Raw genomic sequence first — 288,358 nt, 5'->3', positions numbered from 1 at the left:
CAAAACTGTTGATGTTTTATCTTAGTAGTTGAATCTCGTTAAAGAAGTAAGAAAGTGCTGCAGAATTTTAATGTCTCAGGGACTTTATTATATTTCTTTCGGGTTGAAATCAAAACATGGATGCAATGATACGGCGAATTTATTATGAAATATTTCCAGAATTTAAAAGTAAACTTCAGATGCAATATAGTTGTATATTTTCATAGAGCCGTGAGTTTTACTGAATAGATGAATGCTAACTGACATAGTTGGGTGTTTGGTTTGCTGTCGTGTGGATACATTCGTGGATCATGTGTCATTCAGTCCTTACTGAGTTAGACGAAAGCTGAATTTTCATCATGAGTCCTGACAAAGTAATTTTTTCTCTTACCTCCATGGTTGGTCAGCATATACCTTGGGCTGTTTTATTTTCGTTGCTTTCAATAAATCTACAACCACAGATATGCAATACATTTTGCAAATTGCTACTTGTGACAAACGATAATAAAATAATACATGATAGTATGTAGCTAGAAAAATAAGTTTTGAATTTCACGGGGTTCTAACTAGTACTATTTCTATCTTTCTCTCTATCTATGTGTGTATATGTGTATACGTGTATGTGTGTGTGAACGAATGTTTTAAACAAATTGAATTTATTCTGTATTCCGAAATAAATACACAACCGTAGATTCATCAATACACAGTAACAATTTTAATGCGCTCACTGAACCGTCCAGCGACCTATGACCTTCACCGCGCGGTCGACATTAGTTAAAAATTCTCGTTTTTGTCTTCTTAAAATTGAAATGAAAATTTAGAATGAATGCGCATTGAAACAACGTGTCCAGCTGGACTGGAATGAATGGATTTTGTTTCGTTTTTTTTTTTTTTTTTTTTGTTGATCCAAGTGGACTGGATTTATTAGCGGAGTCAATTCCGTAAGATGTACATGTGATCTGAGCTGCCACCTCTGTTCCGTCAATGATTGCTTGGAATCATAATGTGCGAAAATACTATTTCTTTTAATTGAATTATCAACAGAAACTATGAAATATTACATTCATTTCATTCTGAGTTCAGTAAGCAGAATGTGATTTCCATATTAAATGTAGTCGAAATTAAGAGTAAATTTTGTAGTGTTTATCAAGTTTTTGAATCCATGACAAGGACCATGTACTTTGGATTTGCATAACTATGAAAGTATGTTTTGAGGAAATTCAAGAAGCAAACTGTAAGTGTATATTATTGCCATTCTTATTATTAGCTAAATAAGATGTGTGTTTATGCCCTGTCACTTGCATAATCACTGTTGGAGGGTCCCTAGCTATTACATGACCCGTATGGATTCTATCGCTACTCTGATCCAAACATAGTAGTAGTGAAGTGGGCCACCCTAGCGTCAAGGGGAATTAGCATTACAGAACCCCTTGGGCCAGTCTAGCATCAAGGGAAATTTAACATGGGGAAAACTCATGGACCACTCTAGCGTCAAGGGAAATTGAACATGGGGAAAACTCATGGGCCACTCTAGCGTCAAGGGGAATTTAACATGGAAGAAAAAAATATCCATTCTAGGGACAAGGGAAATTTAACATGGAGAAAAATCGTGGGACTGTATAGGGACAATGGGGTCGGGACCCTATTTTAATAGGGTCCCGACCTGATGGGTCTATGGAAAGGGAACAGGCAAAAAATTGAAACAGGGAGGGGGTCTCTATTTTTATTTAAATTAAAAAAAAATATTAAAAAAGGGGTAGGCAATTGAAAGTCTATCTCTTTTCGAGAAATGTGGGTGGCCCTGAAAAGGGCCTTTGGGTTTATATATGCCCTTAACATGAAGGGCATCTGTGACTTCTTCTTGTCCTTAGGCTTCGTCTCACTGTAGGAACGTAAATCAGGACTCTTTTGAGGCATCCTTGCCTCTCCACGTAAATCCTACGTATCAATTGGTTGCTGGCGGTCCTATGGACAACTCTACATTCGGATCGGACATACATCGGTATGTCCGTCCTGAACATCATTGTTGACACAAGGGTGGAAGATTCAACGTCAGTCCACATGCTGAGGCGACGAGAACAGGTAAATCAATGCAGTGAACTGCGCTTATTTATAGGTAGAGGAAGGATTGAAACGGATTGAGTTCATTGACCAATCCAAACACGCGTTACAAAATTCAGTCAGCTCGCATCCAATCCGAAGAGAACAGTCTGTGACGTCACGTGGTCTATATAGATTCGCTAGTGCCTGTGCGCTGTCAATCCATGAGACAGTTATTCAACATGACGGAAACTCAGAAAACGATCAATTGGGGTGCACCAGCAGTGGAGACCACCCAAGGGAACCCGGACTTAACTTTCAGAAGAGGTGAATTGGGATTTTGTGGATTTTCTTACCTCGCAAGAATTTGTTCCGGAACCTTCGTCACCTTCATTACCGCACGTGGAGAATTTTAGAGACAGAAAGAAGAATTGGAGAAATTTATACAACGACAAAAGGAAGCGGAAACAAGCTTTTCTTTTACAGCAACAACAGCAAGAAGAGGTAAGAAAACAACAACAACAACAACATGCAGCAGCAAAGAAACAAGAGGGTGAAAATCAAACGGTCACGGTACTGTTAGACATTTTAGCGGAGTTAAGAAGTCTGAAACAAATATATCAGACTTCTTTATCACGACCGAAGAGAATACGACCTTCCCGAGCTAAACACGCCAACCCTGTGACTATGCCTACCGTACCACCCTTAGTGATTTCAACCCAATCATCATCATCAGAAGTAGGCCTCGGCCGTGGCAAAGGCTTAAGGCAGTGAAAGTTGATTGCTTAAGCTCACCCCTACATCAAAAACCAAAGGCCCTTTTCAGGGCCACTCACTTCTCTGGTAAAGAGATAGACTTTCAATTGCCAATAACTCAAAAAAAAAAAAAACATTTTACCGATATAGTACGTGTATATGAGTGCGTGAGTGTACGTTCTTATTTTAAAATCATAACCCAAAGACACTTACCTTTTTATACCTAATTTATTCTTTTATCAATAGTTACAATCCAATTCACAATTCACAACAGAGCACTTTAAAAAGTTCATTCACTTCTTCTGTCTCATTGTTTAGTCTCTCTGGTTTTTGAATTTCTTCACCGTCACAGTCTTTTCCTCCTCTTCCTCCTCACTTTCATCCCTTGTTCTTTTCTTCTAATGTTTTTTTTTTCTTTACCTGGCTGCTTTCTTCCTCTGAAGAATCCCTCTCTTCTTCTGAAGAATCCCTCGTTTCTTCTGACTCCTCTTGTTTCTCTTTTGGGCAATCTGGAGACCAATGTCCTTTTTCTTGACAAAAATAACAGGTATCTTGACTTTTGTCTTTTCTAACCCCTTTTTTTCTATTTTGACGTTCTGGACACTCTGAAGACCAGTGCCCTTTCTTCTGACAGATATAGCAAGCATCTTCACTTTTATCTCGAAAGGAAGGAGAGTAGTCCGTCGGCTGGTCTGAAGAGAATTTTCTAATGACCCCTCGCAAAGCTCTGATGAAACGTTCCATCTGGGTAGTCTCTTCCATCGTTGTGCTCGGTTTGAGAGTGAAATGAATAGTGAAAGGACAAGACACACACCCTTTTATATACGCTGGTCTGCCATGACTATAAATTAGTCCATGGTGTTTAAACTTGAGTCATTGACGTTTTTCACTCAAGATGAAACGATCCAATTCATTTGAGAAGAAAGAAGAAGAAATTAAGAGGCAGAAACGTGATCTATCGCCTCGTACCAGAGCTGAAGTCGTGGCACAAATTCATGCCAGTGATTTTGAAGAGGACATGAGTGAACCAGAATCCAAACCCTCTAAACAAAGTTCACCACCCTTAGTTAACCCTGAAAAATACTATTCCATTCGAGAGACCGAAAAGCGCGCCTCTAGAAAATTTAGAACCACGGCTTACAAATACACGGTGAAGTTTAAAGATTTCAAGTCCGAAGTACCGTTGGAGAAAGCAGAAGGGTTCATCACCGGGGTGTGGGATTCTTTACTCACCACACTCAAGCGACAATGTCAACCCAAAGAAGACGATCGCTTGAGACTTTCCATACAACACGACGGCTTGAAATCCCCTGTTTGGATCGAGTTTAGCAGCCCTGCAGAATTGACCGCTTCCAAAGTAATGGACAAAATTCAACACGTACAACAATCCAATGACCAGTTTGACATCACCGATGGAAAAGCCACACTGGACATGACCCACGTCTCTCCTCCTCAAGGGACTGGAAGCAAAAGATGTTATTGGTGGACGAGCTTCGCAGCACCAAAACAAGTCTCGTCCGAATTCACAACCCTGAAGACAATATGTGTTTAGCCAGGGCTATCGTGGTGGGACGAACCTATGCTAACAAGAATGACACGGTAGAATGGAAAAGAGCCTGGAAATCTATTCAACAATCGGACCGAGCCAAACAACGAAACGAAGCAGAACTCCTGTTGCAACAAGCCGACTTGCCCAAAGACACACCCTGCGGCATTCCTGAAATGCAAACATTGCAAGATGTCCTAGCTCCACGCTACACCTTGAAAGTGCACCCTCAAGAAATGCGTGGGCCTCTGTTGTTTTGAGGGAAAGACTTTAAAGATGGAAAATACATTCACGTCTATCATCACGATGACCATTTTGATACCATTACCAGTATCACCGGATTCCTGGGATACAGATATTACTGTGAGAAATGTGACTATGGCTATAACAATCGAGAGCAACACAAGCATTGTGGATCGAAATGCTCAGGATGTTTGGCCTCTCCACCCTGTCTGAGCGAAGGACCAGTGCATTGTTCAACTTGTCTGCGCACGTTTGTCAGCCCTACCTGTTACCAACAACATCTGAAGACGCAAGGTTCACAGCAGAAATGTGCTTGTCAACTGCTGAGATTGTGCCCTACGTGTGGTCAAGGCATACGTACCAATAATGCCAAGGCACACGTATGTTCAGGAAAGAAAAAATGTCACATTTGTCACCACATCGTGGACTTGGAACACCAATGCTACGTGCAAAAATACCAACCCCCACCAGAGAAAGAGGACGGTCACAAGAAGAAAGGCAATTTCATCTTTTTCGATTTCGAATGCATGCAAGAGACTGGCATTCACGTTCCTAATTTCTGCGTGGCTCATCGAGAGCGAGAAGTGCATTCAGGAACCTATCTTCAGTCATTGCCCTCACTGCAGCAAGACTCCTGGAGGACGTGAAAAAATCTTTCGGGGACCGAACACGCTAGCCGATTTTGACCAATGGGTCTTAGACCCATCGACAAGACGTGGAGCCAAGAGGACATCGAACGTTACGGAGATTGCCATCGTCATGCCACGGTGATGGCTCACAATTTCTCCGGATACGATGGACAGTTTCTTTTGAGATACTATACGGAACAAGGCACCGAGCGTCCTAAAGTCACTTTGAACGGAGCCAAAATCATTTTCATGCAAGTGGGACAAGTATAGTTTAAAGATTCGATGAGTTACTTGACCATGCCTTTGAGCCGAATGCCTAAAACGTTTGGAATGACAGAAATGGCTAAAGGGTACTTTCCACACTTTTTCAATACGGAAGCCAATCAACACATCGTTCTACCCCATTTGCCTGAGGCTCACTATTACGACCCCGACAACATGCGTACCGAACAACGAGAAGCTTTCTACGCTTGGTACCAGGCTCAAGCCTCGGACCCTTTCGACTTTCAGGAAGAAATGTTAAATTATTGTCGTTCCGACGTGGACATTTTACGACGTTGCTGTGGAAAATTTCGAGAACTGTTCATGGAACACGGAGGGGTCGATCCTTTGAAAGAAGCTTGCACCATTGCCAAAGCGTGTTCCTTAGTGTACCGGCAACGATTCATGCCTGAAAACACCGTGGCTGTCATCAGTCCTCAAACGACCAACTATGTCAAACGTCAATACTCGGTCAAAGCCCTACGCTGGTTACATTACTTGTGCGACAAGGAAGACAAATGGATTCAGCATGCCATCAACGGAGGAGGCGAAAAGACCATCGGAACGCATTCGGTCGATGGCTGGGACTTAGAAAACCCCAAGATCGTCTACGAGTTTAACGGTTGCTTATTTCACGGATGTCCCGTCTGTTACCCTGACCGTGGCACTAAAAATCAGTTTTTTACAACGAACCATGGAAGACTTGTACCAGGCCACTTGTCAGCGACGCCTAAAGTTAGAACAGGAAGGATGCCAAGTGGTGGAAATGTGGGAACACGAATACGACCACCGTTTGAAAACCGATCCCGAGTTTAAACGCCTCGTGGAAAGTTACCAGTTCATGGACCCGCTGAACCCGAGGGATAGTTTGTACGGAGGAAGGACCAATGCCACCTGTTTGCTGTACCAAGCCGACGAAGAGAAAGGAGAAGAAATCAGATACTTGGACGTGTGTTCGCTGTATCCCTACGTGTGCAAATATTGTCGCTTTCCTGCAGGGCACCCACAATTGTTCACGGAACACATCGACCTGAAAAACATTCGACAATACGAAGGCTTGATCAAGTGCAAAGTTTTGCCTCCAAAGGACTAAAACCATCCCGTCTTACCTCACCTTTGCCAAGGCAAACTGATGTTTCCTTTGTGCCGTACTTGTGCCGAAACGTGCAACCAAGACCAACCTTGTCAGCACACCCAGGAAGAACCGGCTTTGACGGGAACCTGGGTCAGCGTAGAATTGTTCAAAGCTCTGGACATGGGATACCAACTGTTAGAAGTGTACGAAATTTGTCACTTTCCCAAGACACAACAATAGCACAAGGGTGACCCCACTCAGAAAGGCATTTTCGCAGACTACGTGGATGCCTTTTTGAAACTAAAACAAGAAGCCAGCGGCTATCCTTCCTGGTGTCACACTCCCGAAGACCAAAAGACATTCAAAGAGAAATACTGGGCACAAGAAGGCATTACTTTAGATCACATCGAGAAAAACGAAGGCAGGCGATCGTTTGCCAAAGTGATGTTAAATTGCTTGTGGGGTAAAATGGCACAACGTCCGTGTTTACCCAAGACGGAATATTTGACAGAACCTTCCCGCTACTTCCAGATGATTCACGACAAAACAAATTCATGAAACACGTGGACGTCGATCGCGAGGATTTTATCTTGGTCAATTACGAAGAAGGTCTGGACTTTGTACAAGACGACCCTTTTGGCAATGTCATCATTGCGGCTTACGTGACAGCTCATGCTCGCTTAAAATTGTACGAAGCTTTAGAACTGTTAGGGGAACGCGTCCTGTACTTTGACACGGACAGTTGCATTTACATCCATCACCCGAGTCAACAGCACCCTGACATCGAAGGAGACCGTTTAGGAGCTTGGACAGACGAGCATCCCGACGACAAGATTCTAAGTTTCGTCAGTGGCGGTCCCAAAAATTACGGCTACGAATACCGAGACCCACAAGGAGAACTGCACACAAAGTGTAAAGTGAAACGATTGACTCTGAATTATCGTACCAGTCGTGTGGTCAACTTTGGGGTATTGAAAGAAGCCTTGCAATCTGGAGAGGATGAACACTTTAACCTATCAACCCAACAAGATTGTACGTTTACCCACTCACCACATCGTCAGTCGACCTTTGGAAAAAGTCTATCAAATCGTGTACCAGAAGCGAGTGCGACTTCCCAATCATTTCACCTTACCGTATGGACACGTCGGTATTGGTCTGTATATAAAAGGAACCCTACGCAAGATCGATAGTTCATTGTGACTACCAAGACCAAGTGAACAAGATGAATACTTTCAGAGAAACACAAAACAAGTTTAGAAAGGCACAATTCAAGTGTAGGGTTCTGAAGTGGAATGCGATTGTGAGCCTTGCGACTTTTCAACCTGTGTTAGTGACAGTACCAGAAGAACCCGTCACTCAGGACAGGACTGTCGTGGACATCCCTGATAGACCTTTTCGGGAGGACACTTGTGTGACCTTACCCAATATAGAACTGGTCAGAACATTACCCAAAACATGTTGTACAGACACTTGTTTTTATTCCACGTTGATGGTTATCATGTGCCTTTTATCGTTGTACTTAAGCCTTTGGCTTTTATGTATTTTTGTCTTTCGTATTCATGTTTAAAACATTCAATAAACGTGTTCTGAAAAAAGTATATAAACTCTCGTCTTGTTTGTTTTCGTGTCACAAGTGACATTCCTCACACTATGGCTACCTCTGCTTCTCTGCTCCCTCTTCCTCCACTGTCAAAGTCATCGACGAACACTTAGATCGTGCCAGTTGGGAGGCTTTGTATCTTCGCCATCCCTTTAACATGCTCATTGCTGGACCTAGCGGTTCAGGCAAAACCGAATTCGTCAAACGCTTGATCGAACATAAACAACATTTGATCGATCGTCCACCTCAACGCATCGTGTGGTGTTACAAAGAGTGGCAATCGGCGTACAACCTCTTGCGAGAAAGTCAAGGCGATTCCATCGTGTTTGTGGAAGGCATTCCTAAAGAAGACGACGGCATCGTCTCTGACTCCCGTCAAACCCATTTGGTCATTTTCGACGACATGTTAGGAGAAGACGAAGAAGAAATTAAACTGTGGTTCACGCGCAAAGGGCATCATCGTAATGCCAGTGTCGTTTACATCACTCAAAATTTGTTTCAACAAAGTAAAGCCCATCGCACCATCAGTCTCAATGCGCATTACGTGGTCTTGTTTAAAAGCTCTCGAGATAAATCGCAAGTGCAAGTCTTAGCCAAACAGTTAGGGACACCTTGGCTGACTCAGCCGTACGACGATGCCACTCAAACTCCACACGCCTATTTACTTGTCGATTTGAAACCTACGACCCCCGATGATTTGCGATTTCGTACCCACTTGTTTCACCACTGGTGCCAAGACGGAGGGCCTGTCCTGTACACGTCTCTGTCCTCGACTTAACTTCATTCCACAGAAAAAATCTATAAAAACCTCAGACCCTTTTCGTCTGTCTCACACACATTTTGAACATGACGTCCCTTCAGTCGCATCTTCCCGTCAAATTGATTCGTGCCTTGTATGGCATCAGTCGAGAAAAAAATCCACAAACACGAGCTCGTGTCTTAGAAGCTAGTCTCAGAGAAGTCTTACGATGGTTCACGGTGACGGCATGTCAATTACTACAAGGGACCATTCAGATTCCTCATCAAACCAAACGCTTTTTTGATCGAAACAAAGTCGCTTTGACCCAACCGGCCGATCCCCGCATCGACACTCAAACCAAAAAACAAATCATTTTGAAACCTGGAGGGAGCGGTACTCTAGGAGGGGTCATCATTCGCTCTCTCTTAAGATGGGATCCTAATGCCCCCAAAGTTCTCCCCAAGAAAAAAGTCAAACGAAGCTCCAAGAAGAAGAAAAAGGCCAGGTCGCCAAGGAGACCCGTGTCTGTAAGAACTTCTCCAGTGGCGGGACCCTCCTCTTACCAGACACCACCCCGGAAAAAGAAAAGAAGCCCCCAGAAAAAGAAACAGAGATGAAGCCCCCAGAAAAAGAAAAGTCCACAGAAGAAAACTAGTCGCAAGAGAGGCACTTCGGCCAGGACGCAACCTTACACTCGCAAACCACGACCTGCCACGGCGGTGACTGCGTCTCCGGCAGCCTCAAGTTCATCCACTTCTCCGTTGATGACACCAAGAACTGAAGAGTACTTGGAGACGTTGATCACACCAAGAACTTCTCCGTTGATGACCCCAAGAACTTCCCCAGTGGCAGGACCCTCCAATTTAGTGGCAGTGGCTGCTGCTCACAAAGTACCTTCTCCCAAAATCAAAGTCCAAGAAAGATCTGGCATGTTACAAAGTTTACTGAATTTGTCCAAGCAAGAACTGGCTCGATTTAGTCCGTTACGTACCCCTGCACGACGTGTCATGCCTGTCCTCAAGTTGATACGACGTAAAGACAATCAGTGGCGACGCGTTCCAGTATAAAAAAGGTGTGTGATCAAGTAGGGTATCAGTGTTTTGGTGCTCCTGAAGATGTCACCCTCCAGAAAACATCCCTCTTCTAAACAACCCCAACGAAAGAAAAGGAAAGGACTGCCACCACGTTTAGTCAAACATGGGGACATGTTATCTGTCCTGTCCAAAGCTTCTCCACCCCTACGAAAAAACTCATTCAATCAGCTTCCAAAGAGGTCATCGATACCGTGTGCGAATGTTGTTTGAACGTCTTGAAAGGTACGATCCCTTTGTCCAAACACCAGAAATGCTTAGGCAAACATCGTCACGTTCTTCGCCAAATGGTTCAAAAGAGAAGTCCCCTTCGTCAAAAGAAGATGTTGGTCCAACGTGGAGGCATTTTACCCCTCTTGTTAGACCCATTGCTGAAAGAAGTCTTGGGAACCATGTTGGGAGGCCTGGTGGGAGCAAGATAAAAAGGCCCTCTGAAGTTCCAAGATCTCAGAATCGACCCTTGACAACCCCATGGAAGGATGAAAACTAGCTTTAGTGCCTTACAAACGATGGATGGAATACCATCGTTGGCAAGAACAACGCACCCCACATTTACCTCCCAATCCCCATTTGAGCGAGATGTCCCAGTTACAACACGAATTACAGTCCTTGATGGATCGCCAAGATTTGTCCAAAACAGAAAAATCGCAAAAGTACGGTCAACTCTTGCAACGACTGCAACTCTTTCACCAGAACGCTTTAGACGAAACAGCTCTACCCACTCTGAAAGATTTTAAGACCTTGATGAAAAGTCCAGCACCATCACCAGTACCACCACTACCAGTGACCAAGACAGAAAAAGAAGAAGAAGAAGAAGGGTTTCAAACTCCACCAGAAAAAGTACGCAAGTTAACAACACCACCTACCTCCAGAATTGGATGGATTAAAAAGATGATGACCACCCCTTCTTTATCACAAGATACCCCAAGAGAAAAAGAGTAGCATCCTCCAAGAGTGAGTGCCTTATTAACACACAAACCAACAAATGGAAAAAGTCTTAGCCAGCATTTACTACGATCCCTCCCATCCTGCAGATTACGCAGAAGTTCAAAAATTGTATCGTGCTGCCAAAACGCGACTGAAAAGTCTCCGTTTATCTCAAGTGCAACGATGGTTACAAGAACAAGCTACCTACACTTTACACAAACCCATTCGACGCAAGTTTTCCAGAAGTCGCACCCAAGTGGAAGGCATCGATCATCAATGGCAAGCCGATTTAGCTGATGTCTCTCATTTGGCCAGCTACAATCGTGGCTACAAATATTTGTTTTGTGTCATCGACGTCTTTTCCAAATTTGCCTGGGTCGTACCCTTGACTTCCAAATCGAGCAGCGAGTTAGTGCGAGCCCTGCAACGAGTGTTGAAACAAAGCGGACGTCACCCTCTTTGATGGCAAACGGACAAAGGCACCGAATTTCTGAACCAAGCTTTCCAAAAAGAATTAAAGAAACGTGACATTCACTTTTTTACCATCGAGAATCCCGAAACCAAAGCCAGCATCGTGGAACGTTTTCAACGCACTTTGAAAGAACGCATGTGGAAATGTTTTACGCATCGCCACACTCTGAAGTACATCGACATCTTACCGCACCTGGTGCAAGCGTACAACCAATCTTACCATCGAAGCATCGGACGTGCCCCGCAAGGGGTGACTCCCGAAAACGAAGTGCTGGTGTTTGAGCGCCTGTTTGGTACATCCCCGACGAGGGCTGCCCCCAAGAAAAGTGGAGTGTTGACCGTAGGAGATTGGGTGCGCATTGGCAAAACCAAACCCACTTTCGACAAAGGTTACTTACCTAACTGGACGACCGAATTGTTTCGTGTCACTGAACGAGTGCATGGCCGTCATCCTGCCGTCTATAAATTGGAAGACATGAACGGAGGAGTGCTCAAAGGAACGTTTTACTTACCCGAGTTACAACGTGTCACCAAAAAAGAAGACGATGTGTACGACATCGAAAGCATTCTCGAACGCAGAACCCGTAAAGTGGGCAAACGACGTGTCAAAGAAGTCAAAGTACGTTGGAAAGGATATCCACCCAGTTTTGATTCTTGGATCGACGCTTCGCAAGTCATCGACTATAAAAAGAAGTGACCATCATGCCCTTTCACACAGACACAGCTACTAATGCTACCACCCCTTCACCCAGTTCTTCTCTGCAAGATTTGCAAAAACAACCCTTGTGGGTGTGGTGTGGAGAACGTGTGCCTAAAACACAAATCGTCTTCTTCTGCCAAATCTTCGTGGTGTATTGTGTCATCGGGGCAGCCATCGCCAATTTAAGTTTGCAACAAGGAGACAAACAATTGTGGACCATTTTATTGAGCAGCTGCATCAGTTACCTGCTTCCCAATCTCTCCCTGAAATTCTCTTCCAACGGGAACCACGGGAACCTTGTGTCCAGTGCCAGTGTCAGTCACCACTCCAATAACAACAACAACAACCCTATTTTGGGCGGAGACACGCCTCTGACGTCCAGTAACCTCTCGGACAGCCACAGAACTCTGGAATTATGAGTCACCAAAACCAATTTTACTTAACCTTACCCAGTGACAGTTCCATGGATGTGTTTCCCAAGAACACGTTGTGCTGTTACACGGCGAAATTACCTCAGACCATCCCATTAGACCACGAAGCCCATTGGGAAGTGGCTTTAGTAGAAATCATTCACCGGACTCAAGTCTTCAATGTCCTTCCCAATCAAAATTTTTTTGATGTGGAAGTTCATGACGAACAATTGCAACATTACTTGGATACCTATGGCAAATATGACAAGAAAACCCCTGGCACAAAAAATCAAAAGTACTCCACCTATCACTTGTTCGTTCCCCCAGGCTATTATTTTAGTGGTCAACATTTGGTGAGCACCATAACCTCCAGGTTTAATGTCGTTTTTCTGAAAGCTTTGTCAAAAAAAGTGCCACCATGGAATGCCACAAAGCAGCTCGTCGCTTCTTGATGAAATTTGACGGGTGTAAAATCGTGTCCATTTTATTTTGTCCTGAATTGTTTGACATGTTGGGCGGAGACATGGACATGAGAAAGGCCATGCTCAAGGAAAACGAATTACCAATCATTTACGACAACGAGTCTTTTAGCAAGTTATTTCGTGCCCCGGTAGAACTGAACCAAGGACTGAATTTGATGTGTGTGTACTCCGATGTGGTGGAGTATAACGTGGTGGGACACACCTCTGTGCCGTTACTGCGTGTCATTCCTTTCAAAGTGAATTCTGCCACGGTCACTGACGAGGAAGGTCGAAACACTTACCACGTTCACCGCGAATTTGTACATCCTCACTATTTGCCTGTCAGCAAGTCGTATTTGGACACGGTCAACATTGCTATAAAAGGAGATCTGGGACAAAATATTCCATTCACCAAAGGAAAAGTCACGGTGAAACTCCATTTTCGAAAACGGTTCTCTCACGATTCGTAAGTCATGTATCCAGTGTACCGAGGGGTTGCTCGACAGCGAGGACACGGTTTAGGAGATATGTTAAAATCGGCCTTTCGTTCGGTGGCCCCGGTGTTGAAACCGATGGTGACACGCGAATTGCACGCCTTGAAAGATGCGGCACTGACACAAGGCAAAGAATTTCTCCAAAATGTCATCATCGACAAACAAAATCCTAAAGAAGCCTTCATGAGGGCAGGCAAAAATGTCTTGCTGCAAACGGGCAAAGACCTTTTGGGCCGACGAGACACACCTATAAATGCCCTGCACGCTACCGAGTCAGGCATTCAGCAAGGACAAGGCAGAAAGAGTCGACGAAGAAAACACCCTTTCACCAGACTTCACACGTCTAAAGCTAGAAAGGCAAAGAAAAGAAGAAAAGACTTAGACGTTTTCGATTATTGAGAAAGAGAGAAAAATGATACACCGAGAGTCTTGCGTTTGTTCCAAGTGGAAACTGGATCTGTTTGCCATGCCCCCCCACCATGATGACCATGCAAGAATCCCAGTGGGTGGAATTTCATCCCGTCTCCTCTTTGACGGATTCCGCTCCCATCGAGTTTGAAATCAAAGGACAGCCCGAAGATTACATCGATCTGAATAGCAGTTACCTGTACTTGAAAGTCAAAGTGATCAAAACGGACAACACCAATCCAGGAGGCGATGCTAGAGTAGCTCCTGTCAACAATTTCATGCATTCCTTGTTCAGCGAAGTAGACTTGTATTTGAATACCAAACTGGTCAGCAGCAGCATGGATACTTACCCATATCGTGCCTACCTGGAAAATCTCTTGACGTACGGAAAAGAAGCCAAGAATACTCATCTGGATGCTTGTGTGGTAAGGAAACCTGACACGGCAGGTGTTGGCACGTTTAACGACACAGTCCTAACAGAAGATGACAATCGTCACAATGTGGGGTTTAACGACCGTCGTAAGAAAATTCTGCAAGGGCGAAGTTTAGAACTGATGGATCGTTTGCATTTGGACATGTGGTTACAAGAAAAGTATTTGCTGAACGGGGTGGATATCCGTCTGAGACTGAATCGTAGTAGTGCCGCTTTCCATTTGATGGCCCATGCCAATGAATACAAAACTATCATTCAAGAAGCCCGACTTTACGTGCGTCGTGTGGAAGTGTCACCTAAAGTGGGAAACGATGTCAGTCAGACGTTGAGCAGAACGACCGCCAAGTTTCCGATACGACGCGTAGAAGTGACAACGTTCACCATTCCCGCTGGACAGCGATCTATGATCGAAGATCATCTGTTCCAAGGACAGTTACCCATGCGTTTGATTGTTGGTATCGTCAGGAATTCAGCCTTCAACGGAACCCACGATCAAAATCCTTTTGAGTTTTAACATTACAATGTGTCCAAGATCGAAGTCAGTCGCGACGGCAAGACCTTGTGTACCCGACCCTTTGAGCCCAACTTTGTTGTCTCGAAGAATTATTTGAGATCGTACTTGTCCCTGTACGAAGCCACCGGACAGTTAGGAACCAAAACCAGTCACTGTATTTCGTACGACGATTATGCAGGAGGCTACGCTTTGTGGGGTTTTGATTTCACTCCAGACCAAGGCAGCGTCGAGGGACATTTCCACCCTATAAAATCGGGTCAGATTCGTGTGGAACTTCAGTTTGCAAATCCACCTCCAGATCACACAGTGAACGTCCTCCTGTATGCAGAATTTGACAATAAAATAGAAATCAACAGTTTGAGAGAAGTCATTCCATTCTTTTAGAAGCCATGGAAGACTGTTATCCCTCTTTACCTAGTGGAGAAACTTTGAAGATGGAATGCGAGCAGACCGGGGAAGAAGAATCTCAAGACAAAGACGAAGAAGTTATCATGATGAAGTCAAGATGGCCAGAACAAGAAGCCCATTTAGTCTCCTGTTTTGCCAAACACTTGGTCGAAAAAATGACGGAATTGATCAAGAAAAATTGCTATGGATGTCAAAACGATCATCCCAGTCAAATTCAACACGATAAATGCCTAATGCTGAGTCAAGAAGAAAAATTGAACGAGTATCTGGACGAAGCTTGGAGTCTCATCTCGGACGAAGTCGTGTTGCATCAGTGGTATAAAGACTTGCGTGAACATTCTTGTCCACCATTAACCACTCAAGAGATCGATCGCATCGAAGCTCTCCTGAATCAGAGTGGGGAGACGAAGCGAAGAAACGGTTATTTGTCAGACATTTTCAAGCAAAAAGTCAGGGTCGAATTGATGACTTATTATTACCTGTGAAGAAGAAGAAAAAAAACCACACAAAACATGGATACCTGGGAACTTTATTACCTTTTGAACCACAGTTCGTACACGGCTTCTTGGAATCCTGTCGTATGTGCTAAAGATGAACTCCCTCATCGCAAACCTCAAGACCATCTAGCTTATGTCATCAACACGGACGACAGTCATCTCCCAGGAACCCACTGGGTAGCCGTCTACTTTCCTCAAGAAGGATGTGTGGAATATTTTGATTCGTATGGATTGCCCCCTTTGGAAGACGATATCATCGACTTTATGAGAAGAAATGCTCAGACCACCCGATTCAATAATGTGAAATTACAAGGCACAGATTCCTTGGTGTGTGGACAGTACTGTGTGTATTTTCTGCATCATCGCAGTCTGGGTTATTCCTTAGAACATTTAGTGACTCATTTTGATCCTCGTTCTTCTTCTAGAAACGATGTGAAAGTAGATCAATGGTTTTGTGACCATTATGCTTATCTTTTGTCTCAAGCTAGGAAACGTAATGTCCATCAATGGCCTAATGACTTCCAACAGTGGAAATCACAATTTCATTCACAACGTTGTCAGCCCTGTCCAAAATAATGTGTTAGTTGAAAAAAAAATGTTTGTCAATTGAAACAAAATGTTTGATGTTATATTGTTGGATTATTGTTAAAAATGTTACAATTGTTTGTTAGTGTTAAGTGATTTTGAATAAAAAATGTTGTGTTTTGAAAAAAATGCCTTTGTGGTTTGTTTGACTAAAGAAATCTTGATTCATGCTCTTTCACTTCTTACTGTCCCTCTCATGGCACTCATTGAACGTTCCGGCTCAAAAACCGTGGAGGGATGTTTTCCTTCACGTCCGCGCTTTGACTTTAAAGCCGGGGTAGCCTCCAGTCTAACCATCCATTGTCGACTCATCCTCCTACGAAGATGTGCTCCAAACTAGCTAAGCTAAACGAAGCCTACGTGAATTTGCACAGGGTCAGACACAGTCTGATACCGAAGCCAGAAGAGATAGTGAATGTGAGAATGCTAAAAGTCACTGAAGACCTGATAGAAGAGTATTCAGAGAAGAAGTGAACAGGGAGAAAGAAGAATGGACAGAGAAGTACAGACTTCAGAAACAGCAGAGAGAGCAGCAACAGCAGCAACAGCAGCAGCAGCAACCTGAACCTGACAGAGGCTTTGTCGATTGTCGTATCGACACCAAAGAGTTCTTCTTCTCTTTCCGAAGAAGCAGACCTATCGTCAGAAAGTCTTTCGTCAGAGGACATCGCATTCTTAGAAACTATAAGATTGCCATAGCAAACAAAAAAAAACCAAAAAAAAACCAGCCCTTTTCAGGGCTACCCCAATTACTAGAAAAGAAATAACAATCCATTTGCCAATGTGTGTATGTAGAGTAGTGTGAATATAAACACTGACTCTTTTTTATAGTGTGAGTGTATGTGTTTGTGTATATGATTCTGTGTTTGTAAGTGCTCACGTACGTTTGTGTGGATAGTAGATTATGATCATGTTTTGTTTTTTGTTTTTTTGCTGTTTGACGTGTGGGGAGAGTAGTTTTGGGTTTTGATTGGATTGCTTTGCGTATGTGGATAGTATATTTTGAACATATATATATATATATATATATATATAAATGAACATTTTTAGAATAGTAATGGGTAGTATAAAAAGGTGAGTGAGTGTTTCTTTTAGGTCCGCGCGTTGTTTGGCCATGATCTAGGTAATATCAATTTTGTTTTAAGAGATGTTTTCCTTTACGTCCGCGCTTTTAGTATAAATTAAAAATCGTTCGACAGTCTAGCTACCCTTGTTGATTGATCAACACCAGAAAATGAGTAGGAGACTTGAAAAACTTTTTGAACTCCAGATACACCTGGAATATGCCAGCGTATAGTAAACGAGCTGGCTGCAGTGGCTATCACAGAAGAGGGAAGGATGGAAGAGGAGGAGGAGAAAAGAGAGAGGGAAGAGGTGGAGGAGGAGGAGAGAAGAAACAACGAAGAGGAAGAAAAGGAGAGAAGAAAAGAGACTGGGGAAGAAGATGTGTGTGTGGTGCCAGGCCTGGAAGGTGCCATCATTAACCAGGTGTCACTGGAGTTCAAAAACAAACAGCCCTTTTCAGGGCTACCCAATACTCTAGAAAAGAAATAATAATCGATTTGCCAATGTGTGTATGTAGAGTAGTGTGAATATAAACACTGACTCTTTTTTATGTGTGTGTGTGTGTGTGTGTGTGTGTGTGTGTGTGTGTGTGTGTGTGTTTGTAAGCGCTCAAGTAAGTTTGTGTGGTTAGTAGATTATTGGGTTTAATTATAATGCTTTGCGTGTGTGGATAGTAGATTTGGGGTTTGTTAATTGCTGCTTCAGTTATGTGGATAGTATATTATATGAAATGAGAAAAGGAGGGGGATGTTTTCCTTCACGTTCGCGCGTTTTAAGTGATAATCTAGGTAATATCAATTTTGTTTTAGGGGGATGTTTTCCTTCACGTCCGCACTTTAACTATAAGAACTCACAAAGTTCGTCGTTCTCACCATTCTAAGGAATAAAAAAGGAAGATGTGTGTCCCAACTGTTTAATGATTTAAGGCATCTTTATTTTTGGATGGTGGATGGTGAATATGGAGTTGAAAGGATTGAAAGAGATTGGAGGTTAAGAACAAGTCTGCACTTCGTGAACGAACTAAAATTAGCCAGGTAGATGATAGAGGGATTAATTGAAGAAGAAGTAAAGAGATTGAGAGGGCTGATAAATCCCCCTTATGTCAGAGTGGGGACAATAAAAGAGGCCATGGAGAAGGTAAAAGAGGTAAGAAGGTTCTTGGAAGAGATAGAAAAAAGGTCAGAGTGCCCTTTGTCAAAAGGAGTGTTGAACAATTGAAAAAAGGAGAAGAAAAGATGAGAAAGGTGATAGATGAAGAAGTGGAGAAAATAAAGGACAGGTGGGCAAAAGATAGAAAAGAAGAAGAAAATAGAAAGAAAAGGAAGAACTAGAGAAACTAAACGCTAACTGGATGAAAATCCAACAGAAGTTCCGAGCCATGGGTCACCCGGACTGGATACCGGAAACAGAAAAGAAGAAGAAGAAAGGAATGATGGAAAAAATAAGGGGATGAATAAAGAAGTTAAGGAGTTAGAAGAAGAAGAAGAAACCCAAAGGCCCTTTTTAGGGCCACTCCAATCTCTCGAAAAGAGATAGACTTTCAATTGCCTACCCCTTTTTTTAAAATATTTTTTTTAATCAAAAAAAAAATAGAGACCCCCTCCCTGTTTACATTTTTTGCCTGTTCCTTTTCCATAGACCCATCAGGTCGGGACCATATTATAATAGGGTCCCGACCCCATTGTCCCTATACAGTCCCACGATTTTTCTCCATGTTAAATTTCCCTTGTCCCTAGAATGGATATTTTTATCTTCCATGTTAAATTCCCCTTGACGCTAGAGTGGCCCATGAGTTTTCCCCATGTTCAATTTCCCTTGACGTTAGAGTGGCCCATGAGTTTTCCCCATGTTAAATTTCCCTTGACGCTAGACTGGCCCAAGGGGTTCTGTAATGCTAATTCCCCTTGACGCTAGGGTGGCCCACTTCACTACTCATAGTATCAAAAACTTAAACGGGGAAATGTACAAAGAAGCTACTGTGTGACAGCAAGCGAAAATTCGTCTTCTTGGCTTAATGGCTCAGAGACTCTTGCTTTTCTATCAAAACCTTCAGTTCCATTTTTCCCGAATTTAGTATTTTGACTGACTTTTAAAAGTAAAACGATACGTATGTGATAAATTTGCGATAGCCATTAGGCCTTTTTATGATTTTCTGTGCTTTTGTAATAGACATTAGAGAGCACTGGGCATAGCCTGAACTTTTTTCTTTGCGAAAAGCTACGAACATGTTTTCTAAATAACTCTTTAAGTGATCAGAATTTTATATTCGATTCTGCGTCTCTCATTCGCTTCTTTGTTTGTAAGTTTAATTTGTGACTCGGTGAACTCGTCCACGTCGTTAACTTTATCATCTCTACTTTCACACTGACGAAACGGCTTGTTTAGTTCATCCACAAATAAATCGAAGAAACCAAACGCTAAAGCCTGTACTGCATGAAGGTATTTTGTTTGTTTACAAAGTAATTCTCAATATACGATGCTATTTTTAGACACACGTGTCCTGCAATATGAAGCCGTGCAGTATGGAAATATACTGCACAATTCTAACAATGTTAAGTTAACACGGAAAAAACATGAGCTTATATATATATATATATATATATATATATATATATATATATATATATATATATATATATATATATATATATATATATATATATATAGTGTGTGTGTGTGAGAGAGAGAGAGAGAGAGAGAGAGAGAGAGAGAGAGAGAGAGCTGGGTGCCATGAAAAGTTTTGTAACGTGGTATTTCTGAACATAATATCATGATACGTACCACGGTATACTGTAATCATGTTAGGGACCAACAATTTAATGTTCTAGGGCAGGAGCCCGACACTTTTTAAAATTTACTCCTGTCAATAGCCTGAAATATATCTTGCGCTGACGTGTAGGAAAATAACACCATATAAAATCCATTATATGATAAAGGGAAAAAATAATTATCTTGCGACAAAAGAAAATAAAACAAGCTTGGCTCAAGAAGAAAATCGCAGCCCCTCCCGCTTTAAAAAATTAAATGGTCACTACTCCCATTATAGATGAAGTTGCTATGTGTATATTATTTGTTGAATAAGTTGTAATATATAAACTGTAAGTAAAGTGGGGTGATAATACTGACACTTTAATTGACACCTCGTGAAAGACATTGTGCTGACATTAGAGAGCGTGTTCATAAAAAAGGAAGTGTTAGTAGTAAAGTGGGGCGATATAGCCTCAATGGGAAAATACATTACGGACACCCTCCCCCCCCACCGGGCCTGTATAGCCTCAAGCTTTATAGCGTCAATGGGAATTAGCATTACAGACCCCCCTTGGGCCTGTATAGCCTCAAGACTTTGCAGTACACCCTGGGCCACTATAGCCTCAAGGGGAATTGAACATGGGGACTATTGGGTCTGTATAGGGACAAGGGAAAGATAGCGTCTGACGTCACGGTAGGGGAGACTGGTAACAATGTTGCAACTAGGGGAGGTGACGTCACAGTACTGAGCAATGAGCGGGTGTACAGAAAGAACACAGACAAGAAACAGACACTGATACAACAATATTTTAAAATTATTTGGAGGATTAGGCAAGAAAGTCATTTCTTTTCGAGGCAAACGAATGGCCCTGAAAAGGGTCTTTGGGTTCTTCTATTTCCTCCACTTCTACATCCATCTCCTCACTTTCCCAATTATTCCTTTCGTCGTCTCCTTCTCCAACTCTGGAATCCAGTCTGGATGGCCCAACCTATAAACTTCTCTTGTATCTTCGTCCAAATAGTATTCAGTCTTTCAAACTCCTCTTTCTTCTTCATATTCACTTCTTCCTTTCTTCCTTTACTCCATTTTTCTTTTATCTTCTTAACTTCTACCTCCATTACCTTTCTGATGAGTTCTTTTGCTTTTATCAGCTGAATGAAACCCCACTTTACATACCACCAGTCGGTCCAATAAAAGTTGTCTTCTAGGAAGCACCGGACTTCGATGACATGATCCAGTGAATCCTTTAATCTTCCCACTCTCACATAGGGTGGGTAAATCAATCCTCTTATTTTTTCCACTTCCTCCTCTACTATTCCCTCTACCAGGTCTTTCGCTACTCCAAGGCTCTTCACATTGTTTAGGCTACCTGAAAATCTCCCTTCCTTATTTAATCTTTCCACCACCTATGTCCCATCCAGTATCCAAGAATAGCTATCTCTCAAATCGTTGAATAAAGTTGTCACTGCTGCCATCTTGTTCTTTCCGTTATTCCGTAGATTGGCGCGAATGACGAACGCTGTGAGTTTTTATATGTAAAGCACATACATGAAGGAAAACATCCCCTATTTTTTCTCTTCTCATATAATATACTATCCACACAGAGGTGAGGAGACAAAAATCATAACCATAATATACTATCCACACACGGGAAGGAGTTAAACTAACCCAATTTATACTAACCGCACACGCGAAGAAGCAAAAAAAAAAAAACAAACAAACAAACATAACCATAATATACTATCCACACACGGGAATGAGCAAAAACTAACCATATTGTCTACTATCCACACGCGCGAAGAAGCAAAAAATCCAAACCATAACCATAACATACTATCCATACACGGGAAGGAGCAAAAACTAACCACATTATCTACTATCCACACACGCGAAGAAGCAAAACTAACCCAAAATATACTATCCACACACGAGAAGGAGCAAAAACTAACCACAAATATATTATCCACACACCGGAAGAAGCCAAAAAAAATAACCAAAATCTACAACCCACACATGCGAAGAAGCAAAATCATAACCATAACCTGCTATCCACACACGACAAGAAGCAGAAGCGTAACCAAACTATACTATCCACACACGCCGAGAAACATAACAAACCCAAAATATAATATCCACACACGCGAAGAAGCAAAATCAACCATAGTCTACTATCCACACATGCGAAGAAGCAAAAATAAAACCCAAACATACCATCCACACGGAAGGGAAGGTTAAAAAGCCTCACACACTCTACTATCTACACAAACGTACGTGAGCGCTTACAAAACCCAATAATCTACTATCCACACAAACGTACGTGAGCGCTTACAAACACAAACACACACATAAACACACACAATCTTGCCAGGAAATGAGTGAGTGTTTATATTCACACCACTTCACATTCACACATTGGCAAATTGAAAAGTGTCTCTTTGCTAGAGATCTGAGTAGCCCTGAGAAGGGCTTTTTTTCTAGAACTTCAGATGCACCTGGTAATGATGACATCTCAAAGGTCTGGCACCGCAGACACATCTAGGACTCCAGTCGTTATCCCAATTGATACGTGTGGCTGGGATCGCAGAGGAGGGATGATTGGCTTCAGAATTCCAATTTTTCGTTTGTGGGATTCCGAAGTTTTCCTGCCTTCTATGCCACATCCGTGGATGAAGAATTTGTGGAACTGCTACAGGCTGTGGTACTACTTGTGGTTGTTGTTGTTGACGTTGTGGTTGTGGTATTGACTCTGGATGTAGCAATGGCTTCACCTCACACATAGGCCTCATAATTACGTGAGGCAGGATAGATCTTTTGTTTTCCTCCTCTTCTTTCTTTTTCCTCTTTTCCTCTCCTTCTTCTATCCTGGCTTCCTCTGCTACAGCCTCCATAGCCAGCTCGTCCAAGCGTCTTCGTGCATCCTAAAGGTGCATCTGGAGTTCCAACAGTTTGGCGATTCTACTACTCATTTTCACTGATGTCTCTTTGACAATGGGTAGCCAGACTGATGAGTGCTTCCCATAAATACTTTAAACACGCACGTGAAGGAAAACATCCCCTTACACTCAAATCTTACATTATCCATATTATCACCAAAAACGCGCGGACCTATGGCAATCTTTTATGATCTAAGATTGCGACCTCGTCTGGCGACAAGCCTTCCCACAGGATAGGGTCTGCTTCTTCAGAAAGAGAAGAACTCTTTGGTGTCTACAAGGCAGTCGACAAAACCTCTATCTTGTTCCTGCTTCTCTTGTTGCTGCGGCTCTCTTTGCTGATTCTAAAGTCTGTACCTCTCAGTCCATTCTTCTTTCTCCTTCTTGATTTCCTCTCTGAAGAGCTCTTCTATCAGGTCTTCAGTGACTTTCAACATTCTAACATTGTCTATCTCTTCAGGTCTCGGTATCAGACTTGTCATGACCCGATGCAAATTCACGTAGGCTTCGTTCATCTTGGCTAGTCTTGAGCGCATCTTCGTAGGAGGATGAGTCAACAATGGACGGTCAGACTGGAGACTTCCCCGCTTTTATGGTAAAAGCGCGCACGCGAAGGAAAACATCCCTACACGGTTTTGAGTCGGAACGCTACAATAGTTTGATGTGAGAGATAGAGATGTCAAAGAGCATAGTTCATGATAGCCATGGCAAACAAATGACAAACGCATCTTTTTTTCTTCTTCAAAACACAACATTTTTATTCAAATAGCTCACAACTAACAATTAACAATTTCATTTAAATATAAAATTCAATCAACTAACAAACAGTTTTTCCAATTAACTATCTCTTTTGGACAAAGTTGACAACGTTGTGAATTAAATTGTGATTTCCACTGTTGGAAGTCATTGGGCCATTGATGAATACTACGTTTCCTAGCTAAAGACAAAATATAACCGTAATGGTCGCAGAACCATCGATCTACTTTCTCATCGTTTCTAGAAGAATGGCGATCAAAATAAGTCACTAAATGTTCTAAAGAATATCCCAGACTGCGTAGATGTAGAAAATACACACGATATTGTCCATACACCAATGAATATGTGCCTTGTAATTTCACATTATTGAATCGTGTTGTCTGAGCATTTCTTCTCATAAAGTCAATGATATCGTCTTCCAAAGGGGGAAATCCATACAAATCAAAATATTCCACACATCCTTCATGAGGAAAGTAGACGGCTACCCAGTGGGTTCCTGGGAGATGACTGTCGTCCGTGTTAATCACATAAGCTTGATGGTCTTGAGGTTTGCGATGAGGTAGTTCATCTTTAGCTCATACGACAGGATTCCAAGAGTCAGTGTACGAACTGTGGTTCGAAAGGTAATAAAGTTCCCAGGTATCCATTTTTGTGTTTTTCTTTTTTGTTGTTGTTGTTTTTTTCTTCACAGGCAATAATAAGTGATCAATTCGATCCTGACTTTCTCTTGGAAAATGTCTGACGAGTAAAGGGGCATTAGCTCCCACTTCATACCCCGGTCCAAGAGAGTGTCTATGCGACGGATCTCCAGAGGCGTTAATGGAGGACAAGAATATTCACGCAAGCCTTTATACCACTGAAGAAACACGTCTTCTTACGAGATGAGACTCCAAGCTTTTTCCAGATACTCGTCCAATTTTTCTTCTTGACTCAGCATCAGACATTTATCGTGTTGAATTTGACTGGGATGATCGTTTTGACATCCATAGCAATCTTTCTTGATCAATTCCTTAATTTTTCTGACAGGTATGTAGCAAAACAGGAGACTAAATGCTGTTCTTGTTCTGGCCATCGGGACATTATCACGATGTCCTTTTCGTCTTTGTCTTGGGATTCTTCTTTTATGGTCTCCTCACATTCCATGTTCAAAGATTATCCACTATGTAAAGAGGGATAACAGTCTTCCATGGCTTCTAATAGTATAGGATGACTTCTATCAAACTGTCGATTTCTATGGTATTATCGAATTCGGCATACAAGATGACGTTCACTGTCTCGTCCAGGGCTTTTTTAAACTGAAGTTCCACTCGAATCTGGCCTGAATTTATAAGGTGGAAATGTCCCTCGTCGCTGCATTGGTCTGGAGTGAAATCAAAACCCCACAAAGCGTAGCCTCCATCATATTCTTCGTACGTAATGCCGTGACTGGTGTTGGTCCGTAACTGTCCGGTGGCTTTGTACAGGGACAGATACGACCTCAAGTAATTCTTCTTGTCAAAGTCAGGTTCGAAAGATCGGGTACACAAGGTCTTGCCATCGTGACTGACTTCAATCTTGGTCACGTCAAAGTGTTGAAACTCAAAAGGATTTTCCTGGATATCTCCGTGAAGGCTGAATTCTCGACGATGCCAAGGATTAAACGTTTGGGTAACTGTCCTTGGAACAGATGATCTTCGATCATGGATCGCTGACCCATGGGAATGGTGAAGGTTTTCACTTCCAGGCGTCGTATTGGATACTTGGCGGTCGTTCTGCTCAAAGTGTGATTGATGTCGTTTCCCACTTTAGATAACATTTCCACAGGCCGCACGTAAAGTCAAAGCTTCTTGGATGATGGTTCTGCAATTGGCAGAAGTAGCATCGGCCATCAAGTGGAAAGCGGCACTGCGGCGATTCAGTCTCAAGCGAACGTCGACACCGTTCAGCAAATACGTCTCTTGCAACCACATGTCTAAACGCAAGAGATCCATCAGTTCTAAACTACGGCTTCCAGCAATTTTGTCTTTACGAGCTGTAAATCATGTATTGTTGGCATCTAGGTTTTTAAACTTTTTCGTCGTGTCAGGTTTCCATACCACATAAGCATCCAGATGAGTGTTCTTGGCCTCAGTTCCGTACGTCAAGAGATTTTCCAGGTACGCCGGTATGGGTAAGTATCCATGCTACTGCTGATCAGTTTGTTATTCAAGTACAAATCCACAGCGCTGAACAAGGTATGCATGAATTTGTTGACGGGAGCTACTACCTCGTCGCCCTCTAGATTATCACTATCGATCCCTTCGACTACTTTCACTTTCAAGTACAAGTAACTGCTATTCAGATCAATGTAATCTTCGGGTTGTCCTTTGATTTCAAACTCAATGAGAGCTGAGGTTGTCAAAGAGGAGATGGGATGAAATTCGACTCATTGGGATTTTTGCATCGTCATTATGGTGTGGGGCATGGCAAACTGATCCAGTTCCGACTTGGAACAGGCACAAGATTCTCTGTGCATCATTTTTTCTGTCTTTCTATTATTTAATAATCAAAAACGTCTAAGTCTCTGACGGTTCATCTTTTCTTAGTCTTTCTAGCTTTAGAAGTGTGAAGTCTTCTGAAGAGTGTTTTCTTCATCGTCTATTTCTGCCTTGTCCTTGCTGTGCCACTAGGGAAGTGGGAATGCCTGACTCGGTATCATTCAGAGCATTTATAGGCGTTTCTCGTTGACCCAAAATGTCTTTTTCGTTTGCAGCAAGACATTTTTGTCTGCTCTCAAGAACGCTTCTTTAGGGTTTTGTTTGTCGCTGATGATATTTTGGAGAAATTCTTTACTCTGTGTCAATGCGGCATCTTTCAAGGCGTGCAATCTTCGTGACACCATCGGTTTCAAAACAGGAGTCACCGAACGAAAGGCTGATTTTAATATATTTCCTAAACCGTTTCCTCGTTGTCGGGCGACGTCTCGATACACTGGATACATGACTTACGAATCGTAAGAGAACCGTTTTCGAAAATGGAGTTTCACCGTGACTTTCCCCTTGGTGAATGAAATATTTGGTCCCAGATCTCCTTTTATATCAATGTTGACAGTGTCTAACTACGACATGCTGACGGGTAAATAGTGAGGATGTACAAATTCGCGGTGAACGTGATAGGTGTTTCCACCTTCCTCTTTAGTGTTCGTGGTAGAATCTACTTTGAAAGGAATGACACGCAGTAATGGTACCGAGGTGTGTCCCACCACGTTGTACTCCACCACATCGGAGTACACAAAGATCAAATTCAGCCCTTGGTTCAGTTCTACCGGGTTTCCTAAAGCCCTGTAAACATCCATATTACTGTTGATCTTTGGGCTCAAATTCTGTGTTACCATTTGTGGATGTCCACCCAAAATTTCAAACAATTTGTCATTAAATGTAATGCCTAACGTTTCGGTATCCTGAAATTTCATCAATAGGCAACAAGCCAGTTTATGGTACTCAATCTTAACACTTCTTTTGCTCTGTTCAGGGCTTTGCCAAAGGCTAATTCGATTTGTGTCGGGTGAATCATTTCTACCAAAGCCACTTTCCAATGGGCTTCGTGGTCTAATTGGATGCCCTGAGGTAATTTGGCCGTGTAACAGCACAAAGTGTTGTTTGGAAACACCTCCATGGAACTGTCACTGTGTAAGGTTAAGTAAAATTTGTTATGGTGGCTCAGAATTCCAGAGTTCTGTGGCTGTCCGAGGGGTTACTGGAAGTCAGAGGAGTGTCTCCGCCCAAAATGGGGTTGTTGTTGTTGGAGTGGTGACTGACAGTGGACACAAGATTCCCGTTGTTCCCGTTCGAGGAGAATTTCAGGGATTGATTGGGAAGAAGTTAACCGATGCAACTGCTCAATAAAATGATCCACAATTGTTTGTCTCCTTGTTGCAAACTCAAATTGGAAATGGATGCACCGATGACACAATATACCACAAATATTTGGCAGAAAAAGACGATTTGTGTTTTAGGTACACGTTCTCCACACCACAACCACAAGGGTTGTTTCTGTAAATCTTGTAGAGAAGAACTGGGTGAAGGAGTGGTCGCTGCAGTTGTAGCGGTAGCTGAAGCTGTGTGAAAGGGCATGAGGGTCACTTCTTTTTATAGTCGATGACTTGCGAAGCGTCGATCCAAGAATCAAAACTGGGTGGATATCCTTTCCAACGCACTTTGACTTCTTTGACAAGTGGTTTTCCCACTTTACGGGTTCTGCGTTCGAGAATGCTTTCGATGTCGTACACGTCATCTTCTTTTTTGGTGACACTTTGTAACTCAGCTAAGCAAAACGTTCCTTTTAACACTTCTCCTTTCATGTCTTCCAATTTATAGACAGCAGGATGACGGCCATGCACTCGTCCAGTGACATGAAACAATTCGGTGGTCCAGTTAGGTAAGTAACCTTTGTCAAAAGTGCGTTTGGTTTTGACAATGCGCACCCAATCTCCTACGGTCAACACTTCACCTTTTTTGGGGACAGCCACCGTCGGGGACGTACCAAACAGGCGATCAGAAATCAGCACTTCGTTGTCGGGAGTCACATCTTGCGGGGCACGTCCAATGCTTCAATGGTAAAATTGGTTGTACGCTTGAACCAGATGTAGTAAGATGTCGATGTACTTGAGAGTGTGGTGATGCATAAAATATTTCCACATGCGTTCTTTCAAAGTACGCTGAAAACGTTCCACGATGCTGGCCTTGGTTTCAGGATTCTCGGTTGTAAAAAAATGAATGCCATGTTTCTTTAATTCTTTTTGGAAAGCTTGGTCAGAAATTTGGTACCTTTGTCAGTTGGCCATCGAAGAGGGTGACGACCACTTTGTTTCAACACCAATTGCAGGGCTCGCACTGACTCGCTGCTTGATTTGGAAGTCAATGGCACGACCGAGGCAAACTTGGAAAAGACGTCGATGATACAAAACAAATATTTGTAGCCGCGATTGTTAGTGGCCAAATGAGAGACATCAGCTAAATCGGCTTGCCATTGATGATCGATGACTTCCACTTGGGTGCGACTTCTGGAAAACCTGCGTCGAATGGGTTTGTTTAAAGTGTAGGTAGCTTGTTCTTGCAACTGTCGTTGCACTTGAGGTAAACGGAGACTTTTCAGTCGAGTTGTGGCAGCAGTGTTGTAACTGGGACATCTCGGTAAAAATGGGATTAGAAGGCAAATGCGGGGTTCAATGTTCTTGCCAACGATGGTATTCCATCCATTGTTTGTAAGGCACTAAAGCTAGTTTTCGTCCTTCCATTCGATATCAAGGGTCACGTCTGAGATCTCGGGACTCCAGAGGTCCTTTTTATCTTGCTCCCAAGAGTCCTCCCAGCATGGTTCCCAATACTCCTTTCAGCAATGGGCCTAACAATAGTGGCAAAATTCCTCCACGTTGGACCAACATCTTCTTTTGACGAATGGGGATTTTCTTTTGAACCATTTGGCGAAGAAAGTGACGATGTTAGCCTAAGCATTGTTTCTGGTGTTTCGACAAAGGTATCGTGCCTTTCAAGACGTTCAAACAACATTCGCACACGATATAGATGATATCTGTGGAGGCCGTTTGAATGAGGATTTTTTTCGCATGGGTGGAGAAGCTTTGGACAGGACAGACATGTCCCCATCTTTGACTAAACAAGGAGGCAGTCCTTTCCTTTTCTTTCCTTTGGGTTTAGAAGAGGGATGTTTTCTGGGGTTGACATCTTTGGGTCTTCAGCAGCATAAAAACACTGATGCCCATGCTTTGTCTCAGACCTTTTTTATACTGGAACGCTTCGCCACTGATTGTCCTTACGTCGTATCAACTTGATGACAGGCATCACACGACGTTGAGGGGTTCGCAACGGACTAAATCGAGTCAGTTTTTGCTTGGACAAATCTAGTAAACTCTGTAGCATGCCCGATCTCTCTTGGACTTTGATTTTGGGAGGAGGGTGTCACCAATGGAGAAGAAGTTCTTGGAGACACGGGTTTCCATGGCGTCATCAACGGAGAAGTGGTTGAACCTGAGCCTACCAGAGACGCGGTCACCGTCGTTGCAGATCGTGGTTTGCGAATGTAAGGTTGCGTCCTGGCCGAAGTGCCTCTCTTGCGAGTAGAAGCTGTTTTCTGTGGGCTTTTCTTTTTCTGGGGACTTCTCTGTTTCTTTTTCTGGGGGCTTTTCTTTTTCTGGGGTTGTGGTCTGGTCTTGACACCGTTGCTCTTTTTCTTCTTGGGGCGTCGTTTGGCTTTTTTAGGAGTGGCTTTTTTCTTGGGGAGAACGTTGGGGGCATTAGGATCCCATTTTAGGAAGGAGTGAATGATGACACCTCCTAGAGAACCGCTCCCTCCAGGTTTCAAAATGATTTGCTTTTTGGTCTGAGTGTCGATGTGGGGATCGGCCAGTTGGGTTGAAGCTACTTTCTTTCTATCAAAAAAGCGTTAGGTTTGATGAGGAATCTGAATGATGCCTTGCATTAACTGACGTGGTCACCGTAAGACACGAGCACGTATTTGTGGATTTTTTCGCGACTGATGCCATACAAGGCACGAATCAATTTGACGGGAAGATGAGACTGAAGGGGCGTCATGTTGACGCTGTGTGTGACGGACGAAAAGTGTTCGAGGTTTTTATAGATTTTTTTTTTTGGTTAAGTCGAGGACGGAGACATGTACAAGACAGGCCCTCCGTCTTGGCACCAGTGGTGAAACAAATGGGTACGAAATCGCAAATAATCGGGGGTAGTGGGTTTCAAATCGACGAGTAAATATGCGTGTGGAGTTTGAGTGGCATCGTCATACGCCTGAGTTAGCCAAGGCGTTCCTAACTGTTTGGCTAAGACTTGTACTTGCGATTTATCTCGAGGGCTTTTAAACAAGACCACGAAATGAACATTGAGACTGATGGTGCGATGGGCTTTACTTTGTTGAAACAAATTTTAAGTGATGTAAATGACACTGGCATTACGGTGATGCCCTTTGCGCGTAATCCAAAGTTTAATTTCTTCTTCGTCTTCTCCTAACATTTCGTCGAAAGTGACCAGATGGGTTTTTACGTAGATCAGACACGAGTCCGTTGTCTTCGTTAGGAATGCCTTCCACAAACACGATGGTGGACGATCGATCAAATGATGTATGAGTTCGATCAAACGTTTGACAAATTCGGTTTTGTCTGAACCGCTAGGTCCAGCAATGAGCATGTTAAAGTGATGGCGAAGATACAAAACCTCCCAACTGGCAGATCTAAGTGTTCGTCGATGACTTTGAAAGTGGAGGAAGAGGGAGCAGAGACAGTAGAGGTAGCCATAGTGTAAGGAATGTCACTTGTGACACGAAGACAAACAAGACAGGGGTTTTTATTCTTTTAAGGACACGTTTATTGATGTTTTAAAAATAAACACGAAATACTAAAATACATAAAAGCCAAAGGGTTAAGTACAATGATAAAATGCACATTAAAACGATTAAAGTGGAACAGAAAGAAGTCTCTGTTTTGGGTAACCAAGATGTTCTAGGGACAGGGTATAATATTCTTACAGGTTCTACAGGGGTTAATGTCACACAAGTGTCCTCCCGAAAGGGTCTTTCAGGAATGTCCATGACAGTCCTGTCGTCGGTGACGGGTTCTTTTGGCACTGTCACCAACACAGGTTGAAAAGTGACTTTTTTCCTTGGACGTTGAAATGTTGAATCACAACTCTCAAGCATACTGGGCCACTTCTTGGGTGCAAGCCTCAAAACCCCATTTTTTCCAGGGACGTGGATGTGTAAGTCACAAGCTACACACACATCGTCATACACCTCTTCGGTACCTAAAAGTTGACGAATCTTTTTTTCCCGTAGACGTCAAGAAGTATCCAGATGAAAATGCAATGCTTTGAGCAAAATGAGTCTCTCGTGACCATTTAAAGGGACTACTTTCATGTTTAGTTGAGTGGTAAGTACTGATCGGAAAGAGTCCACAAGGAATCGGCTGGTAAACGAAATCCCCAAAAACAAGTCACTAAGACACACACCACACGTCGAACCAAATTCAATGGATATTGTTGTCGTACTAAGTGTTGGTAATCATCCACGGTTTGAATAGTGTCATTGATTTACTTCCACGGAATCTGTTGAATCACTTTTGATAAAAGCCGTGGCATGGCAGCCTGTTTTTATACCCTCTCTTTTTCGGAATCAATAAATGTACTTTCTGCCCAGAGATATTCGTTCTCCAGTTGGGAATCTAAATACTCCAAGCACTAACCTACAGTTCAGAGTTCGTTCAGAAGTTTCCTCTTCCACTTAGCAGATGTTTCGTAAAAGATTTTTGTAATCCTTCAACTCTTCTTCCTCAATTTGTTGCAGTTGATGTATCTCGAAGTAACGAAAATCATGAACATGTTGATCCTTCTCGTCCTCGAAGTGTTTAACAAGGTCTCACTACTGGAACACTTTCTCATGAATCAGTCCTCTTATAGTATTCAGGTACCAGTGGTTTAAACACCGGTGACGTAACGGATGACATTGTTCTTTATGTTTCACTTGTATTTTGACCAGTTCTCGGTAAATGCGTTCTCTCAACTCCACAGGCAATCCCCGAATGTTCTCTTCTAAAGTATCCATGATTAGGTCATACTAAAACTCTCTTTTGTCGGAGACAATAAGTGTACTGTCTGCCCAGAGATGATTTTACTCCAGTGGCGAATCTATATAGTTTAGTCACTAACTTGCACATCACAGTTCGTTCAGAAGTTTCCTCTTTCACTAAGGTGACATTGTGTAAAAGATTTTGGTAACTCTCTAACTCTTCCTCTGGAATTTGTTTGCAGTAAGTCTACCTTGTAGCAAATAGAATCATCAATAACAAACCAATCCTTTCAATCAAGGGGTAGTTGATGAATGTCTGACCAATGAAACAATTTCAACTGAATCAGTCCTTTTATAGCTTTCAGGTACCAGTGGTTTACACACCGGTGACGTAACAGATGACATTGTTCTTTACGTTTCACTTGAATTTTGACCTGTTCTAGGTCAATGCGTTCCCTCAACTCCACAGGCAAACCACGAATATTCTCTTGTAAAGTATCCATTCAGGGATTACTGATATCATCCCAAAAAAGGTAAACAGTGGCGACTGGGAAACCATCGAGCATGTTCCATGTAGGCCTAATCTTGTTGTTCCCAGTGGTGAAGTGACACACCGCAACTGAAGTACCTCAGGTTATTCCCTTGGCCCAAGTAGAAAAATCCGGCTCTGGCTAATTCTTCGGGGTCGGTCCTCCCAGATATTTAGGGCATTTTCCTTTGAACGATTGAAAACGATTTTGAAAGCTACAGTATCCAGGCAAACGCAAAGGGAACGAATATTCGTCTTTCACGTTTTCGTTTCGATGAGGGTAGGGTGGCATAGACATGAGTTTGCTCAGGGCTGGATGACATCCGTAGGGTGGTAGACGTGAAGGTTGACATCCACAGTGAAAACCAGTAAAGTGTCCACGATAATGAGCTGCATCGCTTTCGCATCCGTCAGGTTTGACACGCACAGCATCACTTTCCATGATGGGTGTAGTGGTAGTTGTAGTAGTAATGAGAACACAGTTCCCATGAAGCGTTGCTGCATTGATCACATCGAAAGGCTCAGCATCGCACTCGTCTGCAAACTCCGTTACGCGATTACAATGGTAAACGCATGGACACTTGCAGTTTCCTTCCGGATATTTTCCGTCGCAGTGCATGGGTCTTATCCATCCACTACTAGTCACACTATGGGAAGGTAAACATTTTTTTAGAAACCTCGAACTTGAATGATGTCTCTTTCAAAAGATTCATCTTGTTCGCTTGGTCTTGATTTTCACAATGAACTATCAATCTTGCACAGTGTCCCTTTTTATACTAATCGCAATGAAGTCTCAAGCTTGTACATCGTTCCTTTTTTATGTCTAGTTTTGGAAGTCTTCCTTTTTTCTTCCTGGACAACGGTACTACCTTCTCTAAGGTATAATCATAATTGTACCGTAGTGTGATGGATGTAAAGGCCATAGAAAGGTAAGGACAATGCGGAGACCATCGAGTATGTTCCAGAATAGCTGAATCTTTATAAATAGATAGATCCATTCGTAATTTCAGGCCGCAACTGAAACTCTATACTTCGTATCCCAATCCAGTCTCAGGTCCCAAGTAGACAAATCCTGTTCTAGCTAAAATATTCGAAGTAGGTAATCCTTCCCTATCCGTAGGCCTATTTTGAAACATTTCCAATCGACAGGCACAATCACAACTGTCAGGCAAGAAGACCGGAAAATGGTAGGGTTTGAACTTGGAGTTCTCATTGGGTCTCTAACTCGATTCTTGCTGTGGCGAAGTCATTCTTCTTGTTGGTGGCTATCCTCTTACAACCAATTTTTTATACCGACATGTCCATACGGCAAAGTGAAGTGGTTGGGAAGACGCACTCGCGTCTGGTACACGATTTGATAGACTTTTTCCAAGGGTCGACTGATGATTTGATGAGTGGATAAACGTACAATCTTGTGAGGTTGGTAGGTGGTCACTTTAAAGTTTCCATCCTCTCCAGACTGCAAGGCTTCTTTCAATACGCCAAAGTTTACCACTCGACTGGTGCGATAATTGAGAGTCAATCCTTTCACTTTCCACTCCGTGTGCACTTCTCCTTGTTTGTCCCGGTATTCGTAGCCGTAAGTTGTTGGACCACCACTAGCAAAACTTAGGATCTTCTCGTTGGGGTGCTCGTCTGTCGATGTTAGGGTGATGTTGACCCGGGCGATCGATGTAAATGCAACTGTCTGTGTCAAAGTACAGGACGCGATCCCCTAACAGTTCTAAAGCTTCGTACAATTTTAAGAGAGCATGGGCTGTCACGTAAGCCGCAATGATGATATTTCAAAATTCGTCGGCTTTTACAAAGTCAAGATCTTCTTCGTAATTGACTAAGATCAAATCCTCACGAACGACGTCCACGTGTTTCATGTATTTGGCTTTGTTGCAAATCACATGGAAGCAAGTGAAGCTTCTGTCAAATACTCCGTCTTGAGGAAACACAGTCGTTGTGCCATTTTGCCCCACAAGCAATTTAACATCACTTTGGCAAACGATCGCCTGCCTTCGTTTTTCTCGATGTGGTTTAAAGTGATACCTTCCTGCTCCCAGTATTTCTCTTTGAATGTCTTTTGATTTTCGGGAGTGTGACACCAAGAAGGATAGCCACTGGCTTCTTGTTTCAGTTTCAAAAAGGCATCCACGTAGTCTGCGAAAACGCCTTTCTGAGTTGGGTCACCCTTGTGGTAGTGTTGTGTCTTGGGAAAGTGGTAAATTTTGTACACTTCTAACAGTTTGGTATCCCAGTCTAGAGCTTTGAACAATTCCACGCTGACCCACGTTCCCGTCAAGGCGCGTTCTTCCTGGGTGTGCTGACAATGCTGGTCTTGGTTGCACGTTTCGGCACAAGTACGGCACATGGGAAACATCAGTTTGCCATGGCAATGGTGAGGTAACACGGGATAGTACAATTCGGTGGGAGGCAAAACTTTGCACTTGATCAAGCTTTCGTATTTCGAATGTGGTTCAGGTCAATGTGTTCCGTCAACAACTGCGGGTGTCTTGCAGGAAAGCGACAATATTTGCACACGTAAAGATACAGTGGGCACACGTCCAAGTATTTGATTTCTTCTCCTTTCTCTTCGTCGGCTTGGTACAGCAAACAGGTGGCATTTGTCCTACCTCCGTACAAACTATCCCTCGGATTCAGTGGGTTCATCAATTTGTAACTTTCCACGATGCGTTTAAACTCGGGATCGTTTTTCAAACCGTGATCGTACTCGTGTTCCCACATTTCCACCACTTGGTATCCTTGCTGCTCTAATTTCAAACGCCTCTGACAAGTGGTCTTGTACAAGTGTTCCATGGTCCGTTGTAAAAAACTGACTTTTAGTGTTACATTCATGGTAGCAGAGGGGACATCCATGAAATAGGCAATCGTTAAACTCGTACAGGATCTTGGGGTTTTCTAAGTCCCAGCCATCTACCGAATACGTTCCGATGGTCTTTTCGTCCCCTCTGTTGCGGGCATGCTGAATCCATTTGTCTTCCTTGTCGCACAAGTAATGTAACCAACGTAGGACTTTGACCGAGTATTGACGTTTGACAGAGTTGGTCGTTTGAGGGCTGATGGCAGCCAGGGTGTTTTCGGGCAAGAATCTTTGGCGGTACACTAAGGAACACGCTTTGACAATGGTGCAGGCTTCTTTAAAAGGATCGACCCCTCCGTGTTCCATGAACAGTTCTCGAAATTTTCAACAGCAATGCCGTAAAATGTCCACGTCGGAACGACAATAATTTAACATTTCTTTCTGAAAGTCGAAGGGGTCCGAAGCGTGAGCCTCGTACCAAGCGTAGAAAGCTTCTCGTTCGGTGCGCATGTTGTCGGGATCGTATTCGTGAGCCTCAGGAAAATGGGGTAGAACGGCGTGTTGATTGGCTTCGATATTGAAAAAGTGTGGAAAGTAACCTTTGGTCATTTCTGTCATTCCAAACGTTTTAGGCATTCGATTCAAAGTCATGGCCAGGTAGCTCATCGAATCTTTAAACTGTACTTGTCCCACTTGCATGGAAATGATTTTGGCTCCGTTCAAAGTCACTTTTTAGGACGTGCGGAGCCTTGTTCCGTATAGTATCTCAAAAGAAACTGTCCATGTATCCCGAGAAATTGTGACCCATCACCGTGGCATGGCGATAACAATCTCCGTAACGTTCGATGTCCTCTTGGCTCCATGTCTCGTCGATGGGGTCTAAGATCCATTGAGCGACGTCCTCCAGGAATCTTGCTGCAGTGAAGGCAATGACTAAAGATAGGTTCTTAGATGCACTTTTCACACGCTTGGTGAGCCAGGCAGAAATTAGAAATCGAAAAAGATGAAATTACCTTTCTTCTTTTGGTCGTCATCCTCCTGTTGGGGTTGGTAATTTTGAATGTAGCATTGTTGTTCCAAGTCCACGTTTTGGTGACAAATGTGTCATTGTTTCTTTCCTGAACATACGTGTGCCTTGGCATTATTGGTAAGTATGCCTTGTCCACGCGTAAGACACAATCTCAGCAGTTGACAAGCATATTTCTGCTGTGAACCTTGCGTTTTTAGATGTTGTTGGTAACAGGCAGGGCTGACAAAAGTGCGCAGACAGACAGGGCAATGCACTCGTTCTTGTCCTTCGTCCAGACAGGGTTAAGAGGCCAAACATCCTGAACATTTTGATCCACAATTTTTGTGTTGCTCTCGATTGTTATAGCCATAGTCACGTTTCTCACAGTAATAACTATATCCCAAGAATGCGGTGATACTGGTAATGGTATCGAAATGTTCATTGTGATAATAGACGTGAATGTATTTTCCATCCTTAAAATCTTTGCCTCGAAACAACAGAGACCCGCGGACTTCTTGAGGGTGCTCTTTCAAGGTGTAGCGTGGAGCTATGACATCTTGCAATTTTTGCATTTCAGGAATGCCACAGGTGTGTCTTTGAACAGGCCAGCTTGTTGTTTTGCTTCACTTCGTTGTTTGGCTCGGTCTGATTGTCGAATAGTTTTCCAGGCTCTTTTCCATCCTGCCGTGTCGTTCTTGTCGGCATGCGTTCGTCTCACCACGATGGCACGGGCTAAATACATCTGGTCTTGAGGGTTGTTAATTTGGACGAGACTACGCGTAATGCTGCGAAGGTCGTCCAACAATAACACTTTTCTGCGTTGTCCGGTCCCCTTGGGGAGAGAGATGTGGGTTATGAAATGTCGCTTTTCCATCGGTAACGTTAAATTGGTCATTGGATTGTTGCACGTGTTGTATCTTGTCCATGACTTTAGAAGGGGTCAATTCTGCTGGGCTACTAAACTCGATCTAAACAGGGGATTTCAACCCGTCGTGATGAATGGAAAGTCTCAAGCGATCGTCTTCTTTGGCTTGACATTGGTGTTTCAGTGTGGTTAACAAAGAATTCCTCACCTCGGTGATGAAGCCCTCTGATTTCTCTAGCGGTACGTCGGCCTTGAAATCTTTAAACTTCACCCTGTCAGTGTAAGCTGTGGTTCTAAATTTTCTAGAGGAGCGCTTTTCCGTCTCTCGAATGTGATAGTAATTTTCAGGGTTTACTAAGGGTGGTGAACATTGACTGGGTGTAGACTCGCTGGGTCTGGATTCTGGTCCACTCATGTTATCTTCAAAATCACTGGCATGAAGTGTGCCTAAACTTCAGCTATTGTACGAGGCGATAAATCACGTTTCTGCCTCTTACTTTCTTCTTCTTTCTTGTCGAATTGATGCGATCGTTTCATCTTGACTGCAAAAAGTCAAATGACTACATGTCAAACACCATGGGTCACTTTATATCCATGACAGACCAGCGTATATAATGGGTGTGTCATGCCTTCCACTATTCATTTCACTCTCAAACCGAGCAGAACGAAGGAAGAGCCTACACAGATCGAACTTCTGATCAGAGCTTTGCGAGGGGTCATCAGAAAATTTTCTTCAGACAAACCGACGGACTACTCACCCTCCTTTCGAGATAAAAGTCAAGATACTTGCTATATCTGTAAGAAGAAAGGGCATTGGTCATCAAAGTGTACAGACCACCAAAAAAGCAAAACAGGTGCTAGAAGAGACAAAAGTCAAGATACCTGTTATCATTGTCAAGAAAAAGGACATTGGTCTTCAGATTGCCCTAAGAAACAACAGGATAGAGAAGAAGAGAGGGATTCTGGAGAGGAAGAAGAGGTAGCCTCCCCCAAGGAAGAACCCAGACACGTGCAGAAAGAGAAACATGAGAAAAGAAGACGTAGAGAAAGTGAAGTGGAGGAAAAAACTGTGAAAGTGAAGAAATTTAAAAAACAGAGAAAGTGAAAACAGACACAGACGAAGCTTAAGAAATTTTTGAAGTGTTATATTGTGAATTGAATTGTAAAATTTGTACTAGAATAGACCAGGCATAAAACGTAAGTGTCTCTTAGTTTTGATTTTTAGAATAAGAACCTACACTCATGCACTCATACATTCACACATACAATATGGGTAAAAAAAAAGGGGCTTTTTGAGTTTTAATTGATGTTGGCAATTGAAATACTATCTCTTTTCGAGAGAAATGGTTGGCCCTGAAAAGGGCCTTTTGGGTATTTGTTTGTTTAAACAACAAACTTAGGAATGGGAACTAATCAAGTTTAACTGCCTTATGCCTTTGCCACGGCCAAGGCCTACTTCTGAACTGCCTGCTTTCAATGATGATTTGGTTAAAATCACTAAGGGTCGTACGGCAGGTGTAGTCACAGGGTTGGGTTGTTTAGCTCGGGAAGGTCTTTTTCTCTTCGGTCAGAATAAAGAAGTCTGATACATTTCTTTAAGACTTCTTAACTCTGCTAAAATGTCTAAAAGTATCGTGACCGTTTGACTTTCACTGCCTTGTTTCTTAGCTGCTTCTTCTTCTTGTTGTTTCCTTCTTAAGCCTTCTTCTTGTCGTTGTTGCTGAAGGAGAAAAGCTTGTTCTGCTTCCTTCTGCTGCTGTATAAATGTCTCCAATTCTTCTTCTTTCTGTCTCTGTTTAAAATTCTCCACGTGTTGTAAAGAAGGAGAAGGTGGCGAAGGTACTGGTTCCGGAACAAATTCTTGCAAAAGAAAATCGACAAATTCCCAATTAAAATTAACCTCTTCTGCAAGTAGGTCTGGGTTGACTTGGGTAGTCGCTGCTATTCCATCGCTTTTCGTTTCCACGGCCAGTACACCCCAATTCATCGTCTTCTTAGTTTCCGTCATGTTTGAAAACTGTGTCGCATGGATTGACTGCGCACAGACGCTAGCGCCTCTATATAGGGAATGTGACATCACTGACTGCTCTCTTCGGATTGGACGACTGACTCCGTGTGGTGACTGAATTTTGTAACGCGTGTTTGGATTGGTGAATGAACTCAATCGTTTCGATCCTCTCTTCCCCTATAAACAACCGCAGTTCGTTGCATTCCTTCAAAAATTACAACTACCCCACCCCGAATCGATAATCAAAAACCAACCACCAATTTATAAGCTAAATCCCACTCATATACTTATAACTAGAAAACCACGCAAATACCAGCCTGAAGAACTCACGTTATAAAAAGTATATCATGAAACCTACTAAACCTAACCAACAAATAGTACCGTAGGGGTCCTCCACAGAATTCATTCAGGGCAATTCAGAATTATCAGACCAAAAACAGGCTACATTATAGTACAAATGACAAAATTCCTAGAAATAGAAACATCTAATAAATTCCCAGTAAACAATGAAAAACATAAAAGTAGGAAATACACCCAGGAAGCAAACACCGAACCAAACAATCAAAAACAAAACAATAAGGAAACTCCAACTCAATCCATAAACACTAAAACACCCACCCACAGATCCTTTTTAAAAGCAATACTAAAACTGAAAGGTATGATCCAAAATCTAAGCAATGAACAACTAACTACACAACTTAAAGAAGGTGGGACACCCATAAACAGGGCCTTTAGATTAAGGAATTACAAAGGGCAGGAAACCAACTCGGTAGTACTGGAATCTCAACTACCACTTAAATCACCAGTGAGAATAAGCCCCCCAGGGATATGACTCCACATAGAACCGCTTATAAACAAACCAAGGCTGTGTAGCACCTGCCAACATTGGGGTCACTTTGCCTCTAAATGTAAATTCCAGACAAGCTGCCAACAATGCGGGGGGGGGGACCATAGGGGGCAATTTAAAAGGAAAACACCCAAATGCACTAATTGCTGGGGCCCCCACCTACCCCAATCACTTAAATGCCCACTTGCAATAAGAGAAACCCAAATTATTCAAATAATGAACACCAAGAACTTACAATACCAAGAAGCTGAACAAGAAATACTCCAAAACAAACCACCGAACAATATTTACACAAACAACCCAAAACAAACCCCACCAAAAATTCAGAACTCACCAAAAACCCGTTAAAAAAAAAATAGCAAAACCACACAACCCCCCACCCCCAGTGGAATGAAAGCTATAACAACAAACACAAGACAGGACATGTAACAGAAATATGAAATCTAATTAGGGAAATCAAGATTGTGCTATCAAATAAACTCATCCTATCAGAACACAAAATTGAACAAATAGAGGAAAAACTAAAAATAATCCTAAATAAGAACTGATAACACAATGCCTAGCCGATCAACTAGCAAAAGACCACTACTAGTATGAATAACACAAATAGGAATATCACAATATGGCAATGGAATGCCAGAGGACTGTCAGCTAACATACATGAACTTAGAATTAAATTACAAAATCTAGCTCTAAAACCTGATATTATCTGTATCCAAGAAACCAAAATAACAAATAACATCAGATCCCTACCAAAAATCCAGAGATACGCCCCAGGGTACTTCCAAAATAGAAATAAAGGACAGGCGGGAGGTCTAGCAACATTTATCGTTAACAGCATCCCAAACGTAACCCCAGTTCCCATCAACCCCATATCTGATAACAATCAGATAGTCGAATTACAATCCCTGAAAATACACACAGGAAAGGATAATATACAAATCTTTAACTTAAATGACCCAGGTGTCAGCGCTAAGGACTCTAACCTAAACACTTACAGACAAATCAATAATCACAAGCGAGTGGATCGAATAGTCATATGCGGCGATTTTAATGCACATAACGAGCTATGGGGAAGTAATCGAACAGATAAAACAGGCAGGTTGGTTGAAGCATGGGCTGCTGAATCCAACCTGACAACTCTTAACAATGGCACCCAAACTCGCCTAAACCCCGAGGATGGAACGCTAACTGCCATCGATCTAACCATATGCTCTCCATCAATAGCACAGGTGGCAAAATGGAAGGTGGATCAAACTCGCTTAAAACAAATCCTAGGTGGACATATAAAAAACTGATCTGGAAATATTTAAAGCACATTTAAACAAAGTCAACAGTAATGAGATAGAGAATGAAGATGTAAACATATATTATGAAAACATAATTAATGCCATAAATCAGGCAGCAACCATTAGCATACCAAATACTAATGGCAACCCAAACAAACAAACTGCCCCATTGTGGAACGAACAATATAATCAAGCACTTAAAGAAAAAAAAACAAGCTCTGAACCGATTTAGACAAACAGGAAACTCTATAGACTTTACCACCTACAAAAACAGAAAAGAAACTCAAAAACATAATGAAGCAATCTAAAGAAATAACTTGGCAAGAGTATTGCTCTAACATTGACATCACAAGTAACACTCAGCAGGTATGGAATAAGATCAGAGCAATTTGAGGGAAAACAACCAACAACACCCCTAAAATACCTGGTACCAACTCAAACAAGGAAAAAGCAGAACAATTAGCAAACTACTTCTCAGAAATAAGCAGTAACTCTAACCACACTAAACCATTCCAACAGCACAGATCTAAAGTAGAACCAATGCGGATTTAAAAAAAAAAAAGATCCACAATGGATCAGCTTATACGACTAGAAGCTGCAATCAAACTGGCATTTAAATCCAAACGGAAAACAGACAGGAACCTCATGGCGGTATTTATAGACTTAGAAAATGCATTCGACCTAGTATGGACCAAAGGCTTATTAGCCAAATTAAATCATTATGCCATTACATGCCGAATGTTCAACTTCATTGAAAACTTTCTAACAGACCGCAAAATAATAACCAGAGTTGCTGACACTCACTCAGAGTTACACCTCTTAGAAAACGGAACTCCACAAGGATGTGTACTCAGTCCCACTCTGTTTAACCTTGTGATCAATAACCATGACAAAAACCTGGCATCCAACCTAACTGAAATATCGCAATTTGCAGACGATAGTGTAATATGGAGAGCAAGAAACCCCTCCAACCACAAGATAATTAAAGAAATACAAGATAGCCTAAGTAATATAGGGAAATGGGCTGACAAATGAGATTCAAACTATCACACACAAAAACCGTAGCAGTAATATTTACCCCCAAACAAAATAAACCAACATTACCCTAAATTAACAATATAAAACCATGAAATCAAGTATGTAAAAATCACACGATTCCTGGTATGTATTATGACGAACACCTAAATTGGGGACACCACATTAATGAAGTAGTTAAAAGCTGCAACAGGGACCTTAATCTCCTTAGAAATCTTAAAGGAACCAACTGGGGATCCAACCAAGAAACACTACTAGCATTATACAAGGCACTGATTAGATCCAAATTGGACTACGGATGCCAAATATACAATTCAGCACCTAAGCAACATCTAAACAAGCTAGACAGCTTACAAAGAAAGGCCCTCATCACAATCACTGGTGCGCTACCATCAACATCACTAGAAGAACCCCAGGTACTAACCGGAGAACTTACACTCCGCCTTAGAAGACAAGAACTGATTCTAAGATACGCAGCCAGATTAACATCCCACTCTAGTACCCACCCCACACGAATAGCGATAGACAAATGTGATAAACCATTTAGCAACAAACTCAAAAACCAAATACCTACAGGTAAAATAGTGCACAAACTTATAGAACAACTTCCCATCGGAAAACTCCAATCTGAAGCAAACGAACTCTTCAACACTGAACCTTGGAACAATGAAGAGCCTAAAATTAATATCTCCATCACCAAATATGGTAATAAAAAAAGAACAGGAACACCAGTTACAAACTATCGCATTAGAAGAAATCAACATAAAATACCCAAATTTCCTTAAAATATACACGGATGGGTCAAAAGTAGCAGAGCCTCCCAAAACAGCAGCTGTATTTGTCATTCCAGAATTAAACATCACAGTAGGACATAGACTGCCCGACCACTGCTCAATCTTTACGGCAAAATTCTGGGCCATTAATGAAGCACTAAAATGGGTTGAGAAAAACAACACTCCTATGACAGTAATAATAAGCGACTCGCTCAGCGTCATTACATCGATACTCAATAACAAAACCAAATATAGAGAACTTTCTAAAACAAACCAACTTAATGCTAAAAATTATAAACAACAATAAACAACAAATAGAATTCCTGTGGGTTCCATCCCACATAAACATACTAGGAAACAACCTAACGGATTTAACAGCCAAGCAAAAACTAAGCGAACCTAATTATGTATCATTAGATTACAGCATTAGCGAACTATACAGTTTAACAACAGTATTAATTAATAAAAAATGGCAAGACAGCTGGAATGACAATAACAAAGGTAGGAAACTTTACAACAGAATTAAAGAAGTAAACAGAATTTACACAGGTCAAACCAAACTGGCTAGCACCTTTGGAAAACATGTAGGACCCCACCCACACAATCCTATAATTGCTACCATTGCCGGGTCCCGGAAGACCTACCACACATATTCAATGTTTGCCACAGATTTAAAAAAGAATGGGAGATATTTAGAATAGAGCAAAATAAAATCGGATCCCCAGTCACATACCCTGAAATCATAAACAATTCAAACCCTAACTTAAACAACTTACAAAAATATAATATCGTACTTGCGAAAAACAGGATTATATTTAAAAAAATTAATTAAAGGTATAACAAGTAATATACTTATAAATAATAAGATAAGGAATCAGTCTACTCAGTAGGGACCACCCAGATAAGGTGTCCTTGACGTCTCCTAGAGATTCGAGTAATCGACAAGGAAAATTATCTGGGATTAAAATATATATGACCAGGAAAATAAAACTACAAAAACTAATCAACTCAAAACAGGGTACGACAAACTGTATATTAAAAACTTTTTAAAAAAATAAATAAATAATAAACAAGTAGCCTCCCTTAAAATTTTATCTTAACACAAGACAGTGAACCAGGCCAACCAAATAGGGATCGCCCAGCTTAGGTGCCCTTGATGTCTCTCTGAGATTCGATTAATCGACAAAGATAACTATCTAGAAAAAAAATATACACATGGAATTGAAAACAAAAAAAATTACAAGACCATAAAAACTCAAAAATAGGGTATAACTAACTTGTATACTAAAACTAAAACACATTTAAACTAACTAGAATCTAAAGAAAGTATCCTCCATTATGTTTTGCCAGAACACAAGATAAGGAACCAGGCTAGTACTTAAACCTAAAGAACGATTAAAATAAATAGATTTTTAACAAATATATATATATATATATATATATATATATATATATATATATATATATATATATATATATATATATATATATATATATATATATATATAATTTATAACAAAATTAGTAATAATTTTTTTAATTAAAAAAATAATATATATATATAGATAGATAGATAGATAGATATCAAAACAAAAAAGGATTTTCCTTAATTTGCCCCACCCTCCCTCACCCTCAATTCTTTCTGTCATAATACTCTATAAAAATATCCTTCGCTAACAACAAAACAAAACTGTACTGAAGAACTAACACCACTGCCTAGATGACAGCCTTATAAAATACATAGATCTACTCATAATGCCTCAAATTAGGATGTATAAGGTGGTCTCGAACCCAGACCATCAGGGCCGCCCGCAATACATGATAGGACCCTAAATTAGTACATATAAGGTAGTCTAAAAGCCCAAAGACTATCAGGCCCGGCAGCACAAGGCTGCAAGTAAACCTCGATTCAGGAACTAAGACTAAGACAAGGTGGTCTAACTCCAAAGACCATCAGGACCAGCGGCACAAGGCTGCAACTAAAAACCAAGTATAGAATAGATCATCAATGACCCAAAATACTCTTAACAGCAAAACAGGTCTCAAAAAGCCCAAGACCAGTAGGGCCTGCCACACAAGGTGGCAACATCCATAACTATCGCTGTCAACCATGGCTCTAACTCTAAATCTAACCTATTCTCTAACAACAGCACAGAGTTTTATTCCAAAAATTAAAGGATGGCATTTAGAACATACTCACCCTGGTGTCAAAAAAGCACTAACAACCTGTACCAAGAACCGCCTCCTGGGCCTCAACCCTACCTCCACTACTATGAGCAGACACCAATACCATACGTGCAGTGCACGCCTTAATAAGCAGCATAAGCGAACTTAGGTTGGGTCCAATCCCACTAGTCGCAAATCATAGCAACTGAAACTGAGTGTGTGTTCGGTCCAATCCCACTCATCTAGGCCCTACACTCAGACCGCTAGGAACTCAATATTACCTCGATCCGACGGCCCAATTAATAAGTGTTCTGTGAACACAATACAGCCTTGGGGATGTGGCACCATTCCTTCCCCCAGGAGTAATTAAAAAGTCACCAGTGGTGACATTAACCAGTGGTAAATGCTCCTGGTGAGCGCACATCACTATAATTTAAATAAGTCAAGTCAAGTCAAGCATTCCTTCACCTGTTCTCGTCACAAGATGTGGACCAACGTAGAATCCTCTACTCACGTATCGTCAATGCTGTTCCGTACTGACTTACCCATGTATGTCAGATCATCGTGGACCATTGTCAGAATCACAGACACAAGCGTTTGGAAAAGAAGAATTTATGTGGAGAGACAAGGCTGTTTGAAGAGGGTTCTGATTTACGGATCAGAAGTCAAAGTTTGAGGAAAAGAAGAAGAGCTATACGATGCCCTCTATATTAACGGACTAATGTTAACATTAACCCAAATCCCTTTTCAGGGCCACTCATAGAACTCGAAAAAATTTGACATTCTTGCCTACCCCCCACCCAAAAAAAAAAATTTTTTTAAAAATGTTGTATAAGTGTTTGTCTTTTGTCTGTGTTATCTCTGTACACCCCTGCTCCTTGCTCAGTACTGTGACGTCACCTTCCCTAGTTGCAACATTGTTACCAATCTCCCCTACCATGACGTCAGACGCTATCTTTCCCTTGTCGCTCCATGTTCAATTTCCCTTGAGGCTAAAGTGGCCCAAGGTGTACTTCAAAGTCTTGAGGCTATACAGGCCCGGGGGGGGGGGGAGGGGTCTGTAATGCTAATTCCCATAGAGGCTATACAGGCGGGGGGGGGGGGGTCTGGGGGGTCTGTAATGTTAATTCCCAATAAGGCTATACAGGCTCGGGGGGGGGGGGGAGGGTCTGTAATGCTAATTCCCATAGAGACTATAGAGCCCCACTTTACTTCTAGTGTTGACACTTAATCCTACAATCTACCAGCTATGCTACTGATGCAATAGGCAAGAAAGCATGCAAGCTATTTATCTGAGATGGCAAGTAAACATAAAACGAACTTACTTAACAAACGAAAAAATATTTAGTGGACTTGAGAAACTATGCAAAATTCAAACAGAAAACAGCTGCTCTCCTGAAAATCTTAAGATGATCAGCAGTATTACGTACGAATACGTATACTGAACACATTAACACATTAACATACGCTAGTAAAAAAGTAAAAAATTATATATTTTTTAATCCCAAATTTTTCCAAAAGTTGGATTTGGTCACTATCTTTAACAATATCCCATTTGTCCATCACGTTGGCACATGTGACACTTGTCAATCATGATTAAAGGATCATATATTTAATTATATTTATAATATTCAAAATTAATTTGTGAAAATATAACTGGTTTGTAAAACTAATAATATTTTTTTAATTATTGTGTTATGAAAAATGAAAACATGCTGCTAATATCAATAAATTTGTAACAAGATTACGCTGTAATTTCCATGCATTCATTACTGACATGAAACTACCGAAGCAAAAAAGTACAGTGATATGTACCTCTGGGAAAAACACGTATAGTGAAAAACAACCGTGATACGTACCACTGAGAAAAAATACTGCGGTAAACCGGTGTACAGGTAATATCGAGCACCTCTCCCTCTCTCCATTTTCAAATGTTAATGCAAAATCATAATGAAGCAGACTTGCTTCCCTAGACTTAATTGCTGAAAAAAATATCACACATCATATAATTCTCAACATTGTCCCTTTATATTAAATTATCATGTCCGATATAAAAAATATAAAAAGTGCATACATTGTACACACAAAAGCAACATAAATGCAAATGTACGAGAAAATATGTTCTTTTTGTTGTGATGCTCTGATGCAGTCTAATATAGCACTTTTACTAAAGTATGTCACACGTTTACTCGGTTTTCGTTATTTTATGCCATCTGTGAATGGCCTAAGGACACCACCCTCACCTCCATTTTCGTTCGATTCTCTAAGTCTGGTGGCAATTTAATCAACCTCATCAACAAAGTGTGAAAATATGACAAATTTTTGTACTACATAAGTGATACACTCAGCACGAATGATGTATCCTACTGCCATAACTCTGAGTACGTGAGCAATATTTCTTGCCCATTATTAATGCTATTAAAAATCCGCCCAGGTCACCCAGTCTAGTTTTACTCTTTTCCGGAAAATATCCACGTTGCGCACCACAAATCTTATTGATTACACTCTGCGAAGTACATGTTTTGAAAACGAAACTAGTTTTCCTAAGATTTTGAATAAGCATTATATTTTCTCTTTGGTCTAATTAACTTTCTTTTAGTAGTAAATAATAATAACCGCACTCCACGACGTGGAGGTTTTGAAACCGAAACTGGCTTTCCTTAGATTTAAAACACACAGTATTCCATTTCGATTGGATATTATACACTTTTTATGGTAAAACTTGTTTTATGTTGGATAAAAAAAAAATGCTTGATGCTAACACTGGGAAAGTGAGCGAAATCAACCAATCAACTATGTCATCAACTTTGATTCTCTTAGGCTATATAGGATTCGGTGTATATGGCTACATATGCAGCACAACCATACAGGGCATGGTGATTAAAAAACAAGTAGGTTAATAACTCCAAGTGGAATGATAAAATGGTTCCAGAAGGAACATATATAAAATAAATACATTTAATATCTTTTGGAGATAATTTTCAATATCTTTTGGGGATAATTTCAATTACACGACGAATATCAACGAAATGAGTTTACACAGTTGTCATTTTTTATATATTTTATTCGTGAACGAATGCGTAATGACCAGCATACTGGTGGAAATCGCCCTAGCTCATTTCCTTGTTATTTTGTCTGCCAGGCAATACGGGCTCTTGGGGAGATATTCCACCATAGTTTTAATGAAGAATGTCAGTACGTTTTGAAATGATCACTTCATTCAAAAAACTTGCACTTCTTTCACAACACTTTTTTAACGCAGTATTTGCACCGGCTTTTAAATTCGCTCTTTTGTTTTGTTTTACCAAGAAAGTGGCATTCTACATGAAATGAAAGTTTACACTCTGCGACGTTCACGAGAAAGTAACTTTATTGTGAAAGGATATTTTTTTGTGAAAAGTATCTCGTGAAAGTTTGCACAACTTTATGGCTTGCCTGCGGGTTCGATGTGAACGATACCTGAAGAAAGTAACGAGAATCATCAATGTATGTTATCCATACATGGTGTCATCCGGGTTTGGCAGATGGTGGGTATGCTACAGGATATTAGACCCAGGAGTCTTTTTTGTTGCCTTACCCAAACTATTTTGGCCCTTTGTCTTATCCATTAAAGATTGCCTTCAACGTGTTGGCGAATTTAATGACACGAGTATTTATTCAATTACCCTAAAGCAACATGTCAGTCAAACCCAATATGTTATTGTCGTACGCATGGCAAGCCAACCAATACCATGGCTAACAAAGGTGTAAAGTAACAAGTGATTTGCAGGCGTCCTGTAAGCTTGTCGAACATAAAACCTAATGTCTGTCACCTAGCCGACTGCCATAACGTCAAAATTATCATCGAAACTTCAACATTTTAAAACTATTTTTCATGAAGTTTTCAGATATAATAAACAAGAGTCGTATGAGAGGACTTTCGTTTTGCTTTTGATTAGAATTTCAATGAATTCGAGATAAGACCATTTCTTTTTGTAGTTCTTGAGTGTCGAAACCATCTCTGATATTCTTGAACAATAAGAATTTCAAATTAGCACACGTGTTGGACATTTTGGGTGAAAGATCGGCACAATTTTCATGTAGAACAAACCAGACACGATTTGAAGACTTTCGGAGAAAACCAATGCCAATATGACCATTACGAGAGAATAAGTGACGACACACTTTTCCTTATCTCTATTACTTTCAGCCATATTGATATCTGCCAACCTGATATGATAACAAATATGTTGCTGAAAACCCTATGTCACCATGATATTCTATTCTGAAAGAATAGCTATAACAAAGATTTTCAAGATGGCCATCAGGGTTATCATATTGGAGGTCAGATCAGCATCAATTTTGTTCAGAACTAAATAGACACGATAAGTCATTTGTTGAAAACCTCATGTTGATATAACTTTCCATTCATTAGGAGCAGAGACAACAATATTTTCAATATGGTTGCCATGGCGGCCATGTTTGAGGTCAGATCAGCAAAAGTTTCATTTAGAACCAAGTAGAAGCCATAATTAGTCTTCTGGCGAAAACAAGGTAATGATATGAGTTTTCTGTTTTTTAGGTGTAGCAACAATAACATTTCCAAGACGGTCATAATGGATGTCATATCGGCACAATTTACATTTTACGATCAGCTAGATGCCACAATGAGTCTTCTGACGAAAACCTTATGTTGATATGACTATCTGTTCAGGATGTACAGAAAAAAAAGAGATTTTTTTTCATACTGAATGTCCAATTGGCACAAATTTTCTGGCAAAATTCCCATGTGGACATGACATTTTCTTCTGAATAAGTAGCTATAACAAGAGTTTCAAGATGGTTGCCTTGGCCACCATATTCAATATCAGATCAACATCATTTTCATTTAGACCTAACTAGTACAAGTCTTTCAGTGGAAACCTCATGTTGATATGACTATCCAATTATAGTTGAGATAACGAGATTTTCAAGATGGCTGCTCTACTGGATGTCATAGTAGCGCCATTTTAATTTAGGACAAACAAGACCTTCGAATGAATGTGCGTAAAGTTTCATGATAATTCTCCAATAATAGGAAGAGTAGCGATAATAAACCTGTGCTAATAGGCAAACGGAGGAGGAGTTACTTACGACAGACAACATGCCATCCCATAAGCTCATCTGGCCCATGACTAGTGGAGCTTACTTAAACTTATTACTAACTAGTAAGGAGTAAATGCCAACGCTGGGGGTAAGTTTCTAATTTTATATGTCATGCTAATGAGTAGGCGTGGTTAACAATGACTGTCGCTACGATAGTTTTAAAGTCCTTATGAGAACTGATTTCCCCACAAAAACAACGATTTCCACAGGTAAATAGGAAAAGCTCCCATAAATAATTACACTGCACGAGAAAAGTAAAGACTTAATGAATTATTTGTTACGTAGAGAGTAGGAAGTCTTCATGAAAAGGTACTACTGTAGTGAAAAAAAGTGCCCACATTCACCCAAAATTGTTACATTTCACATTCGTGAAAACAGTGCAATCTGCATAAGAATGTCGATTGAAGAAAAGTGCATTTCGATGTCGATGAAAGCCTTTCACGAAAAGTCACCTCAACTACGTTAAAGCATGAATGTTCTTATATTTAAACATATTCCGAGACCCTGAAGAAATCTATACCAGGCAAGCGACACGTGCAGAATCAATGAGAATGGCCACTGTACTATGGCTAGAGTTTGATAGCACTAGGTCTCCCTCATTATAAATTATATAATATAAATTATATATATCATTTTTCCAATGCTAGGTGATAAATATTATGTTGACAAGGAGCTAATCCAGTGTTCTCTCCCAATTGTTTCTGTGTATATTGTATCTCTATAAAACCGTTGTCTTATAACGAAAATCCTTCTAGTTCATCTAGTTCGGCTGCTCTGTTTTTCGGAAATCCTTGTGTGCGGACAAAATATTAGTGATCCATAATTTCCATTACACTCTGCGACATACAAGTTTTAGAACAAAACAAACTTTTCCCCGATTTTAAACATGCTCTGTATTTGTTTAAGCTTGGACATAAGTAATCTGATAGAACCACTGTGACACTGAACGCGAGCAATTAATTGCCTCCCCTCCCCCTTCAAAAGTACATGATTCATGCTACATACAATGCAATCTACAAGGACATCCATACTAGACAGACTGAAGAAAGCAACTAATAAGGCACTGACTGAAGAAAGCAACTAATAAGGCACTAACGAAATTAAAACAGTACTGTGAACTGCACATCAAATTCCCGCCCTGTATTTAATAGTTACATATGAGGGCACCATGCGAGAATCGTTCCACTGACTGACCCTTCGAAAGGATAGGAGGTCGTGAAGTAAGCTTCATGCATATAGATCTAATTTTTCATATTAGACTCACCATGACTGTGGCTCTTTTAGTTTAGACACGAAAAAAATATATTGCTTGTTTTATTACCCTAAATCAAAGCCATCCACAAATTTGATTTTTCAAGGAACTCTAAAATAAAGTTACTCTACAAAATCCATTTTACTCTGAGTCGCAATTGTTTACTTTACTACCCCAAAATTAATAGGCTCCTTCCACCCTTCCACAAAATTGTTCAAGGAAGATGTCCTTTAACTAAATTATTATACAAAACACATCTTCTTCTGTTAGCCGGTGACCTAGTCCTCAGACCCTAATCATTTTACCCCTTTTCTTCCCCAAAGTGTAAGCCATCCACAAACATTGGTGGTGATGTATAACTGTGAACTGGAATTTTTGTTGTTGTTGTTGTTGTGGGGTTTAACGCCATTTTTCAGCACGATAGGCTATACATGGCGGCCAGTATTAATGGTGGAGGAAGAACCCGGAAAACCCCGGAAAGAACCACCGACCCACGAGAAGCTACTGGCTTTCTCACATGCCCACATTGGCTGAATCTTTGACTCGAACCGCCGCAGACAGAGGTGAGATGGCAGTGATCCGTAACGAAGAGCGCTTTAGACCACTCGGCCACTCGGGGTCCCGGAATTTTTGTGCTCAACCGATTTTCATTTTTCAGCCAGTGGCCATGACCTATGACCTTTTAGATCCCAAAATTGAAGGGCTTCTTTCTTAACACAAGTGCAAACCATTCCTACTCACACTAATAAAGCAAATAAAATAAACCTATTATTGATAGTATTTGTATATTTTTTATGTATAAATGAACTTGTCTATTTCTTAACTTATCTTGTTATAAATCAATCATGTACGTTTACCCGAGTTTGATTTTGATTTTTAAAAATTGGACCCTTGATGAATTTTCTATAAATTATATGTGAGGAAGAATGTATTAACTGCTTTTAAAAATGTTGAATTCTTTTACATGCAAATTAGTTGAAATTGTAACCAGTCTTATTAAGTAAAATATGTCAAACTTACGTAAATGCAAAAATATAGAAGCGTTTTGATATATCTAGACTTATATAAAATGATTTACATTCCAGGCTTTACCACCAGTAAGATATGGCAGTGTGGCGTCATCTGAAGAGGAAACATAATTAAGAGAGCCAACATGGCGCAGACCAGTCATAGTTAAATTTCAGCCAGTATCTTATGCAATCAGCTAAAACATTGAAAATTTGTCAAATAGCTTAGACTTTAATAGGAATTATTACAGTGACAACAAAGATGAAAATGAGATTTTCTATTCCATTAAAAAGTTTCAATCCAACTGACTTAAAATATAAATAAGAGTTTAAAAACTGGGTGAATTTGACAGAAATAAAAATCACGACTTATTTCAAACCCAAGGACGTTAATATGGAGTTCCCAGTGTGGATGCAGCGCTTATAGCTATTACTGTACATGGTGTGCTACGACAGTATGAAAACAAAGGCCACTGCATACATTTATCAAATGGTCTTCAGTGTACACTAATTTCCATCATGTCGAAGCAAAAGCCTCACGTGGCTTACCTGTCTTCTCACCCGGCTTACCTGTCTACTCACGTGGCTTACCTGTCTTCTCACCCGGCTTACCTGTCTACTCACCTGGCTTACCTGTGTATTTGTCTGCAAAGCAAGCCATTTACAATCGATTTAGATGTAAAGCTGCATGTAATTTTGTTCTAAAAGCTGCAGGATTTCAAATGACACCTGAAATGTTCGTATTATAAGTTTACTTTCTCAAGACTTTGTCACTTGAGCAGTAGATGTGTGTGTGTGTGTGATTTGGATTTTTAATGTAGCTTTAACAATTTTTCAAACATATTGATACGATGTCTGCAGTGTGGCAGTTTATAGTGATGTCTAGCACTGGGGCATCATGCTGCAGACATTTAGTATGATTTCCAACCCTGTCACATTATCCTGACACCAGGCCAACCAGTCCCAACACTAATATCTTAATGCTGAGTGCCTAACGAGGAAGCTGCTAGTACTATTTTTATAAGTCTTTGGTATGACTCGGCCAGGGTTCGAACCAGTGACTTCCCCCATTCGAGGCGGATACTAGGCCACCTGAGTGGTGAAACAGTAGATGAATCACTGTAAAGATGCATGGGCAGCAAGATCTAGTTATGCCTGTCAGTGATTCTACACAGCTCTAAACAGTATATGCATATGATTTTTGTAAACTCGCATACTTGTGGCACCAGGACTGCTTAAAAAATGAATAGGGCAATTGATCATGAATAGGGTGAGTGATCATGTATTGCAAAGTTCAAATGCTTGGGGGTTGTCCATAAAGGACGTCCGCAGATAATACCTGTTTTCCTACCCTGTCCGCTTTTGTCCACATATGGCTTACCACCACCCCGGCTGTGGCCGTGCCCATCTAGCAGTATACACTGCTCTATGGTCTAGCAGTGTAATAGCTGGTGCTCTCAAAATACAATGCTCACTGATCTCATCATAACAAATAGCTCAAAACAAAGAAAAAAAATAAACCAAAACTTCCTTCTTTAAAAGAGTCTTTATTCAGGATACAGAACTCAGTTGTCATCTCAAAAAGCTAAACTTGATAGATTGTCAATGTCTTATTCCACTTCATCAAATGCAGAATGCAGCCAGTCAAATAAGCTGCGAACAACTGGCAGACTATCATCACTGCTTTTAGTTGTGGAAGTTGATGCTGATGTCGACATAATAGCACTAACAGATTCAGGCTCCACAGCATCAATTTTTGCCACTTCAGCTTGTGTACTCACTGCTGCATGTCTGTGAATTCAGGCATGATTGTGCTTTGCAGCCTGAGATGGAAGGTATAGGCCACACTGATTACAAACGCGCTTCTCAAGATCAGCATTCACTGATGGACAGTAGAAATCAAATGGCATCCTCAGGAAGTCATGTGAAGGCTGCGGAAGTAAAAGAGCCAGTCATTGATAAAGCAATCCAAACGTTCCACTGTTGCTGCCAACTGGTGCATAGGTAATCCCTTTATCTGTGCTGTAGTGTGGAAAAGGTGGAGGTAAAAATCATCCAGGAAATATATCATTGTAGTTAGTGCTATGCTGACCACAACATGATTCCCTGTTGCACTTCACAATCTGCAAGCAATACTACAACTACTGAATGTGCCAGCTTGACCACTCATCTAATGGTGGACTGATGTCCAGTTTTCCTGCATCACATGATACAAAAGATCCTATCACATTAAATCCATCAATAACCGTTGAACTCCAGATTTTTGCCAGCACTTCAGCAGCCTTCTGGAAATTGGCCCTTTCCAACTCTACATCACATGTCTTGCCATTGCTGTCAGAATGAGAACCATAATCGTTGTGAGGCAGGATCAATCCTGATAGGTTATGTGACAGACGAGCCATGCGTTATTTGACGGTGTTGTAGGCAGAGTGCCCTGGCGCATGGCATGTAATGAAAATCGCATCCAGGTTGTTGGAATTGAAGACTCGATATGCTGCGGCTATTGTTTTTTTTTTTAAATCAAGGGTTCTCATCTGGATCTCCATCTGCTGTTATGACCATGAATGGCTTCACTGATCCATTAATACACATAACAGGCTGAAAAGCAGGAAGTTGTTTGAGTTCTACAAAATCAGCAGTGTGCGTCATTGCTGTGCTGTCATGCTTCCCACTGTGAATGAAGATAATAGTAGTCCCTGAATATGATACAGCCCCTGGTTTTACAACGCTTGCAGCATAGACTGATGGGATCAGTTTGTGGCATTTAGCAATAACCCAGTCATGATCTGGCAGCTGTGCACTATACTCCATATGCATCAGAATGGGCACCTGCTTATTTGCTGCCGGTAATCCTAGTGGGACACGTGCCTTGTCATCTTGGCTCAAGAAAAAACAGTGTTCTCACATAGCGACAACTAGATCTTTCAAGTAGCAGATTGTAGCTGCTGAAATATGAGCATCCATGTGATTGCACCATTCACTGTTTGCTGCCTAAGCAGCTTGACAGGCACTGTGGTCATGTGACGCTTACCTTCAGTCATCGTCAAATTATGTGGAAGTGGACATTGATATGTTCCTGCTCGACTGATGCTGAAGCCATCTTGGACGAGGGCTTCATGCAAGTCATCCAACGTTTTGCAGCTACTAAGCTTCTCAGATCGTCGCCGTGGATCAGCAGCTGCTCCACATACTATAATGTCCATGACTGTCTTTAGCAACCGTGGTTGGTCATCTTCTATGTGTGGCCTTCCTACTTTCTGCCGAGAGAACTTTTGAGTCACTGGCAAATGACTGGATGTTCTTCCATAACTTCAGTCAGCTTTCTCTTGAAGTCAAGCCTGGAGTTCTGTTTGTGTGCTTGTTCAGCTGCCAGACATTTTAACTTTTCCTCCAGCTGCACCTTTTGCTGCTGAGTTCATCAGACTTTGTTTTCATATCAGTTGTCCAGTCTAGTGTTTTTTTACCTGTAGAAGACAAGCCATTTGTCAGCAAAAGATGCCTCTTCCACCTCTGACTGAACATCACTATTTATTATCACTAAAAGCGACAGAAGTTCCTGAGATGATGAAGTAGTTGAATCTGATGCTTGGCTTAGACTGGCCTTAGGCGTGGCAGCACGGGCCCACATGCTCATCAGACATCTGTTTTTGACATCTTCATTTTGTTTACAATTGTTCCAAGGCTCCTGTGCACATTTATGTGCCAGATCTGCCTTCAGATCAGGGTGTGCCTCAATGAAAGCATCCTTAAAGTCACTATACAGATTATAACGTGCATCCATTATTAGCATCGGAAGTATACAGAATATTCTTAAATAATATGTAATATTAGCTGGAAAAATATAGATATTAAAAACTCTATTAAACAGTGCATTGCCTATGTCACTGATTAACACACACGTGTGCGGAAGGCAGCTGGAGTCGTGCTTTCAGATGTACTGTGCATAGCAGCAGTGTAGTGGTGGCTACTGCAGCCAGCCGCCTGCTTCAAGGGAGCCTGGCACTAGCTCTGTAGTTGCATGGTAAGCCAGTCTTCATCAGAGGCCAGGCATACTGTATTGTCTGAATTGAGAGCTTTATAAAGGCCATGGTACATCTTACTTGGCTATTTGTATACTCGCTCAGGTCTGCAGGGCTGACATGTGGGCCATGTAATCAACCTCAGGCAATGGGAGCCAGACCTATGCATTAATGCCAACCCATTCATATATATTCTGTGGCACAAATCATACAAATTGAAATTACTTAGAAATGACCCATAAAGGACGTCTGCAAAACATACTGGAATACACTCGGTAGGCATAAAGCAGCAGCAGCAGAGAGGGTGAACAGACCACTTAGGGGAATGGTCACCCTTGTGTTTTACCAAAAAAAATAGTGACCACTCATAGAGGTCAATTACCACGTCTACGATTATTGTTTGTCCCAAACAGAACCGTAGACGCCCCTCTCTGCTGCTATCAATATTGGGAATCATCATCTGAATCATGGGAATCTTCATCTGTTTCATCTTTATTTGTTTCATCTTTATTTGTTCTATGTTTCAAGTAATATTCAAGTTCTGATGGTGGTTTTTCTATTTTGGGATTTATGTTCTTTCTGTGTTTATAATATATCATCAAACTTCTGTATCGATCTCCACCGCAATTTTTACAAATCTGATATAATCCTCTAACGCCGTTGTTACATCCAACACATCTTCGTGGACCAGCATGAGGATTTTTCTTTATAAGATAATTATGTTTCTTGCAATATTCTCCACGGCACCTTTTGTTGCATTTATCTGTTGTTCCTTGACGCAGCCACGCACAGTTGTTCATTATATTAATGATATCTGTTTAATTCAATTTAATTTTATCATCACCCCTCTCTGCTGCTCCCCCTGTTACCCAAATATTTTATCAATACCCACACGATATCTTGTTCTTGGATCATGTAAATTTATTGTTATAAATCCATGCGGGGTAGCTTGCGCTCGTGAGAAGAAATTTTTGAATTTAATTATATCCATGTCACCACCACACCAGGTTTGATGAATATTTCGCAACGTGTGTGTGTCTACGCCATTAAACACAACTAAAATGTTTCAGTTGTCTCTGATCACCTTTGGAATTTGTGTATATCGTTGAGTAACATAGATCACGTCTGTATTTTTATGTCTCCCTCGGGAAAATATTCTGGCTGGATTTGATTGTTTATCTAGCATCACATCGTCGTATACAACTAAATTATTAATAAATCCGTCTATGGAATCTACGGATGGTGCTTCATCAATATCGGTTATAAACTCTATAACATCATTATCTTCATCCAGTAATCGCGCGTTTTCATTGAAATCTTTAAGTACATCATAACATCGTTGATCATCAACGGATGGTGCTACTAAATACAACTTATCCCATTTCAACCATCTCATTATCAGATTAAGTAATAATTGCGTCTTACCCGATCCAGATGGTCCTATGATAATCATTCTGATGGAGTTCGGTAGCGCAGGATGATGCTTAACTGGCTCTCGCTGCCGAGTTGCTGAGAAATCAATTATATCCATATATATTATAACATGAATTTATATTGTTTACGCTGTAAAGTTAAAACTCCAACTATTGATTTAGCTACGGTTACAACAAAAAATAAAAAAATAGCGTACGGTGGAAAATGTTCTGTATGCTGTAGAAAGAAATTTTCGTTTTTACCTAATAAGCGGGGTGGTGATATTGCTAATTTGATGTCAAAGTTTCCAGGTGCTCCATGGGCTAAATACAGCGGAGAAAAACATCTACCAGGATATAATTATTGCGGTCCTGGTACTCGACTTGATATCAGGCTCGATAATCAAGATCAACCAAAACCAGGCGAGGAACCAATAAATGCTATTGATCGAGCTTGTCATGCTCATGATGTAGCTTATAAAAGTCAAAATCTACAAGATAGACATATTGCAGATGTAAAATTAATTCATTCATTAAATTCTATAAAAAATAAAAATATTAGAGAATCATTAGCTAATTGGTTAGTAAGATCCTCGATGAAAGGTAAATTAGCGATTGGGGCTGGTAATTAATAATGGAATCAATTTATTATTCACCGAGAGGATACTGGAGAGGCAAAGCAGCAATTGGTAAACTCGCTGATGCAGCATCGGTTAAACATTCTACTGCTAAAACGTGGTTATCTAAACAAGCAATATGGCAAATTTATCTACCACGTCCTAAACAAATTCAGTACTCGTATTTCGATGTCAGTGTTCCTAATGAAGTTCATCAAGCTGATATTCTGTTTTTACCGCATGATACTGTGCGTGGAAAAACGTACAAGTACGCGCTAACCGTAGTTGATGTTGCAAGTAGATATAAAGAAGCAGAGCCGCTATCGGCGAAAACATCATCTGAAGTAGCTGATTCGTTTGAACGAATTTATCAACGAAGACTTGGACCACAAGGTGGTCTACGATGGCCACAGCTACTACAGGTTGATCCTGGTAAGGAATTTCTTGGTCCAGTATCATCGCTGATGAAACAACATAATACCAAAATACGACGAGGTCATACTGCAATTCACCGTGATCAAGCAATTGTTGAGCGATTTAATCGAACACTTGCTGAACGGTTATTTGGATATCAATACGCGAGGGAATTTATTCAGGATAAAAGATCTCGCGAATGGGTTGCAAGATTACCAATCGTGATAGCTGCATTAAATAATGAAATCACACGAACAACCAACATGAAACCCATTAGCGCGGTCACAAAAAAAAATATACCAACACAACGGAAAGATGCTGGAAAACAAAAAATATTAGGTGATGTCACAGTCAGATATTTATATGAGCCTGGTGAACTTGAAGGTGGTAGCGCGAGAGCAACTGATCCTATTTGGAGTGTTACCACACACAAAATATCTACCGTGACAAGATCCACTGGAAGAAATGTAGGCGTTTCCAGACCTGCAATCTACAGATTAGATTCTGCTGCTCCTCAACGTGGATTTACACGTGAACAACTACAAATAATTCCCGCGGATACACAACTACCACCGCGATCACTCCGGTGATTTCGATCACTTAACTAGCGCCTCTACGTCGATTACATTCGAGACAGGTTAACATGGTATTTTCTCGTGTATGACCGCGACTATTATCTTTTCTATCTACGGTAAATTGTCTTGAATCATTACTCGAATACCGCCATAACATTATACAATTACAACATGCGCAATGATTGTTCTGCTGCTGTTTTAACTCAATAATAAATTCAACATCAAGATCAAAGTCGCATTTATTTTTTTTGTCAGATTGTTTGTATCCGATTAATTTTTTTCTTATTATATCATCATCGATGATGTTAAATTTATCAACGATTTCAGGAATTATGATTCTATGTAATTGAGATATATTTCTGACCCTCGATACCGCTAAATAAACTAAATTTGACCACTCGATTCGATCGTCTACAATCCAGACTCGTGTATCAGAAATAGTTAATCCCTGAGACGAGTGGATCGTCATAGCGTATCCCAACACCCATGGAGATTTGTCAGCGTGTATTGCATCTTCGACCACACTGATATCAACGGAGACAATATCATTTAATACGAGATTTTGATTCTCAGTCTGTCCTGGAATATCAACATTAATATTCTGTTTTCGTGTATCTGATGGTCTATAACACAACGGTACGGGTAGTTCTGAATATTTTTCTTTATGTAGTTGAAATAACTGTTGTTGTAAAGCGTCTCTGATTATTTTTCTACTTGCTACGATCAAATCGGTGGGTCTCCATAATTTCAAAAAATCACTCATTGATGTCTCTGAGATCACTCCACGTATTATTTCACACTGAATTTTGTTTGATTGTAATCTGATTAATTTTTTAAACTCCTTCAAATTTGCATCAAGAGCTCTATGATCATCATCTATTTCTTCGTAATAATCAACGAAATTTTTTAACCAATCATGTGGAGATGGTCCAACAAAGGGCGGTGGTTGACCATGATCGCCACACATTATTATGGCGGTATTTTTCGTCAACAACCAATCAAGAAACATTTTTAATGTATCCAATGAGACCGTGCATATCTCATCCCAAATAATTATTTTAGGTATATATTTTTCCCCCATCCGTTGAGGAGTCCATGTATCTCCGCGCCACCGAAAGAAACTATGATACGTGCACGATTGTACTTGCCGCTGTTTCATCTCACGTGCAAGTCTATGTGTGGGTGTCAGCACGATTATATCTGAATTTCTAAAAACATTAATCGTTCGAGTTGTTTTGCCGCATCCACCAGGTCCATTGAGATATACTGTCTTATATCTGGTTATTGGATCACTCAACGATGGTGCTTTCGACATTTCTGATATTTTATTACCCTCACGATAAACATCTCTCACTGGAACATCTGCTGATTCTGTGTAATTGTGTAATAGTTCCTTTTTTATTCTCCACGAACCCCATCGTTCATCATTACTTGTAAATTTCATAACAGGTTCTAAATATTTACTTGAAATATAAAACGAATCTGTTGCGACTCTGACTGCGGTCTCAGGAAATCTATTAATCATCGATAATAAATTTATAGAAACATAAGCCAACATGGAAGATCTTAGATGAGTATATTGCGGGGATACGTCATTTATGTAACTAACGATCGTACCTAATTTTGTTCCGTCGGATAAATAAACACTCTCTCGATTTACAAATGTATTTTTCGCCGTTGTATCAGCGATTATAAAATCGTACTCGGCATCATCTAGAATTAATCGTGCGTGATGTCTTTTATAATCATATGCACCACCTTGAGTAAATTTTCCTATAATTTTTCTACCGAGATCTTTTGCGGTTTTGAGTTTATTCTCGAGAATTTTAGGAATATCATCTTCGGAAACTTCAGGATATTTTTCCTTAAACTCGCTGATAACTTCAGAATCTGACATGGGCAACCAAACTTTGGTCTGTGCATGATATGATATAATTGCCTCACTGACCACCAACGATGTCAGTATCATACAATCTAGCATATATCGCAACAGAACTATAGGTGCCCAACGTTTTTCACAAAAATGTCTGCCAAACCAAACATAACAAATCTTGTAAAGATTTTCGTTAAACTCGAACGACTCAATACAGGCGAATCCAGTCAGATCAAAATCAGGTAATGGTCCATTAATTGCCACTCGCGTCATCTCGTTTGTAGGGTGACCAAATCTTTCAAAGTACACAGAACAATCTCCGTATCCCAGAAAACTTCCTGGATAACATGCAACCATATCAACCGAAATAACATCATTGTAATTGTATTTGGTATTCCATAATCCGCCATGTCCATATTCGACGCAACTTGCACGTACGTCCTCGAGTAAATCAAATCGTGTTGGTTTCCATGAATTTCGTTCTCTGGCGAAATGAGCCGCAACAGATGGAACGGTAAAACAATTAGTTAGTAATTTGTCAGTATTTTCCGCGTGCTTGCACTGTAAAAACGTCGCAAGATTTTTCATCTCGTCATGGAGGGATTCTGTGCGATATATTTCACCGTTCGGTTTGACAAACTGATCAAATTCACCCTCCTCATTACTTTTGAATAACCATACCGATACAGGATCGGTTTTACTTATTTCGTTGATAAAATCAAACATACTCATATCTGCCACAGAATTATCTGCCACAGAATTATCTGCCCCAGAATTATCTGCCACAGATAATTCTGTGGGGTAAAATCTAACAGTTCGATCACGTGGAAATATTGTTACTGCGTTAGTCCATGCGTGCGCGTTATGATCGATAATATTTATTGGAGCTCCTTTCGATTTATATTTCGACTGGTACAGTACTTCTCCCGTTATTGTCGCCACAGTTATTGGAAATTTTAATATTTTTCCTAACTCAGCAACATCTTTTATTGTAGCACCTTTATCCTTAACTGAATCAGCCCACGAGTTTATTTTTTCACGCCTTAAATCAGTTAATCCATTTCCACGCATCGCGTTTGTAAAGTGTTCTATTACTCGTTCAGCTACACAATTTAACCTTGACAAGGTCAAGGATGATAATTTCATCGGCGCTAGTTTATCAACGTTAGGTTTTTTATTTATCTCATAAATTCCATAAATAACCGCCGTTACAGGATACGCTCGTTCATAATACGGTTTGTCAATACCAGTCAATAGACCCGGTCTGGAATTTTTACTTAATATGATAGTTTTATTATTACCAAGGACAGGATCATATTTGTCACGGATAATCCAACTACCTGTTTCTGTTAATACAATAAATTTTACTCTGAAGAAATATTTTTGATTGCCCTCGTATTCAGCGATGTAGTTAATGATAGTTGCTGCTCGCTTGTCGTTCATTGTGGCGTCCTTGACGGAGTCCTTGACAGAGTCAAGGCGTATAATCTTGAACGTTGACCATGTATGAGATGCACCATCCGTGTAAAATTCTTTCTTAGCGTCATGAATTTTCGAGATCAAACTTTTATTTTTCGGATCAACCAAGTCTCGTACTGGCAAGTCAGAAGATAATCTGTCAAGGTTGAATTTATACTTAACAGGCCTAGTTTGGGATAATCTCTCAAACTCGTTCATATAATTAAAACAAATATTTAAATAAAGAAAATTATATATATATACAAATGTCCCAATGTAGATGGTTGATGATAGGCTCAGTAAATCGATGCAACAAATCCTGTAGAAAGGAATTTTGTTGGATGCACTCACAAAACATACGACGAGGAAGTCTAGGACCAATACCATGTCTATGGTGTGGTATTGGAGTACGTGGAAAGACAGAATTATGTGGAAAGTGCGGCGGGAAACGGTTCAGAGAGCTCAAAAGATATTATGACAAAAAAAATAATAGCGGTGAAAACGCTATAAAATCCGTGGAGGATTATATATCAAGATTTCAGACAAACAATGATTTAAACATATAATATTATTATAATGGAGCAAAATATATTTGTCCCACATCCTGTCATAACAAACTATGAATCAAATATTAATGGTATCATCAGACACTGCAAGTTAAAAAAACCAGTTGGTTATGTTTCTAATACTGGCTATCTTAGATTTGTAGTTGGAAAGAAAAATTATCATTGTCATCGTTTCACATACGAGTGTCACAAGGGTTTGATCAAAGACGGTCTTGTTATTGATCATATTGACGGGGACACTAAAAATAACTCCCTACACAACCTTCGTGTTGTCACTCGAAGCGTGAATTCTGCATGTGGTAATACAGGAAGATGTAAGACAATCGGAAAGAGGGCGGTAATTTCTACAAACATAGAAACCGGTGAAGAAATTATGTTTCAGTCTATGAACGCTGCTGCGACATATTTTGATATTGACTCGCGTGTGGTAAAATACGTCGCAGATAATATAACCAGATCTACTTTCTCGAAAAAATATAAGCAGAAAATTACATTTCAGTATCAATAACTATCATCACCACATTATTAACTATCATCACCACATTATTAACTATCATCACCACATTGAATTAATTTTTTTAATTTATGTCACAGTAGGTCCTCCATACACTACTGAATTTTTGATTTAAGGGGAGATTACTTTGTAATATATAGTTTTCTTCGTAGATGGTTGGTTTTTTATGATCGTAATTAGTCAGTTTAACTAATTACATCGTAACTAATTACATCGTAACTAATTACTCGTAGAAGTATTATTTATGTTTTTTAAATATTTTCCCATCATACAACACATGATCCGTAGGAAGCTGTGTGTGAAACAGAAACCGTTACTCATTGTAATTGACCTGCAGTTGTGTGTTCACTGAACTTACACTCTGGAAAGTTCTTTGACTGGTGCATTAATGCTACTGTTATTATTGATTTTCGGTCTGCTACAAATACAGAAACTGTTATAAATACAGAAACTATTATTCAGAAACTGTTATAAATACAGAAACTGTTATTATCCAGAAACCGCTACAAATACAGAAACTATTATTCAGAAACTGTTATAAATACAGAAACTATTATTCAGAAACTGTTATAAATACAGAAACTGTTATTATTCAGAAACTGTTATAAATACAGAAACTGTTATTATTCAGAAACCGCTGTTTACTGTAAATATTGGTTCCTTAGCTATATATTAACTTCCGAAACATATGTTCGTAACAATGTTTGATAGCTCGATCAGTATGGTATTGGACTGTGGCGCTCGCGGTCCAGGATCGAATCCCCATGGCTGACAATTTGTCGGTGGTGCGCATAATTGCGATTTTTATAATAGTGGGGGGAACCGCAAGAACCCCTCCGCTCAGCAAATTCACAACCACAATATTGACTTGTGGTTGATACATATTTTCGTATCACCCACTGGATTAATTATTGTGGGTGTGATTTTGCTGAGCGTATATGTTTGTACTGTCCTTAGTTAGTACCGTATTCATAATCTGAGCTCGCTAATACACTCGATAGGGGCTCTTCATTCATTGTATATAACCATTTCGTTGTATATATCCATTTCATTGTATGTATGTCCGATAAACTTGGTAGATTGCGGTGGCAAGCTACGAGTTTAATGAGGACTGTGCTGTCCTTAGTTAGTGCCGTATTCATAATCTGAGCTCGCTAATACACTCGATAGGGGCTCTTCATTCATTGTATATATGTTATATGTATGTCCGATAAACTTGGTAGATTGCGGTGGCAAGCTACAAGTTTAATGAGGACTGTGCTGTCCTTAGTTAGTTATATGTTATGTGTATACCTCTAAACTTTGTAGATTGCGGTGGCAAGCTACGAGTTTAATGAGGGTTGTGCTGTCCTCCCTCTTGGGCCTCTAGACCGTTGTTTGGCGGGTTAGGGGCTCTCGTAGAGGGAATATTTGCCTAATGAACTTGGTAGATTGCGGTGGCAAGCTACGAGTTCTTGGTTGTGCTGTCCCTGAAACATCCCGACGAACTCGCTAATACACTCGATAGGTGTTCTAGGGATATTTTTTTTATTTTAAAGATTTATATATTATATAATGAACCATGAAAATATCAATGATGTAATTGTCGCTATTAAAAAATTAAAAAAAGATGGAATTAATATATCTGATGAACTTAATCCTGAAAAAATAGTTTCTGACTTTGAGATTTTACAAGAACGTAAAACCATGGGGACACACACACTATCATCTGAATACAGTCTCATGAAACGGATTCAATCGGCAATGTTTCAGTCGCTAGCTACCGTAGAAGATGATCATGTGAAGGAGTTCGTTCCTCTTTCTACCGCCGTAGAAAGAATTAAGTCGTTATTATCCCACGAGTATGAGGCAAAGAAAACGATTAGTACTCGCGTAAGACTATTAAGAAAAATAATGTCAGATCGTGAAACGATCCAGAGTAACTTCGTTACTGATGAAACGATCCAAGGTAACTTCGTTACTGATGAAACGATCCAAGGTAACTTCGTTACTGATGAAACGATCCAAGGTAACCTCGTTACTGATGATAATGAAAATGAAAGTTTTGGTAACTGGGGTCCATGTCAACGCTGACCACGTGTATTGGTAGTCAAAATCAAGAAAGTTCTAACCTTGTCAAATTTGTTCCTAATAAATTTTATTTATTATAAATTTTATTTATTAATAATATTATTTTTACTGAGGATTTATTTTTTTTTTACTAAAATCAAGAAAAATGCACAAATTACTTGATTCTGACGGGGTAGTTGGTAGTCAAAATCAAAGAAAAATGCACGAATTACTTGATTTCTGACGGGGTAGTTGGTAGTCAAAATCAGGAAAATTGAGCACTTTCGTTGTATTTTAGTAAAAAAAAAATAAAAATCTCAGTAAATAAATAAATAAAATTAATTTATAATAAATAAAATTTGTTAGGAACAATTTGACAAGGTTAGAACTTTCTTGATTTTGATGGGGTAGTTGGTAGTCAAAATCAAGTAGTTCGTGCATTTTTATGTTTCTGAGGGGGTAGTTGGTAGTCAAAATCAAGTAATTCGTGCATTTTTATGTTTCTGACGGGGTAGTTGGTAGTCAAAATCAAGTAATTTGTACAATCAGGAAAATTAATAAATATTATTTTTTTTATTTTTTTAAGTTGATCGAATTTGATTCTGATCTCTGTTACAAATGTTCTTCTAACTGTTAAGAAATCCTCGCGTGTAAAAACCCTCCTCCACATGAAGATCTACGACAAAAGTCTTTACGACAGAAATCCTTAAGATTTCAAATACAGATTTATCACAAGTTCTTCTCCACGTATGTCAATTAAGCGATTAAGGTGGTCTGTGAGTTTAAAATTGATTCGTGTTAACATATTATTGTGACACCGCAAATACACGGGATTAGTTGGTTCTTGCACGATTAAATTTCCAGGGGGAACTTGTGGTGTGAACGTGTACAGGATGTATCCTTGTTGAGCTTGATTTGATCTTCCGAGATCTATTTGATAGCTGCCATCGATTACGTCACAAACCAGATTGACCGCGACCGTCGATGTTATATTAACGATCCGCGGGGATACGTGTCTTCCGCCGCCGTGTGGATCATTATCATGTCTGAGAACAACTGCTAATGGTGCTAGTTTTTTCCACGCATCGAGTATTTTAGGAAAAAACTCATCAATGACATCATTGACAGATTTTCTTAACTCGGTTACACTATACCCGGGGAATTTATAATTCGGTACATCGGCTTCTGTTAATCTATATTTTTCTAACCATTTATATGCTTCAAATTTTTTAAATGATGGCCCTAAACTAACCATCGCTTGAACTATTCGGTTATTAAAATATTCCATATCTGATATAAGCTGATTTAATATTTCCACACGCGTGATGATTTTTTCACGCGATGACGCTGATATGTCAGACATATGTTCGTTAAAATATTGATTCAGTTGATCTAGTTGTTTTTTACATTTTTGATTGATTTCCTGAAAATATATAATAATATCACTCCGATCAAAATCCAAAACACGTCCTGTTTCCCCCTCCCGACTTAGAAAAGTCCATGTCTCCACGGGGGTATGAAAGATAAAATGGCTAAATATTAATTTATTTTTAAAATCACGTAGTTTTTCCCTGTATGTTGGATTAATTTCATAATATGATTGTCTATCCGTGACATAATCAGACTTTTTCGGTTCTGGTGGTCTTTCATGCACCGGGGGAACATCCGGCCATCCTAGCACTGATCTGATTGAAGATTGATAAATATCAACGGCATAATCAGGCGAGTTTATTTCAACCGTCGAGGACAACGTCGGCTCATGAACATTAATTGATATTTTTGATTCCTTTCCCGTTATTGATTTTATTCTACGCGCAAATTCCTCACCGATCTCTTCAATCTGGTAACTGCCAGTTGGTATTTCAACAACAACCCAGTCAGGTGTTCCATCGGATTTGTTCTTGTTAGTAAATACAAGCGAATTATTTGCTGGTGTACCATGAAACGATTTTGATCTGATATTGGGCCAGCTGTAATATACCCGTAATTGCGCTAGTGCTATTTCTTTTACTGGAATTGCAGTAGGAAAATTAACACTAAATTCAGGATTAGTTGAACTTACCGAGATCATTGTTATCTTTGGCGGAGTTGTGTTGGTCACGATCTGCTGGAGTAATTCTGTCATTATTGATACTTGTATCTTTAATACCTTCGTCGTATATTTTGGTCATCATTGAAAATTCGAAATCAGATATAATTCCATCACTGAGACTCGCTGATAACAACGAGGATAATTTCGAGTATGCTACCGTCGCTGTATGTAATTTTATTTTGTAATCGGATAATTTTTCGTTCGTACAAGTACATATTTTTTTTGTGATGATACCAAGCACACCTGCAATAGTTGTTGCTGCTGAAATACAAACAGTTACAGCTACTGGTGCCATCGTTGTCAACGCTGATAATATTACACCGGTTCCAGCAACAACAGCGGATACTGAATAAACAATCACATCAACGATAACCAATCGTCGTCGATATTTTTTTACTTTTACTGTATATTGATCGACTTGATCTTTTAGCGCAGCCTGCCATTCACGCGCTTGATTGTATCTGTATTGTGCACCGTCCATATATATTTTTATGCAGTAAACAATTGAGGTGTTTCAGCTACAAATTCCAAACACCACCAGTAAGATGTTGCGGTTAATTCCTTATCAGCTGCTTCCAGAATAAATACTTCTTCGGTTCCGCTATTTAATACAACAGATACAACCCCGGGAAACCTGTCGGTGGAATGACGCCATGGAAACGTTGTAAATATGTAAAATTTTGCAGCACTAAACACAGACAGCCTGTACACGCCAGTGACTGTTGCGGTATATTTGATGGTATTATTTTGTTTTGACCATGTTGCAAATCCCGATGATACCGTGCATACGATGTTTGTGATATGCCCGGGAGTTATTTCAGCTGGAATTTTAATCAGATTGGTTTTACTGATAATCTCAGGAATTCCCGCTACGATGTCTAGCTGTGTTCGTTTGATCGTGTCTAGGTTACTTTTGATATCAGAAAGTTTCATGTCGATGACGGAAGGATTTCCAAAGAACTTATTTATGGCATCATCGGTTTTTTGAAAATTTCTTCGAAGCCTTGTAAAACCGGTTACGTGAACGTCATACTCGGCCCGTAGCGTGGATAGTTTTCCATCCACGTCGTCGACGTATTGTTTGTTTGCGACGTCGTTGTCAGATTTTGGAGCTGTTACAGCTACTATTTTGTTCCCGTTCATGCTAAGTTCACCTGTCATCGTGTCACCGGTGTTTCTCACGCGATTAGCAACACTTTTTGCAATTTCATCTCTAATTGTTGCAAACGATATACTTGAATCTCTGATTTTGCCGCTATCAGTAAACACGGGAATATTATCCGTAACTGCACCAAGTACTCGCCGGACTATATCATTCCATTTGATATTGCTGGTTTTTAGTTTACCATATCGATCTTGAAAAATAACAACTTCATCTGGGTCAACTCCAGCAAGGTTCATAATATCAGCGAGGTCATCCTTGGTCGCATACTTTGACAGATCAACGTCGGATTTTATTTTCTTACCAGTAGAAGATCTTCCGTAAATGTCAACCATTATAATAAGATCCGTTGTTTAAAATGCTTTACGCGCAACATATCGGTTGCTTGTATAATCGTGCACGACTTTATGTGGCGGCTTGGATGATTTTGATATAGCGTCGAGTACATTAATTACTTCACGGCCGCATATTGGCGGATCTGTCATTGTTTGTGTGGGTAGCGTTGAATACCAAACTTTATAACCGCTAGTTGTTGCGTGGAGTGGTGCGACATACTTGATAAATTCAACAGGTGGAGCTAACCCGTACGAGTCAAAATAAACAATTCCACGCGGGTCAACCGCGTATGATACCCAATGAGTACCAGGTCCGGAACGTTTGTCAAGATTAATAATACCTGTTTCTAGTTTGTTTGGTTGTTTCGGTAATTGATCTCGCATAAAAACACCTCTAAAGGCAGATATTTTTAATTTTTTAGCAGCATCAAGTAAATCAAAATTTGATGATGGAACGTTTAACGAAATGATCCTGGAAGCCTTAGGCCTCTCCCCCAACGAGATCCCGGTAATCTTAGACCGCGTCCCTTTTTTTTGTTATATCGTCCACCAGTAGCTTTTTCGAAAAATTTTTTACCCGCCGCTCCAGCAACACCTCCAGCAACACCTAACGCGGCCGCTTTTGCTAAGGCCGGAGCAGCCGCAGCTAGTAATGCCGGAATGGCCGCAAATAGTGGGAATATACCACCCGTTTTAACCATGTCTTTGATGGCGCTCGGGGAGAGATGGAATTGAACTCCAGTTTTTGATTCTAGGGCTTTATTGAAATGTTTAATCTGATTATTTGTCAACGATAATTTGTTTGGACCACCACCAATCTGATCTCGTTTTAGTGATATTTTAGTTCCGCATTTGTTGGCGGTTTTTGATTGAAGCTTTTTTACCTGACCCGGGGTCAGAGTAACATTAACATGACCATACGACATTTTTATATAAAATATATTTTTCTAAATAGCACGATTAAAGATTTTCCACCGGTGCATCAACGACCCTCATTCGACCACTGCCACCTTCAAGTAACATGGCCTTGTCGCTAAGTATGACCGCGATCGCTCTGTAGAAGCCGGGAACAATTGGTGGACCAGCTATATCAGGAGGAGGGTTAGTAACACGAGCTCGAAAGTGTATATCAACAACAGATTGTTTGGATAAATCAAGATGTTCTAGTGAAAAATAATAAATCGGATATAGACCTGTAAAATCTAGTTGTGATATTTGCAACCCGGTATCTATATTTTGATCACGTCCCATGAATGACATTAAACGATGATATGCGCGCGCTACATGATTTTGTGCATAATTTAGTTGTATATCCTCAGATGGTTCTTGATGTCCATTTATCCGTAAAGAAACTTCACTAACTCCAAGGTTGTCAAATATCATATGTGAACGTTCTTGATTATTCGTCCGAGCATTATCTTGTAGTGCAATAAAAATATGCCGTGGTGCAGAAACACCCTGTTGTGATGCTATATGCCATGTAAATAAACCATTAATATTGCTTTGAGCAGCATCTGTGGTTACTGTTAACCATGATAGCAATGATTTACCGCCTTGATCCATAAAAGATAGTAATTTTTGTTCCTCAGTAATAGATGGAGTCATTACTGGCATCCACAATGAAAGTTTTGATATATTTACTTTACCCTCGGCAACACCAGCACCTCGCCAGATTGCATCATTATCATTACCTTTTCTTACGAGCACAATTGTGTGTTTAGCTCCAAAGATGACTTTTCTAACATTTCTGCAAAATCCAAAGATATGAGATAATGGAATTGCACACGAAAAATTTCTATCACCTCCCGACAGCGCTGATCGGCGTGTTGCAAATCCTAAGTTGAAAGTCGCATTAACGCTTCCTACAATATCAAAAGCAGCACCCGGTCTGGCTGCGTGTTCAAAGTCAACTGGCTGTGGATCAATTGCAGTATCTTGTAGTGTCCGTACTTTGGTATACTGAACATGATCAGCGTTGTCAGTAATATCCTTAGCAAACATCATTGTTGGACCAGCTGATCTTGTAAAGTCGTCAGAATATCTCGCTAGACCAATTATTGTTGTAGCAACATCAACATCCTTCTGAATTGATTCAATATTTTTTCCATCAATCATGTATGTGGCGCTATCAAACAGTGCCATGATCCCGTTGTTGACAAAACCAACACGCAAATTATCAGCATATGCCGTATTAGCTACAACATTCGTTACAAGTCTACCTTCTACTTCAATAAACGCCTCAGCGGGCAAGAAATATCTACTTGTATCATGAACCTGTAATTCGATTCTCCCCTGATGATTTGGTTGTCTTGCGTCATAGGAATAAAATTGATAATCACGTACTGACTCGTACGTAAGGACAGGTGCCTCCATATCAAATGCTGGGTCTGATTCGCGCCTGAACATTTTTATTATAGTTACCATTTTTCCAAATGATAATCATCGTCGACGAAGACCGCTTCCTGCTATTAAATTTGCTGTTATATTTTTTTCTGCTTCTTCAGATATCGCCGCTAGTTTTTGATTTGCAGCCTGATTTATTATTTTACTGACATCTGCAGGCATCACCTCAGTACTTGCCAGTTTCACCGGTGGTTGTTGTTTTCGTCGCAATAATCGTGCTAGTCTTTCTTTGATCGCCGAGAACGCCTTACCAGCAACATTGACAATTGCACCAGGAGCTTTATCACGAACAATATCAATAGCCTTCATCGATAATTGTTTTGCTACAGGTGCTACTTTGGGAGCTATCCTCGTGAATAATCCCCGAATGACATCACCAAGTCCATCTCCGTAAATAACACTATAGATTGGTAATCGTGAGTTTACCGCTCTAACCTGTGTGGGTTTACGATGATTATCATGCACAATCATCTTATTTTATTTACCATTTATCTAACAACTAGTCATCAACGAGCTCATCAATAAGTTCTCGGTAAACGCCAATATCCATGATACCACCTTGAAATAGTCGCCGACAAATATCAGCTGCTTCATTGGTTATTTCTGGTGAATTATTTCCAGCTCGTTTTCCTCCTATGAGAACTTCTAACCGTGACACATCATTAATGATATTATCAGGACATAAACCAGATCCTGTTTTAGGTTCATCTTGGGGTGGTGGTTGCATTACCGAAGTAAGTACTTCAGCGGTGTCCGGGGGTGAACCTTCTCGAAATCCATGTGGTGAACCTGTCGGTGTAAATGTCATTTTCGGTGCAGGAATTTTCTTCGAGAAGGGTGATTTAAGTGACTCTTTAGCCTTTTTAATTTCCGACATCAACCTTTGTTGTGGCGAAGAAGATTGTTGTTGTTCTATTTGTTGCAGAGGTGGAGGAAGCTGATACTGGGAGGACTCTCCTTGTTCTAGTTGTTCCCGTCTCCCTCTAAGTCTTTTTACTTCTTCTTTAAGTCTTTCAAATTCTTGACCTCTAGCTTGTTTTTTATTGTAATATACGCGATATATCCATTTAATGAAATTATCATCATTTGTTTTTTCATGACCGGGTTTTAAAATACTAGATTTATTAGATATATTTTTTGATATCATCTCAGGTAATCTCTCTCTTTCAGTGTTTCTAATTTCCTCAACAACTCCTTCGTTAAATCTTGCAATTAATCTTAAGCTCTCTTCTGCTGTTTTGGGTTCAGATGCAGGTTTTTTTCTCACATCGGCGACTTCAGCACGAAGTTCTTCAATACCTTCAAGTATTTCCTCATCAACAGGTGGAGGCTGAGCTGCGGCTATGTCAGTTGGAAGGTCTCGTAAAATCTTCTTTGTTTGTTTGGTTCTTCTTGCTGTTTTTTCAGCCTGTACTGCAGTTTGTTCTAATACCGGAAAAATACCCTTTTTCCTCTTCTCATCTTCCTCCGCAATATCTCCCCATATAGTTTTTTCAACAGCCGCTGCAGCTTTCTTAGTAGCTGCAGTGACGGGTTTAAATAGTTTTTTAGTGTCTTCTTCGTACTCAACTTTTGATTCTTGCTGCGCTTGTAGATTTTTTCTAAATGAGTCTCTGACAGGAAGAAATTTTTTAATTGTTTCTAATCGTTCTCGTGCTGTTCTTGCAGTATGAGATTCTGGATGTACCATTTTTATTATAACATAATAATTTAATTAATATCAGCAGAAGAGGAGCAGCAGAGAGGGTACCTACCAACGTTGGTCGTCAAAAAAATAAACAAGAAATAAATAAACACGTAGAGTACTTTATTTTTTCAGCTACTATTTCGAACTGAGGTTTTATTAGCACAATCGGTCATTGCAAAAATAAACATCTCAAGGAAAGTTCATTTGTAAAATCTGGACCTTTCTACGAGATGATTTATTTGTTTGTTTTATTTGTTTTGTCGGAATTCTATGGTCTGTTCACCCTCTCTGCTGCTGCAGCTGTTCAACACAGAGTATCATAACAAAAAATACTAGCTTGCAGAGTCCTTTATGCCCCCTCCCCTTGTCCGCATTTGAACAACCCCCCTCCCCCATCTTTGCAGATGTCCTATTTAGATGATCCCTTGTCATAACTTGCTACTGGGTTCAACAGATTTTCTCTCAGTGTCCTGCAAATGATTGACCATTGCAAATGTTTGATTCCTATCACAGAAAGCTAAATGTTTCTTCATACTATAATAAATATGAGATAATCATCTTCAAATTTAACAATGGAACACGAACATAAAATCCATTCAAAGTGTGATTTATTCAAACACTACATTTATCACAATCTGAAATCGTAAATTTTTATAGTTCTAATGTTTCAAACATTTCCCAAACAAATATATTGCTTATTTTAGCATAACACACACATGTATTGATTAATACCCATGAAAAGAAATCAGCAGTACCATATATATGCACTTATAAGCCAAATCTAAGTGTAAACTGCATGGACCCACATATACCATCACATAATGTAGAACTGGATCTCTGCAATTGTTTATAATCATCACTGGAACAAACACAGACCCAGATATGATGGCACATTATGCAATGGCAGATCAGGGTTTATGTTGTTTGTAGTAAAACTTGATTTATAAGTGAGTATATATGGTATATCTTTGCTTCTTTTCAAAGATATGATTAAGTTATGCACCATGTTAATATTAAAAAAACTTTAAATTTAGTACATTACAACCTATCTAGAAAGACCACAGCTGTGGCACCTCCCCCACCCAAATAAATATGGATCCTCCCCCACCCAAATAAATATGGATCCTCATAACAGATGATATCATGACGGTCATAACACTATATAAGCAACAAAACCATGCATTGACAATTTGGTTTGTTAAATACAGGCTGTCTCTCTCAAAGGACTGGTCTTTTAAGACAGGTTTTGCTATACCAGATTCTTTCATTATCTTTCTGCTATCTTGCAGCTGCATATGAATTAAAAGGAATGCAGAAAAGAAAAGAAAACAATCATTTTGTATGGTACCTACATTGACAAAAGGAACAAACAGAAATAAATATTTCAGAAATTTAGGTCAAATCATAAAAAAATACGCATAAATATAAACAATTATGTTGTCTCTTCTTACACCTTGTTCAATTTAATGGAAAAAAAGGGATCTGAACATGTTCATGAGAACATAAGCCAACTGTAATATATCTGCTGAAGCAAAAGGCTTTTAGTGATAGGTGAAAAGCCAAAATTTACAGCAGTACAATGCCAAATAAAATTATGCAAACTTTGGTATGTGATGTCATGAGATTCAATAGGACTGCCACAGTACCAAAAAGAATCATATTTTCTGATAATCTCAACAAAATCTTCCATTATGGGAGAATAAATATTGAATTTAGGGATTCAAGGATGTTTATATTGGTCCTGCCATTAAAAATCTCTTTTATTAGCTCTGCCAACTTGTTACTGGAAAAACATGAATTAAATCAGTGAAATCATTCTTGCAGTCCTTCAACACATACTGTTATCCCACAATTTCAAGGTCAAGTAATGAAGTCATATAACAGTTATCTATCGCATATTTCAGACGTAAATATAGACCAAGACACTTAGTGATTATCAACTTAAACTCAGTGACCTATATTCGTATTGGTCATGTGATGGAAAGGTGTGAAATGTACGTAACTACAAATATAGGTCATTACATCAGCTACATTAAGAAAGAACTTTAAATTTAGGCTACAAGCATTAAAATTTGTATTGATGATTTTATGTATATTTGATTTAATTATATCTAATTTAATATATATTATTTCCATTGAATTGTTTGTCAGTTTTAAATTTATTTTTTATTTTTCATTACATGCTATTGTAATGTAAATTTATTCATTAGAGATGATACTTTTTTTTAGAAAATAGTTTGACCTTGACTGTTAGTTTATAAACACCAGGTGTTGATCAAAATCTTGACCTTGTTTCAGAATTTGTAGCAACCTTAGTAAACAAGTTCTATTTTATTTTAAAATGATTGGTTGTTTCCAAGGTCATGATGTGACCTTGTCTTTAAGATATAAACAATGTTTTATTTTTTATTTCTTAGAGTAAAAATGATTGTCACACTGGGTAAACATGAGCTGTAACAAGTACTTGCTTCTATAAACTTCTAGAAGATGATCATGTGACCCTTGTTTATGTTTTAGAAAGCCCATATAACCCATGTTTTGGAGAATTAATCAGTAGAAGTTGGGTCGTTAAACTATTCGTTTTATGTTGTGCTGTTTGTAGTTATTTCAAATTACTTGGTTTGGAGTTATTTCCAATTAGTTGGATTCAAAAGGATTAATTCTATTATTTTTCTGGAAAATACGTGTGCTATGTAATATTGTGGAACAAGGACATTTTTTTTATATCAAAAACCGGAGTGATAATTCTTATTTCTACAAGGAACTGTAGACTTCAACACTACAGATTGTAGCATACATCATCGTCTTCCATCTTGGATTCTTCGTAGCAATTTGTATGTGAAATCAGTAGAACATTTTGTTATTAGGACTACTACAATTTTATTATCTGATTATTTTTGGATTATTTTTGGAGTTGATTCTGTAAAACAGTAAGTTCATATTTTTTTCAGTTTTACAGATTTTTTCCCAGGAAATAAATTATTGTATTTTTAAAAGCTTGTCGTTTTCACTCTTTCTTGTGTTACTGTTTCTTCAAGCCTAATCAAGTGATATAAGAATGAACTCACGAAGTTATGAGGGACCCTGAGTGGCCAAGTGGTCTAAAGCGCTCTCTGTCACAGATCACTGCCATCTCACCTCTGTGTGGGTTTGAGTCTCGGGCTAGGCCAATGTAGACATGTGAGAAAGCTTTCCAGTAGCTTCTCATGGGTCAATGGTTCTTTCCGCGGTTTTCCCGGGTTCTTCCTCCACTATAATACTGGCCGCCATGTATGACCTATCTTGTGCTGAAAAATGGCGTTAAACCCTATAACAACAACAACAAAGTTATGACAAAAATATTGTATCCAATACCTTGTGATTCAAATTAACTCTTGTGTCCAATGCCTTGTGATTCAAGCTTTTAACTCTGTGTCAAATGCCAATTAGTCTTCACAATGGTCTTCCAGAATGTTGGTTATCTTCCAAGGATTTGCTGTCAGGCTCAAAAAAATGTAACTGGTGGAAAATTGTTGGATATAGCTGAATTACTTTCACAAACATTACCCAAATCATCCTTGATATCTGTCAGAGAGTACCCTAAGAGTGCCAGAATTACACTAATCTCTTTGCAGAATAGCAGAATTGTTCTCATTCACCAACATTTTTATTCCATTGTCATTTACCTCTATATCACATAATTTTCTCTATCAATTTATTTGCAGTTTCAAAGAAACAACATACTTGTAATAAATTATTCAAAACCTTTCAGATACTCTTCATGTGTAACAGTATTCCTGCCACAAAATTTATTAAAAATAGATCCATACCTTTTCCAGATGATAAAATAATAAGTTCCAGATCTCCTTATGAGCTCTGAATCTGTACAATTAAAACAGTCACATTACTGGTTTCTAAGATGGAAGTGTAATGAAATTTTAAGATCTTAAGTCATTTTTAATTTTTTCTAAACATTTTCAAGACCTGGAAAGCAATTTTCAAATTTCATAACTTTACCAGATATTTAGACCTGTATGGGAACCCTGGTAAAAGACTTAATGAAATTTCTAAATTTCCCATGAACTTGTACATATGCATCCCTGAAAAAAGCAAAACATTTCATCTGTATAAAAAATCAACATGTAACAATCTGATTTTGTACCAGTCTGTGATTTACACCCTACTAGCCAACTGAAACTGATGCAACAAAAAGTTTGCATGACCCATCTGCTCCGATATGATATGTGTTTGTGACTTGGAATTTAATGCAGCTTTAACAATTATCCAGTCATATCGCTATAATGTCTGCAGTATGTTAATTTATAGTGATGTCTAGCACCCAGTCACATTATCCTGACACCAGGCTGGCCAGTCCTAACACTAACCTTTTAATGCTGCGTGCCAAGTGAGAAAGCTGCAGATACCATTTTTATAAGTCTTTAGTATGTCTCAGCCAGGGTTCAAACCTGCAACTTCCTGAAGCAGTCTCTCCTATATGAAATTAATTAACTATACACTTTATGCCCTATTGCAAAGCATTAATAATAATAATAATAATAATAATAATTATTGTTGTTGTAGGGTTTAACGCCATTTTTCAGCACACAATAGGCTATACATGACGGCCAGTATTAATGGTGGAGAAGAACCCGGGAAAACCCCGGAAAGAACCAATGACCCACGAGAAGCAACTGGCAATCTTTCTCACATACCCACATTGGCTGAATCCAAGACTCGACCCCACGCAGACAGAGGTGAGATGGCAGTGATCCGCAACAGAGAGCGCTTTAGACCACTGAGGGCCCCAATAATAATAATAATAATAAATGCCCTATTGTTGTTGTTGTTGTGGGGTTTAATGCCATTTTTCAGCACACGATAGGCTATGTATGGTGGCCAGTATTAATGGTGGAGGAAGAACCTGGGAAAACCCCGGGAAGAACCACCGACCCACGAGAAGCAACCGGCAAACTTTCTTACATACCCACATTGGCTGAATCCGAGACTCGACCCCATGCAGACAGAGGTGAGATGGCAGTGATCTGCAACTGAGAGCACTTTAGACCATTTGGGGCCCCAATAATAATAATAATAAATGCCCTATTGCAAAGCATTAATAATAGTAGTAGTCATAATAATAAGTAGAGCTCTCTGTAATGTAAAGAAAATCAATTAGTATGAGACTGTGATAGACCAGAAAACTCCATTCACATGAATAAAATTATACCAAATTTTTATTGTGTAGAATCTACCCAATATAACAGTGTTGATCCAGATCTGCAATTGCACAATGTATTGGCAGACCCAGGTCCATGATGTGTATACCATGTATCTGAAGTAGGCAGAATTGCACAGATGTTGATCTGCTTGCTAATACATCATAATATGTGGGTTCTATACTGTTCACAGCTGAATGCATGCTATGCATGAGAAAATAAGAAACACAGTCTATCATAGATAATTTGACTTCCATTCATCTCACTATTATTTAAATTAATTTAATGCAATAACTGAATATAATTTATTAAAAGTCATTACATTTTTTTATCTTATATTCCTAATTACAATGCTTTAAACTGCAATCATCATACAATGAAAAACTACAATTTTCATCCATAATAATAAAAATGTAAGTAAAAAACAAAATTGTCTGATTGTGAACCAAGGAACACAAAGTTCAGTACATACTAATGAAAAAATTTAAATATCAAAATATTATGTGTAAAAATTTAAGTTTTATTACCATATGGATCTAGAGTTTTTCCAAACCATACCATGCTGAACTGAAAATAATTATTAAAAACAACTTTTAGCTAATAATGTTTTCAACATGGCTGTATCAAGCTGAAATAACGACCTTGGGAAGAATGTGTGCATGTCAAGTTTTATAATAATCCTCGAGGTGTTTTACATATAGTGATAAGAAACTTGTCACAAGAGATGGATAGAACCAATGATTTGCAAAAGGCCATCATACAAGTTCCTCAGGTCCATGACTAGTAGAGCTAAAAACTCCCATTTGCCACTACTCAAGCCTATTCTAATTCCGTAGTGAAACATTGTGCAATTGATGTTGCTGAATGGAGAGAAGAAAAGAAGAAAGAATTAACTCAGTTTTATGTGAATAATTAAAATTGGAGTAAAAATCTTCAAAGAAAACTGTATAAAACATCACAAAGAATACTGCATTAGTTTTAATATTAGCACACTTAAGTAACTATTCATTCCACATAATTTAAAAGAAAGTAATTTTGATTGGTGCAAATACTAAGAATGCAGTATCTTTCCAAAAGACTAAATGTTTGCCAGGGGGCCATCCATTTAGTATATATATAAAAAGCTGGCAAAGCTTGACCACCACCCCCCAATTGTACACATGCATACTTATTTTACACCCCCTCCACATGCGTACGTAAGCTTGACGCACCCCCCTGAATTCTATAGAACGGCCAATATTTAATCCATGCAGAAATGATCAAGGATTAACAATATTAACGTGTTTAATAAAACAGATAGTCCATCGTCGCTGAATGTCTGGATGCATCAATGAAATAAACTGTGTAACTTTAAAGTTTGTCTAGTGTCTGCTAAAATTCAAAAGCCAACTGAATCCAGTCGAACAGGTTACGTATTAGACAAATTATTATTGAGGCCCCCCCCATTTCCTGTGCATACCAGTAGACCCCCCCCCATACACAAGCATATATATTTGGGTTAGCCCCCTCCATGCATACATACTAAATGGACGGCCCCCAGCTTCACTGATAACACATAAATAAAAGACTATCATCTGTCACTCTGCGGACAAATGCTGTGAACTGATTTATTTCATGAAGTCATTTCTCTTCAATATATCAAAAATGACATCTTTCTTAGAAATAGGATGTTGTTTTATTTTAAAGGTCTATTCACAGGTTTTTAATTCATGATATGTAACAATTAAAAAATCCATTTAAGCTGGTACACTCTGAATAAAGCCAAGTCTAAATTAGTTATATGAAGGAACAATTAGACCAGCATCCCACTCTGACACCACCATTCACGACTGTGCACTTGTTGAAAAAGCTTCACTCTCTTAAGCTGATATATAACAGATTGCATCAATGAAAGTCATTCTTTTTTAAATGAATTGCTCCATACTTGTGGGCATCTTATAACGCAATGTCAGCAGCATGTTTTACTGAAAATTTTAGACAAATAGTTTCAGCTAATAAACTATTGATGAGTGAAAGATTTACAGATTGTCTGGGAGCATTAAAATATGGAAGTCTGCAACAACAAATTAACTTCCTTGAACATGCACACACTGAGGAATATCTATGTATAAAGTTTTTGCTTTGATTGTGGGGGTTTACAGGATTTATAGAATTTACTTCTCTATTATTTCTAATTTGTTTTCGTGAGTGTCTATTTTTATAATTTTGTGGAGAAAAATAATACAATATCACAATTCTTTTTAAATAAAAGTTGGTTTCATCCAGGCCAAACTGACTAGAAGATTTAACATGCATTGGGGATCTGAGCTTGCCAAATATCTGACAACAAAATATCACAACAAAAGTGAGGAAAAAAAGATCCATAAGGTACAACAACACATGGGATGTTTTCTTGAGTTTGCATTATATTTATTTTACAAATAAGCATTTTTTGTGTTTTTTAAAAATAACTTTTGAGCATTATAAAGTATGCTAATAATTAGTTATCAAAATTGTACATAATAATATATACAGACAGGTATGCAGACGAGAACAAAAGGAAGGGTATAAATTGACCGCTGGAGAAGAGAAAGTTTAGACAGTTAGAAGAGCAAAGACTGATATATGGATATAAACAACAGACTGACAAAATAGGGGCCCCAAGTGGCCGAGTGGTCTAAAGTGCTATCCGTTACGGATCACTGCCATCTCACCTCTGTCTGCGTGGGTTTGAGTCTAGGATTTGGCTAATGTGGGTATGTGAGAAAGCTTGCCAGTAGCTTCTCATGGGTCGGTGGTTCTTCCTGGTGTTTTCCTGGGTTCTTCCTCCACCATTAATACTGGCCACCATGCATAGTCTATCATGTGCTGAAAAATGGTGTCAAACCCCACAACAACAACGACTGACAAATATACAGAGTGACAGAATGATGGATAGACAAATGGATAAATAAGGGGATTTGAAAATGACTAAATTTGTGAACGGTTTAATAATTTTGTAAGTTATGTACATGCACAATATATATATTTAATATAATTTGTTGACAGTGTACAAATTATATATTTGTGTCCAGAGAGGGTGGGGGTAAGAGAGATGGCAAGATAAAAGACTGAAATGAAAAGTTAAACATAATGATCAGCTTTTAGAAAAATTCTCTTAGCTAATCAAAGTGCATTTAATTTCCAAACACTCCTGAAATGAAATCTCATGAGTTGCTTCAGTAAGAATAATCATAGTCACCTTGAAATCATTGACTTTCATGAAAAGGTCTTTGACATTCTGACTTGTTAGAATCGACAAGCTGAACACGTCATTGGACCAGAGAAGTCAGCCTAGCATTTTCACTGTCCAGCACAATGATTAGGGAGGAGCCTATCCACCCAATGCCTGTGGCTAGTTTAATACTAGAAATTGATGAATCAATATTTGTTCCTATAGTTTTTAGAACTTGCTCCAAATAGTAGGCATTCACATTATTATGTCTGCATGACTGACCTTGAAAATGACTGCAGGATGGAAGTGATAGACTTTAACAATGTATCACGAAACAAAGGATCAAGAAATCAATGAAACTGCAGGCATCTGTATAGCAGTAACAGAAGCATTCATTCCTTATAATGGCTAAATAAAGGACTGGTGTTGATATATATATATATATATATGTATAGTACGGTAAGTCTGCAGACAATACAACTGGAAGAGTATAAAGCATTACAAACTGAACATGGCCTCTCTCTGCGTTTTGGACTTACCCTGGGGGAAGCACTTTTTAAAATCCCGATTATCTTGAGCTTGTCTTGGGTATCAAGCATTGTCAAGTGGATTTGTCCAGCCCTGATTTACAGTGCTACTTAAATTTGAGGACAAGAGGAGAATTATTTAAATTCATACTCTGGGAGATGCATTACTTTTTCATAGATGGATCACTATTAATTCAGCCTCTGAATTTGCAGTTCGATTCAACTATAAAATCCATCAAATCTGGTAACCAAGAAGAATAGTGCGTTCATGGTTTATTATGCGATTTGCAATCTCGTTAAAAAAATTATCAGTCAATAAATATCTCTTAAATTGATACAATGAATACTGCAGCATAGCCTACAATTCATGCCAAGAAGTTCTTTCTGAGGATAAAATAGACCAAAGTACAAAATACAATTCAACACACATTCTAATTTGTTGGTTGATGTGGTCATATTTTCACTGATTACTGGAGAAATCTTGATATCATTCTGAAAGAAATTCAAGGTGGAAATTCTACACAGCACATTTTGGATAATTGTCAAGATGAATCCATGATTGACACCTTGAGGTAGATTAGATATTCGTTTATTCCTTATGTTTTGACAGTCATTCATTTTGGTGCTGTCTGCCAATATAAGCATAATTAACCCAATGCTAAATTCATGTTCCAAATGGTTTTAAATGCATTATAAAACAAAGACCCTATCACATTCTGAAGACCCCAAACGTGGTGCTCTGTCTTGGAGCATTGAGTGCTGCACTTAGACTGAGTCCTAATACTGTCCTTGTGTCCACTGGATCTATCACTCCATCATCCCACAACCTGAAACAATTTCAAATGGCAGGTGTATAATCCAGTGAATCAAACAGTACAAGATACACATTATGGAAGAAAAGAATGAACTTATGACATAAAGTACTAAACAAACAAAAAACAATTTCACTGGACAGGACAAAAATGCAGTTTGATTTGCTTGTAAAAATAATCTTTCAGAAATTTCTAAGTTGAAACAGCTTAGTGGATTTACAGTTGATGGTTGAATAATAACTATATTAATAATCAGCTTTTCAGTGAGTTTATATCATTCAAAGCAATAAGCAAGATGTAGCGATACAATTTTTTTCTTTCTTCAAGATTAAAACACAGCTTGCCAAATTACTAAATCAAACTCTTCTTTATTTTGGCAGTATAGTTTTCAGGAACCATGATATGACCTTATATCTGAATTAGTGTTATAATGAGATGCCTTAAAGCAGGATTTCACTGTACCACTAAAACTATTGTAATCCAGTGAATACACATAAAACTCGCCTAGCACCAGAGTAATTGAGACTAACCTCAACTTTAAATTTCTGTATCACTCTGGTTACCCATAAAACTCCCCCACCACCAGAGTAATTTAGATTGCCCTCAACTTCTAATTTCTGTATCACTCTGGTTACCCATAAAACTCACCCGCCACCAGAGTAATTGAAACTTTTAGATAACCTCAACTTCAAATTTTTGTATCAGTCTGGTTACCCATAAAACTCCATCAGAATAATGCAGACTGCCCTCAACTTAATATTTCTTATTCACTCTGGTTACACACAAAACTCACCTGGCACAACAGTAATATGGACTAGCCTCAACTTCATATTTCTTTATCACTCTAGTTACACATGAAACTCACCTGGCACCAGAGTAACATGGACTATCCTCAACTTTACATTTCTATATCACTCTGGTTACACATGAAACTCACCTAGCACTAAATAATATGGACTACCCTCAATTTCATATTTCTTTATCACTGGTTACACATGAAACTCACCTGTCACTAAATAATATTGACTACCCTCAATTTCATATTTCTTTATCACTCTGGTTACACATGAAACTCACTTGTCACTAAATAATATGGACTACCCTCAATTTCATATTTCTTTATCACTCTGGTTACACATGAAACTCACCTAGCACTAGAATAATATGGACTACCCTCAATTTCATATTTCTTTATCACAGGTGTCTTAAGGGCTATTTCTTCCTCTTCTGTCCACTGGGGATAAAAAGAAATGGGATTCAGATCACTGATAGCATTGTTCATTTTCTGATGGAACGTTAACTCTTTAACTAAACATGGCTTCCAAGTAAAACAACATGTCATTGATGAAAATGAAATTATGTTGCAAATTTTTTTTATATAAACACTAACTTCTGTTAACTATTTTCAGAGATAGCAAGTTCATCAACAAAAATCTATCGTTATTCAATTACATTATTCATTAATATTTAGCTTGTATATGGGGCGGTTTAACACCATTTTTCAGCACAAGAAAGACTATACATGGCAGGTACTATATAGTTGGTAATGAAAAAACCTGGAGAGACCCCAGGAAAAACCACCAACCCAAGGGAAGCTACTGGCAAGCTTTCTAACATACTCACAATGGTGGAGCTAAGACTCAAACTCATGTGGACAGAGTTAAGATGCATGATTGACCAAGCAACTAAGACCATTTGACCACCCTTATGTAAAGGCAAGTACCTAAGACCACTCTGCCACCCTTATTCATGAGAAACGGAAGATCAAGCTAGACATGGAGTACCTGCTATTATATAGACTGGCAGCTTCTTCTATATAACAGTTTAAATATGTTCAAGAAAATATAAGAACACAAAAATTTCAAGGGTGATAAATGACAAACTTTTGTTGATACCTACTGGTTTTCCCTCCCTTTGTCTCTGTTCTCTGCTGATCTGTGCTAACACATTGGCTGCCTGTTCTCCTCCCATTACTGATATCCTGGCATTGGGCCACATATACAAGAATCTAGGCCTATAAAAAGAATTAAAATTGTTTGGAAGAAAATATTATGGATGTGGCATGTTTGCATGTGCAGCTTAGCTCTACCCAAACATAATGTGAACATTTCCATTTGCTGAGTGAAGCAGTAATAATGAGTTCAGTTTCAATTATTGCTATTGAAATGAGTAACGAACATGTAAGTTAATTAAATAAATTTAACTACATCAGTTATTTCTTTATTTAGCATGATTAAACTGTAATCTTTACTACTCCATCAAATCTATCCTTTACCTATTCTTTATGACATTTATCAACACCATACTGAGATAGTCACCTCCACAGAAAGAGACAGACAGAGAGAAAGAGGGAAAGCGAGTGTGTGTGTGTGTGTGTGTGTTTGATTTGAAGTTTTAATGTAGCTTTAACAATCTGAATCATATCGCTACAATGTCTGCAGTGTAGCAGTTTATAGTGATGTCCAGCACTGAGGCATCATGCTGCAGACATGTGGCATCATGTCCACACCTAGTCACATTATCTGATTCCAGGTCAACCAGTCCTAACACTAACTTCTTAATACCGAGGCCAGCGAGGCACCTGCAAGTACCATGCTAAAAAGTTTTGGCATGATTCTACCAGGGTTCAAACCAGTTACCTCCCACGTAGGCCACCGAAGTGGTTCCGATTAAGAGGAAGAGAGAATCATCAGACTATGATGCATTAAAAATGTAGTATAAAGGGCCGTTATTGATCAAATTTGCTAAGCAGGGTCATAAACAGAGAACCTTCTGTTGGGAAATCAAAGTCAGGAGAAGACTGAAAGGCTTAATTCTTCTAATTGATGCATAGAATTCTGGAAATTAAAACCACTGAAAGACTCATCAGCATAAAGGTGCATGTTAAATTCAGTTGAAACCAACAATCCTTGGTAAAGTATGCTGTAGAAACTCCAAGTCAAAAAGGACAGGCAATCCAGAGGCATACATTTTGTTGATGAAGTTGTGGAACATTACAAAATCAAACTAATTAAATGTTTTATCAATATAAAGGTGCTTGATGAATTTCGTTCAAATCTAAGACTCTTCATTAAAGTTATGTTGCATAAACCAAAGTTAGAAGGATGAGCAATCAGGGACCATAACTCCTGTAAATGATACTGTGGCATGCTGAAAATAAAACTCAGGATTTCATGAATATAAAAACTGCATGCCAAAATTTGCTAAAGGCTATATTCATGCGAAAGTAATGCTGCAGAAACCAAAGTCAGGAGGACAGAGGGAGCATAACTCCTGGAAATCATGTTGTGGAAAACTGTCGATTGACCTCATCCAAGGTCAAATGAATAAAAAGCTGCATGCCTAACATTTGGTTAATATCCAATAATCCCTGGTAAAATAATGCAGTAAAAACCAAAGTTAGAATGACAGAAAATCAAGAGGCATAACTATGTCAAAGACATCCTGGAATGCTGAAAATTGAACTCGTTCAATATCGACAAAAAGCTGCAATGCATTTGGTTGAAATCCAACAATACTTGGTAAAATAATGCTATGGAAACCCACGTCAGAACGACAAAATCATGGGATATAACTCCTGCAAAAATGAAGTCCTGGAATGCAAAACAAGTCATTTAAGGTATTATTGATAAAATGCTGCATGCCATTTAGATGAAATGCAACAAACCTTAGTAATGTTGTGCTGTAGAAACCATGTTGGGAGGCCACATAATCAGAGGCATAACTCTGATTATGTAATTAAGTAAATTACATCATTATTTCATCAATATCAAGATGCATACCACCTCTGGATGCAAGAAATCTTTGTGAAGATGTGTTTCAAGATAAAAGATCAGGTCTGCATACTATAACTCTTCAAAACTCTTGAAAGCTAGAAATCAAAGTCATTCAAAACCTTATGAACTAAAAGCTGCAGGCCACATCTGGCTGAAATCCAACAAACCATAGTCAAGTCATATGGCAGAATTCAAAGTCAGGAAGCTGGATGATCGGGGGCATAACTCCTGTAAATGATGTCACATAATGCGGGAAATTTAACCCATTCAAGGTCTATCAGTATAATGATACATATGAATCTGGTTGAAATCCATCAAAATTTGGTAAAATTGTGCCATAGAAAAACAAAGTCAGCAATCCAGGAAATCAGGAGACAATACTATAAATGAAGTTCTTGAATACTGAAAATCAAACTAATCATTATAAAGCTCTATCGTTTAGATGAAATCCATCAATTCTAAGCAAAGTTCTGCTGCAGAAACAAAAGTTAGGGGATGGTCAATCAGGGGCCATAACTCTCCAAAAACTGACGCAAAAGGATGAAAATAGACCCTTACAAATTTTTTTGAATGTTAACCTGAATATCAAATTTATTTAAATCTAATGATTCACAGATAAGTTATTTTCCAACATTTAAGCAAGAGTTTAACCTCTGATGCATCATACTTCACTTTAAATTTGGCTTTAGTTTTCAAATATATACAGAGTAAGCTAATGATAATTTGGTTTCCAAGGAACACAATCCCTAAATCATTATAGTCCAATTTCAATATATAAGAATAATGATGTAATATATGTGACTTATCGAAAGAATAACGAGCACTGTAATAACCAATCAGCCAGCCTTCTCATTATCTTTTGATGGAATAGGCTCAAAATTAAATGTACAGTCCAGTGCAGCAGCATAATCAAAAACATAGTGTTGTAAAAGTGGACAGCTTCAATGTCAAAATTTGTAACACTAGGTTTCTGAGCCAACTGCCAGAAGCTAATGAAAAGGATTACCATTTATGCTCACTTATAAGTCAAGTCCAACTGCAAACAACACAGACACTGATCAGCTGTCACATAATACACAAGCAGATCTGGGTCTGTGCAGGTTTGTACTTGTATTTGACTTAAAAGCAAGTATATATGCAGTAATCAATATATCATTTTTATATTTTCAGAGCTTTCTAAATTATTTTTTAAAATACAAGTCTAGGGCCACAATTTCCCCAACAATGTGATTTCAGTAGATTAGGTGTCATCCATATTTTGAAAACTGAGAGATTTGGACCAGACTAGAAAATCCTGGAAGCATGGACTCTCACTAAAAAGAACTCTGATTTAATTAACAAAGTTCACTTTACAACTGCTTACATACCCATAGGCTCTCCCACACATCCCATAGTTCCCAGCACCATATGATCCCCCAATTATCAGTGTGATCTTAGGAACCTTGGCACATGCAACTGCTGTCACCATCTTGGCCCCATGTTTAGCTATACCTCCTGCTTCTGCATCACGGCCAACCATAAAACCTGATAAAAGACAGCAAACATTTTACATTTTAACACTTGGAAGAGATTCAATATATGCTTGCTTTAAACAGATAAGAGCTCCTGTAGTATGCATATCATGTCTGATATTTTCATTGACACTATTTAATGTGTGAGTAGCCAATAAAAGCTTTATAATAATATCTTCACACCCAAAAACATCCTCCAACTATCCATTGTTTTTGATTATATGACCCATAGTCTGCTATGTTCTTTTAAATCTAATGAGATTAATTGAACAGATGGATATTTACAAAAACTTTGCCCAAATTTAACATTAGCTGCCAATATCAAACAAAACTGTGACACACTCAATTCATATCACACAATTTATAGAGAAGAAAGGTTTTGCTACTGCAATAGTTTTTAAAGCACAAAGTTAAACATAAAACAGAAACTATTCTGGGACAACAAAGCTGGACAATCTGCAACAAGTTCTAGAGTTGTTTGCCAACCTTAAAGTACCAGTGTTTCTTAAAAGTTGACAAATCCCTATGTCTTAATTGTTCTTTGTGTAACAATGCTCTCTTATCAAATAAAGAAAGAAAATGTATACTGCTGAGTGAATTTTTAAAAATGGTAATCCCTCAGAATGCAGTAAAATGTTCAGTTTTTAATGGGTTTTTGGTATCAGCTGAAAACTGTTTTTGGTTTATTGATGTTCACTACTTTCCCTAAAGAATGAAATGTGTTCAGATAACCTCTCATAATACAATACATTTTTGCTAAACATTAATGACCAGTATATTTTTTTAAATAGATACTAGTGATAATTTGACTAGATGCTCTGGTCAGATGAGGTTTAATCTGGTATGTCTTTGACATATGGTATTAAAAAAAATTATTTTGGGCTCCTTAGGTGAGGAAGTCAGTTTACAAAGTCAAACTTCATTAAAATTAAATAAGAAAAAATTCTGGACCAGAAACAGCTTTTGATTTCAAGGGGATTTTGGTTACTGGGGTTTTAGTTTTGAGACATCTTACTGTATAATAAATCTTTCTGACACAGTTAATCATAATTACTGCTGAAAAATCTGTTTGTAAGAGCATGATCTCAAGACAAGGCTGAAAATCTTCCCTGGACAGTTCAACCTGAGAATAACACTGCTGCAAGGTCTCTCTGTAAGAACATGATCTCGAGACAAGGCTGCAAATTTTATACAGACGATTCAACTGGGGCAATATCTATATGGAAAAGCATGAGTTCTGGACAAGACTGCAAATGCACCCCAGACAGTTTGACCTGGGCCTAACATTGCTGCAAGGCCTGCCTGGAAAGGGCAAGATTATGATCTTTCAACAAGATTGCAAATCTAGCAAAAAAATAATGTAACATCACCAACTTTGATTGCAATTATGCTCATAGAAACGCATCTCTTCTAGCAAACATTTGACTAAGAAAGGAAGATTAAAAACTAATTCTTCACAAAACATAACAAAACATTAGTCACAAAACTAACTTCTTCACAAAACATAACAAAACAATAGTCACAATGGCCAATATCGTTACAAGTGTGTAATACTTCTTGGAATGCACTCCATATCAATGCTTTATGATCCTCTCCTTTTAAAGGAACTGGGTAATTAATTTAAAGATAAAACAGACTAAATGTGAGCAATTAATTATAGCAAGAAACTGACCAAAGGCAGGTAATTAAACATAAAACTGACCAAAGCAGGTAATTAATTTAAACACAAAACTGACTAAAGGCAGTAAAGCATGAATGCCCAGGTCATAGGTAACCTACATGTAGAACAGACTCCCTCACAAAGTTATATTACATGAACAATGCTATCGAGACTACCTAAAATGCAAAAGTTTATCGAAGTCAATGAAATGTGAAATATAGGTCACAGTACCTAATGTCTAATATCATGGAATAGTAACAAGAGAGATGCATCCATAACCATTCTATGGGACATTAATGTCAACTTGCGCTCCAAGTTTAATACCAAGGCAAAAGTAGCTTCATCAGCCAACCTAACCCCATTATGCCCTTTAAAAGATCCAGCTAATACTATCAGAAGGGAAATTATAAAAATAAAATAATTATGTTTCTCCAGAATTGCATTAATGTCATATAGATGCTCGGCAACCTCTTGACTCCAGCAATCACTGCATCTTTCCCATCTATATTCCATATTAATGATAGGAAGAAACTGCTAGGCAACTAAAGTTTTTTACCAGTTTCAGCTTGAGTGATGCCTTTATGAAGATAAATGCTTTTGTTGGGATGTGTGTAAGGGTTTAGCAGTAATCTGAACAGGTAAGTATTCTTGGAGAAAACTAATTTACTAAAATATTTATTTTTCTCCTGGAATACACATCCTGATTAACATTAAAATTAGGAGAATAGGTAATAGGAGGAGGCAATGCTAAGCATCCTACTTCAGCTATGGTCGCCCTCAAGGAAATAAGGAACATATTTGCAGCTAAATGGTCAACTCTGCATGCCAAGGTGCCACTGGCTGGAATATGGCATTGCTCATGAAAGTGACAGATTCTTGGTCACCTATTGTGCAATATGGCTGGTCAAACAGCTGATCATCCACATCCAAAGAATATCCCATGCAGTCAGACTAACAAGCCACAGAACCAAGCTCAGACAAGTGGGGGGAGGGGTACCTTGTGCCAACCACACAGCGTAGAAGAGAGAGGACAGCCTCATTTAAGTTCCAAATCATTACTGGAGAAAGCAGGGAGTAAATTCAACCAATGCCAACAAAGGTTCTGCCACCTCTTGTACTAATCAGCACAACCGTGACTCCAACGATGCCTATGGAGAAAGTTTTTGTGGCAACTCAGCAATCCCTTTTACATCCACCTGTAGCAATCAGCAATTCCATCTTTTTCCATCTGTAACTGACCCAATGCAATGGTTGCTGTGGGCAGTGGTCGTATCATGCACCACTTTTAATGTGTGAGGGACCACCAAAGTGTCCTCCACAACATCTTCAGATGTAAACATAATATACAACAGTCCATCTATCTGGACTTGCTGTGTCTCCCATTTTTCTTTCATCCATGTTGCAGTACCATGGACAAGACGTTTTCCAATAATGAAGCACAAATGCTGAATGCAGCAATGGATGAACATTTGGTAAATACATGACAGCTTCCATGCATGTTCTCACTGGCTTAAATCTTTTAATTTTACCCATTTTGTTCACATGGTCAATCAGTTTTCTGAAAGAAGGGATGCAATATGTTCAGGAAATAAACAAACCAAAATTGTTCATCTGCACAAATAATCAAAGTCTGTTACTAAGTCAAGAACATCAACAGTGTGCATGAAAACAACCAACAATGGGCACCAGTGATAGTGAAAACCACATGACATTCATATAAATATCAACAAATTTCACAAAATAATGATTGCAACATTTAGTAAATACTTTTACACTCAATACTATAATAATTTTGTTGATAGATGGTCAATATTCCACATGATTAACTTAGAGGGTATCAGAGGTACAAGGTATGATGCATACTGTAGCAAGCAAAATCTAAAATATTGCAGCCAACCATGGCCATGTAACATTGGTAGGGGAGGTAAGTTGATGATTGGGAAGAGTTTTTTCCCTTTCAAAATATAATTATTTTGGGGTTTTACTCCACAATTGCTGGATGTAAGAGGTAGCAGAGCTTCTTCCTACTGTTAATGTGATCTGGGAATGTATTCAAAGTAGAAATGCCAGTTACGGTACCCAACATCTAAAAAAAGAAGGATGTCATTGTTTCCTCTTACCTGTAATATTCTGAAGGAAAAGTAATGGAATATTTCTTTTACTGCAAAGCTCTATAAAATGCGTTGCCTGAAGAAGAAAAAATGTTCATATGAAGACACAAGCAAGAGTGTGGAAGCTACAGACCTGAACATAAAATGTATTCTTTATAATGCTAATGAGACTATCCACAAATTAATGACAACTAATACAATGCTGTGGATACTGGCATAACCAGTTACACTTTTCATGTGGAAGGACTATTAAATGCAGCCATAACCAGTTACACTTTTCATGTGGAAGGACTATTAAATGCAGCCATAACCAGTTACACTTTTCATGTGGAAGGACTATTAAATGGAGCCATAACCAGTTACACTTTTCATGTGGAAGGACTATTAAATGCAGCCATAACCAGTTACACTTTTCATGTGGAAGGACTATTAAATGCAGCCATAACCAGTTACACTTTTCATGTGGAAGGACTATTAAATGCAGCCATAACCAGTTACACTTTTCATGTGGAAGGACTATTAAATGGAGCCATAACCAGTTACACTTTTCATGTGGAAGGACTATTAAATGCAGCCATAACCAGTTACACTTTTCATGTGGAAGGACTATTAAATGCAGCCATAACCAGTTACACTTTTCATGTGGAAGGACTATTAAATGCAGCCTTAACCAGTTACACTTTTCATGTGGAAGGACTATTAAATGGAGCCATAACCAGTTACACTTTTCATGTGGAAGGACTATTAAATGCAGCCATAACCAGTTACACTTTTCATGTGGAAGGACTATTAAATGCAGCCTTAACCAGTTACACTTTTCATGTGGAAGGACTATTAAATGCAGCCTTAACCAGTTACACTTTTCATGTGGAAGGACTATTAAATGGAGCCATAACCAGTTACACTTTTCATGTGGAAGGACTATTAAATGCAGCCATAACCAGTTACACTTTTCATGTGGAAGGACTATTAAATGGAGCCATAACCAGTTACACTTTTCATGTGGAAGGACTATTAAATGCAGCCATAACCAGTTACACTTTTCATGTGGAAGGACTATTAAATGGAGCCATAACCAGTTACACTTTTCATGTGGAAGGACTATTAAATGCAGCCATAACCAGTTACACTTTTCATGTGGAAGGACTATTAAATGGAGCTCAAGTAAACAAAATTGTGCCTTAACAATGCCTCATAATATCATAAATTCACAGTGATGCTTATGATATGTACATGAAATCTAGATCTATAAAATAATATAAATCTGCAAAATATTGGGCTTTCATATGTGATAATGTAGTAAAAATGATTAAAAATTTCAAGAAGAGGTTAAAGAGAATGACTTTGTACTGGTCACAGCTTTATTAAAGATTACATTAATTGAGCAACAAGAGGCCCAATGTGGGCTTAAGGTCACTCACCTGACAGGTATCAACTTAATAGCCAAATGCAAGAAAGCTGAGTCAGTGGGATGCTTTCTCTTGAAATTTCATCCAATGCCACTGCAAGCCTTTAATAGCAGAATACTGTCAAATCTGGTCAAATACTTTCTGAGAAGCTGTTTAAAGCATTTTTTTAAATACTTTTATTAACAACAGTCATATCTGATAGTGTTGTAGCATTGTTTATATGAAACTTAAAAGCCTTTATCCCAAGATTCTTCCTGTAAAATTGGGTCAATTTCTGTTGCAGTTGTTGAATTGTTTAAATATTTGTTTATTTTTGTGATGGTTGCAATATTTGATGACATATCAGCATCATTTGTAACAAGCTTAAAACTCATTATGCTGTGTCAAGTCTGTGCATAATCTGTTAGTTGTCTACGTTTTTATTTATTCGATAATGGTGGCCATATTTGATGGCAGATCAGAATCTTTTAGAAATATATGGACAAAGGCTGGTGTGGTCATCTGGACATTTTACAACAATTAATGATACCTCATAAAATTTCCATATTACTGACAACAAGAGAAACCAATAAATGCTATGATGCCTGCTGAATCAAATACGTATTATTACAAGATCATTCTTAGCAATAATTGTATTCAATCAAAACTCTGTTGATGATGAATAGCAAGTCAATTATGCTTTTTATCAAAAGTTTCAAAAGCACTTCTGATAATGCAGATCAGGTGGCTATTAATGCCCCACCCCAAACTCAAAGGTGGAATAAATAGTGATTAATGCAATTAACAAAAAGAATGAACTAAATTGTATATAATAATAATAATAATAATGATAATAATAATAATAATCATAATAATACCAATATACAAAAAGGCCAGGTTATTTTGAATTTAAAAATTAAGACTTATCATGGATACCATGACTGCGACAATGTCAAAGTCACCATGGATTGCCACAGCTATACTAAATTTTGTACCATAATTGTACACATTCAAACATGTATACATTACTGAACATAAAATAAGAAACAAGTTCTCACAATGGTACTCATGGGAATGAAAGGGCAGAAAAAGTAGTCGAAGCTGCCCTGCAGTCACCCATTTCTGAATGGAAGATTCTTTGCCAGTAATTAAAATTTTATATAAATTGGCATGTTCTATAGACATGGCAAAGTGTGAGGAATTTAAACTCCACAGACATGCTTTGGACATCAAATCATCATTGGAGAAGAGAATACATCATGTAGAACAAACAATGGGCATGACGTAGCATTGTTGTTGTTGTTGTTGTTGTTCTTGTAGGGTTTAACGCCATTTTTCAGCACATGATAGGCTATACATGGCGGCCAGTATTAATGGTGGAGGAAGAATCCGGAAAAACCCCGGAAAGAACCACCGACCCACGAGAAGCTACTGGCAAGCTTTTTCACATACCAACATTAGCCGAATCCGAGACTTGAACCCACGCAGACAGAGATGAGATGGCAGTGATCCGTAATGGAGAGCACTTTAGACCACTCGGCCACTCGGGGCCCCGATGTTGCATTGTGCTGATCTGTATTTGTCATGCATACTCCACACATCCTAAATGGTGAACCTCAACTAAAGTGGATACCCACCCAATGTTCACTGATAGCAGAATGTATTCTTGTTGAGTGTATTGACATCCATACTGACAGACAAAAGTTTTTACTATGTAAACTCAATTAAGAACGTTTACAATGGTGTATCACCTGACCAGATCATACACGTTTTGAAGGAATGTGCTCTATACATAAATTTATGAACCTATAATATTTAAGATTTTTTTTCTGTAGTCTATTTTTTATTTATGAAGTTTTAACATCTTTTCCTTTAATCTTTGTCTTGATGTACTAGAAGTTACTTTGATTTCAATTAGTTCATTTTCCTAAAATTTTGTTTCTAATTCTTTGCTGGAAACTTTAGTACTACACTATGTCCTACACATATCATTGTCAACAGACTGTGCAAGCCTCTACTGTCATGGATCTATAATTATATTAATGTTAAAGACAGTCTTTTATTAAAATTAAAATATTTGTTTTCAAAACCATATATACATGCTTACAAGCCAATTCCAATTGCAAACAACATAGGTCCTGATCTTTAATGGCATAATGCAATGGCAGATCAAAGTCTATTTTTTTCTTCTTCTAGTGATTACTAATAAACTGCATAGACCTAGATCTGCTGGTGCATTGCATGACAGGAGATCAGGGTCTGTGCATTTTGCAATTTGACTCGTCTAATAAGTGAGTATATACGGTAATTAAAATTACATTAATACTACTTGTAATCAAGGTAAATTTTACCTTCAAAGCTGACTCTGAAAACAAAACACCATTATTTCCAAGTATGCCAACAGGATAACCCCAGAGTCTTGCAAATCCTGAAAACAGATATATTTCTGTTGTTGTAGTAGTACCCAAAATGCGTTACAGTTTTAAGAATCAAACACAGCTTGACCTGCAGGATATTGATACACATAGTTAACCAGATAATAATGATGATGTACTTAATCATAGTTCTTTACACCAATATAGTTCTTCCTCACAATGACATCGTACAGGCCCTGAAATGGGAAACTTTACCAGCAAAGTGAAAATGGAATGCAAGCAGATTGAGGAATGAATGCAAAAAAAAAATGCAGAGGGAATGTTTAAATGCATTTCATGAATGGTATTGAAATCTAAATATCTATGTTAATTTCCATCTGCATGAAAGTCTGGATTGGACTGATCATGATGACTTCACAACCTACAACCCAAGAAACTGTTCTAATTATCATTAATGTTATAACATCATCACCTGCAATTTTTATGTACAGTTTTATCTGAACCAAAAGACACTCAAAAACATAAAATTTCCTGATAAATATTCTGAAACTATATTTGAACCTTTATTACTGCTGTGGTTCTAATTGTTTAAATTATACAATCAATTCTTTTTTCAAATTGCATGCATCTTCCATCTTATTAAACATACTTTAATATGACAAGATACTATTTAATACTATCACAACTGAAAATGCATTCCAAATGAAAGGATATGATGATGGAAGCAAAAGAACACTAAATAGAATGTATTTCTGTGACAATAAATGAGAAATGACAAGAAGATAGCTGAAATGCAAACATGAATGGAATGCAAACAGAATGCAAATGACAAGCAGAATGAATGCAAATGAAATGCATATTTAGTAAACTTATCCATATATGATCTGTAATTGAGGTCTATTAACAGAATTACTTATTTTTTGTAGGCTTATTGACCTTCTTTGTTTTTAAACAAAAATTATTTACCAAAATAATTTTTTAATGCCTAGTTGTTTTTTGACTATGTTTTACAATATTTTTTGCCCTGAAGTTACAGTTTTGGACTCAATCTAAGAAAATTTTATGGCCATGTTTTGTGTAAAAAATAAATACAATGTTTGTTTCAATTGGTCTGCAAGATATATTTAATGTAAACATGAACTTACCAATAACTAAAACAATTTTAAATCCTTTGCATTACCTGTCATACAATGTTTGAAATGGTGTTTTTGTTATGACTGCACTTTGTTGGGGCTGCTACATGACATAATCAATGTTGAAATATCAGGTATAGCATGCAGATCAAATATGTGTATGAGAGTGAATGGACAATAATGCCAGGATGATATCAGTAGATCGATTGTCATGTTTGATTTTTTCCGCTTCCACAACAAATAAATTTCTTTGACCTAGAAGTCAGCAAATGTTTCAAGCAAACGACTACCACCTTGATTTATGATCATGCCCTAAACCAAAGATGTAGAAATTTGGGTTCCACTGGCTCATGTGAAAAGTTTTACTAATGTGCAGAGATATTTTACTAAGCAAAGTTTAATTTTTTAAAAACATTTAATCAGTTACCAATAACAGCTATGTAGTTACTGGATCTTGAAATTTCTAGAAAATTCCCAGTCTTAATGTTGAAAATTCTATCAATTCAAGAACAGTATTGATGCTCAAATGTCAATGCAAAGTAAAAATTTTGTTATGTATGTAATATATGTATGTATGTATGTATGTATGTATGTATGTATGTATGTATGCATGCATGTATGTATGTATGTATGTATGTATGTATGTATGTGTGCATGTATGCATGTGTGTGTGTGAATGTGTGTGTGTGTGTGTGTATGTATGCAAGCATGCATGCATGCATGTAGATAGATAAGAATCAGTATGATTCCTGACTTTTGACACATTTATTTAGAACCTTAGTATATTAATCAAAATGAAATGTAATACTAATTTTATAATGCTCGTTGTTTGTGGAATTCAGCCTGCCTATGTTTTCATACAACACAAACCCACTGGTGTTTCTGTATTACTACATGAATACTACTACAGTAAAACCTGTTATGAGAGACAATCACCCCTTCTGCCAACCAAAAGTGGTCTCTCAAGACAGGTGGTCTCCCATAAGAGGTGTGTGAAAATGGACTGGTTTCCAGGATCAATAGTTCACATTGTTGAAGAACAAATACCCATACTTACTGTACATGTATCATATCCTTTATTCATAAATCTTGTTAAATATTGCATGCATTCCTCTCAAAATAACTTTATATAATAAAGTTATACAAACAACATGAATCAAATTTATATTTGAACATCACATGAATATGTACATATATTAGTACATGTACATGATTTGTGAAATGAACAAAGGTAATATTTATCATATCCATAAGGTAACTTCACATGGTCATACATTTTAGAGTTGTTTCAAATGTAACAAAAAATGCACAGTTAGCTATGATGTATATATCTTATTCTATGCACTTAATCACTTTTCTTTAAGAAAGCCATTATATTTCTTTGTTGACATTTTTTATTCAGCTGTTTGGTCTGAACATGTATCTCCATTTCTGAGCAAAGAAGCAAAGGTTTGGGATTGCCATGCTGTAAAACATATTCTTTAATCTCCTTTAAATGTTCTGTGACTGTAGAATGTGAAATAACTGGAGGCAGAATTTCACCAACAGATGACTCATTGTCACTATCAGTGTCCACAGTTGGAAAAGTACCCGATTTACCTCTCTGAAGAACATCCTTTTTCCAAGTATGGCCCTGAGAAAATATTAGAAATTTCTAGTTAGTGGTCTATATTGGCATAGTCTTCCAATGTCATGCCAGTGAGAAGAGGTTCCATTGATGGATGCAGGTCTATATTGGCATAGTCTTCCAATGTCATGCCTTTGAGAAGATTGTTGTTGTTGTAGGGCTTAACGCCATTTTTCAGCACGCGATTGGCTATACATGGCGGCCAGTATTAATGGTGGAGGAAGAACCCGGGAAAACCCCGGAAAGAACCACCGACCCACGAGAAGCTACTGGCAGGCTTTCTCACATACCGACATTAGCCGAATCCGAGACTCGAACCCACGCAGACAGAGGTGAGATGGCAGTGATCCGTAACGGAGAGCGCTTTAGACCACTCGGCCACTCGGGGCCCCCCTTTGAGAAGAGGTTCCATTGATGGATGCATGTCTATATTGGCATAGTCTTCCAATGTCATGCCTTTGAGAAGAGGTTCCATTGATGGATGCATGTCTTGTTCACTCTCTTCGCTCTCTGGCTTTATAATAATAATAATAATAATGAGGACTTTGTATAGTGCCTAGTCTTTAGAAGCTCTAAGCACTTTACAACATTAGACAATACCTATAAGATAAAAAACATATAATGATATGATTACAAAAACAAACAGCATGAAATCAGAAAACATTAAAAAACATGCTGAAAATATTTAAGGTAGGAAACATTATTAGGTCTTTAAGTTTGTTCTTGCAGTTGAAATAAGTGAGTTTTGAGAGCACTCTTGAATGGAATCACTGTGTCTTTGTGTCTAAGTTCAGTGGGCAATTCATTCCACGTTGCTGGGCCCTGGTATGCAAAAGAACACTGTCCATAAGTTCAGTGGGCAATTCATTCCACGTTGCTGGGCCCTGGTATGCAAAAGAACACTGTCCATATGACTTTGTTTTCTTAGTGGGAATAATGAATATATGACTGTCAGAAGAGGAGTGCAAGTATCTTGCTGGTGTGTACACATGGGTGAGGTCGCATAGGTATGTTGGACTAGAGTCCGACAGTGAAACGTAGCACAGAGAACAAATTTTGTGCTTGATTCTGGATCGAATGGATAGCCAGTGCAGGGTACAGAGCAGCGGGGAGGTGTGCTCTGATCGTGGTACTCTAAGTATGATCCGAGCAGCTGTGTTTTTAACTTTTTGAAGTTTCTGGAGCAGATATTGAGATGAAAGTACTAATGAATACACAAGTGTTTTAGTGGCATCAACTAAAAGATATTTGCGAATTGAGCTGATGTGTCTCAGCTCAAGATAAGCAGCCTTGCATATGTTCATGACATGTTGGTGCAATGTGAGAGCACTGTCCAGAGTAACACCTAGGTTTCGTACTGATTGTGTTAATTTAATGTTGGTGTTGCTGATATTTATTGTTTGAGGTAAACGATGTGAATGAGAAAGTCTTTGTGTTGCGATCAGAATGGCCTCAGTTTTATCATCATTCATCTGCAGCTTGTTACATGTCATTGATGATTTCACATCAGAAATGCACCTCTCTACACCTTGGATGGTAGCATCAACTTTGATTGGGTGGCTAGATTTGTATATTTGGGTGTCATCAGCGTACAATTGGTCAACACTGACAGAAAATCCACACTTGGCAAAACACCTTTTAATGGTGTATGCAGACAGAGCATCTCACATTGACTTAATCCATAAAATGGCACCCAGAACAGTGACAGTCTTAGATATTTCAGTTGCTGTAGAGTACTCATCAATTCTGGAAAGAAATGTGTCGCAGCAGTTTCTTCCAATAATTAATTTTTACAGCCTGAATTATCCCTGCATCACAGGGCTGTAGTTGTATTTGGGGGCAGAAAGACCAGTTTTACATTGCTAAACTGAAAATCTGGGTGTGCAATGCAGTTGTCTACGATAATTAAAATGTTCCAATTTTTTCTTTTCATTTTATTGTTGACAGCTACAAGCCAGTTACAAAAGATGTCAGATGTCATCCAAGCCTTTCTGTTGGATTCATAGGCAACACCTAAAGATCTTAAACTAAATGACCTAAAACATATTGGGTTGCATGATTTTCCTATAACTATGGGGTCCAGTTTTTCTCCAGTTGCACTTCATGCTAAGAATAGTGTAGTGTCAACCTCTTCTTTCCTTTTTTCCCCTCCTTTGCGAACATCATCTTTCTGCACTAGGTACCTGTCAGGTAGTCCTCTGTAAAAGAGTCCTGTTTCATCAGCATTAAAAATATCACTTAGGTTATACCCATCAGTGATGGATGGTAGTTTTTCGTTGAGTCATCAACTGTCTGTAAATTCACATCAGTTGATTCTCCACTGAGCACACTTGCTGAGATATTGTACTATTTCTGAAGCTCTCCAGCCATTCGTTTGATGCAGCAAAGCCATCATAATTTAGTTCTGCTGAGACAATAACTGCCTTTTCCTGAATCAACTTTCCACTTACTGGTATGTTTTTATTCTTTGCAACACAAAACCACTCCCATACTTGCTTGATTAGATCTCCATACACTGTGCCGTAGCATATTTCCTCTGTGCTTGTGCACCTTTCTGCCATTTGTTTCTAATGGACTCCTTGTCTTTGATAACATTCTGAACTTGCATTTTACTGACGTTTAAGCTGGCTGCTATTTTGTGAGCAGTCTCCCCTTTTTCACTTCTTTCAATTACAGTAATTCTTTCTTCCAGTGTTAGAATTTTTCTTGTTTTCATCGGAGGTTCTGCCACTGTTATTAGTGTTGACGTAATAATGACTAGATGTATTTTGGTTTTGGTCATGTTTTGGGGAAATGTGAATGAATATATATTATGTACCAATGAATGAAACCAAAAGACATAATTAACTGATCAAGAAACAATACATTTATCATGAGATGAAGTTTAAATCACCAGTGTTATAGCTTGATAAACAAAGGTTGCGACCAACTGCACCTGGGTAAATAGATGGTGGCTTGGTGAAACACTGTAACAAAAGAAAAAATGATAAAAAATAAAAAAAATCGAGAAATGATTCTATCTTACCAGTATTAAAGACAAAGAGCTCATTCACCCCTCAGGCATTATGGATTAACTGGAAAGACAAACTATGTACTCAACCCTACACTGAAGCCCTTTCAAAAGATTTCTCACTGGGACATTAGGACTACTGGCATTGTGTGGGTTTTCACAAAGATAAAGAAAAACTACAAACCTCTAAATTGACTGCATATGCCAGTCATTACTCCTTTTGATGAAAAAATGGTTAATCTTACTGGCTATTCACATGACTTAGGCAATACAATGGCAGTTAGTGACATTTACATTAGTCTGGTTTACTGCAGTTTACAAATGCCACCATACACTGGACTTGAAAATTTCACAAAACTGGTGCTAGCCCAATGTTTAAAAAAAAATATCTTATTAGAACAATCTTTACTATTTATGCGGTCTTTGTAACAAGGATTAAATGATGGTTAGTGGTGTTTATCTCGCTATATGGTTGTTCAACTGTAGTGTTATTTAATGTGCACTTCGTTTGCATACTACATGTATCCTGAGCTCTCGTGTTTATAAAGGATTAAGTCAAGGTCAGTGGTGTCAATTTGTTTTTTATTGCAATGTGGTCATTCATAGCAGTGTTGAAATGCATATTTTGCCAAGACATCGCAGTTGCAAGTTGTGTTCAGCAGGTGGTCGCTCATAACAGAGCATTTACATAATAAAACTGATCAGTGCATTACGATTGTAGCCGGAAATGACAGGTGATCACTCATAGCAGAGGTTGCTCATGACAGTTTTTACTGTATAGTGTGTAAGGGTTGAAAAATGATCTGGCAATATGAAGAATCTGATCTTGGATTATTTTATGATTTTAGGACTTACAACCTTTTAAATTTAGTGGCAGCTTAAAAATATCATATTTTCAAATCTATTCATAAAATGAATTCATATTTGGTTCTATTTTCATTTATTATTCATCAGTGGCAGCCTTGGTCTTGCATTCTCCATTTTATTAAAAATGAATTCATATTTTCTTTTGTGTTAATTTTTCATTTCATATCTGTTTATTCTGCATTCAGTACTTCAATCACTATGTATTCCATTTTAATTTCACTTATAAAATTGACCCTTTACGGGTCTGCATGAACTTTTAGTAAAGGAAAAATAAAATTTTACCTGTCACCAGTGTCTCTCCATATTTGGCTTTGAATTCATCAAACCTGCTACCATCCACAGTCCTTGCTATTACCTGCAATAAGTATAAACTTGTACACTGTCGGTAAGAGAGATTTTTATTTGCTAGCTGAAATGAAACAAAGAAACACAACCATCCTATCAATATATGTCTAAGTTAAATCTAAATATTATTCAATTTGTTCTAGCATAACTGCAACAAAAAGAAAATAAGGCCATATTGCAGAGTAATAGAGGGAAATGCGTTCAGCTTCAAAATGCAAGAGTTGTTGTTTGGTTGGTTTTCAAAACATTAGCTATATCATGCCAAAGAAATGGGAACTAAGTGACTTTCCCAAGGACACACTGAGGCAACCATTTTGGGATTGCCTGGGCAGTTATCAATTGCTTGATTCATGCATAATGAGTCAGATGCTCTACCAAATTAGCTACCACAAGAGAAGTTGCTTGCTTTAGCCTGCCAGTGATCTGATGCAGAGTTGCCAATCCCTACCAATCAAAAATATAGAAAGGAAGCTGCTTTAAATTGTAAGGTGATTAAAAAAATATTAAAAAATATAGATAAACCTTATTTATAGTAACTTTGTTAATGGATAAGATCTCCACTCTTTCATCAAGGCTGCATTCTTCTGGTTATACAATAGACACACTCACACACACACTGAAATACAACTAAGCCTTAACTGAAATGAACCTATCTACAGTATATTGTACATGTAATGCCTACCTTTAATTCTTTTCAGTTCATATGCAATGTGTTGTCTGTTGCAGCAATGAACATCATTTTCCATTAACACCATAACAGATGCCACAGTTTTAGCTCCTACCTATGATCTAAATTGTGTGGCTTCTTGCTTATAACATAAAAACACCTCTAACATGCAGCATCATTGCAGAATGGTCAATATTTCCAGTATGGCATATCATATACATCATTACTGTGCAGAATGGTCAATATTTCCAGTATGGCATATCATATACATCATTACTGTGCAGAATGGTCAATATTTCCAGTATGGGATATCATATACATCATTACTGTGAGAAATGGTCAATATTTCCAGTATGGCATACCATATACATCATTACTGTGCAGAATGGTCAATATTTCCCATATGGCATATGATATACATCATTACTGTGTAGAAATGGTTAATATTTCCAGTATGGCATATAATATACATCATTACTGTGCAGAATGGTCAATATTTCCAGTATGACATTGATATACATCATTACTGTGCAGAATGGTCAATATTTCCAGTATGACATATGATATACATCATTAAGATGCAGAATGCTCAATATTTCCAGTATGACATTGATATACATCATTACTGTGCAGAATGGTCAATATTTCCAGTATGATTTATGATATACGTCGTCACTGTGCAGAATGGTTAATATTTCCAGTATGACATTGATATACATCATTAAGGTGCACAATAGTCAATATTTCCAGTATGACATAAGATATACATCATTACTGTGCAGAATGGTCAATATTTCCAGTATCATTTATGATATACGTCGTCACTGTGCAGAATGGTCAATATTTCCAGCATGACATATGATACACATCATTACTGTGAGAAATGGTCAATATTTCCAGTATGGCATATGATATACATCATTACTGTGCAGAATGGTCAATATTTCCAGTATGGCACTGATATACTGTGCAGAATGGTCAATATTTCCAGTATGACATATGATATACATCATTACTGTGCAGAATGGTCAATATTTCCAGTATAACATATGATATACATCATTACTGTGAGAAATGGTCAATATTTCCAGTATGGCATATCATATACGTCATTACTGTGAGAAATGGTCAATATTTCCAGTACGGCATACGATATACATCATTACTGTGCAGAATGGTCAATATTTCCAGTATGACATTGATATAAATCATTACTGTGCAGAATGGTCAATATTTCCAGTATGGCATATGATATACATCATTAGTGTGCAGAATGGTCAATATTTCCAGTATGGCATTGATATACTGTGCAGAATGGTCAATATTTCCAGTGTGACATATGATATACATCATTACTGTGCAGAATGGTTGTTATTGTTGTTGTTGAATGGTTTAAAGCCATTTTTCAGCACACAACAGGCTATACATGGCGGCCAGGATTAATGGTGGAAGAAGAACCCAGAAAAACCCCGGAAAGAACCACCGACCCACGAGAAGCTACTGGCAAGCCTTCTCACATACCTACATTGGCCAAATCCAAGACTTGAACCCATGCAGACAGAGGTGAGATGGCAGTGATCTGTAACGGAGAGCACTTTAGACCACTTGGTCACTCGGGGCCCCCAATGAAGAATGGTCAATACATATTACTGTGAGAAATAGTCAACAAACTTAAAGCCCTAATAATGTTTCCTACCTTAAATATTTTCAGCATGTTTTGTTATGTTTTCTAATTTCATGGTGTTTGTTTTTTGTAATCATATCATTATATCTGTTTTTTATGTTAGAGGTGTTGTCTAATGTTGTAAAGTGTTTAGAGCTTCAAAAGATTAGGCACTATACAAAGTCCTCATTATTATTATTATTATTTCCAGTATGACTTATGATATACATTGTCACTTTGCAGAATGGTCAATATTTCTAGTATGATATATGATATACATCATTACAGTGAGAAATGGTCAGTATTTCCAGTATGGCATATGATATATATCATTCCTGTGAAAAATGGTCAATATTTCCCAGTATGACATATGATATACCTCATTTCTGTGAGAAATGGTCAATATGACATGTCTACACTGAATCATTTAGGAAAAATTAAAAGCCTAAAAGAAAGGGGTTCAGCTTATCCAAGGGTCAAGGTCTAAACTTTAAGTTTTAAGTTTATATGTTGACTACCATAATAGCTGTAAATCTTGAACCTGACATTCAATAAATTCAAGTTTAGTTGAATATGTAATACTCTCATGTGGTGTAAGTGACAGACAATTTTCAATAAAGTACTAAACAGACTGAAATTTTGTTTGCTTTCTCTTCTCAATACCACAAACCTCAGCATGTTCTAGCAATTCTTCTTCTACAGATAAGGTGTTTCTGATGTGCCTACAGGCAGTAACGAAATAGCTTCATACACGTTAGAGATGCTGCCAGGATTTTATATAATGGGGTGACTCCCCCAACTTGCAAAAAGATAAGGGGTTTTAGAAGAAAAGGGAGTGTGAGGAGTTCAATATTTACCTTACACTTCAACATTCATCTCTCTTTCTTCCTGATCTGATCGATTAGAGCCCTATTGAAATCAAAATCTTTAAAAGATGTTGACTCCAGTGGTAGAAGCATTAATCTGCTGATTGTTTCTCAGCTTAATCTGCTCCATACTTGTGTATTGATATTGCTCTGTGCTGAGATCCCCCTCTCACAGTCGGCTGATTGAAGGGGTATATACATAGCTAACTGGAACAAATTTGAAATCTTTTTCTGTGTGTGGTTGTTAAATACAATTTTCCAAAGCTCACAGGTATGTCTTTTGGACACTTCTGCCAAAGTTTCACATTCTTCAATTAGTACTATACTGATTATTATGCCACATTTACTTTGCCACAATGTTGTATTAAGATTAAGTCCATTAATGTCAGTCTACTGTTCACACAGTATTTTGATCAAAATAATATCTTGAAATCTTAATTTCATTTTAAAAATCTTATTTATTAAATTTATCTTAACCCTTATTCTAGGACTATATGGTTTTGCAGCACAAGAACCCACAGGCCTAAATTGTGATGACAAAAAAATGATAATTACACTCTACTTTAAGTCGTCTGGATTTTAATTAGGCTTATTAGTCTGCCTTTTCTACATTTAATTTCAAAATCTCACTGAAATGAGAGTTTGAAAGGCATGCAACCTGTTTTTTCCATCCAGCATGTGCACTGAACTATTGTTTAAACCAATGTTCAGGTTCAAAATCACACACTGGTATATCCATTAACACCTTCCCAGCTACAATAACCAGAAGTACTTTCTAATAAAAATAAATTGCTTCCATCACTATCAACAGCCAGTATTTGCCAATCTAAAGATGACCCATGCTGGGGATCAGCCATTTTGGGTTTTCTATGTAACCCATATTATAAATGCACAGTTGTAAAACTTGACTGATGCAAGGTTCAAATTATAACAGAATGTTTGTTCCAGAGCCCAATGTGACAAATAAAGTTTAAGAACCATCCATGGCAAGCTGAATAACCCAGATGTGCAAACAGTTACAAAAAAAAACATGGTGTGACAAATACTATGATTTATGACAAATACCATGATTTATGACAAATACTATGATTTATGACAAATACCATGATTTATGACAAATACTATGATTTATGACAAATACTATGATTTATGACAAATACTATGATTTATGACAAACACTATGATACCTCTACTCAGTACTGGCACGATTTATGTCATAACAAGTACTTTAAGCCATGGCAGATGGCTAAATAAAATATAGCACACAGAATCCATTATCATATTTGTGATCCGAGACTAATTTGTGGGACTTCTTGTGCATCACTGGTCTACAAGTGTGTGAATTCATACAAATTCTGCACAAGTCACACACTCACATGGCCTGCCAGCATCTCTGACACCAAGGAAAATCTTTTAAGTGTGCCCTCTGACAATCTAATTTTTTCTTTTAAAACCCATGTTTTGGAACCAATAACCTGCTCAAAATCATCTTTTTGTTTGTGCTATCACTGAATGGAAACTGAAGTACATTCTTATCTTTCAGAAAAGCTGGCTTAATAAATCAAAATAAAAAATTTCCCACCAAATCATTAAAATCTTTTTCAATTCATGAGTCACTGGTCAGTCTTGCTGAAGAAGTAACTTACCTTTGTCATATAATGGAATTGTATGTTTCAAGAACAAGCAATTAAGTTTAAGTTCTGCTGAAAAGATACATTTTTGAAATTGTTGTTTCATCAGTTTTGTTCTGGCAGTTTCAGTTGTACTATGTGTAGTAACAGTTTGTACTTGGAGTGATAGTTTCCTTAAAGAACCAATTTTACTGAGGGGTCCCCTGAATAAATCTGTAAATTCTGATGGTTTCTTAACACATTAACCCCTGGAGGTGTTTGTCATTTTCGCCTGAAATTCGAGTAGGAAACACATTTTGATAGCTATTTCTGAATACATCCGAAAACACCAACTTCCAGGTGATCTTCCAATAACATACTGCCTAGTTGTGTTAGAAACATCGTTTTTCATTGGCTATCTGGCTCGCGCATAAGCAGAAGGGTAAAAGTTGTATTTTTTTAAAAAAAATTTGTTGCTAAACGGAGCCATTATTTTTGTATCGAGACCACTCTTTATTCCAAATGCCCTACTTTTTGCAAGGGTTCATCTGTCTGTTTGCAGTTAATACTGGTTCACTTTAGATCTGAGACCAAAAAGTATAAAATCCGGACACAAAATAGGATTCCGACCATAGGCGAATTTTGGGTAGAAAAAAAAATTAGGTCCAAAAAATGAGGTTTTTCCCTCTGTATTTTGTAGTGCAACAAGAAATTCCAGATTATTTGGTATCATTGTAGACCTACATCTGTCTACCTTTCTATAATACCACACACTTTAGTGTATAATGCATGACCATGATGCTAAAGAGCTCAGCAGTAGGCTACTACCTCCTGCCACATTAACTCATCGCCAGGGGTTAATGTGTTAACTGTGGTACTACTTGCACCCACAGTAGTTGATTTCACCCATTCTTTTCCTTTGATGTGTCTACTTTATTTAGTTTCTCTTCATGTGTGAAAAAAATCCTTCAAGGGAATCCAATCATCGAAGAGATGATTCAAGCACAAGTCTAGTGATAACCAGTGTTTACATGCACATTTTAACATTTTTTTTATTTTCTTTGCTGTGAAATTCTTGGAAATGTTCCTAATAGAACTTTTGTCTGAGTAGTGAAAAATGTCAATAAGAAAATCCTCCACTTTGGCATTAAGTTTGGCAGAAGCCTTTCTGCTGCCAGGTGAATCAAATGAAAAAGACAACCTGTGCAATCAAGTTTTGGCTGTTTATTTAACAAAAATCCAAATACTCCCTTGTTTTTTCCAACCATCACATTAGCATTGTCACATCTAAGTTAAATTATGTTATTATATGGAATAGACCATGTTTTCATTTCTGAATCAATTTAAATATATAATCTCCTGTGGCCTTCCCTTCACAAATAGACACTGACAGTACCCTAGAAAAATAACTTGTCCTTCCTTAATGTCAAAATATCTTACCACAATTGGCTACTGCTTGAAGTCCAATTCACTACTTTCATCCATGGCAACAGAAAGGCTTTGCATTTTACATTGTTAACAATGTTTTCCTTCTTTATTAAACAAGGTTCATTTACAACTGCTGAATTTTTAACCCTTGTACAGCCGTATTTGGCAGCTATTTTGCAAAGCAGAAACTTTTTGACAAACTCACATGTGTGATCTGCCACACACATTTGAAGATTATGCATGAAAATAAATTCACTAACAAGTCTCTGCATATAGAATGGCAACATCTAAGCTGGAGAATTTCTTTTGGGGTTCAAGGAACGAGGAAATTTTCTTTGATGAACTTTGCCAGGCAGCTAAATCTTTGTGTTTCTTCATGGAGAAATTTAATTTTTTACAATTTTCTTTTCCTCCATGTGCAATGCAGAAATGCTAATATAAGTATTACAAAAGGCAAAGATCTCATCTTTTGCTGATCTCTGGATAATGGAGAAGTTACATGTATTTGGTCTGAACTTCTGTGCCAATTGTTTTTCTGTAATCTTTCTTGGTGGCTCATCAAAGTCAGTTTCATGAGCAAAATTTCATTTCTTGGTTGCCATATATCGTAATACTAACACTAATACAAAAGCCGAACAAAAAGGATTAATCCCGGAATGGAATTTATGATTTTGATTGAAATGCCAAAGGAAAAGAGGGGAAATTACAATGGCATAATTCACCCCTGAGCAACAAATAGCTTAGGCCAAGATTGCTAGGGGAGACAACTCTGCCAGCTCTACATACCCCTAGACCTCAAGATTGCTTCAAATCTCCCCCATTCCCTAGTACTAACATTTATAAGCATTTGGTTGTCACATATACAAAGGATTTATTTACCTGGAGTTAATACCATTACAAAACAGGAAGGCAAGTATTCATAATGGCCCTCTTGAACTTGGTACATATATGCCAACCCTCAAGAGGTATCAGTGTAATTATTATAAGTGGCAAAAAAGTGTAATTTGGCCTAACAAGTGTAATGTTTACATTACATGACAGAATTACAGCACATGTGAAGAAGATAGATTTTTTACTACTAATCTGGTTCTGCTGCTTGTCAAAATTCTTGTCACAAAATCCATATGGATTAGAACCAGAATACAAACTCAGAATATACTGAATAATTATTCATATTCAGCACTTACTTTAACTAGCCTACATGTGTAACTTTCATTGAATGCTATATAACATTACTCTCATATTCTTCTTGTAAAGTTTCTAAAGCAATGTTGATTAGTCCTTTTTTCTTATCTGACATGTTTTGAAGTTTGAAAAAGATCCATTTGCTCTAACATTTTCCATCATATAACATCCAAAACTCACACCATAAAGGATTTTGCTTAACATCTGGCAAAATTTTATTTAAAAGTATAGACTGGTCTCCTAATTAATTAGCTTATCAATATAATGAGTCTATCAGGCAAAGTTCATGTTTTAGGAAACCTTCTGTTTTCTTGGAAATAGGTCATAAATAGTTGTCATAAACAGCAAAAAAGGAAAGTACTCGTACTTCATTTTTATACAGCAGTCACCTTTTAAGGATACTCTCAAATATATACAAGTGGAATTAAACAAGTAATAAAACAAATTGACAAAATCCTTTCATTACTTCATTTTTATTTCATTTTTAAGGTACCAAAAAAAGCATAATCCTTATACAGGCAAGCATAAAATGTAATTTGGTGAAAAAAGCTTAAGAATTACACCAAAAGCGTAATGGTTGGCACATTTGTTGGTGTCCCCTTGCAAATTAAGTGACATGAATTACAAGAACAACTCTTAACTCTTGGATATAACACTGATCTTTTGACAACCTTTAGACCTGATTTCACTTTGTACCTCAATTCATATTCATTCAGATAAGGGTTGATTATGTTGTGCTCTGAATGAAAATGGCTTCTAATATTATTCATTGTTCTGATTTGGGTCACTGATGTGTTAAATTATGGATAAAAACTATGTAACAATGTAATTTTTACATACTCAAAGTACTGACATGCCGAGAATCCACAATGAAAAGGACAATATATGTGGAAATATTTTCCCTATGAAAAATTCATGGCAAGAAAATATCAAAATCCCTTGTTGGAAGTTAATGATAAATCTAAACTGCATCCAAAACATGAATGAGAATAAAGAACTACATTAAATAAATATTTAAGACTAAAAGACAAATAAATTCAATAATGCATCAAATTCAACACTGTGTCAACTAGAGATGATTGGATTTAATACTTACCTCTCGTACATCAAACGTCTTTTTGAGGTTGTCACCAACAATGCCATACAGTTCCTCAGCAGGGTACAGGGGTGCCTCTTGGGGCTCAACTGTTACCTACAGGCAAGAAATGGAATGTGATATAAAATGCAGCCTTGTTCAAGCAGATTTCTTGCATGAAACTTTAAGATCTCCGCCATATATGGGTCTGGTAAAAGAGTTTTCATTGTAATGCCCAAATGAGACTTTCCTAAAATTTGGAAAAGTGATTTACTTAGTCAAAGAGAAGAGTTGATATAACATCACTGTAATGATGTTTTGAATGATCATGGACAATATCACTGGCTGACTGAAACACATCTGTCAACAAAATGATGTTTTGAATGATCATGGACAATATCACTGGCTGACTGAAACACATCTGTCAACAAAATGATGTTTTGAATGATCATGGACAATATCACTGGCTGACTGAAACACATCTGTCAACAAAATGATGTTTTGAATGATCATGGACAATTTCACTGGCTGACTGAAACACATCTGTCAACAAAATGATGTTTTGAATGATCATGGACAATATCACTGGCTGACTGAAACACATCTGTCAACAAAATGATATTTTGAATGATCATGGACAATATCACTGGCTGACTGAAACACATCTGTCAACAAAATGATGTTTTGAATGATCATGGACAATTTCACTGGCTGACTGAAACACATCTGTCAACAAAATGATGTTCTGAATGATCATGGACAATATCACTGGCTGACTGAAACACATCTGTCAACAAAATGATGTTTTGAATGATCATGGACAATATCACTGGCTGACTGAAACACATCTGTCAACAAAATGATGTTTGATAATATCCTTTTTAGCATACAATATAATTTTGACTTGACTGATTGCAGACAGTATGCCTCGATACATTTTGATACAAGTGTCTAAATAATTTTTGAGATGGCAAGATATATTTTTCACAATTTCACCTCTGCAGACTATGACCAAAGCACATTTTATTGGAAACAGTGATCTAAAAAGCATTCCACCAGGTGTTCATCTTGTGGAGATCTCAGAGACTCACATGAGAGTTCAGGATGAATGAGACTATATAAAATATGGCTCTATATATGGTGTTTTCAATTATTCTTTACTATACTTAACTCCAAAGAGTATCAAAAGTAATACCTGTGTCTGTAGCTCAGAGAATTTTCATATTAGTCTTAAAATGTATGTAAAATTACCTAATTCATTCTGTGCATCAATTATTTCAAAACCATTTGGATTGACAAATAGTACAACAATCACCACTAATTACATGCTAAAACAAGGTGGTCTGTTTTTGTCAAATCCTTTGATGTTGCCATAACTTGTGGAAGAGTCTATTTGTTTATTAAGGAGTGATCAGCTTTCCTATTTGGCCATAATGTAATTACCTCCTTTTAATTTCTCTGCAGTACCAAACTGGACTTGTCCAGAATTCAGGACAACACATGGCAAATTACACATACATGGACCAGTCTTTTTTAGCATGTATCAAATGAATGGTGTTCTGCTGCATGTCAATATGAATATGTTTAAATGATCTGTGCATGAAACAAAGCTGGTAATTTTAGCTATATTTCAAGATGCTGATGTGATAATTCAGTGATGCTGCATGTAACAATTCACAGAGTACCGTCAGATGCATATTATACTCTTACCCCATGTTTAATAGTAGTCTTCTATGTACATATCTAAATGTTCTGAGCAGAGATCATTTGTCCCCTTTTAGTCCTAATGACCATACCTTTGCTCTTTTGACCCTGAAATCATAAGGTTTCTTCCTTACCTAAGTACAATCCATTAACACAGTGTTGGGCCAAATCTGTGATGTAAAACTAACATTACTGTGTGGAACCATTTGTCTTTGTTCAGTGACCTGGAATTCTGACCTTATAGCTCTAAAATCAACTTGGCTGTTCCTTACATTAAGTGCAACCCTCTGCAAAGTGTGGTAAGCATTGATGATGACTGAAGGAGAACTCAATATATTGAACAGAAACCATTTTCTCATCAAGTGATACTGACCATGAACTTTTGAGCCTAAAGTCAATATGTTTCTTCTTTACCATAAGTTCAAGCCATCCATTAAGTTTGGTCAGTGCAAAAATTTAGTTATCTACAATTAAATAATTCTTCTTTCAGACACAGTGACTTGGACCTCTTGACCCTGAAATGGATAATGTTCTTCCCTACCCCTAGTAGAAGCAAGCTATCCATAAAGTTTGGTAATCATCAATTGTGGAGAACTCAAGCTAATGTGCAGTAACCATGTTTCTTCTTTCAGTCACAATGACTTTCACTTGTTGACATTTTGTACCCTGAAATCAATATTGTTCTTATCTGCCCCATACTCACAGCTTGTATAATGTCTATTAAGGAACAGCTGGACCAGAATGCTTTTCTAGTGGAAAGTGTCCCTACTTCTGGTGCCAAAATGCACAATAATATAATCTGACCTTGGGTTATTTGTCTGTATGCAGAGCAAATAACACATCTTATGAAAGAAAAATTGAGCCTGTGCTGGATAACAACCTTTTCCCAAATGGGCAAGAATGTGTACATGATTCCTGTACTGCTAGACCTTCAAGGACACCCACTGTAATGAGGTACTCCATATGATAACATGCTATCTCACTGAGAAGACTGAAGATGTTGAGATTGTATCTTGAGGCAAGTTCTTTAATGATGTTCACATGCATCTTAACTCTTTACATCTGGACAGGAAAGGGTAAAGTCCTGAGTTGGTACCACAATGGTACTGTCCTTGTTAACAAATACTCAAAGCTAAGCGAAATGTGACACAAGAGCTGTGCACATATCTAGAATATAACACACCTAGTGCTTTTGAAGAATGTTGACCAGTAGTTAGAAATGACTGAATTGGCCTTTAAGAGTGACTTAACTCCGTCCTGATACATATGAAGACAAATGTTTAAGCCAAAAAGAAGGGCATTTAATTAGTAATATGGTGTCCCTGAATTCTAACCCAAGGTCACTAAATGATCAGACTGAAAGCTGAATCTATAGCCAGCTTAACAGTTCCAATGGTCCTTGGTAGCAAGAACTGTATGAAGAACATCCAGGTGTAAATTGCTGCATGATGTCCACTTATACAGGCCTCATGGGATGTCTGTAGTTAAAGGTAACCATAAAACGGGATGAAAGAAGAGTGTAGTCTTGAGGCCCTCTGAAATAATGTGTATCATTCCTGTAAAGAGTTGTTTGAAAGGAAGCATAATCATAGAATTGTGGCACTTTATTTCTAGTGCTGACTTCATGATACCAAGATGTCATAAATGATATTAGTTCATAAGCAATCCCCTCAGGAATAGCTCTAGGCCTGGTCAGATTTGGTGTTGGATGGCAGAGTTTTTGATGGAACAGGACCATTCCTTCCTTTCAGTGCCAACTACATGATGCCAGGATGGGATAAGGAATATTCAATTGCTGTAAACAGTCCTTGCCCACATCAGCTGTAGCTACGTATGAACGTGTTTATCACTGTCAATCTGCCTCAGATCTCACTGGAGTAGCTGGCAGGTCATTGTACCAATCAGGAATCAGTCCTAATAGTGCCACTGAAAACATATATTCCAGTTGAGGAGGTGAAGGTGGAGCTAGGACTGTGTGTGATGTGGTATACTCTAATGTTACTACCAAACGAAATGTGTTCCATATTAGTGGCTATACTGATGATGTACTCCTGGTGCACTTATTCACCTTCCCCTTAACTGTGTTTGGCTACTTCATCCAGCATGTGCATATGTCAAATGTATGGCCTAAATCATAAGCACACATTCCAAACACACTGTATGATTAAAGCACTTGCCTTCTCTATTGAGAGCACTTAGTCCTTCCCATTGTGCTGGCAAAACGATGGCCTCTATAGGAATACATGTGTTTCTACCACTGGTAGGACAAAAATAACGTTTTAAAGGCAATCTACCGCATATACCATTTTAATGCTGAAATCTAATGCCATTTTCATCTATACCTGTGGATTTTTGATGTAGTTAAGGTTCTTAATGATCCTTCTGGCTTGGTGTAAAGCGTGAAGATCATCTTCAGCATAGTAGTCTGTCACTCCAGATTTGCTGAAAGAAATGAAGATTTCACCGTAGTATCTAATCTAGTTTTCTTACTTTTACATAGGAATTTAGAATGACAAACATGAAAGTATATAGGTATATTGCTTTACAATAAAAATGTTGTGTTAAATCTTGAACAAATTTTTCTAAAGTGATACTAAATACTTTGATGAGAGGGACATAGTATAAGTACATTTTTTATACTTCTGTATGTGGGTACTAGCTAACTACAGGCAGCATTAAAAAATAAACCATTCGTCTTTATCCGGCTCACTGCCAAACTACAAATCTGCATGCATTTCTAAAAACTTTGTGCCAATATGTGTGTGACATGTGATTTGGATTTTAATGCTGCTTTAAAAACTTTTCAGCAATATCACTATGATGTCTGCAGTGTGACAGTTTATAGTGATGTCTAGCGCTGGGGCATCATGCCACAGACATGTAGCATCATGTCCCACCCAGTCACATTAACAGGACACCAGGTCGACCAGTCCTAACGCTAAGCTCTTAATGCTGAGCACCGAATGAGGCAGCTGCCAGTACCATTTTTATAAGTCTCTGGTATGACATGGCCAGGGTTTCAAACCCATGACCTCCCGCAACAGAGGCGGATGCTCTAACCACTTAGGCTACCGGAGCTGTCTTGTGCTATTATGCAGCATGTATATAAGTTGATCTGATTGGCACCAAATAGCCAGAATTGAGATAACATGTTACTAAATCCTTCCATGAATCCATCCATCCATACACCTTTACCATTGTCTGTATCAAGGTAATAATGAAAATTTACTTTTCTTAACCTCAAAATGCAAAAGTGTTTAACTTGCCCCAAAAGTGCATGCCATCCACAAAATTATATCAGGGTAAATGGCATGGCTGAGCAAAACTTATTGGACCTAAACCCTGTTTTTCTTATTCAACTCAATGTGACCTTGATCTTTGACCATTTGACCCCAAAATCAATAAACAACTTTCTTACCCCATGTGCTAGCTATTCACAATCTTCAGTCACAAGATTGGTCAAAGTACACATTCTACAACTACAATTGGTATAAGTAACAATTGTTCTCCTTTGAGTAACTGTGATCTTGACCTGTGAACTTGTGAACCCAAGATCAATATATTAATTTCTTACTCCATGTGCTAGCTATTCACAAGGATCAGCCACAAGTTTGGTCATAGTACACTTTGTAGAACTAAAATTGTTACTGCTTTCCTCTGAGTCACTGTCATCTTGACCTTTGAACTTGTGATCCCAAGATCAACATATTACTTTCTTACCTCATGTGCATGCCAACAAAAAAATCTGGTGACAGTGCATCAGCTCTGCAGATGGTTTGAAACTTAAGTTAGTGTGCATAAACCAATATTCTTCTTTGAGATAAGGTGACCTTTAGCTGGTGACCAACAATATCAATAGGATTCATTGTAATCCCAGTACAAGCCATCCAAACAATATTGCAAAGATACATGGACTTTTAATGTTATTAGATAGATATAAAAACCAGACAAAGAAATGGACAGAATCTTAGCACAATATGCACAACTAAAAGATTTCCTTAAAAAATAATGATAAAGTGACATATAAAAAGCCAAGAATTTGAAGAAAAAAAGGAAGACAGACCCACAATGTAGATCAGCCCCTCCTAGATCTTCTGCTGATACCTCTTCCCCTGTAGCTGCCTTCACCTGCGACAAAAAAAAAAATTAGTAGCAAAGGATTCTATGCGTGGTCCTTTTCTTTAACTCTGTGACAAAAGGGTGTTATTGGTGAAAAAAACTAAAGCTGTACCGCTGTCACTTTTTGCCCATTATGCCGATACAGTGTATAGCCGATTATTAAAATTGCCAATACCGATTATGAGACCAATTATTTCATTATTATTTGTTTTATAACAATGACAGGTTCAGAAACATAAACCTATTAGTGCAATGCAAGCAGGTATTTTGCCGTGTGAGTTATAACAAGGTTGTTTATGTGGCAAGTGAATTTGAACTTCTGTACAAAAAGAAACAGAAACTGGATAAGAAGTACATTGCTATCTATAGAAAACAATGATCACACAAACATAAAACTTGAAAAACTTTTAAAACTAACCCTGATAAAACTTATGGTTTGCCAATTCAAGATATAAATGAATGAAAATGTATTAAGCTAATCTTTGAACTTATATTCAATGATGCAGGTCGCCATTACTAGATTTCCATAAATGACTAAAAAATATCAATAATGATAGCCCAATAATAATTAAAATTAATAATATGCATGCTTTAAGACTAAAGTTAGATGTCACTGTACGCTGGTTGCCACTAATACTGAAAGCCTAGTTGAGGTAAATTGTGTTTAAGCAAGAGTAACATTTCTCCCTTCTTGCCAAATAACAATCCAGGGAGATCTGAAAAAATCTAGCCTGCACCACTTAACAGCTGCTTGCTCTGAACGCTTGAAGCTGGTGCAGACAAATAGCGTCTAGCTAATTTAGCCAAGATGGGGAACTGAAACCTGTAAGTGTTCCACCAGCCATATATGTCTTCTTCTCGTGGCAACAGAGGGCTGGCCAGATACAATTCAAGCATCATGTCCATGGCATCATCCACATGGTTTGTTTTGTTAATGGTATGGACAGGTTCATCACAGGCCACAGAAAACAAATCCCAGATATGGTCCAATGGCATTTGTTTCAGTTGCAATTTTTCTTTTTTGGGTCTGGGGTTCATCCTGCTTGTCAACATTATGATCCAAACCATTCTTTGGATCTTGTCACAAGTAATTCTTCGCTGAATAGGCGATGTTTGAATCGTGGATCCAAGATGGTGGCCAAGACAAGCTTCTTGTTGCTGACTTCAGCAAAGCGTGTGTTCAGTGATGTCAACATATCACGGCGCATTGTCTGAATACCTTGACTTGCTTCATGCTCTCAAGCCAATAAAATTCGAAGCATTTTCATCATAGGAAGAATGACAGATACTGATTTTTGGCTATCACTTACTTCCTTGGTAATGACCACGATTGGGCCTCATGTGTCCATAATATTGTTAATCAAGACCCACTGTTGGGCTGTTAGGCTAGGCAGGTCATAGAGAGTAGCGGAAGCCCACAAGACTTGTTTTTGTTCATATAACGAAACCAACATAGTGTCTGTAGACTTCCAACATGTCTGGATATTCGGATGAGTTTCTTATGGGCAGCGCCAAATTTTCCTGCTGCTCTTTGACTGCTATTGTGCCAGGAGGGAGTGCCGGAACTTGCTGACTATGGATTGCGTGATTGCCAAAACATCTTTGACAGCTTGTTGTGGCTGAATGGCATCAATGACAAAGAGCTGCGGTGTGTGTGTGCAACATAGCTGATGCTGTTGATTTCAGCCAGATGCGTGACTTTAACCATGTTTGCACCTCCATCACAGAGAAGAACATGGATGAATTTTGGAAATGTTGTATTCCTCGCATAATTTGTCCAGTTTCTCGCCAAATATTCTCCTGTGTGTGATTCATCAAGAGGCGTTGGTGCTAAAGTCACCTGTTTCAGCTGAAAGTCTTGCATCAGCCAGTATTCCGTAAGACTCAAGGCTACGCCAATGGACGGGTCTGACCACGCATCAGATGTCAAGCTAAAGTCAGATTGGGCAGAAACTAAAGCATGCACCTTGTTCTGTATCACTTTATGCATGTTAGGTATCAAAGATGTGGAAAAGTACTTCCGACTTGGAATTTTATAGCGCGGTTCTGCCTTGGCCATCAGATGTCGAAATCCAATGTCTTCAACAGTGGAAAATGATTGTACATCTACTGCCATGAACTCTGCAATAGCATTGTGCCAATGAATAGCTCTCGGGTCATCAAATGCAAATGGCTAGTCAGAGAACAAGGATTTGCTGCAGCTGCTGAGGTTAACTGCGCAACATCCTTTTCTTCTTTATCTGCCAGAAACAGACCATGTTCGACGATGTGCTTGCAACATAAGTGCTGGACAAGATTTGATGTCGTAGTTTTTAGAATCCTTTCCACCTCTGGAAATGCATGCTCTGCAAAGTGTGCAAATTTGCTTTGGACTCATCGACTGAATTTACTTTAAAGTAATTCCAGCCTAAACTTGAGTGCTTCGAGGTCGACATTATGCATAGGCTTGGTAGTATATTTAATAGTGGACAATCGCTAGTCAATATTAATAATCCAACCGTTTCGCGCTCTTGAAACAATGTTTTAAATCAAGTAAGTTATTACTAAGTTGTCAATGTGGCTGGATCGATGCACGCACCATGCTGAGAGTCGCACGCTAAAGCAGCTGGGGTATCATGGGGTAACGTTGCTGGCGCTGGCATGCCAATATCAATGCTGCATAATATTTGAATGTCAGTGTTCAGCTGCTTCAACGTGTGATTGCTATTCTTTGATTAGCAGCATTGTAGGACTGGCTAAATAAAGATTAACTATAGTAAGTCATAGTTTCATAGTAGTTGGACATTTCGCTACCTATCTAATCTGCCTAGCTATCTGCTACTGTGTATGCCGGAAGTTCAACAGCCACATGAGGCCTCATTTGCTGGTTGGCTGCTGTGATTGGGATGATTGCATGAATGGTATTGGTAATTTGTTGTGTGCAGACAATCAGCAGTAGTTTACAGCAAGTGTGGTAAAAAGTATTTACTTTTAAGAATATATTGTCTTTCAATTAATCCCCAAATCAAATGTTTATTCCTTAATTTCAACTATTTAATTCTGATTTAAAATTCAAGACATGTCAAGATGAATGTTATTACTGAATTTAAATTTGTTTACATTGGCACTGATTATTTCTGTCGATACCGATTATACCGATTGTTCTAATAATCGGCCCAATTATGAGTATGGTCGATTAATCGGTACAGCTTTAGAAAAACTTGAAAAATGAAGTGTAATATTAGATCAAGCTGGATTAATTCAACAGTTAGTTATCATTTACATGTTTTATATCACAAATAAGTGTTGTCAAGAAAAGTGAATAAATATTAAACATCATGGACAGATGAACAGATATGGACTGTGGGATAATGAAATTAGTTTTGTTATTATCTTGCTAAAATACTGAGGCAGCATTTAGATACAGGGTTGGTCTAATAGGCTGGCCCCTCAAATTTCATGATTACCCAATCATGCATGGTATGTGAGGAAAGTGGGGGTGTTGGTACAGCAGGTGGGATGTGTGTGTATGTCTATATATATGTTGTTGTTGTTGTGGGGTTTAACGCCATTTTTCAGCACACAATAGGCTATACATGGCGGCCAGTATTAATGGTGGAGGAAGAACCCGGAAAACCCCGGAATGAACCACCGACCGACGAGAAGCTACTGGCAAGCTTTCTCACATGCCCACATTGGCTGAATCTTCTATATATATATATATATATATATGAATCTGGAATGACTGTAGATAGATGAGAATTAATTACTAGGCTGTCATGCGAGTGTGTCTGCTACACACAAGTGCATATAACACCCATTCCGTTGCATCATTTTTTGGTGACGTGTGCTTAGTCATGATGGCATATGGGCTGGTGTGTGCAGGCAAGGTGATGGGTGCCATTTACCTGCAGACCTGGGTGCAATCTCCATAGAGCATGAATTAAAAATTCTCTAACCTGTATAATAGTATTATTTGTATTAAATATTAATTCTGCCTACTATTATCAAGCATTCTCCTCCAGAATTCAGGGATAGCACATTCCATTCTGCCTGGTGTATATATATACATATATATTATATATATATGTATAGAGAGAGAGAGAGAGAGAGAGAGGGAGATAGAGACAGATATACTGACATAACGGGACAGAGTGAAGGAATGTGCAAAGTGTCAACATGTATAGACTTTTTGGGAGGTGGACATGAAGTGTTTCCACATCAGTGCTCATATCTTCACATTCTTAGAACACTAGCTCAATAATTTCAGCATATGAAACTGGAATGTCACTTTCACCACATAACTGAATGTCACTTCCTGTTTCACACACAAGATAAGAAAACCAAATGAAATAGTCAATTTAATGGCCCATAATATATAATACAATGATAAAATCAACTGCACTGATGTTTTTGTCATATTTAAGAAATAATTTCTCAGTTCAAAAGCATGGTGCTAAGAAAAGAAAAAAGAGCATAAATTGTTAGAATTGGGAGATAGTACTTGTTTACTTCTCCAATATTAAGCTTATGTGGATTATACTAAAGGCTAAATGTAATACAATCAAGTAAAGGTATAATTTTGGTTGACTGGCATGCATTATCCCAATTTGTACAAAATGGCAGCTATCAATATATAGGCACATATCCATATAATAACACACAAGAGTAAGTTTCAGGTGTTTATAAAGGCAGATTTGGTCTGCAAACACATCAGTGTCTTACCAGAGGTGGTCCTCCAAGAAAGATCGTTCCCTGTTTCTTGACAATAATTGACTCATCAGCCATTGCAGGTACATAAGCTCCACCTGCAGTACAGCTGCCTAAAACAACAGCAACCTGAAAATACAGAAGTAGCCGTTAAGATAATAGCCAACAGATTTATCAGCCAAGAGTGGCACCTGTCAGTTATCACACAACAGAGATTCCAATGTGCTGTGAATCAATTCAATCAAGAGCTAGGCATGGATAATTGCATAATTGGAGCATTCTGTTTTTCAAAATCATCAAAAATCAAACAGCTTGAAGTAGTTTTACACATCATTAAAACATTTGTGTTGAAATATGTATATGTAAACTGCACTGGTGTCACCAAATAGTGAAACTCTTCATGATATGATGTATGTACAGGTTACTACATTTAAACGGGAAAATATAAACAACTTTTTCTTAGTGATGCTGCATAACAGCAGTGCAGTACCACTCAGAAGAAAAAAAAAAACAAGTTAATAATTTCCCATTTAAAGGCAGTAACTCTATTCAATATTAATTTTCTATATCTAAATATCGAAAAATGATTCTAAGGTGAATCTATTATGTCCCCCTAAACAATGCATGGAAGAAAACAGATACTTTCATTCATAACGAATGCCTCTAAAGTGAGACTTGCAAGTGTCACCAGCGGTAATGCAAGATCTTTATGACAGAACATTCCAATGTCATCAATTATGTACTAGAGGATTACTTAAAATTGCAATACTGAAAAGAAGGATTATTTTTAAACACATGTCTATCGGTCTGAAGCAGTGCAGTTTGAAAAAATAATGTACAATTCTGATTACAGAAAGCTAATGGAGAAAAAGAAAGAACAATAACAATTTTGAATATATGAGTTGAATGTTGTAAACATTTTGCAAATTTGTATGTTATCCAAGAGACATCTAAATGGTAACCTATAATCCTATGAAACAATACAGTTCACAGAAGATTAACATACTGAGGGTAGTAAATCAGGCATGCTGTGAAAACTGCATACATATTAAAAGCATGCATTATGAACTTCAGGTATCTGAATTCATGTGGTTATCAAATATACTTACCTATAAGTCAAGTCAACAGCAAACTGCACAAATTCAGATCCACTGATGCATAATGCACCAGCAGATCTCATACATGCCAACCCCTGGTGAGGAAAAAGTGTAATCCAAGTGGACAAAAAGAGTAATCCGAGCAGAAAAAGAGTAATCCACATATAGTATGATAACAATACAATGAGCATATGTACAAAATGATTTATTCATCCCTCTGGAATTTAACATTACTGCTTCAAGTTTTCTTATTGAACACTTTGAGCTTTAAAAAACAACAGACTCTCATATTACATTTCAAAACACTTTGTACCAGCTGAGATAATGAATGTTTTGCACACCAGTAAAGCACTAAGTGCTGGGTTAGAGAGCCTGGATCTGAATTCAGTTTTATTTTTGTGAATAATACTGAACAATCTCTCACAGCCAGCATTAGAATGGTAAAGAACCAATATTCCTTTCATAACCTGACAAAGAAGAGGAAATTTATATCTTACAGTTATTAGATCTTTTAGCTGGGAAATAAGATGAAAAGATCAACTCTGTCCCCATGAAGCACATTGTCAGGTAGAGTGGAAGGCCAACTTGATGCTTCTGGAGTTCTTCTAATTTATCAGCAGCTTTCCCTGCAACATGGTGCATCATATGACAGAGACAATCTGATATGTACAATGATGGAGACATTTTTCAAAATATAAAATGCAACTCCAATAAGAATTACAGTCATCACTGATGCAGTATCAGCTTAAAACCCCATACAATTATGCCAGCTTAAGTTTATTCAAAGTATTATCAAGCAAATAAATAAAATGTTTTCTCCATTGGAATCTACTGTTAATTCTGGTAATGAAAGAAGGGCACTCTGACTTTGCCCTTTCAATGTCAAAGTCTCTTACAAAGACGGGGTACTACTTTTTGTCACAATCACTAATCCTGTCTGTTGCAATACTAAACGGCCCAATTTTCATGGCTTCTGCAATTTTAAGTGAAGTATCTTCTGCTAAACACCTAAAAATATTAGATGATTTTGTTCTTGCACATGCATATTTTCTGCAATTTTGGAATCAGGAAACATCCATCTGAACAAAGGACCAATGTAGTCTTCTACCAAATTAGGTGGTCCGTGTTTTATTAAGAACTAATGTAGATAATGTGTCTGCATTTATAAAATTCGTGTCTACAATTTAGTTCTGCAGTATAAAAAGAAATTACCTCAGTACTGGAGTTAGTAAACGAGCTAATTAAAGATTTCTTGCTTTACCACCATGACAATATTAAAATCCTTTCCACACAGCCTGCAAGGAGCATGAACATCCCTTGAATGGAACGCTGCATTGTGTAATTCATGTATTCGTCTCTGAATCGGCTTTTGTCTTTTCCTAATCCATCTGTGAAATTATTTGAAAAATATTTTTGCTCTAACATGCATCAACTAAAATAAATCTGACCTGACTTTTAGTATCAAATACCTACAGACTGGTTCTGTTCTGAATTAGAACAAAGAATCTGTGAGCAAATTTTAAAAGTTAGAAAACCAGTCTGTTCTCTCCTAACTAAGCCATACAGCTGCTATAAATAGAAACTGAGGTCAAAAGTTGAAAGCATGTTTTTTGAAGTCGGGCAACTGCTATATTTAGAACATAATACTCTTAAGAAAGTGCATGCAAATCTTCAGACAAGCGTACTCTTATGTCGTAGTTACACAGAAGCCGTCTTTTCTAGAATATGGTCTGTGGGATTAATGGGATGTTAATAAAAATGAAAAAGCAAATTATAAATTTTTTTGGAGGGGGATATATCGAAAAAGCGTAATCCAAATACAGTTACGCGTAATGGTTGGCACGTATGAGATCTGGGTCTATATAGTCTGCTGGGAGTAATCAGTTGAACAAACAATATAGACCCTGATCTGCTGGCACATTATGCCATGATGGTAAATCAGGGTCTATGTTGTTTGTAGCTGCACTAGAGTATATATGGTACATAATAATTATTTTGGAATAAAATGCTTGTCATATATATATATATATATATATATATATATATATATATATATATATATATATATATATATATATATATAAAACTTAATAACTCTAAAGGAACCTGAGGAATTCCTTTTGCAGACATGTTGGCCTGGTTATAAAAGATGCGTCCAAAATGGTCTCTGTCTGGGAAAACTTCAGCCTGGCGAGGCAGATTAGCGCCTCCAGAGTCCACTAAAAATTATAGAATGAAAAACTACTAAACAGAAGAAAATAAAATTGAATCACTGATATATATATATATATATTAACACCATAATATAAACAGAGTAGGTTTGCCTTTGAAAGGGGCCAAGTGGCCTATAATCGTTCAAAAAACATCTATCTCTTAGCAGAGGAAAAAATGGCAAAAGTACTGATTGGTACAAAAAAATATTACCCAAGAAAAATAAAAATAAATTAAGCATTTCTGCATCAGCTTCAAAGAATATTAAATGTTAATAATATCCATCTCTACTTTCTCCTATTGTTGTAAGGTTTAATGCCATTTTTCAGAACAAGATAGGCTATACATGGTGGCCAGTATAAATGGTGGAGGAAGAACCCCAGAAAGAACCATCAACCCACAAGAAGCTTCTGACAAGCTTTCTCACATATCCACATTGGCCGAATCTGAGACTTGAACCCACAGAGTGAGATGGCAGTGATCCGTAACAGTGAGCACTTTAGACCACTCGGCCACTCAAGGCTCCCATCTCTCACCTAAGAAACATCACCTGAAATCTCTTGGAACACTTAACCAAAGCAGAATATCATACATTTCAAAATGTCAGTCACTAACTGTATGTTAGATGTCCTAAAGGTTGATCCTTTACAATCAGCAATTGTGGCACGAACATGAGGTACAACAAGTGACAAAGATCATACATATAGCACATGATGAAAGTTCCAGAGGATACCAACCACTTAAGCAAGGTTATCTGAAGTTTTACTTCAGGGAAAGGCTATTTTTAGCTTGGTAATTTCCGAAAATTTAAGCCTTCTAGAGCATATAATTACAAAATAGGAATGAAACATTTTAAATTAATATTTCTGCACCAACTACATACATGTATGTATGTATGTATGTATGTATGTATGTATGTATGTATGCATGCATGCATGTACACACACACACACACACACACACACACATTAGTTACAGATGAAGGTGGGAATTTTACTAGATTCCAAGTACAAACTCAAGGACTAGATCTCTGTGGGTAGGGACGGACCTTGGGATCCAAGTCTGTTGCATGTATGAATTTTCCTTTTCATGTCTACTAAATGTACATATGGTTACAAGATTGGTATATCCATAGTTTCTATGATAAGACTTATGGGCCATGTCACAGTAAGATAGGGAAATACCCCAGAACAAGAACCAGAGGTCTCCACTTGATATGTGTTGTAACTTGGGTCACTGATGACACATACTGATTTTTAGACACATAAGACACACAACGCAAAAATTATTTCAAATTTACATAAAACATTCTAAATCTGCAACCCCAGGAATTGGACAAAAATTCCCTAAAACATGTTGGCACAATCTACAACCATAGGTCTACCCCTCATTGAAATTTCATTTATCAAAGCTTAACGGTATAGGACATTACATATATACTTCAGGGCTGAGCAAATCCCATAGCCCGACATCCCAGACTAGTCATTTTTGAAGTCGGACAAGTAAAATTTTCCAAGTCGCTAGTCCGGGACAAGTGCTTTTTAAAAACGTTGGGCTAGTCCTTATTTTCATGCTTTAATCACTATATCTACCTTTATATGGCCAATCATGCCCGCTGGGCATACTGAATACTTGATTCTACCCCTCTTCATGTATACATTTACATCCTGTTACCGCTTGACTGCATATTGGGTTAAGCGACCAAATTATCGGCAAATCAAAACACGTCAAACAAAAGAAAGCCAGTATGATCAATTAGCAGTGTTGTAAGCGGTTTTGTTGCAATGAGTTTACTCAATCTAGATTACAACAAGCGGCTCACTATGATTTTAATCCAGTGAGTCAGTGTAATTAAATTAATGAAAGGTACTTTACCGACATCAGTGTTGGTTTCCTTTAATGAACTGATTAAATGACAGTAATGATTAACTTCCACATGCGATATTGTGTTTGAAGCGAAACAATTACGCTAATTAATGAGCTGTTTCAGTTCGTATTTAAAAGAGAAAATTGATGTTATCACTTTATAAGTAGTTGTCAAGCAAGCTGATAGTTACTCTGTGGATAAAATGAGTTTGCTAAATTATTTTCGCAAGAAAGGTAACAACGGCGATTCGTCAAAGGTAAGTTTGTTTGAAAATGGAGAGATAAAACGTAAGACAGATACTGTGTGTGCGGTAGCTATTTCTGAGTGTGAACGAGGATTTAGTTCAATGAACTTAATCAAGACTTCTTTAAGGAATTCCTTAAACCGAAAGAGTTTACAAATGCTACTGAACATTTCTGCAAATGGACCAGAGCTTCGGGACTTTAACCCAGACACAGCTATCAACTGCTGGCTTAGTGCTGGTGCAGGTGGCAGACATATACATGGACATAATTTCAAATCCATCAGCTAAACATATATATATGAACCTGAAGAAGCCAAATGTATAACAACCAATGTTTCTGAAAAATTAAATTCTTTTAAGAAAACATTATGTTGTATATTTTTGTTTGTTTTTTTTCTATGGATTAAGTACATACATCTCATCAAATCTCAGCAAGTGATTACCATTTTGGGACCAGTGAAAAGTAAGGTGGGACTAGTGAAGAGAAAGGTGGGACTAGTGAATTTTCTGAAACCACTTGTCCTGGACTAGTGGTAAAAAAAAAATTTGCTCAGCCCTGTACTTACAAGCCAAGTCAAACTGCAAACAACACAGATCCTGATCTGCCATTGCATAATGCACCTGCAGATTATGGTAGGGTCTATTTATTCTACTGATTACTCTTAATAAAACGAACAGATTTAGATGTGCCAGAGCATTATGTGACATCATATCTGGGTCTGTGCAGTTTGCAGATGGTCTCATCTTATAAGCGATCTTATTATATGCTCATTTTTTCCCCCGCTAACTTTACATTGTCAGAATCGTTCAATATTCCCTGATACTGAACGCGCACAACAATACACATATAGCATTCACGTGAATAAAGGAACTACTTTCTATTGTAAACAAACAATGACGCAGATGCCAGCACTTTTGATTTGTAAACAAATCATATACCCTCGCGTAAGAGGCTCTTTACGTTGTGGTTGTTTAAATTTGTTTCTGAATGAACTAAAACATGTTTCGTGGACTGCAAAAAAAACCCCAGCTGTTTTGGCACATTCCGTGTTGATACAATGTTACGGATTTAGGCTAGCTACATTATATAAAAGACGGAAGATTAGGTCCTTACAAATAACATACAAGTGACAAGGCATATACTGTCTTCTTTATCTGGTGATAAGAGTGTGATAAGAATGGCAACATAAAATATACTTACAGTTTTACATCCTGAATTTCCTCAAAATGTTTTTTCTTAATTCTGCAAATCCGAATTACATGAGCCATGTCACAGGTTTTCAATCTGGTTTACACATTTCGAAATTGTGCTGTAATTTCAATGATAAGTGCAACTGCATCCTCCTTACTGCACTCAAAATGAAATAAGCATTAAATTCCATAGCGTCTTTTTGATAATTGCAATTGAAAGACTTCATATTTTTCCCATGTTATGATTTCAAACATTCAATGACAGAAACAGAAACACATTTGCAGACGTAAACACGCTTCTCCTGCGCCACTTCAATCCGATGTATTTCTTGTATAATTTGCACAGATGAATCCAGTCCAAAATCACAAACTTTCATCGAATTGAAACAAAATACCAAAATATATTCATTCCAGATCAATGGAAAAGTTGTTGCAATGCGCATTCATTCACAATATGACTGCAAATTTCACTTTTAACTAGACACGCCATTTTCTTTCAAAAGTTATGTCGAGTGCGCGACTAAATTCAAATTTATCCGGGCGGAGTTATGTGCACATTAATAATGATGTCATTGTGTAATGACAAATCTGCGCTTGTGTATTTAGTTTGGAATACAGCATTCATTCATTTACGTTGTTTCTTGTAGTGTATTTTGTTTATATAATTAAACCTTAGGTAGAAAAAAAAATGAGCATACAATAAAAAGGTTACTGCATTTATATGGGAAAATATGAACTCGTTTTGTCGGAAGGATATTCTGCACTCACAAGTTCGTGCAGTATTCCATCCCAAAACTCGTTCATATTTTCCCATACAAATGCAGTAACCTATAAATATGTATTATATGCACATGCAACCATACACCTGTATGACTGTATGTATATAAATATGGATGGACAAATGATATCATAATATCCCTGCGCTTTTTTAAAATCATGGGGTTGATGAAAGCACAGATCCATTTTAGAAAGATTACTATTCCCTTCAGAGGATCATGAACTTTCTTAAAACATAAAATCATAATTTGTTTTTACGTCAATTATACATTGTGCTTCATAAGAAAGGCCCCTAGCAGCTACACAAATTGTTACTTACCAAGATATATACAAGGAAGGTGATTTTGCTCAGCTATCTCTTGGGCTCGTATATGTTTCTTGACAGTTATTGGATAATAGGAGCCACCTTTTACTGTTGGGTCATTGGTCACTATCATACACTCCACACTGTGGAAGAAATAACATAGTCAAGCATTAACTTGATAATGACAATCATGATGATGATTTAGGTAATACAAATGATAATGCTTAATGTTTCTTTTATTTTGCTCTTATTTGCCAGATACAACTGAAAACTGAGATCAAATTGGCTGTTTGCTAATTCAGCATGCCGGACAATGGAATTCCGATGTCCATAATTACTCCATGCAGAAAGCTGCAATACCACCATTAATAGAGCATCAGACTCATAGTCCAGGGGTTGCAGGTTTGATATTTGCCCAAGCCAGCCTGGGTCAGATGCCTCAGTGTGTCATTAAGAAAGGCACTTAGCTTTATTTACTCAAGACGCTATAGTCAATAATGTTGTTAAAAGTGCCATTCAAGATTATAAAAACAAAAACTAATCCATGCAGTTATTTAGTCATTATGTTTTCCCATCTCAAAACTCTCTACTCTGAACAAGGCATATAGAAATCTTTCCTCTTAAATTTATCAACACCCCATAACTGAATGACTGTTCCAGGCCTGTACTATCAGGACATCAGTCCCCTTACATCATGTGATTTTTAAGTAATGTCAATATATTGTGAGATAATGTTTCTGCTCCAATCAGGCCCTAATAAAACACTTGTGTAGATCGAGTCCTAATTAAAAAAGAAATTTATAAAAATAGTTGAACAACCACTTTTTATTATCCTCGACCCACATCTGTTTCAAGATCTGATCAAATTAAACTTTACTGTCAGACTTCAGCAAAAATCCCTGGCAATAAGCATTAAATGTATTCAAGGCAGTAAGTCTGCTGGTTGTGAATCAGTAATTAATTTTTTTAAATGGTAGAGTGGCATAAAATACTGCTGCACTGTAAATTTATCTAGCATGATTTCCAGAAGAAGAAAAAAAAACATTTTATGAAAGAATGTATTTGAGAAAACTAATGAAGCATGGAAGGATACTAGCAAAACTGCAGCAACTGCAAATCTAGAACTGAAAATTACACAGTTTTCCATTACATTTGATAAATGAACATATGATTTATGAATTTTTATTTATAACTGCTTGATATACCTCCTTTGAATAATTACATACAAAATTTCACAAAGATCTGTCCACCATATAACCTCAAAATGGAAAACCCTTGGGACCAAATTTACTTTCTGGTTTTGAAACATTTTAGGTTTATTGATTGTATCATAGATAAGAAAAATGATGTCTTTTAATTGATGAACAATCACATAACCATTGAGACCAGTTTTATTTTTTAACACCATCAAACCTAGGGGTTTAAAATAAACAAAATAAATAATATTTTGCAAATGATTTGAGAGTGCAGAGAATTGTGTGTGTGTGTGTGTGTGTGTATGTGTGTGAAATAGGAAATGAGCTTACATACAATCAAAAGTTGTACTGATCATTCATCATAAATCATGATAAGATAATAGGCAAATAAACAATCATTCTTAAAAAGTGACATTTCTAATTATAGAGGACTTAATAATGAAACCAATGTATGGCTTGATTTTCTCACATTTTTATATCTTTGGCATTAGTTTTTAGAAATAGTATAAATCAAAAAACTACATCTTAGGACATACCCTGCATTAATGATGTTACCATTCAACTGATCAACATAAATCTTGCAGTAACAACTACTTAATGCTATTTAATATTTTCTACACATAAAAGCTAACTTCTCAGAGTAAAGAATTGACTGTTATCAACCTGATATTTACACTACGATCAACAATATTGTGTTCTCTCAATTCCACTCTTCAGATTAAATTTTTTTAAACTCTGTAAGGCATTCAAATAAAGTTTACAGCAACCAAACTGCACAAGAATGTTCACTTACCATTTCAATTCACTTCTGCAGTTTATAACAAGATCAAAGTTGAAAAGTGAAAAATACCTGAAAGAACTTATTTCTGTGAAGAACATCTTACAAAAACATAACATTTACAAAATGGAGAACTATTTTCCCCAAAAAGTCAACTGTCTCTGCTCATGTCATATATAATAACCAAAATTTTCTTACATGAAACTTTTACAGTACACCTGATATACGACGTACACTGTATACATAATTGTGAATGTTAACTTAAAAAGATTGTTTAAAATGTCTTTGTTTGAGTAACTCTTGAGCAAAAGGTCAACTGTTCACTGCCTGTACAGGATGCCTTAGCTATTGCTGTATTACAAGAGATCAATTGTTTCTTACCCAGATACTCTTCCTATCCCAGAAATGATCCCCCCAGCAGGGACCTCATCATCACCGTAGAGGTTAAATCCAGCTAACTGACTCATCTCCAGAAAGGGAGACCTGAAAAGACATAAAACAATTAAAAAAAGATTTTAAAGAAAAGATCTAAATACCTGTTTTCAGTGTCCAAGTTTTAAAGAATCCCTGAGCATGCCAGCAAAATATTATTTTTAAACACTGTAACAAGTTATTACATCAATTCTAATAAAAAACATTACCAAAATTTAGCTTATATAGATAAAATGTACTCTGCTGACCTAATATTATGGTACATTAAATATGTGTCTGTCTCTTTACTAAGTATTTACTCTACATATCTGCTTGGGGCCCCGAGTGGCCGAGTGGTCTAAAGTGCTCTCCGTTACGGATCACTGCCATCTCACCTCTGTCTGCGCCGGTTCGAGTCTCGGATTCAGCCAATGTGGGTATGTGAGAAAGCTTGCCAGTAGCTTCTCGTGGGTCGGTGGTTCTTTCCGGGTCTTCCCGGCTTCTTCCTCCACCATTAATACTGGCCGCCATGTATAGCCTATCGTGTGCTGAAAAATGGCGTTAAACCCCACAACAACAACAACAACAACATATCTGCTTATAAATCAAGTGTGCATCCCATGGGCCTTTCTTATGCTCACACTTACCAACCATTTGAGACATCTGTAAAAAAACACAAGAACTCTAAAAAAAAAAAGACTATTGGAAGATTTTGTGTTCTGAATATGCTATTGCAATAATAAAAATAATCAGAATAATATTGGGACCCAATTACTGTTGTATGAACTACGAACGGATAATATTTAGCAAACCATCACTTGTGTACATTCTTCTCTTTATTAGCATTTTTTGCAATGTGTTGACTCAATGTTCTTCTGGAAATGATGATGTGCTATAATGCATAGGCTGATGACATGGATCAGACTGGGTCAATGAACATGTTCTAAGAAATCTCAAGAATAAGGAACTGGTACATCTAGCATGAATGAGGTATTTCCTTTGTAGAAAGGTAATAGCGACAGACAAGGTTGTTGGGATGTGCCTTAGAATATATATGTCTATCACAAAATCTTCTAGGTGAAACAAGTCATAACATTGAAACTCTGATCTCTAAAGTTTGCATACACTACTATGAAGAATCCTGGACCATTTGAAATTTTTAGAGCATAAACTCAAATGCTGAAAATCAGGTAAAGTCACTAAGATTTCTACATGTCATTAAAATTAGGAACGCTATCAAACAACTAAAGGAAACAAAAATCATGAATATTTCAGGCATCTAACTGTACTTTTAATTAAAGCTACAGACTGTCTAAATTTTGTACTTTGAGCTGAGCTTGAGGTTTAATGATAAACATTCTGAGAATTCAATGTAGGCTCAGGACTTTGTGAGAATTTTTAGAAATATTTCTGTTACAAAAAAATACTAGCCAGATAAACCATTATAATGACACAAGTGAACTAACATAGATTCATAAAAATACATGAAAATGTAAATATTGTTAAAAATTTGGATACATTTGACTTCTTGCTCCCCTTCCTGTGTGCAACAGGATGTGAGCTAATAACATTTGACCTCTCAAACCTCACAGGGAACACAGGGTACGAGTCAAAACGTGACCTGTATGGCTCCTCCCAGGAAACCCTTGGGTGAGGGCCAACAATAATATATCCTCTAAACTGGGTTGCTATATACTGGTAAAGTATTACACCAGGTTAAGCAGATTTCAAGTCAGCAGTTTAGGAGGCAATAGTATAAGTCAATAAGAGACAGATAAATGGACAGTATCACAATATCATTGCATGTTTCTTAAGAAAAATTGTGGATATGATAAATGCACATACTCTGGGTCCAGTAAAGCATTAATTCTGTCTCTGGGAAGCATTTTTCCTCTAGAAGTGTGACGGGATCTGGCCTTTTCTCCCCCTCCTAGAGAAAACATACCAGAGGGGAAATTTAAATATGATCAACATTTAAATTTTAATTTGTAATCAGTTTAAATAATGCATTGATGTTCATTACATATGAACACGGGCCTGTTTATTATTATAAATTCCACAGACTTGATCCAAACTGAACTTGGCTTATACCCTATATAAATTCTATCTCATAATGAATTTAATAACCACCTTTCATTGAATATCATGTATAAAACAGAATTCAGTATTTGTGAAATATATATCCTTAGATTATTTTCATTTATGTTTAGGTCCAACTCATCCAATATCTCCAACCTCAAAACAATGCCCCCAACGGATGACTTGAAATTCTAAAACTGGTAAACTGTTGTGTACAAAAGACAAAAAAAAGAGACCACACCAATCAAATCATACAGACTCTATCCTGAACAGTAGTGGAAGACCTGTGTACATAAATGAATGCTTAGGTCAACTCAGTGTAATCATATAAACCCTAATTTTCTTTTAAAATCATGGGTAAAAGATTGATGCAAAAACACAGTGTAATCATATAAACCCTAATTTTCTTTTAAAATCATGGGTAAAAGATTGATGCAAAAACAATCTTAGAGTGTATTTACTAGAAAATGATAACCTACGGTTACACAGCAAATTTGTATATAAAAAAATTACACCACAAAAAAAGTAAATCATAATAACCTTAACAAAGAAGTAAATGTGATGAAAAACAATAAAGTTGCTCCAATCAAGTATCTTCCTAGGCTAAAAAAACCCACATCTTGAGTGACCAATGGACCACTTGCTAATACAGTATAAAACTGATTATCCAGACAAATCATAGGAAAATTATTTTCTCCAAATAATTGGTCATCTGGATAATCAAATTTTGGTTAAAATAGGGAGCTGTGAATGTAGATATCTCAAAAGGTCCAATAAAAAAACATGAACAATTATTTATACATGAAATGTTGAGCTAATTCAAGTATTACATTTATCTGTTCATTTTAACTCTACTTTTAACACATTATTAGCTACATCATGCTGTGTGTGTGTTTTGGAACTTTAAAACAGATTTAAAACAATTTTTCAGTCATATCGCTCTGATGTCTGCAGTATGGCAGTTTATAGTCTAGCACTGGGGAATCATGCCGTAGACATGTAGCATTATGTCCTACCCAGTCACATATTCCTGGCACCAGGCCGACCAGTCCTACCACTAACTTCTTAATGCTGAGCAACAAGCGAGGCAGTTGCGAGTACAATTTTTATATTTGGTAAGAATCGGCTGGATATCATACTGAGAGAATGAGGGCTAAATACCTTTCCCAAAGATACAATGAGGCAGCCAACTCAGGCTGTATATTGCAAGTATCAAACTTATGACCCTTGGATTACAAGTTCATTGTTCAACCAACTGACCTGCCCCAACTTCAGTCCAACAAATGAGTTGGCAATTAGAAGACTTGAACAGACAGCGATTGTATTTTCTGGAGTTTGCTTTGTTTTTACTAATTGTTTATGAAGTAATGTATTTGTAAGCACCTTGCAGTATCTTGGAGACTGTGTTTTTGAGCTCTTTCACAAGAACTTGCATCTTATCATAGTTTTCCTGCAAAAAAAGGAAAAAGTTGCAGCTTTAAAAATGTGATTCACTGGCATAAAAATAAGTACAGCACTGTTTGCACTCACTTTTGCTTGATAGATGAGGAAGAATTAATAGATTGTTTAGCAGTATGCTGTTGATGCCCTATCATTACCCTGATGTCAAAGTTGATCACTACTATTGTTTAGTTTGCAAAAATCTTGTCTCTTATAATGGCCATACATATAAGCTATTTTTCCAATAGAATGAGAAATACAGCTAACAATTATATATATATATATATATACACACACACACACACACACATATACATATACACATTTATTATAATAATACTTAAAGACTTGGCAAATCATGCTGCCCATATCACATGTGTTTTCAAAATGGTCTGCATGGTAGCAGGAAATATCAATGCATACTGCAATATGTTCAACTATATTGCAGTAATGTTTTTTCAGCTGGCAACACTCACAACTGCATATTTTACCAGACTGCTTTTAACATCTTTATCTGCAGTTTTAATTATATATTGAAATTTCTGCTGGAAGTAAAAGTATTAATTGCCATCAATTTTATATGATCACTCAACCCATGCAAATAGGGCTATCACATTTCAAAGAAAAAAATGTAAACATTTACATGAATTGTAAGAAATGAAAGAATTCTGTTTATCTGCAATCTTCAGGGTCTATCCTAGGACTGAAAACTTGGTCAAAAATTCATCCCCACCCATTTGAAAATGAAGACAAATTTTCTAAATACAGAGCGATTTAACAGACACAGACAACAATTCAAGATATGATGCATAATTCTGCATTTCTGTAGGTTTTTTGTTAGATCAGCATTCACATGTATGTCTAAAGGCATTGAATTATTTGCTTTAGACAATTAAAACATGTTCCTTATGTACTCTCTGAATTGCCTTCAGTGTACGCAGGTTGCATTTAAACTTTCTTCTACTATTTCTGCCTCCATTATATATTTCCAGACTTCAATTCACTTGTTTTTTTTTAAAAGCCATTTTTATGTGACCAGCATTCCAAACTTTTTTCACATCATCATTACACATATGACCAACTGTTATATAATGAACATGAAATTATGTCATTTGTTCATGTACATGTGACAGCCCTACATATGATCAGTCTTACAGCAGCCTGTGTTCAAAATGTCAGTGATTCAGGGGCAATTTTCATACATTTGGATTTGTATCTTATTTACTATAAATGCAAATTTGAGACGAAAAGTTAGGATGCAGACTTTTATACAAACTTTGCAATCAGTTTAAATCTTAACCCAGGCCAATGCACAATTTTTTTCCAAATATCTTCATTCTGAACCTGTAAAGGGTACTTTTTTTTAAAGTAAACAATAAATCCAGTTAAAAACATGACCACAACTTGAAATCCCTAGAGATTAAGTCTAATGTGCATGTCTTTTAAGCATGCTATAAACCATCATTTATGAATGCATGCTCTAATGTTCTAAATTCGTGCTGTGGGCACAGTTGGTTTAAAACCTCAGGAGTTAAATAACAAAAAATTTGTTGACTTGCATGCTTATCATGTCCATGAATTTGGGACACCAAAGATGAGAATCTGTATTATGCTTATTCTAGCGTATATTCCAGTAATCAGAAAATCTGATAGGCCATTGCCTGAGGCCCCTCTAATTTTAGATTGGGCTCATCCTGTATTATAAGTGAAGTACCCATCAGGTTTGTAAAAAGAAAATTAAATCTGCCTCAGGAAACTTTGATCAGACTCGCTAATGAAATGTATAAAAGTATTTTCAAGATATTGACAAACCTGCAACATTGTCCAACACGAAGTTGAGATCTTATTTTAATCAAATGAATGCATGCTAAACATACAATTTTGTACTCCCAAACCCCGACATGGACGTGTTTCAGGAAAACACAATTTTCAGTAATCTTTAAAAAAAAACAAAAAAGACCCAAAAACACCACATTTATTATATCCCTGTACATGTAGCATGTATGAATGGTAAATAGTCATGATTGGAGCTGATGTAAAACTATCCCTTGGGCAATTTAAATAGTGGCAATTAATGGCACTGAGGTCAAGTATGAACCATCATTTCACATATTACTCAACTGGCTGACAATAGCCAGTGAGATCTGTTTGAAGACTGCAGTGGGTGAGTCCACTGTGCTAATTTGCATAGGTAGGATCAGGAAGTGAAACAACCCATTATAGTCAATTAAAGAGATGCTAGGTGTGTGTACAAAAACAAATTAACGTTATTTCATATCACTGCCTTGAATGAGACTGTTTAAGCCATATGTATTATATTTTTGACAAATTTAACAGCAGCATTTCTTTTAAGTTGGATTTTAACACACATACAGAATGCAAAGCATGATCATTTCAACAGAAAAACGGTTATATTTGCAAAACTTTGGACTCCACACAAACCAGGAAAGAAAAGGAATCTTACTGGATATGCCTCCTTACAACATTGAAACCAAGCAGTTTAAACCAAGAAGACTAGAAAAAGACAACCATGCACAAATAAAATTATTTTTTGCAGCCAACACATTTTCTTTTAAATAATTCTCTAAATTTGCTTAATAGCCTATGACTACTATAACAATGAAATATCTGGGATATAATCTGCGCTTGCATAAATTTACATAAAATAACATGTCGTTATGGCTCATCACTTTCTAGGTCAATACAATTATTTTAAAGTATCAGCAACAAGCTGAAATAAACTAGTTGACACATATTAGAATTAAAAGGTTGAATTCCTGTATAAAAAAAAACAGCCATGTAAAGTTTAGCAAACATAACCGTTTTTCTGTTTTATTTGTTTGTCTTGTCTATGTTTTAAATTTGCCTTTGAAAAAGACTCATTTAAGAGTCGAAATCACTCAGCTAGCTAGATACTGGTTTCGCATTGTTCATTGTCAGTTTAATGCATTTATCGTAATCAATCCCTGACACACGTGATCCCTTGCTGGATCCAGTGCACATGAAAGGATTGTTATTTGCCATATGATTTGTATTCTTTATATATATATATATATATATATATATATATATATATAGACAGAGAGAGAGAGAGAGAGATCAACCCTCTGCCAAGTTGTTGCACTTCTTATGATGTATATTGAAAAATAAAATGTACTCCTTATACTAATACGTATTTACTGAAATAAATACAATTAGTAGTGTTCTACATGTTACGTTCTTTCTGTCAATGTATGAATTACTGTCTCAAAAGCAAATTGAGAGTACATGCTGAAAATATGACACATTGAGCATAGATGATGTCCTTACTGGATTCAAATCCTTTGAAAAGAGCAGTAATTAAAGCTATTTGCCACCATGAGGCATGTATCCAAAGATGCTGCCGTACATTAAACGAACTCACCTCTTACAACTGAATTAGCCTAGCCTTTTTTTGGGCAGATATGTCAATTATATCATAGCATGATATGTTTCACAAGAACACTGGTTGAAATTTTTTAAAAGGTGCTAGTCCACATTGATGGAAAGGGCATTTGTCTCTTTATCTAAATATGTTGTTGTGGTTGTTGTGGGGTTTAACGCCATTTTTCAGCACGATAGGCTATACATGGCGGCCAGTATTAATGGTGGAGGAAGAACCCGGAAAACCCCGGAAAGAACCACCGACCCACGAGAAGCTACTGGCAAGCTTTCTCACATGCCCACATTGGCTGAATCTTAGACTCGAACCGCCGCAGACAGAGGTGAGATGGCAGTGATCCGTAACGAAGAGCGCTTTAGACCACTCGGCCACTCGGGGCCCCCATCTAAATATGTCTTAAGTAATATAGATGTCATCACTCATAGACACAGCCTGAATCCAATTTATAAAGGGTATTTTTCTGTATTAGTACCATCACTATTTGTATCAAAAGCAGCATTTTTTTGCCTCCACTACTCAATACTGACACTCTATGTATCAAACTGATTCGGATCATGGCTGATTAGGACCATGCATATTCAGTGCAAATTTTGGGCTGATTCATCCCAAATTACAGACTGATTAAACAAAGAAATACAAATGATGAAACATGCATATCTGGTTTATTTTAGAAGTTATTAATGTTTTCACAAACATAGTAAGAGAACATAAAAGGTAGATTTTCTTCATTTTAAATTTATTTAATATAGCTGAAATCAGAAGAAAAAAGATACCAGCTATAACATTTACATTTATTTGTACCAAAATAACTTCCCAATGTTTCAATAAAGAAAATATAAATCTAAATTTTTTAAATCAGGCAGTTATCGACACTATCGAACAGTAACGCATATTTACTGATTATTGAGTTCACTAGCAAATCATGCTTTCTTTGCATTACATTTACAAAACAAATTGCATAAGGATTCTTTGACAAGTAAAACAATAGTATAACATATCAAAGAGTTGTCAGAAACAGTACAAATGAACATCTGATTTTTATTGGTCCTGTCCTTCTGCACACAGATGCCTCCTACAGAACTTACAAGAGTTTTCTGGAGCATATTGCTACAGAGCTAGATAGAGATGTTGAGTCTGTGGAAGTAAGAGTGCATGAAATGATGCAATTTGGAGGTGATCATGAGAAGGCTATAACCAAGCCATTAGAGCCTGTATTCTGCTAGGCTACACACTATCTTTGCACTAAACGTCTGAAGGATAATGTCCGGAACTTCCTTCAAAATAAAATATAGGTGGAAAAGGGTGAACATGATATCATAATGACCCAAATATTTGGTACTGGTGGCATCACAGAACTTATGGAAACAATCATCAATGAACAGCATCCAACATTTGCACCATATTTTACAAATAACTTGAAACCAAGACTACAGAAATATTTTTTCAAAAACCTAGCTGCAAAAATACTTAACGTGTGAATTTGACTAATGACAATGCAGAGTCCATCAATAACATTTAAGTCAAACATTTAATACTTTGCAATTACTACAAACAACGATGGAGTCATCCTGAAATATTGAAATTACTAAGATGTTTTGCTAATCGTTAACTAATTCAATATTTACTTATTTACATTATGTTCTAAAATTAAAGAAATTCTAGAAATGTATAACTATAAGTTGGTAAGCTTGATGGAATAAAATCATTTTATATATATTTTTAAATCTAAAATGTATGAATATACAAGCCACATCTATGCTACTTGGTAAGTTCAACTCTGAAATAAATAAATAAATAAATAAATAAATAAATAAATAAATAAATATTAAAGAGAGGAAGACTGACAGAATAAAAAAGATAATGAATCATTACTCTAACCTGTATTGCAAATCTGATTCTGCCATTTCCTGCATCTATTACAAGACAAAGCAAGCTGGTAAGGCCTGACATGCCTATGGCATTTTACACAAGGATAAAACACCATTGTCACAATTAACACAGTTCAGTTCATATTATACCAAAATACATCCAACTGAAATGTCACAATATAAACTGTATTTACTATAAATTATTCCAAAATTTACACAAGTTTACTGAACACCTTTATTAAAGCTTAGGATAAAAACTGGCATATAATGAACATTTTCGGCCTTCTGTACAAATTTAAAGCATGTGGTGCATTTAATTTTCAAACCTTTTCCTTTTCATTCATATTAGCGTGCATTGATTAACTTAATATAAGTGACTTTAATTATAATTAACTTTTTTTTTTAATTGCATCCATCAATGAATAACCGTGTGATTAGTGGAAATGACCATTAGCAGTATGCTAATTATTGTTTTCAACAAATCAGATTTTTTATGCAAATTTACAGCGTGCAGTAAATTTTATTTCCTTTCATTTAGATTAGCATGCATTCATTAATAAAAGTGACTTTAATTATAATTAACTGTTGACATTTTTTCAGCGAGATAGATTAGTATCATCTTTAATTGCAGACATCAATGAACAATGGTGTGATTAGTGGAAATTAATATTAGCAATATGCTAATTATTGTTTTAGATGTGCATGAATTGGGGGCAAGTTGTCCCTTGGCTTGATTTGAAGTGTCTTGGTAATTTTCTTGGGATCGAAATGTCTCACTCCCATGTGGTATTGCTATTGCTATTTATTGATAAATGTTAATAAATATTCATGTTACTGCATCCGAAAACTCTGTTTGAATGCCAGTTTATTCACTTGACAACTCTTTGACATTGCTACTTTTCCTGTTATACAAACAATCGCTAAATATTCATACCTTTTGTTTCTCTTTTTGTTTGTTTTTACTGTTGTTGAAATGTAAAGTAGGTATTTTATAAAGTCTTAATGTGTTCTTGAAGAGTCTTGGGGTGCTTAGTGACCCTGAGATTAGGAGTAAAGCAATGACCTTCAAAACACAAGTCAATAAAATGCAAATCACTTGTCGATGTAATAAAATGCAATTGAAGAGCTAGTGATTGTAGATAACGCGAATATTTTATATCCATTACAATAACCATACCGTTACACAAATAACAAGTTACAGTTTCTAATGGAAAAGAATGCAGGTGAACAACCAAATACAACTATCCGCGAAAACAAGTGACTATACATAAACACCTTATACTCTGGGGATTCTGCATCTTGTTTTGAACCAACAGTTTGTGCATGTTCTGTATAATAGTGTCGCTGTTGTCGAGATGGGCCATATAACTGTCTGTGCAGACATCTTGCTGAAACAGCAAGAAACCTCAACTGGCGAACACTCATTGTCCCCTTTTGTTACACAAGAACCAACTCTGCATACTTGCCACATATTTGTATTACAACGCCAGTTTCCTTTTTTTTTTCTTTCTTTTTTTTTTAGTGATGGCTCTAGGCATAATTTTGAGCAATATTCAGAATAAATCCTGTAAGTTCATCTGGTTTTAAATCATATAACATTAAATTTGGCGCAAAGTTTGAACGTTTTCATACGAATATTATGTTATAAATTGTATACTTAGTGTATTAGCCTCTTTCACACACGCGGATACGCAACGGGTCACAACTTAGGTGATTTCAACTGAAAATGTCGTTTATAAACGTTAGCCCGGAGAGTCATTTTCCTATTCAAAATCTGCCTTATGGTGTATTTTCAACATCCGACAACGTAAGTTTGAATGTCATATTTCCTATATGCTGATATTGATCGTTTACTATACAGTATGTTGCAATGCAAAACCCTCAAACTTAAGTTCCAATCGTGTCTTTGTTGAACTTTACTGTTTATATTTTCATGCAAGACATTCAGGAATATTTAATACGGCATTGTATTTGAGGGTTTTGTTGACCCGTGAGTGCAACTTTCTTGAGAACTGTTGTTTTTTTTTTTATGTGCATACTGACTACCGGCAAATTTACGTTTGCATTGAGGTCAAGGTCATTGTGGGTTGGACAAATCAAATTCTCTCTCTCTCTCTCTCTCTCACACACACACACCAGTATTGCGCAGCTGTTCACCATTTCATTTGATTCAGAATTTGCTACATTTACATTCAAGTGTCTGAAGTTTCAATCTTTTCCACCAACTGTATGATAATTTTGATGTGAAATTCAAGTTTAAAGTTCATTTGTTGTTGTCCATAACAGACAAATCAGGCCTCTCATAACCAATCAAAGGTCAAAACTCTCTCTCTCTCTCTCTCTCTCTCTGAGCCACACTGGCCTTATTGTCAGTCAATACACTGCTGCATGACATTTGTCTATGAACTCCTTGAATATGCATTTAAGGGCCACATTGATTTTATGCTTGTCTTTATATGCCTGCAGAGATCTTGGAAATGTTTAATAACGCGTATTTGGATGCCAATTTTTGATCTGGGATGTAGAAAATCCCTGAGGCGGGAGTCCTTCGTACGCATGTTATAGGTCTGCGGCAAATTTCAAAGACTTGCCAGTCCTGCTTCAGCCACCTGCTTTGTGGGAAAATGTGTTCATCAATTAGCTGTGCTGATATTTATGACAGAATTCAGTGACTGAAAGACCCCTTACTATACATACATGTTGCCATTATAAGAGTACATAAAAAAGAACATGATGCAATAGCTGGGCGGCATGATCAAAGGCTTTGTTTGACTGGCAGCCGGATGCAAAAATGTACTGATATTTACTGTGATTGAATACAGAGTCAGAAAGACCCAGAGATGTACATGTGGTCATTTATAAAAGTACATCAAATAAACAACTTTAGCTTTTGGTACTGTGTTAATTTCCGAATGTATCGGAATAAGTAGTGCACGAGAATCAAGACATGTTGAGACTTAGACAAAATGCTTTTTTTAAATTTGGATAAGTATTTTGGGGTTAAACAGCAAACTTACGAAGATTGTAACGAGATTCAGAAGAGTGCTAAAGCTGCTAGAATTGATAGTTTGGATAGGACATTAGCTAAGTGTAAGAAAGCGTGTGATGCCTAGCTTAGTGTTTGGAATAAGTCCTGACTTGGATTGACAAAATTCAGTATCACTCTGATAGATGAACAGGAGCTATTTAAGAGGTACATTGACTGACCATACTTTTTAAAAAAAATGCAGCTCGCCTTAGCCCGGTTAGTTCTAGTGTTGTAGCAAAATGTATTCATCAATACATCAGTAGCTAGGCCTAGTTTTGATATCAATTACGTTGACAAACAAATTCTTACCCATTCACAAGCATATGTTTTGATAGCTGATTGACCATTAACCCTTTTCTGTGTAAGGTAGCAACTATCAATTTCCAGCATGATATCCTTTAATGATAAAACATACAAACTTGTGTTTTAAGATCAGAATCAGTGATTATTAACTGCTTTGTGTGCACTACTTCGTCATAAAATTTGTGTGAAACTCTTAAGTGAACCAGTAGGCCTAATGGGAAATAATGGCAGACTTCGCTAAGTTTGGGATGTACCAGTTCATTAGATTGTCTGTTTTCGTAAACCATCGGGCAAATATTTTCAGAAAAATATACAGATCATTGAAAGCAAAGCCAAGGTATTATTTTATTAAAGATTTAACTTTAAAATGAAAATTATATAGGTCATAAACGTATGGGACAATGCTACGTTGTGGAATTCGCGATATGCGCTTTAAGGTTTAATATTTTTTCCGATCTGACATGTATTTGTGAAAATATGTGAAAAAACAGCAGATAAGATACTATTTAACAATTGCCTAAAATTACTACAAGGACGTAGACAAATAAATAAACCAAAGATTTGCGATCCTGTCAATGGACTATTTGTAATGAAGCTATATTGTAGTGAGTGATTGGATTACGAAAACCTCTCCTTCTAAAAATAGATGCACTCACATTTGTGTTGATTCTGTAAGAAAGAAGGGACTGTAACTTTTGATGGTGGGACTCCCGTTTTTACCAAAATGGGAGTCCTGGACTCCTAGTTTTAAAATCCTAGCGAGATCTCTGTGCCTGGTTGTATTTCATTGGCCTGCATCAAAAAAGATGCAGCATTTCTGGTCAATCCTGAGGCTGTAATCATAATTAATTTAGCACCTTTCCTTTTTGTATCCGGCATAAGGAAGTGATCCTTATTGAGTATTTACAATCACTATTCCAGTATAGGCTACCTGGTAATACTTCCTACCTGCGATCCATGTCTACCAAACAGTATAAAATTCCCAAACCAAATAAGGAGTTATTTAAGTTTCCAATACTCTGGATCTCTGCTCTGAAATAGTATTCCAGTTGAGATTAGAAATGCCCACTCTTATTTCCTTATTCCAAACCCAGTATATCCAGTGGCTTCAGAGATGCAGCTAAAATAAATAAATCCCTTTATATGAGGGCCTCAAGGTAGATTAGTTCTTAGCTAATTGTGTTACCCTCTTTAAATAAGGTCATTATTATTATTATTATTATGGTGGTCCATTTGAACGACAAGCAATGCAGATGTATGCAGTGTGTGTTTGGTGCTTTTCAGAAGTAATGTGTGGTGGACTTGTCATTAAAAAGAAATAACTAGTTAATAGCACAATGCAGATGTGAGATGGAAATACCTTATCAATACACACCAAATGACACAAAATCCAAAATCTCAAAATTTTCCTGAGTAATCACCTCCAATTTAATGACAATTTGTCACAGTACAGCAGTGTGAATGATGACTGGATGCTAAATTTCACTGAAACATTCCAATCACTTATGATGTTTTGACCGATTTAAATGGACAGCAGTTATTGTATCAAATTTGTTTTTCATTTGGAAATTCATTAGTTTACAACAGAGGGATTTGATGTGCTTTTAACTTTTTTGATTATAGAGATATCAGGCTGAAATTTACTATGCTACATATTTGTGACCTGGGGAATATAAATCTAGCTGAGATTTCAATATTTCGGAAATTTGAAGAGATATCTACCCCAATAGTTAACATTTTGTTTATTATGGATTTATTTTCTTTAAATTATAAGGTAACCTGGTCATTCATCACAAACACCAAACATGATTTATGTGAAAGCTATACCTACAGGGGATAGTTCCAAAGTAATCTCATCTGAATCAAGTTTATTTTTAAGCTGTACCTGGGTTTCAGGCTTGAGACAAAATCACAAAATGTGAGAATTACGCCCTCAGAACAGAGGTAGTATCAGGGCTGATCAAATTTTTTTTTAACCACTAGTCCAGGACAAGTGGTTTCAGAAAATTCACTAGTCCCACCTTTCTCTTCACTAGTCTCACCTTACTCTTCACTAGTCCCACCTTACTTTTCACTGGTACCGAAATGGTAATCACTTGCTGAGATTTGATGAGACGTATGTACTTAATCCATAGAAAAAAAATAAAAAATAATATACAACATAATTTTTTCTTAAAAGAATTTAATTTTTAAAAACATTGGTTGTTATACATTTGGCTTTATCAGGTTCATGTATATATGTTTTAGCTGATGGATTTGAAATTATGTCCATGTATATGTCTGCCACCTGCACCAGCACTAAGCCAGCAGTTGATAGCTGTGTCTGGGTTAAAGTCCCGAAGCTCTGGTCCATTTGCAGAAATGTTCATTAGCATTTGTAAACTCTTTCGGTTTAATGAATTCCTTAAAGAAGTCTTGATTAAGTTCATTGAACTAAATCCTCGTTCACATTCAGAAATAGCTACCACACACTCAGTATCCGTCTTACGTTTTATCCCTCCATTTTCAAACAAACTTACCTTTGACGAATCGCCGTTATTACCTTCCTTGCGAAAATAATTTAGCAAACTCGTGTTATCCACCGAGTAACTATCAGCTTGCTTGACAACTACTTATAAAGTGATCATAACATCAATTTTCTCTTTTAAATATGAACTGAAACAGCTCATTAATTAGCATAATTGTTTCGCTTCAAACACAATATCGTACGTGGAAGTTAATCATCTGTATAATCAATTTTAAATTAAAGAATCATTACTGTCATTTAATCAGTTCATAAAGGAAACCAACACTGATGTCGGTAAAGTACCTTTCATTAATTTAATTACACTGACTCGCTGGATTAAAATCATAGTGAGCCGCTCATTATGATCTAGATTGAGTAAACTCATTGCAACAAAACCGCTTACAACACTGCTAATTGATCATACTGGCTTTCTTTTGTTTGACATGTTTTGATTTGCCGATAATTTGGTCCATTAGCCCATTATGCAGTCAAGTGGTAACAGAATGTAAATGTATACACGAAGAGGGGTAGAATAAAGTATTCAGTATGCCCAGAGGGCATGATTGGCCAAATAAAGGTAGATATAGTGATTGAAGCACGAAAATAAGGACTAGCCCGACTTTTTTAAAAAGCACTTGTCCCGGACTAGCGACTTGGAAAATTTTACTTGTCTGACTTCAAAAATGACTAGTCTGGGACGTTGAGCTATGGGATTTGCTCAGCCCTGAGTATGACCATGTGGTCATTTACCTTGCATAATGATTTTTTTAATCATCAAGATATGTATCTTCTGCATGTATAATAATTGGTATTCATTGATCTAAAAACTAGTTAATTACATTATATTCTCTGAAGAATGACTGTAGGATGGGGATGAAAGATTCAGCCAATGTTTTTTTAAACACATTCCAATGTCTTTATAAAAATTATTTTTTAAAATGTCTGTGTAATTGATGTGGCAACTAAAGTAGAATTATTTATCATTTTCCGTATGAAAGGCATTGACTATCCATATACACATTTTGGATTATTATGTTTGATGGAAAAGTATACAGATATTTATCCACCGTATTTCCTTGTTTGGTTTTTATATTGCTGGTAACCATTAACACATCAGTTTCACAGATATATTTTTGTGTTAGCTATCTGCATGTATGTACATATATTGCATACAGCACTTGGATCAAGTCTTCACCCCAGCATGAATACAAAGACTGAAGCAGTTATATGGATTTGGCTCATAAAGTATGTACTATTTCGAAACGCAGATGGGACAGTTAGAAACGTGGTCAGTTCTTCAAAATAAGATTCTAGATTTTACAATTTCCTGAAGGATAAAGACAGTTTTCACTGTAGTTAAACGATATCCTCTCAGAATACCTGGATATAAAAACTGTCCTATTGCAAAACAACATAATTAATATAAACATCAGATGAATGTGTATTTACCCTGTCAGTAATGTTGATTCACAATAGTGATCTAACTGTGCTGACTTATGTAAATGAGTATTATTCGTGTCTAATTACAAAATTCATGATTACTGTTTTACATTATGTTAGATATCATTATCCAAATTGGTCCTTTTAGTGAAATAATAAAAAAAAAAATGGCCAGAATTTATTTTAATTAAGACTGTATTTTGCCTGTAAAATCTGAGCATATAATACTGGTATCTCAGTTTTTCTTTCTTCTGAAAATAAAGTTAATTGCATTGCAGTTCAACCTGTATGATGACCTCGTTAAAAAATTAAAGAAGATATTTGTGATTGTGAAGAGAAGGAGAGGCCCCGAGTGGCCAAGTGGTCTAAAGTGCTCTCTGTTATGGATCACTGCCATCTCACCTGTTGGCATGGGTTCAAGTCTCAGGTTCGGCTAATGTGGGTATGTGAGAAAGCTTGCCAGTAGCTTCTCGTGGGTTGGTGGTTCTTTCCAGGTTTTCCTGGGTTCTTCCTCCACCATTAATACTGGCCGCCATGTATAGCCTATACTGTGCTGAAAAATGGCATTAAACCCTATAACAACAACAGCAACTTAAGAGAAGGAAAATTAGGACAGGTTATTAATTGACTATCAAGTTTTATTCCATTTTTATTAGTTTATTTAGCAGAAACACTGATATTTATACCAGAAATTCTGCTTAATAGCATAAATTATCAGCTTTGAACACCCTGAACTATAGACTATTATCACTTATTTGTTCATTGGATCACATATTTAGTATTCATCTTATTTAGCCCCATCAATTGGCATACCTACATGGTTTGTTTAGATGTGTGACTTTGTACTACAGCTAACTAGTTAAAAAAGACTTCCAGTTATTCCAGTGTTCAGCTGATTCTTTTATAATTCTGGTGTAATGACTTTACACCATTACTGCATGGAGACTTTAGTTAAAACATCTAAGACCAAACTATTTTCACGTAAAGTTTTATACTGATCTTGCAGTAATGTAGCAGTTTTCTGACATGTTTACGTATATAACATTGCTATCCAATATTTATTATTTTTTCAGTCCCAAAAAAGAATTGGTGTTGCTATAGGGGATCAGATTTTGGATCTTAGTGTCGTGAAGCATTTGTTTGATGGACCAGAACTTCTAAATCAGCAAGAAGTATTGGACAAGGTAACGAAAATTATGTCATAAAATGTTTCAATTTCTCAATACAAATTAAGTCATGTAAAATTGATGTGTCTTGTTATGATTAGACTTACTGTTTTATGTTGTGACTCTTTTTACAGGTAGGATACTGGTATGGTTTTTGTATCTGTGTAGAACAGTTGTCTTGCCAGTATTAGCAAAACATCCCTCATTATTACACTGTATACCACCTTATAATGGGGTACAGTATACACCTCTCCCTCGATAATTCATGCACAACAGGGTCCACAAACAAAGACCACACTATAAGCAAAGCGTGAGTTACCGAGGGACCTCCAAAAATTGAAAAAAATCGCTTTGACGTCGATAAAACCATGGGGGGGGGACCCACATTAGGGAACTGGGCTGTTTAATGACTGAATTCTCATTTTACAATAACGTCGATAATAATTTTTAATATTGCGCTTTTTCTAATGAAGTTGTTCGTTATTCTGTTTAAGTAACCTTTTTTTTCACATATCCAACATATGAAAGATCGTTCCAACTGGTTTGAACAACCATCACATGTACGCGAAAAATATGTTTATTACCTCACTGCTTTTTGTTTTCTTAATGAGACTGGTTCCCATAGTGGTATTTAATAGTATCTTGCCAAATCGGTAGTCCATAATTTGGTAACTAGACTAACTGTTGTTACACCACCAAACACGATTCCTTTTTTCTCAAAAACACACGACATTTATTTTGTGACACATCTACGTCAAAACTCAATTTTTTATTGTTCAGTTAGTAAAATGTTAATGTCATGATTTCATTGGAAGTAATTCTTGTCATCCCTGAGGATATCTCTAAATGCCAGTTCAAGAATTCTCTGAAATGCGCTTGCTCACAAATGGTCCGTATCTGTGAAATCAAGCTCTATATTTTACGAAGTATTCATTTCGCTTGGTTGCCTTGTTATCTTTGATCACAGTTATGAAAGAGTCGGTTAATTTAAGGTAGTTTCTGTTACATACACAATAATGTTTATTATAGTGTTCGATTCATCAAATGAAGTGAGTTCACCTGACATACAACCAAGGCCGCTAGATTTTAAGTTAGTCCGATTTTTGTGCCTTTTAACTTTTCTTTTTTTCCACCTCCTTTTTTATTCAAAAGACATAATTAACCTGATAATACAAAGGGGGTCAGCTTTTTTATTCAGTGCAACAATACAACAAATACTTCCGCAAGTCAGTTATCAAAACATGGTCGGCACTTAATTAGGTTCTCAGAGAAACGCTCGCAGACATAGCTGTTACAGTAGATTGACGCATTTTACGTTTAATTACAAGAGGACACATTGCATTTTTGACGATTACACTTAAAAGAAACTAGAACACAAATTTCAGTTGATAAAAAAATTATTTATTTTGTATTTATTTATTAAAGTACTACCTCCTCGAGACGTAAGTGACACATTGATCTAAATTTCCTTAGATATCGTTAATTGCGGTGTACTAGGAATGTCGTTTGGAAAGAAAATGTAAAAAATTGTATGAGCTATTTTTAAATTTGATATTTCATAGTGTTGATTAAAATTTCCAGGTCCTATCTTCCGTTTTCAACGATAAAACGAGCGATACATCAAAGTTTCCGTTACCAATTTTTATCGCGATTTTCTTCAAGTTCAACAAATAAGGATAAATTTTTGTGGTATTTTCGGGTTTAAAAAATGGGATTCACGCTTGACACTGTGTTATAGCTGGTTTGCGAGTTATCAGGGCGCGAGTTATCGAGGGAGTGGTGTATATATAATTTTATTATTTAAATGGGATCCATGGCCATACCTATCTTGTAATGTGTTATATGCCACCGTTTCAACTACTTATTGGGGCCCCAAGTGGCCGAGTGGTCTAAAGCGCTCTCCGTTATGGATCACTGCCATCTCACCTCTGTCTGCATGGGTTCGAGTCTCAGATTCAGCTGATGTGGGTATGTGAGAAAGCTTGCCAGTAGCTTCTCGTGGGTCGGTGGTTCTTTCCGGGTTTCCCCAGGTTCTTCCTCCACCATTAATACTGGCCGCCATGTATAGCCTATCATGTGCTGAAAATGGCGTTAACCCTTTCTTCACTATGGAAAGGTTTTCCGGTCCAGGAGAAGTAAGTCCATAAACATTATGAACCTTTTTACCAGTTTGGGGCAGTGTTCTTCTCTAACGTTATAGTACCCGACTATATAAATTTTGGGATACCTCTAATAACTGCCTACTTGTAATGTAGATATTATATTTGGATTATCTCATGAGTTTAACTTGTATACAACTAGAAATATCAAACAAAGTAGGCATTTTTAAAGAGTTTTCCGAATGGTGAAATTTGTATACAAAATGGCGGAGTTCAAAGAAAGTGAGTGAAGTGTTAGATTTTGAATTATCAGAGGTTTTTACCAATTTTGACCTGGTAAAGTTGGATGAAAATGAGAGAAGGTGTCTGGAGAGGCAATCAAATGCGCTTGTGGGTGACAATAATGACGATGAAGAGGACTTTAAAGGTTTTGAACCTGAGGAAGTGTACACTTCATGTAATTTTGTTTGGACGAAGTTGGAAAACCAAAGAGATTTGTTTCAGTTTTCTGAGAGAGTTGGACCCACCCGAGTGTTAGATGGCTCCAGGAGAGCTTTGGAATATTTTCGAATATTCTATGCAGATGAAGTTTTTGGAAACATTGTCTATCTAACAAATTTGAATGCGATGATCAACGTGCCAGAGGCGATACAGGTGTGTGGACCGATCTCACCTTGGATGAAATCAAGACATTTTATGGAAATTTAATTTCTACCTGTCGTATACCTGAAAGAAAGACTTGTTTTGCTACTGGAATTAGTCATCAGTACATCTAGGGTCAATTGAATAAGTTTTGGGAACTTTCTAAGTTTTCTAAGAAGTAAATAGATAATTACTTATATTTTACCTGTTGTGTTACCTGTTTGCACCTGTATTTTAACAGCTGTAATAGATATGCACATTTTAGTCAATTAGTCTTAAAATTTGATTTTAAACCTTGATTTTGACACCAAATCCAGCCAGATAGCTTTAAAATTGGCAAAGTTATTTTATTTCAAAATTCAAAAGTCATTTTGCTTTACAACTCCAAAGTTACTTAGTGTTGAGGACTCTATGCTCCCATAGTTACTTAGTGATGAAAGAGTTAAACCCTACAACAACAACATTAGCTGCTTATTTTATTTGGTGATGTTTGTGCATTGGCAGTGACTTCTGAGGCTTTGTTTAAATTTTTGAAGCAATAAGGATATTCTGCAGGGATTAATAATTAGAAATGGTGTTATAATGAAGGGCCTTATAGTGAGGGGTGCTGTAGTTTAATGGCAACACAATTGGAAATAAATCAATTGGAAATAAATCCCATTAAGTCTTTATGGATAATCCAAGGTGTGATCAAACATGTTTTGTTTACTTGTGCAGTGTGTACAGCTTCATAATGTACATGTTTTGTATAATATCAAGTGTAATATTTTCATTGTTAGCTGGGCTTCTTGCTGTCAATTAAATTTGATTGTGTACCACCTAAGAAAAGTTTGGATTTATTAAGGAATGCAGTCTATATAAAAGAATGTTGACCCTATCTTTTCAGATATTTTATACTTTTTACCTTCACATTTTTTTAAATAGACATTTTACAGGGTTTTACGATCATAAACTGAAGTCAGTACATGTATTGTTCACACCTTTCCTCAAAAATATGAACAAAGCCTCAGAAGTCACTGCCAGTGCACAATCATCATCAGATAAAATAAGTAGTTGAAACGGTGGTACATACCCATCACAAAAACATTCAAACTTTATCCTTTCCTTATTATATGCAGTGTTCACATGTTTAAAAAAAATCTGGATATTCTGCAGGGATTAGTAATTTCCTTCAGGATCCTGAATACATGGATTACTATGTCCAGTTAAACTTACATGGCATTCATATTGTATGTTATGATATTTATGAGCAAATAGCAATTCCTTTGCCCAGTTAACCTAGATGACTTCAGATCATTATCCGACATGTGAAAAATGTAGTACAAGGTGACAAATTTAACATACAGTAAAACAGAACATTGAAGAGCAGAAATTTATATTTCAAAACCATTTTGCCCATATCATTCTTGATCAAGTATTAGGTCAAAATTGGAATTATCACCCCGTGTTTATGCATATATTTATGTCAGTTCTATATTATTTTGTCACAATCCACAAATGTTGAAATCAGACGATAGCCTGCTTGACTACAAGGAAAAGAACCTGGTTGCCCAAGTTAAATTCATTTGCCCAAAAAGAAGGCAAGGATACACTTGAATATAAAACATAAACACTATCCATGTACTGTGTTAAGAATCCATGTGGTAAAAAATATCTAACAAAAACCAACTTGCCCAGTCAGGCAAGTACTATGGCAGTAAATTAGCTTGCCCAGAATAAACTCTTTGTCAACCGTCATAAAGTTGGCAGTGTTAAGAACCCAAATTTCATAGTGTAAAAGGTTGTTTACAAAATTTATTCTTGGACTCCTTTGGCACCATTTATTGCACAGACCAATATTTTCTGCCTCTCATAATCATTTATTACAGGGTTCGTACAGTGTTTGAAGGTCTTTGAGAGTTTGGGAAAAATGAGGTAGCATTTTCAAGGTCTTGAAAGTTTGGGAAAATCTTGCAGATTACCCAAAGGTCTTTAAAAGTCTTTGAAAATTGAAATAAACCCAAAAATTGTAATTTCTTTCCATAATCACAAATAAAATTTTCCAAGGTTGTTAGATTTGGATGTATAGTCTGATTATACCAACCCGTTTATTCGTACCATCATCATCTGTGTGTTTCGTGCTTAACAGACGTTTTCGGTATAATAGATGGACATGCTTGAGATCCATTTCCAGCTCCTGGACAAGTCCATTTTCAGCATAGGGGTGTGTGCATGACTACAGATGTACATACATATGTCGTCTGCTTCTGATATTTACAGTGTCGAATCAAGAAAGGAAAAGAATGACAACAGCAGATTTGCCTTTCACATGGATTTAACAAGCGGTTTAATTTCTATGTTCATGTGTGCAAATTGATATAATTCCAAACTCTCAACGTTATGGTAATTTACGGAATTATCTGTCAGTTACCGAATAGGATGAAGTACGTCATTATGTTGTCTGATGGAAATTAAGCAGCCCATAGTGTATGCAATATGGTGCCATGTTAGTATGGAAAGTCCATTAAGCATGAAACTTGCAGGGGATGCCATTATTAGTGCTATTCTGGTCATGGTCAGATTATAAATTATAAATCAATGATTTAATTGACTTAGTTCTGTGCACTTTTTATCACATTAAACGTTTTCGTTATTGAAATCAGGGAGGTACAAACAAATGGGGATGTATAGTCAGACTATAGTCAAGATTTCCTGGTTTCTTTCTTTGATGACCTGTTCAGTTTCATTGCTGCCGCTAAAACAAAAGAGCATTTGTTTGGCCATCCAAAGTTGACATTGGCAGCGACGTCAATAACACATGCACTCTTCATCAAAGCAAGCTAGCTACACCCTTCATCAAAGGAAGTCACCACCATAACTATTTTTAGCACATTTTTTTTCTTCTTCTAATTTCATGGTGTTTCAGTTTGTTTTCGTGATCATATTTTTTATATAAGTTTGTAGGTGTTATCTAATGTTGCAAAGCGCTTAGTGCTTCTAAAGATTTGGCACTATACAAAGTCATTGTTGTTATTATTATTATTATTATTATTATTATTATTATTATTATAATCACAAGGCGACAATGATGGCTTCTCTTTCCAAAACGTTTTTAGAGAAAAAACAAGAACTACAATAATGCATTTAAAGCAGTGCTGATGTCTGTTAAGAGAACAATTTTAATTGACTCGTTGTCACCATACAGTTGGGATACAGAATTTGAGCGGCAACCATTAGCAGCATTTGAATCTGTCTCTATGGATTTCGTACATACAATCCTGATGAAGAGTGCAACAAAGTCATTTGAACTTGATCCAGTTCCAACATCACTGCAGCTTGAGTGCTTAGATCCAGTATTGCCTTCACTAACTGATGTTATTAATACCTCTCTCTCATCCGGGGAATTCCCATCATTTTTCAAAACTGCCATTGTAACGCCTCTGCTGAAGAAACCAACACTAGACCATAATGATTTAAAGAACTACCACCCAGTTTCTAATCTCCCATTCATATAAAAAATCTTAGAAAAGGTTCTATCCCAGCTTGTATATCGTCTAAGTTCAAACAGTCTTTTTAGCAATGTACAGTCTGCATATCTCCCTTGCCACAGTACTGAAACTACTCTTCTAAAAGTAGTTAATGACATTCTCTCTGCGTTGGATAGCGGAAAGATTACAGTCCTCACCCTCCTTGATTTGTCTGCAGCATTTGACACAATAGACCATGATATATTACTTCACCGTCTCCAGCATGTATTTGGCATTCATGATACAGCCTTACTGTGGTTTAAGTCCTACCTGGTCAACAGGACACAAATTGTTTCTGCAAATGGAATACACTCCAGCCCAGTTGATCTATGTTGTGGTGTTCCACAGGGGTCTATTCTTGGACCTGTTCTCTTCATTATGTACACTTAATCGCTCTCAAGTGTCATAGATCATCATCCAGTGTCTCACCAATTGTATGCTGATGGCACCCAAATATACAAATCTAGCCACCCAACTGAAGTTGATGCTACCATCCAAGGTGTAGAGAGGTGCATTTCTGATGTGAAATTATGCATGACATGTAACAAGCTGCAGATGAATGATGATAAAGCTGAGGCAATTCTGATCACAACACAAAGACTATCTCATTCACATCGTTTACCTCAAACAATAAATATCAGCAATGCCAACATTAAATTCACACAATCAGTATTTAACCTAGGTGTTACTCTGGACAGTACTCTCACATTGCACCAACATGTCATGAACGTATGCAAGGCTGCATATCTTGAGCTGAGACGCATCGGCTCAATTTGCAGATATCTTTCAGTTGATGCCACTAAAACACTTGTGTGTTCATTAGTACTTTCAAGACTGGACTATTGTAACTCAATTCTGTCTGGTTCATCTCAATATCTACTCCATAAACTTCAAAAAGTTCAAAACACAGCTGCTCAGATCATACTTAGAATACCACGATCAGAGCACACCTCCCCGCTGCTCTGTACCCTACACTGGCTATCCATTCGATCCAGAATCAAACACAAAATTTGTTCCCTGTGCTATGTTGCACTGACGGACTCTAGTCCAACATACCTATGCGACCTCACCCATGTGTACACACCAGCAAGATACTTGCACTCCTCTTCTGACAAACGTATACTCATTATTCCCACTATGAAAACAAAGTCATATGGACAGTGTTCTTTTGCATACCAGGGCCCATCAATGTGGAATGAATTGCCCACTGAACTTAGACACAAAGACACAGTGATCCCATTCAAGAGTGCTCTCAAAACTCACTTAATTCAACTGCAAGAACAAACTTAAAGACCTAATAATGTTTCCTACCTGAAATATTCTCAGCATGTTTTTTATTTTTTAATATTTTTCTAATTTCATGGTGCTTGTTTTTGTAATAATATTATGTTTTTTTTATCTTATAGGTGTTGTCTAATGTTGTAAAGCGCTTAGAGCTTCTAAAGATTAGGCGCTATACAAAGTCCTCATCATTATTATTATTATTATTATTATTATTATTATTATTATTATTTTGTATTAAATATGATGCATAAGTTACATATTTCTGAAATAACAATGAATGTTAACCTATCTTCAAGATCATTATAAATCAGTTTTAGGAAATTAATTATAGTTTGAATTTCATCATTAGCCAGTATTGTAGTATTTTGCATTCATTGTTTTCTCATATAACCTGTATCAAATGTTTGTGAAAATAGGTCTTGAAAATCAGTGTTTGTGGTCTTTGAAATTTTTGAGAAAGTGTTTGAATTTATCATTCATAGTTAACCCTGTATTAGTATTGAAATTTAGGAGTAAAGTTCTTGTAACAGCTCAATCAACACAAATGGAAATTTTCATGGTAGAAGGTGTGGACCTCCAAAAAAAATGTTGGCAACATTTCTTTAATATCATTTTTTTCATAAAAGTGAACCTCTGTTAGCTTTTAATCTGGGCTTTGTTGGCCCTGTGTACAAGAGATTTAAAAATGACTGAACTCCCATTTAGACCAAGATGTTAATCCCTACTGGATATAGAGTATGTAACTGGTATATCCATTAAAGTTCTCCATTTCTGCTAAAGATAGTGCTACTAGAGACCTCTGGAGCAGATATACTAAGTTCAGATTGATTAAAATGCTTTGACACTTTATGATTACGGATATCCCTCAAGTGTTCTTTGATTCTCACTTGGAATTCCCTTTTTGTTTCACCTACATATTGCTTACCACTTTTCATACAGGTGAGTCAGTGGATGACATTACATTTGGTACAGTGTCTGTTATGTTTTTAGTTATATTTCAGGTTAATAAATGAACTTTTAAAGATTTTAGATTTATCAGTTCTACTGAGGAAGCTGCAGTTAATAGTCTCATAATCTAATGCTTTGTTTGCAAATGTTTTTCCGGTAAGGCCAGGATGTTTGCTAGAAAACTTGGCTCTTGAAAATTGGTTATTGAGTTTATAACCAATCTTCTGTGCAAAAATCATTTGATCATGGAAAATCTCCAGAAGACTCATACTGATAATAGGCCAGAGATTTTTGATTGCATGTTTGAGGAAATAATTATCATATGTGAAAATAGCTGGTACAGCATTGAATTTTATTGAACTTTTTTTAATTGGTTTTAGTAATTCTGAACGATGTAGCAGGCTTGCTTTTTGAAAAGCCTCTGTTAGAGTTGTAGTTGGATAGTCTCTTCTTTCATAAAACTGAATTAAATTGGAGGCATGTTTTCAAAGTCTGGTTGTTTAATACAGATTCATCTAATTCTTAATAATTGACTAAATGAACCTGATATTTTTAGTGTATGAATGGTAGGAATTGTAGCATAAATTACAATGTTTACAGTATGAATCAAATGTTATTGTTATTTTCATGAATAACTGTAGTATTTAGAAATTAAAGTGAATTTGTCCTTCGAATATTTAAATAGGACACCCTAGCAGATGGGAGGGTTTGTCTCCACATCCAGTCATCTTTTTCCTGATGTTCACTAGATACAAATTTGATTTACATGTACATGCTTTCAATTTAATGTCATTTATAATTGAAGATGTAACATTTAATTTGCAACACTCTACTTGTTTGTTTGCCAAGTATTCTGACTGCTCCGGTGGCCTAGTGGTTAGAACGTCTGCCTTGTATGCAGGAGGTTGTGGATTCGATCCCCAGGCAAGTCATACCAATGACTTACAAAAATGGTAATAACAGCTGCCTCGCTTGGCACTCAGCATTAAGAGGTTATTGTTAGGACTGGCCAGTCTGGTGTCAGGATAATGTGATTGGGTGGGACATCGTGTTACATGTCTGCAGCATGATGTCCCAGTGCTAGACATCATTATAAACTGCCATACTGTAGACACTGTAGCGATATGACTAAAAAATTGTTAAAGCTACATTAAAAATCCAAATCACACATACACACATTCATTTATTTGAAAATATGCATAAACAATCATTACTTGAATACTTAAAGAGTTATAACTGGCTCTTAATTTACACATGTCCTACTGTAAAAAATGACTTTTAATTTACACCCATTGCAGTTTATGCCATAATCTCAGGAAAACATCTATGGCATAAATGAAGCATAACCTGTGCATTGTATTAATCTACACTTTATTACAGGACTGTTTGAATGACTTCATGGGTCTAGGTCGTCCAGCATGGCAGGAAGTAAGAGAGACTCTACAAAAAATCCTCTCCATTGATGAACCCATCCTCAGGGATAATGCAAAGCTCAGGGCAAAGTAAGTTTGTAATAAATAATTCAACTGAAATCAGCTTAAAGTTTGACTTTCTGTTGTTGGTACACATGCTTACAAATTTTAACAGTTTATCTAATGAGGTTTAAGCTTTAGAATAATTATTTTTGCTGTCTGAATTAATAGAAACAATGACAAACCACCAGACATTTTAACTTATAATTCATTTATGAAGCTAGCATAAAATGTGACCTTGCATATATCTTTATGCAGACACAAAATGCTGCATTGTTAATCTGCAACTTACTTCTTTTAAATTCAAAAACATATTTTATTGCAGTACTAAATTAAAATTTATTGTAAATAATACATTCAAAATATTTCTATATTTGGCACTATTCATGGTCAGTTTTTGTTCAGTAGGTGTGTCTATGTGTATATCTTAATACATTTAAAACCAGACCTCTTAGTCAACCTTGTACTGGAGACATTTTGTCTTTGTTTTTAATTTCTGATATATGGATTGCATAATAGCAACCTCCCTGTCCTCTTTCTGATACATGGATTGCATGACAGCCCTTCCCTCTTTCTGATATATGGATTGCATGACAGCCCTTCCCTCTTTCTGATATATGGATTGCATGACAGCCCTTCCCTCTTTCTGATATATGGATTACATGGCAGCCTTTCCCTCTTTCTGATATATGGATTGCATGACAGCCCTTCCCTCTTTCTGATATATGGATTGCATGACAGCCCTTCCCTCTTTCTGATATATGGATTGCATGGTAGCCCTTCCCTCTTTCTGATATATGGATTGCATGACAGCCCTTCCCTCTTTCTGATAGTTGGATTGCATGACAGCCCTTCCCTCTTTCTGATATATGGATTGCATGACAGCCCTTCCCTCTTTTTGATATATGGATTGCATGATAGCAACCTCCCTGTCCTCTTTCTGATATATGGATTGCATGACAGCCCTTCCCTCTTTCTGATACATGGATTGCATGACAGCCCTTCCCTCTTTCTGATATATGGATTGCATGACAGCCCTTCCCTCTTTCTGATATATGGATTGCATGACAGCCCTTCCCTCTTTCTGATATATGGATTACATGGCAGCCTTTCCCTCTTTCTGATATATGGATTGCATGACAGCCCTTCCCTCTTTCTGATATATGGATTGCATGACAGCCCTTCCCTCTTTCTGATATATGGATTGCATGGTAGCCCTTCCCTCTTTCTGATATATGGATTGCATGACAGCCCTTCCCTCTTTCTGATAGTTGGATTGCATGACAGCCCTTCCCTCTTTCTGATATATGGATTGCATGACAGCCCTTCCCTCTTTTTGATATATGGATTGCATGATAGCAACCTCCCTGTCCTCTTTCTGATATATGGATTGCATGACAGCCCTTCCCTCTTTCTGATACATGGATTGCATGACAGCCCTTCCCTCTTTCTGATATATGGATTGCATGACAGCCCTTCCCTCTTTCTGATATATGGATTGCATGACAGCCCTTCCCTCTTTCTGATATATGGATTACATGGCAGCCTTTCCCTCTTTCTGATATATGGATTGCATGACAGCCCTTCCCTCTTTCTGATATATGGATTGCATGACAGCCCTTCCCTCTTTCTGATATATGGATTGCATGGTAGCCCTTCCCTCTTTCTGATATATGGATTGCATGACAGCCCTTCCCTCTTTCTGATAGTTGGATTGCATGACAGCCCTTCCCTCTTTCTGATATATGGATTGCATGACAGCCCTTCCCTCTTTTTGATATATGGATTGCATGATAGCAACCTCCCTGTCCTCTTTCTGATATATGGATTGCATGACAGCCCTTCCCTCTTTCTGATACATGGATTGCATGACAGCCCTTCCCTCTTTCTGATATATGGATTGCATGGTAGCCCTTCCCTCTTTCTGATATATGGATTGCATGGCAGCCCTTCCCTCTTTCTGATATATGGATTGCATGACAGCCCTTCCCTCTTTCTGATATATGGATTGCATGACAGCCCTTCCCTCTTTCTGATATATGGATTGCATGACAGCCCTTCCCGCTTTCTGATATATGGATTGCAAGACAGCCCTTCCCTCTTTCTGATACATGGATTGCATGACAGCCCTTCCCTCTTTCTGATATATGGATTGCATGACAGCCCTCCCCTCTTTCTGATATATGAATTGCATGACAGCCCTTCCCTCTTTCTGATATATGAATTGCATGACAGCCCTCCCCTCTTCCTGATATATGGATTGCATGACAGCTCATCCCTCTTTCTGATATATGAATTGCATGACAGCCCTTCCCTCTTTCTGATATATGAATTGCATGACAGCCCTCCCCTCTTCCTGATATATGGATTGCATGACAGCTCATCCCTCTTTCTGATATATGGATTGCATGACAGCCCTTCCCTCTTTCTGATATATTGATTGCATGACAGCCCTTCCCTCTTTCTGATATATGGATTGCATGATAGCCCTTCCCTCTTGCCCATTCAAAAAGCTGCATTGTACCTTTAAATATATCCTTGTTTGCTAAACATCAAAATTTATCCTTAAATTATGGACTTGGGGAAAAATAGCACAAATTACGAAAATACAATCGTTGCAGTCAAACCAGAAGATGGTTTGTCCATAATTGTACTGGACGGGGTTGCATAATAAGGTCATTAGAATTGGTCAGTGAACCAATATAACTATTACAATAGTACCTCAAATGCTTGAAACTGCCCATATTTTTGATGCAAATGCCTGCATGATCAAGCTGGTATTGTAGCCTTTTCTAGAAATGACATCCAGTGAAAATCATTTGGTAGACAAAAGAAATCTAAATCCTCTTACAATGTTTAAGCAGACAGTATAGAGGAACATTAAAATTTATGGGAAAATAGCAGGAAAGGCAACAATAATATTGATTTAACAATAATATTGATATGACATCATGTTGTGTTGAATTGAATCTGTCGTAAGGGAGGAAAAATGATTGCCATTGCCATTGTAAATTGAAAAAAGAAACGAGGAAAACCACGGATTGCGTTAAGTTGAGAGATTTATCAAGCAGCCTTTGAGATCCATGGAGTTTGGAACTGCGATTCTGCAGTTACTGGGTACCTGATCAAAGGAAAGTTATATTAACTGAGAACCTGAATTGCTTTGTTGCTTTGTCACCCCCCACAGCCGAGTGGTAAAAGCATAATTATTACAAATATGAGTGGCAAAAGAGCTCATTCTGAGCATAAAAAGAGTACTCTATATACTGAATGCCATAATAGAAAACTGCATGAAAAACGTACATTTCTTTTTGCTACTTACCTGTCTCTGCAGTTAGTTAAAATTCTTGTCACATATTGGCTAGCTTCATGTGGAAAGTACCAGAATAAAGACACAAAACAAAATGATACTTTTTTATACACAACATTTACTTTAAGTAGTCTACATCACATGTTTATCTGCAAGGTTGTAATGTCAAGTTCACAAATCATGAATGCTGTGTTACCCTACTGTCGAATTCCTCTTTCAAAATTTGTCAAGTGCTATTGATTTCTACTTTTTGTGATGCAGCATGTTCTTCAGCTTAACAAATTCCCTCTCTTAAATTTTGTTGTCATATGACATTCACGAGTCAAATCAGTTTCACTTAATATTTAGTGCCACGTCTTTTTTCAATCTGGTCGGGACTGCTACATAAGTGTCTATCAAACTATAATGAATCTGTGAGACATGGTTTCAGAATCAAAAAATCTGACAGTTTTCTTGGAAATAAAGTTACTAAAAATAGAAAAAAAGGAAACCATTTGATGTACGTAGCCAAAAGGTCGCACACATCGAAAATATAAATTTTAAATCAGTAGGTGAAGTCTACAATGGTTAAAAATTAAGTGGTGCACGCCTTGAACTGTACTCATTCTTTTTTGTCTCACTTGCACCTGATGTTGCCAGATACATTCTTTGATCTGAACTTGGAAACATGTTGTTTTGATGTTTTTGGGGTGGGGTTTGTGAACTAAATGGGTACCTTGTAGCTAATTTTACTACCTGGATAATTGTGAACAGAGGGGGGTACCAGTTGACAACTTTACTAATTTCAGGACATCATCCCTTGATAGACAAGTTGAATTACCAGCTCACAATCTAGGAATTTCAGGATTTGAAACAAAGACATGAAGGAGAAAGAGAATAATGCTTCTCTAAAATATGGCGCATGCTGGATTTTGTTGACTTTCTTTGTGTTGATGATGACTGCATGAGAGTGGGCGGAAACACAACATATTCGTCAGGGTTTCTTTTAAGGAATTTCATGACATTGTTTTTTAAGATTGGCCAGAGGAGTGACACTATTTACAACCCATGGTTTGATTCTTTAATGGTTAATGTGTTGATACAATGACTGTTATTAGAAAACACAAGACTTAGAGTTGAATTTTAAGTGTTATGCTGTAATCAAAAGAACATTTGATATGCATTGAATGCACTTATAATAATTTCTTTTGCTCTTTTTGAATCTATGGAAGTTGTTTTTTTTACGTCATACTGGAAGACTTCCTTTATGGCTATGTTGCCACCCCCACCCACCCCCACTTCCTTATTTTAGATTCATTGGGAGAAAGTACCCACATTTATCAAATCCTAGATGCAACCCTGCTTCTGAATTACTTTAATATGCGTTTTTGAGTTAACAATAGCGGTACATGAAATTTCATTACACCTTTCTAAAGCTGGGTTAGCATTTTGGAAAAATTTGACTGCCTTACTTTATGTACTGGTGGCCTCCCTTAAGGCATGTAGCACTTTCAACAGAGCTCCATAAAAATGACCATCTTCTACCAGCTATATCATCATTGTTAGATGAACCACTAGCATTACAATTTATGCTGAAATAAAGTTCATTTCTTGCTATTTTTAACTGTTTGTTTGGTTTGTTCATAAAAATAAGTGAATGAACAGTAATTTGCATCTAAAAAAGCCACAGTTTCACTGTTGGGCACGATTTGGTAAGCTGAATGCCTCGCAGTGAAAGCAAGAAATATCGCATACTCTAGGGAAATTCCATTTAAACTCCAAAGTCACCAGGTCAACACCTAAAAATAGCACCACATTGTAGGGCAGGGAATGACCTTTATTTTCATGTAAGTTTGAAAATATATGTTTAAATTAAATTTTCTTGGTAAGCATTAAAAGAATGTTCATTTTTCTGGCTAAATGTCTTGGCCATTTTTAAAAATTATATGATACCTATTTGCACAGGAAAGCCCAATTTTCGCTGAATTTAATGATATGCATGGCTTTGAGATCTCATTAAAGGCAGCCAATCACAAGCGTGTACACAATAACATATTCAGATGTCTCGAGTCGCGCACTGCGAGGTGATTCCGAATTAAATGGCTGACTACACATCGACAAGTGATCCAGATTTTGGTCTCGTTTGTGAGAAATTGCAAAAACACATTGGTAAGTAATGTTTTTCTTGCTTTTCCAAACATTTATGAATATTTGTATGCATTTTTATTTTTTATTTTAATGGATTAAATAAGATCCTCTATGATAAAATGTGTGTATACTGCGACAGGAAGTTCACAATTACCATGTGTTAACCTATATTGCATTCCGAGACTGCGAGAGTGATTTAATTTTAATAAATAATAACTACCTATATTGATTCGATGAATTAGTAAAATGAGTGAATAATTAATGATTCTGTTCATAAATATTTTGTATAATGTTTGGTTTTTTTGCTCATTTCCTCAGTTATTGGACGTTTATGAACCGGAAGGTGGTTTCTCTCTTACGATGTATCTCTTCTTTCTGTTGTTTTCATCAAAACTTTTCTTGGTCGAAGTTTCATTGTTATTTTTAGTTGGTCTCTCTGGGAAATCAACAATTTTACACTATTATCATACACCAATAGTAATTAATCTCAGTATGTCTGTCTGTTTCTTCGCTATATAAATAAATAAAAAAAACACATTTCCATCCTCCCAATGTCATGATTTGGTATTATGTATAAATATATCAAAACATTTTTTGGTAAAGCAGAACAAAACAAAATGTGCTCACAAAGTTAAAACATCTAAAATTCTACGACCTGAAGATCTCAATCTAGAATATACAAAAAAAGTAACTTAAAATTTTGATCAATATTTTAACAATGTTTAAGTTTTAAACTGTGGAAAAAAAAATTTCAGTTTCCCAAATCTTGCACTGATGCAGGTCTTATAAATTATTAACTGTGCTGTTTTGCACTTTTACAGAGAATGAAGACTTCCACCGTATGTCTATGTGGTTCATTAAAAAGGGCAAAGGGATAAAAATAGCCCTTGAGCATCAAGAGCAAGATGTCATCACCTAAAAGTTTTTGATCCAGCTCTATCAGCTTAAAAGTAAATTTCCTGTCACTTCTGATCAAATTCAAGAACTTTTTGAAAAGATTTGCTCAGCCTCATGTCAAGATGATTTTAGGCATACAGACTTGCAGAAGGAGATACGTCATGTGCTGAGAGCTGCTGCAGGAGCAAATTTAGAATAGATTTCTGAATCAGATGTTTTGTTATTTCTTAACCGCAGTGCAACCCATGACTTGGAGAGACGTAATGTTGGAACTTTTCTCCAGCAGTTGAACTTGAAGTGGCATCACTTACTCATCTCTCATTTACTAAAGACATGTCCAGCTCAGCCCCCAACCAATGGAACAATCACTGACTTGCTGATGTTCAAGATTAATGAAAAAACTGTCTTGTGTAAGGACTGGTTTGGGTTTGTTGGGCTAAACATTTCTCATCTTTTAGACAGACAGTTTCTTTATAGGTTGAAACAGACAAGAAAAGCTTATGACAGTCTCACAATGAACCTGAAAAGAGAAGGAGCTGAGCCAAAACTACAAGAATTTTTTGCATAGGCCTTCAGTTGAGTTCAAGGTTTGTTTTCCTGGGCAGACATTACTAGATGAACCATTGCCATCATCAGCTATTCCACAGGAAAGCAGCTGCTATAACAAAAATGCTCAAAATTTTGCTCCTTTAGCTCAAAGACTTGGAAGTGCCAACAATCAGCTTGCATCTTTGCGTCGACAGGTACAAGAGGAGCAGCATGTGAAAGAATGCAGCCTTGATAAGATAAGTGTTCTTGCAGAGGAAAGAAAAGAATTGCTGAGTGAACTTGATATTTCTACTTCCAACAATGCTGTTCTGTCCAGTCAGCTTCAGCAGAAAAAGCAAACAACTCTGCAGCTGCAGAGAACCTGTAGCACACTCCAGGCAAAAATTAAAAGCAATCAACACCAACTGACTGCCCTAAAGAAGGAAAATGTAACTCGCCAGCTAAAGAGGAGAACCAAGAGAGTATTTGTAATGACTTGTCAGCTGAAAAATGCTATCAGGCAAATTACGTGACTGCAAAGAAAAAGCAAGAGCAGCAAAAACCAGTCAGTGCTACTCAGAGAGGATATGCAGAGTTAAAAGGGCTGCTCTGAGAAAAAAAATGCAAAAATTAATGAACTTGAAGAGGAAAACATTAGACTTTAGGCAAATGCGGAGCAGCTGCATGTTCTTCTGCTGAAAGATCCAGAAACAGGATATTTCACAAGGTAAACATTGAAGTGTGTGATTGAACTGATTGGGGAAAAATAAGTATCAGCAACAAGATGTGCAGAAGTGATTGAGACTGTGTGCAAACACTTGTTAGAGATTCACCTCCCACCTCCCTCCAGCAGAGTTACCTTCCCTTCACCTTGTTTTACGCCAGTGCAGGTATGTGAGAAAGCTTGCCAGTAGCTTCTCGTGGGTCGGTGGTTCTTTCCAGGGTTTTCCCTGGTTCTTCCTCCACCATTAATACTGGCCGCCATGAATAGCCAATCGTGTGCTGAAAAATGGCGTTAAACCCCACAACAACAACAACAACCTTGTTTTACGCTTCACAGATAAAGGACACGTCATTTCAAAATTCCAATTAGCAGATGCTGTCCTAAAATTGGAACACTTTGATATTCACACTGACGGAACAACCAAGTGCGGCAAGAAAGTGGTGGGGCAGCAAGTAACACTTGACAGTGGTGCAAGTCTTGCTTGTGGTTTTTCTTTGATAGCCACAGAAGACACATCATCTCTCATGGACATCACTACCAATCTTCTGCTAGAGCTGACAGATGTATGCCAGAAGGAAGGTGAAGAAGCTGACAAACTGTTTAAAATGTTTTTCACTAAGCTTACAGCAACTATGAATGACAGGGCAGCAGTCAACAAAGCCTTCAACAAGGAGCTAAATACAATGAGGAATGCAACTATGAGTGACAGGACAGCAGTCAACAAAGCCTTCAACAAGGAGCTGAATACAATGAGGAAGGCAACTACTGAAGAAGACTTGGATTTCCTCCATTGCAATGCCCATGTACTTCTTGGACTTGCAAAGTCAGCTAATAAAACTCTGAAGAATGTGTTTAGTTCAGCAGTTGGACATGAGAAGTCCACAAAATTTTCTGATAATAGGAATAATGAAAATTCTGCATGGCCTCTCATCAGAGAAACCTGTACAGTCGTCGGACCAAGAGGTGATGAAAGGTACTCCTGCCGAGATGCATAGCTGGCATATTGCTCGTTCCAGGGCTTGAATTCATCAATTCTAGGATTTAAAGGAAACCGATTTAACATGTTCAGAGCTGCTGCTGCTATCCACTTTCATCAGTCAGACCTTGCAGACTTCCTTGGTAACTACAAGACTGAGAAGAACTGGAAACAGGACGGCATTCTGCATGACTTTACATGTGATGACATTGATGCTGCTCTGGTAGCACTTGGGATTATCTTCTTCCATATCACTCAACCATACTGGCAGCTTTTGGGACGACCAATAGCATATCTTGATTTCTACCAGTACGTTGTTCTTTTACGCACTTTCCTCAAAATATGGTCTGTACATCCAACTGATGCCTTCACAAGAGACTTTGAGCCTCTCTTCAACATACCTGTTGCTGAAGACAACATATTCTTGTCTTTGAACACCTCAAGAGAGAAACAGGGCAGAGCAGCATCTATCATTTGCCATCTGTGTGCAGGATTTCTAGAAGTAATGTGTATTACTTTTTGGATTTAAATTTGTTTTTTCATGTCTGAGTTATAACTGATCGCAGAATACCATATTTTAATTTTGAAAAAATCGCTGGAATGCTGATTTTAACAAATTTCTAAAGCGTTATTGAAAGCCATGAATATGAATTTTTATTTGTACATACACAATTTCTTTTCATTTCTTTAAACATGATAATATATTTATCAGGTTGTTGAACGTCAGCTTGCAGAGTTCCTGCCAGACAAGCCAGGCAAGTACCATGCAATTCAGGATGAAGAGTATAGACACAAACTAGCTCACTGTCAGCTGACCAACATGTTCGGGGAGCAGTGCTTTGGAGATTTGGACTTCAGTTTTGTTTTATTGAGATTTTGATATGCAAAGCTGACTGGGGATTTTCCAAACAGACATGACATTTTGGTATTGAATTTGCTATATAACATGCTTTTTACATTTCAATAAAATATTGTTATTGGTTGTGCTCTTCTGCACAGTACAGATTTTACTTTTTTGTGTGGTTGTATGTTGACGTCATGTGAGTTCTGCCCAGGGGGTGGGGAGATGTTTTTTTTAAAGAAATTGTTTTACATCCGCAGAGTATAGAATCATTAGATAGATTACAGCAATCTGAACACAGTTCACTTTAAATTTTAAAAATTGATAAATAAATGGCGAAGATATTGAATTTTTTAATATTTGCAGCTGTATTTGCCGTGACCAGTTTTGTGAAGATCGTTAATTTTGACGGTCTGCTACATTGTTATTTCAGAGAATTGAGTTCCCAAAAAAATTGAGCAAAGTCTTTATATAGAATGTAAGAGATCTTGAAAGTTCCAGACTTAAACTGCAATTAGTTTCAATAATAATAATAATAATAATAGTAACAAAAAAAAAAGATTCTACGTCTGCCTCATCTGGTTCAAAAGTTATGGGTAAAAATATTCTTCATAAAATGCCGAGATTTTCTTCAAATTTGTCAAATTGCATAAATAGCCAAATTAAGTATCAACTACTTGACAAATTTGAAGAAAATCTCGCCATTTTATGAAGAATATTTTTACCCATAACTTTTGAACCAGATGAGGTAGACGTATAATCTTTTTTTTTTGTTCATTTAGTTTTATAAAGATCTATCTATTGGATATAAAATTCACACAGAATTTCTAAGTTGAAAATTTGGCTGCCACTACATGCTTACTTGGAAGGCCTTGCTAAGGTTGGCAGGTCTGACTAATTGCATACATGCTTACTTGGAAGGCCTTGCTAAGGTTGGCAGGTCTGACTAATTGCATACATGCTTACTTGGAAGGCCTTGCTAAGGTTGGCAGGTCTGACTAATTGCATACAATACACTTGACAGCTGTATATGAATGTATACTGTGCAGGGCCAGTTAAGGCAAGAGTCAGTAAAATTGTTCAAGAGCTGTCTGAAGTTCTCCACTGTTTGAGCATAAAAACAGTGTCACTAAGGTGATTCCAGTCCACAGTTGTTTTTATGAAGAAAGAATTTCTAAATTGTTTTGTTCTACATTGCTCAGCTATGATACATCTACTTTTATTTGTTACATCTTTTTCTACAATGTTTGGAGTTCAAATTTAGGAAAAGATTTGGTTTGGACATAGACCATTGAAAAATTGCCTGGCATATTTGTATGGAAATGTAGATGAAAGGATTCAATTTTTAGGTCATTTAAGGGAATTAGTAAATTCCTAACACATATTTAAACCTTTTGAATTTGAATTTTTAGGACAGTAACCTTGTTAGCAGGATACAACTAAATCCACTTGAGGTAGACGAAGGATATTTGGTAGGGTTAAATGTATTTTTTATAGGTGCATGTTTTATTGTGCTGTTTAAATTTTAAGACCATTACAACAATTTTAACACATTTTTGGGACTTTCTGGTTATTTTTTTTAGTACAAATACCACTAATTAAATTTATTGTTATTAGATTTTCTTGCCATTTTAGCAATTTTTCAAAATTCTCAGAGCATTGGAAAATTTTCCAGACTTGTCAGGTTTGGTCCCCTGCAATGGAAACATTAATTTACAAAGACAGATCTATCAGTGTTTTTGCTACTGTCTACTTGGACATTTATTAGTTGGAAAAGTCTGTACATGAAATGGATAACTGAAATAATTGACAAACAATCTTTTCAGAGCATTTGTTCCACAAAGTCAAGCAACGATGCATCTTCCTACTAAAATCGGTAAGTAATTGAAGATTTTAGTTAACTCATGGAAATTATTTTCATTTTCAGATAAAGTTGCAGTATAAAAAAAAAATCTTGCTACTGCCAATCAAATCCAAGCATTTTCTTATTAGGAAAGACTCATTGTGTCAGATGTTTAGATATGTAAAAGTTGTTTTTGATTTGGTTCTTTGCACATATGTGAGCAGGTGGATGAGAATTGGATGACTTCCCCCTTTTTTTGCTCATCAGACCAGTAATTTATCTTTCTCCAGTTTCCTTTAATCATAGAATCTCAAAATTGTCCTACATTTCACAAAGGTTCATCTCTCTGTACACTACTTTGATTGGTCTGCTTTAGATCTAATTGCAGGAAGTGTAATTTCCAGACACAAATTCCAGTTCTCTTCAACATAAAAGAAGATTCTTGTCTAAAACATTCAGCTTCTTTGGCATATTTTGAACACAAATAGAAAGTTTTCATTACTTGTTTCATTGTAAAACTTTGTATTTCCTCTTTTCTGTAATACTACTCACTTCAGACTGTCTTGAATTTTAATGACACTACAGATCTCAGAACAAAGGTACTGCCTTATGATGCAAAGATGTGATCATTGGGGGATAATGAGTTGAAAGAGACATCCAATCTCAAGACAGTATAGACATTTTAGGGGAGCAACAAAGTTCCTGCTTTCATAATGACATACTGAATTAGATTGTAAGGGATAGATTGTCAGAAAAAGTGTGGAAAAACATTTTTCACTTAGCCATATAAATCAGTGGAACCAATAAACTTGAATGAAAGTAAATTTTTATTTACTTGATTATAAACTTGTGTCCCTAAGAGTTTTTGGTGTCAACTTGAGCATTTTCCACATATTACTGTAGGTACTCACCTATAAGTCAAAAAGATCCTGATCTGCCATAGCATAATGCACCTGCAGATAAGATTCTATGTTGAAACAAGCATTTATTCCCATGATTATTTTCATGTTTTAGCAATGGGATAACCCCCATCAGTTCATTTGCTTATTCATCTGTCCATAACATCATTTCCTAAATTATTGGATGGAAATTTACAAACTCGGAAATAGGTTGCCTAAGTGGTATGACTTTGTTATCATATCCTGAGACATGGCGGTGTGATATCAGGGATAATATCAGCATCCCATGGTAACTTAATGCTTAATGCTTAAGAGCTTTCCATTTTTGACATTTGCTAAATAAAGTACTCATCGTTACGGATCTTTGCCATCTCATGTCTGTCTGCATGGGTTCAAGGCTTAGTTCTGGTCAATGTGGGTATGTGAGAAAGCTTGCCAGTAGCTTCTCTTGGGTCGGTGGTTCTTTCCTTGGTTTTCCTGGGTTCTTCCTTCCAGTATTTGTATTGGCAGCCATGTATAGCCTATCTTGTGCTGAAAAATGGGATTAAACCCTACAACAACAACAACGATACTCACATTTATAATCTATGTTAATTACCTTGCTATTACTGGTGGAGCAAATTTACATTTGTGGACAAGTGCCATCAGTCCAGAGGATTTATTAAAACACAGTTTATTCACAGCTTCCATTAGAAGCCATTTCTGTCCATGACTGAATATATGAAGTTTAGTTGGAAATATTGGAAAATGTCAAGATGTTTAAAAGTTCTGTACATTTGACCTTTGAGCCCCTCCCAAAAATCCCATGGGTGGAACCCATCTCAACATCCCTCTTGCAGATTGTTAGCCACCACCCCACCCCCTGGGCAAAATAATTTTAAAGTTTTGCAAATTTCCACCAAACAGTTTGTGACAATGGACGTACATTGAGTAGATAGCCAGATAGTATACAATAGCCCTTACAGTTTTAAGCAAATTATGTGGGATGAAAATAATGTTTTTTCTTCTTCAGGCGACTACACAGACTTCTACTCATCAAAAAATCATGCATATAATGTTGGATGCATGTTCAGAGGAAAAGAAAATGCTTTAATGCCGAACTGGTAAGTTTATTTTGGTTTCATAAGTGAATACATTATAGGGTTTAATGGCATGTCAGCACAATATTGGCGTATTGCCTATGAGTCTGGTCTTATGTTACGTGTTTAGGCTCATATAAACAGTAACACAAGAAAGAGTTAAAACAGCAAGCTTTGAAAAATTTAACAAATAATTTATTTCCCGGGAAAAATACTGTAAACATGAAAAAAATAAGAACTTAGAGTTTTAAGAATCAAATCCAAAAATAATCCAAGAATAATCCACAAATAAAATTTTGAAGTGTTCTAATGATTTCAAGTTCTAGTCCCAACGAAAAATCCAAGATGGAAGGCAATGACATATGCTGTATCCTGTATAGTATGGTTGTCTTCAGTTCCTTGTAGAAACACAAGAAATTTCACTCCAGTTTTGGAAATTCAAATAATTTTTTTTTAGAAATGTCTTTGTTCAAGAATTCTATATGAGTACTCAAAATATTTCCAGAGAAAAAGAATTAATCCTTTAGAATCTAAGTAATTTGAATAAACATTAAAATGTAATTCCCAAAATGACACAACAAAAGAAACTCCTTTATGTCTCTGTATTTAGAAGCCTGACAGTGAGATCTCTTTCTAAGCAGTGTTTTAAAACTTGAATGTCGTGCAAAACAGATGCCTGGATAAGGGTCACATGATCATGTTTACATCATGTACTCTCAGCATGGCCCTGACAAGAACCAATCATTTTACTCAAAGAATAAAATTTAAAAAACGTTGATTACTTAAGTGAAGGTATTTACAGGTCAAGGGTCACGTTTCCAACACAGCCTTGATCTCAATCATATTATTCCTACAATATAAATAAATAAAAAAATCTTGTTGCTGTGACTTACTAATTCTGAATTAAGGTCGGGAACTAGGTCAGCTTTAAGTGTTTACAAAAATGAACAGTCACGGTCAAGCTGTTTTCTGGAAAAAGCACTGAGTTCCTAGTAAACGAAACTACATTATTTTGACATATAATGAAATTAAAAAATAGAAAGATTTTAAAACTTACAAACAACTAAATCAGATATAAAACAAAATCAAATATACATAACACTGGAAACATTGTAAATTATTGTCTGACATTAATTCCACCAAGACAGTTTCTGTGATTGTTCACCCTCTCGGTGAATTAACTCCAATATATCTGAACATTTTGTCGTTTATTATAGTAATGGCGATGTATCTTTAAACTTGGACACAATCCTATATTTTCTTAACATGTGTATAGAAATGCACATATCACTTTGAGTAAGTTGAAGGCTCATGAATAATGTACTCCTGAGAGAGACTACGCAATAACGGAACAAACTCATTTTTAAATAAATCATGGTCAGAGAGGCACTTGTTGTTATAACCAAACTTTCTGCATTTACTCCCAAATTTTGGAGTGCATTAAGAACAAAACATGTTTTATCAACGTAGCTTTATCTTTGAACAGGGTTATTTATCATTCCTCAGTTGTTTTGAAAATTGTTTGTTGAAGATCTATATTTAATTGTGAAATCAAAAATGTTCTACTCCCAAAACCTGGTTGAGGCATGGAACCTTGTAATACCCTGGGGAGAGGTTACACTCTACAAGGACTGAAGCAGTTTAATGCCTGTTGCATTGTGCACCTTGAGTGCAAGATATAGTTAATATCAATGTATGAGTTTCAGTTAATATCAGTATGAGTTTCAGTTAATATCCGTGTACAAGTTTCAGTTAGAACAATTTTTTTTTCGAGTCTAAATATGTATGTCATGCAGGACTTGGTTCAGTGGCTTCTTTTCAGCAGTCTGAATGCAGCCTAGACTCTAACTTTGATAACCCTGCTGGTCACACTTAGAAACAGTCTATGCTGCATGTGCTTGAAAGAACAGCTTAACACATGTGTCATTGAAGTAGAGACATCCATAAATTTGCAGCTTGCAGAAACATCCTTTTCTGTCCATGTCTTTCATCCTGAAAGACTGCCACAGAGCCACTTTAGATTGCAACTGCATTCTTCCAGCTTTCTCTTTCATGATCAGATAAAAGAGGTCAGGAAGCAAGCTTCCAAAGAGGCAGACCTCTGGCTGGCCATTTTCAAGGAAAGATCAGTCAGGATGGACCACCTATGATACACCAAACCGTGATTATATCAAAGAAAATGAATGCCAGTTTTTAGCTCACCTGACCCAATTTCAATAAAACATAAAATTAAGGACTTGTATCGTCAAAATCTTGGACAAATTCAGTATTGAGTGAGATCTTGCATCTTATTGGTTGAGCTTGTTACCATTCAGAAAGTCATTTGCATGGTACAAATTTTCATCCAATTTACAATATTTGTTTATGTCATTAAGATTCTGAACAAGTGCAGTAATGCGCAAAATTCATGCATACTAAGCAGGTAGTCATGCGTTTGGTTAATTCATCTGCTTCAAATTATGCAGGCTGCATTTCTGATCAAACTTGGAATATATGCCTACATCATAAGCTCATGGATGAGTTCGATGATGGGCAACACATACTTATTGGATGAACTCATCTTGATTGAGCTTGTTGTTACTTCGAAAGCTGTATTTATGATGTAATTGTGATTAGACGTGAATATGTCATCAAGTTCTTATATGGGTTTAATAATAATGATGTATGCATTAGAGGTAGTCTGGCATCTGATTGGCTGGCCTGGGGGGCTAAAAATATCTGTATGGTTATTAAATTAACGCAGTGACAGTAATCTATGATGAGGCCTGTTAAGATTTCTTGTTTAAAGAGTTCTTCCCTCTGTAAAACATTTCAACACTTTAAAATCAATTTAAAGATACATAATTTGCATTTTAGCAAAATAATACCCCTTTTGGGGTTGAATTGTATACTTGAATTTAAAGTTGAAGAAAATGTGAAAAATAAAAATAGGAACCAAAAAGTCCATAACAAAATAGATATGGGAATGAATATGCAGCATTGTACTGACAAGCCAGTATTTATTGTCTGTGGGTTTCTGATGCACATTGCCCAACGTAAATGTCACTAACACCTTAAATTGTTTTGTTATATTATTTCTTTTTGCTGTTGTCATGTGTATGTTCATCATTTTTGACATTTTGTTTATTAAATATTATTAGTCGCACATTATTTTAAATTAAATAGTCCAATATGCCTTTCTCCTGAATGATTTCCAGATTTAATTACTGTCATGAACCCAAATACATACAGCCTCCAAATTTTCTGGGTGCTGACCCTACAAATTCTCATAGCATGAAACAGAATTTAAGAGAAACACCTAATAAATTCTAGATTTTATGAATTTTTTGTGTTTCATTCATATGTAATAGTATTAGAGGTAATGCTAATTTACACATTTTATTGTTTCTCCCAATTCTTTTCTAGTGTGTACTGGACATAAATATGATACAGTTATGGCTACCTTTGTAAGTTGTTCATTAATTATGGTCATTTTGAAGTTGCAACAAGTTATATCAACATATGCAGCTTGTTAAAGAGAGTGTATATCTGTCGTAAAATAAGTTGCTGAGTGATACTGAAAATGTGTTTTCTCATTATAATTAATTTGGGTCCTTTTAACTGTCTTTTACTTAAATGTTACAATATCAGATGAATGAGCTTTAAAAACTTGTATCCCAACCAACCAGTCCAGTTCTGCAGGTATATGGGATAAGCATGAAACGGGGAACACTAATATTTTGTTAAGCCTTATAGAAAATGTGATGACTCAAAGTTCCAAACTTTTACTCCACACTACTTGTATATATCTGCTTTCACAGGCTTTCATCTGTCAGTTACACAAGAGGGCCATATCAGGCCCACTTGGGCCTCTTAAAGACCCCCTGTTAGGGGAAGATATTTACAAGGAATGGAAAAGACTTAGCACTGGTGCTCTGTTTTTTTTTTTGAAATCTTTTATGAGGGTCTTCAGACCACATTCAGCATCACTCTCAGTTGTCAGAGGTTCTCAGAACTTCTGGTGTTCAAAAGACCCATCCAGTGAATATTCTGCTGTAAGAAATAAATAATTTTCTGACATAAAGGGTGGTAGAGATTATTCCATGCTTACACTCACTAGGATTTTGGCTCCAGATTGTTCTTGTCCCCTAAGGCCATACAATAGTCGGCTTCATCTGAACATAGATCTAAGCAGTATGACAGCTTGCAGTGATTCCTAGCACTGGGGCATCATGCCGCAGACATGTAGCATGATGTCCACCCAGTCACATTATTCTTACACCAGGCCAGCCAGTCCTAACACTAACCTCCTAGTGAGGCGGTTGTTAGTACCATTTTATAAGTCTGGTATGACCGGGGCCTGAACCCGTGACCTCCCACATCCAAGGTGGACACTCTAACTACTTGGCCATTGGAGCAGTAGTTTTGGTGTGAGACAAAACCAATTTAAATTATGTAATTCTTACAAGCTGTTGTTGTCTAATTCCCTTCTTCCTTCCCACTCCAATGTCCTTTCAGTCACAGCCCATATCAAAGAAGGACATAATTCCAGCTGCTGGAAGTGGACTACTGTATCATGCTAGGATAATTTATTTTATTCTGGACTTCCTTCTACTAACTGGAGTTGGAAATAATCTCCCTTGGATAGGTACTAGTACCAGAAAAAGATACAGCAGTACACTAATAGCAGTTGATGTATTACTGCTATTGAAATGAAAGAAAACTTACCTGGTGCTTTTGTAGAATGTCATCCATACAGTTGGAAGTCAAGGACATGGAGGTGGCTTGAAGTGACTCTGTCGATAATTCTCATGAAGACCAATGAACTGATATTCAGATGAAAAGCGAGCATTGAATGCATACAATACAGTAATAGTAGATAAGTATTATGTAATTAAGATGTTTTTTTACCCACCAGGTAAACTTCTTATCAAAATGTGAAATCCTTTGTTCACTTTTGCTTTGCCATGGATTCCTTATCAACCAGGACAAGTCAGATCTGCGCCTATCCCCATATTTCACCCACTTGGATGTGGAGTTAAACCGAATCTGAACCAAGTCCCTTGTCCCAATAGAATGTGCGTTGAAAATCATTTAAATAACATCTGTTAGTTCAGAGAATAGAATTTCATCCTGGGAATCTCTTTGTCTCTTGGGTCTCTTTTTACGACACTGGATTTTCTGATCCTGTGTCACATTTTCATGAAAATAATAGGACTGCAGATGATTATTCTGTCCCAGTAGCAGCTAAAACTTTACCAAAGTACTAATGATCAGTTCAGATGCCACTAAATCAGGTTGGGATGCCCACTTCCTGCCCTACATTCAAGAAGGCAGCAGAGTTTGGTCACTTTATTTTTATAGAGATCAGGGCCATCACAGTCCTAAAAGGACATTATTTGGAAATTTCATTCAGTCTGACATCTGACTTCTGGATTGGGTTTCTGGCTTTAACTGTCATAGACCAGAAGATCTTTCTATTGCTATCCCTGCTTCTTCCAAATGGATGGCTATATCATCATTGGAGTTGCATGTAGATTTCTCATGATACCTAGTTGGTTCTAAATAAAAATGGTGCCAGTTGTACATCCAGTATGGCTAACATGATGAATGTCTTAAAAATTTTGTTGTTACTATTATTTTTACCAAAAGACTTATAATGATGTCTTTTCTTTGTCTTGTTTGTAAATGGTGCCAATCAGATATTCAGTATGTCTACCACAACAGCTAATTTGAAAATCTTGTTATTGTTGAAGATCAGAGATGGTTTCAGCACTCTGCATTTACTAGGAAGATATGGTTATATCCTTAGTTACAAGAAATTCTTTTTGCCCAGTAGAGCACAAGTCTCTTGGAGGGACTGTTGTCTTCACAGAGTAGCCATACCACTATATGTGGTTTTCTTCACAGACTGGCCATACCACTATAGGTGGTTTTCTTTACAGTCTGGCATTAACACTATAGGTGGTTTTCTTCGCAGACTGGCCATACCACAATAGGTGGTTTTCTTTGCGGTCTGGCCATACCACTATAGGTGGTTTTCTTTGCAGTCTGGCCATTCTGCTATAGGTGGTTTTCTTTGCAGACTGGCCATTCTGCTATAGGTGGTTTTCTTCACAGACTGGCCATACCACTGTAGGTGGTTTTCTTCACAGTCTGGCCATTCTGCTATAGGTGGTTTTCTTCGCAGATTGGCCATACCACTATAGGTGGTTTTCTTTGCAGACTGGCCATACCACTATAGGTGGTTTTCTTCACAATCTGGCCATACCACTATAGGTGGTTTTCTTCACAGTCTGGCCATACCACTATAGGTGGTTTTCTTCACAGACTGGCCATACCACAATAGGTGGTTTTCTTTGCAGTCTGACATTAACACTATAGGTGGTTTTTATCGCTGTCTAACCATACCACTATAGGTGGTTTTCTTCACAGACTGGCCATACCACAATAGGTGGTTTTCTTGACAATCTGAATACGATTATTGTTTGTTTCCTTGATGATTTGGTACTTGGTACTAATCTGACCATGTAACTATAGGTGGATTTTATGTTGAACATTGAACACAATCCACAAATTCAACGATCTAGTGTAAAATATAATCATGATGAATGTAACTTTTATCAGCGGCATATCGAGGAATTCTGTAATTTAGAGAAAGGAAACCTTTTTGCAAAACATTGAAAAAATGATGTACACTAGAAAGCAGATTTAAAGAAGATTATATGCCTGAGCAATACTTATTTGGTTGTATTTTAGGACCTACCTTCCTGTTGGCTACCATGGGCGTGCTTCATCAGTGGTTGTATCTGGTACACCTATTAGGAGACCTAATGGACAGACTTGCCCAGATGAAAGTAAGTATCTTTCTATCACATACCTATTTTATCTGACATGGTTGATCTGGTTTTCAGTACTGATGTTCAGTCCAGATTTCTGTATTGCACATCCAAAATGAAGTTCTTTAGGTGTTTTCTCTGAAATCTGTGATTCATAATTCTTAGCCACACTTAATCTATGTTGAAATACATAGGCGAACAGTATCTGTACAGTCTGCAAATAAATATGACAAAACTACAGTGTTCATATTTTATTCTGAGTTGGGAGAAAGAACATGTTTGCGATGATGTACAAGTGATGACCTCTAATTTTGTATTCATTCAGTCAGTCTTGTGGGCACTGGATGGTATTTGAGGCAACATTGTTGGAGTGTGCCACGGCTGCCCCTCACTCACTGCCTTTGGTGCTTTTCTTCTTCAAATACGTTCCCATTCATAATACTGTTTTCCAGTCAGGCCACTGCTTTTGAGATCTTGCATTGTAATTTCGTCACTATGTTTCCTTTCACCTGACTCTGTTCTCTTGCCCAGTAGTGTCCATAGAAGGGCTTCCCTGGTTAGCACAGTGGGCTATATTTTGTTCATAAGCCATCTATATATACCTGTTTCCAAATTAAGTTTTTTTCTGCTGACTTGGAACAAAATAAAATCCATGTTCTGTGTAAATTTTTTTCATCAAGTAAGTAATTGGTAAGTTGAACAGATTGGTGTGATTGCAAGTTTCAAAACCAAAGAAAAATACCAGATGTGCAAAAATACATGTTAGATTAATGGTATATTGTAAAATTTGCAAACTGCAACAGCTTTGGGTAAAACCTTTGCTAAACCTTCAACATTAGTGAAAATCAAATGATCTCAAGATAATTTTAATCTGTTAAAAATGTTACTCTATACAACAAACTTCATGGGCCCCAGGTGGCAGATTATTCTGAGGTGCTTGCCTCTACCCATCACTACCATCTCACCTCTGTCCACATGGGTTCGAGTCTATCTGAACTAATGTAGGTATGTGAGAAATCTTGCCAGTCCATGAGCATTGACAGAAAATATAAAAGGAAAAAAAAAATCTTCTGCAAAAGCACTGCTGCATTTATTTTCAAAGTAGCATAATCCAGATGAATAAAAAGTAGACTGAAATGTCCAAAATAAAATCTAGAGAAGACTGGTTACATGAGCATAAAGAATTCAGACCTCCATATGGAAATATTGACACATGCAATATTGATGTGTATCACAGGCACTTAGGTTGGTGGATTTGCAAAACTAAAATAACCACGTTCCCAACAGTAGACATGGCTTTTCCAGGCTGTGATTCATAATCCAGAGAAAAATGTGTTGTAGTCTGAGTCTGCAAGAACTTATTCAAAGTATATAAAGCTGATAAAGTTAATAGTTATTGCAGATTGCCTGTAATAATGAGACACATTTGAATTTCTTGAATAAGTTATATGCAGGTAAGGTATTTGTTACTTTTTCTTCTAAATGACCACATTTTTTTATCAAAGACATGTAGGGGCAGTTTTATCGCACATTTGCCATTTTGGGAATGAACGCTGGTAATACCCACAATATTTCATACCATTTTCCCACCTACACTCTTAAAAATTGGTATGTGGAAGCATCTTAAAGAGAATAACTCAACTGTTATAACAGTAGGTCACTGTGACCTATTTTTCAGGTTTTAATTCCATCTGAATTTTTCATTTCATTTTTACACCTTTGGTAACTTTAATTTTTTGAGTGTGTGTGTATGTGTATATATATATATATATATATATATATATATATATATATATATATATCACTAAATACTAAATAGAGATAAACAGTTTTATCAATATTTGTGTTATGTATAATGCACACTTATTAGAGATATAGAAAATAAATAAATAGAAAAAGAAAATGAAAAATGAAAACAATGACATTACTACCATGGTTCATGTTAAAAACACGAATATTCATCAGTATGTTTAATATTCTTCATGCCATCCTAATTCATGTAAAAATGGGATACCATGTAGTCAAGCAAAAAAGATACAGAAGAATATATGTATCTTTAAGATCCAGTTGTATATATTATTATGTATTAAGATATCATTAATCTTTGCTCTATATGCACATCTCCATGTAAATTATTCGTTAAAGTATAAGATAATTAGGTTAAAAATGTAAGCTATGACATCATCTTGTTTATGTCGTATTGTTTATTTCATTGATCACTTAGAAACAACATATTTAATGATGTAAGCAGTGATATTGAATTCAGTCTGATGAAGCACTGAAGCGAAACCGGTCACACATTCTACGTGTTGGTGTTGTTTATTTATAATATATATATATATATATATATATATATATATATATATATATATATATATATATATATATATATTAATTATTCACTTGTATTATTACAATTTTTCAAAACGTTTATTGTTGGACTTGCGTGTATAATTCACATGAGACGGTTTGGCTCATCTTTACACTGATTATATAAACATATCTGATTATTTAAGGTCAGCCACCAGTGTTCACAACAAGCAAGCTGTTTGACTTTGAGCTAGAGATGGCTTTCTTCACTGGACCTGCTACCAAACTGGGGGAGCCAATTCCGATAGATAAGACTGAGGACTACATATTTGGAATGGTACTTATGAATGACTGGAGTGGTGAGTTCTTAGAATGTTGAAATCTGTTTTCAAAAATGTCCTTTGTAACTAGATGACTATTTAAATTGAATGGCTATTTAAAGATTGGTTGGTCTTGGATAGTGATTGATTATCTTTGTTCTTCATTTAAATCCATGTGAAAAGATCTTCATGTATATTACACACTAGTTATACATTTTAAATTTCATCTGTGACCAGTCCTTTCATCAGGGTTCCCACAGTTATGGAAAAAAATGTTTGTTATTATGGAAAATGGCTATATGTTTGTTATGGAAAGTAATGGAAAATGGCTATATGCTTGTTATAGAAAGCAATGGAAAGGTCATGGAAAATTGCTATGTTTGTTATGGAAAGTAATGGAAAAGTCATGGAAAATGGCTGAAAGTTGAAAATATCTTTTTTCCTTAATTGTCCATCTAGTATTAAGGTGGTTGTATTGAATGGCTGTATAAAAAAAGATGTGGTTATCTTTCCTATCATGATGAGTAGTATTTTAATTATTTCCTGTGTACATATTCAACTTTCCAGCCTTTACTTAAAAAACATTAAAGAATTTAGTATATAAAAAACCCCAGAAATTTGTCATAAAGACATCGTGGAAACCTTTCATCAAATAGACATTACAAATATGAAGGCTAATTTCAAACAATAACTCTCTTCATGAGATCTAGAGAAAGTTTTACAACTGTTTTTATTATCATTTCTCAAAGACAATATGTGTGCACAGTGAACTCTTGTTTACCATATATACTTGATTATAAGTTGAGTCCAACTGAAATCAACATGGTCCCTGATCTAAAAGTGCATTATGCACATGCAAATCAGGGTCTGTGTTCTTTGTTTTGATGGTTAGTTTGAACTAACAGCACAGACCCAGATCTGTTGGCACATTATGCAAGTGAAAACATAGTCATAAGGAGTAGTGGAAGTGTTATAGTAGTATAAGAAAAGTAGAGATTAATGTGTGGCATATGTAGAAGGATAAATAGTTTTGCCTTAACTAATTAGAATTTATGCCTTATAACATCGGTCTTGCAAATGCAGAGAATGCTGTTATAGTAGACAACTGCATACAGTCCCTGAAAGGGATAATTTTAACAAATCTGCGTGTTTCTTTTTCATTTTTGTTTAAAAAAGTCAGGCTTTCTGTTTTTGATAACATTAACATTAGCTGGAGCTTGGAACATTTTAATCTTGTCTTATTAAACTATACTTTAATACGAAAATGCATAAAATTCCAAATATAGCATTGAATTTATTATAAATGAGAATAGAATTGCAACTGTAATAAATGTAAATCTAAATTGTAGAATAATTCAGCAGCAGGTTTTTAAAAAATTTATTTTACTTCATTCAGTCAAAACTGTACATATTCTGTTACTGATGATTAGTGGTAGCTTTTAGAACCATTTCATGACTTGTAAGGAGTGAAAATTATTATTTGCATTCAATGTGTATTCTGTTTGCATTCATTGTGTATTTTTGCATTGAAATCCATATTTCCATTTTAATTTCACTGGTAAAGTTGCCATTTTCAGGGCATAAATAAAAAATACATGCTCTAAAAAGAACCCATGTAATAAAGAACACCTGATAATAAAGAACATCTGCTCTTAATGGATATTTATTAACATCCTCAATTGTTTTGGCATGTTTAACCTTGATATATAGGAAACCTATCTATTAGGACAAAATTTGATTTCCTTTGATGTTGTATATAGACTTCATTGACTCTTTCACATTTTGAGACTAATTATGCTTTTGTTTTTCTCAGCTAGAGACATACAAAAGTGGGAGTATGTTCCCCTTGGCCCATTCCTGTGTAAGAACCTTGGTACAACAATATCACCTTGGGTTGTTACCATGGATGCATTGCAGCCATTTAAAGTACCCAATGCAGAGCAAAACCCGAAGCCATTTCCTTACCTGTTCCATGAAGATCCTTTTAGTTTTGACATCCGTCTGGAGGTAGCTTTGATGTGTAAGTATACGTTGAAAGTGGATCAAATTAGGAGTGTTATGTAAAAGATTGTTTTTTCCCACCATTTAAAAAGCTTCAGGCTTTGTTCATCAGTACCTTCCATTTCTGTGAGGATCGATCCTGGGGGGCAAAACAGTCCTCTTTCAATCCACCAACACTGTGGTGGTGACCTATATCCTCAAACAGGGAGGTACCAGACGACTTGTCTGGTGTTCTGATTTGGCCTTTTTCTACATGGGTGTAACAGTCTCCATATCAGCATACAATTCAGACAACTTCTGGTCGAGAATCAATCCAGAAGGGGTCACGTCCTTCACACCTTCAGTTGGTTGTTACTCGGATTAACACACTTCAAGGACATTGGATGATCATTCGCTTGGCTACAAGGTGGAATCAATACACCTTCGTCTCCCCAGTTAAGACACAGCAGCTTGAGCCATGAGATGCACTGTCAGCCATCTGGAATGGGTGATGGGCCTGTGCCACCTCTCCTATGGTGATACAGTTACGGGTTCAGAATAGCAAGAAGACTCTGATAGTCCCTCTTTGAGGGCACAAGACCTCGATCTCATTTTACCAACAGTAATACACCCAGGAAGATTCCAACCAACCTGAATCAACCATTTATAACATTACAAAACTTTGACCTCCCTTCCAGAAAAGTTTTCAAAAATAAAATTGGTTTAAATCATGTTGTATAGATACACTCTAATACAACAATGTGTTCTGAATATTTTAATAATTAAATAATATTCTGATCAGTTAAAGTTTAATCATCTGAAACCTAATAAAATTATTGATAGGAAATAAACTTAAAATCCAAGGAATATAGTTCTAGACATCTCAACAAAATGTATTTTTCAGTGTTCTCTTCCTTCCATGGTGATACTGGAAAATTGTGTAGTTTACATTTTCTCTAGTGGATGGCACTGGTGTTGTTTTTATGACATCTCAGTTTTCAATTATGAACTAATCCATGCACACACATGCTCACTGTCACACAAGTAGAAACCTTCCCCCCCTCATGTGTTCTCAGTGTGTGATGTCATATATGGATGGTCCCTTATATTTAAAATATTTCATGTATTGAATTTTAATATATGCATTTTTTCTCCCATTACATTTTTTAAAATTTTAGATGATTCTCTACTTTGCAGATGATGGCCTTTCACAGCCAAAGATGATCTGCCGCAGCAATTTCAAGGTACTTAAACATGGTTATTTTCAACTAACCGAATTGTGGTGCTGTTCCAGAGATATGGTTCTTAGTTTTACTGTAGTTTTCTCCAAATCTTGGTTTCTTTCTCTTACTGAAAAGTACTTTTTTCTGGAAACTGTTTTTGGTTTATTATCATGTTTTTGTATCGTTTTATTGAAGTCATCACTGATACCATCATAAGCATGGAGTCTTACATTCAGTTCCATTTCACTAAGCTTGTGTATTGTCATGAAGATGAAAAGAGAACTTTGCTTTTTTCTCAGTGGTTACCATGCTATTTCATGAATAGAGGAACAATGGTTCAATTCTACCTTCAAATCAGCATAGTGTGGCTACCATGTATCATAGGGCAAGGGGCTTTAATCCAATTGCCACTAAATAATCTACATGTGTAGCTTTGCCCAAAATGAAACTAAACAACTAGTAATATGAAAGGCATATGATTATTTTATGTTCAACTGAAACAATAATTTGGTTTTCAGTTTAAACTGTATGTTCCTAACATCTTTCTCTTTCTTGAGACAACTTGATTTATGCATGCTTTCAAAGAGATGTAATGCCACCTTATCAACGATGAGCAAATGTGACCTAATTTTCAAGTTTTGGCTCAGGGCTGATCCAGTAAAACATATCACTCCCCCCCCAACAGCACTTTAAAAAGAAATATGTTGGAGGTTATGTTTGAAACTATTTGTATTCTGATAGTGGAAGGTTGGTTTGAAAAATCACTTCAGGTGTGGATTGTGTTAACAAAATCAGAAATCTCATGTAGGGTTGTCAAAAAAAAATGAACGCATAATATTTAAATCACATCTAACCCCCATCTATGCAGTCTAAATCGTGGCGAATCAGCATACATGGGAGAGTGCTTTAATGGGTTATTTGATTTTATTTGTCTCGAGTTATCCCGTAATATTTGCATATCCCATATTCGAGTCACTCGGAGCAGACCTGTGCACCCTCCATATTTTTCCATATTTAGTGCAGGGAAAAATATCAAATATGAAAATATGACTTCAAGAGCTAAATCCGATCTCATGCGAGGTAAAATACGGAAAATTCGTATTTGGCAAGTACAAAAAAAAAGAAAGGAAATAAGTATGAAAGTAAAGTAGTAGCAACCTGCCATAGTTATACATCCCATTTGTTTGTACCCCCCTACCGATTTCAATCATGGAAACTTTTAACGTGATAAAAAGTGCAAGGAACTTAGTCAATTAATTCATTGATTTACAATTTCTAACCTGACTGAGTAGAGTGTTCCAAACATCATCATCATATGCGTGTTTCACGCTTAACGGAAGTTTTCAATATAATAGACGGACATGCTCGAGATCCATTTCCAGTTCTGGGACAAGTCCATTTCTAGCAAAGGGGTGTATGCCTGACTACCGATGTACATACATATGTCATCTGCTTCCGATATTTACAATGTCGAATCAAGCAACAGAAAATAATTACAACAACAAATTTGCCTTTCACATGGATTTAACAAGTAGTTTAATTTCTTTGTTCATGTGTGCAAATGGATATAATTCCAAACTCTCAACGTAATGATAATTTGCAGAATTATCTGGCAGTTACCAAATAGGATCAGCTTTGTCATTATGTTGTCTGATAGAATTGTCTGATAGAAATAAAATAGCCCATAGTGTACGCAATATGGCACCGTGTTAGTATGGAAAGTCCATTAAGCATGAAAGGTGCGGGGGATGCCTGTATTAATGCCATTCTGGTCACAGTCAGGTTAGAAATTATAAATCAGTGATTCACTTGACTTAGTTCTGTGCACTTTTTATCACATTAAATGTTTTTGTTATTGAAATCGGTAGGGGGTTACAAACGAGGATGTATAGTCATAGCTCTCAGCCTCTGTATTAAAAAAGAATGGTCGTGTGCAAAATGCTCTGCAACAGCACATGTGTATAGTGAACAGCATCATGGCTGAGTCAGGTTCGGGAAATGTATTTGTAATGGTATCTATGAGGAAGAGAGTGACTGAAGACGAATTAACTTCAATCAAAGACACGAAGTGACAAGTACAGCAGTTTCTCACTTCATACAGCAAGACCTGGCTGTTCATTTCTGCCAGCAGAAAGGGTGATATTTATGCCTTCTGCAAACTGTGTAAAACTGATATATCAATTAGGAGTGGTGGCAGGAATGACACCACATAAAATCGGAGAAGCATAAAGTGATCGACTATTAACCATTCCCCACAGCAATGCCCACTGAGAGAATCTTCTCCACAGTGCACAAGAACAGAACAGAGCAGAGGTCATCAGTGGGAGATGACACTCTAGAAGCATTGCTGCTTATTAAATCAAAACATGGTCATCCATTTGAATCCCAATGCCAGCACTCAGTTGAACAACTACAGAAGTTGAAAAGTGCCTATTATGAAATGAATAAGACAAGTCAATGATCCTCATTCCAGCATACATGTTGCACTGAACTTGACACTGCTTTGCTGTAACCTTCAGCATCTAAGCTCAACGCTGATGATCATTAATAAATTATTTTTAACTGTTATGTGTTTCAAATATTGTAAATATGAAATATTTTGCATCATTTTTGCAGTATGGATCATTGTTTGTATTGTCAGATTGGTTACAAGATGTAAAAAAGATGTGTTGGTAATGTTGTGCATTACTGTTGGTGTGCACTTGTGAAGAATACTGAAAGGTGACATGAAATACTGAAAATACTGAAAAGGATTATAAGCGGGTGCACATCTCTGCACTCGGTCATTATTGTACAGCGTGTTTGGTCAGCATGGCCGAAGAAAGTTAGACAATTGGGAATTGACAAGCTCTCAAGTTTTCTACGGAAACATGGAATCCAAGAAGAATGTATTCAGAAATTTAGAGGTTTGCTATCTTGGAATTCAGTCTTTCAGTTCTATTTTACATTTGGTCTGATGTAGCTCTATTTGCAACACATCGGTGTACATTTAAGACACTTACCAGTATTTCTCGCATCTCTTGGTGATATGTAAATATTATTATCTATTCCCGTGTTTGACGACTTGTAAATCCACGTGGAATAACACATTTTGAACATCTTGGCTACATACACCTGTTACCAGGTACTGGTAAGTGTCAGAACTATATGCTGGCATGTTCTAGACAAATTTGCATGCAGCAATTGTGCATTTTAATGAAACAGGTGATATCAGATCATCCATCAATACATGTTGGGGGGGGGGTGTGTGCTCATTTATCGGACTAAGAGCAGCCCCCAACAGATATAATTACCAGAACTTGCTTGGAAGTCAGAACTGTTTCTACTAATAATAACTGTTCAATTAGACTACAGGAAATACATTTGTTTCCTGATAGTATTTATTATCATATTCAGGGCAGATTTGTATTACTCATAATTTCTGACCATCGTTAAGACCATCAGTTAATGATCACTATAAAAAAGAATCTCTTTTAATTTCCATGTTTGCAGAAGTGTTTATTATTATTTTTGCAATTAGTGAAAAATTACTGGCATCTGTTAGGGTCAATGTCACGATGCTACAGTCATTCAATATATGCAGTTTTTATCATTCACTTATGCATACATGCCAACCATTACACTTTTGGCGTAATCATTATGCTTTTTTCACTAAATTACGCGTAAACGTGTATGGATTACGCTTTTTCGGTATATCCACCTTCCAAAAATTAACAATTGTTTGTTTTCTCATTTTTATTAACATCCCATTAATCCGACAGACCGTATTTTAGAAAAGACAGCATCTACATAACTACACTATAAGAGTATGCTTGTCCGTGCACTTTCCTAACAGTATTATGTTCTATTTATAGCAACTATCCTATTACCCAGAAACATGCTGGTTCTACTTTCAAACTTTTGACCTTGTATTCTTTTTATAGCAGCTGTATGGCTTAGTGAGGAGAGAACAGACTGGTTTTCTAATATTTAATCTTTACTCGCAGATTTTTTTCTTCTAATTTATATTTAGTACAGAACCAGTCTATAGGTATTTAGCACTAAAAAGTATAATTTATTTTAGTTGATGCGTGTATGAGAGCAAAAATATCTCCTTTCAAATAATTTCACAGATGGATTAGAAAAAGCCAATAATAAACGAAACATAAAATAACAATCCTCGAAAGATGAGGACACGAGGGCAGCATCACGTGACGTCTATTGCAGGCCGTGTGGAAATAATTTTACTATTTGGCGCTAAAAGTCATCAGATATATTCTAGTCGATGTTTGTGTTAGAGCACATATATTTTTTCAAAGAATTTCACAGGTGATCAGAAAAAGACAACAAAACAACGAATCCTTCAAAGATGAATACATGAATGGCATAATACATCGTTCCATTCTCGGGCACAGGGGCTTGCATCGTTGCTTAAAATTGACCTGTCATACATGTACTATATAGTACATATATAGTACATGTATGACAGGTCAGTTTTAAGCAACGATACAAGTCCCTGTATTCTAGGGCAGTATCATGCTCATTTTAATATTGGGCATGGTGGTAAGTTTTATGTGGAGAAACACTTGAAAACAAAGAAACATCGAATTAGCTCATCTTACGAACTCCAATACTAAGGTAACTTCTTATCTACAGCAAAACTAAATTGCAGACATGAATGTTATAAATGCAGAGGTGTTATTTACCGAGTTCTAGAAAGATAATGAAGATCTAGCTATTGGTGCAAAAGCAAGAGAATTCATAGAACACAATTCTACTCTAGTTGTGAAGGTGTTTGATGATAATGTTAGAGATTATTGTGCTACAGCCTATGATTACATTCTCCAGAAATTCCCCTATGGAGATAAGTGCTTTTAAATGCTTCAGTTGCTGATGTAAATGAGAGACAGTCAAAAAGCTTCAAAAGTGTTAGATTCTTTGTCAAGAGATATCCCTTTCTATTACCATCTTTGCCTACCTTGGCTCATCTGGAAGGAGAATTCCTGCAGTATAAAGTTGGGATTCTACCTGACAGTATACATAATGCAGATAGATTTGATGTGCAGTGGCACCTTATTTCCCAGCTAATAGACACAATCACTGGAAGATATAAATTTCCTATTCTTTGTCAGGTTATGAAAGGAATATTGGTTCTTTACCATTCTAATGCTGACTGAGAGATTGTTCAGTATTGTTAACAAACATAAAAGTGAATTCAGATCCAAGCTCAGTAACCCAGTACTTTGTGCTCTACTGGTATGCAAAACATTCATGGTCTCGGCTGGTACAAAGAGTTTTAAAACGCAACATGAAAATCTGTTGCTTTCGAAAGCTAAAAGTGCTACATATGAAAACTTTAAGTAGTAAATGATGTTAAAAGACAAGAGGGGCAAATAAATCATTGTTTATTGAATTTTTAGCTGTTATTTGTGGATTCCTCTTTTTCTGCTTGGATTCCTCTTTTTGTCCACTTGGATTCCTCTTTTTCCTCGTCAGGGGTTGGCATGTATGCTTATGTGACATGCAGTTATGTATTCAATCATATAACAATTGATCAGATAATTATCACATCGTTAATATACTGTCAGTCACAAAAGTTTAGCAACCATTTAAAAAAAATTATACATGGTTTGGTTAATTGCAATTTCAGAGCTAATGTAGGTAAAATTGCATGCTTACTGCAATTTGTAATGCAGGGTTAATATCACCAGATTTTAAGGGATGCTGTACTTCTCCCATTATAATTATTCTGGATATATTAATCATATCAGACAATGGTGGTAAACATTGGGCAGTAAGTACAGATTATTAACTGAGTATTGCAAAATATTGGTTCCAAGGTGCATGTGGTGAAAGATACTTGAGCTTGTGAGGGGATTCTGAACCAAATGAAAGAGGGGCCAGTATTTTTAAATACTTAATCAATAACCTTATTATATACCTAAAAACAATTAAATGATAATGGAGACAAAGATTATTTCCGTGTTTTATTGAATATTTTACATAATAACATCACAGGAAAAAAAAGACAAAGTACATTGTCTTTTCAGTATTGAAAGAACTTCCCAGGTATTAAAGGTAAACATTTATGGTGCTTTACTTTAAGTTCTGTGTTGTGCTTTGTGTTGTATCATATATATATATATATATATATATATATATATATATATATATATATATATATATGTATATATATGTATATATATGTATATATATATATATATATATTAACTGCTTGATTAGAAAGACAAAACAAGCACTGTTTGTAGCATTTCCAATTTTTTACCATAATCATAAAGTTTAAATTCATACATGAATGTGCAATATGTTTGAACATGCTGACAGCAAATAAAACATGCTGGATATTGATGCTAGACCTGTCTGAAAAGTAAAGGGGCTAAAACTGAATTTTTTTGAATATTAAAATATCTCACAACCAAAGTTTCCAAGATAATGAAATTTTATAACTGTGTGTAACCGCTCCGGTGGCCTAGTGGTTAGAGCGTCCGCCTCGGATGCCAGAGGTCATGGGTTCGATCCCCGGCCGAGTCATACCAGAGACTTAAAACAATGGTACTAACAGCTGCATCGCTTGGCATTCAGCATTAAGAGGTTAGTGTTAGGACTGGTCAGCCAGGTGTCAGGATAATGTGACTGGGTGGGACATCATGCTACATGTTTGCGGCATGATGCCTCAGCGCTAGACATCACTATAAACTGGCACGTTGCAGACATTGTAGCGATATGACTGAAAAATTCTTAAACTATGTTAAAAATCAAAATCACAAATCACATATAACTGTGTGAAAGATTACTGACTTATTTACATTATATAAAAAATGTAGCTATTAATTTAATAATATTAAGTTAAGCCTCCAATAGCTGTATATTATATATAATGCTAGTAATAAAGAGTATCATATGTTGTTCAGTAATTAATATAAGAACCGTTTTGAACTTCATTAACTGGTTTTAAAACTTAAAGTACGTAATTTATTTTAAACAATTGAAAACAAATATTTACAGCCTCTGCCTCTTTTAACACACTCTTTGTAATTCCCCTGCAAAGACTTATGCCAGCTGATTTGAGGGAAAATTCCCGATTGCCTTAAGCAGGTAAGGGTAAGTATGTACATGATCTGAAGATACACATATTATGGTGTGATGTTCCACACTTGCTGTTTTCCCCTTGAATTTTCCTGATTTTTCGCTAAAAATATTTTTTCTTATCTTATGGTCAGCCTTCCATTTCTAATACTATAAAATGAAAGTTTTTACTGGTTCTGGTAGATGATAGGAACTACCAGTAAAATTGTTTATTTACATTATGCTGCATATCAGTTTACTTGAGAAATAATTTTAAACAAGAGTAACGAGCAGCACACCAAACCTTTGATCAAATCTTCCCAATTCCAAAACCAAGAAAGAATTATTTATGAACATGTTTCAGTACTCTGGGGCCATTATTGGTAATATTATCCCAAAAGAAATCAAAGAATCTTAGCTTTTCATAATGGGTATATCGCATGGATCAAATATAAAACTTAATACCACATGGCATATATACCTCATCCAGCTACATTTTTGTATACAAGTATATGTCATTATGAGTTATGCAAGACCTTAACTTTGACCAGTGAACACTGATAGAAACTTCATCTGTTACAATATGTTCAGTGTATATGTATAGTTAACTTGTCTAGGTTCGTAATACCTATGTACATTACTAATGGATGTGAACAGTGCAAGATGGATAGTGATCGGTATCTGTACATTATCTTTGAGGCCCTCAAGGTAGAATAGTTCTGTTTTGTAACTAATTTACTTATTCTAATTAAATAAAGTCTTTATTATTATTATTATTATTATTATTATTATTATTGTAATACCTAACTCAACAAACCGAAATACTTGGCACAGTTAAGAACTACATTCCTTTTCCAATGATAACACTGGTCAACAGTGAAATCATTACTGACTTGAAAAGGCCCTAATCTGTAGTATTTTGGTGTGCCGAACACGAATATAACCGTGAAAAATTTTATTGGCTCTCGTTTTGAAGATATTCATATACCTCATTTTCTATGTTTCACTGTGTAAATTTCTCCAGTAGGACTGCAGCAACATCCGGAATAATGATGTAACATTGCATAATACCATCATGCTCACATCATCCACAGTTGATTGCATCATTTTCTGATGCAATGCAATACTAATGCCATGCGGCTGCTGAAGTAAGTTGACGTCAGCAGTGTACTATACATGTGTAGGCCTATTATACTAATGCCAGGCGGCTGCTGAAGCTGACGTAAGCAGTGTACTATATAAAGCCCAATCAGATAGGTTCAGCATTTAAAATATTTTAGACGTTGTGCGAGACAGTTCAAGCTACTGTTACATAAAACTTATTATTTTATCCATTTACGTACAATAAAGAACAGTAATGCCTCGAAAGTGTGTTAATACCGCGGACAATTTTTGCTATATTTGTGGGGAAGTGACATTTGCCAACCAGAAGAAAAGTATCAATTCTCAAGTGAAGAAGGCATATCATCTTTACTTCGGATGCAAGGTTGGTGACCAAGACAAGCCTTGGGCTCCGCATATATGCTGTGCTACATGTACAACACAGCTTTCACAGTGGTTGAATTGCAAAAAGTCATCAATGCCGTTTGCAGTCCCAATGGTGTGGAGAGAGCCAAGCAACCACCTAAATGACTGTTACTTCTGCTTGGTTCCTCCTCTTTCCGGCGGAATAACGAAGCGAAAGAAGTCGAGAATAGTCTACCCAAACATTCCGTCTGCATTGAGACCAGTTCCACATGGTGAGGGACTTCCTATTCCAGAACCTCCAGCAGAATATTCTCTTGATTCATCTGACGAAGACAAAGGTGAGTCGACCTGTTCTTCTCCTGGTCCATCAGCATGCAGTGATCCAGATTTTCACTGTGGTGCATCATCAACCCCACACAGAATAACACAGGAAGAACTAAATGACCTGATTCGTGATTTGGACTTATCAAAGAACAAGGCAGAATTGCTAGGATCGAGACTCCAACAATGGAATCTTCTAGAAGAAGATGTCACAATTACTGCATATCGAAAGCGCCACCAGCAATTGGAGCCTTTCTTCAGAAAGGAAAGTAATCTGATATTCTGTTCCGATATTGAGGGCCTCATGAATGCTTTAAAAATCACTCATGACCCACAAGAATGGAGACTATTTGTGGACTCTTCGAAACTGAGTCTCAAGGCTGTGCTTTTGCACAATGGAAACATTCTTCCATCTATTCCAGTAGCGTATGCTGTCCACATGAAAGAGACATACGATAACTTAAGGCAGCTACTGAATTCCATTGAGTATAACAAGTACAGCTGGCACCTCTGTGGTGATTTGAAGGTAGTTGCCCTTTTAATGGGACTGCAGCAAGGATATACAAAACACATGTGTTTCTTATGCGAGTGGGATAGCCGAGCAAGGGAAATGCACTACATGAGGAAGGAATGGACTCACAGGCAGAATGTAGCCATTGGAGAGAAGAATATCCAACACCCAGCTCTGGTTGAGGCTCAGAAAATCTTGCTACCACCCCTTCACATCAAACTAGGTTTGATGAAGAACTTCGTGAAAGCCATTGACCGGACTTTGCCAGCATTCCGATACCTGCATGAAAAATTCCCTCGACTCAGCGAAGCAAAGATTAAAGAGGGAGTTTTTGTGGGTCCTCAGATTCGAGAGCTTTTCAAAGATGACCGGTTCAACAACTTGCTGGAAGGTGACGCGAAACAAGCATGGAATGCTTTTCGCCTAGTTTCTACAAACTTCCTCGGAAATGTTAGGGCAGAAAACTATAAGGAACTAGTAGAAGACATGTTGATGAAGTATAAGAAACTTGGCTGCAATATGTCTCTAAAGATTCACTTCCTTCATTCCCATTTGGATTTCTTTCCTAGCAACTGTGGTATTGTTAGTGATGAACACGGCGAACGTTTTCATCAAGATATCGCAACAATGGAACAAAGATACCAGGGAAAATGGTCCACTACAATGCTGGCTGACTACTGCTGGACACTCCTCAGAGATGCTCCCGAACAGCTGTACAAGAGACAGGCGAAGAAATCTAAGATGTAGTCAATGACTTGATTTTTTATAGGTAGGCTATTACAGTTGACCTTTTACTATTGGAATGCATTTCGTTATGTAAACATTAATTTCTTGCAGATTACAAAAAAACTAGAGCCAATTTTGCAATTTGACTGTCATATTCGTGTTCAGCACATAAAAATTGATAAGAATTGACTAATTTTATTTCAGTAACATGACTTTTGTAAAAATTTGTTGTCCAGTGTAATACTAATAATGATTATGTAAAAACATGAAACAAAGTCAGAAAAACATGAGGCAGTTCACTGTGTCGTAATACCTTAATGGTATTGTGGATGGAGTTTTGCATGCACAAACATTGTCCAATGACTGTGTGAAGATTATTTGATGTTATACATTGAGATGCGAGATGATGTTTGACCTACGAGACTTTGGCATATTTGATCATGTAATTTTTTTCTGTCACTGAAAACATTTACCACGTGTGAATTACTTCTTCCATTCCTGAATGTATGCCACCCAAGCACCATTGTTTAGATCATAATCGGCATCTCTTATAAATTTGTACTCTGTGTTTTATACTAAATGTGAGTATAAAACCATGCTCTGGTCCTTGCAATGTAACGCTATTGTGTTAATGAATTCATCAAGGAATTAGTTAATGAATTCGTCAAGGAATTCATCTAAAGACATCAACAGTTCCACAAGCCCTGGGACATCAACATTAAGTGGAAAAGAAGTTAACATGCTAGCAGTTATTGTGCCATATTCATTTGCATGTTGGACCATGCATGTGTCGTGCTTGAATTTCTCATGAATAGTTTAGAAAATGAATTATCTTACCTTCCATGATTTGGAATACCAGAGCCAGAAATATGATGTTAGTCCATAAATTAGTGATTTCAACCATCTGGTGGAGTTTTATTAGTGATGGAATCAATGTGTCCAACCGAAGAATCACATTTCTCTTGTCAGACTTTTGTTGAGCAATAAGTTAGAACTAATGTTACTGTTCATTATTGTAAGTTCTTGGTTATGTAGAACTTGTTATTTTACTTTAATGTGCAAAATAGTATGCATTTGATAGGGTCTATTTCTAACCGTATTATGACTCATTGCATCATCAGTACGTTGTATTCTTCCTTGATTTGCATTGAAATTCACTTGTCCATTTCGTTTAGTTCTACTTAGTCATAGGTATGAATAATAAATAAGATTAAAAGTAAAAATGCACACCAGGGACATAGAGAGGACAACTTAATTCTGTCTAAATTTTGTGTTCAGAGGGATTTTTTCCCATGCAGTTTGAACAGTTGACTTGGTTACCACCATGACTAACCCTGAGAAGGACAAACAGTGATTGGCTAACTAAGGTCACGTGACATGAATAGTAGTCTATAAATATGAGTGCAGACAGTGCACTCATAGCGGCTAAGTACAAACATTTAAGTAGTAAAGAATTTTGGCCATCATCATTTATATCTTTTTATACAACCGATATTAACTTTGGCAACTTTAAAATCCCAAAACTGAATCAAATTGCTATGAGAAATTTTAAGTAGATTTATTATATGATTGCTATTGAGTTTAAATACTTTTGCTATTGAATTTAAAAACTTTATAATTATTATATAATTCTTAATAAAGTCACTGCTATCTCCCACCACACTGCACAAGTACACTAGAACTATAATTAAAAAAGTATTGAGATAATGCTACTATGTCAGAATTTATTACAGTCAGTCTAATCAATTTAGCTGCTAATATACACAGGAATTTAATAATAGAATTAATTTCACCATAATATGATGTATTTTAGCATTGTCTTTTGGCATTTAGACAAACAAGTCTGATCTATATCATCAAAAGTTGACAGTGTTGTGACGGACACTGTTTATGTAAATTCACTATGCATAAAACAAAAATCATTTTTAAGTCCCAAACATTGGTCTTTTTGATATTTAACACACAGGGTGTTACATTATTATTACTATTATTATTATTATTACTATTATTATTATTAGTAGTAGTAGTAGTAGTAGTATTAACTGTAATTGGTAGTGAGTATGAATCACTTTTCTAAATGCTGTAGAAAGGTAACATTGTATAAATGCTTTGCTAACTTTCCTAAATTTCTCATAGATGGTGGGGGAAAGTGCTATTTCACTGCTTCTTTTGTTTTTCAGTACTTGTCACATTTCATGTATTTAGATGTTTACTCTAGAAAGTATACTGAAAATAGAACCAGTTTAAATGATATTGGATGATCTCAGTTCCTGAGTTAATATTACCAAGTGGTTGAAATGACCTCTAGACAACTGTCTTGGGGTCACTGAGGGAAATCATCTTTTCTGAGATCCATGTATATTCATTAAGAATGTAGTTCACTAGCTGCACTGTCAAGTGGATTTTGAAGATGTTCTCAGTTTATTTATTTTTCTCATTGATGATTATCTAGTGTGTTCAGCCCACATGTTTTTAGCATCAAAGTGAACATCACATGATTCAAAAGTCCGATAGTGGTATTGTTAGAGTAGTGACGAGGGCTTTTTATATAACCAGTCAATGCGTGCATTGCAGAAATACTTTTTCACTATTATTCTTTGCATCGAGAAAGTATGTCATGCAATATTGATCAATAGTGATGTGGTTCTGTTCTTTTCATGGCACAGATTTTGCACTTTTATATTTTACATGAGGAAATTGATGGTGAAAATCTGTTCCTTCTGGAACATAGTGACCTTGTGGAAATATTTCCAAAGGCTGGTCCAAGGGCAAGGTTTCGGTCATTTTTGGACAGTTTGAAGGTGTCCACATGACTACATGTTTTTTTTTTTTTAATTAACCAAGTAAATTATGTAACACAAGTAATAGCAGCATAACCAATTAAAAATTTGCAATGGAAGTTGGTTGACACATGTCTAAAGTGTACTATTAAAACTTGCATATCCTTACCTAAGAATGTAGGGCCCCGAGTGGCCGAGTGATCTAAAGCGCTCTCCATTACGGATCACTGCCATCTCACCTCTGTCTGCGCGGGTTCGAATGCGCGGATTTGGCTAATGTTGGTATGTGAGAAAGCTTGCCAGTAGCTTCTCGTGGGTCGGTGGTTCTTTCCAGGGTTTTCCCTGGTTCTTCCTCCACAATTAATACTGGCCGCCATGTATAGTCTATTGTGTGCTGAAAAATGGCATTAAACCCTACAACAACAACAACAACAACCTAAGAATGTGCATTTTTAAAATATCCAATATAAGTAAATTCCGTAATGTCTGACAACAGAGACTTTTTTTAAAGAAAGGTTTTGATTATGATTTGTAGATACATTTTAGTGTACTTAAAATAAGATTATACATTATTACCTGGACAAGTCATCTCTTAAACATTTGGGCCAATCATAAGTTTATTACCTTGACACCTCATCTCTTAAACATTTGGGCCAATCATAAGATTATAAATTACCTTGACACCTCATCTCTTAGACAGTTGGGCCAATCATAAGCACAACTGAAAGCCCTCATGTTGTTTATACATAGCTGTTTATATGCATTGGAAGCAAAATCTATTGTTAATCCTGGAAGATATTATTCATGTTTAATGTAACCAGATGCCAACATATTGTAAGATAACTAATGCAGTTTTATATGTGCTCTTAAAGATAGAAAAAGGAAACTCTCTGTCAGTACAGTATTGCCAACATCGGACACACCTGAAACTGGTTTTATGCCATCCCAAAAACCAGAAATGACAGCTACCCCAATAACAGTTACCAGTAACCAGTCAACACCAGTGACTGTAACAGCAGCAAATTATACAGAGTATTTTGGGAGCTGCTGGAACCATTGAAAAGACGGCTGACAGGTATTATAAAATTTCTTACAGCAAAGGCAACAGTGCTGTCGACACTCAGAATATTTTTAAAACATTGTATCTCAAAAACCTTTGGAGTTATTGCTTTAAAGCCCCACCCTCTCAGTGACCTTGACATTACGGGCACTATGTATCGTATTATTTTGACCATGACCTTTTTTGGGTTTATATTTTGGTTAAGGAACTTTTTTTGTAATTTAAGTTTCTTTACTATTGGATAGTAATGTCATTTACACATTGAGAATGAATGGACCCTGCTAAGTCTCTGACCTTGACCTTTATTATCATCAAGCAAAAATGGCCTTGCCTTGGGGGTTGGAGATCAATTATTCTGTATTTAGGCATATATAGTGCATACTTTGAAAATCTTCTTCTCTGACAATATTATTGTTACAGTTTTACTATTTTGCATATAGCATTTGAGCATGCTACTGAATTGTGTTTGCATGACTCTCGACTCTGAATCCATAAATGGCCCCACTCTGAGGGTCAGATATTTCATATAATTATAAATATGTCAAATTTTTTTTTAAAATTCTTTCTAAAACTATTATAGCTACAGCTTTCATATTGCATGGTCCTGGGGTCTATATGGCCTTGTACCATGGCATCACAAATTCCATATAGTCTTGTATAAGGCACAGTTTTGAAAATCTCCTTAAACTATTGTAGATGCAGCACAAGGTAAAAGTTCTTAACTTATGTTTTGCCATCACAAGAGGTATAATTATTTACCCATTAGAGTAATTTAGGCCTTCACAGGCCTCTTGTTAATGACTGAAAAAAATACAAGCAATGTTTTCATGTTATGTCTTTCAGGTATCATCTTCAAGTAAATGGAATAAAAATAAAAGTATATGAAAAAGACTTTTTAAAGGCACAACCACCAGTACAACACAAATTCTATCAATTTCAGAATGAAGAGTCTTTGAAACTGGTGAAAGAAAACAAACAGAAAAACTCATAGATGGAATCGTATTGACAAACTGGAGACTTTGGGGGAGGCATTACAGGATTTAAGCTCCATAAAAGTCTTCAGCAGATAAAGATCCATTTGAGAAATGTAACAGTAAATACAAAAAGATAACAAGAAATATCTGAAATAGATGACTTAATCAGATAAAAGAAGTTGGAGAACGTTGAGAGAATTAAGAAGGGACATTTGGGTCCACAAAGCAAGAGAAATATCAGTGAGCTGATAGACTCTCAAAAAACAGCGAAGGACATTGCTAATGACAGAAATAGATACTGTTGGCAAGAACTGGGATACAGCATTATGTAAGTACATAAGAGAGGGACCCCCACAAAAAAGGAGATAGAAAGAGTAAAACTGCTATAGTCTTCAAATGTGTAAGAGACTTGAAGAGAAAATGTGATGTGTTGGAGTTGGACAGTGATGAAGAAGAATATGACACTTGACAAATGCGAGGTAGTCAAAGGAGAACAAGAAATCATCTTTGAAGGACCATCTATGTGCTTTGTAAAGCCAAACAGTAAAGAGATTAATCGAGACCAGATTGCTGAAGTTACTGAAGTAGCAACACCTATATCACAAGGTGAGGAGACAATAGAAGACAGCACTGAAGAACCTACATTAAGAAGTGAGGGGATGATAGAAGACAGCACTGAAGAACCTACATTAAGAAGTGAGGGGATGATAGAAGACAACACTGAAGAACCTACATTAAGAAGTGAGGGGATGATAGAAGACAACACTGAAGAACCTACATTAAGAAGTGAGGGGATGATAGAAGACAACACTGAAGAACCTACATTAAGAAGTGAGGGGATGATAGAAGACAGCACTGAAGAACCTACATTAAGAAGTGAGGGGATGATAGAAGACAGCACTGAAGAACCTACATTAAGAAGTGAGGGGATGATAGAAGACAGCACTGAAGAACCTACATTAAGAAGTGAGGGGATGATAGAAGACAACACTGAAGAACCTACATTAAGAAGTGAGGGGATGATAGAAGACAACACTGAAGACCTACATTAAGAAGTGAGGGGATGATAGAAGACAGCACTGAAGAACCTACATTAAGAAGTGAGGGGATGATAGAAGACAACACTGAAGAACCTACATTAAGAAGTGAGGGGATGATAGAAGACAACACTGAAGAACCTACATTAAGAAGTGAGGGGATGATAGAAGACAACACTGAAGTATCTGCAAGAAGTGAGGGGATGATAGAAGACAACATTGAAGTACCTACATTAAGAAGTGAGGGGATGATAGAAGACAGCACTGAAGTACCTACAAGAAGTGAGGGGATGATAGAAGACAGCACTGAAGTACCTACAAGAAGTGAGGGGATGATAGAAGACAGCACTGAAGTACCTTCAAGAAGTGAGGGGATGATAGAAGACAACATTGAAGTACCTACATTAAGAAGTGAGGGGATGATAGAAGACAACATTGAAGTACCTACATTAAGAAGTGAGGGGATGATAGAAGACAGCACTGAAGTACCTACAAGAAGTGAGGGGATGATAGAAGACAACACTGAAGTACCTACAAGAAGTGAGGGGATGATAGAAGACAACACTGAAGTACCTACATTAAGAAGTGAGGGGATGATAGAAGACAGCACTGAAGTACCTACAAGAAGTGAGGGGATGATAGAAGACAACACTGAAGTATCTGCAAGAAGTGAGGGGATGATAGAAGACAACACTGAAGACCTACATTAAGAAGTGAGGGGATGATAGAAGACAGCACTGAAGAACCTACATTAAGAAGTGAGGGGATGATAGAAGACAGCACTGAAGTACCTACAAGAAGTGAGGGGATTATAGAAGACAACATTGAAGTACCTACATTAAGAAGTGAGGGGATGATAGAAGACAGCACTGAAGTACCTACAAGAAGTGAGGGGATGATAGAAGACAACACTGAAGTATCTGCAAGAAGTGAGGGGATGATAGAAGACAACACTGAAGACCTACATTAAGAAGTGAGGGGATGATAGAAGACAGCACTGAAGAACCTACATTAAGAAGTGAGGGGATGATAGAAGACAACACTGAAGAACCTACATTAAGAAGTGAGGGGATGATAGAAGACAACACTGAAGAACCTACATTAAGAAGTGAGGGGATGATAGAAGGCAACACTGAAGACCTACATTAAGAAGTGAGGGGATGATAGAAGACAGCACTGAAGTACCTACAAGAAGTGAGGGGATGATAGAAGACAGCACTGAAGAACCTACAAGAAGTGAGGGGATGATAGAAGACAGCACTGAAGTACCTACAAGAAGTGAGGGGATGATAGAAGACAGCACTGAAGAACCTACAAGAAGTGAGGGGATGATAGAAGACAGCACTGAAGTACCTACAAGAAGTGAGGGGATGATAGAAGACAGCACTGAAGTATCTGCAAGAAGTGAGGGGATGATAGAAGACAACATTGAAGTACCTACATTGAGAAGTGGTGGGATGATAAAAGACAACATTGAAGTATCTACATTGAGAAGTGAGGGGACGATAGAAGACAACATTGAAGTACCTACATTGAGAAGTGAGGGGATGATAGAAGACAGCACTGAAGTACCTACATTGAGAAGTGAGGGGATGATAGAAGACAGCACTGAAGTACCTACAAGAAGTGAGGGGATGATAGAAGACAGCACTGAAGTACCTACAAAAAGTGAGGGGATGATAGAAGACAGCACTGAAGTACCTACAAGAAGTGAGGGGATGATAGAAGACAGCACTGAAGAACCTACAAGAAGTGAGGGGATGATAGAAGACAGCACTGAAGTACCTACAAGAAGTGAGGGGATGATAGAAGACAGCACTGAAGTATCTGCAAGAAGTGAGGGGATGATAGAAGACAACATTGAAGTACCTACATTGAGAAGTGGTGGGATGATAAAAGACAACATTGAAGTATCTACATTGAGAAGTGAGGGGACGATAGAAGACAACATTGAAGTACCTACAAGAAGTGAAGGGATGATAGAAGACAACATTGAAGTACCTGCATTGAGAAATGGGGGTATGATAGAAAACAACATTGAAGTACCTACAAGAAGTGAGGGGATGATAGAAGACAACACTGAAGTACCCACATTGAGAAGTGGGGGGGATGATAGAAGACAACATTGAAGTACCTACATTGAGAAGTGGGGGGATGATAGAAGATAGTACTGAAGTAACTACATCAAGAAGTGAGGGGACAGTAGAAGACAACATTGAAGTACTTACATTGAAAAGTGGGGGGATGATACAGAAAATAGTACTGAAATAACTACATAAAGAAGTGAGGGGACAGTAGAAAACACTGAAGTACCTACATCAAGAAGTGGGGGGGGTAATGATAGAACAAAGTGCTGCAGATCTCATTGCAATGCAGACAAAGCAACCACAATCTCTCTATTTCAACACAAACATGGTGATAGATGCACTTATACCTGCAATGTCTCAATTCAATTGTGGCAGTTTCAGGATTGAATACGGCTCTAGTGCATGCATGGCTATATCCCTGTGCACAACAGTAGAATATTTGGATGGTTGCCTCACTTTAAATGCAAATGACTTGCCAGGCTGTCTGAATGTTTATTTGAATTGTGTGCAAAATCTTTGTTACACATGGCATTCTAACAAATTGAGACCATCATTCCTGCCTGAAGCTAGCTGATCTTGGGTATCACTGGTCATTATTACATAGAAAAGGATGTGTGGTGGGCTGCAAGTGCTGGAATAGACGAATCATTTCTTTTTGATGTTTTTCAGAGTTGCATTTTTGAAGAGTCAAAGAAGGCACTTATTATTAACCCTCAAGCTAAGCCACACATTTGTGATTTTGATTAAAAACAAAATACAGATGGTTTTTAACTCATATGTACATTACCAGAAAGACATTACATTTCATGAGGCTGTAGATCAAGGAAATGGTGCAGCAGTCCATTGCTGTCGAGATGACAGATTTGCAAATTTAATTTACGTGAATATAGTAGACTGGTTTTGGTGTTATCCACATGAGGGGGAAGCTACTGTCCTAATTTCAAATCTAAATAAGACATCAACTTCAAGTTTGCCCTGTTTGTGCTATACTGAGGCAGATATTTTGAAATCAAAGCGACAACTGACAAATTTAAATGAAAAAAGAGATTGTAAGAGAAATATGGAAAGCAAAAACATTATGTGGTATGACAGTAATGCTTGTAATTTATCTTGTAATGAAGCAGTGAACAATCTGAAAGATACTGTGAATAACATAAAAAATCACCTTTCATCTAGGATTAGAGCTACAGGACTCCTTGTTGCTGATGCCAATGAACATGATATTTATGTGCAATTGAAACATGCATGGTCTATATACAGTGAAACCAGTAAACATGAATATAAAGAAGTAAGAGTAAAGGGTCCCATTTTAGACTACAAAAGCACTGTTGCTCGAGATTTTATGCTTAACAACTTGCCTGTCATTCTAGTGTATACAGCAGGTAAATAATGGACCAGTGGCTTATTTGACTGAAAGATTGCAGGGTGTTGAATGGAGCAAACTGATTGATAACTTAAGGTGGCCTAATCATGATCAGATAGTAAAAGCAGAAATTGCATCAAAATTGAATGATTTAATTGTTCCTACTGTTAGTTTTGCAAGAACAGAAAAAGACAGAAAACTTTTAAGGCTTATCATTACAAAATTGACTAGCAGAACTTACTTGAATAAACATAAAGTAGGTGAATTGGTCTTTGTAAAGAGTGGCATTAAACGCAGTATAGCTTGGAGAAATGGACTGAAACTAAACAAATGTGCGAAACAAACTATAAAAGCAAAAAGAGAAAGAAAAATATATTGGTTCATGAAGAAGGTTCTGGCAGACCAATGCTAGCAGAAAAATATCCAATGTTAGCAACGTGTTTGCTTTCATTTTTCGATAGTGCAGGCCAGGGATTACAAACATGTCCACATCTAATTTGTGAAACACTGTTTGTAAAAAAAAGTCATGGCTGGACATGCCATGGGCCTTTTCTCTGTTACAAGTTTTTGGAATACCTATTTCTTTGCTGCTTACACATACACACAAAACTTTCAGTCTAAAACATTCCAAGCAAAAAGGCATCATGAAGATTAGGCAGTGAACCCAGAAATTTCACTTCATAGATCAACTCGAGACAAAGGTGGATACTCTATAAACAGTCAGTATGCTATGCATACATTACAGTTATCTTTAACAGAATTTAGTAACAAAGGATGTGTTTTAGCAAGAGATAATAAGACCTTAGTTCATACAGATGTAGAGGTTGTTCAGCGTCCATCAAAATTTTGGAAGCGAATCAGCTATTGTGATCATGATTGGGGAAAAAGTTTGGAAAAACTTTATCAGTTACAACATATCAGTTTGTTAAATTGTTGCAGCTGCAAGAAGAATATGTCATTTCTTGCAAAGGTTCTGTTGGCATTACCAAAACTCTTGTACAGGGAGGTGGAGCCTCATTAATTAAAATTCACTATTTTGAACCCTCAACTGTGTTTAGACACATGAATGAACTCCTGTACATCATGTCTTTAGATCAGTATACAAGTCACTTTTTGAATAATGGCTCATTTGTCTCTCATTTTTGCTTGTTACAGTTGATGGAGGTGGAGATGAACGTCCACGAAATAAAATGACACACTTTTGTTCAGTACTTATTAGACGGTTGCTTGATTTGGACAGATTCAAATTGTAAAGCTTGGCAGAAGGAGATTCAAAATATCATTTTGTGGAGAGACTTCACACAGCAGAAAACAGAGCATTAAGTCAGTGTGGAATCAACTCATCAAAAAGAATTTATGAGAAAGAGTATGATGACAGGGCACAGTTGATTTAGACAAATTCTGTGAAAATATGTCAGCTGCCCAGGAAGAAGCAGTAAAAAGAATAGATGACACATTTTATTCATCAGACAGAATAGATGCATACATTACACCTAAAACAATGGACTAGGTATTTGACCCAGATTTTGAATATGTAATAAAGAATCTTCTTGGTAACAATGCATCCTATCAAATGGAAATAAATTCTGTTATAAAGCCAAGTGGACCAATATGGAGAAAACTGAAAAATATGGACTTATAAAAGATAAGGCACTGAATGCTTATCGACTTCTAATGAACACAAATGATCCAAACATATCTACTCAAATGCATTATGTGTTTGCATCATACAGAACAGATGATACTTGGAGATTTTTCCATGTCAAGAGATATGAAATACAATCAAACTTAGATATGTCTTATCTACCAGGCTTTCATTACCTTTCTTATCAAGACATATTAACAGTCATTCTTTCGCTTGAACAGGAAGGTGAAGCAAAAGATTGTTTTCTTACTCCAGATTTCTTTTTGTCAACCAGAAACATGAAGCATCTTGTAGTTGTAAGCTGTGAGGATATACAAAATAACGTATCTTGATCATTTGAAAGAGAAAGAAAACTTAAAACTGAGAGAAAGAAAATAAGTGAGAAATTTAGAGGTTCTCCACTTGGTGTGCTTAATATGAAGCAGCTTAAGTATGTTTTGCACACACTGTTAGGGGTTCAAGAACACCCAGATAGAAAGTTAAAGACATATACTGGCAGAAGTGCACAAAGAGATTGCCAGAAAGAAGTTGTCAGAGAGGGAAGTTGATGCAGTGGTCAAGTGTTGTATGTTGCAGAAAATTTGAATTAAACATACAGAAGGAAAAACTTAAAACTGAAAGAAGTTCCTGTTTATTTGATTTTAGGCTTTCATAAAAATAGTAGTTTCATTGCAGTTTGTGTTCTTTATTTCATTAATGTTGTTTGATACAGAAGTTGTACTTGATTTGGGGTTAATGCCATTTTCAGATCTTTGTAGGTTATATATGGCAGCTGGTATCGAAGATGGAAGAAGATTCAGAGAATCTGATGGCTGTCAGCAAGTTTTCACAAATACATGTTGTACCAGTGCAGGGACTCAAACCAGTATCTATGGCAGTTATCAGAAAAGGCAGGACATGACAATGATGACTGTTCATTACAAAAAATAACTGACATTATTCATTGGTTTGAAGACAGTTACTATGGTCCAAAATAGACTACTCATAAACTGTGGCATAAATGATAAGCCAGTACTTCTGCTGCAGGTGGTGCTGTTGATCAATTGTTTCGTTTGGTGTTTTAGGTCTCTCCAACACCCAAACTTCATTCAGAGATGAGACCTCATGTTGTTGGAAGATCATTATGGCTTTTACACCATTTTCAGCACAAGTGAATCTATACACAAGACGTAAAAGTCCAAAGTAGGGTTTAAACCACTATGGTGAATGGCAAGTAATCACAAAACATCTTACACCACTCTGCCAAGTTAAAAGTACATCATGTTCCTGCTTGGCTACCATTTATGCTGCTGCTGCTGTTGACAATAGACAGTTGAGAACAGTGATGTTGATTTTAAAAGTACACTGGGCCCAAAATAATTATTCCTAAGTTTCATCCATTTTTTAATCTAATTCAAGGTGGGTTTTAGATTTTTTATATATATATATATATATATATATATATATATATATATATTCAGGACAGGGACAGCCATTGTATCAAATATTTTAACAACATCCAGTGGGTGGTTTGGTGAAAATCATGGAACTAATTCATACGTGCCAACCGTTAACTCTTTTGGCGTAATCATTCCGCTTTTTTCACTAAATTACTCCTTGCGCGTTTTTGTATTCGGATTATGCGTTTTTGGTATATTTCCCTCCCCAAAAAATAAATTTGTTTTCTCATGCAAGCACCTTTGAACGCCTCTACTCCATTAGCATACAAGTGTCTTTTGATGCCTCTACATCATTCTCATGGAAGCGTCTTCCGATGCCTGCTGTAAACATCAGCCATTTTTAGCGGGTTTTCGTAGCGCCACCTTCGGGGTAGAAACCCTTATTAGATACTACATTCGTTGCTGTGAATGACCATTACATCAGATCACATGGTTGCTGTTTATACTCTGGTCAAAATCTGCTATTTAAAGTAACTGGGTCGTATTATCCAAATGGAGGTCGCAGATTTCATTCAGTACTTACTCGAGTTTTCATGATTAGAATCACAACTATGAAAGCTTCAATAACTTAGGTAAAGGCTCTGATATTTATGAAGGCAGCAATTAGTTTTCATAAATGATTAAATTCAGATGACTTAGTGATGTCGACGCAGACAAAGAACTTGTAAATTTCGAGTATGAGAAATGGCAGCTACAGTTGGTCATGCTGCTTCACTGACTTGATGGTGAACGAATTCTCTCAAGATTTTAAAGCACATAAAAATTCTTCCGTTAAAAATAATTATAGAGCTATAACAATCAGACTTTACTCTTAAATTTTTCCATACATAATAGATGTGTACCAAAAATGTAAAATGGTTAAAATTGCTGTTAAACATAGCATACACTGCACTGCTTAACAGTGTGTATGGAGTCGAATAGGTAACAGGTGTTCTGTTTATAGCACACTGCACTGGATAACTTTGCTACATGTGTATCGAAGAGCTAAAAAGCCATACAATCTTTTTAGAGTCTGTGTAAGAGACTTTGACAATGAAAAGGGCAAAGTAAGTGTGCTTTTCTTTCATTACCTGAATTAACAGTAGATTCCACTCGAAAAAACATTTTTTTTATTTGCTTGATAATGCTTTGAATAAATATAACTGTGAGAGATTGTTCACATAAATAAAACTGAATTCAGGTCCAGGCTCAGTAACCCAGCATTTAGTGATCTACTAGTGTGCAAAACATTCATAGTCTCAGCTGGTACAAAGTGTTTTGAAATGCAATATGAGAGTCTATTACTTTTTAAAACTCAAAGTGTTATATACGAAAACTTAAAGCAGTAATTGATGTTAAAAGATGGATAGATAAAACATTTTGTACATATGCTCATTGAATTTTTATCATGTTATATGTGGATTACTCTCTTTCTGCTCGGATTACTCTTTTTGTCCACTTGGATTACACTTTTTCCTTGCCAGGGGTTGGCATGTTTGCTAACTTATTGTGGCCTGATGATGGCAGAAACCTGACTAATGATGATGATAAACTGATTGATCAGTAGGGATGTTGAAACATTGTTTTGACATGCTATATTTTTGTTTTCTTTTTTTATGTCAATCATGCAACAAGGCAAAACAATAAGACATATCACTTGCAGAAAATATATTTTTAAGACAAGAAATTATATAGTGTACAAGCAGGCATAAATAATGCAGCATCATTTTCACAAGTATAAATTTTTATTTATTTCTAACAAATGTAGAAATGTACATGGTTGACAGACAAAAGAATAAAAGACTATTGATTACAAGCAATGGATACAAATAAAAATATGCAGTAGATTATATATCAAAGACTTAAGTTGAGATTACCTCTAGTCAGCAGCCATTTAAATCACATCTGTCCCCAACCTAGAATTAAAATCGCTTCTTCCACTCTCTAACCACTATCTAGAAATTATGTGAAATAATATGCTTTTGTAGAGAGTGATGATTTTCGATTAAAATGCAGCAGACGGTGGATCGTAGTTTTTTTAAATTGCTTTTGTTGTTGGTTGAATTCAAAAGTGCCTTCCCCCCTGAAGAATATATGTTTTACTGGAACAGCCCTCAGTTATTTGAAGTATAAGGTGTTTTTTTTAGACACTTCAGCATTTACTTCAATTTTGATTTTGCCTACTGCATCCAAACTTGTGTAAAGTTTTGAACCAAGATTTTATTTGTATCTTCCTAATTTACTATCCTTTGTTGCTGGCTTTGGCTATAAATATTCTGAAGTCAACTGGCCATAACATCAGGTGTGTAAATAGTTTGTTCTGCATCCATCATGTGTTGGGGGGGGGTTGGTTGGTTGGACAGAGAGTAATCCTCAGAGTTTGGGGAAAACTGTTGTTTTTCGAAGTTGCATAGTTTCTATAATATCCCTATCATATTTGTCCATATATAACAGTTGCTTTAAGTAGTTGAACTGTGCCACAGCTCTTGTTTCAAGTATAGGTTGATGAAAATATTTGTCATGCATACTCTTAGGCAGACAAAATTTGTTCTTTTTTAGCAGGTTTATTTCTAATATACAACATTTATTAACCAATGGGAGATTGACAGAGTGTAATAATAATAATAATAGGCTTAGAATAACCAAGATGAGCTCTCATCAGGTCAAGAATCAAAGATCTTTACCATGTCAAATAAAATAAAAATTGTATTCATTTAGAAAATATGTTGGTATAAATAAGGAGAGCTTAGTTCATTGTAATTTAATTGATTAAATATAGTTTGAGTAACACACAGTGCATCATTCTCTGGTCCCTTGTTGGGCCCTTCATTGTATTCTATGGTTACTCTGCCAGACATGAGGTCAGTGTAGCCAGTATGTTAATGAGTTAGTAACTAAATTTAGATATTTTCATGTAGAACCAATCAGACGACCGAGCTGGAGCACGTGAAGAAATGTTGTATGAGACATTCAGTCAGCAACTGGGATGCCAGTGGAGATGTGTACTTTTTAGTGTCGACGCTGCAATTTAACTTAAAAAAAATCATCTGCGGAAAGAACCACCCACCTCCCCTCCTTCCACCATGTCATTCATTTTGGGGCATTACCTGCATAGCATACTGTTCCAGTTCTGTTCTCGGGCTTATTGCCCAAGATCATGCATTCATAACTTGCTTGATCCCCAGTTTGTCAGTACTTGAATATACTTTAGGCTATATATACTTCATACACGTTTCCCTTGGTGCATGTATGCAGTATCGGCTGATGTTTGTTATCATAGTAATCCTCGGGATCAGACTTATCAAGTTTCAGTTATTTGTCCCCATATACCTCATATTGGCTGCTTGTGGCTCCACATACATGTGTCAGTCTGCACAACCCTACAAACTCCCCAGAGTCTCTCTTCCTGAGGCATTCCTATGGAACAAAGGGCCATTGCCAAGTTTCAGACATTCATAACTTTGCTTTTGAACCCCCAAATTGTGTCACTACTTAAATGTACTCAACTATTATGCCTATATATACTTCATACCCACTTCCTAAGGTGCATGTATGGAGTATCGGCTGATGTTTGTTATCATAGCAATCCTCAGGATCAGACTTATCGAGTTTCGGTTATCAGTGTCCCTATATACCTCGTATCAGCCCCTTGCGGCTCCACATACAGGTGTCAGACACCTTTCACAACCTTACAAAGTCCCACAAGTCTCTCTTCCTGAGTCATTCCTATAGAACAAACAATTCAGAGCTAGGCTGGTGCAGTGTGCTGTGACAGGACTTTCCCCCCATTATGCCAAATGAAGTTATTTCTTAACATGTGTATGTGATTAACTTTTAATTGCAATAATGTAGGAATAATTTTATAAAGGACTCGGTTTCCACACAGTAAATGTTTTTCCTTTTATAAATTTGGTATTATTTTTGTTCGTGCATTACTTGGTGTTCAGAGCTGACAGTCTTTGGGGCATTTTTTTTCATCTATTTCAGCATATGTACTGGACTATGAAACAGCAGCTTGCCCACCACACAATAACAGGGTGTAACATTAACCCTGGAGACTTGATGGCGTCAGGGACAATCAGTGGGGAAGTAAGTATAAATATTGGCTGATTGTATTTGCAGTAAAATATTTTAGATCTAAACTCTTTGCTCATTCAGACTCCAATCATGTTCTTCTCCAAAATGTAAATCCTCATTCGACTGAAAATGATTATTTGGAGTGCCACCTTTTCAAACAGATTCATCGTTTAATGTGGAGCCTGGATACTGGATATTTTAGTGTCGTTATAAGTCTCTGTGAAATGGGATACGGAAATTATCTAAAAACTGTTGGGTATGATTGTTTTAAAGAATTACAATATAAAAACTTGATGAATAATAATCCAGAAAATGCTGGTGATGATACTGTCCAACCTAACTAAGAAAAATATCATGAACAATATAGTAACTGACCAAGAGATCATAAGCAGTTAAAAAGTCAATGAAAATTAAAAGATCTGGACCTGATATGATTCCAATTATCTGTTATCATTTGACTATTTTTACTGTTCCTAATCTCTCTTTTTAATAAAGTACTTAATTCTGATAACTTTCTCAAAGAGTGTGCTAAAGCATTATTAGTCCCATATACAAGAGTGTGAACAGAGATGACCCCAATAATTATCAAGGTATATCTGTAATTAGTACACTATGCAGGGATTTTACAAATGTTTGTGCAATAACAGTTTCCTAATGGGCAAAAGAAAATAATTTCATTAATGAGGCCCTAGCAGGATTTTAGAAATAAATATTGATAATGTGTTTAGTTTACAATTTTCTGTGTAAAAGTATTTCTCCAAACGTAAGGAAAGTTTTTGCTGCCTTTTTGTTTCTTTCTAGAAGGTGTTTGACAAGGTTGATCATGGGAAACTGGATAAATTTTCCATAAAGATCTACATGGCAATATTATAAATGTTTTAAGGAAAGTGTATGCAGCCAATAATACATTAAAACCTGTTATGAGCAAAACCTCTGCTGTGATCGACCACCTGTCAGTTACAACTACAATTGCATTGCATGGATTGATTTTATTATATAGATGCTCAGTCATGGGTGACCACCTGCTGAACGTGACCACAATACCTAAGCAAAATATGCATTTTGACACTGCTATGAATGACCACATCACAAAACAGTGATAAACTGCACCAATTTTTTATTTAATCCTTGTAAGAATGACTACATATATCGTTCTTTTAAAATAAAAAAAATAAAAAACATTCTGGCTATCAGTATATGCAGTTTTTTAGGTATGCCTTTAGCTTTTTATATTTTTGATTGTAAACCAGACTGAAGTACATGTAGATTATTCCAGCACTTATCCTAGTTTACGTTGATACCACCCATATTTAAAAGTAAGACAAGGGACCAGTCTATCCAGCCCTATAAAAGACTATAGCAAAAACAAAGTAAGACACCAATGACCTTTACGTAATCATTTGTGACAATGACCACTTGAATAGTAAAGAATATTCTAATTGAAAACAAAAAATGAAAAAAGAAAGAAATTAAAAGTCTGGCTTCCAGTTTCTAAATTTGGCAAGACAGATAACCAGGCTAATATACATGTCATGAATTTCCATTGCAGTGCCAAATTTAAGGTAGTGGTCACATATATTGTTTGTCTTTAGAGTTAATCTGTATTGCCTGGGGGGTGAATAAGGTCTTATTCTGTTAAGTCAGGTAGTGAGAATCATTTCCGGGGTTCGATTGATAGTGTTTAAAGCTTGTGATGTTTGTTGCTTTTTTCCCTCGATGCTACAGTGAGTACATTCAACATACCAAGCTGTCATCTGTTCGAGTGGTGCTACCAGGTTACACACTTTGTTTATAGAATTAATCCTTTTATGTCTTCTTTGAATTAAGTCATTGACTTTTGTCTCTGAATAAAAGATTCTATTTCTGGATGAGATAATTATTTCTTTTGTTTCATTAACTGTTAGCTGTATAATGCACATGTGTAGATTTTTCATATTTTCGCAAAGCCTAGTCGAAACGATCTTTACATTCGCTATTACAACTGTGCACTAATAATGTTAACACCTAGTACCTTAATAACAATAGAAGAACCTCAGACTAAAAAGAGACACATTTTAATGCTGGAGAAAATAATTATTATAATTAAAAACAGTGAAAAGGAACAGACCACTCGCAAAATGGCGTCAGTAATTTGTTTATATGCATGAGGAATCATTCTTTTTTAAACTGCTGTATTTCTGGCTTTAGAAAGCTTTTGATTGCATTTGAATGAAAATATCATTAGTGACTTTGTTCTTTGCTTTTAATAAATTATTGATTATAATACAAATAAAACATTTAAAATTTGAACCACTCCAGTGCCCTAGTGGTTAGAGTGTCTGCCTCGGATGTGGGAGGTCATGTTTTCGATTCCCTGACCAAGTCATACCAAAGACTTACAAAAATGGTACTTACAGCTGCCTCGCTTGGCGCTCAGCATTAAGAGGTTAGTGTTGGGACTGGTCAGCCTAGTGTCAGGATAATGTGACTGGGTGGGACATCATGCTACATATCTGGCACGATGCCCCAGTGCTAGACATCACTATAAACTGCCACACTGCAGACATTGTAGTGATATGACTGAAAAATTTTAAAGCTGCATTGAAAATCCAAATCACACACACACATTTAAAATTTAGACTTAAACTGATGATTTACCAACAAATGATTCATGCATCTTCAAAGTAAAGTTGATTATAAGATATATTTGTATTCACAGACTGAAGACTCATATGGCAGCATGTTGGAGCTGAGTTGGAAGGGAACAAAGCCACTAGATCTAGGAAATGGTATTACTCGAAAGTTTCTGCAAGATGGAGATGAGGTTATAATGACAGGTAAATCTGCTTCTCTATACACATCTATTTTTGAAAACAGGCTTAGTTTGATTAGGTACCAGAATGCAGAAGTCTGGCCATATTGTACTTGAATCTTATGACTTTGTACAGTTTGATTAGGTACCAGAATGCAGAAGTCTGGCTGTATTGTACTTGACTCTTATGTGCAGTTTGATTTGGTACCAGAATGCAGAAGTCTGGCAATATTGTACTTGAATCTTATGTACAGTTTGATTAGGTACCCGAATGCAGAAGTCTGGCCATATTGTACTTGAATCTTTTGACTTTGTACAGTTTGATTAGGTACCAGAATGCAGAAGTCTGACCATATTGTACTTGAATCTTATGTACATTTTGATTTGGTACCAGAATGCAGAAGTCTGGCCATATTGTACTTGAATCTTTTGACTTTGTACAGTTTGATTAGGTACCAGAATGCAGAAGTCTGGCCATATTGTACTTGAATCTTATGTACAGTTTTATTTGGTACCAGAATGCAGAAATCTGGCCATATTGTACTTGAATCTTATGTACAGTTTGATTAGGTACCAGAATGCAGAAGTCTGGCCATATTGTACTTGATTCTTATGTGCAGTTGGACAGCTTGCAGTTGATCAGTTCTTCAGTGTTTAAAAAAAGCCATCCTGTTCAACACAAAACAGTTTTAAATAAAGGTTCATTAGTCATTAAAAAACGGAACAACAAAAACTCCTGTCACAGTATATGAGTAACATCCAATAGCAATCTTTTCATATATCTCCATTATTATGTATTCTATGTGAGCTAAAATCATGACCATGGCACTTGGCCAGGCTTGTATCAGCATAGTATAACTACAGTGTTACCCCGCTATAACACGGTAGTTGGGAGCCATAGATTCCGACCGTGTTATGAACCGAACTGTGTTATAAGCAACCAAGTCAGTTAGCTGAAGAAAATGTAACCCCACCAAAAAAACACAAAAAAAAACCAAAGAAAATTGGGTAATAAATGCAGGCGGTAAAATACGTGCTTCATCGGCACAGTTGCCATTTTGAATTGATCCATATTAAATGAGAAATACACATGTAGTGAAAACAGAAGACATAATATAATAGTTTACTTTATTTAGAGAACCATGAATTGGTACATATACGTGATTCCTGTTAATATATAAATGTCTAATGTATAGCATGAATAAAGTATCAACATCGTGTACTCACCTGCGAACCTCATCATATACATTGAATCCACAATGCAAGTGATTCCATCGAAAATATGCACACACACAGCTTTAAAATATTAGTGATTTTGTAACAGGTCATGTTGGTCTGAGTTCAGTGGAAAAACATAGCACAATCACGTAACGAATGACGAAACACATTTTCTTTAAAGTACGTTCCAAGTCGGTAAAAGTTAGTTTGTGTTTTAAGCCGCAGTTGGTAGCATTCGTAAGCATACACTTTCTCCTACAAAAAGGAAACTTTCACAGCACAGTTAATGTGTTCCAGTCACGTTGGAACATGCAAAAATCTATCAGATTCCATCACTTTTATTTAAGTTTGGTACTGACTTCCTTTGAAGAAAAGTTCTTTGCTGCTATTGAAAGATTGTAGTCGGCGTTCTTTGATGAAGGGTGCATGTGCTATTGAAGTCACCGCTAAAGGACAGCTTTGGAGAACCAAATGAATGCCCATTTCTTATTGTGGCGGCAACATCAAATAATTGTATTGCATGATTGAGACTGGTATTTTTTTCATTTGCTGAGCACGTTTTCATAACAGTCAGTGCTTCAAAGGTAATCTGTTTCCTTTGAATTTTCAGCAATCTATTGTATCTGGGTACATTTTTAAAAAGGAATTGGCCATCGTTTAGACTATTCTAATCACTGTCCCTCCATGCCTACTGAATAAACCAATAAGTAAGATGTATTCTTTTTCCCCATTTGTGGTAGCAGCGTCATGTTGCCTTCCACGCATGCGTCTGAAAATTAACAAAGGGTCAAAAGACAATAGAGATGCAGGTGTCCTGATGATAGGGATTATTACAGAAAACGTGAGCGTTCTGAAGAACTTAATTCTGAGTGAAATAAAGAGGAATTTTACTTACCATCCACATACAAATGTCAGTCTTTGTAAATATATTAATTACTAGCGATCGGCCGAAAATCCGATGAAAGATAGATTACGAGACAATGCCTCGACCGGTTGATCTCTGTTACCAGAAATGTCAACAACAAAAAAGCGGATATTTCACAACATACAAAACTCGCGCTAGATTTCAGGATAAGCGGATTATGATATAACAGTGCACTGTTTAGATGGTTTGTCAGTATGGACAAAGAATTTGTTTATGTAACAATAGATAAATTTCAGTGCATTTTATAGCCAGTTTGTGGCTTCCTTTCATGGGGCCTCTGAATTTCTGCACTCCAAGCCAATGATTGTATATAAAAGACTAAACAGACAACAATGTCGCAAACAAATGAAAAAGCCACATGGTATGTTTTGCAGCCAGTAAGGAAAAACAATCCAAGTTTGCGACATTGGCGAAGACCTACGCGATCCCAGAATAAACTTTTTATGCATTTTTTCTTCTTTTTACTTTTAAGAAGAAAAAAAAATACTTTTTCGTGTACGAGAAAAATACATATAAAATTTCAGGAGTCAAGTCGCGATTGTCTTGTATTATTCATACGCGATCTCTTCCCCAAAATGCTAAGCAACGTATTACAGCTTTTTTTCGTAATACTTAAGATATTTTTTGTGCAGAAGAAAAAATACATGTATATGAAATTTCGGGCGCCACGCCACAACCGTGTTTTATCCGAAAATAGCGTTATAACGTTGCACGCTATAGCAGGGTCACACTGTATCATCATATCATAAAATGTGGCAATATCACAGTGCAACATTATGTTCCAATTAACATCACCAACACCCATCACACAGGTGGCTGTAAAAGCAAAAAGACATAATAAAAGCTGCACATAAAACAATAAGTGTTTCTCCTTTGCAAAACCATAAATTCCACAAATGTCAGTATGAACAGGTGGGGATGGATGAGGGGTTTGGGGACCAAGTGGTCTACTGTGCTTGCCTTTTCTAGATTGCTCACATCTCACCTCAGTCCATGTGAGTTCAGGTCTCAGCTACATTAACATGGATATATGAGAATGATCACCAGTTGTTTTCCCTTAAATTTGTGGGTCTTTCCAGGTTCTTCCTCCACCAGATATGCTTGTTGCAATGTATATGATGCACTGAAAAATGGCATATAACCCCATAAAACCAATGAACCATAGGGTTAAAGTCCTACCTTGTACACAAGATAGCAGGTAGTCTGGCTAATGATGACAAATCACTGCAGTTAATCATGGCTGTTCAAAAGAAGCTTTTTTTATCCGATAACTTTTTCACGGTGATAGGATACAAAATTGGGTAGAATAATTATGAAGCAAATATCCTCCAATAAACATCATTATAAAACTATATGTCAGTAGGTAGTTTTATTAGTAGGCATGGTATTAATATTCAGGGTGATATTTTAGGGAGCACAGTATTAGGTCAAGAGGAATTTTTGCAGTGGATACAAGTTGATGCACATTTGTCAACAATTTTGCTTTGTCATATAGGTGCTTGGATGGTAATGATCATCATTTTGTCCTGTCAGACCATAGGAAGAAATGAATAGCCCTACATATTAATTTATAGGTTGGGTCCAAATTGCCATATATGTTCATTTATAGGTTGGTCCAGTAGCAAATCAACATATAACCTCATCAGAAACATAAAGAAAATGTATGATGCTGAATGAATTATCCAGTATGTCACGATTATTGAGATGAAATCGGTTTACTGTAACATAAAACCTGCACTTCTGACTTACAGCATGTCATACATGAAATATAATTTTTTCAGTGGTCTCGTATATCTTCACTGACATTATCATTTCTCTCACAATACTGTTATTGTATTTAGTAAAATTGTGAAAGTATTTTTATGTTCATAAAAACGGAAATCACATAGTCATTTTACATACATTTTGTTCCTGAGTTTATATTATCAGTGATATTATATCTTCAATGTAATAAACTAATGATCACACTTTTTGTGGCATGCAGTAAAGGTTGATTTTGTTTTTAAAAATGGACTATCTAAAGAAAATTAAGCCCAATTTAAGGCTCAGTATGTTGTGATTTTTTCCCCACTATCTCATTCTTTATTGCATTGCGTTAATTGTGTTTAACTGATAAGTTGTGAATTTTAGTTGTCATGGTAACTGTCCACAGAAAATATGCAGATAAAATTTAAATTACAGTATGCACTTTTCACTGTAGACATATTTAACAAATAATCATCTTGTTTTTGTATTTTTCAGGCTATTGTGAAGGGGATGGCTACAGGGTAGGGTTTGGAACCTGCACAGGAAAAGTTATTCCAGCACCGCCATTGTAGCCTTTGTTTATTCTATGAATTTCTTTTGTGTAATTGGAACATATGCAAATGAACAAAATGTTTTTTTACTTATCACGCCAGAAACACTATTGTTTATTTATGAAGTACTTATCCTAAAGTCTGTTTCAACATGAGCTTAGTATATTTGTCACCTTGCAATATTTCATATATATGTTAAAGTCTGTTTCATCATTTGCTCTGTACATATTACATAGGAATATTATTCTAGAAATAAATTTCAAGATTAGGAAAACGTTTCTTTTAAAGTGGCATTTTTCTCAATTTTAGTCCATTTTAAATTAAAGACAGAAAAAAACCAAGGTCATTATGTTCTGCATTTTTTTTTTCAGAAGTGTAGCTATTTTATTTTAGACCTGTTATATTATTAAACATGTATAAATATCAGTTGCAAAATTGCGCTATATGCAGGAACTGGGTGAACAAATTTAAAATGACCATTTTTTAGCTTTACATGTCAGACATTGTACATTAGGTGTCCATAATTATTTCATGTGGTTATTTGGTCACTGTGTTTTCCAGATTGTTTAAACACTTTATAGCCACAAATAGTAGACTAAAAAGGTGTGAAACTTTCCTCCTGAACTTGTAAAAGCTCCTGAGCTTTGTGATAGCCTCAAGGCCTATAGAAGAGACATTACACCAGTCCAGCATGCCATGAGCTTTTTCTGTTTCCATCTTGAGTCAGGTGTATGTTATGACATTGCCCTTCCTTTTGCATATTAACAGTTGCTTTTCTGGCCCATAACTTTGTAACAGCTGGAGAGATTGTCTTGAATACATCATGACTAGATGGTGTATCATTCATTCACACATAGCCACACCAGATGCCCTGCCTCAAGATGAAGGTGGGGGGGGCCAAGTGGTCTAAAGCGCTTTCTGTTATGGATCACTGCCATCTCACCTCTGTCTGCATGGGTTCAAGTCTCGGGCTCGGCCAATGTGGATACGTGAGAAAGCTTGCCGGTAGCTTCTCGTGGGTCAGTGGTTCTTTCCGGGGTTTCCCAGGTTCTTCCATCATTATTAATACTGGCCGCCATGTATAGCCTAACTTGTGCTGAAAATTGGCGTTAAACCCTATAACAGCAACAAAATCAAGATGAAGGTCACATCAAGGAAAAAATAATTCTTTGATTTTGTATTCATTTTTTTGTATTCTTGCCCAGAATAGTTATTTATTGTGACTAGGCGTACAATAATCACGTGACCTCTTCTATTTCGTGGCTTGACAGGTTTTCATGTATTCCATTATACACTATGCCCTCTTGATGAAGGTCACAGTTAGGAATAAAGTAAGTCACTATTCCTTATTCAGGCTGTCACTTTTGAACCCTTACAGATGTTTAGATGAAACTTTACTCAGAACCACAATTTATCACAGAATCGTAGAATAGGCAAGTCTCTAGTCAAAGGTCATTAGCAAGGAAAAGGTAACTTAATTTGATGTGACAACTATGTTAACTATGTGGATTTGTGTTGCCACACATCAGACTTTCACAACACAGTATGTGTAGCTTATGCCCGAATGAAAAATAAAAATAACAAATTTGCAACAACTAACTCTTATCAACATTCAATAATTGTTGGAGGACCTGGTCCTATAAAACTTTACCATTGGATTTAACTAGACATAATTGTTAATTAAGTGTTATGTATTTTTGTGGTAGCAACTCTTCATGTTTATTATTAAATTTAGACAAAGAAAAAACTTGTGTGGGATAAAATGCTGATGATAATTGAAATTCTTTATCACATGATTTCTGAAAGAATATTTTTTAAACCACTAGTTTGGGAGAAAACCAGTGAAGCATGAAAGGTTAAAATTAAAATGTAAGCAGCACCAAATCCAAAATTAAACTTTTATTTTTGAGACAAAAATGAATGGCAAGAGAGTATTTTGAAACTTCTGGTACAAAGATCAAACTGAGGCATTGATTTTGCATGTTAAATGACCATGAAGTTTTCAAATCTTATTCCTTTTTTTTTGGACTTAATTTTTACTGGTCAGCATTCACTTTTGGGCATGTGCACTTGGCAGATATTTGGAATTCCAAGTAAGGCTTTAATTTGTTCATTTACAAGAAATGATCACTAATGTCCCATACATACTCACTTGAAGTTAAGTCAAATAGCAAACAACATAGACCTGATCTGCCATATGCATATCTGGGTCTGTGCAGTTTGTTAGGACTAACCAGTAGGGAAAACAACTTGACTATGATCTGCTGGCACATTATGCAATGGCAGACCAGGGTCTGTCTTGTTTGCTGATGGACTTGTAATTGTGTATATACAATATGCATAAGTATTGTGCAGCAGAAATCTGTTATTCAAAAGTTCTAGTCTTTTAGATAATGGATGGAATGGTCATTGATTTTGAGAGATTAACCTGCATTCATATCTGATATGAAATTCAGAGAGGAATTATTAGTAATAACAAAGATTCATAATTCATTTATAGATTTTGTCCATATAAGAGTTTTGAATACTGAGCATCAGTCAAACAAATTCTGACTTGCATGATTCTATTGTGGTAGTATTTTGAAAACATCGTTTGCTTTCTGTACTTTGGTGTGTATGATGTGCACACCCATATTTTCAGCCATACATTAGGTGAATATTGTGCATTTGATATCCTACATTTCAAAAGTTTTATGATTTTGCCCCATTTTGATAATGAAACAACATATTGCCATTTTTCATGTTAAATGAGTGATTACCCCCCTCAGTCTGTGCAAAGTTCATTCATTTTATTAGCTCCACATTGTATAGCTTATGAAAAATGCATACATATGGTTCGGATGAATGTCCTTTCTGTTGTTTATGGCCCAGCAATGTTTGAGACCTGGCCAAAAGTTGTCCCCTTAAAAAGGGATGAAGAAAAGTCCATCCTATATACTCCTCAATCCAGGAATGTATGGGATCTTTATCTCCTCGATCCCAGGAGAGTGGACTCTTCCTCTGAACCCTTAAGTAATCATAAGAGCTAGTCTCCTCATTCCATACAGGGTATGGTATCTTCCTCTTTGTCAGAAGAAATAATAAATATTGGGCATAGGGTCCCTCTTAAGTGAGGAAAAGCTAGGATTGAGAGTGATTTGCACTCCCTAACCAAGGAAGAGCAGCATCCTTGAGAGCAAGTAGTGACCTCCCAGTAGGGAGGAGCAGCATGATATTAAGAATGAAGCACTGCAATCGTTAGGTCATTGGGTGAAGGTGAAGAGGGGATCAAGCAGAGGGATGAAAAGATAGGGCAGGGATCAAACTCTATACGTTATGAGGAGGGTTTCAGAGTCACTTAATATGTCACTTGAGTCCAATCAGCGCAATGCGTGAATAGGGATAAAATCGAATATTCCACCCTACCCCTACATCCCACTCGACCAATCAATCCTGGTGGGAATAAAAGTCAGCATGTACGTGTTTCCATCTTCGGGTCTTTCCAGAGACTTTCGAAGATCCAAGAATTTGGCAGGCAACATAAGGGACAGTCGTTTCTCTCCCTAAGCTGCAGTTCGCTCGCATGCCTTACCTCTGAAGCTACCTACCCCAACCTCAATTCTGGCTTGCTACAAATGTGGATTTTAATGGAGACCAGGTTTGTATGCTTGTCCTCAGACTAGCACCGACTTTTCTTCGGCAGCCTTAATGTGGGCTTCTGAAGGATGAATCTCAAACAAAAGCAGCTTTACAGCGTTTGCAGATAGCAGTTGCCAAAAGCTCATGTGCATGTCCATGGCGCTACCAGTGCAGCTACTTCAACATGGCAAAGATGTTGCCCTTGTCATTTCAGAGGTCTCACAGGATTATTGTAAGCATCTTCTTAGGGCTACTCCCTTTCGAGCGAGAGACATTCTTCGGTGATCTAACTCCTCTCTGTGGCATCCCAGGACCTGAGACCCACAACACCGGTTCCTCACATCAGGTCCTACCCCGTTAAAACCGGCCAGAAAGCGTATTATTCTGACCACCCCTGGGGTCTTTACGCCACATTCTTTAAAGGAATGCAGCCTCAGTCCAGGAAGTAACCCAACTTTAAGCCCACATTTTCCCATCTGTAGATAGATGATGTGGTGGGAAAGGTGACAAAGAGGAATTAGGCAGGCTTGTCCCCTATTTCCTAGGCAAAGAGAGGGAAGGCCCAGGGACTCGCACCTTCTTGTGTTGTGCATCCTTTCTCTCAAGGTTTCCGTGGTTGCTGTGCTATCCTGTTTTCAGAGGTTTGATCAGGTATAACGGAATTTTTGTCGGTACTCTCACAAAGTATACCCCGTAAGTTCAAATTTCTCAAGTGTTAGGATTTTATCACCACTCATGTTGGTGGACCAGTTGGGGCCTATTTTTGTTGGGAGTCCCAATGCATGCCCTTGACTGCTACCGGTTCGTTATAATTGGTTTGGGGCCAGAAAAGTTTTCAAGATTTGTGTTCAGTGAAGAAACTACGATCCACATAAATAATTTTGAAATGAGGTTTTTTTTATTATAGCTATACATGGTTGTGCCAACTAAATAGTCGGTGTGTGTAGCTACACTCTGACAACACGTCGGTAGATGAGCACCTATAGCGACAAGCTGACATGTGCTCCTTCTCTTTGAGTGGAGGTTGGGGACCTACGTTGCTGGCCAGGGTAGGTTGGGATTGCCATTAGAGTTAATATTCCTAGCAAGAAAAGTATTCTGGCGGACAATGTGTCCAGTATAGGCAGGCTAGTCCTCGCATAATGTTCTCCGCAGCAATCCATGGCAATTTCCCTATTTATACTGGGGGTGGGTGGGTGTGCCATAGGTGGGCTTATGTGCAACGAGACTAAACAACGAGCTCCCCTTCTACATATCCCCAGTCCCATATCAGAGGGTCCGGGCAGTGAACGCCTTCAGTTTAAGGTAGTATCGTCTCTTTGCTTTCACCTTCCCACCGTTCAGAGTGACTCTGCATGCGCTCTACTGCCCAGCTAATTCTGATAGATTATCTGTGTGCCCAACGATTCAGCGATCTTCAGACCAGGACATTATATCAGACTAGCGACCCACTGTCGCATCACCCCGATGGGGGGGGGGGAATATCTTTACATCGCCTCACAGATTCTCCAACTTAACACATGGCTCTTCTCATTCAATATCTATCTGCAGACAAGTTTTTGAGCAAGGCTGCCTACATGATTGTTTAGGTCAGGAGATGATCTACGTTCAAGGTCTACGATACAAAGTGAGATTCTTTTGCTATTTTCTGGAAACGCTATAATCCTGATTATCTCTCTGAGCACAATGACACACTTCTCATCCCATTCGAAGATAGAGAATTATAGGGCAAAACTTTGTCCAGCAATCTCATGTTCTCTGAGGACCCGGCAACTGCTTCAAACCCTAATCTTCCTGATCGTTTAGGGTATTTTGAGCTGCAAAGACGGGTATCTTACTAATTCCTACATGGAACCTCTCGAGCGTGTTGTGGGTTTGTCCAAACTCTTGTGAGCTCTTGGGTGAAGCTTCTTTCGAACTTTTTTCTTTTAAAACTATTTTTCCTGCTTCATTAGCATCTGCGAGAATAAGAGAGCGTCATGCCATGTTTATAGGAGAACGTTTAAGTTCCAACTTCAATTATGTGGCAGTTTCTTCCTTTTGTGAACCTGTTTTGTTGGGCTGAGGACGGAGAAACCAACCTCCATTTAGTAGCTTGATTCAGGGGCGGCCCTGAAGTCCTAAATTAGCTGATAGCAACTGGCGCCCTAGGCGAACCATACAGACACTATGCATTGCAATCGCCCTCCCCCCCCCCAAAAAAAAGCCTCCTCAAATTTGGTGCCTCATTTAACTTGACACCCATAGCAAATGCCTATTTTGACTATATGGGCAGGCTGCCCCAAGCTCCACACACGCTATATATATATATATATATATATATATATATATATATATATATATATATATATATATATATATATATATATCCAGTCTCAGTTGTATCCATGCCTGGCATGATCAAAACTGATTTGTCTGCCCAATTTGGTTGTTATGGTTCTATTGGACCACATCAAACGGGAGAATAAAAGGTAGGAAATGTCTCGTCCCACATATTAAGGGTCTCAGTGATATCCTGGCATACACCATTTCCAGATGTATTATCTTTACTATTAAGACAGTTGTTCAGTCACTGACTGAGAGGGGCCTTCTCCATTGATATTTCGTCTTTGGCACACCAGGGTTAAGGCATATGCATCTGAGTCTACGACACACAAAGTGTCCCAATCTGCTGATGACTTACAGAAGTGTAAATCATTTCCTTAAGGGTGATATTAATTTTGTACAGGTGGAAGGAGGGGGCTATGGTCTCCGTCCTAACTGACAAATTCATCAAGGCAATACTTTCATGTAAGGTATTGCTGCTGTTGTGGGCTTGACGCCTTTGTTCTGCACATGATACGCTATGCATGGTGGCTGTTATAACACGGAGGAGGAAACCGAGAAGATATATGCAAGCTCACATACCCACATTGGCCGACCCCAAGGCTGGAACACATGATGACAGGTGTGAAGGCAGTGATCTTTAACGGTAAGCGCTTTAGACCACACGGCCACCAGGTTCTCTGCTGCTATTGAAATCTCGGTTTTGGATGTTGTTCAAAAATATAATGCGTGTATTTCACTACGGCAAATTTATATCTCACCATGCGCTAATCGGCCCAAGTGTACTTTATCTTCAGGCCAGAGAAAAAATGTATCACGCATGAAACCATGACGTGATGGATTTTATGTGTTGGTTGCAGTAAGAGATGAGCTGGTTAATAATGTGTTAGTATAACATTAAAATGTAACACACACAGACACATGAATAAGTAGAGAAATAATTAAGATGCAACTACATTTTACAAAGGCAATGCATCGCAATTAAGTTGAGAACAGCAAAGCATGAGCGTGTGCAGATCACCATTGAAGACACCATGTGGAGTCGATATCAAATATTTTGACTACATATAAAAATATAAGATGATAAATTAAACGACCGAAGTTTATTTTCCAAAGCAAACTAAATAAATTGCAAAACTGACAATAACTTGATCATTCGTTTGACAATATTGTATATCGTGTTACCGTAAAACTTTATTCCGCTCAGCCGGGAAGTATTCAGGACAGTACACGAACAAATTACTCTATTCACATTTGTATTGCCAACTGTGACATTACAAATTATACAAGGATGTAAACTGAAGTGAGTTTACTGACGTAAGCAACCAGAGAACAGGAGTCAAATGGATTGTAAACATATTCAATTTCTTAAATAAGGCTAGTAATGATGTTACAATACAGGTTATTCAGTATTTCACAAGCAGTAAATATGATGCGTGTAGGCTGCTTTAGTGCTGTGATTATTTTGTCACATCAGCCTAGAAAGAAAAACGTTCATACTGAAGTCAGCTTGTCCATCCATCATATTTTGTGTGCCTAATATCTCCTCAATCCCTACGGATTTCTTCTTGGAGCTTGGTAGATTTCTATATGATGACCAGGCATAAAGTCCTGAAGAGAAGAAGAAGAAGAAAAAAAAAAAAGTCTAGTTGGATTGGCCTTTTAAAGAGTGGTCCTCATTTTATTATTACAAATTGTGTCTCTCCCTCTATTCATCCGTCCTACAACACTGTGGGTAAAATATCCTTTACTGTCGTAGATATTTTCATGAAATTTGGTATGCATTGGCACCATGAAAAGACTGTGTTCCATGTGACATTAGACGTTGACAGGTTGGTTCTTTTAGAGTTATCTCTCATATTTGTATTGTTATATTTACATTTACCTCCTGAGTATTGGGGGCATCGTCATTAAAATTAGGTACTCTCATCTCGTCAGCGTGTTAAGCTCTCAGCATTTTTTTTTAAAAAGACAAAAACAATACATTTGCATATGTCTCCATTACTCGTTTGAAGTTGATATCTTCCAAACTGTTCAAGATGTCTTCATGAACCATGGTATGCATTTGTGTCTTGGCAGGAGTTTTTGTGCATGTCGGTGTAGGCTTCGTGGCGTTAATCTTTTAAAGCAGGGGTTATTCTGCACTAGCTTACTGTCAAATCTAGATGGCCATGTTGTAATTATGCTGTTCTCCTTATTAAGTCCGTAACTTATCCACATTTAGATGTAGATAAGAATTTGAAGATTTATAATAGGCATAGACTAGCTGAATTCAGTCACATGACTGTGTGCAATGAGATTAAGAGGTTTGCATCGTACAGGAAGTTATTTACTCCCACCTTCCCACCCAAACACAGTTAACGCTAGCACATTCTGGCAGGCTTTATAATCATTGTGGTGCAAACTGGAACTTCAAGCTATGCTATCTTACCAAACATTTTACTTGTACAGTCACGTCAGTCTGGTTAAGCATCTGTTGTCTGTTATTGGTTAAATGACGTTCAGCAAATCCTTTCCAATACTTCTTTGCCAACATTATCAAAACTTTTGAAATATTTCTTGTGAAATCTTTTATCAAAGCAGTATTTTTTATTGTTTCCATTGCAAATATTTGTTTCCATAGCAACTAAAATAAATTTATTTTTGACAACTTAAGATAAACCTGACCACGAGCTCATTAAACTAATTCTATTACAGTTGTGCTATTTGTAAACCTCTTTGCAATTTTTTGTTTTCCAAAACAATGAGACCTTCCTATAATGACACGTGACTCAGAATATCCAGTAATATATGTTACCGCAGAGTTGGAATCTTACTCGAAATTGTACATTGCAACCTTCTTATTGGTCCAAAATTTTGTTAGTAAAGTTAGGAGTCAATGTAATGTTTTATTACTGAGGGACTACATGGAATGTTTTTTGAAATCGACAAAGTCATTTTTTATACAAAAAAAAATTATGGCCGTTTTTATAAGGAAATTATATGTTACTGGTACCAATTTTAGAAAGTTGAAAGAATTGTCGCACTTTCAGTTTTTTTTCGTGTTTTAGTTTAGAGTTGCAGGTATCGAATAACTTGAACACTGGATCTGATTCTTCAGCGATTTAATTTTGAAGGTACCAGTTAAATACATGTGTTCGTGCGTTCATCTAAAAGGCTTACTGAACGTTCGAAATAGTTCGTCGTGTAATTCCAAACCGTTTCATTCCACATAACACATCCACAATAAAGGAAACGAACTGTTTAGAGTTCCTTAAAAACGACATTCTGTAATTTTGCCACAAAGGGTGATACATGAAATCATGGTCGATCTTTGTAAAAAAATAAAATGCGTAGGACATGCCTTTATGTTATCCACTCTGGTCTAAAACACGATTTTAAACGTTTTCATACTAGTTCTAAAAGCATTTTGTGACCAGAGTTTAGTCAGCACCTCGGGAACTAACTTGCAGGATACCTACGGTCAGCCTACAGTTGTACCAACAAGCAGCTATTCTTGAATTCGGATCTGGGAAACATTTATTTTTTCAGTAGATATTGTGTGTAGTGGAAATACTGAGGCTGAATCGTCTTTTTTTCCATCGTCTCACCTTGCACTGGTCCTCAAATGTCCGCTAACGCGTTATTGTGGGAAAAGGTCTTTATACCTCGTATGGTTATTGTGTTTTGTTTGTTTCTGTTTTGCTGAGGGGAAGTGTATGTTCGTATTATAGATCCTGGCTATGTCGTGGAAAGTAAATATAGGCAAACCCCACAAAAGGTATGCAAATCAAATATAAAGTCAGAGAGCAAATCCTTAAAATAAAAAGTCAATTTGCATATAAACATAGCTCCTTTGAAAGGTCCAGGATTCTGCGTAAGCATCATGAAAGGATGTTTCTCGGGTCAAAAGGGTAGTTTCCAGTAGTTATCTCTTAACAAACGCAGGAAGGCAAATCGGGCTTTTCCAATATCCGGAATCTCGCTGGGAGTGGATATTTTATACGCTCTCCCCCATACAATGGTATTGTCTGTCCGGCCGTTTTCCGCACAATAACTTTAGTTATCCGCCATCTAAAGTTGCTAAACGTTTTGTATATCTTGCAATTGGGATTAAAAATAATAACCTAGTGAGTTCTGGGTCAAAAGCCCAAAGGTCAAGGTAAATATAAATGGAAGAAGCAAAATGGGTTTTCATACAATATTTCGAGTTCTGCACCATCTACAGTTACATAACTTTGTGAGTAACATGCGCTTAGTGTGAAACTGTCGAAGGACAAGCCACTAACAGAAAGAAGAAAATTGGTTTACGGACAAAAACTCAACTTCGCCACTTAGTGATTACACTGTAGATGACCTACGCTTGGGGTAAGGAATAACCATTTTGATTTCGAGGTCAGACATCAGTCACTTTGAATGAAGCGATGAAAGTTGTTTCTTCATAATGACACGAGTTCCCCGTCGTTTACAATAGTTAAACTTGGTGATGGCTTGCACTTGGAAAAGGAAAAACCCGATATACACTGCGTCAGAAAGAAGGATAACAGTTTCCACACAATAACATTAACTCCACATGACACGTCAACCAAGCTTTCTGAATGGTATGCACTTGGTGTTCTTTCCACTTATTGGGATGAGGGAGGAGGCAAGAAAGCAAAGTTGGTGGAAAGTCGGACTCGTAACCCAAGGATTGCGGGTTCGATACCCGCCCAGACCGGTTGCCTCGGCCTGTCCTTGAAAAAAGGCACTTGGCTCCCATTTCACCTGCATGCAGTGCCAATTACCAAATAGGCGAGTAGGCACCCGCCTAGGGGCCCCGCGACAACGGATTAAAATAATATTGATAAAACGTCTTAGGAGATAATTTGCGAGGGGGAGGGGTGCCCAAGATTTCGACTGCCTAAGGGCCTCCACGGGGTTTAATCCGGCACTGCCTGCATGATATATTCAGTAATGTGTTACAGGTGCCGTAGCATGCTAGAAAAAACAAAGAAGAAAAAAAAAAATTACTTAGACCCGGTACTACATTGTTCCGCAAACCAGAAGGTTTCCTCAATGGAAAATGTAAGATAATTGAATATATTAATAAGTGGTCGTCTACAACGACTTTATCAGATGGCCAGGTACTATGTGAGAGAATGGGAATCGGTGAAAGAGTTAAAATCCCTGTTAAAATTCGAGGAAACGAACAGTAAATGTGTTAAAAGTGAGCTTCCCGAAGATTGCAGTACATTTCAGTAAACTAAATATTCGCCCTAAAATTTTGTATGCAAAAATAAATGTTCACGGGATTTATTCCACCATACTCGAACAGAAAGTAAAACTAAACACATCCGAAAAGTACCACATGTGCACGTGTTTTTGTTTTGAGGCCTTGACATTGCAAAATATTAAGTAACACCTACTTGATTTTTGTATGTAAACAAATTTTTACCATTCGTAAAGGCGCACATTTCATTTTTATTTTTATTTTTCATTGTTCAAACACTGGATACCTATTTTCAGACCCAGGATTGTTAAAACTAGAGCCACAGGTAGATACGCCTTCTACGCTGAGAGAGAACGAGAAAGTTCGGCATCGCACACTGTGATTCTAGGTCGTTTCTTATTTACGTCTTGACGGTCTCGTATGCGTGACCTTTGTACACGTAACGCGTTTCGTTTAAATCAGAAGACGAGTAGATATTAAATAAAATACTTGACAAGAGGAGAGTTTTGATTGTAAATATGAGTTTCTTTCTGAAGTGTCTTAGATTTTCAGTTCCGTCACATTTTGCTCTTTCAGATTACTTAAGGTATTTTTGGGGGTTGGGGTGGGATTATATCTCCTTTGAATTATATTTGGAATGGGATATGCAGAGACGTCATTGGTAATCTAAATGTTTGACTCGCAGCTCCTTTAGTTTAACCCCACTCACATCTTGTAGCCCTCAACCCCGGCTAATAGGTACGAACTAGAACTGTTGATGTCGTTTCCGCAATGTTTGTTGAATTATCATTTCAATATTTCCAGCTGTCTAACACGAGATAATAATTAATAAAACCTACGTACTCACATGGTCACACACGCATATTTTCATTTTTTTTAATCTGGAAGAAGGCGTGTGGGCAGGAACTTGTGCTATATTTGTCTCACATTTCCAGTTTTGACACCCATCATATGTTGGTCTAACATTATCGCTTTATAGATTTTGCATGACGCCAGCGTCTCGCAGACAGGAAAACCAGATAACTCGTAACACTAACAGGTGCGCGATATGGAAAGCAGTCATCCCATCCGAAAACAATAAAATATGTACAAGGAAGCCGTCAATCTTACTGGACATATTTTGATCACATTTTCATTATGTACATTTTCAGTTCGGAAAGCTTTGCCGCCGTATCTTTTCTTTTTGTATTGACTATTTTCACACAGGTTTCACGCTATGCAGGTATGTGAAAGCTACACTCATTTATTCCTTTCTGTCTATATAATGCGAAAAATGCGCATTTTTCTGTGGAAACAATATGCTTTGTATAACTTGGTACAGTTCGCCAAATCATGTTATCATTTGAAATATATCAACTAACGGCGCTCTTCGATCTGCTTTTAAAGTATCCAAATCAAATAATGTTACATAAATAGAAAGACCGTTGAACATTTTTCGTAAATTTTCCTCCTTTAGTATATCCCGTACAGTACAATGAAACAGGAAGAAGTGAATGTTACATTGTGCAAATATTAAATGTAGGAGAACAGAGCGAAGGAGTGGTTGAAGTAGTCCTTATATTTACAAATTCCGACAGCAACATGAAAGATATATAAATAAATAGAAGAAGAATTATTCAGCAATATTTTCTAACATGATATGTAGGTGAATTGAGTATTTGAAAACGGTGTTAAAATATACGTTTACATCTCTAACTGTTCGAAAACAGTGGTTGCTTCAAGACAAGGTGGAATGTGTTGTAAACAATTATTCACTGTATTGACAGCCCAGCGAGATCCCATCACTCAAACCAGAAAATGCGAAATGCTCTTTATGTGTCCCACATTCTGTATGAAAATGAAAGATGGCTGCTATGTGTGCGATTGCGGTAAGTCTATAAGAATTTTTCAGTCTTTATTTCCAAAGCATGTCGGTCACTTTCTTTTTCTGTTCTTATTTATACATGTCACTTCATCTGTCCCAGACCTTCCCTGCCCCCACCCCCATCTCTCTCTCTCTCTCTCTCTCTCTCTCTCTCTCTCTCTCACACACACACACAAACACACACACTATGTCGTATTACGCAATCGGCACTATTTTATTAAGTTATAAAGTACAATGAGAATATTCCTATTGTATCTTTTAATTAATTAGAAACTGATATGATGTGGCGTGCACAACACGCCACATACTATGAAAGCGTTCATATACATAAAGAGCAGCATCGGGAAAAACCGGAATTGCAAAACACTCTAAGATTATATTGGATGTAATCGTCTCAAATACATCATTTCAGGGTCAAATTAAGGGGGGGGGGGGAGGCACGTCCGCCGCCCCTTCCCTAGTCATGCCCCCACCCCGGTTTTGCTGTAAATAAAATTACTTAAGCTTGAATAAACCATACATAGGTTTAAACAGTCTAATACTGAACTTAATATAGATATAATTATTATACACAAATAAACATAAAAGGTCAGTTCAAGGACTTCTTTCAGAGTATATATATATATATATATATATATATATATATATATATATATATATATATATATATATATATATAAGGCTCATCCCTATCCCCCTTTTAAGTGCCTTAGCACCGAGTGCCTTAATCCATGTCTTCATCATTTGGCCATGCAAAAACAAAACAACAGAAAACAAAAGCTACCTGAAGAGATTTAAGGGAAGAATTGCGATTAAGAATGAGATACGGTATTTAAATTAACCTCTCTTTCGTTATTTGATGCAGGTGCCCTCTCCAAATACATGGATGATATAAGTAAAGAGGTCCAGAACGTCGCTACCAATGGTATTTCTCAAACCGGTACTGAGGCCCAGACAATGCCTCTCCAGGGTGGATATAAAAAACCCAATACGCAAGACTATATGGCCAACGTACTACCGGAACACGATGAACACGTGGATCAAGGCTTAGGGAGGTTCGTCGCTGGATCGGACAATGGACAGTCCCAGACAGGATGGGACGGCATGCAACAGTACAACTACTTCAGTAATCCCCAACAGGGATCGTTCATGCCGGACTTTTCAGGTATTTTGTATTCCTACTGCGTATAAAGAATTAAAAACAAATAATCCGGCACATTTCTAGACTGAGAAATCAGAATCCAAAATTTGTGTGGACATTGGTGTGCGATTTGTCGATCTGATGTCACCTATTCGTTAAAATGGGCAATTTTGCTGCATGCAAATCTTCGGGAACACAGCGTACAGTCTAGACACAAGCACAAAATTAGAAATGGCCGCAGGACATACGGTTGGGTTATTCCACGTAGACTTACAAGTAGTCAGACATGAGATTGATCTGGTAATATTCTTTACATATCACCAAAAGGACCCTTCAACCGACAGTAGTCAAGAGACGCGAGAAATATCGGTGTCTAAATTGTACAAGAATATGTCGCTGGCCCATTGTCTGCAAACGAATCCTTGATTGTATGAATAGATGCTATCATACCCACAAATAAGTTCATCAGGATCAACACAGATTGGGGGATGTGATTTATCGGGCTAGCTTGTTGCAGGTGGAACGAAGCGTTATTTACACATGCGCCATAGGACATGCGTATTTTTATGATGTTTTTAGCCCTTCCCCGCCGATTTCTTTTCTGCACAATAACTCCACCATCTAAAATTACCAAACTCTCCAGTAAATATTAATAATTGTAAGCGATCTTAATAGTTATTTATTGGCTTTTTATTTACCTGCTTAGTCGTTTATTATGCCTAGATATTTCCCTTATTGCCCTCATTCAATAACGAACATGTTGAATCCCACACAAACTGTTCAAAACAAACATCCTAACGGGATAGTTAAAATAAACACACTCAACGCCAGATGTGAGGTGTCTGGAAGGGACACCAAGCAAGAAGCCATTATAAGTCGGGGAGAGACAAAGGGACTGAACAAAGGGTAACAGATAGAATTGTAAAACTTACCGACGAATGCCTTGTTTGGCTGACAAAATAGTAACAACAGAGAAAGTATTCAAGCTTTCGTCAAACGAACTGAACTGAAACGAAATAAAATATTGTTTTAATAAAAAGAAACAACAGTACATTGAATGATGTTTAAATAAATTAGTTATATTACAATAGATTGGGGAGCTGCAGTGGCTTAGTGGTTTGCGTGTCAGACCCACAATAGAAAAGGTGCGGGTTCGAATCTTACCATCGAACCACCTTCCGTGGTGTGTCCTTGGACAAGGCACTTTATTCATATTATCTCGGCACGAAATAACCTATTTGTGTTGCTGTGCCATGAAACACAAAGCGAAACCTAACAAAAGATTGAAAATAAAGCAACAAATGAAGTGGATCATGACAGGTAAGCGATAGAGGAAGACAAGAAAACAAACAGAAGAAAATAAGAAAGAAAATTTTTTTTTTTAACTTTTTTTTCCAGAGCATTGTCTTTATAGATACATGGCCAAAACAATCAGTACGTGTAACATGAAGAAAAAAAAACACCTAGCGTATACCTCGACGGATGAACCGACTGTATCCTGCGCAAATGTAGAGTGTATAACATGCATACGATTAAGTGACTGCGCTTGCCTGAGCATAGCTAACTGCAGAGCAGAACCAACCGTACATAATCAAGGCAGCAGCTATTACATCCCTAAAATATTGTAGCATGTCTTCAATATAAATTACACAACATATGTTAAAGGGACAATACCCGAGACAGAGACTGTAATTAACGTTATTTACCGTTCGTTGTGATGATTAGAAGCAATTTAACCGTTTCAGACTGCATGATGCTGCACAAACTATTCGGTTAAACGATAGTTCTGCCTTCTAAAGTCACTTTTGAAATTGATTCTACCCATTCCAGATGCCACGATATAATAGTTTCATTGCGCTCAGTTTGTTATCTGACGGAAGCGTTGCCTAGACATATAATCATGTACTTTTCGGTGATTGGGGTGGGGTGGGGTGGCGGGTATCTTTAGCTTAGTTGGTCATAGACCAGGAAAGCTTCTGGGATGATTTATTTGTTGTTTTTCGTCCATCCATCTGTTGGAACGAGTATATTATTGCTACTCCCACTAAACTACTTGAAGGATTTGCTATGACACTTTAGGTAACATTCAGCCCATGGTCTGGTTGGCTCTAATAGAAACTGGTGCAGTCCAGAGATCAAATATAGCCACCACAGCAGGATCTTGAAAGACGGATTATCGCAACTTCTTGTGAATAGATGGGCATATCATCTAAAAAATATAGTGCCGATCTGCTGTCTTTGCGGCAAATTGTAAATCCTGAACGATATGTAATATTATCATGGGATTTTCACCGGAAGACTTGGTATGATTCAATATAGTCACCAAAATCTGAGCTGCATGGGGTTTTCACTAAAACAAATCCTCCTAATGAAGTATAGTTCGTCGTGTATTGAAATGGTTATGTTGTGACTTCCAGTATGGTAGTGATGGACGGGTGGGGACAATTTGCCGGATAAGGTTTATCCTTTCCTATTTTGTCCGGTTTCCCCGCCCCCTCTCTCACCCTCATTTTGTCAACCATAAAATTTTTTTATTTTATTATTAATGGGTCGAGGTGGGGGATCAATCCAGCAAGATCGCATTTTGTGTTAAAACCCGGCCGGGTCTGGTATTTCCTGTAAGTGCAAAACCCGGATGGCCGGAGTGGGTACCCGTCCATTCTTACACTATAGCCATCTTTAAAATCTTGTTATCGCTGCAACTCCTAAATGGTTTGTCATATCGATATTGTGATTTCATCAAAAAACTTCTTATCACGTTTGGTTGGTTCTAAACGGCAATGATTCCAGTCTGATATCCATAACAGCGGGATCGAAATCTTATTATTGTTACTTCTCAAAACAGATGTTCATATCAACATGGAGTTTCCACTAGAAGACTTTTTTTTAATAATGTCTGATCGGTCCTAAATGATATCTTGTCTGCTATAAATGAAAACGGTGCTAATGAAAATGATGCTAATCTGACATCCACCACAGCAGCTAATTATTTGAAAATCTTGTTAGTGAAGAATGTCAGAGACGGTTTCAACGCTCAGCAGTTAATATGAAGAGGTAGTCTTAACTTGAATTCGTGTAGTCTTTTTCGGCCAGTAGAGCGTAAATCCCTTCTAGAGACCCTTTTTAAAGCCTACACCGCAAAAAATGCAGTGTTTAATGACTTGAATGTATTTTGTAAAACGATGTGTAATTTATATAGTTATACCCCATGGCATATCATACGAAACTGTGTAGTGCTACCTTAAAACATTCGTAACTTTAACATCAACAAATTACATACTCGTATAGGTTATAATAGATTACATGTAATATGACACATATATTTAATTGCTGGGCGCAAATATAAGCTACGGATCTACTTATCTAAAGAACCATTTTTTTAGAGTGAATTTCGATACATTTCCATTGCCCACATATGAGAAACGTCCGGTAATGTCGTCACGAAGATCCGTGAAATAAGAATGCGATGTACAACAATAAAGGCTATCAGCGCTTAAATATAACTTGAACTGGAAATTTTTAACCCCATCAAGAACCTCAGCTTTTCAAAACAAACTTGCTTACTTATTTTAAACATCAAAGTAGTTTCGTCGTAAGCATTGTTAAACATAAGAAACTATTGAATTGCGTCCAATAGCGCAGTGTGTGTATTATTAATAAACGCGTAGCACACATCAATATATATCTTAGCCACTATGCAAAATGAAACGGTTACCAGTAAAACTTTATTTATGGCGAGAACTGTAGCCAACTCAATGTTGTTTAGATTCTTTAAATATACGATTACTGTGTGTTTTTATTTGTTTGCTTCTTTAATTTACCTTCAGGTCTCCATAAATGCACGTATCAATGAATATAGTAAATCAGCTATTTCCATCTTCTCCTTCAGCCTTTAATGCGCACCTACATGACGGGCTACCCGGGATGAACTGCCCGTCGATAAGCTTTGCCTGCCCAGCCGAGTGCTGGAGGACTGATATTATCACTGGATGTTTAGACTGCTCCTGCGTGGGTAAGTTGGTTATCAAAACCCACCCCCAGGGTAGGTCTTGAGCGGGTGGGTGTCACTTCAGCATGTGTGCCTCACAACAGGCCTTGATTGTATTTCTTTCGTATGTTTTTTGTTTCTTTCTTGTTCTTGTTTTATCAGCTGGTCATGGACGGGGTAATTTTGTGCACCCACTTACTAGGGGTGACTAGTTCAGTATTATTTTCTTAGGGCTCTTACCTTACTCGACACGTTAGGGCTATAGACAAGAACTATTAGTTTGAAGGCGAACTTGTAGAAATTTTACCATTACGTAAGTCTTAAAGGTAAGTCGTCTTGTGAGTCAAATTTAACTACTCAGATTGCGTGAGACAAGACAAGTTTATGCACAGACTTCTTTTTTTAAACCTTGCCTGAGATAGGTCCATCATTAGTAATCTAGACGAGACATTTCTATCCCAGATTATGCTGGATATCCATTTTCGAAAATCCACGAAACTCTATCAATATTCATTTTAGCCTTTAGTGTTTTACTTTTTCTTTTTCCATTTAATGCATGTATTCTTCTGAAGATGCTGCTTTGCTCAGTATATTTCCGTTGCGGATTTTATGTCAGGTATGGACAAGAATAATTTCAAGAAAACAACAGAGACACCAACTGCGAAGATCAAATCATCGCATACTGAAAGCAGCACAAAAGAATCGAAGACCGAAGCAGCATCTACCTCGGTGTCTCGTGAAACAACACTCTATTCAATTGCCAGCACAATGGGACAAACCACCATGCGCTATATCGAACCAACATCAGCATCATATGAGGTTGGGACACCGACAAGCACATCAATAATAACTACAGAGATAGATACATCAACACCTGCCAAAACAACCAGGGCAACAATCAATTTATCAACATCGAGTACGCCGCTGCATGAGACGCCAACAACGATGGACCATAAAGAAACAAATACCCATCAACCGACAACTACCCTCGGTTTGGAGACAATGCTGTCAACACCTTCAAAGATACAGGCAGGCATGATGAATACCCTTTTTTCAAAAACGGACAATAATCTGACATCACATGAGTCAAAACAAGCGACTGCAAATTCCACAGAGATTGACCATTCGGGGTTATTGACTGAGATGAATACCGACAGGAAGGTTCAGACACGCCCAGCTCTTGAAAACGGAACTCTTCTGAGTATGAGTGCAACTGAACACACGTCTCCAGCTCTCGTTCCAACGACATCAGTTCAAGGTATCGTGCATCTGTAACATTAAAATGTTATTACTTCAACACTAGTCACAAGTTGAAATTTCTTTGTTTCTCAACGAAATGTTTTCGCCCCAATGCTCCAGCAACAGCAAATTTCTGTCGGATTTTCCCCCTGCTCTTTCTTCTTATTTCATCGTTAATGTTAGGGTCTAATGTGAAATGGAGATTCTGTATACAAAATAAAGCTAATGTTTCGCGTATATTTGATTTAACCATATGCAGGTTACAGTTTATCTTCAAATATAATATACTTTCTACTAAATATTTGAAGTGCAGAAAATCAGACGTTTGGATTGAAAACGACTTTATTGAATTTGAAGGACGGAGTTGAGTCATTTTTTATAGTGATTTAAGTAAGAATTATTGGCCATTGGATGGCTATTGCAATCAAAATCTGCCCATAATCAAAAAGTTACAGGGCGTATTAAAAACGAAGCTCGTTTTTATTTTTTGCTTAGTTTTGTATCATTTTGTAAGTCTACCACTATACTCTCCTTTCTTTCGACAGAAGCCTGTTGGCCATTTACAAATCTTAATTACAGTTTAAGTTTTCGTCTACAATCCACAGAACGTATCTTTAATAAAGACTAAATGGATATGCATTCACGTGTTTGCTTTTAGGTCCGTGCCCACCCTTTCACTGCAACATTACATGCGGCAACCGGCCTTATGAGAGAGATGCCAGTGGGTGCTCCAGATGTATCTGTAAACTATAATGGAAATCGTCAGAGAGATGTATTAATTGCAATTTCTGTATTGACGATGCAGTTTTTTAAGTAAAATAAAAAGCTACATGGATATATTTATATTTCCTTATTCTATAACCTGATATAGAGGAGCAGAGAGGGTGAACCCACCTCGTCTTAGAAGCGTCGTCGTTGAAAACTAAAGCTTTTACAAAAGCGAAAAAAATTATGCCAATAACCTGAAACCGAAATCTCTAACTTTCCGAGAGACGCTCTCTACCGGGTCAGATTTTTTTTTTTACTTTTTTGTCATCGTCGTTCTTTAGCAAGTATGCACGGCGTTTACTGCCATGACGCCTCACTGAGGTCGCACCCTCTCTACTGCTGTTAATTAAATAACAATTATATCAAAAAATGACACCAACGTTGGAGTCTCATGTAGCTAGATTAGCTCGAGAACGACTAGAAGCAATTAAAAATATCTTCCCGTGAGAGATTCTGTTAAAGAAAAGCTACAAGCGCGGCAAGAATCGCAAGTTGAATTTGTAGAAAGTATAGAACAGTTATATAAACCTGTCACAACGATTACTGAAAGAGTAGCAACGGCTACCGAAGGTCAGCTTCCGCCAGTAAAACAAACCGCTGAACAAACTGAAACAAATAGCAGAAAGAAATAAGAAAAGAAAAATAATTTTTAAGATAAACTTCCAGCTGATATAGTTACAGCTCAACCTCCACCACCTCCTCAACTTGAAGAAGAAGAAACACTTGAAGGGAATTATTGATAAAATAAAAAGACTTGATGGTGTTGAATTAGCTAGATTTGGGCTATATGCTTGTAAGTACAGAAAAAATACTTAATAATAATAATAATAAGGACTTTGTATAGCGCCTAATCTTTAGAAGCTCTAAGCACTTTAGAACATTAGACAACACCTATAAGATAAAAAAAAACATATATAATGATATGATTACAAAAACAAACACCATGAAATTGGAAAACATAAAATAAACCATTCTGAGAATATTTAAGGTATGAAACATTATTAGGTCTTTAAGTTTATTCTTGCAGTCGAAATAGGTGAGTTTTGAGAGCACTCTTGAATGGAATCACTGTGTCTTTGTGTCTAAGTTCAGTGGGCAATTCATTCCACGTTGCTGGGCCCTGGTATGCAAAAGAACGCTGTCCCTATGACTTTGTTTTCATAGTGGGAATAATGAGTATACGATTGTCAGAAGAGGAGCGTAAGTATCGTGCTGGTGTGTACACATGGGTGAGGTCGGATAGGTATGTTGGACTAGAGTCCGACAGAGAAATGTAACACAGAGAACAAATTTTGTGTTTGATTCTAAATCGAATGAATAACCATTATATGATACAGAGCAGCGGGGAGGTATGCTCTAATCGTGGTACTCTAAGTATGATCCGAGCAGCTGCGTTTTGAACTTTTTGAAGTTACTTGAGTAGATATTGAGATGCACCAGACAGAATTGAGTTCAATAGTCCAGTCTTGAAAGTACTAATGAACACACAAGTGTTTTAGTGGCATCAACTGAAAGATATTTGCGAATTGAGCTGATGCGTCTCAGCTCAAGACATGCAGCCTTGCATATGTTCATGACATGTTGGTGCAATGTGAGAGTACTGTCCAGAGTAACACCCAGGTTTCGTACTGATTGTGTGAATTTAATGTTGGTGTTGTTGATATTTATTGTTTGAGGTAAAGGATGTGAATGAGAAAGTCTTTTGTGTTGTGATCAGATGGCCTCATCTTATCATCATTCATCTGCAGCTTGTTACATGTCATCCATGATTTCACATCAGAAAAAAAACCGGGTATGAAATAATAGATAGAAAAAAAAATGGGAAAAATGGCTATATCGAGTGTATAAAGGTAGTAATCAGGCTAGAAACAATGATCCTGAATTTATGATAGGTAATATGGATAGACTTCAACAAAATATGAATAAAGATCCAGTGGAAAAACAAAACCAAATAGAGGCAGAGCTTTTAAGAAAATTTGATTGCCAACCAGGTCCTTTAGGATAATGTTTAAACCTGAAGTTATTAAAGAAATTGAAGATCCCAATAAATTAATTGATATAGCTGCATATGGATATAATGAAAAAGAAAAATATATAATGCCTCAAAAGCTTCAAACCCGAAAACCAGAAAAATGGGCTGGTGAGGTATGGGCAGCCGTAGGCGATTTAGATAAAATTAATTGGAACGACCCAGAACTAATACAATTTCAAATAGTTGTAAAAGAGTGTAAAGAAAGGAGAGAAGAACAAGGACAACAACAAACGAAAGATGAAGATTTTCTTACTGAACTGATGGGAGAACCTCCAAAAACCGGAAGTGGTTTAACTAAGCCATGTCCTAACAACTTTCTTTCTGACGTACAACGACTAGAAATCGTCATCGGTGGGAAACGAGCTGGTAATAATTCTCCAGAAATTATTAATGAAGCAGCTGTAATTTGTGAAAGATTGTTCACAGGCGGTATCAGGAACATCGATGTTTATCGGGAACTTATCGTTAAAATCGTTGGTGACCTTGACTGAATGATTAGATAAATAAATAATAAATAAGATGATTGTACATAATGGTGAACGTAGTCCTGTAATGGTCAGAGCAGTAAACTCACGATTAACCATTTATAAAGCGTTTTACGGAGATGGACTCGGTAATGTTATTCAGGGATTATTCAGAAGGATGGCCCCAAAAGCAGCACCGATTGCAAAACAGTTAATCGATGAAAGCTATCGACGTTGTTGGTGATAAGGGCCTTGGCGCTGTCGGTGCTATCACCGGTAAAGCGTTCTCGGCAATCAAGGATAGACTAGCACGATTAATACGCAGACATCAGTCGGTCCGACCACAGCAACCGGTGAAAATAGCCAGCACCGAAGTTGTGCCTGAAAATGTCAGTAAAATAATAAATCAAGTCGCAGATCAAAAACTAGCAGCTTGATAAATCAAGGAGTAGAAAAAAAACGAAGAAATTTTACCTAAAGAGGAAAAAGTGAACACAAGTTTATAAGTGGTCTTCATGTCGTTGGCAGGTCAAGGCGACCATTATTTAAATCACCATTTGGAAAATGGGCAATATAATAAAATGTTCAAACGTATATCCGACACAGCATTCGATATGGATGAACTAGTTCACAAAGATAAATCCGTACGCGATTATCAGTATTATTCTTACGACGCACGTGTACCTAATGCACGAGGAAGAATTGAATTCCAAGTCCATGATACAAGCAGATATTTTCTACCCGCCGAGGCATTTATTGAAGTAGAAAGCGAGCTTGTAACAGATGTTCATCTCAATACAGCATACGGGGCTGAGGCTATAGTTGGTTTTGTTAATAATGGTATTATGGCATTATTTGACAGCGCCACATATATGATTGATGGAAAAAACATCGAGACAGTTCAAAAGGACGTTGACTTTGCCACAACAATAGTAGGGTTAGCAAGATACTCCAACGATTATACAAGATCAATTGGCTCGTCGATGATGTTTACCAAGGATAACACTAATCATCCTGATCACAGGCAATTTCTTCAAGTACAAGTACCACGAAATACTGCGACTGACCCACAACCAGCTGGAGCGATAGATAGACCTGGCGCTGAATTTTTTGATGTTACAGAGCACCAACAACAATTACAAATTATGGATTTGCTGCACATAAATTAATGTTACAAGGTGACCGTAGAAGATTTTCATGTGCGATTCCACTGTCGCATATCTTTGGATTTTGCAGAAATGTCAGAAAAGTTATCTTCGGAGCGAAACACAATGTTGTGCATGTGAGAAAATGTAGTGGTGATGATGATGCTATTTGGCGATCAGCCGCAGCTGCTGCTATTAAAGTAATACTATTTAAACGTTCACTATGGATGCCAGTAATGACTCAGAACTAATACAATTTCAAATAGTTGTAAAAGAGTATAAAGTATCGATTGCTGAAAATCAAGGATTACTTTCTTTTATGAACACATGTGGTAAGTCGTTATTGTCATGGCTTACAGTGACCACAGATAGTATTCAAAGTAATGCTGCCGGGTTATTCACATGGCAAATAGCGACTCAGCAGGGTGTTTCTGCACCAAGACATATATTCATTGCGCTGCAAAATGTTAATCGGTTAAATAATCAGGAACATAGTCACATGATATTTGACAACCTGGCAGTCAGTTAGGTTTCTTTACGAATAAATGGGCACCAAGAACCATCCGAGGATATTATTTTAAATTTTGAACACAGTCGTGGTGCGCGCGCATATCATCGATTGTTGTCGTGTATGGGACGTGATCAAAATATAGACACTGGGTTGCAGATATCTCAGTTGGATTTTACAGCACTGTATCCGATCTATTAATTTTCACTGGAACATTTAGATTTATTTAGGCAATCTGTCGTTGATATACACTTCAGAGCTAACTTGAATCCAGGTGGTGTTAATTACAGAGCAATCGCGGTCATACTCAGCGACAAAGCAATGTTGCTTGAAGGTGTTGGTGGTCGAATGAGAATTATTGATGCACCAGTAGAAAATATGTAATCGCGCGGTGATTTAAAAATACGAGTATAAACATAAAATGTCATCATTCCATCATGTTACTGTCAGTCTGATTAAATATCTACAATCCGCATCAATAAAAAAAATCCGGAATCACAATAACGCTAAAAAACAGATTACAATTGGTCAAAATAAGTTGTCGTTGACAGAACGTCAGCGTAAACATCTTAATCAAGCCAAACAATCCAAGACTGGAATATGAACTTTCCGCCGGTGCCATTAAAGATACTGCTAAGGATGGCAGTATATTTCCGCTTCTCACGGCGATACCAGCATTAATAGCCGCTGCAGCACCAGCCGTTGCAAAGGCAGCTACGTTAGGTGCTGTTGGAACAGCTGCTGAAATGGCATTTAAAAAAGCAACAGGAAAGGGTCTGATATTTCCAGGAATTCCCAATCGATAGGGAAAGGGTCTGAGACTTCCAGGAACACTTCGTTAATTTTTCCAATGTCAAATTTTGATTTACTTGACGCTGCTAAAAAATTAAATATAAAAAACTTTAGAGGTGTTTTTATGCGCGATCAGTTAATGCAACGACCAAACAATACTGAGACAGGTTTTATTAATCTTGATAATAGTACCGGTGTAGGAACTCGTTGGGTAGCATACGCAATTGGTCCACGTGGTATTGTTTATTTCGATTCGTATGGGTTGGCTTGACCGCAGGAATTTATCAACTATGTCACACAATACAAAATCCCGGTTTGGTATTCAACATTACCAACACAAACACTAACCGATCTACCAATATGCGGCCGTGAAGCAATTGATGTACTCGACGCTGTATCAAAATCAAAATTACCACCTCACAATTTACATATTAAGAGTAAAAAACAATTCGACGAAATATATCTGTCCAATTACACTGGTCAACAGTGAAATCATTACTGACTTGAAAAGGCCCTAATCTGTAGTATTTTGGTGTGCCGAACACGAATATAACCGTGAAAAATTTGTATTGGCTCTCGTTTTGAAGATATTCATATACCTCATTTTCTATGTTTCACTGTGTAAATTTCTCCAGTAGGACTGCAGCAACATCCGGAATAATGATGTAACATTGCATAATACCATCATGCTCACATCATCCACAGTTGATTGCATCATTTTCTGATGCAATGCAATACTAATGCCATGCGGCTGCTGAAGTAAGTTGACGTCAGCTGTGTACTATACATGTGTAGGCCTATTATACTAATGCCAGGCGGCTGCTGAAGCTGACGTAAGCAGTGTACTATATAAAGCCCAATCAGATAGGTTCAGCATTTAAAATATTTTAGACGTTGTGCGAGACAGTTCAAGCTACTGTTACATAAAACTTATTATTTTATCCATTTACGTACAATAAAGAACAGTAATGCCTCGAAAGTGTGTTAATACCGCGGACAATTTTTGCTATATTTGTGGGGAAGTGACATTTGCCAACCAGAAGAAAAGTATCAATTCTCAAGTGAAGAAGGCATATCATCTTTACTTCGGATGCAAGGTTGGTGACCAAGACAAGCCTTGGGCTCCGCATATATGCTGTGCTACATGTACAACACAGCTTTCACAGTGGTTGAATTGCAAAAGGTCATCAATGCCGTTTGCAGTCCCAATGGTGTGGAGAGAGCCAAGCAACCACCTAAATGACTGTTACTTCTGCTTGGTTCCTCCTCTTTCCGGCGGAATAACGAAGCGAAAGAAGTCGAGAATAGTCTACCCAAACATTCCGTCTGCATTGAGACCAGTTCCACATGGTGAGGGACTTCCTATTCCAGAACCTCCAGCAGAATATTCTCTTGATTCATCTGACGAAGACAAAGGTGAGTCGACCTGTTCTTCTCTTGGTCCATCAGCATGCAGTGATCCAGATTTTCACTGTGGTGCATCATCAACCCCACACAGAATAACACAGGAAGAACTAAATGACCTGATTCGTGATTTGGACTTATCAAAGAACAAGGCAGAATTGCTAGGATCAAGACTCCAACAATGGAATCTTCTAGAAGAAGATGTCACAATTACTGCATATCGAAAGCGCCACCAGCAATTGGAGCCTTTCTTCAGAAAGGAAAGTAATCTGATATTCTGTTCCGATATTGAGGGCCTCATGAATGCTTTAAAAATCACTCATGACCCACAAGAATGGAGACTATTTGTGGACTCTTCGAAACTGAGTCTCAAGGCTGTGCTTTTGCACAATGGAAACATTCTTCCATCTATTCCAGTAGCGTATGCTGTCCACATGAAAGAGACATACGATAACTTAAGGCAGCTACTGAATTCCATTGAGTATAACAAGTACAGCTGGCACCTCTGTGGTGATTTGAAGGTAGTTGCCCTTTTAATGGGACTGCAGCAAGGATATACAAAATACATGTGTTTCTTATGCGAGTGGGATAGCCGAGCAAGGGAAATGCACTACATGAGGAAGGAATGGACTCACAGGCAGAATGTAGCCATTGGAGAGAAGAATATCCAACACCCAGCTCTGGTTGAGGCTCAGAAAATCTTGCTACCACCCCTTCACATCAAACTAGGTTTGATGAAGAACTTCGTGAAAGCCATTGACCGGACTTTGCCAGCATTCCGATACCTGCATGAAAAATTCCCTCGACTCAGCGAAGCAAAGATTAAAGAGGGAGTTTTTGTGGGTCCTCAGATTCGAGAGCTTTTCAAAGATGACCGGTTCAACAACTTGCTGGAAGGTGACGCGAAACAAGCATGGAATGCTTTTCGCCTAGTTTCTACAAACTTCCTCGGAAATGTTAGGGCAGAAAACTATAAGGAACTAGTAGAAGACATGTTGATGAAGTATAAGAAACTTGGCTGCAATATGTCTCTAAAGATTCACTTCCTTCATTCCCATTTGGATTTCTTTCCTAGCAACTGTGGTATTGTTAGTGATGAACACGGCGAACGTTTTCATCAAGATATCGCAACAATGGAACAAAGATACCAGGGAAAATGGTCCACTACAATGCTGGCTGACTACTGCTGGACACTCCTCAGAGATGCTCCCGAACAGCTGTACAAGAGACAGGCGAAGAAATCTAAGATGTAGTCAATGACTTGATTTTTTATAGGTAGGCTATTACAGTTGACCTTTTACTATTGGAATGCATTTCGTTATGTAAACATTAATTTCTTGCAGATTACAAAAAAACTAGAGCCAATTTTGCAATTTGACTGTCATATTCGTGTTCAGCACATAAAAATTGATAAGAATTGACTAATTTTATTTCAGTAACATGACTTTTGTAAAAATTTGTTGTCCAGTGTTATGCGACTAAAGACGAACTTGCTGATATTGTGAATCTCACTGGAGTTGATCGAGATGAAGCTCTTGTTTTTCAGGATAAATACGGTATTTTAAAAACGAGTAATATCAAGTAGAATGATATAGTTCGTAGAGTTGTTGGCGCTACCACGGATAACATTTGAGTATTTATTGACCACGGTAGATTCAGAAAATCAAATATATCAGTCACAGCTATCATAAATGAAACTGCAAGAAGCGTTGCTAATCGCTTGAAGAATACAGGCGACACAATGACAGGTAAACTCAGCATGAACTGAAATAAAATAGAGATCCAACATCAGACGAAGATGCCGCAACAGAAAATATTTAGACGTTGGCTACAATACCGTTGACACTAAATTATCCACATTGCGGGCCGAGTATGTCGTTCCCGTGAATATGTTTATAAACACCCGTAGAAATTTTCAAAAGCTCAATAAAATCGCAGACGATTTCTTTGTCACCCCGTTGACTGCTGACGAGCAATTCTCTGATATCAAGACGAATATTGATATTATTAAGAAAACACAAGAAGATTTCGTAAGCGGAATTCCTGATGTCGTTAAAAAAAAAACATGATCTGATTAAAATTCCCCACAAACAGATCATCAGCGTAGTATACACAGTGTCATCAGGATTCTCAACATGGTCACAACAAAATAATACTATCAAACATATCGCGGAAGTCACTGGTGTGTATAGACTATCTGTGTTCAGCGCTGCAAAATTTAGTGTATACACTATATATATATACCCTGGCGTGATTCAACCAATAAGTTTTCTGTATATTGTGTTCGGGGACGAAGAAACATTTATACTAGAATCAGCTCCAAAGAAAGTAACAGTAACATCTTACTGGTGCTGTCTAGAATTTGTTGCTGAAATGCCTGAATTGGTTACTGCGTAAAATATAATAATGGCATTAACGGAGTCAAGCGTTCAAAAGTTTCGATATGATCAAGTACATGAATGGTAAACAGCGTTAAAAACCATCGTTGACAATTATACAACGAAAGTAAAAAAGTATCGAAGACGTGCGGTTCTTATTGATGTTGTATAATCGGTATCTGCTATGAACGCTGGTACTGGCGTAGTATTATCAGCGCTAGCACCATACACTGCAGCAGTAGTTGTGACAATGTGTTTCACGATTGCTGAGCTTTTTAATATTATCGCGAAAAGCATATTCACGTGTACGAGCACAAAATTGCACGATTATTCTGTAAAATTACACGGCAACACACGCGTATTATAAATAGTCGTCGTTTATATCATCAAGCCTTAACGATGAAACGATATCAGATTCTGAATTTGACACGATGCTTAAGACATACAACGAAGTCAGTGATTTAGAAAATGGAAATTTGAATAATGATAGAACTATTTCGGCAGATAGTCGCAAATACAAGTCCCCTGAAAACCACGACGATTTCAGTAAGCTCAAACAACCATGAATTCAATATTAATTTTCCAACCGCGATTCCAGTAAAGGAAAGAGTTCTTGCGCAGTTGCGAGTATACTACAGTTGGCCAGATATCAGGTCAAGATCGTTTAGTGGATTATCAGCAAATAATTAGTTGCTATTTGCAAATAATAAGCCAGATGGAACACCCGATTGGCAAGTTGTCGGATTACCAACCGGTATTATCAGATCGAACAGATCAATGATGAATTTCAACGTAGAATAAAATCGATAACTGGACGGGAATCCAAGATAGCTTTAATAGTCCATGAACCGACATTATCAGCCGCGATATAAATAAATTCACCGGATTACGCAGTTGATATTTATCAGTCGTCGATCAGATCCGTGCTAGGATGGCCTGACTTAGCTCCACCAGCGTCTCCGACACCCCTGAGCCAAAGCGGTTTCCTTTAACTTCGGATAAACGGGTATTGTTTCAAGTTATATTTTAGAGGAATGTCGCTGTTTTTTACCTATTATTAAACACCCCAGGTGCTATTGAAATATTATATGATATCAGGACACGATAACTTGTATGGAGGTTTGATTATGTTGATCTTTCTAGATCTGATTCTTTAATGACAGAATTTGATTATGAATATAATATTTCTAAATGGTTTAATGATATTAAATTTGTTTATAATCATCACCTGGAAAAATTACAACATTTTGCAAAATATCTTTTTGATACAACAATATCACAAGAAGAAATCATCAAGCAAGTGGAAATATTAAATCAGATTTTATCTGATTTTAAATTGTTTCATGATAATCTTTTGAATGCTATAATTATTTTGAAAACTGACGATATACGTAAGAAACAATTTGTCGAAAGATATTCAATAACAGAAGCCGACATTTAAATTTTCTAAATATAACCCAGACGAGTTTTTCAAAAAAAAAAACGTCAACGATATTGTTGACTAGTTTGTTCCTAAAATACTTAGGACAATGGAAAAAATTAATCCCCCCCCACCAAGTATTCTCTGATACAACAATAATCAGCATGTTGAAGCTGTCATATATCACCAGGAATTGTAAATATAACGATCGCGGTCAATCTAGTTTGTGATGCAATTGATGGAAGTTATCAGACAAATATTGAAATATCAAATCAGGTGCAGCAGGGATATATTTTGTATGCTTTTACACCGCAAGTACCACCCCGATATCTGATTGTGCAAGAGCCGATTAACCCGGTCTATCTACGATGTCATAATCCGCTATAATCAAGAATAACTTTCAAACTAACCGACCAGAACGGCCACTTGCTTGATTTACGAAATGAAACGTTAAGTCTGAATTTATATGTTAAATCGTAGACTGTTTTCCTTGACTCTGTCAAGGACAACACATACTTGAAAAATGCCACTAACGCGTGATAGAGATCAGGTACATTGAAAACAGGAGAAAAGAATGCATAATAATCTCCCCTCCTTGATTTTATCAGGGGGACATTTTTTACTGACAAATCGACTAAAATCAATGAGAAAAAACGATGAATCTGACCAAAATCTGAATTACACCTACACTTTCACTTTCACGAAATGACCATACCTTTCATTTTCTGATATAATCTTTCTTAATTGTCTTATGCAAGTGTTGATAGTCTTTTTTGCTTCGTATTCACGAGACAATTCTAATCTAATTTTTTCTATTGCGCGCGCGAGAGAGAGAGAGAGAAAGGAATTCTTCCACTTTTGTTTCTTTTACTGTTGCCAACGATTGGAACATGACCCCTTGAATTCGCTTTATACATTTGTATTTTGGTGGTAGTGTGTATCCCCCTTCTAATTTACGTTCTTGTAATCTTTGAAAATTGGAAATATTATTTTCAGGATTTAGTTCATCAGATATATTTATGCCGACATGTTTTAATTTTTTAATTGCAGAAATGATATCATTAATAGTTTTGTAATTCATTATATACTAAATATATAGTTAAAAGAAAAATATTTACACTCCCATGTGAAGTTCATGATTAACATATGACATTCTAGAAAGTCCAGGAGGGTGTTTTTACACTAAGGACAGCACAACTCCATGTGAAACCCTAGATTGCCATATGACATTCTAGCAGGCTCAGGAGGCACGAAACACAACTCCCATACGAAGCCCTAGATCGCCAATTGACATTCTAACAGGCTCAGGAGGGTGTGTTTACAGTAGAGGACAGCACAACCCCCATGTGAGATCCTAGATTGTCAAACAACATTCTAGCAGGCTCAGGGGTACGAAATATTTACACGACAACACTCTCCATGTGAACTCCTAAATTGCCAACGACATTCTAGCAAGTCAAAGAGGATATATCTACAGTATATATAATCTAAATTGTACAGTAAACCATAATTCCTTAGATCTGTAAGGGGGACGGCATAACTCCCAATGTGGATCCCAGATTGCCAAATGACATTCTACGAGGCTAAGAAGGACATAGTTACAGTATATATAATCTTAATTTTAAGGACGGCGCAACATACATGGGAGCCATTCTCTATGTTCAACAGATTTCTGCACACCCTCCCGCAATAATCAACCCCGAGAGAGGGCAGAAGGAGCACATACCACGTGATGACATGGTGTGAGGGTGTCTTTGTCTGTTGAAGCTCGAGCATTATAGGAGGACCCCCAATGAGAGAAAGGGTCGTACAGTATATAACGTAACCAATACTTGGAAATCCAAAAATAGCTCACGCGATAGGCGTGGCTTGTTTGCTGTTTGTAGTTTTTCTTCATAATTATAATCGCTGAAAAAATGTAGATGAAGCAAGAAATCCAACGGATTCAGTAAAGCGAGGATATTGCTTCTTAACAACAAAAATCCACCATTCACCAGTAAATAAAAGATTACACCTACCTTCACTGACAGTCAAGGGAAGTAATCAGGAGACTTTGTCCTTTACAAGGTCACACAATCTGAAGTAAGATGCTTTTGTTTGTATTTCCCTGAAAATACCGATTTGGTTATAATACTTGTAACGCCGTGTACCGACGGAGAGAGAATTAACCACAATTGTTTATATATTTCGAAACGAATACTATTGTGAAATCAATCCACTTGTCCAAAAATTCTATTAACCGCGTTACGTATCCGCTGCAGAGTTATCTCTCTTCATTGTCTCTGTCTAACCTGATTGGAACATAGTAAAAAAAATATCCATTATTCATACTTCTGCGAAAACGCCGATTTGTATATATTATCTGCAACATATTGTACCCTGTGCGGGTTAATACCGAAATACTTGCCAGCTGCATTTATTGATTGAAATAGTATTTCTTCACCATTCTCTGTAATTTACAGATTTAACTACCTCCTTGCAATTGCTTTACATTTCCCAGTATTTCCACGTGCATAATTATCCCTCTGCATGATAGCTTGCAAGTTATTCAAAGAGTTATTTTTGCGATCTGAGTCAATATGATCGATCACAAGATCGTCTTTGATCACCCCGTGAAAAGTCTCGTATACAAAAACTATGACAGTAATACCTTTTCTTCCCTTCGATTGTGAACACTAGATATCCAGTATTACTGACAGCACCGACTGGTTTTTTCCGCCGACAATTTCTGACTACACCATCACGAGATGCTTCATAATTCTTGATTTCTTTCTTCCATTTATATATAATATTTGTCTAAGTAATAATTTGTCTAAATTATTTCACAAATCGTGCTATATAATCTTTGGCGGTTCTTATAACCTTATATCGTTGTAATTGTTATTTTTTTTATCATATTACCGCTTCAGCTCTCTATTTTTTGTCAGCACATTGCACACACAACTGCGTTCTTTCTCTAACTTCAACACCACACCTTAAGCACGGTTTTGGACCTAGGCTTCCACGACGCAAGCTTTGCGGATGTTGTTCGCAGAATTCATTTACACAAGATTTGTTACAAGGAGTTGCAGACCCTATCATCAGCCGCATACACTTATTCTTTGTTTGGATCATTGTATCTATAATATTTTAATTTAAATACTTGTCTTAAATATAATATGGAAGAGTTTGAGAGATTATCCACAATCGAGTCTTGGGAAACGAAGTTTCCTAAGGCCAGATTCGATCTTGACAGAAGAACCCCTGACTTGCGAAGGCGAGCTATGGTTGATCCGACGAATAATCTAATAGTTTTCGGGATGCTAAAAATGAATTTCGTGATGATGTAGCATCTCATTAGTGGTCAACATACAAGGTCATACTTGAAGAAAAAGTCGTCAATGCTACAATGAACGATGAGCGGGCGAAAACGATTATTGATTATCTCAACGATCAAAGATATTTTTTCAGAATAAAAATTGTATTATCAGAAAGAGACAATCACAGCGATTCCGCTGGGTGGATTATCCGTGACAAACGTGACCCAGCCCTTCATAATGGAAAAACCGCTGTATTAAGTAGAAATTCAAAGCCAGGAATGCTGACTGGTATTGATAAACCATATTACGAACGAGCGTATCATATGACAGAAGTTATTTATTGAATTTTTTCGCTAAATGATAACCCCAGCATTAATGATCTTGCGCCAATGAAATTGTCAAGACTAAATTGTGTAGCCGAACGAGTAATCGAACATTTTACAAATGCGATACGCGGAAATAGGTTAACTGATCAGCGACGTGAAAAAATAAACAAATGGGCTGAATTAGTCGAGGATATCGGAGCTACAATAAATGATGTCGCTAAGTTAGAAAAAACACTAAAATGCCCAATAAAGATAAAAACGATAACAGTAGAGATTTTACACGATTCGAAGCATTATAAAAAGAGGGAGCTCCAATTGAAATTATTGATTATAATGCGCATGCGTGGACTAGCGCAGTAATAATATTTCCACGAAATCGAACCGTTTCATTTTATTCACTAAATAAGTAAAAACGATCCTGTATCAGTATGGTTATTTCAAAGTTCTGATAATGAAAAGTATTATCAATTTGTACGACCTAACGGCGAAATATATTGTAAAGAATCTCTCCACGAAGAAATGTAAAATCTTGCGCAGAAAATTTTCATCGCAGAATGCTGAACAATTACTAAATAATTGTTTCACCGTTCCGTCAGTTGCTGCACACTTTGCAAGAGAAAACCATTCGTGGTAGCCAACACGTTATCTCGGTTGATATGGTCGCGTGTTATCCTGGACGTGTTCTTGGTATGGGAGAGTGTTCTGCGTATTTTAAAAGATTTGGACACTCTCCACATGAAATGAATAGAGTATCGATAAATGGACCCCTACCTAATTAACGCGTCAAGTGTTTTAAGCCCAACTGACAAACCTTTATAGAAACATCAGTTATATGACTAACTAAAATGCAAAACAGATTTTCAGGTGAGGTTCAAGAATTCATTTGTCTGAAGAAATAGAAGTTTGTTACCAATTTGCACATGATAAATATCACGTAGTCCAGGTATGATCTTGATCCAACTTAATGATTCTTACTCTGAGATAGATAAAATAAAGTTGTTTACCAAAACTATCACTGATTTTGGAACAAGGTCAGCAATTAGATACAGTGTTTAACTAAGCAGCAAAGCATATAATGAAAATAAAAATATTAAAACCTAACAAACAAATTAAATTAAATTAAATATTCATAACAGTCTTTAGTGTTGATTTGGTCTTTGCTGAGTTTTGTATGAGTGTATTATGAATATATAATGCCTGTGCTGGATGCTAATTATGCTGTGAATGGAATGTTGATTGTTGTGAATAGAATGTTAATTGGTGTGAATGTAATGTTGATTGGTGAGAATGGAATGTTGATTGGTGTGAAGTTTAGTGTGCACAGAGGTTTTTGCTATATTTAGTGTATGAGGATGTCTTCATTTGTAATTTGAAGTGTTGCTTCATTCTGCATCAGTGCTTCCATTTAATTTTTCATCATGTCTGGAATTTGATTTATATTCACTGGAGTACCAAACTAAGCTTCTTGTTCTTCTGCGAGACAACATAAATAGTTGGCACATTCCAACGTGTAAAGTGCTTCAGACATAATGCCATCAGTGATAAATAAATTTATAAATCGATACCTCATATTTTAAATGAGAGCGTCTTTATATGAAAAATAAGGATAAAATCAAAATAGATTAGTATAAGTGGTCCGAGGTGTGTGTGTGGTGGTGCGAAGAAAGTAAATGGATGTGAGGAAGAGAGAAGAAACAATACTGACCCATACTATCATTTAGAATGTTTTACATGCATCTTTTCCAGTTTATCTTAATATATATATATATATATATATATATATATATATATATATATATATATATATATATATATATATATATATATTTACTATTTTTGGTTCTAGATACATTGTAGTAATTGAAATAAAATACACACAGTCATAACTGTGCCCAATAGTGAATGATTACTATGATTACAAATGCTCATTGTTTTCTTGTTTCAAATGAAAACATTATACAATATTCTAATTACACATAAGTAATCCTTCAATTAAAAAAAAACACAAAAAACATGCATGCTGTGTTTCCTGACTAATTGTTAAACTCTTTGGAATTAGCACCATTTATATTATTGTTTGTTACTTTGCTATTCCTAGGGAATGAGTAATAGAGTAAAAGTATTAAAGTGACATACCAGTGTAGATAAAGTAAATAAAATTCTATATTATTTGAATAGAAAATAAAATCTGGAACCGGTATTTAAAAAAAGGCGATGGAAAAATTCGCCATGAGAACTGAAAAATATGCTCAGGTGTATTTTGGAAAATAATACACACTGGACTGATTTTATCGCTTAGCAATTTCCGGAGTGTGTAGATCGCCTGACGTCATATTTTGAACACACACACACCTTACTTCCGTTTGTATTGAAACATAAACAAAGAATCTGTTCCCGTTCCATATTAGTTAGTTTGAAAAATCTTATCATCACAATCCTGCTAAGAGGGGATCGTGGAGGTACAAGCAAGGACAGCAGGGTCAGGTGTGTTGCAGCAAATTGTGGGAATACAAATGCTGATGGATTTTCCACACATTCCTTTTTGAAAGACCAAGCACTTCATCGTAGGTGGACAGATTTTGTAAAAATCAAAATAGCAAACTGTGATAGTCCGACTGAGTTGCCTGCCCTCTGCTCCTTTCATTTCACACCAGAATGCTTCCCATTTAGGTATAGATTTGAGGTTGAACATATGGGAAGGACACCAAAGAAAGTCAAACTCATTGATGATGCTGTCCCATCTATCCACTGTGTGAAAGAAACTGACAACAAAGCCAAGGTAAGGGGTAGTCCATTTAGTATGTGTGTACGCATTGGGGGTGGGGGTTGACCCAAATACATACGCTTGCGTGCGGGGTGGGCTCTACTGATAATATACGTACGCATAGGAAATAGAGGTGGGTGGGTGGTGAAACCTCGATAATAATTTGTCTACAACGGCCATCAAATGAGCCTCTGTTACGCAGCTTATTTCTTTGATGCAGCCAGACATTCAACGTCGGTGGACTATCAATTTTATTAAATATGTTAACATTATTAATCTTTCATATTTTTGAGTGGATTAAATATAGACCGTTCTATAGAATTTGGATGTGTGTGTGTGTGTGCATCAAGCATTTGTACATGGGGGATACAAGGGGGAGGGGTCAAGCTTTGCCAGATTTTTGCGTACATACTAAATGGATGGCCCCTAGCTGCAAATTTATCAGAACCTTCAACACCAAAGCATCAGCTGTGTAGGCTCGAAATGTTGTCACCATCAGAGGAACTAACTTGTCAAGTGTCACCACCAACAAAAGGGTCTGTTCAAGGAGAGAAACAGCAAGGGTGATTTTTAATGACAAGTACCATATTATTATATCTTTGATATTCAACAGATCAGTCACCACATCCAGTGAACTAAATTATTTGTTAAATTTTTCAAAGCTTGTTGTTTTCACTCTTTCTTGTTTTTCTCTGACCCTTGCCACCCCATTTTGATATTTGGACATTTATGTTGGGGTGTAGGGTCAGATTCCATTCACTATCGAATAGTTGTAATTCGCCGACACCACATGGATGATAAGGTTACCGACGGTTTTCTTCCTAGTTATGAATAAAGCATAGAAGTAGGAGTACGTTTCCTCAGCTTTATGTTTCTTAAAAATTTGACATGCAGATTTTCAATAACTGTGATAATTTCAAATTCCAAACCTTAAACCCGTATAGTTAAATGGGTAATATAGTATGATCTTAAAGATGAAATTGCAGGTCTATGGAATGATTGAAGTATCTAATTTTTTCGGTTAAGTAGATACAGGATTTGCCAGCTGATCAACGTAGTATTCATCAAACTTAACAAATCTTCGATTTTTAAAAATGAATAACACCTGATTATTTAATTCAACACATATGTCTAATATTTTATCGCCAATTGAAAATCTATATTTATCATCTTTACGTATAGCAAAAAGAAAGATCTTTGTCTTTGTAAAATTAATAATTAATTTCCATAGCTTTGAGTATTCATAAAACAAACATAATTCAAAGTATGGTGGAAAGACATTTTCGTCAGTGCCAAAAATAACAGTATCATTGAAGTAAAAATTGTCATCGGTGTAAAGTAGTATATAAAGTTAAAGGACGAATGACATATAGTGATCAGAAGAATGTAGCTGCACACTAGGGCACACATTTTCTAGCTTATAGTTTTCATTAAGATACATGATAAACAGAATTGGTGAAATATACTCACCTTGTCTCACACCATTACTACACTGAAAGAAAGCGGATTACTCTTCTGCATAAATGACACAAGATTTGATTTTATGATACATATGATATATTATGCTAACATTTTCCCATTGATATTGTTGTCGAATAGTTTGGTCCACAGCCCTAACTTTCAATATTGTCGAAAGCGCTATTAAAATCAATAAAAGCACAAAATAATTTCATCTAGCAAGCTTATAAAATTTCTGTAAGAGCATAAAGACAAAATACGTGATATGTTGTTGTTGTTGAGTTTAATTATAGTGGCGTGCGCACAATTGTGCATGTGCCACTTTTTTCTGATTGCACCGCAGCCTGCTAGTTGTTCCTGGGGAAGGGAATGGTGATACTTCCCCCAGGCTTTTATGGGTTCAAGTAACCCTGATAGTTTGGCCTCAATCTGTGGGTCCATAAGGGTCCCTTACAGCTGAATGGTTGGCTGGGTTCAAGTAACCCTGATAGTTTGGCCTCAATCTGTGGGTCCATAAAGGTCCCTTACAGTTCAATGGTTGGCTGTCATTAGTGGGAAGGAGAGCTCTGGAACGGTCCTGGTTGCTTTATATCGATGGTTTCTTGTTGCATTTGCCTGGTGTTTCTTGCGATATTTTTAATTTTTTTTAATTTTTTTAATTTTCTTTCTCAAAATGTTCTAAAAAAAGGGGGGGGGGGTTCTATGCTGTTTATAGAGGTTGTTAGTAGAATTCATGTATGAAGAGAGATTTTCAAGGTTATTATGTTATTACTAGTCGAGATGTTTAGGGTGTGCTTCCTACGTTATGCTATTATAAGTTTTTAGATATTGCCTCTTTAAGTTATTTATTTATTAATGTTTTTGGAGACTGAATATTATTTATACTTTATTTACCAAGAGACTGGAGTCCTAGCCGATTACACGATTCGTTAAGGACATCTCGGACCGGAGTCCTAGCTGATTACTCGGTTCGTTAAGGACATCTAGGACATCCGATTTTGCGGTTTCCTTAGTTTTTGATAGGTGCTTCGTAAGTGAGTTATTTATTATTATTTTTATAACATTGAATGATATGTTATGAGTTTTTATGTGATGGCTTTTAAATTTATTTAGCTAGTTACTGGGTCTTTTGGTTTTGTGGGGATAGTAATTATATTTTGTTCCTAAGTCCTGCTGAATCTATGAATTTATTTATATTTTTATATGCTGATTGTTTATTTTTATTAGAGTCCGTAAGTAACTCTGGGTATGTGTGTGGTGATCCAGTCTCTTTTTGGTTTTTGATAAATATTTTCCGAGCGGGTTGATATTTTGGGCATATATTGAATACGTGGTGTGGATCTTCGGTGGTGTGGCAGTTAAAGCAGTTAATGGTTGCTGGCTTGGGTCCTATAAACTTTCCAAAACTGCTTGCTAGTTTACTTTTTCCAGTTACTATCCTGTTTATGGTTTTCTGTTCTAACTAGGTACCCTTAGGTAGCTGTATATTCCTATCTACGTTTTTTTTGGGTTTCATGGTGCTTTTTACCTTTTGTGGAGGAGTTCCAAAAATCTTGCCATGTTTGGTCTATATATGTTTGTGCGAAGCTTAGTGCTTCTGTAGAGCTATAGTTAAGCTTGATAGAGTTTTGATCTCCTAATTTGGTTTGTGCAACTTTGTCTGATGGTTTCGTTGCCAGAGATTCCAGTGTGCGACGGTATCCACATGAGCTCGACTAATTGATGTGCTGTGGTGATATCGTCGATTAATTGGCATGCTCTGTCGAGGAATTGTTCCCTAGAATGTGTATTGCGATTTTGGAACGATTTGATAACGCTTAGGGAATCGCTTATAATGGCTGCTTTAGGTATTTTGTTGTCTTTGATCCATTGTAGTGATTCAAGTATAGCCCAGAATTCAGTAGTGTAAATGGAGCAATAGTCAGGTAATCTGGATCCCGTTTGTATATTGAATTCAGGGATGACTATTGCTGCTGCTGTTCTTGGTGGGTTGTTTGTTTTGGATCCATCGGTATATATTTTAACATAGTCCGGGTATTTTTGGTTGATTTCGTTTACCAGTACAGGTTTTAGTAAGTTTTCTTGTCCTTCTTTATTGCCTAATTTGGTAGCTTCAATGTTAATCCTTAGTGTTTGTTGTAACCATGGTGATTTGTTCTGGTCTGTATTGTTTGTTACCTGTTTTTTAGTAGAGGTATCTTTTCTCTTAGTTCAAGGATTCCTTTGCCACTTCGTGTGGTGGGTATGATTTTGGGTTTGAAGACAACTTAACACTTGTTTATAGCTATTTTGGTGGGATGGTTGTCTGGGTGGGTATCTAATCGAATGGAGTATTGGACGAGCAGTTCTTACCTACTCTGTAGCTGACCTGCATCCTGGTTGGTTTTCCTTAAGAACGTCTTGAAAATCTATAAACTTCTGAAGTCTATTTTAAAGAACACATGTAACAAATTAACTAAAGCAGCTCAAAATCGTATCTTCCGCACTCCCCTAGTACAATCGCATTATCTGTAGTTTTAAGAATACCAAAATACTATTTGCAAAAGCTGCATTGCGCAATTTCAGCTATTAAATTCCTATCCCCAAATTTCTGACCCGTAGCAAGCAATTGGTTTTATTACAGAATCAAAAATCGATAAACATTATATACAGCCAAATCGATTTGACAATTCATAAACCTTCTGCTTGCTTTCTTTGCCTAGCATCTGCTTTTGCTTTTGTCCAATCCAAGTTTGGGTTTAAAATGTAGTCCATACAATTGTAGTAAGTCACACACTCAATACGTCTTTCTTTGAGAAATCAAGCCTCATTCTGCTTGATATATCCCCATTTATGAAAACTATGATTTTAGTTTAAACCAGACTGACCATCATACTAGTTCTATCGTAGAAACATTTGTCACGTTCCAGCTTCGGTATAATAATTAATACTGCAGAAGATATGCTTTAACACATTTCAAGCCCCCAGTCAGCGAAACTGACAAACTAAATGCATATAACAACTTAAGATTCAACAGATAACAATTTTATTAAAAATACAGAGTCAAATTAATGAATATTTTCAACATAAGGACTTCATTAATAACAACGGTAGTGAAGGGGGACGATTCAGCCACAATGGGAAAATACATTACGGACCCCACTCCCCCGACTGTTTAGCGACAAGATTTATAGCGACAATGGGAATTAGCATTAACAGACCCCCTTGGGACTGTTTAGCGACAAGACTTTGAAATACACACTGGGACTGTATAGCGACAAAGGAAATTGAACATGGAACTATTGGGTTTGTATAGCGACAAGGGAAAGATAGCGTCTGACGTCACGGTAGGGGAGATTGGTAACAATGTATCAACTAAGGGGAAGGTGACGTCACAGTACTGAGCAAAGAGCATGGGTGTACAGAGAGAACACAGACAAGAGACAAACACTGATAAAACATTTTTTTTAAAAATCGGGAGGTTAGGCAAGAAAGTCAATTTCTTTTCGAGGCAAATGAGTGGCCCTGAAAAGGACCTTTGGGTTTATGTTAACATTATTCCGTTAACAACCGCAGTTCGCTGCATTCCTTCAAACATTACAACTACCCCACCCCGAATCGAGATCAATCAAAAACCAACCACCAACAACCAATTTATAAGCCAAATCCCACTCATACACCAATAACTAGAAAACCAAGCCTCAAGCTTTATAGCCTCAATGGGAATTACCATTACAGAGTCCCCCCCCCCCCCTTGGGCCTGTATAGCCTCAAGACTTTGAAGTACACCTTGGGCCACTATAGCCTCAAGGGAAATTGAACATGGAGCGACAAGGGAAAGATAGCGTCTGACGTCACGGTAGGGGAGATGGGTAACAATGTTGCAACTAGGGAAGGTGACGTCACAGTACTGAGCAAAGAGCAGGGTTGTACAGAGATAACACAGACAATAGACAAACACTTATACAACATTTAAAAAAGCAGAACTCCTGTTACAACAAGCCGGCCTGTCCAAGGACACACCCTGTGGCATTCCTGAAATGCAAACATTGCAAGATGTCCTAGCTCCACGCTACACCTTGAAAGTGCACCCTCGAGAAGTGCGCGGGCCTCTGTTGTTTCGAGGCAAAGATTTTCAAGACGGAAAATACATTCATGTCTATCATGACGATGAACATTTCGATGCCATTACCAGTATCACTGCATTCCTGAGATACGGTTATTACTGTGAGAATTGTGGTTCGAAATGCTCAGGATGTTTGGCCTCTCAACCCTGTCTGGACAAAGGACAAGAACGAGTGCATTGCCCTGCCTGTCTGCGCACTTTTGTCAGCCCTACTTGTTATCAACAACATCTAAAAACGCAAGGTTCACAGCAGAAATGCGCTTGTCAACTGCTGAGATTGTGTCCTACGTGTGGACAAGGCATACTTACCAATAATGCCAAGGCACACATATGTTCAGGAAAGAAACGATGAAACATTTGTCACCAAATCGTGGACTTGGAACATCAATGCTACATTCAAAAATACCAATCGCAACAGGAAAATGATGGTCACAAGAAGAAAGGGAATTTCATCTTTTTCGATTTCGAATGCATGCAGGAGACTGGCATTCACATTCCTAATTTCTGCGTGGCTCATCGTACGTGCGAGAAGTGCATTCAAGAGTCTATCTTTAGTCATTGCCCTCACTGCAGCAAGATTCCTGGAGGGCGTGAAAAAATCTTTCTGGGACCGAACACGCTGGCCGATTTCGCTCAATGGATCTTAGACCCCATCGACGAGACGTGGAGCCAAGAGGACATCTAACGTTACGGAGATTGTCATCGTCATGCCACGGTGATGGCTCACACTTTCTAGGGATACGATGGACAGTTTCTTTTGAGATACTATACGGAACAAGGCACCGCACGTCCTAAAGTGACTTTGAACGGAGCCAAAATCATTTCCATGCGAGTGGGACAAGTGCAGTTTAAAGATTCGATGAGCTATTTGGCCATGCCTTTGAGTCGAATGCCTAAAACGTTTGGAATGACAGAAATGGCCATAGGTTACTTTCCACACTTTTTCAATACCGAAGCCAATCAACATGCCGTTCTACCACATTTGCCTGAGGCTCACTATTACAACCCCGACAACATGCGTACTGAGCAACGAGAAGCTTTCAACGCTTGGTACCAGGCTCACGCCTGCCTCGGACCCCTTCGACTTTCAGGAAGAAATGTTAAAGTATTGCCGTTCCGACGTAGACATTTTACGGCGTTGCTGTTTAAAATTTCGAGAACTGTTCATGGAACACGGAGGGGTCGGTCCTTTGAAAGAAGACTGCACCATTGCTAAAGCGTGTTACGTAGTGTACCACCAACGATTCATGCCTGGAAAAAACCCTGGCTGTCATTAGCCCTCAAACGACCAACTTTGTCAAACGCCAGTATTCGTTGAAAGCCCTACGCTGGTTACATTACTTGTGCGACAAGGAAGACAAATGGATTCAGCACGCCCGCAACGAAGGGGGGGGGGGGGCGGGAAGACCATCAGAACGTATTCGGTAGATGGCTGGGACTTAGAAAACCCCAAGATCGAATACGAGTTTAACGCTTGCTTTTTTCACGGAAGTCTCGTCTGCTACCCTGAACGTGGCATTACAAATCAGTTTTTTACAACGAACCATGGAAGACTTGTACCAGGCCACTTATCAGCTACACTTGAAGTTAGAACAGCAAGGATACCAAGTGATGGAAATGTGGGAACACGAATACGATCACCGTTTGAAAACCGATCCCGAGTTTAGACGCATCGTTGAAAGTTACAAGTTGATGGCCCCCCTGAATCCGAGGGACAGTTTGTACGGAGGACGAACAAATGCCACCTGTTTGCTCTACCACGCTAACGAAGAGAAAGGAGAAGAAATCAAATACTGGGACGTGTGCTCACTGTATCCCTACGTGTGCAAATATTGTCGCTTTCCTGCAGGGCACCCTCAATTGTTGACGTAACACATCGACCTGGACCACATTCGACAATACGAAGGTTTGATTAAGTGCAAAGTCTTGCCTCCCACCGACTAATACCATCCCGTGTTACCTCACCATTGCCAAGGAAAACTGATGTTTCCCTTGTGCCGTACTTGTGCCGAAACGTGCGATCAAGATCAACCTTTTCAACACACCCAGGAAGAACTCGCCTTGACGGGGACGTAGGTTAGCGTGGACTTGTTCAAAGCTCTAGACCTGGGATACCAACTGTTAGAAGTGTACGAAATTTACCACTTTCCCAAGACACAACAATACCACAAGGGTGACACAACTCAGAAAGGCATTTTCGCAGACTACGTGGATGCCTTTTTGAAACTGAAACAAGAAACCAGTGGCTATCCTTCCTGGTGTCACTCTCCCGAAGATCAGAAGACATTCAAAGAGAAATACTGGGAACAAGAAGGCACCACTTTAGACCACGTCGAGAAAAATGAAGGCCAAAGTGATGTTAAATTGCTTGTGGGGCAAAATGGCACAACGACCGTGTTTACCCAAGACGGAGCATTTGACACAACTTTCCCGCTACTTCCAGATGATTCAGATTCATGACAAAACCAAATACATGAAACCTGTGGAAGTCGATCGCGAGGATTTGATCTTAGTCAATTACGAAGAAGATCTGGACTTTGTACAAGCCGACGAATTTGGAAATGTCATCATTGCGGCTTACGTGACAGCCCATGCTCGCTTAAAATTGTACGAAGCTTTAGAACTGTTAGGGGATTGCGTCCTGTACTTTGACACGGACAGTTGCATTTACATCGATCGCCTGAGTCAACATCACCCTAACATCTAAGAAGACCGTTTAGGAGCCTGGACAGACGAACACCCCGACGAGAAGATTTTATGTTTCGCTAGTGGCGGTCCTAAAAATTACGGCTACGAATACCTCGACAAACAAGGAGAAGTGCACAAGGAGTGTAAAGTGAAAGGATTGACTCTCAATTACCGTACCAGTCAAGTGGTGAATATTGGGGTATTAAAAGAAGCTTTGCAGTCTGGAGAGGATGGAAACTTTAAAGTGACCACACGCGAACCGTACAAGACTGTACGTTTACCCACTCACCAAATCGTCAGTCGACCCTTGGAAAGAGTCTATCAAATCGTGTACCAGAAACGAGTGCGACTTCCCAACCACTTCACTTTGCCGTACGGTCACATCGATATTGGTCAGAATATAAAAAGGGACAATCTGCAAGATCGATAGTTCATTGTGACTACCAAGACCAAGCGAACAAGATGAATCCTTTGAAAGAGACATCATTTAAGTTCGGGGATTGTAAAAATTTTTACCTTCCCATACTGTGACTAGTAGTGAATGGATAAGACCCATGCATTGCGACGGTAAATGTCCGGAAGGAAACTGTAAGTGTCCATGCGGTTACCATTGTAATTGCGTAGCGGATTACGATCCTGTGTCTTGCGATGAGAGCGATGCTGTACGCTGTGACCTGAGTGATGCAGTAAATTATCATGGGAACTTTGTTCTCACTATTACAACCACTAGCCTATCATGGAAAGTGATGCTGTGCGTGTCAAACCTGACGGATGCGAAAGCTATGCCACTCCTTATCGTGGACACTTTATTGGTTTTCATTGTGGATGTCAAACTTTACGTCTACCACCCTACGGATGTCATCCAGCCCTGAGCAAACTCCTGTCCCTGTCACCCTACCCTCATCGAAACGAACCTGTGAAAGACGAATATTCGTTCCCTTTGCGTTTGCCTGAATACTGCAACTTTGAAAATCGTTTTCAATCGTTCAAAGGAAAATGGCCTTAATATCTGGGAGGACCAACCCCCGAAGAATTAGCCAGACCCGGATTTTTCTACTTGGGCGAAGGGGATAAAGTCAAGTGCTTCCGTTACGGTGTGCCACTTCACCAGTGGGAACAACAAGATACGGCCTACCTGGAACATGCTCGATGGTCGCCGAATTGTCACCATTTGCCTTTAGTGGTATTATATCAGTAACCCCTGAATGGACACTTTACAATAGAACATTCGTGGTTTGCCTGTGGAGTTGAGAGAACGCATTTACCGAGAACTGGTCAAAATTCAAGTGAAACGTAAAGAACAATTGGATCCATTACGTCACCGGTGTTTAAACCACTGGTACCTGAAAGCTATAAAAGGACTGATTCATTTGAAAGTGTTCCATTGGTCAGACATTCATCAACTACCCCATGGTTCAAAGGATTGGTTTGTTATTGATGATTCTATTTGCTACAAGGTAGACTTACTGCAACAAATTCCAGAGGAAGAGTTAGAGAGTTACCAAAATCTTTTATACAATGTCAGCTTAGTGAAAGAGGAAACTTCTTAACGAACTGTGATGTGCAAGTTGGTGACTAAACTATTTAGATTCGCCACTGGAGTAAAATCATCTCTGGCCAGACAGTACACTTATTGTCTCCGACAAAAGAGAGTTTTAGTATGACCTAATCATGAATTCTTTACAAGAGAACATTTGTGGCTTGCCTGTGGAGTTGAGGTTAGTGCTTGGAGCATTTAGATTTCCAACTGGAGAACGAATATCTCGGGGCAGAAAGTACATTTACTGCTTCAAAAAAAAAAAACAGGGTATATAAACAGGTTGCCATGCCACGGCTTTTATCAAAAGTGATTCAACAGATTCCGTGGAAGGAAATCAATGACACTATTCAAACCGTGGAAGATTACCAACACTTAGTACGACAACTGTATCCGTTGGATTTGGGTCGACGTGTGGTGTGTGTCTTAGTGACTTGTTTTCTGGGATTTCGTTTACCAGCCGATTCGTTGTGGACTCTTTACGAACAGTACTTACCACCCAATTAAACATGAAAGTGGTGCCTTTAAATGGTCACGAGAGGTTCATTTTGCTCAAAGCCTTGCGTTTTCATCAAATTACTTCTCGACCTCTACGGAAAAAAAAGATTCGTTAACCTTTAGCTACCGAAGACGTGTATGACGATGTGTGTGTAGCTTGTGACTTACACTCCCATTGGACAGATGTAGGTGACTGGAAAAAATGGAGTTTTGATGCTTGGACCCAAGAAGTGGCCCAATATGCTCGAGAGTTGTGATCCAACATTTCAATGTCCAAGGAAAAAAGTCACTTTTCAACCTGTGTTGGTGACAGTGCCCGCATTGACACTCAAACCAAAAAGCAAATTATTTTGAAGCCTGCAGTGGCAGCTGCTCACAAAGTACCTGGTCTCAAAATCAAAGTCCAAGAGAGATCGGGCATGTTACAGAGTTCACTGGATTTGTCCAAGCAAGAACTGACTCGATTTAGTCCGTTGTGAACCCCTCCACGACGTAAAGACAATCAGTGGCGACGCGTTCCAGTATAAAAAAAGGTCTGAGACAAAGCATGGGTATCAGTATTTTTGTGCTCCTGAAGACCCAAAGATGTCACCCCCCAGAAAACATCCCTCTTCTAAACCCAAAGGAAAGAAAAGGAAAGGACTGCCTCCTCGTTCAGTCAAACATGGGGACATGTTGTCTGTCCTGTCCAAAGCTTCTCCACCCATGCGAAAAAATCTCATTCAAACGGCCTCCAAAGATGTCATCGATACCGTGTGCAAATGTTGTTTGAACGTCTTGAAAGGCACGATCCCTTTGTCGAAACACCAGAAACAATGCTTAGGCAAACGTCGTCGCATTCTTCGCCAAATGGTTCAAAAGAAAATCCCTATTCGTCGAAAGAAAAAGATGTTCGTCCAACGTGGAGGAATTTTGCCACTATTGTTAAGACCTTTGCTGAAAGGAGTATTGGGAACCATGCTGGGAGGACTCGTGGGAACAAAATAAAAAGGACCTCTGAAGTCTTAATATCTCAGACGTGACCTTTGACATCAAATGGAAGGACGAAAACTAGCTTTAGTGCCTTACAAACGATGGATGGAATACCATCTTTGGCAAGAACAACGAACCCCGCATTTGCCTCGCAATCCCAATTTTACCGAGATGTCCCAGCTACAACACGAATTGCAGTCGTTGATGGATCGCCACGATTTGTTCGAAACAGAAAAATAGCACAAGTACGGTCATCTCTTGCAACGACTGCTGCTCTTTCACCAGGAACATTTAGACGAAACAGCTCTACCCACTCCGAAAGATTTTAAGACCTTGATGAAAAGTCCATCCCCCACACCACCACCACCACCACTACCATCCCGAGTGGTCAGAGAGACGCTACCCCACGAAAGCCTGAGGAAGAAAAGATACGAGATGTTTTTCAAACACCGTCAGCGGCTCCCATTTCAAGTAAGATTGCAGCGTCCTTGTTGATCCCTTCTCCCACATCCCAATGAGAACAAATGAAAGCTTTGATTAAAATGATGATGTCCAATCCTCTTTCGACAGAAGTGAAAAAGAAGAAGGGAAACCAGAAGTAAAAAAAGAAAATAAGCCCAAAGCTATTCCATTGCCACCTCCATCACTACCTTCGACTTCTACACCCGTGGCCCATCGGACATGTAAATCCGTTTCCAAGTCACCCTTTCCCCCGTCCAAAGTAGCATCAGCGAAGAGTGGGTAACTTATTAACAAACAAAAATGGTGAAGGTGTTAGCCAACAATACTACGATCCATCCCATCCTGCAGGTTACGGAGGAGTTCAAAAATTATATCGTGCTGCCAAAACTCGACTGAAAAGTCTCCGTTTACATCATGTGCAACGATGGTTACAAGAACAAGCTACCTACACTTTACACAAACCCATTCGACGCACGTTTTCCAGAAGTCGCACCCAAGTGGAAGGTATCGATCATCAATGGCAAGCCGATTTAGCCGATGCCTCTCATTTGGCCACTTAAATCGTGGCTACAAATATTTGTTTTGTGTCATCGATGTGTCATCGATGTCTTTTCCAAATTTGCCTGGGTCGTGCAATTCACTTCCAAATCGAGTAGCGAGTTATTACAAGCCTTGCAACTGGTGTTGAAACAAAGCGTTCGTCACCCTTTTCGATGGCCAACTGACAAAGGCACCGAATTTCTGAACCAAGCTTTCCAATTAGAATTAAAGAAACGTAACATTCTTTTTTTACCACCGAGAATCCTGAAACCAAGGCCAGCATCTTGGAACGTTTTCAACGCACTTTGAAAGAACGCATGTGGAAATATTTTACGCATCACCACACTCTCAAGTACATCATACAGCGCCTGGTTCAGTCGTTCAACCAATCTTACCATCGAAGCATTGAACATGCCCCGCAAAATGTGACTCCCGACAACGAATTGCTGGTTTCTGATCGCCTGTTTGGTACGTCCCCGACGATGACTGTCCCCAAGAAAGGTGAAGTGTTGGCCGTAGGAGATTGGGTGCGCATTGGCAATATTTACAGAAACAACCCTTGTGGTGGTGGTGTGGAGAACGTGTGCCTAAAACGCAAATCGTCTTTTTCTGCCAAATCTTTGTGGTATATTGTGTCATCGGTGCATCCATTTCCAATCTGAGTTTGCAAAAAGGAGACAAACAATTGTGGACCATTTTAATGAGCAGTTGCATCGGTTACCTTCTTCCCAATCCATCCCTCAATTTCTCCTCGAACGAGAACAACGGGAATCTTGTGTCCAGTGCAAGTCACCATTCCAACAACAACCCCATTTTGGGCGGAGACACTCTTCTGACTTCCAGTAACCCCTCGGACAGCCAACAGAACTCTGGAATTATAACCAATTTTACTTAACCTTACCCAGTGACAGTTCCATGGAGGTGTTTCCCAATAACACTTTGTGCTGTTTCACGGCCAAATTTCCTCAGGCCATCCAATTAGATCACGAAGCCCATTGGGAAGTGGCTTTGGTAGAAATGATTCACCTGACAAAAATCTAAAACATCACTAAAAATCAAAACACTTTTCACGTGGAAATCCTGAACGAACAAGTGCAACACGAGTTGATTACAGAAGATAATTTATTTTACAAAGACAAAAAACATCACTAGCCAAAGCTACCTTAAGCATCTATAAAATGGAAATTTCAGCAATCTATTCTTTTAGTGGTCAATATTTGGTGGACACGATTGCCAGTATTTTCAACGCACAGTTTGGCACCGCTTTAAATAAATTAAAAAGCAAGTGTCACCCTTGAGTACCATAAAGTAGCTCGTCGCCTGCTGATGAAATTGAGGATGCCAAAACGTTGTCCATTACATTTTGTCCTGAATTGTTTGACTTTTTGGGAGGAGGTATTATATGGGCCCCCAATTTCATAGACATTAACAACAACAATCGATTTTGTAAGTATTTTAAATCCCCTGTAGACCTGAACCGAGGACAGAATTTGATCTTTGTGTACTCCAATGTGGTGGAGTATAACGTGGTGGGACACACCTCTGTACCGTTACTGCGTGCCATTCCTTTGAAAGTAGATTATGTCACAACCAATGACCAGGAAGGTGGAAACACTTATCATGTTCACCGCGAATTTGTACATCCTCACTATTTACCCGTCAGCAAGTCGTATTTCGACACTGTCAACATTAAAAGAAGATCTGGGACAAAATATTCCATTCACCAAAGGGAAAGTCACGGTGAAACTCCATTTTCGAAAACGGTTCTCTAACGAATTGTAAGTCATGTATCCAGTGTACTGAGGTGTTGGTCGACAGCGAGGACACGGTTCAAGAGATATGCTAAAATCATCTTTTCGTTCGGTGGGTCCGGTGTTGAAACCGATGGTGACACGAGGATTGCACGCCTTGAAAGATGCCGCATTGACACAAGGCAAAGAATTTCTCCAAAATGTCATCATTGACAAACAAAACCCTAAAAAAGCATTCTCGAGAACAGGCAAAAATGTCTTGTTGCAAACGGGTAAAGACATTTTGGGCCGACGAGAAACGCCTATAAATGCCCTGCACGCTACCGAGTCAGGCATTCCTGCTTCCCTGACGGCACAGCAAGGACAAGGCAGAAAGAGACGACGAAGAAAACACCCCTTCAGAAGACTTCACACTTCTAAAGCTAGAAAGACTAAGAAAAGAAGAACCGTCCGAGACTTAGACGTTTATGATTATTAAATTATTGAGAAACATAAAAATGATGCAACGAGAGTCTTGCTCCTGTTCCAAGTCGGAACTAGATCTGTTTGCCATGCCACCTACTATGATGACAATGCAAGATCCCCAATGGGTCGAATTTCATCCCGTTTCCTCTTTGACAGATTCTGCTCCCATCGAGTTTGAAATCAAAGGACAGCCCGAAGATTACATCGATCTAAATAGCAGTTACTTGTACTTGAAAGTCAAAGTTCTAGATAAGATAGGAGATCCTATATACAGCCAGGACAAAGTAGCTCCCGTCAACAATTTCATGCATTCCTTGTTCAGTGGAGTGGACTTGTACTTGAATAACAAACTAGTCAGTAGCAACATGGATACTTAGCCTTACCGTGACTACCTGGAAAATCTCTTAACGTACGGAATAGACGCCAAGAACACTCATCTAAATGCCTGCGTGCTATGGGAACCTGACGTTGCGAACGAGTTTCACAAATTAACAAAAGAGAATGATGGACTTGAAGAGCAAAGAAGCAAAATCAAAGAGGTCCAGAGATTAGAACTGATGGATCGTTTGCATTTGGACATGTGGTTGCAAGATAAGTATTTTTTGAACGGAGTGTCCGCCAGAGACGGAGTAATAGCAGTACCACTTTCCATTTGATGGCTGATACTGTTACCGACAATCCCAAAACTATCATTCAAGAAGCCAGGCTCTACGTGCGTCGCGTAGAAGTGTTATCTACAGTGGGAAACGACATCAGTCACACGCTGAGCAGAACGACCGCCAAGTATCCGATACTACGTGTGGAAGTGAAAACTTTCACCATTCCCAAGGGTCAACTATCCATGATCGAAAATCATCTGTTCTAAGGACAGTTACCCAAACGATTAATCGTTCGAATGGTCGAGAATACAACCTTCAATGGAGCCTTCACTAAAAATCCTTTCAACTTTCAACACTTTGGTGTGTCCAAGATTGAAGTCAGTCGCGATGGCAAGACCTTGTGTACCCGGCCTTTCGAACCTGACTTTAAAGAGAAGAATTACTTGAGATCGTACTTGTCCCTGTACGAAACCACGGGACAGTTAGGGACCAACACCAGTCATGGCATTACGTACGAGGATTATGCAGGAGGCTGCGCGTTGTGGGCTTTTGATTTCACTCCAGACCAAGTTAGCGACGAGGGACATTTCCACCCTATAAAATCCGGCCAGATTCGTGTGGAACTTCAGTTTGCAAACCGAGAACCTGATGTAACTTTGAACGTGATCCTTTATGCAGAATTCGATAACACCATATAAATCAACAGTTTGAGAGAAGTCATTCTAGACTATTAGAAGTCATGGAAGACTGTTATCCCTCTTTACATAGTGGAGAATCTTTGAACTTGGAATGTGAGGAGACCATGGAAGGAGAACCTAAAAGACAAAGACTTAAAGGACCTAGTAATCAAGTCGAGATGGCCAGAACAAGAAGAACATTTAGTCTCCTGTTTTGCTACATACCTGTCAGAAAAAAAATTAAGGAATTGATCAAGAAAGATTGCTATGGATGTCAAAACGATCATCCCAGTCAAAGTCAACACGATAAATGTCTGATGTTGTGTCAAGAAGAAAACTTGGACGAATATCTGGACGAAGCTTGGAGTTTCATCTCGGAAGAAGACGTGTTGCATCAGTGGTATAAAGTCTTGCGTGAACATTCTTGTCCTCCATTAACAACTCAAGAGATCCATCGCATCGAAGCTCTCTTAGCTCAGAGTTGGGAGACGAGGCGAAGAAACGGTTACTTGTCAAACATATTCAAAGACAAAGTCAGGATCGAATTGATCACTTATTATTACCTGTGAAGAAAAAAATAACACAAACATGGATACCTGGGAACTTTAATATCTTTTGAACCTCAGTTTGTACACTGCTTCTTGGAATCCTGTCGTATGTGCTAAAGATGAACTAATCGCAAACCTCAAGACCATCAAGCTTATGTGATCAACACGGACGACAGTCATCTCCCAGGAACCCACTGGGTAGCCGTCTACTTTCCTCAAGAAGGATGTGTGGAATATTTCGATTCCTATGGATTGCCTAATTTGGAAGACGATATCATTGACTTTATGAGAAGAAATGCTCAGACAACACGATTCAATAATGTGAAATTACAAGGCACAGACTCATTGGTGTGTGGAAAATAATGTGTATATTTTCTGCATCAACGCAGTCTGGGATATTCTTTTGAACATTTAGTGACTTATTTTGATCGTCATTCTTCTAGAAACGATGAGAAAGTAGATAGATGGTTCTGTGACCAGTATGGTTATATTTTGTCTTTAGCTAGGAAACGTAGTGTACATCAATGGCCCAATGACTTCCAACAGTGGAAATCTCAATTTCATTCACAACGTTGTCAACCTTGTCCAAAATAAATAGTTAGTTGAAAAAAATTTTGTTAGTTGATTGAATGGTTAATGTTTAAAAAAGTGTTAATTGTTAGTTGTGAGTTATTTGAATAAAAATGTTGTGTTTTGAAGAAAACAAAATGCGTTTGTCATTTGTTTTGCCATGGGTATCATGAATCATGCTCATTGACTTCACTCTATCCCTCACATCAAACTATTTTAGCGTTCCGACTCGAAACCGTGTAGTGATGTTTTCCTTCGAATCCGCGCTTTTACCATAAAAGCGGGGTAGTCTCCAGTCTGACCATCCATTGTTGACTCATCCTCCTACGAAGATGTGCTCAAGCCTAGCCAAGCTGAACGAAGCCTATGTGAATTTGCATCGGGTCATGACAAGTCTGATATAGATAGACAATGTCAGAATGTTGAAAGTCACTGAAGACCTGATATAAGAGCTCTTCAGAGAGGAAATCAAGAAGGAGAAAGAAGAATGGACGGAGAAGTACAGACTTCAGAATCAGCAAAGAGAGCAGCAGCAACAAGAGCAGCAGGAACCTGACAGAGGTTTTGTCCACTGCCGTGTCGACACCAACGAGTTCTCCTTCTCTTTCCGAAGAAGCAGACCCTATCCTGTGGGAAAGCCTGTCGCCAGACGAGGTCGCAATCTTAGACCATAAAAGAATGCCATAGCTTCTCGTTCAGAGCTACCCAATACTCTAGAAAAGAAATAATCATTAAATTGCCAATGGTATGTTAGTCAGTTAGAAAAAAAAACAAAAGTGCGTATAGAAGCACATGATTTCTTTATCTTGGTTAGAAAGTGTGACTCTAAGCCCTTCGTTTCAGTGGCTTGTCAAATTTTCTTTTAAAATAATGATTGTTTGGGAAAAAAGTGAGTGTTTCTTTTAGGTCCGCGCGTTTTTTGATGATAATATGGATAATGTAAGATTTGAGTACTAAAGCAGTAAGGTAAGACTGCTAGCTGAAGCGCACGCCCATGGTTGTTGTTGTGTGGGTCTTTTTAAAAATATTTTTTTATTTTTTCCCCCCTCATGTAGGCATGCAGCTAACACAATACTAGCCATCATGGTCTGAGAAAAACAACACATATATTCTCATAACTATGTATACATATTATAAAGGTGGCAAACCCCCGCCATCAGGCCCAGATACACACGACAACAAGAGTGGTAAGATACAAATAAACACAAAATATTCTTAGGCCCCAACCATCTTAAGACTATAAGGTGACCTAAGTAAAGTCAAAAGGACACACACACACACACACACACACACACACACACACACACACACACACACACACGCGCGCGCAATGCGAAAGTAAATAAACAACAACAGCAACATAGTCCCCAATTATTAACACGACATGTAAATCCAACACTTATACTCAGACCAAACATACTAATTTATACAACAAAAAGGGGCACAACATACCTTCTAAATTCAATATAGCTATTAAACAAAGAATCGTGGCGATAAAAGACCAGTCGCAAAATCAAGATCTAAGGCAATGGAAATCGAGTCGAAACAGAACAGCAAACTCTAGCAAAACAGCAAAACACTACAACAGCACGAAGAAGAAAGAAAGAGGGTATCACAGAATGAAGAAGGAGTAAAGAAGAAAACGGACATCGACTTTCAAATTGCCAATTTATATGAGGTTCTTCCTTCGGCTATTGAAAACATCTTTCGATACAAGCTCTATACCCACAACCCTAACTCGATCCTTTGTATACCACCAACAAAATGAAAACCGAAAGTAAACACAGCGTGACCCAAACATGTATAGGGTGCCTGACACCCAGCTGATTGTCAACATTTCGGAAAATCAAAAGTACACCATGTACACCAAATTCCAACTTTAATTAAAAATAGTAATGAAATTACACAACCCAAAGGATTAGGAAAATTACACGAGTGACTTACACACCATTGGAATAGAGTTCTGTCCACTAGTACAACTGGACTTGAGTCCCGCGGGCCCCTTGTCTCCTTTCCTCGGCCGGACATGTTCATGAATTAAAAAGTGCGACATTCGCACATAAAAGCGGGACTGTAGTAGTTCCATTCCTACAGGCCCGATCAATTGAAAATCTCGACCTTCGAGATTTAACCTGTGGCGAAAGCACTAGTTGCGTAGGCGACTCAAATCCTTTAATTGATTGAACTGACTGAAGATTTGAGTAGTCTGCAGCGAACACAGTAGCAGTAACACATGAATATGGAGCTAGCGACGGAAATTATCCCAGCTCAAGTACTGAGTGCACTCCAAGGACTTGGACTTAAAGTTGCTACAGGATGGAGTATCAGAGCACAAGTTAAACGAACAACTCTGCTCTTAGTATGGGAAAACGACATACAAGAAGAAAATGCCGGGCCGAAGAGACGCAATAGGAGACAACGTAAACAGGTGGAGAGAAAGCAGACCCAGTTAACACGTGACTCCAGTGTTGCGACTCAACAAGAGAACAAACTACAACAGTCTACCTCTCCCACTACTACAACACAAAGGGCCGGGATTGAGAAGACGACTGTTCATACCAATACGGACCACGATCCGTTAGTAACACAACAACAACTGGCTGTAATATTAAATCAAGCTTCACAAGCTATTACTACTAACGTACTCAGCCAAATCCAAGCAACGTTGGGAGACGACTCCGAAGAAGTTGAAACTTCCACGCTGGCAGCGGACCTGGAGGTATCGTCATCCAGCGGCGATGAAGCTGAGGAACCGGCACCATCTAAACTGAGTGAAAAAAGGAAGGCTCTATATACCGGAAAATGGGACTGGGAAAAGCAATTAATGATATAAAAAAGCGGGCCACTTCGTCAACGCAATCCAATACATTAATTGGCCTCCCTAGATACCCAGAAACCACGATCGGCACAATGGCACTATTGAGTCAGAATTTTGAGCCAATTCTATTTTGAAGCTTACTCAGAATATTCCTTACACCAGCTGACCAAAGCGGCTAAATTCATCGCAAAACTCCACGGTTACGCCTTTCCTGAGGAAACTAACAACGAATGTAAAACATATCAGCTATGCAGGGAAGCAGAGGACCGAAGGAGCACGTTTGCCTAAAACACAAAGCCCTTTTTAGGGCTACTAAAATTGCCTGTAAATATTTTATAGGGACCCAGTTTGGCTTGGTGTCCCTCCTAGATTAACTAATCGTACAATCCGATTTGATCTGTTTTGGTACCGTCGTTTAAATTCTCACACTTAATTGTCTACCGTGCGTGACTTAAAATTCCTATAAGTCCTTTAGACTTGACCGATTGGTTTTTAATTCTAACAATTATGTGCACTATGTACACTAAATTCAAACTTGTTCGTAAATATTTTTTCAAAAATGTATAACTTTAATAATTTGATTAATTGCATAGTGGCTTACACATTATTGGTATATTTTAAAACTACACTTAATTTGAAATAAGTACGGGCTAGCGTTTCAGGAAGTACACAACGTCCATGGCTGGCTTGCCGAGTGCCTTTTCCTCCTTAGTAGTGAAGTGGGGCACTATAGGGTCTATGGGAATTAGCATTAAAAACACCCCTGGGTCGATATAGGGTCTATGTAAATTTAACATGGAGAAAAATCGTGGGTCGATATAGGGTCTATGGGAATTAGCATTACAGACTTAACCTGGGTCTGTATAGGGTCTATGTAAATTTAACATTAATCACCCTGGGTCTGTATAGGGTCTATGTAAATTTAACATGGACAAAAAAACCCTGGGTCTGTATCGGGTCTATGTAAAATTGAAACAGGGAGGGTCTCTATTTTTTTTAAAAAAAAACTAAATAAAAAAAGGGGTAGGCAATGGTAAGGCTATCTCTTTTCGAGATATATGGCTGGCCCTGAAAAGGGCCTTTGGTTTATGTTAATATGCCCTTAACATAAAGGGCATTTGCGACATCTTCTTGTCCTCAAACTTCGTCTTACAGCAGGGCCATACATCAGAGTTCTCTTGAGGCAACCTTGTCTCTCTATATAGACTCTTCTTATCCACAGGCTGCTGCTGGTCCTGTGGACAACGGTCCACTTGGATCGGACATACATGAGCATGTCCGTCCTGAACATCATTGTTGACACAAGGGTTGAAGATTCAACGTCTGTCCACATGTTGAGGCTCCGACAATAGGTGAATCAATGCAGTGAACTGCGCTTATTTATAGGGACAGAAAGGATTGAAACGGATTGAGTTCATTCACCAATCCGAACACGCGTTACAGAATTCAGTCAGCCCGCATCCAATCTGAAGAGAGCAGTCTGTGACGTCACGTAGTCTATATAGATTCGCTAGCGCTTGTGTGCAGTCAATCTATGCGACAGTGATTCAACATGACGGAAACTCAGAAAACGATCCAATGGGGTGCACCAACAGGGGAGACCGCCCAAGGGAACCCGGACTTACTTTCAGAAGAGGTGAATTGGGATTTTGTGGATTTTCTCTCCTCGCAAGAATTTGTTCCGGAACCTTCGTTACCTTCTTCATTACCGCAAGTGGAAAATTTTAGACAGAGACAGAAAGAAGAATTGGAGAAATTTATACAACGACAAAAGGAAGCGGAACAGGCTTTTCTCCTACAGCAACAGCAACAAGAAGAAGAGGTAAGAAAAAAACAACAGCAGCAACAGCAAGAAGAAGTAGCAGCAAAGAAACAAGAGGGTGAAAATCAAACGGTCACGGTACTGTTGGACATTTTAGCGGAGTTAAGAAGTCTGAAACAAATGTATCAGACTTCTTTATCACGACCGAAGAGAATACGACCTTCCCGAGCTAAACACGTCAACCCTGTGACTAAGCCTACCGTACCACCCTTAGTGATTTCAACCCAATCATTATCATCATCATCAACATTACGCAGTCCAGAAGTAGGCCTTGGCCGTGGCAAAGGCATAAGGCAGTTAAAGTTGATTGCTTAAACTCACCCCTACACCATAAATAAAAAAAGGCCTTTTTCAGGGCCACCCACATTTCTCGAAAAGAAATACAATTTCAATTTGCCAATAACTCAAAAAAACCCCACCCATTTTACCCTTATAGTACGTGTCTGTGTATGAGTGCGTGAGTGTAGCTTCTTATTTTAAAATCAAAACTCAAAGACACTTACCTTATATCATTCATTTATTCTTTTATCCATTGTTACAATCCAATTCACAATTCTCAACACAACACTTTAATTAAAAGTTCATTGACTTCTTCTGTCTCCTTGTTTAGTCTCTCTGTTTTTTGAATTTCTTCACTGTCACACTCTTTTCCTCTTCTTCCTCCTCACTTTCTTCCCTTCTTCTTTTCTTCTCCTGTTTCTTTTTCTTCACCTGTCTGCTTTCTTCCTCTGAAGAATCCCTCTCTTCCTCTGAAGAACCCCTCTCTTCTTCTGAAGAATCCCTCTTTTCTTCTGACTCCTCTTGTTTCTTTTTTGGGCAATCTGGAGACCAATGTCCTTTTTCTTTACAATAATAACAGGTATCTTGACTTTTGTCTTTTTTAGTCCCTGTTTTTGTTCTTTTTTGACGGTCTGGACACTCTGAAGACCAATGCCCTTTCTTCTGACAGATATAGCAAGTATCTTGACTTTTATCTCGAAAGGAAGGAGAGTAGTCCGTAGGCTGGTCTGAAGAGAATTTTCTAATGACCCCTCGCAAAGCTCTGACGAAACGTTCCATCTGGTTAGTCTCTTCCATCGTTGTGCTCGGCTTGAGAGTGAAATGAATAGTGAAAGGATAAGACACACACCCTTTTATATACGCTGGTCTGCTATGACTATAAAGTAGCTCATGGTGTTTGAACTTGAGTCATTTGACTTTTTGCTTTCAAGATGAAACGATCCCATTCGTTCGAGAAGAAAGAAGAAGAAAGTAAGAGGCAGAAACGTGATCTATCGCCTCGAACCAGGGCTGAAATCTTGGCACAGATTCATGCCAGTGATTTTGAAGAGGACATGAGTGAACCAGAATCCGAACCCTCTAAACCAAGTTCACCACCCTTAGTCAACCCTGAAAAATACTATTCCATTCGAGAGACGGAAAAGCGTTCCTCTAGAAAATTTAGAACCACGGCTTACAAATACACGGTGAAGTTTAAAGATTTCAAGTCCGAAGTACCGTTAGAGAAAGCAGAAGGGTTCATCACCGGAGTGTGGGATTCTCTGCTCACTGCACTCAAGCGACAATGTCAACCCAAAGAAGACGATCGCTTGAGACTTTCCATACAACACGACGGTTTGAAATCCCCTGTTTGGATCGAGTTTAGCAGCCCTGCAGAATTGACCGCTTCCAAAGTCATGGACAAGATTCAACACGTGCAACAATCTAATGACCAGTTTGACATCACCGATGGAAAAGCCACATTGGACATGACCCACGTCTCTCCTCCTCAAGGGACCGGACGCAAAAAGATGTTATTGGTGAATGACCTTCGCAGCATTAAGCGTAGCTTTGTCCAAATTCACAATCCTCATGACCAGATGTGTTTAGCCCGTGCCATCGTGGTGGGACGAACCTATGTCAACAAGAACGACACGGCAGAATGGAAAAGAGACTGGGAGAACATTCGACAATCGGACCGAGCCAAACAACGAAGTGAAGCAGAACTCCTGTTACGACAAGCTGGCATGTCCAAAGACACACCCTGTGGCATTCCTGAGATGCAAAAATTGCAAGATGCCCTAGCTCCACGATACACTTTGAAAGTGCACCCTCAAGAAGTGCGCGGGTCTCTGTTGTTTCGAGGGCAAGATTTTAAGGACGGAAAATACATTCACGTTTATCATCACGATGACCATTTCGATACCATTACCAGTATCGCTGGATTCCTGGGATATGTTTATTATTGTGAGAAATGTGACTATGGTTATAATAATCGAGAGCAGCACAAACATTGTGGATGGAAATGCTCAGGATGTTTGGCCTCTCCACCCTGTCTGAGCGAAGAACCAGTGCCTTGTTCAACTTGTCTGCGCACGTTTGTCAGCCCTACCTGTTACCAACAACATTTGAAGGCGCAAGGTTCACAGAAGAAATGCGCTTGTCAACTGCTGAGATTGTGCCCCGCGTGTGGACAAGGCATACGTACCAACAATGCCAAGGCACACGTATGTCGAGGAAAGAAAAAATGTCACATTTGTCACCACATCGTGGACTTGGAACACGAATGCTACGTGCAAAAATACCATCCCCCACCAGAGAAAGAGGACGGTCACAAGAAGAAAGGCAATTTCATCTTTTTTGATTTCGAATGCATGCAAGAGACTGGCATTCACATCCCTAATTTCTGCGTGGCTCATCGAGCGTGCGAGAAGTGCATTCAAGAACCTATCTTCAGTCATTGCCCTCACTGCAGCAAGATTCCCGGAGGGCGTGAAAAAATCTTTCGGGGACCAAACACGTTAGCCGATTTTGCCCAATGGGTTTTAGACCCCATCGACAAGACGTGGAGCCAAGAGGACATCGAACGTTACGGAGATTGTCATCGTCATGCCACGGTGATGGCTCACAATTTTTCCGGATACGATGGACAGTTTCTTCTCAGATACTATACGGAACAAGGCACCGAGCGTCCTAAAGTGACTTTGAACGGGGCCAAAATCATTTTCATGCAAGTGGGACAAGTACAGTTTAAAGATTCGATGAGCTATTTGGCCATGCCTTTGAGTCGAATGCCTAAAACGTTTGGAATGACAGAAATGGCTAAAGGGTACTTTCCACACTTTTTCAATACGGAAGCCAATCAACACGCCGTTTTACCCCATTTGCCTGAGGCTCACTATTACGACCCCGACAACATGCGTACCGAACAACGAGAAGATTTCTACGCTTGGTACCAGGCTCACGCCTCCGACCCTTTCGACTTTCAGGAAGAAATGCTAAAGTATTGTCGTTCCGACGTGGACATTTTACGACGTTGTTGTGGAAAATTTCGAGAACTGTTCATGGAACACGGAGGGGTCGATCCTTTGAAAGAAGCTTGCACCATTGCCAAAGCGTGTTCCTTAGTGTATCGACAACGATTCATGCCTGAAAACACCGTGGCTGTCATCAGTCCTCAAACGACCCACTTTGTCAAACGTCAATACTCGGTCAAAGCCCTACGTTGGTTACATTACTTGTGCGACAAGGAAGACAAGTGGATTCAACATGCCCGCAACGGAAGGGGGCGAAAAGACCATCGGAACGCATTCGGTCGATGGCTGGGACTTAGAAAACCCCAAGATCGTGTACGAGTTTAACGGTTGCTTATTTCACGGATGTCCCGTCTGTTACCCTGACCGTGGCACTAAAAATCAGTTTTTGCAACGAACCATGGAAGACTTGTACCAGGACACTTGTCAGCGGCGCCTAAAGTTAGAACAGGAAGGATACCAAGTGGTGGAAATGTGGGAACACGAGTACGATCACCGTATGAAAACCGATCCCGAGTTTAAACGCCTCGTGGAAAGTTACCAGTTCATGGACCCGCTGAACCCGAGGGATAGTTTGTACGGAGGAAGGACCAATGCCACCTGTTTGCTGTACCAAGCCGACGAAGAGAAAGGAGAAGAAATCAGATACTTGGACGTGTGTTCGCTGTATCCCTACGTGTGCAAATATTGTCGCTTTCCTGTAGGGCACCCGCAATTGCTGACGGAACACATCGACCTGAAAAACATTCGACAATACGAAGGCTTGATCAAGTGCAAAGTTTTGCCTCCCACGAACCTATACCATCCCGTCTTACCTCACCGTTGTCAAGGCAAACTGATGTTTCCCTTGTGCCGTACTTCTGCCGAAACGTGCAACCAAGACCAGCCTTGTCATCACAGCCAGGAAGAACGGGCCTTGACGGGAACCTGGGTCAGCGTAGAATTGTTCAAAGCTCTGGACATGGGATACCAACTGTTAGAAGTGTACGAAATTTGCCACTTTCCCAAGACACAACAATACCACAAGGGTGACCCTACTCAGAAAGGCATTTTCGCCGACTACGTGGATGCCTTTTTGAAACTGAAGCAAGAAGTCAGCGGCTATCCTTCCTGGTGTCACACTCCCGAAGACCAAATACAATTCAAAGAGAAATACTACGAACAAGAAGGCATCACTTTAGACCACATCGAGAAAAACGAAGGCAGGCGATCGTTTGCCAAAGTGATGTTAAATTGCTTGTGGGGTAAAATGGCACAACGACCGTGTTTACCCAAGACGGAATATTTGACAGAACCTTCCCGCTACTTCCAGATGATTCACGACAAAACCAAATACATGAAACACGTGGACGTCGTTCGAGAGAATTTGATCTTGGTCAATTACGAAGAAGATCTGGACTTTGTACAAGACGACCCTTTTGGAAATGTCATCATTGCGGCTTACGTGACAGCCCATGCTCGCTTAAAATTGTACGAAGCTTTAGAACTGTTAGAAGAACGCGTCCTGTACTTTGACACGGACAGTTGCATTTACATCCATCACCCGATTCAACATCACCCTAACATCGAAGGAGACCGTTTAGGAGCCTGGACAGACGAGCATCCCGACGACAAGATTCTAAGTTTCGTCAGTGGTGGTCCCAAAAATTACGGCTACGAATACCGGGACAAACAAGGAGAAGTGCACACGACATGCAAAGTGAAAGGACTGACTCTGAATTATCGTACCAGTCGAGTGGTCAACTTTGGGGTATTGAAAGAAGCCTTGCAATCGGGAGAGGATGGAAACTTTAAAGTGACCACTCACCAACCTAACAAGATTGTACGTTTACCCACTCACCACATCGTCAGTCTACCCTTGGAAAAAGTCTATCAAATTGTATACCAGAAGCGAGTGCGACTTCCCAATCACTTTACCTTACCGTACGGTCACGTCGGTATTGGTCTGTATATAAAAAGGAACCCTAGGCAAGATCGATAGTTCATTGGGACTACCAAGACCGAGCGAACAAGATGAATACTTTGAAAGAGACATCGTTCCAGTTTGGGGATTGTAAAAAAGTTGTATCTTCCTCTAGTGTGACTAATACTGGATGGATAAGACCCAGGCATTGCGACGGAAAATGTCCGGAAGGAAACTGTGATTGTCCATGTGGTTACCATTGTAATTGCGTAACGGAGTTTGCAGACGAGTGCGATTGTGAGCCTCGCGATGGATACGATGCTGTACCTTGTGACCTGAGCGATGCCGTAAAGCATCATGGGAACTTTAGTGCCCCTACCCCTATCATGGAAAGTGATGCTGTGCGTGTCAAACCTGTGGGATGCGAAAGTGATGCCGCCCGTCCTCTTGGACATTTTACTGGGTTTCGTTTTAAAGGGGAATGTTCACCTTCACGTCTACCCCCCTACGGATGTCATCCAGCCCTGAGCAAACTCCTGTTCATGTCACCCAACCCTCATCGAAACGAACCTGTGAAAAACGAATATTCGTTTCCTGTGCGTTTGTCGGAATACTGCGACTTTGAAAATCGTCTTCAGTCGTTCAAAGGAAAATGGCCTAAGTATCTGGGAGGACCGACCCCCGAAGAATTAGCCAGAGCCGGATTTTCCTACTTGGGCGAAGGAGATAAAGTCAAGTGCTTCAGTTGCGGTGTGTCACTTCACCACTGGGAACCGCAAGATTCGGCCTACGTAGAACATGCTCGATGGTCACCGAATTGTCATTACTTACCCTTAGTAGGACCGAGACATTGAAGTAACTTCTTACCATAATAATCTGTTCATGGATACTTTACAAGAGAACATTCGTGCTTTGCCTGTGGAGTTGAGAGAACGCATTTACCGAGAGCTGGTCAAAATACAAGTGAAACGTAAAGAACAATTGCATCCGTTACGTCACCGGTGTTTGAACCACTGGTACCTGAAGGCTATACAAGGAGTGATTGAGTTGAAAGTGTTCCATCGGACAGACATTGATGAACGATCCTCTAGTTTTAAAAAGGATTGGCTTGGTATGGACGATTGTAGGTACATCATTGTAAACGTACTGCATCGAATTCCAGAGGAAGAGTTAACGAATTACCAACATCTTGAACACAATGTCAACTTAGTGAAAGAGGAAACTTCTGAACGAATTGTAATGTGTAGATTAGTGACTCAACGATTTAAATTCGACACTGAAGTAAAACCATGTTTGTGCAAAGAGTACATTTCTTGTGTCAGACCAAAGAGGATTTAGTATGACCTATTCATGGATACTTTGCTAGAGAACATTCGTGCTTTGCCTGTGGAGTTGAGAGAACGCATTTACCGAGAGCTGGTGAAAATACAAGTCAAACGTAAAGAACAATTGCATCCGTTACGTCACCAGATCATTAACCACTGGTACCTGAATGGTATAAGAGAACTGATTCGTCAGAAATTCTTTCAATGGTCAGACCTTGTTCAACACTTTGAGTTAGTGAATGATCGAAATGTTCATGATTTTGGTTACTTCGAGATTCACCTACAGCAATACATTGAGGAAGACAAGTTAAAGGATTATCAACATATTTTACGTGGAATCTACTTAGAGGAAGAGGAAACTTCTAAACGAACTCTGAAGTTTCGGTTACAGTATGCAAGATTTAGATTCCCTACTGGAGAACGAAGATCTCTGGCTAGAAAGTACGTGTATTGTTTCCGAAACAAAGAGACTATAAAAACAGGCTGCCATGCCACGACTTATGTCACATGTCATCCAACAGATTCCGTGGAAGGAACTCAATGACCATATTCAAACCGTGGATCATTACCATCGATTATTACAAGAACTGTATCCATTCAATTTGGGACGACAAGTGGTGTGTGTCTTAGTGACTTGTTTTTTGGGATTTCGTTTACCAGCCGATTCTTTGTGGACTTTTTACGATCAGTACTTACCACCTCCATGGCCTTAAATGGTCACGAAAAACTCCTTTTGCTCAAAGCCTTGCGGTTTCATCTGGATACTTCTCGACCTCAACAGGAAAAAAAGATTCGTCAACTTTTAGCTACCCAAGACGTGTATGACGATGTGTGTGTAGCTTGTGACTTACACCCTCATTGGACAGATGTTCGTGACTGGAAAAAGGGGGGTTTTGAGGCTTGGACCCAAGAAGTGGCCCAGTATGCACAAGAGTTGTTCAAGGAAAAAAGTTACTTTTCAACCTGTGTTAGTGACGGCGCCAGAAGAACCCGTCACCGAGAACAACCACTCGCTTCAGGACAGGACTGTCATGGACATTCCTGAAAGGTCATTCCGGGAGGACACTTGTGTGACAATACCTCATGTAGAGACTGTAAGAACATTACACACTGTCCCTAGGACATCTTGGTTACCCAAAACATGTTGTACAGACACTTGTTTATATTCCACTTTGATCGCTTTGCTGTGTTTTATATTCCTGTACATCACTATTTGGGTTGTATGTATTTTTGTCTTTCGTGTTCATATTTGAAACATTCAATAAACGTGTTCTGAAAAAAGTATATAAACTCTTGTCTTGTTTGTTTTTCGTGTCACAAGTGACATTTCTCACACCATGGCTACCTCTGCTGTCTCTGCTCCCTCTTCCTCTACTGTCAAAGTCATCGACGAACACTTAGATCGTGCCAGTTGGGAGGCTTTGTATCTTCGCCATCCCTTTAACATGCTCATTGCTGGACCTAGCGGTTCAGGCAAAACCGAATTCGTCAAACGTTTGATCGAACATAAACATCATTTGATCGATCGGCCACCTCAACGGATCGTGTGGTGTTACAAAGAGTGGCAATCGGCGTACAGCCTTTTGCGAGAAAGTCAAGGCGATTCCATCGTGTTTGTGGAAGGCATTCCTAAAGAAGATGACGGCATCGTCTCTGACTCCCGTCAAACCCATTTGGTCATTTTCGACGACATGTTAGGAGAAGAAGAAGAAATTAAATTGTGGTTCACGCGCAAAGGGCATCACCGTAATGCCAGTGTCGTTTACATCACCCAAAATTTGTTTCAACAAAGTAAAGCCCATCGCACCATCAGTCTCAATGCACATTACGTGGTCTTGTTTAAAAGCCCTCGAGATAAATCGCAAGTGCAAGTCTTAGCCAAACAGTTAGGAACGCCTTGGCTGACTCAGGCGTACGACGATGCCACTCAAACTCCACACGCCTATTTACTCGTCGATTTGAAACCTACCACTCCCGAGGATTTGCGATTTCGTACCCACTTGTTTCACCACTGGTGCCAAGACGGAGGGCCTGTCCTGTACACGTCTCCGTCCTCGACTTCATTTCACTCCCCATCAAAAAATCTATAAAAACCTCAGACCCTTTCTCGTCTGTCTCACACTCAGTGCGAACATGACGTCCCTTCAGTCGCATCTTCCCGTCAAATTGATTCGTGCCTTGTATGGCATCAGTCGAGAAAAAGATCCACAAACACGAGCTCGTGTCTTAGAAGCTAGTCTCAAAGAAGTCTTACGATGGTTTACGGTGACGGCACGTCAATTACTCCAAGGAATCATTCAGATTCCTCATCAAACCCAACGCTTTTTCGATCGAAACAAAGTCGCTTTGGTCCAACTGGCCGATCCCCGCATCGACACTCAAACCAAAAAACAAATCATTTTGAAACCTGGAGGGAGCGGTACTCTAGGAGGGGTCATCATTCGTTCACTCTTAAGATGGGATCCTAATGCCCCCAAAGTTATCCCCAAGACAAAAGTTCAACGAAGCCCCAAGAAGAAAAAGAAAAAGACCAGGTCCCCAAGAAGAATAACTTCTCCAGTGGCAGGACCCTCCTCTTACCAGACACCACCCCGGAAAAAGAAAAGAAGCCCCCAGAAAAAGAAACAGAGAAAAAGTCCCCAGAAAAAGAAAAGTCCACAGAAGAAAACTAGTCGCAAGAGAGGCACTTCGGCCAGGACGCAACCTTGCACTCGCAAACCACGACCTGCCACAGCAGTGACTGCGTCTCCTGCATCCTCACGTTCATCCACTTCTCCGTTGATGACACCCAGAACTGAAGAGTACTTGGAGACGTTGATCACACCAAGAACATCTCCGTTGATGACCCCCAAAAGAACTTCCCCAGTGGCAGGACCCTCCAATTTAGTGGCAGTGGCTGCTGCTCACAAAGTACCTTCTCCCAAAATCAAAGTCCAAGAAAGATCGGGCATGTTACAAAGTTTACTGGATTTGTCCAAGCAAGAACTGGCTCGATTTAGTCCGTTGCGTACCCCTGCACGACGTGTCATGCCTGTCCTCAAACTGATGAAACGTAAAGACAATCAGTGGCGACGCGTTCCAGTATAAAAAGAGCCTGTGACCAAGTCGGGGTATCAGTGAACTTTTAAAAGATGTCACCTCCAAGAAGCCACAAAAGAAAGAGACAAAGGCAGACGCGTCATCCGACAAAGCGCTTAGCCAAGCATCGACATTACCCTAAGAAAAGACACAGTCGTTCCAAGAAAAAGAGGCGTCAACAAAGGGGAGGATTCCTTGGAGATTTTGGGAAAAACATTGTCACCTTTATGACAAAGCGATAGTCCCAAAAAAAAGATAAAAGGGTGTGCGTTAAGTCATCGACGTTAGTGTCTGTTCGGTGAATGTCCCGGAACCCACAAGCAAAAATGTCACCCTCCAGAAAACCCCGAGGAAAGAAAAGGAAAGGACTGCCACCACGTTTAGCTAAACATGGGGACATGTTATCTGTCCTGTCCAAAGCTTCTTCACCCCTACGAAAAAAACTCATTCAAACGGCCTCCAAAGAGGTCATCGATACCGTGTGCGAATGTTGTTTGAACGTTTTGAAAGGCACGATCCCTTTGTCCAAACACCAGAAACAATGCTTAGGCAAACATCGTCACGTTCTTCGCCAAATGGTTCGAAAGAAAATTCCCATTCGTCAAAAAAAGAAGATGTTGGTCCAACGTGGAGGCATTTTACCTCTCTTGTTAGGCCCCATACTGAAAGGAGTCTTGGGAACCATGTTGGGAGGACTGATGGGAGCAAGATAAAAAGGCCTTCGAAAGTCCCAAGATCTCAGAATCGACCCCTGACAACCCCATGGAAGGACGAAAACTAGCTTTAGTGCCTTACAAACGATGGATGGAATACCATCGGTGGCAAGAACAACGCACCCCGCATTTACCTCCCAATCCCCATTTGAGCGAGATGTCCCAGTTATAACACGAATTGCAGTCCTTGATGGATCGCCAAGATTTGTCCGAAAC

At 37.8% G+C, this 288,358-nt stretch overlaps 4 protein-coding genes across 4 annotated transcripts; 3 read left to right on the top strand and 1 right to left on the bottom strand.

Moving 5' to 3' along the window:
• Nucleotides 1-74,797: 74,797 nt before the first annotated feature.
• Nucleotides 74,798-143,097, bottom strand: LOC149793297 (methylcrotonoyl-CoA carboxylase beta chain, mitochondrial-like). Its single transcript, XM_089967272.1, has 17 exons — nucleotides 142,902-143,097; nucleotides 136,281-136,347; nucleotides 134,664-134,748; nucleotides 132,789-132,890; nucleotides 130,449-130,576; nucleotides 125,946-126,058; nucleotides 122,758-122,871; nucleotides 117,998-118,062; nucleotides 116,277-116,376; nucleotides 112,252-112,347; nucleotides 103,674-103,746; nucleotides 96,731-96,807; nucleotides 93,001-93,067; nucleotides 89,077-89,233; nucleotides 85,833-85,947; nucleotides 85,082-85,167; nucleotides 74,798-83,948 (listed from the first exon to the last, which is right to left on the bottom strand). Exons 1-17 carry the CDS (start codon nucleotides 143,049-143,051, stop codon nucleotides 83,831-83,833), a joined length of 1,713 nt encoding a protein of 570 aa, XP_089823398.1. The 5' UTR covers nucleotides 143,052-143,097; the 3' UTR covers nucleotides 74,798-83,830.
• Nucleotides 143,098-143,275: 178 nt separating this feature from the next.
• Nucleotides 143,276-219,998, top strand: LOC149793295 (fumarylacetoacetase-like). The gene is made up of 12 exons (XM_089967273.1): nucleotides 143,276-143,433; nucleotides 149,977-150,087; nucleotides 159,929-160,050; nucleotides 171,250-171,299; nucleotides 173,178-173,268; nucleotides 179,983-180,080; nucleotides 182,579-182,731; nucleotides 184,506-184,712; nucleotides 185,870-185,916; nucleotides 212,337-212,438; nucleotides 215,125-215,242; nucleotides 219,602-219,998. The coding sequence occupies exons 1-12, from the start codon at nucleotides 143,353-143,355 to the stop codon at nucleotides 219,676-219,678; spliced, it is 1,257 nt and encodes a 418-aa protein (XP_089823399.1). The 5' UTR covers nucleotides 143,276-143,352; the 3' UTR covers nucleotides 219,679-219,998.
• Nucleotides 198,357-201,851, top strand: LOC149793296 (uncharacterized). The gene is made up of 2 exons (XM_089967274.1): nucleotides 198,357-199,840; nucleotides 200,766-201,851. Exon 2 carries the CDS (start codon nucleotides 201,225-201,227, stop codon nucleotides 201,849-201,851), a length of 627 nt encoding a protein of 208 aa, XP_089823400.1. The 5' UTR covers nucleotides 198,357-199,840; nucleotides 200,766-201,224.
• A 12,364-nt stretch (nucleotides 219,999-232,362) lies between the features above and the next one.
• LOC149793294 (uncharacterized) lies at nucleotides 232,363-239,797 on the top strand. Its single transcript, XM_089966349.1, has 5 exons — nucleotides 232,363-232,656; nucleotides 233,518-233,817; nucleotides 237,683-237,805; nucleotides 238,398-239,039; nucleotides 239,679-239,797. The coding sequence occupies exons 1-5, from the start codon at nucleotides 232,521-232,523 to the stop codon at nucleotides 239,771-239,773; spliced, it is 1,296 nt and encodes a 431-aa protein (XP_089822475.1). The 5' UTR covers nucleotides 232,363-232,520; the 3' UTR covers nucleotides 239,774-239,797.
• The last annotated feature ends 48,561 nt before the right edge of the window (nucleotides 239,798-288,358 follow it).

The sequence above is a fragment of the Sinohyriopsis cumingii genome, chromosome 8 (genome assembly GCF_028554795.1).
Source record: "Sinohyriopsis cumingii isolate HCF-2022 chromosome 8, ASM2855479v2, whole genome shotgun sequence".
Taxonomy (NCBI): Eukaryota; Metazoa; Mollusca; class Bivalvia; order Unionida; family Unionidae; genus Sinohyriopsis; species Sinohyriopsis cumingii.
The sequence above is the reverse complement of the archived record's forward strand: the minus strand, read 5'-3'. Positions and strand labels throughout refer to the sequence as shown.

Coding starts and splice junctions, on each gene's coding strand:
- LOC149793297 (XM_089967272.1), bottom strand. CDS start 143,051: ATGAGTGTTCGCCAGTTGAGGTTTCTTGCTGTTTCAGCAAGATGTCTG. Junction 118,063..122,757: donor TTCTTGGAGGACCACCTCTG/GTAAGACACTGA, acceptor TTTTTGTCGCAG/GTGAAGGCAGCTACAGGGGA. Junction 112,348..116,276: donor ACTACATCAAAAATCCACAG/GTATAGATGAAA, acceptor TCTTGCCTGTAG/GTAACAGTTGAGCCCCAAGA.
- LOC149793295 (XM_089967273.1), top strand. CDS start 143,353: ATGTCGTTTATAAACGTTAGCCCGGAGAGTCATTTTCCTATTCAAAAT. Junction 143,434..149,976: donor TATTTTCAACATCCGACAAC/GTAAGTTTGAAT, acceptor TTATTTTTTCAG/TCCCAAAAAAGAATTGGTGT. Junction 173,269..179,982: donor AATGCTTTAATGCCGAACTG/GTAAGTTTATTT, acceptor GTTGTATTTTAG/GACCTACCTTCCTGTTGGCT.
- LOC149793296 (XM_089967274.1), top strand. CDS start 201,225: ATGTGTTGGAGTTGGACAGTGATGAAGAAGAATATGACACTTGACAAA.
- LOC149793294 (XM_089966349.1), top strand. CDS start 232,521: ATGTGTTGTAAACAATTATTCACTGTATTGACAGCCCAGCGAGATCCC. Junction 233,818..237,682: donor GTTCATGCCGGACTTTTCAG/GTATTTTGTATT, acceptor CTTCTCCTTCAG/CCTTTAATGCGCACCTACAT. Junction 239,040..239,678: donor TCCAACGACATCAGTTCAAG/GTATCGTGCATC, acceptor GTTTGCTTTTAG/GTCCGTGCCCACCCTTTCAC.